General features: G+C 33.7%; 1 long non-coding RNA gene across 1 annotated transcript; it reads right to left on the bottom strand.

The window, feature by feature from the left end:
- Positions 1-150,994: 150,994 nt before the first annotated feature.
- LOC118195389 (uncharacterized) lies at positions 150,995-274,922 on the bottom strand. Its single transcript, XR_004759240.2, has 3 exons — positions 274,817-274,922; positions 195,895-196,007; positions 150,995-151,207 (listed from the first exon to the last, which is right to left on the bottom strand). It is a non-coding gene; the product is annotated as an uncharacterized LOC118195389 (long non-coding RNA).
- Between the last annotated feature and the right edge of the window lie 13,436 nt (positions 274,923-288,358).

The following is a 288,358-nucleotide window of genomic DNA, read 5'->3' as shown; positions in this document are numbered from 1 at the left end:
CCTTCTCCGTAATGGTGTAGTTACGAGGCATATCAAACGAGATAAACCCATCCGCTTCATAAACCGATCCACCCATCCACGGCTAGCCTTAAACTGTTTCGGTATTCCAAGAACTTCAGCCTCCTCTTTTGCTTTATTTCTTATGGTTTCACTAGTCACAGGTTGTCGATTCTTCCTCCTTTCACGTACAAATTCCAAAACTTTTTCTTCAATTTTAGGGTGTCTTCCTTTGCGAGGGCCAGTGAATTTCTTTCTACTAGCTTTAGTTGCAAACAGTGCCAATTTCTGTTGCCGCCACAAGCGAACATTGCTCTCAGCTACGTTGAACTCTCTCCCTGCCTTTCTATTGCCATTTTTTTTTCAGCATAAAGAATTACTTTACGTTTGAAAGTAGCGTCATATGACATACTTCTCTGTTTGCCCTCCATTTCGTGACTACGTACTCTGCAGTTTGTATCCTCTATGCAATAATATGTCAACGATAAATGTAACGGTAAATGTAGTCGAGAAATTTGGTTGACGTCATCGGCGAACTTTGCACTCGAATCTAATGCGCACCCCAATTTTGAATACTACATTTGGCCAAAAACGATGCTCATTAGATTCGCGTAAATACGGTATATTTACGACATTAATGTAGATGCTCATCGGACAATAAAAACTGTTCACATATAAATATATTTCCAAACAAAGCGATCATTCTTATCGCAAATATTCGTTACTGAGGGTATTTATCTTTCGATAAGTACGGAAAAAAATTAATCAAATCTGCTGTTTCAAATCTTTCAATAAGATTTATATTTCAGTGTTTACTCACTTTCGCTTTTAATGCTAATAAAAATAGTGTAAAATAGGAATAAAAAATAATTAAACTTTTGTACCTTTCTTCAAATGTCATAATAATGACAACTAATTTACAAGCCTTATATTCGCAGGGCTTATAAAATCGCTTCAGGGGTCGAATGCAGCCCGCGGGCTACCAGTTTGTGACCGCTCCTGTAAATTACCCCCGGAATTTAAATTGAGAGATATAGAAATAGCATACTGAGGAGTATCCTAGAAGTTATGTTATGGGATATTAGAAATTTTCCTGGCCTATTCTCATTGCGTTAGTTTATCATCATTATGCGCTACTTCAAATGGTTGTAGGAAAGAAAGTCACCCCCCCCACGCCAAAAAAAAAAAAAAAAAAAAAAAAAAAAAAAAAACGGAAAGAAGGGCACCGGAGGAAAAAACGGAAAATAGTTCATCATTTATTTTGCGATGGGAAAACTAAGTCGTATTTAGAAATGTCACCAAGCTGGGAGAGAAAGTTGTATTATGACAAAATTTCAGAATACCAGAAACATCTCACAATGACTGCAGTAAGATAAGTAAAAATACAGAGATGTCCAGCGAGTCATTGTCAGGACACTAGTAATTGCACCTTTCATAGTAGAGCCATAAGGTGCGATAAGTGACACATTGACGATAGCATAAGTGAATACGATTTCATCTGAGCGTTGGTATGAAAGCAGTTTTGTAACACGAGACGAAACAAATCTATTTAAAAACAAGTGGAGGAGAATATACGATTTTCCCAAAAGCATCTTGGGGAAAAAAAAAAAAAAAAAAAAAAAAAAAAAAGAGCTCCTTTCCAAATGATACTGGTATTCTGCAGCTAGCTCAACGTCGAGAATTTAACTGTTTTCCCTATTCCGTTTGGCGATAATATTTGGCGAGATCCTAGAGTTCCATTTTTCTGGTTCCTTATTTTGTGGTTCCCTCCTTTCTGTTTCCTTCTTTCCGGGTGACTTTTTTCCCTTCAAATAGTCATATTCTTTGGCGTTAGTGAAGGTGTTTCGCATTCCTGGCTTCCTACAAAAATTACTGCTTTACCTATCATTTAATCAGATCTTTATTCTATTATAACCAGTAAAGAATATGCTTTAATAGTTTAAAAAATATGTTAAAAACCTTCTTCTTTTCCAGGTCGCGGGTAATTAATGTTGTAAAAGACCTAATGTAACTCAAAGAAAGCAACACGTCGAGAATAATGGAAAGACCCAATTTTTACATTTTTGTCATTATGCAGACGTTTCATATAACGACGAAAAATTTTATGTTTTATCCATGTTATATAACATAAAGCTAATGAAACTTGAAAAATTTGAATGAAATGCAACACACCTTTGCAAAGAGAATCTTTGATGAACTGAAGTCTGAACGAGATTATTTAAATTGAAGTTGGTAGTCTTGCTAACAGAGTCTGAATATATTTTTATACAGAAATTTTTTAAGTCCTTTACAGTAAATTTTATGTCACCTACACGTTTAGCAAAGATATAACCAGATGACAATTAAATGGAACCTAAAATCAGATATGCTGTTTTAGATCTTCAACACTACAGCATCTCAAACGATCACAACAAGGATTGTTCCGTCAGCTCTGATTTATCCTCAGCTAACGCGGATGAAACAGTCCAACACAAAACCTTATACAGGCTTTCGTTAGTTTTTCAAAAATTTTTATACATATTCTTACACGTTCGGAATTGTAGCTACAATTTTCTGTTATGTATAGTAAATTATTTAGTAATATTTGTATGTGGATCCCCCTCACCAAAACGTTTACAAGGATCAGTATTTGAAATGTAATTATTGTGGAGTGATGTAATATTGTAATTATTATTACTGCATAAACTAATTAATTAATTATTATTACTGTATATAATAAATGCAATATTGTAATTATTATTACTTTATCTCCAGACTGTAGGCAGGTGGCATGGGCTATCTGACTACAGTCCTTTTTTGGGCCCCAGCAACAATTCTTTTAAAATACGAGGAAAGATTTAAAAAAAATGGGTTTTTTTTCAAACTTCAACACTTGAAAATATGACGGACAACATTTGAAGATACTACATTTCATAGTTCGCATTCTTACCTTCGATAAAAATTGGTATTGCAAAAAACCCACACCTTTTTGTGGTTTTAGTTTGCTGTTTTACGTCGAGCACAAGAGAGTACCGCAAAATTTTTTAAATATGTAGTGTGAGAACATAAAATCTTTGATATATATGAGAATTAAAATAATATTCGCTCATGCTAATAGTGAAAAAATAACTTGTAAGGAAATTCATTTGAGATCATATATGAGGAAACTTGTAGATAATCATTGACAATTATTTATTCATCAGACAACTGTGTTTTGTTTTAGTTTTTTGGTGTAAACAGTTATCTTGTATTCTAAAATGCCTAAATATTATATCTGTGATTGCTGTGAGGTTCGAAAAACTTCAGATGATTTGAAATGCTTATGAAATATGTAAATATTATAGCGTTTAAAACTTTAAAAAAATTCAGTTCGGTATTTAACAGCAGAGTTTGTGGTAAATATTATTTGGAAGGCTATAAACATCAAAAACGCAAAACTTTGAATTTTATCAAATCAAGAAATCATGAGAATGTTTTGGAAGAATCAAGATCAAGCTGCCATCTCAACAATACTCCCCGTGAAAGCGATGCTTCTGCAGAAATAAGAAAAGAACCTATTATATTTATCTCCTGCAGAAAATATTGTGGTTTCTGTTGGTCGCACTGTTGACACTCATAGGGAATGTATTGTTTGCAAAAGTCAAAACAGTCTTAAGCTTATACCACTGGAGGCTTTTTGTAAGTATTTTATAGACAACGGCTTTATTAATTCGCTGTTGTCACAAATCCTATAGGTGGACATTTTTTTAAATATATTGAAATCATATCAAAAGCATCAAAATAAAGCATTTTCAGTGATACTGAAATATGAGAACATTTGCAGGATCTGTGTACAGTTGGAGCCAGAAAATAATTAGACTTTGATATACCTAACATACTGACAAACAATCCTTAATGGTAACTTCCTGGAACTGAACATTTTAATAACCCGCTGAATATCATAAAATACCGGCTAATGATTCAAAGAACGGAAGCTCAGAATTATATTAGTAGTCATGGAACCAAATTACACTAGTCGCCTATTAAGTGCCTCCATAATAAAATGGCCACCAATTTTGGCCTTAGTAGGGGCGAAAGCCTAAAAATAGCTAGTGCCCGCCATTAAAAAAAAAAAAAAAAAAAAAAAAAAAAAAAAAAAAAAAAAAAAAAATTAGCAGTCATTTAATAAAGCTTCGAATTGATTCTGTGAAAGATGTGTTCATTCTGTTAGGAAAGCCTTAATGGGTGAGTTCGCACCTATTGGTTACCATTCATAATTAGGAGTGATTTTATTGGAAGCCATATATGATATTTTACTAAAATTTATGTTTGCTCAAGGAGAAGATAAAGCTATTTTGGTATAAGTTGGAACCTACATCTATACAGAGAAGGTGTAAAAACATTAGGTATTTTGGAAGCAGGGGAGACGAAAAATGAGCCACGGGAATCGAACTACGGACGTCTGGAATACGCACCCAGCGTGCAGACCACCACACTACGAAGGCATACTTAGAAGGTGGGAGAAATCGAAGCAGGTCGTTTCGACGCCGACGGTTCGACGCCAACGTTTCGACGCCGGGGCAGTTCGACGCCATATTTTTTTCGTATTTTTATTTATTTTTAGAATAAATATGAAGTAATATAAATAAGTAATATGAATGATTTTTATTTATTGAATTAGCGATTGTTTGCATGCATATTTGAAATAAATATATGTGTGCATATGTGTGAAAGTGTTCTAGATTTTTGTTTGTGTTCCAGATTTGTGAGAAGCCCCCTCGCCAACGTCAAGGCCCCAGGTCATGAGGGAGAGTTTTTTTTTAAATTTATTTATTTCACAAAATAGCATCAAAAAGGCAAAATACACAAATGGTAAATAAACATATGGTTACAAAGTAGTTGTGTTATATTGCAGACAAATATAATTACAGATAAATAAGATTACACATAAATAAGATTAGAGATAAATAAGATTACATCACAGAACTGTTATTATACTAATCCATCGCAAAATTATGCGCCACACCTTTCAGGTATTCTATTATTTATCGATTTTCAAAATCTTCAACTATTACTTTAATTCTCATATCAGCTCGCAGATAGCTATTCCGCTTGAGCGGCGGTTCATCTCCACGTACAAATTGTTTATAACATTGATCAATTGATTTTTGAACACGCCTGAGACCATCTATGAATTCCCATAATGTGGGGTGTGAAATACCAAATAGTGATGAACAAACAAAAGCAAAAAAAGTATGGTGTCGAACTGACTCCGCTTCGAAACGACCTCGTGTCGAATTGACCACGCGTCGAAACGCTGGCGTCGAACCGTTCGCGTCAAAACTTTGGCGTCGAACTGACCTGTACCGGGGAGAAATACCTTATATACTCCCCCTTTTAAAGGGCGACTGGGGTTTTTAGGGAACCCAATCGGCAAATCCTGGGTGTGGAGAATCATCATCCACCATCTTTTTAGTTCGCGCGCCACTGTAGAGACACTAGGTATTTTTTGGAAGCGGTAGTCATGAACAAAGGCATGCTAAGAAGCGGAAGAAATACCTTATAAAGGTCTAACAAATATTCTCGAAGAAATACCTGTTTACCACACAAGGACAGACCGCTTGTAAAGCCAATGTTAACTGCTTTTACAACAGGATTTATTTTAGCTGACAGGAAAAATGATGATGCCTCCGTAATAACAGATCACACGAGAAAAATGCAGAAGGATAAAGAATCTGGTTATATGAAGTTGATGATATAATAGTTGACAGGGGATTTAGAGACTGTATCGAACTAATGGAAGAACTTACCTTGATCATCAGAATGCCATATTTTTTGCAGAACCAAATCAAATATACTACTGAAGAAGTTAATAACTCTCGATTAGCGATATTCATAAGCTGGGTGGTCGAAGCTGCGAAAGTTAACAAAAAACATTTAAAACAATCATACGATGCTTAATTCCCAAGTGCCAGACCTTAGAAAAATACGTTAAAATAGTGTGTAGTATTTGCAATGTCTTTAGACATTCAAGAAATAAGATTAAGACGACGGAAGTAGTAGAATATTCCAAAAAGGATAATAGCATTGTCACTTCAATCGAACGATTTTCAAAAACGAGTAAATGATGAAAAGTGGCTAAAAAAACAAGGACAGATAAAAGTTTGACAGATTTTCGATGTTTAACAACAGAAAAACTGACAAGATTAACCATGGGTATTCATCAATTGAAATAAGCAAAGAGTTAGACCACTGGACATATTGAAGATCACGGTCTTTACAAGTACTTTATTCACAAAGAACGCTCTGATATAATAAGAGTTTTGATTCGAAGCAAACCTACATAAAAAAGTGTATACTTCATTAATTCGATGCAATCGAGCTGGCGTCCAGTGCTGGTATTGACAGTGGAGCTCGTGTCAAAGTCGGAGCTCGTGTGGTAGGTGTTGTGCTCATAGTATTGTATCGGTATTGTGGTTTATTATATTAGAGATACACTTAGTATCGCACATTAAAATCTTCAGCATATTATGCAGATTTCTTAAAAGATGCTGCTGGTGATTTGTCTGATAAAACAAATGGATGGCAAAGATGTGGTAATTATTAAATTTTTTTGCAATATTGAGTTTGTTTTTTATGTGCATTTTGTACAAATAAAAATGCTAACGATGTTCGATATTCGTACTTTTATTTCATACTCACTTGTAAGTATTTGTACCTTTGCACCGCTAGTATAGAATCTTTACGTGGTGAATATTGAAGTGAAATTATTTTTTCCCTTATTGATACATAAGCTGGTATTAATATACCACACCAAACATAGATAATCAGCTGGGCCAAATAAGTAGCTTATCGTACCAAATCTTTAATTTTTCAATTTGTTTAATGCATTGTGTAGTTCAAATAAATGTTCTAAACCGTAGTATAAATTATTGCTTCGGTATTTTATGAAACTAAAAGTGACAAACATGCATTAAAAGCCAAACGTGCTTAAAAATTAGACATTTAAATCAAAAGAAATAATGATGTAGGATTATTTTGGAAGCAGGAAAGATGAAAAATATGCAACGCCTTCGCCGCGAATCGAACCGCGGACCTCTCAATTACGCGCTGAGCGTGCAGACCACTACACCACGAAGGCTCGCTAAGAAGGCGGGAGAAATACCTTATAAAGTAATGATATAGTAATATAATGAGTAATATAGTAAGTAATGTCATATAGTAGTATAGTAATAGCAATATAATAAATAATGATATAGTAATATAGTAATACAATGCGTAATACAGTAAGTAATGTCATAGATATAGTAAATCATGCGATAGTGTATAGCAACTAATGATATGATAACTATGATCATAGGTATAGTAATGCAGTCAGAGATGGAGCATGTTAATCTCTTTAAGTATATATTTTTGATTCCATAAAAGATTTGAAGAATATGCCATGAAAATGGCAAGGTACTCTGATATGTGTTTAATCTGCAATTTATATTGCATTTGGGAATCATTATTTGAATTATTGTATATGAAATAGTGAAATGTGGGAGTTATATTTTAATTTTGATAGTTTCTTTCATATTGCTATTGTACCTCTTACTTTTAAAAAATTATTTTATTTTTTACGCTATGGAATAAAATGACTTAAAGTTTCCTTATTTAGTATTTATTAAATTATTAGTATCGTATATCTTTTCTATGTTTCAGCAGTTTTAACAATGTAACATGGAAATATGCCTTGATGAAAAGCAACCATCACTGATGCTCAGATTTGAAACAATAGTGTATATTCTGAATACAAAAATGACAATTATTGTATTTGCAATTGAGTTTTTGGCTTGCTGTTGACAACTTTTTGCTTGGAATCAGGTTTATTGCGCAATGCGCGATCTGTTATTATCACTGTATGTATGAATATGAATTAATCTTTTCTACATAAATATGGAAATGAGGGAGTAATGTCTACCTTCTTTAACAAAGTAAAGATTTATAATTCTCGAGCACTATTGTTTTGAAAACTAAAATGAATTAATGACAACTATTTCTTAAAACATGAGCTGTTAAATAATTTAAACGCAACGCTATCGTAAGAAACTTTTTAAGGTGGAAATCTTTTAAAGGTACCATAAAGCTCTTTTTTCTCTGAGACATCAGAGTTAAAATGTCTGATGAATTTTGAAATTAGGAAATAGACAAAAGCTTATAAGGTATTTCTCCCGCCTTCTTAGCATGCCTTCGTAGTGTAGTGGTCAGCACGTTGGACGCGTATTCCCGAGGTCCGTGGTTCGATTCCCAGCGAAGGCGTTGCTCATTTTTGATTTCTCCTGCTTCCCCACCAAAAAAATATCTTATGTTTCTACAATGGCTGATGTTGAATCTTTACCACCAGGATTTAGGAATTGTGTCCCCTTAAAGGAGGAGTATATAAGGTATTTCTCCCATGTTCATAGCATGGCTTCGTGGTGTAGTGGTTAGCACGCTCGACGCGAATTCGAGAGGTCCGAAGTTCGAGTCGCGGTGAGGGCACTGCTCAATTTTCTCGTCGACTGCTTCTCAAAAGATAACCTAATGTCTCCACAAGGTGCGGGTGGAGAGAGATCTGTTTCTGCTAAAAAGAAAACTTAAAATGCAACATCACAGCCATAATTGAAAGATTCTTTGAACTCTCCGGTTGCGCTACAACGTGAACTACGTTGTCTCAGGATGACATCACTTTATACATTTCTTCTGTAAGAGTGTGCTAATGAATGCTAACAACCTAATTCAAGTATTACAAGTTTTATACATGTTACATGTTCTTTGAATTTTTTAAAGAAGGGGTAATAGTAGTACTAAATAAAGTTATTAAATAAATTTCTTTTCAATGAAACAACGAGACACAGGTACACAGCATGAAATAAATTGAAATCATGAAAAGAAAACAGTGGTGAAAACTATGAAGCAAATTGGCCACACGAATTTTTCAAAAATTTTAAATGAAGAAACAGTAAATGTTTAGGTTATAACTGATAACAATGATATCTGCCGCTATGTTAAAAAAGAAGAGAATTAAAAGAGCCTTTATTACGAGCTCTTGCCTCGGGCCTCCAGTTTTGTAAATACGGTCCTAACACCGATAACTTCCATGAACATTTGCAGCAGTATTGTAATTAAAGAAAGTTGTTTCTGAAGGCAGATATTATATATCTCGGTGTAGACTAATCGTTTTAGTTTAACATTTTAATCGATTTTTCTGCACAATTTTAAACGGTTGGAACCACCCAGCAATTATACGAATACATCGTAAGGAAAGATACTAGATCTTGAAAAAAGTGCTAAATAAGCCTTTCCTGATTTTATAGTCTCACTCGCTTTAGGACACTTAAAGATTTTACTGTCTTATTATTATTGATGAATTCAGTATAAATGTGTAAGTTATAACTATGGAAAGAAAGGTCATTTTAGTAATCTAGGAAGCTTAATTTAATTATATATATCAATAATTTTTATTGATATATAAGAATTTTATTTATTTTGTGTTATTTTCAAGTAAATATCTTAATTATTAATATTTATAATATATGGGTTCCACTTTCTGTTATGATTTTTGTCTGTATTTTCTTCAATAACATTCAGAAAAATAACTTCATTTTAATGTTTGCATCACTTTAATGTTTCAGGAACAACGTTCTCATTTAAACTCATTCAGAAGGGCTTACACCTCGCACCTAGATGCACATTTTCCTTTGTCTGAAAACTGATCCCTTCAGTTAGTTTTATTTCTAAAATAATAAAATTTTATAAAATATTTCATAATTAGCACCAGAGGTTGTTATTAGTCTCAGACCTCTCTTTTAATATAAATCTTTCTTTTAATATCTCTTTGTTCATATCATTTTGCAAATGCTGTCATTAAATGCTATCGGTTGTGTATTCCTTTTAAAAAAATAATATAACGAATATAAAAAAAATATGGCAACACAAATAAAAGGATGTTGCCACCAACTGTTATCAACATACATTATTTTCAAAGAAATAATATAGCGAATATAAAAAGAATGTATAGCAATACAAATAAAAAGATGTTTTCCATCATATGTGATATTATTTTAATAATACATATATTTATAAATTTATAAAGTATGTATTTATAAAGAAATAATATAGCGAACAAAAAAAAGTATGCCAACATTTAACGCGGAAACTCTAAATGCATCCAATACAAAATAACCTCTTTTCTCTGGGTAATCCTCTCTAATAATCCTACACATACCCCACACATTAAATCTATTATTTAGGTCGAGGGCATAAAGCTAAGTAATTTCCCCTAATTACTGAAAGCCCTTTCCATAGACAACAAATTACCCATCTACAAAGTCATCTTGCGTCTCATGTTATGCCTGCCTTGGCTGGGCGTACTCAAGCTTCACTAATCAAAAGTAATTACAGATTGCACAAAACATTGTTCTTTGAGAAATATGCAATGTAGTACCTTGGTATACGCATAGCAATAAAATACACGGAGAATTAAATATTGTGCAGCTATAAATTACATACTAAACGACTGCTAAGAAATTTCTCGAAAAATCTTCTTTAATTAATAATGGACGTATTAGCAACTATCATTATGATATATATGATGCTCGTAATTTAAAACGCCCCAGGGCAATTCTTAATGTAAATATGATCTAAAGAAAGCAATTTATTAGTTGTCTTGCTTGCTCTTATTGTCTATGTCTACTCTTACATCGGAATCCCCTGAAACTTCTATGTTTTTTTGGATTTAATGATTCATTATGATGGATATTCTTTAAATTCACTTGATTCGTAAAAAATAACTTATTCAATAAAGATAGTGCTTTGTGTCCAGGTCTGCTGGTGACTGCACCATTCCAGTCCTAAGTCCATAAAAAATATTTTTAACTCGCACAAGCCAATTTGCCATTGGCGAAAGGGAAGATATTTAATTTTTCGTTTAAATTTAATCTGCCTGAAATGTAATGATAGCACAATTTTGGAAAGCGCAGATTTAAGAACATTGAGATGTAGACGCGCAGAAATACAGATGGCATAGACACTTGATGCTTAAAGAATGTGTAAGATAAAAAACATGAAAGCAAACTTCTAATTTTAATAGTCTATAAACCTCTTTTAGTTTTATTTAATTTGGGGACTTCCTCTGTCTATATTAAAAATAGCGCTATAATCTAAACTGGGTCATTCAAATTAATCATGGGATCTCAGGTAACGCTTAATGCAGATACTTCTTGCCCAATCAAAATAATTATAAACCAAAATTTTTGACACTCTTCACTTCTCGCTTACGCTTTCATCGTATTAAGACGCTACAGCAATGATCTATGTTCGCTTCTATCGCAATAATATCAAAATTGTTCTTGAAATAGGCACGATTTCAGTGCCAAGTGAATTGTGGTCACAAATACGAATTTAAATAAAAGAAAAAGGAATTTAATCCGGCTCGACTCGTTCCTCTTCAGTATGGGTCAACGCTTTAAGCATCAAATATCTACGTCATCAGTATTTCTGCGTATCTACATCTCAGTGTTCTTAAATCAGTACTTCTAAAATTCTGCTGTTATTACATATACATATTTTTTTACAATAAATATTTTTGGCGGCCAGCCGCTTCAGCGATAAGTTATTTGAGAATTGAAACGGATGAAAAAAATAATAATAGCCCTTTTGGGCTAAAAAATATACTGCAGCTCTTAACACTCCATCCGGAATTTAAAAGATTTGCTGCTTTTTTTTTAAATGTTATGATTTTGCTGTCAAATTTTATGTGGCATAAGTGCGAAGAAAGTGCTGTTTAATAATAAAGTTTAAAAAAATGGGGGTGGTCAGCGGAAGTGAGTCTGAAAGCAGATGGGTAAACTGCAAGCTCAACGAGAGCATAAAAAACCTTAACAAACCTTCACGAACGGCGTTAAAATATGAATTCTTTCAGACATATCTTTACTTTCGTTTTGCTTTTTCTTTTACTTCCTCCTGATGAAATTATAAGATGAATGCGATATTATTGCTAGCTAATTCAAATTTTTATTTTCTCTCTCTCTTTTGTTTTGATAGAATGAATATGAAAAAGGGAAAATATGCAAGTATGAATAGATATGCAAGTATGATAAAATAGGGAAAATATGCAAGTATGATAGAATGAATATGAAAAAGGGAAAATACCAAGTTTAAAGCTAAAACATTTTGCAAAATAGAGAAAATTTATTTTGCTTGCTGCGTGCCATCCTCTGTAATACTTATATTTAACTAGTAAGCTTCAGTTCTCTAACGAATGGAATAAGCGAACACTTGAAACTCGCTAGGGTATGATTTACATAGGAATGAGAAAGGGAGAATTAAAAAATAGAGAGGAAAACCAAGTTTAAAGTTATAGTATATACATTCTTGAGACTTGGCGATAACATTAAACGAAATTAAATCATAAGTAAATTATACTAAATAAAGATTAAAACACAGGTGTAACAACAATTTTATTATTTTATCTTACAACATAACTCAAACTTTGCGCAACAATGAGTAGTAAAGTCACTAAAATAAATCAACTCATGGAAATTAGTCAAAATTTCACTGTACACATTTTCCGAGTAAAAACATTGTTAAACGTTAATAAACATTGATCAGTCAAAATAAAAAAAAAAAAAAAAAAAGTGCGTCTATGCCACACACACTTATTTTTCTCTACGCCTTTACTATAAGATATCAGGTACAAAGATGTATGTCTAAATCTCTGTCTATTTTTACTATTATCGAAGGAATAATATACTACAATAATATAATATAAATGCTAAAGAAATAATATAAATACGATAATATAAGTTCTATAGCAATGATATAATTCAAAAATATAAATGCTAGAGCACTACAAATTCATAAACTTATTCGTAGATATAATACGAAATTCATAATTCATAGATCTAATATGAAAGTAATAGCAGTTGTCACTCTCTATGGAACCTGTGTGGTAGTATTACACCTTCATTTTTCCTGAGCTGTATTTTTATATAGCTATATATTTAATGAAGAATGTCTGTGTGTAAGTGTGTAAGTCTGTTTTGATTGTTTTAAATTAACACACTCACTACTACACCTATATCGTCATCAAACTTTCTACAATTCTTTTCTGGGTCCTGGAAAAGGTCGACGTCAAAAAAAAAAAAAAAAAAAAAAAAAAAAAAAAAAATTTGAAATGTTTCAGATTTTAAATTACGTCCAAAGGGGCGTTTTTTAACATTTTGTGTGTTACCTTTCTTTATTAAATATCATGTTCCTCGCACTTAAACCATAAGATCCAGTGCAACAGCAATATCGCAAAATAGTTTTAAAACGAGCATATCTTTAGAATTTCCGATACAGAGACTCACGCGCTGGAGATAAAAATGTTTTTTCTGCACAACGTTGCCATTGCTCGCTTTGAAATCCTTGAGTTTGTTAATCAAAAATTCGTCAAAGTTTTAAAAAATAGGAAATCGATCATAAAACAAATTTCAAATTTCAAATTTGGTCTTCCACAGGCTCATATTCGTTGGAGGATTACGTTATTCAAAATTCGATGACTCTATGTACCGTTGTTTTATCACAATACGAGAAATATACATACATTTATGCAGATTTTTCATTATTTAATTTCTTCAAATATAATGCAGGACTCTAACATTTTGTGGCAACAGTTTGAAAAGTGAACCGACATTTATGAGTCCGACGCAAAATGCCAAAACGAAACTAATAGTCCTTCGGGATTCAAATCCCTTTGGACTAAAAAATCAGACATATTAATTAAAAACTCTGAAAACGATAATTTGTGCCCTCATTTTTCAACAACAACAGTCTCGCACGCTGGAGATGAAAGTCTGCTTTATTTCGGGGAGCTTTGCCACTGCTTGCTTTCAAACCGCAGAGTTTGTTAATAGAAAATTTTCAAGTTCTACAATGAAATAAAAATACCCTTGCGAAACATTAAGAATTAGTTCTGTTTCTGCGATTCCTTTTTCCGCGTTTTTCAAAATTCTTCCTGTTCCCGCAAAATCGGAGAGTACAGTACTCCCTCCCCCCGCAGCTTCTCAGGAGATGTCATGATGAGTCATTAAGAAGAACCGGACAGATTGTTTGTGAATAAGTTCTTCGTCAGGACTTAGAAGAGATATTCTTTTTATCCCTGGTCTTCGTTAGATTGAAGACGTGTCTTAGTTAGGCTCCTCTTGAAATCTTAAGTTTCATCCCATTTGTAATTCTGCTACAATGTTAGTTATTATTTTGACATCTTATGTTAATCAATATGAATGTTTTAGAGATTATTGGAACTGAAAGGAAAAATCTCTAGCCCTTTATAAAGGTTATCAGTATCGAATTCAGAATAAAAATAAGGAAAATGTAGTTTATTGGATTTGCATATATGAAAGAATTAAAAGCTGCGAAAACGCAATTAAGACCAAAGAAGTCGTCGTTTTAGAAGAAAGAACGTCGTTTTAGAACGAATATTTATTCTGAGAGATTTTTATTATAACTCACCTTTATGCAGAATTTCTGAAGAATATTGTTTTTTACTTTAGGAAACAATCTTTCAGTTCACTGCCAAAATCATCGCAGAGTTTGAACATCTCTCTCACCTTTTAAATGCATTGTTATCTTCATTCATGCAAAGATCTGTGATCCGAGGGCTTTTAAAAATTCTTATTTTCAAATTAAAAAAATTTTCGTTTTACTACCTTTCGGGAGAGGCCAAGGTCCACTCGGCCCCCCACTATATAACTGCTTTGGGATGAAGGTAACGAAGATTGATAATTTCGCGGAAACAGGAATGATTCTGACAACCGCGGAAACAGGAATCACGGAAAAAGGAAGACACCAACGTTAAAGACATTATTCCTGATTCCAAAAATTCGTGGGAAGCCATATCGACTATTCTCATCTTCGTACGACTTTAATCAGCAGAGATATTAATTGAAAACTCTGAAGAGGCTAATTTTCGAACTCACTTTTCCGAGTGGCAAAAATCAAAGTTGGAGATAAAAATGCTTTATTTCGAAAAATATTCTAACAGCTCGCTTTCAAATCGAAGAGTTTTTTAATCAAACATTTGGAAGTTTTACAAAATCTATATATATGTAGAAGAACGATTGTTTGTGTGTTTGTTTGTTTGTTCGCGTTACTGATTTCTGATCCATTATGATCCATTTTTTTGCCACGTTTGATCGATTAAAATTGAATGCAGGTGAAATACTGGAAGGAACTTCAGCTTTTACGACCATTTAATTAGAAAGACGAAAATCATCAAAAACTGCGTGCCATTGTTGCCAAACTATATTAAAGCGATCATTCTTCAGAGGTATGAAAAAAAAAAATCCATTTGAAACGAGACCTGAAAGTAATGCTTACGCAGGTAGACCCCGCTCCCTGTCGGCGGAACGGAGAAGTTTTCAAAAGTACGCGGGTTACGCGATGAGTGACGGCTACTGGAATGGGTCGAAGTGCTATGTTATATAATGTACCCGTTCCTCCGTGAGATTTCGGCGGCAACGGGTGCATAATCCACAAAGCGGGTAGGTATTGGTAGTTCTCTGTTTTCTTTTGTTTACACGCTGGCTGCTGCGAAAGCGGAGAGTAATGATGGAAGTGTCAAGGGCTCAATGGATGTGCGCCCTGGCAAGAATTTTTGCTTTCTTTTTCCACCAACCTCCACCGCTTCTTTTCCTCGCGTTGTTGCCGCTCTTGATGAAGCGTTGTTGATGTTCGACGTCGTGAGTTTCATTCGAAGTTGATGGGTATTTAAAGAGGGGTTTGGCCGCTGTCGTTTGGAAGGCAACTCGAGTTGCATCGTAAAAGATAGCTGTTTTACACGGAGTGGCTGTGGTTGCTAAAAATGCAAACCTTCTCACTTCCTTTGCTTTATATGTTCAAATCTTAATATTCTTCTGCTGAAAAATTGCAAACATTTTGAAGGTTGAAAAAATTGAAAGGGTCAAAGAAATGTTTCTGCTTAAAAAATATTATATTCTAACGCATCAAACATTTTCATTTGCGTGCTAAGAAGAGAGATTTCATACTGGTATATTCCTGCAAAATTAATTTTACCAAACTACAATATTTTGGGAAGTTTAGCAAATAAAATCGTTTACTGAAGTTTCAAAGAAAAATAAAATTGAAGGCATTTGTATACATGCATTCAGATGTTCATAAGAAATAATTCTGAAAAATAAAAGAGCAAAATAGGTTGTTTCTAAGATCTCTTATGTTTCAGTTCTTGGCTTATTAACAGTATTCTAAAAATAATTCCTTTGTTAAAATTTTAAGATAGTTGCAAAATTTCAGTTAATTTTGATCATGTAATATTTGAATAGGAGATACTAGTATTATTTTTCAGTTTTGTAATGGCCTCCTTTGCTTTACCCTTTGAATTATTTACGGCATCATTTGTTGACTGATTTTTTTTACGTATTTAGTTACATAATACTTGCCATGATGCCAATTACTGTTTACAGTTATGTAGGCACAGAATCTAGAAAATAAATGTCTTATCAAATAACATTTCACGTTTCTAAGACTCAAAAATGAAAGTCTGTAATTGAAACTGTTGTTTATCCTCTAGATATCGGTTCATTCACCTTCTTCATCATGACCTTAAAAGCAAATAAATAAATAAAAAATTCGGAAAGCTTTCAGATTTTGCATTACGCCCAAAGGTGCGTTTTCTTAACATTTTGTGTGTAACCTCATTTATTAAATATCATGTTCTTTGCACTTAAACCATAACATTCAATTCAACAGCAATGTCGCAAAATAATTTTAAAATGAGCATATCTTCGGAATTTCCGATACACAGCTCCGCGGCGCTGGAGATAAAAATATTTTTTTTTTCGTGCAGTGTTGCCATTGCTCGCTTTGAAATCGTTGAGTTTGTTAATCAAAAATTCGTTAAAGTGTTACAAAATATGAAATCTATAGTAAAACAAATTTCAAATTCCAAACTAGGGCTTCCAGATACGCATATTCGGTGGGAGATTACGTTATACAGAATTTGATGTCTCTAGGTACCATTATTTTATCACATTTCGAGAAACATATATATATTTATGCAGATTCTTCATTATTTAATTTCGTTAAATATAACACTGGGCGATAATATTTGGTGGCAATAATTTGAAAAGCGAATCAACGTTTAGAGTGAATCGAAGCAAAATACCAAAACGAAATTAATAGTCCTTCTGGGCAAATTGCCCCTTTGGACTAATAAAAATTAAAAAAATAAAAAGTAAAATGAACCAATGAAAATTTTAGTCTTTTTTGCAGTCTCTTGGATGCTAGAAAATGGAGACCAGCATCTTAGGTCACAATTCTGCCTTAGGAAATGAATCATTGCTTTGTGACGTGCAATCGTTTCTGTGAGTTGCTCATGAGAACATAGCTATGCTGCAGTCAAAATGATTAAAACGGTTAGTTTGATTTATTTAACTATGGAAAAACACTTGAGGGAGACCTGCTTAAAGAAAGGGATGCCTTCGTGGAGGAATTTCTAAGGGAAACTGTCTCGTATACATGGATTAAAAGCGAGAGTAATTAGAAATATTTTCCCATTTATATTTCGATTTTTCAAGATTTTAATTTTGTAATAATATAATTTTATTTCATTTATCTGCATTAAAAGTAAAAAATCTGAAGAATAGTTTAAATTTTGTGCTATCGTTCTATATTTTCTGATGATGCTCGGTAAAACCATATTTTGGTTATGTGCCTGAATGTAATTAAGTGTTTAAAGTGCTATGATCAATACTGCCTTTACTATTTAAGTTTTCACGAAGTTGTTATTTAATTAAATTTCTCTTCATTTAAAATTTCTCATAGGAAAAGACCTCCGTTTGCTTCCAAAATATTGCAGCATTTATGAAAATTTTCTAAATGTATAGACTGTTGGTTTCACACTTTTTTCAACTTTTCTGCTAACTTTATAATGATATTAGAACTATTAATAACCTGCAATTTCCTCTAAGTATTCAAGTGAAAGCAAATTTTTTATTTAAATCAAAAACTAGTAAATTTGTTTTTATCTTAACGAGGAAGGTATATAAAGTATCATGAAGGCTAAAAACTAAAAGTCTTCCATCAAATAGTGAACTGATTTGTGAACACAGAGCAAAGAAAGGGTTCTTTTGTGGTACTGGAGTAAGTTAAAAGGTGCTACAGTGAACATAAGGTAATAACAATCAGAAAAAGCTTTACTGTATATAAAATACCGTATAGGAAATATATATATATAACTTTTTTGTACACGTGGAAAGAAAAATAATTCTAGTAGCTCATTTCATTGCGATGATGGAGGACTGAAGTCGACAACATTGCCAGGTATTCCCGTGTACAGTATAACGCCGGAAGAGCAAAACTTTTGTTAACTTTTTAATAACTTTCATGTTCATTGAAAAATGTTTTTTTAAATATTCAGCAGTACGCAGGCAATCAAACAGAGCACGTTAATAAATTTGAAAAGTAAAAATTACATATCGTGTTCGCAATATATTTTTTAAATCAGTAATATTTGAGGAATCTTCTAGAATCTTCAAGGTCCTCATGGAAAATAAAAGGAACATACAAGTAAGAAAACTGTGTTGCTTCCCATCCCACACGGAACCACAAGCTTAAATTTGTAGTCCTATCTCGTTATATATATATATATATATATATATATATATATATATATATATAATAAAATTCCATAGTCAAGAATACACTTAAAATTCTAACTGTATGTTCTTTTCATTTTTTAATAGCGACGGGCTCTTATTTGAAAGTATGTGGAATTAAATCCACAGCCCCGTAGTCAAGTTGTTTTTCCCGCCTTTCCTACACGTACAGTTTTAGAATGTTCTGGAGATATTTAAAGCGAACTGAAATGGCTGACGAGGCTGACGTCATTTCTTGGAAGCTCCGCCTTTCCAGAGCCTATAAAAGGCCTCGAATGTGAATATCGGGGGTCTTTTCTTTAATGTAACGATGCAGTAAACCTCATACAAAAAGTTATTAGTAATTCTTTTTTATTTACTCCGGAGATCAGATTTTTGTAATTGCTATTTCCCCTGAAATATAATAAATGGGTACTGTTTTTTTAAAATTATTGTCTGATAATTTAAGCTACGACTACATCTATGATTCTTCACCAATCTATTTATTCCGGACAAATATATATAATATATATATATATATATATATATTTTTTTTTCAGAATCGGTAAGATATTTGTCTCAATTGTTGCATATAATAGGTTTCTGAAAATTCAAATTCAAAATTCATGCATTAATATGTTGTTAAATGAAAAATTGTTGGTATAATATTTGTTTTATGCTTTTGATGCTAAAAGAATTGCCATCGTAACAAAATTGAGAAGGTTATTTCTATTTGGTTGCACACCAGGAAAACGGTGCTCTTTTATCGTTAATCGATCTTGTGGTGGATATATTGCTTTCATAAACAGAAATTCTTATCGAAAATCCCTCAGATACCCTTCATTGTTTCAAGAAGAAATCATTCGAAACTCGTTTCTGCTTTTAGCAGCTCTCTAAAGAAGATCAGAATGTCCACTCTTGGAAGATCTTGGTTGAAATCCCAACTAGAGCCTATGGCATATCAAGCGCTCGACTAAAGTTACCAATATTGCAATTATGAAGGGTTAAAGGCACAAGGAGTCAGATTATGTAAACAGAGTACCAATTTCAGTCAAGCTAGTTCATGTCATGGGGCTCGAATAATTTGAGTCTGGTATTTCAGCAGGAAATATTTGAGAGCGGTTGCGATTTTTGCGGCTAAATAGATAGAAACAAACTGACCGTACGGAGTAAAGCGCTTGTGAAATACATCGTATCCTAATTTTTAACCTGAAATTTCTAGTGTTTTCGCAACATCAAAGATGTTACTTACTATTTCATTTCTTTCTTCAGTATTAGATTTATCCCCACAAAAGAAGTAGGACAACTCAATAATTCAATGGGAATATGACTAAGCATTTAATGTTGTCAAACCTCCATGTCCTAATATTTACCTCCATACTTCTGGTACGAGTTCTTGGTCACTTCTCCTTCAGATTACAATACTCGGAAGAAAAAAGAAAAAAAAAAAAAAAAAAAAAGAGAAGATCGACTATAGCCGTGCATTATGTTCGGATATATGAATTTGGGCTTAACAGCGGCACACAATGCGTTTGCGCAAACATGCCTAGATCCAATTCTGCGATTGAAGGGCGGGCCTTTCAAACAGCATTTTCTCCAGAAAAGTACCGATTGCGTTCGGTGCATTCTGCCTTATTGTTCAACAACTTGAACCTCGAGGGACACGGGGAAAACAGGAGTGGAAAAAAAATCACAGAATGGTATAATATTATCAAATCTTTCCGGATCAGAGATTCGATTGCTATACTACCTTTCTTCTTTGACCTGTAAAATACAGCCACTGCACACATTTTTGGCCTATTATTCATGCTGCGATCTACTCTACCCCACTCTCTAGGGCGGAGGGTAAGAAGCCCCTCAAAGTAGATCAATAATAAAGGACAAAGAAGTGGGGGGAGGGGTTATAACCCAGGGGCAAGGGGATAAATATATACGGGATGAATGAATGAATGGATGAAAGAGGTTTGGAAGCCCCATCATAGGGTGGGCTAAAATCCAACCTTCCTCTCTACTCTTCTCCCATTTCGCCAACCTCAGACTCTAATTGGAAACGGTTATGGGTAAAAGTACTAACACCTTCCTTGTTATGAAATGAGAATCGCCCCCGGTTTTTGTTTTATTAAATTATTTATTAAAAAAATAGCTTACTCGCTTTCCTTCAGAAAAATGTTCAAAACAAAAAAATTCTTCAACTCAGAAGCTTGATTTTAAACAACGAAAATACTACTAGGTGTTGTTACGAGTTGTCTTAGAAATTTATAAAATATAAAAAATATGATCCTCTTTAAATGACAAACATTAACTCAGGCCTTTTGAATCTTCATTTATACGTTTGGAGCTTTAAAGCCTACTTGCCATTTTTACTTTGAATATCTGGAAATTCGTTTTTTGAAATAATTTTCCCTCAGTCAAAAAAAATTATTAGTGTCTGTATCGAAATTATGTTCCTCTTTTCACATGCTACTACTATTTTTGGCGCTCTTTTTGATTGATTTATTTTTGGTTAATATTCTAAAGGTCATTTAAATGGCATACTAAATTCTCTTGGTATGTTTCTTCTAGTGTGACTTATCGTTTTCCTCTCTTAACGTGAACCATCTCATCTATCCTTCATACTTACCAAATCTTTATGTATTTCTTGTTTATTATATTCATTTGGGGTTTATTTTCTGCTTGAATCAATTAAAGACAATGACAATATGTTAATTTATAATAGGAAAGATGAATCCAATTACCACCTTAACAGCCAAAAAGAAGTATAAGACATATCACGAACTAAAAGATAGAAAATTGCAATGCAGTGCAAAGAATGTAATAAACTCATTTCGGAAATCGGTAAAAAAAACCGTCAAATACAATATTTCTAAAAATTTCCGACATCTTTCGAGCATACTGAACCGAGAGGAAAATGGCTAAATATTTTAATAAAAATAATTAGCAGTAACGATATGAAGAAAGGAAAATTAATCTTTAACTTCAAAACCACCCTTAATACTTATATAAAAATAACTAATATATTTACATTAACAATATATTTCTTTAATCGAAAATGAGATTAGTATTAGTTGATTCAAATACTGTTTGAAAAATTGCCAAGTATTATATGGGTATTGACAATAATTCCAACTTTCAAAACGGAATTTTTTTTAAAAAAAAAGGTGGTTTTATTTATCATCGTTGCATTAATAGTTCATGTATTGTTTGTAAATTTTCCTTCCATAACTTAATGATTAAAATAATTGAATACTACAGTAATTTTGATCAAGTTTCCTTCCCAGCGATAATGAATGATTACATAGAAACCATTTACGGTTCGCTTCTTACGTTATATACATATAAATGAATCTATGGTAATGAAGTAGGTTTTCTATAAGATGACTTCTCAAAACTAGCTTTCGTATTTGCTTTTTCGCTTTCAAAAAAGATTTCCTTATCTTATTTTATTAATACAGAAAAGAAATATGAATTAAATATTCATTTTGTGCATCAGTCACCACAGAGGAAAATAATTAAAGGGAAAGAAGATTATTTTTATTGACCTTAAAGCAATTAAGTAACAAACATAGAAGTCGAAACTAGAATGATTGATTTAAAAATGATAGCCATAAAAGAACAATAATAATATTACATTGACTGTTTTCATTTTATTTATTACGCTGGAAGGATAAATTATCGAATAACTATCCATCCTTAATTTTATTATAGTAACAAGTTGGTAACGTGGAAGCTTTTTTTATTTATTTGTGATTTCATTCCCACATATCATAAATCCAAACCAGACTTCTGCAGTTTCATTTAATGAAAAAGATTTAGGCAATTAAATTGGTTTCCACGTTAGTTGCATTACTTCGAATTTCAGATATCAGGAATTATCCTTTTACGTTTCGTTCCTTTTTTATTTATTTATTTAATTGTTTACATAAATTATCTAGAAAGTTTTTTTAATATCTTTCTGGATACGTTCAGCAATAACAGAGCTTCAGATATACGAGAAACATGCCAATGGAAAATTTAAAAACAGGCAAAATCAGGTCTCTCTTCCTCAGGAGCAGTCTTTTTCTGACGTTCTTTTTGCTGAGATTGAAAACAAAGGCTGCTTTTTTTGTGTGTGCTTTTTTAATTTTAATTTGCTTTCTATCTTGATCAAAATGAAAGGAATTTTCATTATGGCGAAGCCTTTTAATTTATTTTTTTCTTCATAATCCATCACTGCCAGACACGCATTCTCATCAAATAAAACTACTATTAAAAAAAGAATAAAAAATAACTACAGCAGTTCTTAAATCAATGAAATTCTTGAAGACCCAAAGGCTTTATTTTTATGTTTTCCTTTGAATTTTAACTCACAAATAAAGTTAAGTATTTTAATGTTTTCTACTTTTTCCAAAAATAACATTAAATTTTAATAAATAATAAGCAGACAAAAAAAAAAAAAAAAAAAAAAAAAAAAAAAAAAAAAAAAAAATACTTACTTGCAGTTAAAGATGTAGATCGGATAATCTAGATCTTTAACTGCAAGTAAGTAAAATCGGATACGGGATACAAAATAGAATATATTCCGAAGATAAAATACTCAACTTTTGAGTAAGATAAAGGTGGTTCCAGATGGATTTTAGTATGGCAATTTTTCTGGTAAATAGTTTAATGAGATTTAGAATGTATCTAATGACCTAGTAGTACTACATCAAATGGCATGTTTTTGTCTGCTAACAACTTATACAGCGTTTCTCACAATGGTCTACCTTTGCTCATTTAGTACTTAAAAATTACTTCCAGATATTATTTTGCTGATGCATGCATCTTTAAATTTTTTGAGCATTTTATCTATGTTGCAAATCAAAAATACATACTGATATTCCTCTTGGGTTTAAAAATAAATTAAAAGAATTGAAATACTGGTTTGAAAATGCCATCCCATCAGGATTCAGCTCATTCTGGCATGGCAACTAAAGTAAGAAACAAATACATCAGAAAAAAATAGATTCAAATTCTTAGATATAAAAACTCTACATCTTTGAAATCTGAATATCTGAAATCTGTGGATCCATTTTGAATACCTAATTTTGGAGTTCTTTTACCAAGTCTGACCAAGCTCCATAGATGTGGGGTATGTTCGGGTATACCGAACGACCCGAGGGTGGCTTACCCAAGGGAAGCGGTGCACCATGCACTATCCATCTAGATATCAGCCACCCTTCTTTCCTACCCCCACCAGATGTGTTCATATTGCCTTCTCCTGATCCCCCTTGGAAGCTTATCATTGTTCGTTGTGTAGTCATTTATGCAATTCTCAATCCGATTTTCACCCAAGCTACGTGAAAAATTCAGAAGGGCAAGCTTTTGAGGGGTCGTGGCTTTCCCTCCTTTTTTTTTTTTTGCTCTGACTATCCCATATAGGTTCTATTTTTGACTTCATAAGTCTCAAGATTTAAGTGAGATATTCTGAGTTTTGATGTATATCAGAAATGTTTTGCTGACTTTTGCGGATGGTTTTTGTGCCTTTTAAGATTCTTAAAATACTACTGATTCTCTAAATACCTTCGTTAATTTCGTGTTATAGTAACGGAACGACGAGCAGAAAGTATGAAAAGGAGCAGCCGATTTCCTCATATTTTTAAGAAACTATTTTCGCAATTCTCTGCTTCCCAATTTGCAACAAAAATGATTTCAAACTGACTCGGATCAGATTCAGTCTCTATTGATCATTCACCCGTGTGCTGTTGCTGTTGACTCATCAAGACTGCACCATATAGCGAGGATTCCATTAGAGCTTGAAGTACAAAGTGTCCACAGCAGACGAGAGTATATTAAAACCATTTTCAATATAACGCCATTATCTGTAGGTTGTGAAGGGCGGTTATAACAGCATCAACTAGATATTAAATGATTTGTTTAAATTTGTATGTATCACTAGTCGCTATGCAGCCAACCTTCGTCTGGCTTTTAAATGCACCGTAAAAATGCCTAAAGGAAACACCAAACATTTAATTTAAAAACTGTACAAAATTTGACTCTGCAGAACAACTTTATATTTATATAAAAAAATTCAATAAAATTGTATTAGATATATAAAAAAATTACAATGAAATAAGCAATATTCCTTAATACAAATATTAAATATCCAATAAATATATTAACTAACGTCTCCCGTAGCGACAAACGTCCCATACCAAAAGAAACATTAAATTTAAAAACTGCCCAGAATTATCGCCCTCACTTTTCCGAGTGGCAACAGTGCTGATATCATCAACAATGATATATCAGCAATAATGGCTGCCCCTGCCATTGTTGCTGTTGAATTATCGATTTGATGCGATGTCATCAAAAAAGTTTAAATAAAAAAAATCTGTTTCGAATTATGAAAAAATCGCTTCTAGGTGTGCTGGCTCTTGTCTAGATGCATCTACGTACCAAATTATTAATTATTAGTTATTAATTTTCTCTATTATTTCGATTAAAAAAGTTAGAAATTGCACAAATATAAAACAGAAATAATTTTAATCCACGCATATTCTATTATAACCACAATAATCGGTATGTGCCGTAATAATATAGTTTTCATGGCCTTGGTTTGTGATTAAAAATTATTTGACAAAAATACAAAGGCTGTTAGAGGGAACTGAAATAAGCAGATTTTGCCGTGGAATGTTCATGCGGAAATAACGCGTAGAGACGGATAATGGCCTTTAGAGAATGTAGATAAAAGCATTTTACTGGTGTAAATCCTCATTTCCCGTGAGGATTTAGAGGAGTATGTATTGCTATACGAGTACATTTTATCTGTGGGTTATCAAAGAAGGTAGAGGAGCTTTATGTCAGCGAGTTTTGCTTTCGTATAGTGATGCACACGAATCGAATTCTGTATGAAAAAACGATGTATATCAAAAGACTACATTTACCCCACCCTCAGTAGCGCCCTATATCCCTTCGACATGGCATTTCCGCCCACGCACCATTATCAAATATGCTTATATCAGTCTCTATCTACATTTACTCGTATATTTCTGCAGATATTTTTCAATCACACTGTACATTATAACCATTTACCTGACGAATCAGATACAGTTAAAATTTACCTGACAAATTTAAGTACAATTGGAATTTTTAATGCATTTTTATTTATTTAATTTGCATTTAGTTACAGAATATTATAGCTGTTCTGAGAATGGACAGCTATAGAGTTTATTTTGGGATGATGTGATTGGAAATCCTATACTTGATTTCACAAACATTTTCGCTGTAAGTCATTGCACCACACTGCCACAAATCTAATTTCTAAAATGTCATTAAGTGACAAATTAATTAATTCTTTAAATTTTTAGTCTGACTGTATTTAATTTCTGCGGTTTCAACCTCAATTTAGAAGAAATTCAAATGGAAAAGAAACAAGCCAGTGTATAATAATATTTAAAATTAGCCAAAGATTTTAAATAAAACTCTCTCAATTTCGCGGGAATCAGGCATAGGTCTTTCTTCTTCAGAATCATCCATTGGATAGTCAGTGAAACATCATCTTCATCGCATACGTTAATGTTCTATGAACCGCAGCTCAAGACTGCGATTAGTTCTCAACTATCTGGGGTTTAAACCGATGGGTAATTTCTACCTTTAATTCAAAATGGCTGTTAGTACAAAGGTAGATAATAAAGACACCACAAAAGGAATAATCGACTTCATATTTAACAGAAAAACGCCATTAAATATTCACCTGTATTTTGAAACAGTTTAGTTTACAGAATAAGGTTATTTAATTAGTTAAATTAAATCAATATTCAAAATAAAGAACGAACTACAAACAGCGAAATAATAAACATCGTCAGCAATGGAGAAATGGTGCTATAAATTGCCTCAAAGAACAATTTTTTATAAAGAAAGTTTGAATAATGTTATTGAATTCACATTAAAGTAAAAAATGTCGATTAGAGACATGTAGATTTGACATTTCCTCATAATTTTAAACCTTTTTTTTTATATAATTAACGATGATAAAATAAAGTAATTTAAAAATCTGGACATGTTTAAAAAATTTAAAAATGTGAAAAAAAAAACATGTAAAGTTAAGTGAAATAATAAAATGACTAAAATCACACGCTTTATTTTGATCGAAAATTATATCTATAAAAAAAGAAGAGTTAAAAATTGTAAGGAACTGTAATATGGAAAAATTGCAGATATTAAGAATACAAAAGGAGTTAAAAATTACATCTTTTAAATAATGCGATAAATAAAGTACGATCGTAAAATATAATAAATAAGTCAAAATTCAGAATGTGTTTAAAATTACAAAGATTAAAATTTATGAAATAGGTTAAAAATTACATTTGAAATTAAATAATATATTAAATGGCATAACTGAATAATTACACTCGTAAAATATAACAAACAAGTTAAAATTCAGAGTGTGTTTAAAATTAGGTAGGTTAAAACGTATGAAAAAGTAAAACAAAAGTTACATTTATAAATAAATGATATAATAAATAAAAACTGGTATTTGAGTATCATGAGTAAAATATATCAAATATGTTAAAACTTAGAATATGATAATTAAAGAGTATGAACAAAATCTTTGTAAAATGAAATAACACAATGAAAATGAGTTACATTAAGTAAGATTATGGAAAATAAATATGTTGTTATGAACAGAAGATGTAAGAAATTAGTTAAGGGTACGTAGGAAAATATAATTGATTAAAATATACGGAAATTAAAACAATAGATAGAAAATTAAGTAAAGACGGTGCAAATAAACAATAAATATCGCGAATAAGATTAAAAAATTTGAAGGGTCTATATGAATTAACAGTTACGGAATAACACAGCTGGTATATTTAAAAACAATATAAGTTTCAACCTGCAAAAAATTAAGTTAAAAATAATGAAGGAAATTACAGTTGAAAAAAAAAATAATAACATCTTAGCAAATTGTGACGTCACGGCTAACTTATATATGTCCATTCCCTTATAGGTTAACTGATTCCATGTTGCATCGCTACCAGCTTTGAGTTCTGGCGTATTGTGCCTCCTTGCTCTGAACCGGCTGTTTCATTCTACTAACCATGGAATAGATTATGAAATACAGATCAGTTTAGTTCATTTCTTCAAACTTTCTCAAACATATTTACGTTATATTTGGCATGTTCTTTTATTTTTCAATATACAGAAGGATTAAAAAAACGGGACATTTTGAAAAATTGAATAATTTCATGGGAACAAATTGTTTAAAAAATTATTTATCTCATTTAATTGTAAAAATAATGCCACTTTAGAATACGTACAATGCAATTTATTTTGTTAAGATGAAATCTTGCTGGTGAGCTCCTTACATTGTCAATGGTTTGATGTAACATCTCAACTGGAGATTCGGCAATTACTTCTCGGAATTTGGCTTTCAATTATTCCATTGAAAGCAGATCGATTAAGGAATACTTTGCTTTTAACATGCCCCACAAAAAGAAATCACAAGCTGACAAGTCAGGGAATCTGGAAGGCCACTGAATGTCGCCATTTTTCGAAATTACACGTTCCCCAAACAGTTGGCATACAGCAGTCATCGATATTTATGCTGTTTTGTTAGGGCGCAGCCCGGTCCACCTTGGAAAACAAAGTTTGCCATATGACCCTATACGGGCTACGCCAGTAGATATTCATGCTGTGTGGTACATTGATCCGTCTTGTTGAAACCAGGCTGTGCCAAAAATGTGTAGAAATCTCTGTAATTGTTGCAGAACAAAGGTTTCAAGCATGCGACATAACGATTCTATGTGACTATAAGCACATGGCCATTCTCGTCCTAAAAAAATAATAAAATAAGGGTCCGTCACACCTTGCTGCCGTGCAGTGGACGCTGGCGTATCGCGAAAGCACGTTGCGCACCACTCCAAGCATTCATGATAAGTAAATGGCAGGGTGTCGTTGACAGGCTGGATATGTTTAGTGTTACCAAACGCCCACTGTTGCCAACACATCTTTCAAAATTTCTCTTTTCTTTGAATCACCTTGTAATTAGTGGTACTGATACCAGCTCAAATATCGATTATTTCATTTTATTTTGGTTTTGTTTTTATTAAAAAATGTGATGATAGGGAACTAAATAGTCGTTCTATAGCAATCGTTATGTATACTATTACTGTAAAAGAATTCATTTTTAATTTTTACCTATGCGACAAACCATGGAGTATCTTTCTCAAAGAACCATAAAAATCATTAAAGTGTTCTTATTTTATTATTAAAGTGTTGCACTAAATAAATTTTCATATTACATCAGTGGTGAATCAAGCACCAGCCCCAACCGCAGGGTACTATTGCTAGACAGTGATAATCAACGAATCCGTTGATAGAACTGAACTTGCATCTTCGAGTGCCTTCGATGCAATGAAAGCAGAGTCCCCAGAATCCGCTCCTAAAACCATGGCAGAGCGATTTTCACAAGGGCTTTAGTGTCCCGTTTCTCGCTGCATGCTCACTCATGAACTCATGTATCCACATGCACACGTGCGCACGTGCCGACCGGGAGAGTTTCCGATCCCTCCCCCGAAATAATGATTCGGCGGCCCCTCTGTACTGGAGAGAGAGAAAGAGAGAAAGAAGCTGTCATTACCTGGATCCATCATATCTCTCTCTCACCTGTAATAACATTTAAATTAGATTTTGGCGTTTCCTTTTTTTTTTTTTTTTTTTTTTTTGTCTATTTCACGTCGCCTTCACTCCCAACGTAATTCAATTGGTTTGCTATATACATAATTCTTCAATGTACACATATTTTTTTTTATTTTTTGGCAACTCGCATCTGTAGTAGGTGACTATATTTGTGCAGATCATCCCTAACTTTGTTATTATTCCTTCCGTTTATTGGTTGTGAATCCGAATTGGTTACGCAGAAAGAAGAGAAAGAAAAGGAGAGGAAATATCATTATCCTGTAACATCTGATTCAATTTCAGGAATTGTTTGGAAAGAACATTCTAGGTGGGAGACATTTCAATTTCAGAGAACGGGGGAGGAATGGGGAGTATTTCCTCCCTAATAGGCGACGAGAAAAATTTTCTAGGATCATACCTTGACATTTGGTAGAAATTTCTGATCCGCAGAGCATTTTAATATAAATTTTAAAAAAATCATAAATTTTGTAGCTTAGTATTATATTTAATATAAACTAACGGAAGTACTCAATGCCAGTTAAATTGAGAGTGATGCATCTAACAACAAAGAGAACAATACCGCTGTAATCCTTCTCTAATAACGATGCACAAAATACGATTCATACATTTTTCACTCTGATGCGATATGGAACTCACATAAAAAATTTCGATAGAAAAATAAGCTAATTCTCTCTCATTATATCAGCAACAATGACACACAGTTTTTTCATCTTTCTAATCAAATGGTCGTTAAAGCTCAAGCTCCATCCAATATTTCACCTATACTTAATTCTAGTCGATATTAAATGTGGCAAAAATTTGATCATAATTGATCAGAAATCAATAACGCGAACAAGCAAACAAACACACAAACAGGCAGTCTTCTTTACATGTATAGATTTTGTAAAACTTAGAAATTTTTTATTAACAAACTCTACGATTTGAAAGCGAGCAGTGGCAACACTTTTCGAAAAGCATTTTTATTCCCAACGTGCGAGACATTACAGTCGGAAAAATGAGTGCGAAAATTAGTCTTTTGAGAGTTTTCAATTAGTATTTCGGCTGATTAAAGTCGTAGGAAGATGGGAATAGTCGAAATAGCTTCCCACAAATTTTTGGAATCGGGAATAATCTATTTGGCAATGCTACTTTTATTTCATCATAAAACTTAGAAATTTTTCATTAACAAACTCTAGGATTTAAATACGGGCAGTGGCAACAACTTTCAAAATAAAGCAGATTGTCATCTCCAGCTTGCGAGACTGTTGCCACTCTGAAAAATGAGGACGATAATTATAATTTTTTCGAGTTTTTAGTAAGTTTGGTGACGATAGCTAAAGTAGAGACTGAGTTATTAGGGGACAAACAACACAAAGACTTTCTTCTTTATCTTATTTTTCTTCTTAGATTTTCTTCTTTTATAAAATCTGGGGTTAATAAAAGGGAATAATTTTTTTCTGCTCACATTATGAAGATTGATTCATCTTAAGTCTTCAATCTGAGTTTAAATACTTCCGTTTTAATTCAAAATGCTGGCTACTTTCAAGTTTTAGAATATAATTTTGACTGACGAAGAGTAAGTCCTCCCCCCCCCCGAAAAGAGCATTGTATCTCACATTCTGGTTAGCCTATCGACAGACTTTAAATTGCATTTTCCACGTCTCGAATACTATAGATTTTTTAAATGTATTTGCTGTAATACAAGAAATTTCGCTGCAAAATTTAAATTTTTCTGAAATGACATACCGTTATTTCTCATTACGTGAAATACGAAATTGCCATTTCGGCGACAGACTCATTTCATTCTTGGCTCTTATTTTCAGAATGAAGCCCAAAAGGTGTATGCTTGGTTGCTTTTTAATTTACCTTTACCGTGGTCTTACCCCCCTCTAGTATCTCCAATGAATGATCACGTGCTAAAATCTCTTGAAACTTTAAAACTCAAGTTATTAATTCCACATTTTCAAAAGTTCAAAAATTTTCACAGTTTTAAAAAAAGCTGAATACTTTTGTAAAAGTAAAAGATGTCGGAAAATGATTTACAGGATTTTCTAGACAAGAAATTATTTTCAAATTTCATTCATTTGCAAATAAAATTACGATTATCTTTCGTATCAAGGATTTAGAATTTTTATTCAATATGTGATTAAATAAATATAATTCACAACTTCGTGAATTAATATCTATCAATAGTCTTTATTTTATTTTATTTAAAATGGTCAAAAACTAATGGAAAACTGCTTATAATAAAGGCCGGCAGCGAATATCTATACATGTCTTAAAATGACCATATCCTAAAGACGACCATCTCTAAAAGAGACCAGTATTTCTTCGAAAACAACTAAAAAGAAATTAACTTGCAGTTTAAAATTTTCAGATTAACAACTAAAAAAACTATTCGTAATTAAAAATATTTTGAATTTAAAAAGTTAAATATATATTTTAATCATTCAAATACTTAGTAGTATCTAATGCTGTGAACTCACAAACTCAATTTTTTACTGTTGTTGAATAAAATTAAAAAATTGAATCAAAGAGAATTCCAGTTTTAAAAGTTCACGCATTCTTATCCGATCCATTTTCTCTGATATCATATACTGGACAAAAATTCTCCTTATTTAAGCATTTACACTGATGAAAAATTAATCACTGCAGTTTTCATTTTCAATCGGAAATAGATGGTCACTAAAAATATTGTGTAAGGTTTATTTTAATTACCGTTCTATCTTGTTGTGTTAAAAATCTGTCCTGTACACCTACTGTTTCATCATCACCATCAGATTATGAAACTGCGAAGAATTTAAAAATAGGAGTAAGAATCCAAGTTTGAGAAAAAGAAGATTAAGCTCTATCCGACAGGAGTGAAACTCTTATGTTTATATCTGGCATCAGTGTTATTTGTACCAGCTGATGAGTTTCCCTTTTGAATATTAAGTAGTGATTCGTGAAATTAGTCAGGTGCTAGGATAGAATTTAATGTGTAAATTGTAAATATTTCAATCCCATTAATTTATCTGTTGTTCCAGCGAGAATTGAAAGAAAATTTGTGCTTTTTTTTTTTTTTTTGTTTGTTTGTTTTTTTTTGTTGTTGTTTGTTTGTTTTGTTTAAAAAGTTTAGTTTTTAAACAAAAGTTTAGTTTAGTTTAACTAGTGTTTAGTTTTATTCTGTATTTCAAGTTGAAATCAACAATAAATTTTAGCTGGTTTTATTTCTCTTAAAACCATTTAATGTTCGGGTATTATTAGTTGAAGCAACGATTAAAATTCCTGTTGCAGGCTAAAATTTAAGACTATTACTTAGATGATTTAAGGTAAATTTAGTTAAATTTTAAGAAAAAAGGATCAATAAAATTAAAATCCTAAATAAAAACCTCATAATATTTTAATAGCATTATCTAATAGCAAATATATTACCGTACATATTTTTTAAAACCATATATATTTTTAGTCCAAAGGGGCTATGTCCCTGAAAGACTGTTGTCTTCGTTTTGGCACTTTGCATTGAAATCTTTAAAAGGCTGTATCACTTTTCAAACTGTTGCCACCAAATATTACCGTCCTGTATTATATTTGAAGAAATGAAATAATGAAGAATCTGCATAAAGGTATCTATGTTTCTCGCATTGTAATAAAACAACGGGACCTAGAGCCATCCAATTTTGAATGACGTAATATGGGCCTAAATTCAGATGAGCCAAAATTTGAAATTTGGAATTTGTTTTATTATCGATTTCATATTTTGTAAAACTTTAACGAATTTATGATTAACAAACTCAATTATTTCAAAGCGAGCAAGGGCAACATTGCTCGTGAGACTGTGTATCCGAAATTCTAAAGATATACTCAATTTAAAATTATTTTGCGATATTGCTCTTGAGCTTTATTTTATGGTTTAAGTGCGAAGGAATAAATGTGACACACAAAAGGTTAAAAAAACGCCCCTTCGGACGTAACTTAAAACCTGAAACCTTTCAGATTTTCCTTTTTTATTCATTTAATTTACTTAAATTATTTACAAATTTTCTGCCGTGGCAAATTAAGTACTTTTCTTGATAAGAAAGCGTGGATATTTTTTGCCTCGAAAATTTGCAGGCACTGAAAAATTTAAATAATTTGTTATACGAATTACCAGTATTTACTATGAGCAACGCCATCTGAATTTCTATATATCAACGGGAATTGTTTGGTAAGAATACGCTCCAAAGCATTAAAATTAACGAAAGCAAGATTTCTGATTTTCAACAGGGACTCTTACAGGATTCCACTTTGGCTTTGGGGTAGAAAATAGACACCGGTGCAATATACGTCGATAGCACCGGTGCAATTACTTCTATCTTGGTGCAACATTCGCTTAACCCCAGACTTTTTTTTTTCCAGCTCAGCAACGGCTGCCGTGAGGAATCTCGGAGAGGGGGGTTAGTGGTAATTTATCCCAGGGGTCTGACTCTCCTCTCAGTCGTGGCTGTAATCAAATTCCCAAAGACCATCCCTTAATGTAGGACTCAGTACTTTGGCATTTGCTCTTAGATAGGCACGAGACCCTCATCCCTCCGTGACAGGGGGACGACATTGTAAAATATCGTGCTTTGCTTCTAGTCTCTTGCTTTTAAGCGGGGGTTACGTGCCGACACCCGCATAAGAGTTGCGGTATATCAAACGATGGGTTGCTATGACAACATTCTTCCGCCGAGTGGTCCAAAGACCCCTTTTCTGATGATGCAGCTTCCGCCCCAAGTTTTCCCGAAAGATACCCCGAGGATCGACAGAGGATGAAATCATTGTTTATTACATTTATATACCCCTGTTACGTAAGGTATGTGACGTCACATTTACCCTCATATTGTGTAGGGTGAGGATAGTACTCATTATGTAACATGTGTATATTCCTCACCCATCGGCGAGATCACTTAAAACAACAGCGAGTACAGAAATATAAATATTTTGAAAGTGTTTATCTAATTTTGTGTAAAATTCAGTCAATAATTATGCATGTCGATCATTAACTAAGTACACATTATAATGCCTAAAACTTAATCTTAGTAACATGCTATCCGTTTACGTATTCTCTCTCACAAAATTCTGCGCGTTGTACAATTCGTAAGTTAAATAAACTAGAAAAATGTTAGATCGAAGTGGGCAATTTGAATATTAGAGAAATACGTGGTGAGTTCTATGAGGTGATCTGACTTCGCATTTGCAAAGTACTTTCTGTGACGTTATGCAAACGGAATGTACGTCTTATTTCAAAACGTCCGACAAGAGGAAGTTTTAATTAAAATGGCTTTAAATTTTCAAGACAATCGAATTGTTTTTCGGAATCGAATTGTGTTTCGAAAGGAAAAAAATCATTTCTAAAATAGTGTACCACGGTAAGAAATGGGGCTTTATTGCAATGAACAGCAATCATGCTAAACAAAACATTTACTCCTTACGCTAAACTTCGGCCGAGCGGTAAAGTTGTCGAACGCTGGTAGTTCGGTTCGAGGTTCAACTAGCTGGCTGCATGGGCGTTTTCCACATGTGAAGTGTGTATACGATCCGAAGCGTTTTGTCAAATTAAACTATAAAATAGAATAAAAAAAGTAGATCCGACTGCTTCCTCCTAGTTGCTATGGATATGGTGTGTAATGCTTGCTTTCAAATCTGCCAGATCTGGATTTGTGGCCATCAATAACGTTGTTCTGTAGGTGTTTCGAGTCACAAAGATTCATGTGCGGCCAGAAAATTGTCCACCCTGTATCAGAATGGAGACTATATATTCTTCCATTTCCAAACTAATTTTGAAACGTCTGCTTTACTGATGCTGTTATGGCTGAAAAACATTGGTCTGCATGAATACCAATGAATCCAAGTTGTGATGGCAAAGTTCTATATAGCGCAGAAAAAGGTATAGTAGTTGGTTTTGTTTATTTGATTATGGCAAAGCTCTCGAAGGGTATCTGACTAATGGGTGGAAGGCCTTCGTGGGGGACCTTCTAAGGGAGACTGGCTTGTATACATGACGAAAATCTCGAAAACGCGCATGAAGCCAGCCCGTTCACCAGGATTCGAACCCCAGACGGAACTACCACTGTTCAGCGAATTCACCGTTCGACTGCTGTTGGGCACAGCTGTAGTAGAAGATTCCGATTTCGATAGCTGCATCAACATAATCTCCTCTTTGAAAATTTATTTATATTATAATAGAACTTCGATTAACTAAGATAATTAGACTCGGATGATTGAGATCCTGGTTAACAGACACTGAATTTTAAATTGTGTCACTTTTTTGAACAAATCCTTTTCTAAAATTGTTTAAACCAAAATTTAAAAAATAGTGCTCAGGTAAAACTATTACATTTTACGAAATTGTTTTATTGTTAGATAAAATTTTTTTCCTTCGGTTAACAAATAATCTATACAATATTTTACTTAGTGACAAAAAATATTCATAACGAAATTTAGCTGCATCAAAATTGGCGAAATTCTGTCGAATTTCTCGCGTGCATTTTTGAATGAGGATTTGTTTTCCCTTAAAAAAGTAAGTTAACCTTTTTTTTATGTTATTCCATTAACTATGATCATAGTAGTTTTTGATCAACAAAAGTTACATTGGAGAAGCATCAGGACGTTTCTTTAAATATTGAATCATAAGCCTTCAGTGTAATGATAAAATTTCAGAGCCTATTAGTGAGCGAGCGGTAAAGCCACTGAATACGAGTAGTTTGACCTGGCTTCAAATCGTGGCAAAGAGTGGCTGCATGGAGGTTTCCCATAATTCCCCACCCACATATCTAGGGTAAAAATAAACACCATTTTCCTTTAAAAGACCTTTTATGAAGGCCTCCCTCCTTTTAAACAAACATCTATTGAGTGCTTTGCATCATCATAATAATAATATCAATAAATCAAGATTAATTTATTTCATCTTTCGTTTCTTTGGCATTTTTAGTATTACTGAAGTTTTTATTGTTGTCCGAGTCTGTCTTGCGAACGATTTATTCATAAATCAAAACATGAAAATTTGGTTTCTGTTTTCTGCATTTACCCCTCCCCGAAACGTTATCCTTTTATCCTTCGAAATATTTCTATTTTTTTCGAATGGCGGGCTCTTACCGTCTATAGGCGTTGGCTCGCTTATAGGAGCCTATAGATAGGCGTTGTCTCGCCTATAGGAGCCTATAGATAGGCGTTGGTCCGCCTATCTATAGGCTCCTAATTGCGGCACATCTCGGGCAGTACAACTTCTGGACAGGAAGTCATATTTGTAACTAAGGAAAATCAGTGCAAAACTAAAACAATAACTTTCAATGATTAACAAATCAAACACTAAGTCAATAAGTAAATGCATAACGGATTCAGAAAAGATAACCAAAAATTAGAGTAATGGTTAATTGAACTAAGGGAAACCCAACAACTTATCAACACAAAATTGATGCTATAGCTAAAGTCTGTAATTTTGCTTGCTAGCTTCTGGCAATAGCGAAAACACTTGACATTTATATATCCCCTTCTATTTCTGAGCAAGCAAAAGGACTCGATGTTTTCGGTAACTCTATAGTCAATCTTGGCATAATAAGGCAGCTCCATATTCAATCTTGGATGGATGCTCCCTGATCACCAACGGGCTCCATTTTTGCCTAAACAAAGCTCAAAAGTTAGACAAGGTCTGCATTCTTTAGTGGCTGCCAATGCATTGTCGACATCACAGATAACGAGAAACTGGCAAAAGAGGCACGAAATCCCAACAATAACACTAACGTAAATGTCATCCTGTATAAGACGCAAATGCCTGGCAAAATGCATATTGAAGGAGCATTCAATTCTAATAAAGCACCAGCTCCATAACATTATAGTGAAAACTATAATGTTATGACGCTATTATTATTATAGTGGAAATCGACTTATAACTAATACTATAGTCAGGCTTAGAATTGGACACCACAGATGAATGAAAACTGACAGAGAAGGTACAAAAAAGTCCAGGAACCGTGATAACTGCTCGGACAATGAACTGACAACTGCACACATTTTTGGCCTGTCATCCTTTCTGAATTGTTAAAAATTGGAATCGTGTTTGCTTCTATAATCTTCGAACTTCTATAAGATGATCACATTTTGCAGATTGCCAGGACTGTCATCTTCGCCCATGACACTATTTGAATAGGCTTCATCATAGACACAACAACAACAATAATACGAGTAGCGTATCTTCAAGAGACTGAGAACAAGATTGAACTTGTATAGTATTCGTAACCATTTTCCTAACATCTTCCTGTACTACTGACATCGTAATCTGAAACAGCAACTGGCAAGTTAACGTTACTTATTCCCAGGACAGTATTTTTTCCTTGCATAAAAAAGCGATATTTGTATGAAGGCTAGTTTAAGTAATGAAAATTCTCCAAATATTTACTGCCTGTTATTTATATTAGCATTTTCGTAATGTCGGATATATATCACATTTAGAACAAGGGGGATGCCTGTCAAAATCAAAACAGAAACACAAATAACTAGTACACGTAACTAAATAAATATTCAATTATGTATTCTTTAATTGAGATATCAATTTGAAAACCAATGAAATTCTATAAACATGTTCAACTTCCGAAATTTTAAATTAAGATTACTATTTAACACGACAGCGCTTTTATAGAATATATTGTATTGTAAATGCACAGCCTTTCTTCTACGTCCTTGTACGAAGTAAAGGAAATATTGTAATCTTGAAACATTTCAGGTATCATATTAAAAAGGATTTATCCATTCTGACCATTCTCTAATCCATTTGGGTGTTTTTTTTCTGTGATGTCTGTACGTATGAACAAAAAAATGGACTTTTACAATCCGGTTTTTTCCAAACCGGATTGTAAAAGGAATTTAAAATGGATTCAAAAGAGATTTTTTTTCCTGACATCTGTACGTACGTTATAAAACTTTAATAAGGGCTTTTGCCCTTTACGGAAGTGAATGTTGGATACTTAACAGAGAAGAGAAAGACCTGATATCAACTAGAAAATTCCCAAGAAAGATCTTTGAACCAGTGAAACAAAGTGGCAAATGGAGGATCCTCTATAATCATGAACTATATGGAAAATATTGGAAATATGTTGAAACTGATATTGTGAGAATCGTAAAGGCATCACATGGCTGGGCCATTAGCTTAGATATGATGATGCATTTCCAACCAAAAAAATAACCTTTTCGAGAATTGAGGGAGTAAGATGGAAAGGAAGACCACACACTAGATCGATAGATGATGTCAAGCAAGATTTAAGGATAATTGGAGTTAGCCGATGGAAGGCTATTGCGCCGAATGGGGTCAGGTGGAAGAAACTTGGAGACACAACCTTGGTCTGTAACAGGCTGAAGAAGGCGCCTGTTATAAGCGTATGAAGAAGTCTGTACGTACGTACTTTCACGTATGCAGGCATGCATGTATGTATCTCACATAACTAAAAAGAGATTAGCCATAGAACACTGCAATTTTGTATATGTTAAAACAAAAATGGGAATGCAATAACATCTAATTGAGCATTTCCCTTTTTTATTGCAATCGGCAGTAATAATCATGTATATGTATGCGTTTATATATGTATATAGATATATAAAGACATGAGCGAAATTAAATTCAGAGCCAGTAAAATTAAAAATTCAGTATAAATACATAAAAAAAATCAACCAATAGTCACCAAACCAGAAGAATTATATAAAAGAGAAATTAAAAAAAAACTATAGGGAGAGAAATACAATCAAAATCTGACTCAACTTTATCAAGAGGAGGTAGATCAGATTCAAATGAAGCCCTTTTTCTAAGAAAGCAACTGCGTTTCTGTTCATCCAAAATTAGCTGACCATTCTACATAGTAGTTCACCCGAAAATTCTGAACTCCTCCTCGACATAGAGGAAATCCAGTGTCAGGTAAAGAGATTAATTAGACACTTTTTACTTTATTTTAAAATTGAAACTAAAAATGTAGTAATACGAAAAATGCATAAAAATTAACAGAGGATGCTGAAATCAGAACTTACTTAGAGCGAAAAAAAAAAATTAAAAAAATAGACGCATAGGATTGCAGTTTGGCTTCGTTGACGAAACAAACTGGAGACGAGAAGTTAGAAATCTTCCAAACGATGAATTAAAAAATATTGTAAGTAATTTTTATAATATTAGGATAATTTTGTTTTAACATAAAAACAATTTTGATACTGTAATATATATATATATATATATACACCGCCTTACCCGGCATAAAATCCTTATTCTGCCTCTGGCCTTTATTTTCTTATTTTATTTTCTTATTTCTTATTTGGTCTTGGTCATATACTTTTAATCACATAAGTGTTTTAAATTTTGAAAGCTTTCATGTTTTGGCAAGGTAAAATCTAAAAAACATTAATTTTCGACAAACAACGAAATTTAACTTTTAATTTTGTCTCCCGGTTTCCGGACTAATAGTTGGGAAAGTTTTATACTCGTTATTAAAAAATAAAAATTTAAGAAGTGTGACTCTCGTACGACAAAATTTCACCGAAATATTTAATTTCAAATTTTGTAGTTGTTGCCGTCATTTTCAATTTCGGCATCGAAATTTTTTGTTGGCATTGAATGGCAATGAAAAAAAGGAAATTCTGAAAACGGCTTTTTCTCATATTCTTGATGCCCATCAAAACCTAGGATAATTTCGCGAATTAATTCAACATTCGTGGGGGAAATTTATACTTGCGAAATCGCTTAAAATTTGCAAACATAATCGTGGAATTTTGCGCCAAGGTAAACTTACTGCGTTATTTCTTAACAATACAGAATAATATTCAGTACAGCTAAATTGTCAAGTTATAGAAAGAAATTTATTTTACTACAAACGTTTGTATCCATAACAAGTAGAGGATATCGTATTTAATAAGCATAAACGCCTGTGTATACAGGTAAATATAATTCATGAACGCATGTGGATCAAATAAGCATGAGAATTTAAACTGAATCGAAATCTTCAGCTCAGTCATTAAAACATTACTGATAGTACAGAATTAAAAAGATTTTAGACCCTTCACAATCCCCTTTAAAAGCAGGTACTTAATGTTCTGCACTGCCTGATATAGCAATTGCAGCACCATGAAAGATTGGTTTGAATGTGATGTAGGCTAACAGACAAAAAGAGCACGCATATGTAAATAAGTGATGTTATTTACAGAAAGATGAATTTGTATAGTGCTGAAATATACAGGGAATCAATAAGATGTATGACCACCTCTCGTGGCGATGCAAGCTACGAAGTACAGATTCAGTTAGTACTCAACAGTGTCCTGAAAGATGGAAGCCCATATGCATTAAATTCTCCTCCAAAGTTCTTCCTTCAGTATTGTTCGTTTCTTCCTTCCGACATGAACAGAATAGACAAATAACGACTAGTCACTTTTCAGATATACTCTATCGGAGAAAATTCAGAGGACATCGCAGACAAAAGAAGCAATGGGACACGCAAGGCATGTCGGCTAACATTCGTTCTCCTGACAGAAAATACCATTTTACAATCGCATAATGTAAGCCAGCAAACTGGCTACAGCACCTGATCAACGTATCGTCGTGCCGTGCAGTCAATGGGCCTTTGATGCGTAACGGGCTACCTTAAGCCATTATACCACATTGGCAAGCGATGTGGCGTTCAGCAACATAATCGGGTTAGCTGTATCTCCCCGAAGCCTCCAGACTCTTAACCGGGGACTATCAACAGATAAACAAAACACATAGTCGTCGTTGAACACAACATTGTGCCATTCACATGCCCAAGTGGCTCATTGACGACATCATCGCAGTCTTTCGGATCGATTGTTTGGCGTTAATAGCAGTATTTTCAAAGGGCAGCTTGTGTTCAAGTCGCTTTCCGCCGAAAAGGATAATTTTGTTTAATTGTAGGTCGGGAAACTGTCCTCCCACATATTGGAGTATCCAAAGCTTACTGCACATTCCACAAAAGGGCCATAGTAGTCAACTGTGGTGCCCTTTCCTCTTTTTTTTTTCGTATTCATCGACTTGTGCATTCTGTAGTATGCCTAGATGGACCTGCTCTTTTGCGACTATTTACATTTCCTTTATTGATCCATCTAGACTAAAATCTACGCACAGTGGATATCTCTACATACACTTCAGCAGCGATAATCAACCAGCCGTACGTAAGCCTAAATTTGACTCAGCCTAAAATCGTTTGTTTGCCGAAACTGCCTACTTTGTTGTCGTCTAAGTATCTGTTCATTCACATGTGTCTTCTGGAACGTTGAACTTCTCAAAATTCTAGTTTTCCTAAACAACAAGAGCGTAGAGACTACTGATTTGTTCTTCGCTTCCTTCCCTTTCATTTTGTGCTATAATCACTTGACTAACTTGCCTCTCACATCATGTCCATGACTTGTTCCGCTATGTTTCCCCGAAATTTGCAAATTTACACGGCCGAATCTTCACAGTGTTTCATTTTATAACAGCCTGAAAAAAGATAACAAACTTTGTAATTTAAAAGCACGTACTTAAACATATAAATATCTTGCAATTCTAATTTTAATTGTAAATTTATTTTTATGTGTTTCATAACAAACTCTTATGTATAATATAAATCCCATTTATAAAGTAGATAAATAATAAAATTTAATCGTAAACTTGCAACGCTAAGTTTACTTCTTAGCAAATGTAGCTGCTTATACAATTTACCTATCTTCATATCATCTGGCTCCTTAGAATTAACAGCAAATAAATGTTACTTCAAAAGTGTAAAAAGCACTCTGGCCATAACAAGACAAATTTTGATATGTATTCAAAAACTTAAAAGTGTACATTAAATATTCTGACATGCATATTTACTTAACAATTGGTTTCCGGTAATAAGAGTCATACAAAATACAAAATAATATCCCGAATATAGTCTTAACGCAATATGCTGCCTAATTCAATAATAAAACACATTTAGCAGTCAAGTTTCATCGTTCGTTAGAAGCTGACAAAAAATGAAGTAGAATCTATCTGTGGACTTTTTGAATGCTACGTGCTATTTTTTAAATTCTTTTACTAGAAGTTTTATTTGAATTGCAATTATACGATCTATAAGCATAAAAAGGTTGAAGTCATAATAGTTAAATTCTTAATTACATTTATGGAATAATAAAAATCGAGAGATAGAAGCCTTTTATAGAAGATATTCTAAGAGTTATTTTCATTTTTAATCAGAGGGGATGCTTTCGTGCCTGAAGGAACTTCTTAAACAAAAGGGATGTATTCTAAGGAAGACCTGCTCATATTTATGCTACATATAAAACCGCAGCTTACATTCATATGATTATCACTACGTAGAATCGACGTTACGACTGGCATTAATTATATTATAATAATGTGATCATGAGTAAGCTGATTAATGCATATTTGCCACCTGCGCTGAGTCCTCTCAAGCGCATAATCAACATTTTCATAACGTAGACAAGTCTTGGAATCAGCAAAGGCGTATAATAAGGGGATAGGAATTTGCTTAAATTATTATTTTTTAGGGTGCTTGCATAGGGTCGACATCAGTACAGTATCGAACACGCCATAAGACCTAAACCAATTTTGGGACGACCGTGTCGAATCCTGTTCTACTCTAGAGACTGTTTATCATGTGCAATTCCGATGTTATACCCCATTCCCAAAAGCTTCATCCATCTAGCCTTTTCCTAGATGATACAATAGTACGGAAGTGAATTCAGAGCAAATGATCGCATTTCTGTACATTTCATGAATTTTCACATTCCAACCATTTGCTGGCTTGTCGAATTTGGCTGTGTTACTGCTTTAACCTCATTGATCATGATAACGATAAAAAAGCAACGGCAAGTTACCTAAATTAGCTATAGATAAACTTTTAAAAACATTTCTTTCGTTCTCGTAAGAAAACTTCGAATAATTTTGTCAACCACAGGAAAAATTACTCTAAGAGCAAAGTCAACTTGTGAAGAGGCCCACTTAAGTAATTTTTTTTGTTGTTGTTTAAGAATAATTTGTTATATAACAGTAAACCCGTGAAGTAAGCTGATATGTATTAATAAAACTTTCATCTAAACCAAGGAGGAACAAACCTTTCCTTTATTACTATCCCTAGCCTTCACTTTCACTGTCACATCGTCTTCGCTCTTAGTCTTCCCAAACTTCATCCGGGTGTCTTACAGATCACCCTCCCTCCCTCAACTTCGAGTTTTAAAGGTGGGAGGGAGTGGCGGCGTGATGTGGCGGGTGGGGATATAACTCTCTTCAGGGGTGTCAAGTTCGATCAGAGCGGATTCTTCGCCCGAGTAAATGGGAAACAACAGGGCGATGAATTATTTAAGGGGGGAAAAACGCTAGAGAGAGTCGATAGGGGTAAGGCTGGCAGGCTGTACAGAGCGTAGAGAAGCGCAGAATTGACGCGCTGGGAATTTAGATCACGACCGCAACGTAAGTAGATTTAAAACCTCGCACACGATCCTTACATCTGATCCGATGTAGATCCATGTATGACTAAAAAAATGCAAACTAGAGGAAATATTGCCTTATCTTGCAAGGCAGAAATTCTGAAAGTTTAACAATTTTTTTATGATACGGTTGTTTATTTTGTATAAACCCATACTCATACATGAAAAAATATACTTTTGGTCTGAGAAATAATGTATGCCTTTTGTCCAGTGTTTCAAAATTTTATAGTGTACTCTTATGATCTGTCTAAGACAAGAAATAGTTTTCTTTTCCCCTAAAGGTAAAACTTTCACTGAAAAAAGGTTTAGATTTCTTTCCATACTTCTCTGTCTTCCATACTTCCATACTTCTCTGTCTCCAAACGTTCATTGCTTATCTACTTAACAGAGCTTAAATACACTGTAATAAGACAGAAAGTAACTAAAAACCAAAATAACAAAACAGCATCGAATTTAGTATTCAATTCATAAAATTTAAGCAAAGACAACCATTTCTTCAGTGGGACTGGCTACACAAAATTATAGCACATTAGTGTAATGTGCAAAAATGGAAATCCATAAACCTCTTCTGTTATTTAAAATCTTCTTTGGAATTTGGCTTTGCCTATTCATTAAACAAATCCTCCGCTTTGGTATTTACAAGAAGATAATGTTTTTATCACATGATTAATGACCAAAGCTTAATTACCACTTAAATACTTAAGTCTGGTGCTAGTACCTAGATTTTACGTATCCAAAAACAATCTGTAATTCTTTATCACCCTATTTTTTCTTGTCAAATCAATGGAAATGCTCGATAGAGAACCCATGAAAGAACGCTATGATGTGGATTCCAAATTGTTTTAATTGGGCCCTCTTTGAGAGTGCTTAAAAGTATTGGATTCAAATAATTTAACATAATGTTACAGTTATCCGAACTAAGATTATTTTAAGACGTGTAGATGTTAACTGCGCCTAATGTGATTAAGTACTAGCTTTTCGAAGACCATGCAAGTAGTAATGCTGTAACTGAATGGTGGAAGTAATGTCCCAGGCAACAAAATGTGGCCTACGTTGTCGCACTACGGAATTAGATGACACCTGAAAATGATAGATATGTTCGATGCCGTAATACACAGTGTTCACTTGATAGGAGCAAACAATTCGCTTCTTAGAAATTTCTACCCGATTCAGACGATATTCAAGAATTAACGGGTTGAGATATCATACTAACAAGTTCTATCGATTATCGTTTGATAGTTTTGCTGGAATTGGTTAAAAAATATTAATCTTACGCTTTGTCGATGTTCCTTGTATCTTCTTGACCATGAGTGTTATTTAAGTGGCTATGCCTTCTAAAGAGATGCGCCGATACTGGTAGCATTTACAACAGAGCTTAGTATTCCAGGTGGGTCATATATTTATCAATGAACAATAGCGAGGGCCCGGCAAAGGAAACAACGTCATCTTTCTTGCTTACTAATGCATTTAAAAAGTGAGTAATTATAAGTTGTATCTAAAACTATAGATCTTTTAAGAAATAAAAATACATAAGGAAGTTTAGATATTAGATAGATATCTCTTATTTCCTTCTTGGTACCTTGCAACTAGCTTTCCAGTGTAAATTTTCCAAGCAGAGAGCAGATGAATGTTTGGCAGTTTGAATCTTGCTAGTGCCACGTTTCGTGTCGTAAGAGAAAGCAAGAAGAAACTCATTTGATTCATACTAACGAACATTTCATCCAGTATAAATTTACAGTTTTCTGGAAACCGAGCATTTGTAAAATTCATCCTTACCCTCTTATCTAGACATCTGCTTTAGAGTCGAATTGAATCTCCGTTAATTTCATCTATAAATTGGCTGGCGGTCTCTCCGGTTGAATTCGAACTCAGCCTCTAAACGATGAAACTTCTCTTCCCAAATTTTGTAAAAATTCCCCTTGAACCTTATCAACTAAACTTGATTGTACTTACCAAAACTTGTTTCTACTTAACAAATTTTACTTTTAATTGTTTCTCATAGTACAGCAGTTTTCCTTACAGTTTCAAATTCAAATCTGACAAATAATTCGTAATGCCAACCACGAATGAAAGATCTCAAAACCACGAATGATCCGCCAGATAGTTGATATCTTTTATTTGGTTACCAAAAAATGGCGAATATGTTTTCTCATTTTCCACAGCATTTTGAGATTTGGGAAAAAGGATAGCCAGCTCGTTTCTCTGTACAATTAGGAAGCCCAGATTATTTGAATTCTAAATCTTCCAAGAAAACAGAAAATTGTTATTGGTTTAAGAGCTTATGAAGTTGATTATTTTTTATCGGTAATATTTTCCATTATAGTTACGTTTAAACTTAACACCTCTTGGTGTATAATATAGTGTATGTGATGAAAATTAGGGCTTTCAAGAAATTTACTAAGTGCTATGAAGCTATTATTTTTTCCATTCATTGCAAGTGGTCTGTCCGTGGCTACACAAGTAAACCACAGTTTCCCATGAATTCTCAGGCGGTTCCGAGTATGTCCTTTCCAGTTGTAATATCATGTAACGATACAAGGTCCAGTAGTTTCTCAAAAACAACATGAAATTATGCATCGCAAGCTCGATGAAATACGACTCAGTGTAGCTACGTCACTGATCACGTGCAATGGGATATGGAAATAAAGAGCTTGACACTTTTGTACAATATTTTTGTACGCCTCGATATCCGGTGGAATTGCAGTTTTTATTAATACGTAATAATTACATATTTTTTGTTATTTGAACATTTCTGAAGGTGAACTGAAGTTGACATTTCTGACTTATAATATGGTGAAAACCAGTGAATAACTAAGTTTCCTCCCAAGAGGAAAATAATTAACCGATTATCGGATAACCTAAACATTCACGTAAATTATTTTGTTATATTCAGTGAGCTTTTAAATATCCCCATGTTATGAGCCACATGCTATGACTTCATATTAATAGTCGCATTTCCTTTTGTGAAAACAAATTGATTCCTATATTTCTTTACATACGCAGGAGTTTATTACTAAATAATATTATTCCACATAGAAATATGGAGTGTTTTGGCCAATTATGGTTAGAGGTATATGCTCATTTTTCTGTTTCGAGCTTAACTTTCAACAGTATTGCAACCTTTTTGATATTTCTGGTAACTTCTGCAAGCTCGGAATGCTTTTGGAAGCGAAAATTCTGAAGGATCTGAAGGAAGAATTATTTACGGAGATAAGCCGTAAGGATGAGCGGGCGGCGTCCTTTTCCTTATGATGTTTATATGTATGCCGGCATTCGTAATCCTGTAACGTTAAGGTACAGGATCAAGGAAAAAGAGGAGACGGAATGGGAGGTGGAATAGGGTGTGTGAGGGGAGCGAGAGAATTTCGTCTTTTCTTCCTTAAATTCCAACAATTTCTATTTAGAAAACTGCTTATCGGAAGTGGGGCTTCGAAAACGGTCGGGGTTTCGGTGTGGGAGTGAAGGCCGTGCCGAACAAGTGATCTAATCTGTTTGCAAACAACTCAACTCCAAATTTTATTTTTTAAGTGAGAGAGATTTTTGTTATTATTTTATCGTAAGCTCCACTTCTCGGAAAACGCTGTCGTGTCGCAGAATTCAACTCCTTACGCCGAAGATTTAAAAAATGTGCACATTCATTTCTTTGCATAAATATTTCACGTGCTTTATAATTTAAATATTCTAAGATGCATATGCATTCTGTCTACGAATTTGAAAGAAAATTTGAAATTGCACACAAATGTAACGTTTAGAATAAACTTGTTGATGATTTTTCAGGTTCCTGAATGGTAGTTTTAGAAAATTAATTAAATTTAATCTAATTGAAAATAAATGAACCTCATTAAATTGCAAATTTTTTTTGTTTTGTTTTGTATGTCTGCTTGCTTCAATTTAAAATCAGTTTACTTCAGTTGACACTAGAATTATATGCGAACAAATCAGTTAGGTTTCTGTTTCTGTTTTTGCTTTAAAATAATAACGTGTACATTTTTTCTTCATTAATATAATAGGAAAAAATCCAATTATATTAATGGAGTATTTTTCCCTACGTCTTTCAAATTTCTTTTCTACGTCTGCGTGTATCAATTTAAAATCAAGTTACTTCAGTTGATACTAGGATTATGTGGGAACAATCTAGTAAGGTTTCTGTTTTCTCTACAAAATAGTAACGTATATTTTTTTCTTTAACAGCGAGTTAAAATAATTAGTTATTATACTTCAAAAGTCCGCTAGCACGAATACGCTTGTGACGTAGTTGTAGCTACTTTTTTTTTTCCCACAGGCGTAAATTCCCATTACGTAGAGGACTTAAACCTGAGCTCGCTCGTGTTTCAGCTTTTTCGTCCACGACGTAAACGAACAACCAATAGCTGAGTGAGTTAGTATCACGTGTCGTAATCTGAAAGAGCTTATTTACACTTTTCATTATGGCGTCGGAACCACATAGGGTTAAGATTTTATTTAAGGAAATAGTAATTGCCCATATCAGCAGTAAAATTATCAGCACTGTTTACGGCTTTCTCAGTTCTCTGGAACAATATATTGGCAGAAATTTTAAATTCTTATTAAAGAAAAACAAATTGCATATTTATAAAACATTCATCCGACTTTTACTTATATGCTTCACGTGTATGGAACACCGTAAGCGATAGAAACCTTAATAAATTACGATTTTTATGAAATCAAATTCTCTTTAATTATTTATTACAAATGCTCGCTATTTCATGCGTAACAAGAAGTCTATTAGTATCTCGGTATCAAATATACCAAAAACTAAATTTTTCAGGAAATAACAAACTCACTGTGCGTCATGTAACGGTCATACTTTATTCTGTCTATTATTATTATTTTCAATTCAAATTTAAAGACGTTCATTGTACATAGAATTCGGTAGTATCAATAAACTTTGGTATCGATAAGAAACAATAAAAAATGGTTTGCTAAGACAAGTAATGAATTTAATTACTGAATGTTTGGAATAAAGAATATTGTTATTAGAATTTCCAGTGCTTTCTGTTATTAGAATAGTGCGTTACATGACGCACAATGATCAACTCACTTTGCGTCATGTAACGGTGTGGTGCGTGTTACGAAAATGTATACAATTCCGGCCATACACCTGTCAAATGGTGCCGTCATTGAAACCTTCCGACAAACCGTTGCGTAACGCTTTATACGAGAATTCGCAAGATAAGCTAGATGGTTTCGTGAAAAGACTTGTGTCTACGGATGAAGCCACTTTTCAAGTTTCTGACAAAGTTAATCGCCTTAATTTGGAGCACGGAAAGTCCACATCATGCAATAGAATATGACCGGGATTCTCCGAAGGTTAACGTTTTATGCGCCACTTCGAAAGTTATGTTTTCGGTCCTTTTTTTCTTCGTGGAAAAGTCGATTAACTTGTGCATTTAATAAGATATGCTATCAGAGTGGTTGTTGCATCAGTTGGAGGAAGTGGTTACCCACTTCATTTGGAGCATGCCGGTGCTCCATAACATTGGCTTAAAAACATATGCCAGTAATTTGACGATCGTCTACCCCATTGCTGGATTGGCAGTGCTGAGTCAAATGATTGCCACTGCTTTGTTGATCACCAAGATTACCACATCTAACTCCTTGTAAATTTTTATGGAGTTAAAGGCAAAGTTGTCGTGCCACCGCATAGATATTTGCCGTGTCACCGGAGGGGCACACATAGGACATCTACAGCAACTTGGATAACTACCATAGTTTCACTATAAATTTAATTTATAAAAATAAAATAATTACAGCATTTACATGTATGCTTTCTTTTAATCCCATTCACTATGAAACACCCTGTGTTTAGGGAATAATCGAATTATCAGACACTTGCCTTATTACACAGATTCCTTTACACATACTTCCACGTCATTCATAAACACCCAAGCCAACGAAAAACAAAAGCAATGTTAAAAAATTATGAAGTTAATTTTATTGTAGCGTGGATGGCGTTTCAAGTCATTCGATTCGCCCGTTTACTATACATTTGAAAATAGTTTTAGAAATCTTAATTTGCGTTTAAACTTATTTGAGCATATATCTGTTACCACTGTTCAATCTTATTATGCTGTCTCGTTTAATTGTAACAAAATTGCTTAATAAAAAGAACCGAGAGTAACTCTCTTCTGCGCAGACTGCGGAACAGCAGATGGAACGTTTTCCTTTTACAGCCTTTTTTCTTTCTTCAATAATACCTTTGGCTAAACGAAAACTTCTCCCGTGACTACATTTGGAGGACATTTCGCCGCCGATGTGCGCTTTGTTCTCCGATAATTTCCGCACGTAATCGTATGGTTTCACCTTAAGACATGAAACTATACATTAAAAAAATAATTTAATGTTTTAAACAAATCTATGTATTTATTTATATATCATTATACTCACACACAGAGAGAAAAATGCGAGAAAGACGAAGCGCTATCCAAATGAACTGTTGGTGATTGGGTAGAGGAATTCGAATTTCCCCTGAAAATTCGGGATCCTTCCGTAGAAACAGCAACGATTTTAATTGTTTAAATGTATTTTTTAACTGTTTAAATATACTTTTCTTTAAATTTTTAATTTTAGTTCTTTAAATGTACTTTTCTTTAAAATTTAAAATTTTTATTAATTCATCATTTAATAAATTACAAATTCAAACTTAATTAGCGTATTTGCCGACGTATAAGATGCACCTTTTTCCTTTGAAAACAGGTCTGAAAAACGGAGGCATCTTATACGTCGATACTCAGTTTTTGATTATATTCATTTCTGGAAATTTCCTGTATTCGAAGTTATGCGATTTTTTTCTTGTTTTCTTGCGTAGTGTGGGAATATTACAGCCACGTAGAGTTCAGTGAATGCGTATGCGCTATCATCGGCTATCCCAGCTGAGTTCGTTTAAACTTTCCAATTTTTGTGAACGACTCTTAATGTTTGAAATTTCTACTAATCAGTTTTTCTAAAATTGTCGGCAAGCTATGGCTCAAAAACAACATCGGCATTGCTATAACATAGCATGATCATGTCGTGTGATTGCGTATGCTAAATTACATAAAAGCAGGGCTGCAGAGAGGCATTTCGTGTCATCTTCAACTGAAAATATGAGATAAGAATTTTGTGGAATCAGGAAGAGGATCTAAAAAAAGCAACTCATGGATTGGGTATTTGCAGAAAATATTACTTTGTATTTGTATTACTTTATATGTATTTGTATTACTTTATATGTAAATTCATTATAATGTTCAGTATTAAAGTTTTATCCTTCAAAAATATTTATAAAAAGGGGTTGCGTCTTATACGCCAGAAAATACCGTAATTGCATATTTCAATTTTCATTTATACCATCTAAAGTTTCTTCGCATCTCCTAGGAGAAATTCTAATCATATATCTATAGTAAATAAATTATTATTATCTTACTTTGCAGCTATTGTGCAAGTATTATAAAAACTTGTTTTCCATTTCATTGAATTTTAGTTCATTCAATATATATATATATATATATATATATATTGAAAAACTATTGAAATGAGAGATTTTGAAAAGGGCAAATTTATTAAAGGCAGTGATTCAAAGATATATAATATGGTTCAAAGGAACGAAACATGTATTAGGAACTCACTAAACAACCTAGTTTAAGGCTTCAAAACACTTTTCAATTAACGAGTTCTGTTTCAAGCGTTAAACAATGGAGATTAATTTCTAGGGCAATTTCATTGCAATTTGTATTTTCGGTCTCGTATTCTGTTGTTAAGATTTTCTTTAAGCATTTCCGCTTTTATTTTGTACCCTTTTACTCGTAACCATTTTCCGGAGACAGAAATAAGTAAACCTTTATAATTTTTGGAACTAAATTTATATTTTATCCAAATTTATATTCAATTTACGTTCGAACCTTTAATTTCATTATCAGTTTATTATGATCTTGCATCTTCAGCACAGATTCGTCTTTTTGCCTTTTTATTTTGTTGCCGTTTCAATTATTATTATTATTTGGAGAGTGTATATATATATATATATATATATATTTTCTTTATTTACAATTTTAATTTCAATTGCAGGCGCGTCGGGAAAAGAAGCGAAGCCATTAAGACTTAACCTTATTAAGATAATTTAATTGATAAATTTATTAAGGAATTCTTCTTTCTGTCTCAATTGTTTTCGTTTCACGAAACGTACCAAAGAAATTGGCTCAATTGGAGTTTTCTTGCGTTTTTGAATTAAAATGCATAAATACAAGGGTGTCGGGGGACAGTTACTCGAGCAATATCAATTTTACTGCAGAAATTGCTTTTCACTCAAAATTGAATTAGCTAAAATGCTTAATTGGAATGAGTTCTTTGTTTCTCTGCATTGGTTCTTGATCCATTCTATTCACGAAACTATTTGACCTAGCTTAAATTGCCAGTTTGGCATCGAGTAAAGGACGAAAAACCTTCGTATTTATTTCTTAATTATTGTTCATTGAACGGAAGTTGGTTTGTTCTCCTTGAAAAGTCAACTAATTTCCGATCAATGGCAATGATTACTTGCTTTTAATTTATTTCTTTTTACAATTGAAATTTTGTTATTCATGATTTAATTCAATTCCCCGTTAAACATTTTTAACAATTTACATTCAAGTTTAAAACAATTTTAGAAATTGAACTTACTAACTATGGATTCCCTCTTTTAAGATAATTCTACTAAAATTAATCTTAGGAGATAATATAATCAATATTTCTTTAGTAAATAAATTATTATTAACTTACTTTGCAGCAATTGCGCAAGTAGTAGAATAACTCGATTTCGCACTAAGTGAATTAAAGATCATACAACATTTATATATATATATGTGATGTACCAGCTTTTGTCCGGAATAAATAGACTGGTGAAGAATCATAGATGTAGTCGTAGCTTAAATTATCAGACGATAAGTTTAAAAAACAGGATCCATTTATTATTGGTCAGGAGAAATAGCAGTTACAAAATCAGATATCCGGAGTAAATAAAAAAGAACTACTAATAACTTTTTGTATGAAGTTTACTGCATCGTTACATTAAAGAAAAAGACCCCGATATCCCTTTGCGAGTCCTTTTATAGCCTCTGGAAAGGCGGAGCTTCCAAGAAATGACGTCAGCCTCGTCAGACATTCCAGTTCGCTTTCAATATTTCCAGAACATTCTATAACTGTACGTGTAGAAAAGGCGGAGAAAACAACTTGACTACGGGGCTGTGGATTTAATTCCACGTACTTTCAAATAAGAGACCGTCGCCATTAAAAAGGAAAAGAACATACAGTTAGAATTTTCAGCGTATTTTTGACTATGGAATTTTATTATTACATATATATATATATATATATATATATATTATAAACAAAATTTTAAATGAATACTAATGTAATGTTTAGTAAATGTTACGCTTGTAATTCTTGAAGTTTCTATCAGATAGTTTTAAAAATTAGTCTAATTAAAATAAAATAAAATTTTTTATTTAATTAAGTAACTTTTAATTAAGTAAAGTCATTAAGATTTTTGATGCTGGAGTCATGAAAAATGTACAATGCCTGTACCTTATAAACTATTGTGAATTAGTTAATTGCGTATGCCTGTGCTTAATTCACTAAGTGGTAAGTAATATCATTGCTTAACAGTTTAATTATTAATTATGGTAGATAAGGAAGAACGCTACGGTAACAATATTTTAGGTAGACTCGTAGTGACCTGGTGTTGAGTCGCTTGCTATTTCAACATTAATTATTATTAATCGTTTTCTTCAGCTGCACTAAATATTGTCAGCCGGGAAAGAGGATGGAAACTGATGCAAAGATAATTGAATAAAACCCCACGATATGATTTACTAAGCATGAAAAGGAATTCATTGTGACACTTTATTGGCATTTAATCAGATTTCAGTGAATACCACTGAAAAACTGGAAAACGAAGAAGAGTACATGTACAGTAAGACCCCGCTTAACGCTGTTTCGTTTAGCGCTGTTTCGGTTTAGCGCTCTTTTATTTCAACCCGGGGATTCCTCGCAGCATACGGGGCTTCCCCGAAATATTATGCAGCGATAGGTTTCAAATACATATCCGAAAGTGTGTACTTGTATTTCTTGTTTGGTGCGGTATTATACAGACATATTTTGAAGGGGTAAATGTGGAAGATGTCGAAGAAATAATTCAAGAAGCAGCGGCTAATCTTTCTAATGATGAGCTCAAGGAATTAACTGAACAAGAAGAAAACAAAAATGTTGACAGCAGTGATTCAGAAAAAGAGCAAAAAGAACTTTCGATGGCGTTTGTAAAAAGGAGTTTGTCTACCATAGCTGAAATAATGGATCAATTCATTGAAAATGATCCGAATTTTGACAGGAGCTCAAAAGTAAGGCGTGGTGTTAGAGATGCTCTATCCGTTTATGAAGAACTTTTAAGAGAACAACGCAAAAGAAAAAGGCAAACAACATTAGATGCTTTTGTCACAAAAAGGCAGAACACTGAAAACGCGGAAGGCTAACTAAATATGACTGACTTGGAATTTTATTTGTTTTTTTAAGAGTATTCGTTTTGTTATTTATATTTTGTTTTTATTTTTGCAAGAAATAATAATGTGGTATTAATTTGGGCTTTAAGAAATAAATGTTTAGTTTTATTTTTATTAAAAAAACATACTTTTTAAATTTAATACCTAACCAATTTCCTAGCCATCTTCCCCTAACCCCAATATTTACATGTAAAGATAGCCTCGTTTAGCGCTGTTTCGCATTACGCTCTACTTTGATGGAACGTATCCCCCGCTTTAAGTGGGGTCTTACTGTACGTGGAAAACATTTCGAAGTAATTAAATAGCAGTTCCTGCTGCATGGCGTTTGAACGAATTCCTTTGTGATTAAAGCAAATGTAGCTTGTTTCCATTAAAATGTTCCGTTCCAAAAGAAGGTACTTTTTCCATTAGTTGGTCAGAGATATTTTGAGTGCTTTTCTTCATTAATTAATGAGATGGTGTAACTGCTTAGATTTCTGTTTCCTTTATTTCATGCTCGTCATCTATCTCTAAAATGAAATGAAGGTTAAGAAATGAAGGAAGGTATCTAAAATGAAGGTTAAATCCTGTCTTCATTAATTCTTATGACTTTGATATATTTAGTCAAAGGAACTTGCTTGTACTTTATAAGCTTGTAAGAATTATTTTTAAGTAGCGCGTGTTTGCCCCTTACGTTAAAACCTGTTCTATACTTCTACTGTTTCGTCTACTTCACCAGACTGTGTAAATTAAAGGAGTTTTAAATAGATTTTAAGTTTAACTGAAATGATTAACAACTTTAATCTGTTATGCTAAGGTCCATTTTTCATATTTGACAGAGAGTTATTATTTCTACGGGTTCGTGAATTTCCTGTTTATTTTAAATATTAAATGAAATTAATCGAGCCAAATGCTAGGATATAAACTGAAACCTTTGAACTGTATATAATTTGAATTCATTACTGTCTGTCATTCCCACAATAAATGAAAGTTAATTCGTGTTAATTTAATTCTGTACTATGAGGTGAAGTTAACCCTAAATTTTTATTTATTCATGCTTCTGTTATATTTGTTTAATGTTCTGGTACTATTAGCCAAAATCGATGTGAAACTTTGTCTGGCAAACTAGGTAGTTATGCTAGTATTCAAAATGCAACAAAAAGTATATTTAACCTTATAAGCTAGTTGTTTCTTTTCGCTGTAATTCGGTCTTGAAATCTAGGATTCGGAGATCGATACGCTTTTGCTACTGTGATTATTATAAACAAGTCACTGCTAGGCCTTTAGAAAACAGAATCATAAGAAGAACCAATCACTTCTCGCTTTCTAAAGCGAAAGCAAGATTTGCTCAACTTTTAGAGATTTCTTTTTGTTTCTCCGGAAAAACTCACTCGATAAAGGCAGGTTGACAAACGACCCCAACTGCAACCCGCTAATATGCCCTGATCGCCATCTCTTACCCCATTAGCCCAGGAAGCCCCACTCAAATTTGATTTCGTCGGTTGCTGATGGACCCGGCCTCTCTTCAAGCCAAAAACAACAAAAGAACAGCAGAATCCTGCAGTAGGGTCACCCAACCACGAGCAAAGAGTCGCTATCAGATCTGGGAATTTTTGTTGTTGCTGTCTTTCCGGTTGTGTTTCTGGTGTTGATGCTAGTGTCTTCTTTTTTCGTTATTTTCTGTAGTGTGCTTAGCTTTGGAGGGAATGAGGGTGCAAGGAGCATAATATCTATGTGAATGAGATGCCAGAGAGTAGACTTCACACCAGATCGAATTTTTTTATTCTTACAAATGCATAAAACTGCAAGGGAAAAAAGAAAAGTTTTCTAGGGTTTGTGTTTCTTTTAAAGATGGCTCAACGCGGTGCTGTTCTTAGTATTTTCAGCTTTCGATTCCTTTGTAATTGAGAGGTTTGGTAGCCTATTAAAATGGATGTGGATTTTGCGCAGATGGAATTTTCTTACCCCCTCCCCTTTTGTACCTCAGTAGAGAAGAGATAAGAAAGAAATGGTCTACTCTAGAAATCAGTGAGAACGAAGAATCGAATTCCCCCCCCCCTTTTCGTTCTCCTTTAAATTAAGAATTAAACTTCTCTCCTGTATGTTTGTTTTTTTGGATTTTATTCTAATTTGGTTGCAATAAATTATTAGGAAAACGATTTTCTTTCATGGAGTTTGCATTTCTTCGCTTTAGGAAAAAGTGTCATGTTTTTCGAAATAAATAAATTAACAGGCCCGATAGGCATACTTAGAAAGCATAAATTCATGAATATAAATAACTTACGGCAATTTTCTTAAATTCTAAATTACCAGAAGCTTTAATAATGTTGAACATTTTCTGCATTATTATATTCAGAATATAAAATAATGTAACATCAAACGAAATAAATAAATAACATGCACAATAGGCATATTTAGAAAGCTTAAATCTATGAATAAAAATAATTCAAGGCAATTTACTTAAATTCTAAATTATAAGAAGCTATGTTAATATTGAACATGTTTACCATTATTGTATTCAGAATGTAAAATAATGTAAAATAAATAAAAGTGTAAGATGTTATTGAAATAAGATTTTATTGGTGCTGGTGTAAACTAGAGAAGCAACTGACGGAGAAAAATTACGGAAACTCCCATGCAACCAGCCCATTTGGTAGCTTTGAACCGGAGTCGAACTTACAGTGTTTAGCGATTTTATATTTCGGCCGCTTGTGGCACTATGATAAATTTTGAAACGTCGCAATTCACAGAAAATTATTTATAAATATGTTTTTCAAAACAGAAAAGAAAATAAAACAGAAAAAAACTATTTTCAAAACAGAAAAGAAAATAACCAGGTTAAAAAGGAGGCTTTTAAAGAGATATTACAAATTAAAGTTCTACATGTTTATTATGCTGCATATATGTAAGAACTAGCTGGGTAATTCTTCATTCTTCATATGTTATTTATTATAGTTTACCTTCATGTTACGGTTTTATCGTTAAGCATATTCTTAGGAATATTTAACAGAAATAGTAAAAATAGAAAACTGTGATAAGCCATATTTCATATGATTTTTTAATTCTTCATATGAATTTACGTTTATGTTCTTTATGCAGTACAAAGTCCTTAATCCGGACTCGTCGGGACTTCGGCGATTCCGGATTATAGATCATCAATTTAAATCTGGTAAGATGGCATGCAGAAATTATACAATTAAAAATATTAAACCGTAATTTATGAAATAAAGAGTAATTATGATCTAAAGGGTATCGAAATTTACACACACACACAAAAAAAAGCATAATACTTATTTGTTTACTTTTTTAAACATTTCTTTCAACACAAGTTGTTTAAGTTGCTTCGTTTTTCGTGCTATACGCGCATGCGTAAACATTAAACGCGCATGCGTAACATTAAATGCGCATGCGTAAAGCATACCAAAAAAAGTTTGTGGCTTTGAAGTCTGGATTATAGATCATTCCGAATAATGGACGTCCGGATTACAGACTTTATACTGTATAAACCATTAAATAAAATTTCAGTTTCGTGGATTTCTCTGCACACAATATTGGCATTTTCATTATCATTAGATAACATTTCCTTAACTACTATTCAATATTTAACAGAAAAATATTTCACGATCTTTTTCAACCTTGATTATGTAATGTTCGTTTTGACGAAGTGAGAATAGCTATGATGTTCTGTTGCAAACGTTTTTAAATTTAGCATTTTACTGCAGTGTCATTTCATTTTACTGTAGCACATGTACTGTGTATCTTACGATCAATTTTTTAAATACGTAAAAACAGAATGTTACCCTACATTTATGCAGATTTTTCATTATTTAATTTCTTCAAATATGATACAGGACTGTAACATTTGGTGGCAACAGTTTAAAAAGTGAAACGGACATTTATTGTGATTCGACGAAAAATCGCAAAACGAAAACAATAGTCCTTCAGGGACAAAGCCCCTTTGGATTAATTATATTATATATTATTAATTGCTTAAAACAAAGTAAGTAGGTACATAATTAAACGCACATATTTTATGGTTAGTTTTTAAATTAATTTAATTTTATTGTTATAAAGTAACTATGTTTTAAAAATTATTTTAATATTTCTTTCTAAATAATAACGATACTAACTTGTATTTTTCCTCTGAATTTACCGTAACGTAAGTCGTAAGTGTCAGTTTCAAAGCCGGCGCTAGACTTTTTGCCGGAACTATAAAATATAAATATTACGAGTAATGTCTGCTAAATTCAAGAAAATATAAGTATTTATGAAATAAATTACTTACCTGAATTATCTGAATAACCCATTTCTTGGCATCACTTGTTTAACGAGCACTTATACGATGTGCATCTTCTGAGAGAAAGTTGCAAATGTTTTCGTCGTGGTCAATGTCAAAAAATGCCATTGTTCATTAAGTCCATACAATGGTGGTTGAATTCTAACAACTGATCAACAATGCGAACTTTGATGAGCAGTTCTCGACAATCCGTTCTCAACAATTATTTGTTATTATTAACGTCATAAAATTAACAAAAATAATATAAAACTCGTATCCTGGAGAAACTCATGGCCGCCGAAAACCGTACATTCCCTTCCCGTTCTCTCGCCGTTTCCTAGCTTGTCGTGCTTCCAAAACTCGGCACTTTTTTAAAGCGTCCCGAGACGTGGGACAAATTGTTAAAAAGCGGGACGTGTGGTCATCATAGCTTAAAGGTCCAACAAAATTTTATGTTTTAGTGTTAATCTGACTTACTGAAGCGAATTGTTGTGTGCATATCAGAATTTAAATGATATTGTAGATTAGTTCGCAACAACATTAATCATTTGTTTGCATTAAAATTCAATTTAAATTAACTTTTAATTTGCTTTTAACGAATAGAGAATGTTTGTTAAATTCAAATTTCATTTCTTGCAGCAATGGCCCAAGAGAATTATTTAAAATTAAATTTAACTTTAATATATACGGGACAATCCAAAAAAATTTTTTCAGGACAATTCATATTTATTTAAAAACTTTTTTCATCAAACAAGAGCTTCAAGGGTCTGTTTCGGCGAAACGCGTAATTGTATTTGGCCTAGTTCGACATTCAACCATTTTTCCCTTGAAAAGCCTGGTTGAGGGTCCGACTGGGCTAATTTACCATTTTCCGCTTTATAATTATTGTAATTTTTGTAATTTTGCAATTTATGTTTTAATTATAATTTTTGCAATTTATGTTTTAATTATTTTTTTAATTTTATTTTGTTTTAACTTGTTCCGTCGATCTATTTTTATATGAATTAACTTTTCACATGTCACAACGGTCAGATTAGTTTTTTCGTGCATTCACATGTTTTCCAACATTGTTTTTAAACAGTTTTATTTCGCGTGTAAGCAGTTTTTTCTTTTTTCCATGTTCATAATTTTTAAAAAAAATTTCTTCTATGTTAATATTTTAGTAATACTGCGTTGAACTATTTCGTGGAGCTACAGCTGCTGGTAACTTTTTAGCAAGCTCGCTGCATTTTTTCTACCAATTTTTTCATATTTTTGCAGCATTTTGCGCAAAAAATTTTTAAGACCAAAATAGGTCTTACGTCTCATTACTTGTTAGCTTTTCAATTTCTGTTTCGATTATATATATATATATACTTATTATACATAGGTATGTGTCTGTGTATATACTGCACTTCATTCCTCCGTTATATCTTAAGCTAACGTTAGCATTTCTTAGCACCAAAAAACTAGCTTTATTTAGAATTTTTAGTACCTGAATTACCAATGTTACAGTGTTATCACGATTCCTCTTCCTCATATATACTATATCACTGTATGCCAAGATTCATATTAAGGTACAATTATGTTTGACTTTTCTTTCTCAATACTATCCGAAATTTAGAGTGATTAACTTCAAGACAATGAAAAGATCTGAGTATTTTGATAAAGAATCAGGAACAACACTTGTCTTCGCACCAAGGAAGCAGATTTCAGTCGTCAGACTTGATGGAGCCATCAGCACGCAACGAGGGTGGCACGCGACACAACCATCCAGGAGTCTATTTGACCCCCTAAGGTTTATAGCCTCCTTTCCTGCCCATTTTCGTTTAGAGGTTGAAGCAATAAAATGAAATTTTATCTTCTTTTACAACTTAAAAGTTCTACAACAGGAAGGAGCCCTGAAGTAATTGGGGGGGGGGGGAAGCTGATACTTGGCATGCCACGTGTCTTTGACCAGAGGGGTTGTCAAATGGCAACCACTCGCATTGTTGTAAATTTACTGTGACCATTTGCGGTTTGCTTTGAAGGCAGCTAATTGCTCTTGGGCTTGATATGGACTATGGGCACCGTGCCAGACGTTTACGTCAACATTTTTGCAAGAGATTGAAAGGCACTTCTAAAAGCACTTAGATCATGAAATTGCTCCAATGCGTAAATTATGGTTTCATTTAATGGAGCATAGAATACAAGGAATATAACTGCTTGCTACCCAACTTATGTTCCCTTCAAATGGAAAAAGAAGTATGGTCATATAGCAGTTAAAGATGTACCTATAATCTAAAGAAGTTGATAGATAATTATGAAATTTTTAAGGGAAATTTCTTAGCACTTAATCATTCAAATCTGCCTCAGGTTAAAATTATAATGATCTGAGTCGTTGTCTACCATTCAACAACTATTCTTTTCGATTCGATGCAAAGCCACACCTTAAATAATCAACACGTAAACAAGAAGTACACATTTTGGAGGAAACATTTCCGTTGAAAATAAGACAATTACACAATACCATGGCGTTTTCGTAATAGGGGGAGTTACCGAGTAATGCGACTGGCCTCGAGAAACAAACGTTTTGTATCCTAAAATTATAGCTTTTGAGAGGTTCAGGTGTACTTTAGACCAATTCAAAAATGTATCGGTTCTTGTATAAGCGTATAGTAAAAGCTAAAAGCAAATCTAAGAAAACATTTTCAAAATTTTTCGCATTGTGGTTACATCGCTGTAATAGGCTTAATAGGTAGGTATGTTTTCTTGGAAATAATTCAATGTAACTCATACTGAAAACTGAAAAAAGGGAGAAGGAGAAATTGTATTAGAGATTGTATAATTATCTTTATAATTCTAATTTATTGTAAGTTCTCCAAAGCAAGTTGTTCTTACGGGCAATATTCATACATTTTAACTGTCAAAACATTTATAATTTTCAGTACATTGTGTTCATAAAAGCAACTTCAATCTGTAAATTTTTACATAAATTATGGATAAAATTAATCCATTTGCACTAAAATAAAATTACTTGATTTAAAGCGTTTACTAAAAGTTTTTTTTTTATTTTAAATAAATCATTATGGTTATTTACTTAAAATAATGAAAACATAAATAAACGGGAGAAAAAATTAGTGAATTGAAATTTTGACCTGTAAACCGAGGGAATGCATAAGGCTCCGCAAGGACCATTTTCATCCTCCACACTTAATTACATTCATTCGTAAATAGACTGCAAGTCTTTGTAAGTTTTGGATACCTTCGAGATGCTATACTGCATTATTTCATTTTATTACGTCCCACTGTTGCAGATTTTTAAGTAAGTCCAAACAGGCTATTAGTCTCGAACAGTGATTTTGCTTGGTTTACTGCAAATGCATTGTGTCCCTTTTCATTCGAGTCTGTTGTTATTCGGAAAAACGTAAGAAATTCTTTTATACTGTTTAATCTGTCGGCTAATGGTAAATAAACTAAACTCTTTATAAGCGATAAATGCATTTCTTAAAAAATATATTTTCAAAATAATAGTAATAATAATAATAATATGATTAATTTACATTAAAATACATTTAATTACACAGAATTTTCTATAGAGTTTATAATACATATTTTTCAGTTTTTAAATGTACAGAAGATGTATAACGTTTCTATGCTAATGTAAATGCATATATCATAAAATGTTTTGCTATTCCACTTGGGGCAAGTCTATTGATAGATTATTATGATGTACTATATTACACTCTGAAAGCTTTCAAAAGAGCTGTTTTCAGCGAACGTTAAAATCTGAACCCTTTCGGATTTTAATTTTGTTTTTTCCCTCGTTGTAGACCACGGATACTGAATCAGCAAATACGGTTCTATTATTCTATTTAATTTCGATCACGTCTTTGTTTTCATAGATTTATACCTTTAAAAGGTACATTTTAAAAATTCTGGTTAACAATCAAATCTATAGTATAAATAAAAAATTTAAAAATAATTTGAAAGCTTTTAGATTTTATATTACGACTAAAGGGGTGGATTTCAGCCCAAAAGAGCAATTAGTCTCAAAACGCGATTTCGCGAAAAGTCACTGTAAATACGTTGATTCACTTTTCATTCGACTCTATTGTTATTCGATAACAGAAATTTAATCTGTTTAGAGAACAACATTTAATCTGCCTGCCATTGATTAGAAAACTAAACCATTTAAATTCTTAAGAATATCATTCTTTTTACTTTTTAATCTGATTGATTTATATAAAAATATATTTATTGAAATTCATTATATACTAATTAAAAACATTAAATATTTTTATAGAATAAATATTATTTTTGTAGAATTTTTATAGCAACATTAAATATTTATGTATTTTCACTGTTCGAATACACGGAAGATACGTAACGTTCCTATGATAGTCTAAATATATATTCATCTAGAATTCTGTAAAATATTTCGCTATTCCACTTGGACCATTTCCATAGGTAATCTCTACTGATAAACTATATTAAACTTTAAAACAGCGCTTTTGATTGACCATTCAAATTTGAACCCTTTTGGATTTTTAAAAATTGTTTGATAATACACTTAATTAATACATATTTAAATATATTTTTAATAAAGTAATGTGGTAATTTTTAAGAATATTCGCAGCGTCATTAATTACGCATCTGCTACGATCGTTTGGGTTTCTTATTCTATTTATCATCCCTTGTGAAAGGAGAAACTTCCGCTGTTCGAAGTGTGCAATTATCTCGGGGTGTATATGGGATGGGCAATATATTTTTTTACTGTATTTTAATGGCCTGAAGGGGAGGACCTGCGTTTAAAAAAGGGTGGTTCCCTTTTAGGGGTGTCCTAATGGTGACAGGATGTCGAGCGAAAAAGCCAGAACGGACTATCAGGAGACACATTGTAAAAATCATGATGTCCCTCTTTTTCTTACATTTTGCGTAATACTTGAATTTGATAAAGTTCCATGTTATAGCATCTGAGATAATTCCATTAATTCTATCTAAGTCAACAAGATATGAGACACTAAATAACTCTGTTGTTATCTAAAATGAATGCGTTTTGTGAATAATAATAGTTATTTATATTATTCGAATGAAGCATGAATAAATGAATAAATAAATAAGATAAAAAAAATTTGAAATTTTCAGATTTTTATAATTACGCGTAATATAAAATTTACGCGTAATATAAAACGCGCTTTTTACGTGTAATATAAAATCTGAAAAATTTTCAGATTTTATATTACGCGTAAAAAGGGCGTTTATTTAACGTTGTGTGTGTTACCTTTATGTATTAAATATCATGTTCTTCGCACTTAAAGCATAAAATTCAATTTAACAGCAATATCAGAAAACAATTTAAAAAGAGCTCATTTTTAGAATTTCCGATACACACAGTCTCGCACGCTGGAGATAAAAGTTTTTTTTTTTCCTATACAGTTTTGCCATTGCTTGCTTTGAAATTGTCGAGTCAGTTAATCAAAAATTCGTTAAAGTTTTACAAAATATTAAATAGATAATAAAACATATTCCAAATTCCAAATTTGGGCTTCCAGATGCCCATATTTGGGTGGAGACGTATATTATTCAAAACTGGATGGTTCTAGGTACCGTTGTTTTATCACAATGCGAGAAACATACATACTTCATGCAGATTCTTCAGTATTTAATTTCTTTAAACTTAACACAGGGCGATAATCACAATGCGAGAAACATACATACTTCATGCAAATTCTTCAGTATTTAATTTCTTTAAACTCAATGATCTTTACCGGCAATGTATGAAACGCCGACATTACCATAGAATACTCAGGCATTTTAAGAGTGCTTGGCATTTTCAGGCAATTAAACCATGGAATATGTATATCAAGTATGAAATATGAAAATTATTACACACTTTCCCTAGTACTGGATATAATATCTACAGGATGACAAAAATATCTACAGGATTACTAGGTATTCTATAGAATGCCAAGTGCATTTTGTTTCAAAATATGAAAAGAAGGTTGCCGTAAGGCTTTTATTTAAAAGAAGTTTGTATTCTCCAAAGATACACATGTTTTGAAAAAATAACGCGATAGTACCATTTAAAAACCTTTATTTAAAATGCGTAAAGAAAAATGAAAGTTGTACAAAACAAAATTCATGCTTACTTATTAAAGAAAACAATGTAAGAAAATGTATGAAATGTATGGAATAAATGCATTAAACATATGGATTGTGTATAAAAGTACTGAATGTACGGATATTCGAAAAGAATCGGGGATGTATTTCATACGTTGGCAGTTTGTCATTTGATTTTCTGTAGAATGCTTTGGAAATGTATGGAATATTAATCTTTTCATACATTGCCGGCCAGGTTTCGGCATTCTGTAAAATGCCTAGGTATTTTATGGAATGCCGACATTCATACATTGCCGGTAAGATATTATGGTTAAAAGAAAAATGTCAGAAATATTGTTATTTACATTCAGGTATATTTTAGCGATGAATTAATTTTCTTTGTTAAAGAAAAAGCATGATTACATTTTCTTAAGTAAACAGAGAATGCCTTTAAGACAGAGCGTATTTAACAGACTTTAAGCATCCTACATCAATGATAGTCCGGAGTGTGATTAAGATCCAGATTTTAACACGGTTATGTATTGTAAAAGAACCTGTGAAGCAAAAACGATATATCAGAGCTTTAAAAACATGGCTTTTGCCTTATATCCACAATTGGTATTCTGATAATCATAGATTTCCATGCATAAGAATGCGCCATGATACAAAGGGAAAGATACTTCTATTTGTTGAACTAAAAATAATGCAAAAACACTCTGTTGCCCAGTAAATAGTCCCAAAATGAATCCGGTGAAAATTTATAGTAAAATGAAAACAAAAAGTAGAATATTCTTAGCAAAAGTAGAATAATCATCAACAGAATGGATCCTATCTGAAGCCTAACTATAATATGACATCATGACATGGTTATAAGAAAAATTATAACTTCTTAACTAAATAAATACTTAAAGGTATCAACATGTTCAGAAAAACAAAATCCCTTAATACCAAGAATTACTGTTAGTATATTGCTACTTTTATATTTAATAAGCTAAATCTAATAACTTTGTAAATATTCTTCTTATATGTAACAATTTATCCTATAAATCTCGTCCTTCTCTTTATGTTTTGCTTATTTATTCAAATAGTAGACTTTCGTATCCAAAGACATGCAGCTTAATAATCTATGAATTAGATTCTGAAGAGTTATTCGGAAATAACAGCTCTACTTCTTTCAGGAAAATAGCATTTCGGTCATTATTCAGTTCACAAGTTCAAAAACAAGTTCAGTGACAGCTGCCGGTATGCATTTGGATGTTGGATCATTCCAGATAAAACTGGATGTTTTCCTATCGCTTAGACACCAGTTATTGCGCATTGCACTGGTAGGTGAGATATGATCAATGACTTCCGCTCTCACTTTTGCAACCTCCAGCAATCAAGGGAAGGAAGATCATTAGGAGACTTTAGCTCATTGACTACAGAGAGGGAAGGAAGAAGTTCGAGGCCCACGCGCCTGGGGTCATCTCACCCCACCCTAAACTTTGTTTTTCATGGGTTGAAACAACAAAAGAATTGCGGCCCATCTAAGTATTACCTTCCCCAAAAAGGGGAGGAACCGAAATAAAGTAATAAAATGCTATTTTGGATGGGCGGTTGTAAAAGGTTTCTGGTCACCCTGCGGCTTCCTTTCTGCCCTGAATGGCCATTTTAAAGCTGAAATGACACCAAGAGCGATTGACTACAATAAAAACTACCCAATTCTCCTCTGCGGTCTGAATCCATTCTTGTGGAATTACTCGCTTTCGAAATGATAACCTCTTGTAGAAAATTATGGGGCATACCAAACGGTGCTGTTTTGGAATGGTTTGAGAGGCCTGTAAATTGGAACGGTTGAACCAATCAAAATAAAGCTGCCCGGTATTATTTTAAGTACTGAATGATTGTGACTTTCAGAAAGCGCTGTACTTTTTAAATTCCTACTATTAGCTCACACTCTCCCTATATCATGTTCAAATTTTCAATCGTTAATAAAATACTTTTTAATTCATCCACTCAAGTTCAAATACATTTTTTTAAACACTCATTTTATTCTTTTTTTTTTTTAACTTTTTTCTCATTTTATTTTATTTTTTTTAAACACTCATTTATTAAACACTTATTTTATTCATCCACTCAAGTTAAAATACATTTTTTTTAAACTTGTAATGGATGACACTTGATATTAATACTGTTTTTTTCACATATTAAAGTCAATTCCTACTTAATTATTCCTGTTTATCGGAATTAAATATATTATAATACTTACAAATAATCACCGTTTATTAGGAATTCTCACGTGCTGTAAAAATTAATGTTATAACAACTTATAAATAACAGTACACGACTGTGATAAATGGGATTGTAATACTATTTAACAAATATATGTGGCAACGGTAAGACAGAGTTCTAAAGATTTTAAAGTATGGAATTAAAGAATTGCAGTTTTATAGAGATGGATGAAGCAGATGTAATGTCCCATTATGTAGCGAAATTTCTCCCCATATTTCTATGTCAACGTGATAATAATGTACGTTCAAAATATAACCTTTTAAAATGTCCCTTGCTTCACAAACGGAGAATGCGAAAGAAACTACAACACAACGCAAGCGACGATTAGAGAAAGAATTACATTGGCAATGTAATTATTGACAATGAAACAAAAGTAGATTATGCAGTAATATATTTAGGATGAAATCTCTTCACAGAAGGTCAAGCTTATGTCGCCTTGAATTATTAGATGGAATAAAATTTAAGAACTGGAATGATCGAAACTCACAGGAAAGGTTCCTTGCAATAATGAAGCATTACGAGAGATGAACAGAATGAGAAATTATAGACCTTCATCAGCTTCATGAATTAGAAGAGAAAAAATTTGAATTATGTTAATAAAAAGTAAGTAAAGTAACATTTTTCTTCGTTGACCTAAGTAGAACTTTAATATTTTTTATATATATTACTTATTTTGTTTGAGTAATATACCCATAAAACTATTTTAAAAAATCAAGTTAAGATGCTTGAAATTCCAGAATTGTCTCATTGCAGAAAATGTTAATTTTTAACGCATCACATCAAATATTATTGTATTGTTACCAATATTCGAAAAGTGAAAATTCTGTCTCGTCGAATAGGAAACTGCTGCCAGTCAAATTGATGCAAGAAATTTTCTTTACCTTACTATAGGTGCTTACTGTCGTAACATAAAAATATGAATCTCTTAAAAAACATTCTGTTCTTAATAACATTTTTCAAAGGACATTATGGCATTTATGTCGCTTTGTAAAATTCATAAATATCATCTTGATGACATATGCTATCGTTGATCATTCTGAAGTATATAATGGGAGATGTGTTATTATATTCATGTACCCTAATGACGCTTTTACCAGTTTCAGGCTTAAGTTACATTGCAAGTCATTCTACTAAAACCACTGTAAATTTCAAAACTCGTTGAAAAAACAAGCACAAGTTCTTTCGTTTGACTTTTTTATTTGTGTGTGTGTGTTATTTCGATTAATCTCTGGTTCCTTTGGTTTCGATTAATTTCCGATTTTATTAGCTTGGAATATAATAATTACAGCGCATTTTGACAGTTTCAAGCAGTTTCCATCGTTTTAATACATCAAAGATACGCTAATCCTGAAAGGTTTAGTTCCAGTAGCATTTGAACATTTTGAACACTTTCATCATTTTTAAAATCGTGAATAGTTAAATTTCAAACAGAACTTGCCTGTGTTTGTTAATGTCTGGAAATTTTACTTCAGATATGGAATTGTTAATATATTTTGTTAAACAAATAATAACTTCCAACTACAAACGGCCCACCAGCGGCCGAGCGGTAAAGTCGCTGAACACTGGTAGTTCGGTCCGAGGTTCGAATCCCGCGAACGGGCTGGCTGCATGGGCGTTTTCGTGGTTTTCCCCATGTGTAACGTGTATACGAACTAGTTTCCCTTAGAAAGTCCTTCACGAAGGCATCCCTCCCCTTAGGCAGATAGCCCTCGTGTGCTTTGCCATAATTAAATACACACACACACCAACTACAAACGATAATTCTCATAATGCATTTTTATTTAAAATAAAAAAAAAAATAATAATTAAAAAAAAAATACGACGAGAAACATCGTCTTCCAAAATATCTCAACAAAATTTTCAAGTGTCTTAATTATTTATTATGTGAGTAAATGATTACTAATTTTGAGATAAATTATTTAATTGCCAAGAATATTTTGATGATTTTATTTTCTAATAAGAAAGTTTTAAAAGAGAGAAAAATAATATATTAGAAATAATCTGGCTAATATTTAGTAGAAGATCTATACCAGTAAATTAAAAAAACACAAGTGTCTGAAAACAAATGTGACCCACTGTAGGTTAATCAACCATCAGTGATTAACTGTCTTGAACTACCCAAGCTGTTGACTAATTACTTCTTATTGTGTCATGCACAATAAGAAGTAATACTTTATAAATTCCGTTGATTATCATAAAGAATAAACCAAACAGGTCAAGAAATTATTAATGATGTAAAGCATAAACGAAATGAGTTTTAATTCTTTTTACTTCTTTGTACGAAATAAAAAAAGTATTGTAATCGCGAAAAATTGCTAGTATCATATTTCAGAGAAAATATCCGTTTTGACCTCTCAATCCGTTTGAACAATGTTTTTGCTTGGCATCTGTATGTACCGAGAGAATAAAGAATTTTTTTTTTTTTTTTCCAAAACGGATTGTAAAATAAATTCAAAATGGATTCAAAAGAGAATTTTTTCTTTACGTCTGTGCTATATATCACGCATAACTCTGTATGTATATATCACGCATAACTCAAAAACGAGTAGTCGCAGAACTTTGAAATTTTGTATATGAACTGCTATGACTTGTAGTTGTGCACTTCCTTTTTTGGTTGCAATTGGGTGCACCAAACATAAATAAATATGTATTTAAAAAGTCGCGATTAAAAACCTAACGAAGCTGTAAGAATATCTGGACTCTACCTATTACTGTTTCCGAAATACATCGCAAAAGGAAATTTTTTAATAATAATAAACAAAATGTGAACACTAAATTTTCGAACTGAAGATGCTAAATATATAAAATGGCAACTTAGGAGTATTAAAAACATGGGTTAATCTCTTTTATTCAGAGTTTCAAACACAACTTGTCAAGGGAAAAGTGTTTCGAGGCTTCAAACTACTTGTTTTAGCTGGTCTAGTTAATTAATTAGAAAGTTGATTGTTGATTAACTAAACCGGCTGAAATAAGTTTATGTCTATACCCACTCTGTTACCCGGCTGGGTGAGCTCAGTTCTTTTATTCTTATATGTTGGTAAATTGTGCATTTTTTAAAACTGATTGAATTATGTTGTTCTTATGTTTCAGTTAAGGTTTTTATGCCTTTAGTTAATCTGCATGCAATAGTTATAGAATTATCAACAATTTAAAAGTTCATTTAGAAGTCAAAGAACAAAAATCAGTGTTATATTTGCGAATTTTCACAGGACTAGTTTCGATGGTTTTACCGAAACAACAGCCTCAGATGCCAAAGTGCAAACGAACGAGATAAGATATAGTGTACCTTATATATAGTTCTCTTATCTTATCACTATATCTTATCTCGTTCATTTGCACTTGACCTGAAGATGATGGTTCGGTAAAACCATCGAAACTAGTCCTGTGAAAAATTGCAAACATAACGCTGATTTTTGTTGTTTGATTTCTAAATTAATATTTCTTCAGCGTGTTATTTCACCTTAATTTAAAAGTTGTTTAAGTAGTTTTAAGCCTAGCGAAGCAGCCAATTGTTTATATTTGAAACTCTTAGCATAATAATGAATTAAGTCAGTTTGTGTACTCAGTGTTTTTTTTTTTTTTTTTTCCTAGTGCGACCAGAGTAAACTTTGAATTCGGTGCATCGAAAAACATGTCTTCCTGCCCGCTGGCCGAATCGCTTACTTTTTTCCAGCAACCCTAATTAAAACTGTTAATTTTTTTTAAACTGTTCTTAATTGTATTTAATGTTTTAAGCTTTTCTTTATTTTACAATTTTTAATGAAGACGTTTTGCGTTTTTATATTTTCGGTTTTTATTTTTGCTTTGCTGCGAACTGAGAGTTGAATTAATTAAATGAGAAATATATATCTGTAATGAAATTAGGAAAAACAAGTTTTAATAAAATGCAGCAAAAAAATGTGTATAATTTAGTAGGCCTTGCAAGAAAATTATGTGGTCTTCATGTTAGATTTCTTTAATAACTGTGAAAACTGGAACTTTTACACGTTACAAACAAAATAGTAACAACTGTCAACTTAACCGCGTAGAATTAGCAAACGCATAAATGCCTATTTACTCTTTAAGTCGTGGAAGATGGATGCAAACTGGTGTAAGATGCGTATTGAGAAAACGTGATATTGATGTCAGAAGTAAGTATATAAAGAAATTGATTTCACATTTTTTTTTTCCTTCCAAGTTCTTTATTTTTAGGTTATTTGTATTGTTCAACTATTTTTTTTTTCGTAGCTTCTCGCTTTCACGTATAAATGGAGAAAATATCTGCAGCTGAAAATTATGTTCTAAATATATACTGAAGTGCACATAGAAGAAATTCGTTTATTTTTTTTTAGAAACCTTTTGCACAGAAGTAAATAATAATCCGTGAAGACTTTTGAAAGGTGATATTTGCCATTTTAAACTCTTATTAACGGCAGAATAATATTTGAAGAACAAATGACAAGTGAAAAAAAAAATATATTTTCAGCTTTTCAATGAAAAACGAAAGTCTTTATGTGTGCATTACGTCTGATGAAGCTGCCGACAGTGATTTTTGCTCGGATTTCATTCATTTTTATTATCCCGTAAGAACTTTAAGAAAGCTGGAAGCGTAATATTTCAAAAACATAAAATATGAATGCAACTTCCATCCAGCCAAGATGCGGGAACAGGGGAACTGCTAGTGGAATACTTAGGTTTTCTTATTTAAATCTTCCAAAACCCGGCATTCGCCTAAACTCTTCGCTCTAAACCCTCCTTCCCAGATTGATGGTTTATAATTACACTCCGCGAAAATCGCTTTTCCCGCCGATAATTTTTCGCACATTTTTCTTTTAATACCTCGTCGAAGTTAAAGACGGCCGGGCAAAACGCCGAGACGAAATCTCACAACAATCAGCTTAGCGCTCCCGCGTCACGGAAGATTCATAAATTCAGGGATTGAACAGAAACTGTTCTGATTTTATGCTGTGTCTGGAAGCGCATTAAAAGCGCACCACCTTCATACCACGGGGGGGCAAGTTTTAATCCCGGATTAGAAGGCACAAACCACTGTGCCTACCTAAACCTTTAAACAACAAAGCATTAAAGGTAGAAAATATTCATCTAGGGGCTGCAAAAGAAGCGGGGAGTCGTGGCGTGGAAGGATTGGATACTTAAACACCCTCGCCGAAGGATGCCCAAGACGCCCTCTGGCGAGCACTCTGATTTGTTGAGTAATTAAATTTTGCCCTCTCCATGCGTATGAAAGATGGCACAAAGAACCTTAAAGATACTTGAAAAGAGTGCTCCGGTGGGGGTATGGTCTCTGCCAGGAAGGATTAAAGCTTCCTTTTCGAGTAGGTGAGAGTGAGTGTGTGGGTGAGCACACACATACTCCTTGGAGTCTTAAATCAGAAAACCTCGTAACGACGAGTTCGTCGTAACGCCATTAAGGGCTTGACCCGGCTGGGGCGACTCCAGATTGCTTCACCATGCCTAAGAAGGACCAGAAATAATTGAGCAAATGAGGTGACATAGTAAAAGACGGATGGGGGAAAATGAAGAAACGTCGCGAAGATGGGGAAAAAGCGCACGGGGTAGAGACGGAGAGGGGGATGCTGCAAATCTATTAAACGCCCTTCAGGACTTTTACTTCATCGTCTTTTGGAGGTCTAAGAAGAGATTTAAAAAGCCGAAGGAAGCGGGAAATATTAATTGAATCATCCCGACAAAGGGGAAAGGATGAGAGAGAGACACACGAGGCGCGGACTGGGCCCAAGGTAAACTTCATCAAGTTTCGGCGACAAAAATTATCAATTCTCTCCCTCCCTGGCGTCATTAGAAACACGCCGGAGCACTGGGCACGAGGGTTTCTCTGCGTAATCTAATTCATCCGGCACCTCGGGGCCTGATTACAGGCACCGGTCCCGAAGATGGAAATTTTCTTGGACGACATTAAAGAGCAGGAAATGAGGCTGTTGAGTAAAGGTGAAGAAACGCCTTCTTGATGGAGCAAAAACAATTTTTCACCTTCGCGATGGACTCGGAGGGAAAAAAATTACAAATGAATTATTTTGTTCCTCGCGAGTGGTAGTGATGGTAAATTTACAGGAAATTTCATTTCATTTGGGTTTTTGCGAATGTACCGAAGGCTGAAATGAAAGACAAAAATAAAATATATGTTCATACCGAGATAAAAAGGAGATAACTGTTGAGAAGTTATGTTTAAGAATAATTTATACACACAGCCATATATGTAATAACATATATATATATATATATATATATATTCATATATGATAGTTTGAAGAGGTTTATAGATAGAATGATGATACAGATGTAGCAATAGATTCAGCATAATTTTATTATTTGATAACAAAGTTCTTTAGACGCGTGATCTGATTCACTTCATCATGGGTGCAATATGTACCCCACATTTTTTGGAAGAAAACATATGATATTAAAACATATGATGTCGGTGATGGGCACATAAAAGCGGCGACGGGTTACTTTGATCCAGGCAAGCGGGAAAGTGTCGGACGCATTCAATAGAAGCGTGAGAGAGATTACAAAAGTTTTGGCTTTATTAGAAATATTATTCACTGGTTGGATGCGAGGTGCCTGCGTTGCGGCGCTACGTTAAGTTCTTATGATGAGAATTAATTTCGAAATGAAGCAGTTTGGATTGATATGTTATGAACATTTACTATTTTTAGAACAGAAAGGCGAAGTATCCAAATTAAAATGAAGAATAAAAGGGATGTTTCAAAATTGAAGTTAGCAGTTTAGTTTCATAATTTATATCTTACATATATGCAAACATATGCATATAGATATATGTGTATATTTTTTGCATATTTTGGATTACTTCTGTTTTTGTCCCTTTTTTGGACTCAGTCCACCAAAACTTAAAAAAAGAAATTAAAAAAAAAAAAAAAAAAAAAGAAATCAAGTTCGATTTTTAGGCTTTTTTGCTGGTTTGTAAATTATGCTTTTATTTTATTCTGACCTGTAAGTTTTCAAAACAAAAACTGAAAAACAAATAGTTTTTGTTTTTCCAATTTTGAATAAAAAAATTGTATATGGTTCTGTTTTTCAAGTGTTGGTTTAATATTATTTTTACAAGTTTTGTTCTTGGGCATCTACTCAGTTTTTTAAAATGTGTATATTATTTCGCAATCTATTTCAATTTGTGTCTATATTGTTACGAATTTGGTATTTAAAAAGCTAATATTAGTTCAATTATAAATGAAATGGTTTTATTTCTCGCGCAGTGCAGCGCGTGACGAATATTAAAAGAAAGCTAAGCCGGAAAATTGAAAATACAAGAGCGCGTGCTTTAAATAAATAAATATCTCTTTTTGATTTCGAGAAAGTACTGGAAAATTATAGCGCGTGATTTTTAAAATCTTATAAAAGGAGGAAAACATCTCAGTTCGTAGTTAGTTACTTAGTTTGTTGTTGTTTAGAAAACTGCTCTTGTTGACTGTAGCGAATTCGCGGATTAGCTTTCTTTAGCTGTTTTGAATTAAGTTCTCTTGAACGTTTGAGTAGTTAGAAGATAACTACTGTGATATATTGTGATACTGCACGATTATTTGAGGACATTTAATCATATTTGTTGTGATAATAATAAATTTTTGTTCATTTTTCATCGGACTTGTGCATTCATTTCGTAACGAACCCGTACGCACGCAACAATATTTTATGCTACAAATGCTGGTTACTTCGGCCTGTAGAGGTTGAATCGATAAAGATACAGATTACTTCTATTGTTTCTCTAAGATTATTTTTAAATTAAAAAAATTATTTTTATTTTGAGTTTTTGCCAGTTGGAAACATGCTATTTTATTTGTTTACTTCTTTCATTGTACAAACCCCCTGATGAGGATTCAGCGAAAGATGTAAGTATCATTTTTCATTTTTGATTTGTATATGTTTCATCCCCTTTTATTTATTTATTTATTTTTCCAAGTGGTTTATTCCGAATGGAATATGAGATGAATTTTAAACGTATTTATTTTTAATTTTGTTTTTCTTTTGTTTTTTCATTTTTTCTTTTTGCACGTGGTTTCTTTCAAATTGAATATATGATGAATTTTACTATTTTACTTTATTTTATTTTACATATATATATATATATATATATATGTGTGTGTGTGTGTGTGTGTGTATAGAGAGACAAAGATATGTTTATGATATTTTAGATGTGATAATGTAGATCATGATGACGGAGCTGTTACAGGTAGACGTAAACGAAGAAGCTGGACTACACTTGTGTAGCCGCACAGGAGATTGAGGTATTGCTGAACCTAGCAAACCCATGCTGGAGGAAAATACCATGAGGCGGTCCGAGTTTCTCCCCCCTCTTTCCCTGCCACAATCGCTGGAGAGGATTTTCGGCTCGCCTATATTTTGAGTGGCTCCTTGCCGCGCAGACACTATACGCTTGCAAATATCCCTTCCTTTACCGAGATTCAAACCTGAGTCTATCGATACGTCAGTCAGCTTCGCTAACCACTGTACCGGCTAAGCAGCGAGGAAAGTGCTACATCTAGATGTAACTGTAATCACGTCTGGTCGAGGTCGAATACTTTTTCATTCTTCGTCAGACATTCTCTAAAAATTAAAAGAAAAAAACTGCTCAAGTGGCTCAAAACGCGTATTTGTTCTTTCATAATTACATTCTTATTTTTCACATATTTATAATAACATGCTTCAAGTTGAAAGGCAGCGGGCGATCAGAAATGCGTATTATAAAACATGGATTCATGAGCTTTATATAAATATCATACAACAGTGATTAATTTTGAAATGATGCAGTTCCGACAGATTAATTGTAAAGATATTTACTCTTTCTAGCGCAGAAAAGAGAAATAACCAAATAAAACGAAACTTAAGAGGCAAAGAAATCTTAAGGTGAAGATACTGAAACTAATTAAAAAGGAGACTTAAGATTAAGAGGAAATTAGAGTTCGAATTTTATTTTTCATGTTTTTTATCTTAAATTCCCACATACATAGACACATATAAATCCAGGTCAGTTAGGTAAAAGGAATGTACTTTTTATTTGCTTGTTCGTGAAGCCTATATAAAACTTTAATATACGAAGCGTTATACAGAATTCGTCAAAAATGAAATTTGCTAAAATTATTTAAATAAATGTATTTTTCCTTTTGATAGTGGAATCGAAATTTTTTCTAAATTGATTTTTTAAAGAAGAAGTAACCTTTGTTAGGCATTCGAAAGTAATAATCAATCAGTCGACTAATGAATAGGGCTGCGTTATTTGTTTTAATGCAGCGATTAATTCTTTTCTCGAGTGCAAATTTAGAATATTTATTTTTATTTCTTCTGCCCAGAAGTTCCAGAAGCTCCTCTTTCTCTGAAAACTTACAAATTTTCATAATTAGCCCAAAAGGGCTATTAGTCTTGAAACATAATTTTGTGTTGTTTCACTTTTCATTCGAGAGTGTTGCCACTTGACAGAATGTAATATACTTACATACATTTAATTTGTCTATGATTGACTAACAAACTAAGTTATTTAAAAGTAACAGCTGCAACTTTTAAAAAACATTATTTTTTAAATTTTTAATCCGATTGATTTAAATAAAAATGCATTTAATTCATGATATATCTAACTATAAACATTAAATAATTTTATACAGTTACATTGCATATTTTTTTCACTTTTGGAAGGCAGAAGAAATATATAATGTTCCTATGTTAGTCTAATTGTATAGTCATGCAGTATCTTGTAAAGTGTTTCTGTATTGCACCTGGGCCATTTCTATTAGAAATCTCTGCTGATAAAATATACTAAAATTTAAAAGGGCCTTTTTTTGAGCGACAGCTAAAACCTGGAACACTTCAGAGTTTTTTTTAACCCAAAGGGGAGGTAGCCCAGAAGGGCTATTAGTCTCAAAACGACCTTTTGTTGCGTTTCACTATAAACTGCGAAACACTTTTTAAATTATTGCTTTGTATTGTATTTAAAGAAATTAAATAATGAAGAATCTGCATAAACATATATATGTTTCTCGGATTATGAAAAAATGCAACGGTGCCTAGAGTCATCAGATTTTTCATCACATAATCCTCCACCCGAATATGGGCAAATGGAAGCCCGAATTTTGAATTTCGAATTTGTTTTATTATCTTTTTCACATTTTGCAAAACTTTAACGACTTTTTTAATTAACAAACTCAACCATTTCAGAGCGAGCAGTAGCAACATTGTACAGGAAAAATATTTTATCTCCAGTGGCGCAAGACTTTCTATCGGAAATTCTAAAGATATGCTGCTTTTAAATATTTTGTGATATTGCTGTTGAATTGAATTTTATGTGGTTTAAGTGTGATGAACATGATACTTAATAAATAAAGTTAACCCACAAAACGTTATAAAAAACGCCCTTTTGAAAGTAATATAAAATCTGAAAGCTTTCAGATTTTTTATTGTCCAAAGGAGCTTTGTCCCTGAGGGACTATTGTTTCCGTTTTCCGATTTTGCGTCGAATAACTTTGAATGTCCGTTTCACTTTTCAAACTGTTGCCACAAAATATTATCGCCCTTATTATAATTGGAGAAATTAAATGAAGAATCTGTATAAATGTATGTATGTTTCTCACATAAATATATGTATAATGAAATTTCTGCATAAATGTATGTATGTTGTGATAAAACAACGGTACATATAGAGCCATCCAAGTTTGAATGACGTAATGTTTCTACCGAATATGGGCATCTGGAAGCCCAAATTTGAAATTTGTTTTATTATCGATTTCATATTTTCTAAAACTTTAACGAATTTTCCATGAACAAACTCAAGGATTTCAAAGCGAGCATTGATAAAGTTGTACAAAAAAAAAAAAAAAAAAAAAAAGAATTATCTTCAGCGCGTGAGACTGTGTATCAGAAGTTCTAAAGATATGCTCAATTTAAAATTATTTTGTGATATTGCTCTTGAAGTGAATTTTATGGTTTAAGTGCAAAGAACATGATATTTAATAAATAAAGGTAACACACAAAACGTTAAAAAACGCCCCTTTCAACGTAATTTAAAATCTGAAATATTTCAGATTTTTCCTTCACCCCCTTTTTTTCTTGTTGTTTATTTTTAGCTTGAAGTTATAGAATTGAATACTATATATTAAGGTAAAGTAAAAAGAACAAACTATAAAAGACCTATGTGGTCAAAAACTTTGCGCATTGTGCTGCAAAATTTAGAAAAAGGTTAAAAGAAAAATCTCTTCGTACGCTAAAAAGCTGCTTAAATACTGTGGTTCCGTGAAAACACTGTGGTTTCACGGATACTGTGGTTGCTTACTATTAGTATTGATTTTTACTTGTAAATATTCAAATGTTGTATTTTTTTCTCTTGTAACACATTACATTGCAACTTATTTTGCTTATGTTAATGTTTTCACGGAACCGCAGTATTTAAGCAGCTTTTTAGCGTACGAACTAGTTTTCTTTTAACCTTTATATACGTATATATATATATATTAAAGCAATATATATATATATTACTTATATACGGTACTTTAAATTTCAGATAGAAATTAAATATTGTTTGAATACATATTACATATTTGAATTTTTAACCTTTGCATTTTTACTTTTATTGGTTATGTATGTTTTGATAAATACTTAGTAAACCAAACTGAATTAAAATATTTCTTATGTTGTTAATAAAAAATGCTCATTCTGCAAAAGAAAAATTCTGACTCTTCAGCTGCTTTCAGATCGTGTTTCCAGCTCAAATATTCTTTAAGTTTGAGACCACTGCTTTGCAAGATAACATTTTGGGAATGAGTGTGATTTGTAAGAATTTTGGAAAGATACACAAAATCAGATTTTTGTAATAATTTAATTCATGCTTAATTTAACTTAATAATGAAAGCTTTAGCATTAGATAAAAATGATTATGGAAAAGATTAACGACCTTATTCTTCAAAAATTTAGACGAATTTTTATTGCTTCAAATATTTTATAGATCTTAAATATTATTTCATATTATTTGGAAATGGGAGATTCAAATAATTCTAAATAAAATAGTTTGAAAACTAAATGATGTAGTAATAAATTTTTCGATCTCTTATTGAAAATTCTGAGAATTTGAGTAATTTTAATGCAAAACGATGTGTTAGCGGAACCAATTTACCATGGATGGACCAAATTTAACATATACTTTATTTATTTTTTTTCTAATATTTCGTTTAACTTGAATGACTTATTCAAAAAAATTAATTATGATAAAATATCTTAAATGTATTCTTTGATTTTAGAGTAAAGAGATATATCGTAGATGACGCATCTAGACTAAATAATATTTTAAACGAAGAAAAAATTGAATGAATATTTCAAGTTGAAGTTTGAAACGTAATTAATAGCATTTAAAATATGGCTTTACAACATATTAATGTTGCTTGGGAAAGTGGTAGACTGTCTTGATGTATACAAAAGTTTCCCAACTATTTTCATGCAAAGTAAAATATACACTGATATCTAAAAAAAATATGTATCCTATTAAGCATCTAGAAGGATTTTGATATGTTTAGTATTGTTACGAAATATACAGGCGCGGTGAAATAGCTTCCCCGCAAAAAAGTTTTAGGGTTGCCATAAAATGACAAGTGAAGGCAGGGTTGCCACATTTCGCGAGAAATCGCCTATTTGGCGACGAAATTGGCGATATACCCTGGAGAACCTGGATGGAGAACCTTCTGGAACGAATTCTTACCTGTTTAGCCCAGAATGTTCTCGAACACAAGCCGAAAGCTATATAAACCCTGCTGGTCCGCAGTCAGTTAGTGTGTGTGCCTCGTCGAGAGGGCGAGTCAGAGTGTGCGCCTCGTCTGGCGAGCTGATAGTCAGTTAGTATTGAGTTGGTGTATCGTCTAGTGAGTCAATCCTTGCGGATTCGATCGAGTTGACAGCCGGGCAGCGAGTGCCGAGTGGGTCGTCGAGTTCATTCTCTCGACGATACACTAAGAAGGAGTCTCTTAGTGTATCGTCGAGAGAGCGTGTTGAGCGGGAACGACTGATCCGAAGAGTCGGAAGCCGTACTCTGTGTGTCGTCGAGTGCATCGCGAGTTGTAGCGTGGAGAGTCTCGAGAGTACGTGGAGTTCCGAGAACGACCGAGCAGAGTCGGGAGCTGTACTCTGATGCTTTGCAGTGAAGCTGTCTCCATCGTAATAGCCTATAACCTGAAGGCTGTGTCGCTGATCGTGTCAGCGTGTTTATAGTAGTTCATCATCGACGACTGTAAAAACGTGTTTTGGAGCTGTCCTGATAATACTGGAAAATAAGGTGTGTTTAGATACTTTATCAAGTGTCGTCGTTATTCACTCCAAATCCACACAAACGCCGTACGAACGTGAAAGAAGAAAATAACGCAACAACTGGTGTCAGAAAAAATAGAAAAAAAACGTAACAGTACTTTTAGCTAGATTTTTTACCCTTGCAAAAGAGGAACTTTAGGAGAACGTTTGCTGCAAACCTTGTGAGCAAGCGATTCATTGAAATAAATGTGCAGCTATCTATTGAATAATAATAAAAAATATTTTTTCGTAATTAAATAAGGCCCACCAGCGGCCGAGCGGTAAAATCGCTGAACAGTGGTAGTTCGGTCCGAGGTTCGAATCCCGCGAACGGGCTGGCTGCATGGGCGTTTTCGTGGTTTTCCTCATGTGTAACGTGTATACGAGCCAGTTTCCCTTAGAAAGTCCTCCACGAAGGCATCTCTCCCCTTAGGCAGATAGCCCTATTGTGCTTTGCCATAATCATACACACACGTAATTAAATAAGTGTACAAAAAATATATTTTCGTAATTAAATAAGTGTAGGTAGGTAGGTAGGTTACGGAGGACTGGAACGCCTGGTGTCTAACAGAGGTAAACAGGCATGTGTTCCAAACCCTCCTCTAACTACGGCAAAAGCTTCCTGGAACCACACGAGGCTGCTCCAGGAGATTATTGAGGTTGTCAAAGGGAAGTACATGGCCTTACAAGGGCATTAGTAGGATTGTATTACAGTTTGAAGAGGAAAGCTGTGGTGTTGCAGATAGTAGGTACTTAAACTGAAAATACTTGGATAATAAGACGCATTAAAAAAAAAAAAAAAAAAAAAAAAAAAAAAAAAAAAAAACATAAAAATGCATAGGCAACAATACACAAAGCACAATGCGTAAAATGCATAAACAGAGAGCACAAAAAACAGGTACATACACATAGTCACTTAAGGCACAAAAAGATAAATGGAGTACATGAAGTCACATGAAAGCTGGAGCACAATGTTAGTGTAAGGCAGTTCTGTTGGATATAAATACAAGTACATCTCGAATGATGAATGATGAGTTCATGAATACTCATGTGTGCAGAAGAAGAGTGCGGTTAGATTGCTAAGGCGTTGATTATTGTAGCATCGCTAAGAACATAGATAAAAACACTGATAAAAGGCACGAGGATGTTGTAGCACTAATTATTGGGCAGTGCCCAGCAATGTGTGCACCGTGAGGCACACAAGCGTTCACTAACACTGCGTAAGAAGATGTTGTTCACATGCTGTTGAAGGGATTACACACGTATCATTATGGAGGCATAACACATCTCTGTAAGGAGATGCCACATATTTGCGAATTGTTAGTATTGCCACTTTAGATTGTGGGCAGGGGAGCTTAAACACACAGTTGTGGTGAAGCCCAGATATTGTAAAATTCACTGAACTAGTCTTAGAGCTTATCGTCAGTACACCATAGCGTCATTTTAGCACGGTAGGCAAAGGTCTGTGCCCAATGCCGCGATGGTATTCATGATGCTGGAGATTGAATTAACCGCTCCTTTATGCGTTATAAGGAACCGGTGATAGGCGTTCCTATTATTTGTAGGTAGCGGAAGATGGTGTGCAGCCGTCAAGGGACATTCAAATACGTAATGGTCTGGTGACCCTTCTGTTCCACAGACACAGATATCTGTATTTGAGATGCCGTGGCGATTGTAATAGCTGGGAAACGGGCCGTGACCCGTGATGAAGTAGGTGAGAGGTGCTACGGCAAAGAGTCGATCGGCGGAAACTTTCGGGAGGTAGGTGAAAGTCCGTCTGCCTGTCTCGCATTCGGTCCACTCACGTTGCCATTGGTGCATTCCTTGCTCTCGTAGGAGGCCCTTTAGATAAGAGCAGGGCGCAGGTACGGTGATGGGTTGGGCTGTCGGGTTGGAAATTGCATCTTTGGCCAACGTGTCAGCAGCCTCGTTGCCCTCATTATTCGCATGGGCTTTAACCCAGACTAGATTGAAATGGTAATGAGGGTGTTGCATAAGGAGATGTTGGAGACTGAGTATGAGAGGTGAGACATGATGATGGTTCTCAAGTGCAAGTAAAGTTGAAAGGCTATCGGTATAGATATTTGCTCGTGGGATCTGGCAATCTATGAGATGTTGCACTGCTGCCGTAATTCCCAATACTTCCGCCTGGAAGATGCTATTGTGAGTGCGAAGTTGTCCTTGCCAGTCGTGTACAGTTTTGCCATTCTCATAGTGCACAAAAGCACTGCCTACACCATTCTCCTGCTTTGAACCGTCTGTGTAGATCTGGTTCCCATTCCGTGGTGCGCGTGTCGAGGTGTGAGTCTGTTGCTTGTCAATTTTGATGTGGGTTCCACTTCCTCTGAGAGCTGGATGAGTATGGGTAGAAGTGGAGGGACGTTCGAACTGGACTGGACTGTAGCTGGTATTTGCGAAAGTTGCATCTTTGCGTAGGTGGATCAATTTAGTAAAAGTTGCCTCCATCTCTGCTTTTATATGGAGTGGTAATATGCCAGCTAGAACTGTTGCTGCACTGGTGGCGGTTGTGCGGTAGGCTTTGCTTAATTGCAGGGCGAAGGGGCGTTGTAGCGTTGTAAGTTGCCTGATCTTGCGAGTACCCATTGGCTGCGCCCAGATCACTGCAGCGTATAAAGCTATTTTTTCTACAACTGTGAGGTATAGCACTTTTTGGATGTGGGGGTTTTGGCCCCAGTTGCGACCTTGAAATTGTCTTGCTATGCGGGCGATAATTGACGTCTTGTTTCTGGTTTCCATGATATGCGGAATCCAAGTGAGACCTTGGTCCCATACTACCCCTAAATACTTGAGATTCCGCGCAATTTTGATGTTTCGGCCTAGGAGTTTTATGCATGGACGACGAGTTGGATTGGTACCTCGTCTGGGAATTATTATTGCTGACGATTTTTCTATGGAGATAGTGAGCTTTAATTTGTTGCATGCGGTGGGAAATAAGGTGCAGGTCTCTGTGCTGTTGCGTTCCAGTTCTTTCCTGGTGCGTCCTCTTACGAGCAGGGCTACGTCGTCTGCATAAGCAGTGATGTTTGTATGCTGTGGCCAGTTGGTTTCAAGGACTGAATTGAAGGTGAGGTTCCAGAGTGTCGGTCCCGCACAGGACCCCTGCGGACAACCTTTTTCTTGTACCTTGGATGTCGTACCGTCGTTATTTACAAGCTGAATATGGCGGTCGTGGAGGTAGCTGTTGAAGATGTTGAATAGGTTGGAGGGGCAGTGTGCTCCTCTGAGGGCCTGCTTAATTGCTGGCCACCAGAGGGTGTCGAATGCACTCTTTAGGTCTATTAAAATGAAGGCTGTGTGCATGTCGCTGTTTTTATTGCGTAGTATTGTATCCTGAATATTGTAAAGGGCATGTGTCGTGGAAAATCCTGTGCGGAATCCATACTGCCGGGGGCTGAGATGGTTAATTCTGTGCAGGTGGTGCTTGAGCCTGTTAACGAGGAGTTTTTCATAAATCTTGCCTAAAGCAGAGAGGAGGCAGATGGGCCGGTAAGAACTTGGGTCTTGTGGGTTCTTATTCTTTTTAAGAAAGAGAACGACATGTCCTCTTTTTAAGGCTGCTGGAAAGATTTGTTGGTGAAGAAGTTGATTGAAGTAGGTCTTAAAGAAGGAGGGGCGTGCTTTATAAGCTGTATGGATGATTGAATAATCTAAGCCGTCAGGTCCTGGCGCTTTTTTCCGAGGAAGGTGACGGAACAGCTGTTTGATTTCTTTATCGCTAAAGGGTACATCGGGAGGTGTCGCAGGAATGGTGGTGTTATTGCGAACCTTTCGTTGTTCTATCGTGTCCTCTTCTGGGTCATCGTTTGAGAAGACGGTGTCCAGAATGGTGGAAGCTGTGCTCTGCACGATGTTGGTGGTAGAATCCATGGTGGGTTGTGCGTGGATCTGGGCCGGGTTAAAAATCTTATTCGACGAGATTTTGTGTAGGATCCCGTAAAGATTGTTGTTGTTGGTACAGAAGGTGCGCCAGCTGGTGACTTTAGCCGTGATGATGTTCTTTTTGTATGCTGCACGCTCTTTACGGTATGTCATGAGTAGGTGTGTCTTTTCTTCTTCGTTAATAGTGGCGCGGAGACGTCGTCGAAGGGCTCTGCATTTTTGCCTTTGCTGCCTCAGCTCTTTGGTCCACCAGCTGACACCCTGTATTTTCTTGGCCACACGGATAGGAAGGTGATTTTTGCATGCTTCGTGTAAGCTTTCTATCAGATGATTCGTGTAGTGCTCCATGCCGTCCGGGCTGGTGAAGTTGTAAATGTACTTTTCTTCTTCTCTGAGTAAGCGAGTGAAGGTGTGGGTAATGGGACGAATCTTATTACTTGGTAACTTAAAGCGTCGTAGGATAGTAATGGAGGTGTCGCAGTCTACTTGAAAATGGATGTACTTATGGTCTGAAGCACTTTCCTCGTCTAAGATGGTCCAGTTTTGGATGAAGGATGCTATGCTGCTTGTAGATATGGTGAGATCCGGCCAGCCCTTTCCGTAGGTACTATCGTAGGATGGTGGCGCATTTGGTGCGTTCAATAGCTGAAGGTCTTGGATTGCTAGGAAGTCTTCGAGATCTTTTCCTTTCATTGTGGTGTCTGCGTAACCCCATATCGAGTTATGCGCATTGAAATCACCACCTAGGAGGAGTGGTGTGGAAGGATACTTTTCCTTGGTTTCCTGTATGTTGACGATGGCGTTGCTGATGTCTTCCGTGGGGGAAGAGTAAACAGAGTGTAATTAATAACATTAAATAAGTGTACAAAATACATACAATAACATTAAATAAGTGTACAAAAACCATATTTTCGTAATTAAATAAGCGTACAGGTCTCCTTGCGAGCTCAATTATTGTGAAATTATATTATAGAATACATGTGGCCTTTGTCATGTTGAACAGCTAGTTTTAAAATAAGATTTTACGTTTTATACCTTTAATTTCTGAGATACTTTTTATTAAATTCATAAGTCTATTATAACAGCGCAGCTTAAAACCCTTTCAGATATGAGGTGCTTTCGCCTTCCTTTCCCCGTGCCTTCACGGTGTAACTGGACAGCACGTCCAGCTAGCAGTCGGGAGGTTCGGTGTTCGAATTCCGGCCAGAGAATTTCGGATTCCTGACATCTAACATTCTAAGAAATCTCCTAGTGGCGCTCGAACTTGGTAGACAGGCCAATGGGTTCTTTCATCCTCAGTCGCTTTTTAAAGGAGGTATAAGTTATTTTCTCCTTTCTTTTCGCAAGCGTTCGTGGTGTAACTCGATAGCACGTCAGGCTAGCAGTCGGGAGGTTTCGTATTCGAATCCCAGCGAGAGCACTGCAGATTTTTTGTGTCTTCTATTTCAAAAAATAAATAAATACAAATAATAAATAAATAAATAAGACTCAACAGAGGTAGTAAATGGAACTTACATACTAATATAGATTGCAATCTCTTTTTAAATAATACTTTTTAAAACTTTAATGAGAAGTGATTTTGATGGTATCAGAAATTTTTAAATTTAAATTGCTTTAATATTTTTATTCCGCTTTAATTAGATACCTCTCTTTTAAGCGAAATATGTCAATTAAAAGGTTCCTGCAAGAACAGTGAGTTTAATAACACAACCATTATCAGCTAAAAGAAACATTAACTGTCTAACTGGCAGTTAAAAACGCAGAAAATCAAAATTTTGCCTGAAATAGTCCTGTACTTTCACCTGCGGTGAAATAAATAGCAATTCTCTTGGTTTCCACATCCTATTAACCTCGGAAGAAACCGAAGAAAGAGTTTACCTCTTTTTTTTCTTTTGTTCCAGCAACCACCAAAAGTGAAAAGATCCTTTGTGGGGACAACCCTTTCACCAGGGTAGTAAATCAAAGACTTTCTATAGATGCGTGTGCTATTGTGCCTTTTGCAGATGCTGGAAACCTTACTTGAGGCACCGCAAGGACAAAAAGTCACATTTTATAAGCGTACGTCCTATACCATTTTATTGTTCCGAAAGCTGTTAAGGCAAATTAATATATGAGGTTAAAAGTAAGCAACAATTACAGGCTTTATTCTGGCTTTTGGAGAAGCAAAGCAGACGTATTTAGTCACTTAAGAGAAGAAAATACCTTTTAATGTTATCCCCATGTTATAATATTTTTTAATAGAATAAAATGAATATGTTTTCTACTTGACATGTGATTTAAAATTATCATAAGTATATTTTTTAAAAGAAAAATCCCCGGATTATATTAAAAATAATGCGAAAAAAATCATTATTTACCTTTTAATTCAATTTGGCAAAGTACTTAGTTGTGCAACAGGAACGGAAATTTATCAAGCAGAAGTATTTCAAATATATATAAGGTTAAAATGTTTGAGATTCAGAATTATCTTAAAAAAAAATTCAACGTTTGATTGATTCTAGGTTTTAAGCAAAACTATACGATTTAAGGTAAAATGGCTCCGGGTACTTCTTCCTCAAAGAGCAAAAATATCTTCTGCTTTAGACGAAAAATATTTTATTTGAACTGGTGAAATTATATAAAGAATAAAAATAAAGAAATAGCAAACTCAGCGCCATCTGTCGGATAGAACAGAAACCAGAGGTATCAATAACTATTCAAACCTTTGGGAAAACTGGATTCTCATTCAAATCAGCTTCCTTTGTTCACAGAAACGCCCTTAAGGAAGTAAATTTCCAAAATCGCGTATCATTATATTTCGTTATGCTACCGTGCCATTTATCATCTACATGACTTGATGAGGGCTGTAACTGAAAGAAACACAGTATTTTTAATGTTTCTTGCAACGTAGCCAGCCCTCGTGTAATAGTCAAAACCCGTTTTGAAGCAGAAAAAAAAGTGTCAAAAGTGTACAATATTGTGTAGTAGATTTCCCAGTATAATAGTCTCATCTACACTTTGGGGGGGGGGACTATTACGCGAGTTAACACGGTGGTTTTACAATGCTGCTATTCGGAAAAACATACGATATTTTATTTATCTTTCAAATTTAATTATTCTCTTAGTGTTCAACAAGCTGAGAATAATTTAAAAGAAATAAATGCACGTCTTAAAACGTAAACCTTTATTAAAAATTTTGATAGTATATCTTGTCGACGTAATTTAAATAAATTTAATTTTTAATATATTCATTTCATAGTTTTTGTGAACACTTACTTACTAGTGCAATAATTAAAGGTGATGCTATCAGGTTCAGTGTTTCTCCTTGTTTGCTTTGGGAACATGCAAAGACCTGACTCGGAACAGGGAGCTTACTAAAGCTATGTTCAATAAATGTGGGAAGTAGACAAGATACACAGGAAGGGTATACGAAACCCTTTATTTTTCACACTTTACAATAATTTCCGTACTTCGGAATACAGAGACCAACTACTTGTGGTCTGAACGTAAGAATATAAAAATATTAACTAAACTTTAACTTAACTTTGGAATAATAAACAAGGGCCTACGTGGAAGATTGGCCGTATTTTAACAGGAAGCCGTATGTAGTACAGAGAACTGTTAACACTACAATACGTTTAAAATTATCAAGAGGATTACACCTCTGGCCTGGAAGGCAACCAGCAACCGAGTAAAACTGCTAAGGCAAGCGGCCTGCTTCTACTAACTCCTTCCTCTGCTCGCTTGGCAAAAAGCCACAACTTAAGTACTTGGCGTTCGCCAGACAAATTTGCATAAATAAGTTAAAGCTTTTAATTCTGGCCGGAAGTAGAAATAAGAAGTGATAGTAAAGATTTAAAATAAAATAAACGTTGGTAAAACTTAAGATCCTTACAATGCTACTCGCTACATAAAGAACTTGTTTGTTTTTATTTTCTCTATTTAAAGGACATTTCCTTCTACTTGCATCTTAGACTATGTGTTTGCTTCCTGAAGAAGAGAAGCTTCGTGCTAACCTCTTTTAAAATGCAAGTAGGACTATTGTTAGACCTGAGTCTCATTTTACTCAGCTTTAAATTTCATAATGGAAAGCTTCTCTGCAATAATTAATTGTAATTATTAAAAAAATTCCTATAATAAAATTTTTGGCTGAATGTTTCACATTATGCGATAACAGGGTAGGGAAAATGCTTTCCTTCCTGTCAAATGAGTTCATAGAAATATGATATGTTTTTGATAACTGAAATAAAAGTGAGTTTACGAATATACATAATTATTCTTGACATTGAATCTTCAGTGGTTTCAGCATAATTACTCTTGTTGAATTCATCACTGGTTATCCCATTACACTTTTTATCTTTTTCTCTCTCTCAGTATACCTGCAACTGCACATACCTATCATAAAGTTCCTTATGACAAAAACCTATGAATTTGACCGGTTATTTCTTAGACAATATACAGGGTGCTCGAAAAATATCTTTCAAAAATATAAAGGCAAGTAAAAGAGGCCAAAATAAACATGTTTTTATAACGTAGAATGTGTGCCCAAATGGTTAGTTGATGTGATACAGGCTACTATTCAGTGGAAGGAAAATGTGTTCCGCAGACGTGAATTGTCATTCCCCGTGCGGATTTTTAGAGATATTGTTAACCGAAACCCAAGCTGAAGATATGCACTTTATTTGTAGAACCACAGGTGGAAACTGAGCAGCTGTTCAAAGGCGACAAATGGAAACGATGCATACCACCCCAGATCCTCAACCTCAGCGTGCCAGTTTGGCAAATAACTTCCATTACAAAATCTGTTTGTTTCAGTTCTCTATCTCCCTTTTCTCCTCTTCGTCTATCTCCCTTTAATTTTTACACAGATATTTTCAGCGCTCTGTATAAACACCAGTATTGAGCATCACTTCTCAAAGACGACCGCCTCCACAAATGCCCAAAGTCGTCTAAAATCGCAAAAAGCTGCCTTAAATTTTACTTAAATAAGTAGAGAGGTAGATAATCTGAACATTAACCCAAAATTTTGAATATAATTATTAATTCTCAATATTTGTTTCACACATATAAAAAGGCGTGCGGTATCGAAAATTCTAAAGCAAAATGCGAACCAAACACATTTTCCGCAGAAGACCAAAATTATCCACTGGCAATAAAAATTAAAATAAAAATTTTAAAAAAATCTGAAAGGTTTCAGTTTTTCAATTACGACCAAAGGGGCGTTTTTTTAACGTTCTGCGTGTTACCTTTCTTTATTAAATATCATATTCTTCGCACTTAAACTATAAATTTCAGTTCAACAGCAATATCGCAAAATAATTTTAAAATGAACCTATCTTTAGAATTTCCGATACACAGTTCCGCGTGCTGGAGATAAAAAGGTTTTTTTTTCCCCCGTAGATTGTTGCCATCGCTCGCTTTCAAATCGTTGAGTTTGTTACTCCAAAAATTCCTTAAAGTTTCACAAAATACGAAATCGATCATAAAACAAATTCCAAATTTTAAATTTGGTCTTCCACATGTCCATATTCATAGGAGGATCACGTCATTCAAAATTCGATGGCTCTACGTACCGTTGTTTTATCATAATGCGAGAAATAGACATACATTTATGCATATTTTTCATTATTTAATTTCTTTAAATATAATGCAGGACTTTAACATTTGGTGGCAACAGTTTGAAAAGTGAAACGGACATTTAGAGTGATTCGACGCAAAACGAAAATAATAGTCCTTCAGGGACAAAAACCCCTTTCGGCTAATAAGTTATAGAGATATTAGGTTATTTTTAATCACCAAATCCTGGTGGTGAAGAATCATCATGCACCATCTTTTTAATTCGGACGCCACTGTAGAGACGTTAGGATTTTTGAATGTCACGAATAGTGAAAAAGAAGCAATGAACTCTCTGGGACTCGAACCTGGAACTCTCGAATACGCACCGATTGTGCTACCGTTACACCACGAAGGCATGCAGAAAGAAGAGGGAAAATACTTTCTAAAGTAAATAAAATCATTATATGAGAGGAAAGAAGGAAACAGTAATAAATTCCTTCATAAGAGTGAGCAAATCCGGTAACTGAGAACATCCGTAGGATATCTTGCCATATATTTGATGCATATGATAGGTGTGTATATGAAAAGAACAATTTGCAATGTTCACATTGAAAATTCCATGTAACTAGTTCATTCACCGGATCTAAATCCGAGTGGAACTATTGCAATTCAGATTTCGCTGCTTTGCCGCTGCTAAATGCAACTTAAGAAGACAGACTGAAAACATATTCCAAAGGTTTCATAATTGAACATCCCGAGAATATCTTGTTTACGTGGCTATATCGCGAGATATGAGAAGCTCAGAAGCTGAGACTTCATCATTTGATATTCTAAGAGTGTTGGTTTTTCACTTTCCGGAGTCCAACATCAGATTTTGTAAGGACGGTTGTTCTTCTAGTGATTTAGGCTTCTGAATTTGCTCAAGGATATCCTGGAGATGTATTGGGATTTAGCATCAAGCATTCTGGAGGATGTGTTGGAAGAATATTCCGGTATGTCCTGAGGATGTATTAAGTAGGAGCTTAAATCCTTAACATTACAGCAACTTCTTAGGCTGCCAAGAAACTTAAAGATAATGTCCTGAAAATATGCTGGATTGTGGCATTAAGCACCCTGTAGGATGTGTTTGTGAAGTTAGGGGACATTTCGAGATACGTCAAATATGTTTATGGAGCCGTGGAGGACATATTCATTACATCTCGATCGAGAATCACTTTGCGCCATGTAGAAAATAATTTCAAAACTTAAAAATAAATAAATAAAATTTAAAAAAAAAAAAAATCTGAAAGGTTTCAGATTTTAAATTAGTCCAAAGGGCGTTTTTTTAACGTTTAGTGTGTTACCTTTATTTATTAAATATCATGTTCTTTGCACTTAAACCATAAAATTCAGTTCAATAGCAATGTCGCAAAATAATTTTAAAATGAGCTATCTTTAGAATATCCGCGCACTGGAGATAAAAAGGCTTTTTTATTTCCTGCAGAATGTTGCCATTGCTCGCTTTTAAATCGTTGAGTTTGTTAATTAAAAATTCGTTAAATTTTTACAAAATAGGAAATCGATAAAGCAAATTCCAAATTTCAAATTTGGGCTTTCAGATTATCATATTCGCAGTAGAATTACGTTATTCAATATATGGCTGTAGATACCGTTGTTTTATCACAATGCGAGAAACATACATACATTTATGCAGATTCTTCATTATTTAATTTCTTCAAATATAATACAGGGCGATAGAATTTGGTGGCAAAGATTTGAAAAGTGATACAGCATTTTAAAGTTTTCAACGCAAAATCACAAAACGAAAACAATAGTCCTTCAGGGGCAAAACAATAGTCCTCTGGACTAATAAATAAATAAAAATAAAAAAAAATAATAAAACAGATTAATTCAGATATTAACGATAATTTTTTACACTTCCGCAGTATACTAATCTGCTCTAGCATTCCTTCCAGGTAACCGCTCCCTTTTTTTTTGTCTTTTTAGCTTTATTATTAAGCATCATTTTCTTCGCATTTATGCCACATACATTTTAACAAGAACAACAAAATCAGAAAATGTTTAAGAGCTGCATAGCAAAATATGTTTAGAATTCCCGATATAGTGTTAAGTGTAGGCATACATTTTAATATTTTTTCAGTCTTTTCTTAGTTCATCATATCAATATTCAGTTTTCTTAGATAGTTAGCGCAATTTCTTTTTTTTTTTTTGTCTTTATAAGGTGTTTATAAGGTATTTCTCCCACCTTCCTAGCGTGCCTTCGTGGTGTAGTGGTTCTGCATTCTGGGCCGGTATTCCAGAGGTCCGTGGTTCGATTCCTGGCGAAGGCGGTTGCTATTTTTCATCTTTCCTGCTTCCAGAAATATACCTAATGTGTACCTAATGTTTCTGTTACCGTGATAGACCGAAATTGGAGAATGTCAACAACATTCACCAAATACGTCGGTGAGAGATCGAATATTGCATTACATTCTTGTACATTTGAATCCTCACCGGTGTATGTCGGCAATCACAGATATGCTCTCGTGTAGGTCGAAAAGAGAGGAGTATATGTACACGCTTGCCATTGCAAAAGAAAGTGTTCCACAAATAAATACAGTCGTAAAAGCAAGGGCCTCTTGTGCAATTCAAAGTGTTATAATAGTTTAAGTTGTTGCAATAAATAAGATTTGAATCACATAATTTAGTAAGTTTTTAACTTCTATTATTTTCTTTCCTTTCTCATTTTGAATGTACTGTGTGTTTTAACTTCTTAGGTTCTTAAGTTCTTATTTTAAGTCTCAAGCGCGTTTTTTTGCAACTGAACTACGGAGAAGAAAATATAATATGCTTATATATTCAACATTCACCACTAGTACATGGTGGGCCATCGGCGGCCGAACGGTAAAGACGCTGAACACTGGTAGTTCTGTCTGAGGTTCGATACCCGCGAACGGGCTGGCTGCATGGGTGTTTTCGTGGTTTTCCCCATGTGTAACGTATATACGAGCCAGTTTCCCTTAGAACGTCCTCCACGAAGGCATCCCTCCCTTTAGGCAGATAGCCCTCGTGTGCTTTGCCATAATTGAATAATCCAATCCAATCCAAGTACATGGTGAAATCCGACATTTACCGGTGTAAGTCAGAAATAAGAGTATTTGAAAAATATTTCGGACATACACCAAGCGACTATGTGAACGTTGACATTCACCGGTGAAAGTCAATATTCTCCAGATTTCGGTGTTTCACCGTAACATCTCTACATGTTATTTAATTTTATGTGTTAACTTCATTTATTAAATATCACGTTCTTCGTACTTTCGCTACATAAAATTTAAATCAACGGCCAAATCACAAAATATTTAAAAACAGCATATCTTCAGAATTCTGGATCGAATATTAAAAAATTATAAATATAACATTATATATTTGTTTGAGAGGAGAAGCTTTTTGTCCGAACTATATACATGTTACATGAAAAGATACATCCCTTTCTTCTTAATGGCTTAATCTTGAAGAAAAATAGCCTAGAAATGTGACTAACAGCGAGATAATGAAGGGTACTTTAGTTTGCTTTTCTTGCATTTATCTCGCGTAAGGTCCAGCCTAGATCCCTGTCAACTTTGCAATATTTCTTAGGCCCCCTCCTCTTTATGCGTGTGCTGTTCTAATGACGACCTTGCTCTCTAAGCCTCTTTAAGGGGAATAGCAAGAGGGAGCTATCTCAACCCCTCCAGGGAAGCTTGACAATCCCGACATTCCCAAAAGCAAGGCTGCCCCTATGCCACGAGGCACACAGACAGAACTACTAACTCGAATTATATTGTCCGAGAAAACTGGGGGCGATCCACCAATGAAACGTCAACGCCTAGCAGCGGCGATGATGGCACGCATTGCATTCTTAATACTGGGTTGGAAAAAAAAAAAAAAAAAATTGGTTTGTATAACTAGGCTTTATGCGCCTTTTGTGTATTTTTCTGTCAATCTTGTTTGTAATTTATTTTGCTATTGAGATTTGGCAGCTCACACTTTTAGGTTATTTGGCAGCTCACTTATTTTTCTTTCCTACTGTTAGTTTACAGTCAGTTTTTAACATCGGGTGCACAAATAAACATTTCCAACATATTTTACTTTTTTTATTTTAATAAAGGCAAGAAAGCCACTGAGGCTCACAAAGAACACTTTATGGTGACAAGTGCTTAACAGAACGCATGTATCAAAACTGCTTTAAAAAAAATTTCATTCTGGACATTTTTCACTTGAAGATGACCAACTTTCTAGCTGATCCTTTCAAGCTATGTCGATAAAATTAAAGCCATCATTGAATCAAATCGTCATATAACTTTGCAAGAGATTGCAAAAAGGTTAAATGCATCCCAAACAAAAATTGAAAATTAAATAAGATGTCTTCGACTCGTTGAGAAGCTCGATACTTGGGTTCCGTATAAATTGAAAAAAAATCACTTGATACAAAGAATGAATATTTCCGATGTACATTCCAAACATGATGTAGTCTACCCTTTTCTGAAGCGAATTATGATTGGTGATGAAAAATAGTCAGTCTACAGTAACATTAATTGCAAAAGATCATGGTCCAAGCTCGATGAATCAGCACAAGACATATCGAGAGCTAATTTGCATCAGAAAAAGATCATGCTGTTTAATTTGTTTAAATTACGAAAGTGTTGTATATTTTGAGCTGCTACCAAGCGGTCAAACTTTCGGCTCAGATGTTTACTGCCAACAACTTATAAAATTAGAGAAAACAATCGAAAAAGTCAAAAAGGCCTGAATTGGCAAATCGCAAAGGAATTACATTCCAATCACGACAATGCGAGTTCTCACACATCTTTAGCAGCACGTTCGAAATTATGGGAGCCTGGCAGGGAAGTGATGTCGCATCTCCCATATAGCCCTGTCTTTCATCATCGCATTATTATTTATTTCGAACTGGAAATTGCAATATATGAAAAATGTCTCTAGCGATATTCTTGCGTTTTATTCTACAAATTTGTAGATTCCAAAGTCAGCGGGGTATATTCTCAAGTTCTGGTTTACCTCCCACCTAAAAAGGTTTTATTTTATTCTGTCAAATACTTATATCTCCTACCAGGTTCTGTAGGGAATTATCATGTTCTTCCGTGCATGCTTTAGCTACCCAGTTAGCTAGCCTATCCAGATGGGAAGATCCGTAATTCGAGTTTCTGATTTCCATTATTTGAGCATAAACATCCTTGAATTCGATGTTGTCAAATTGCACGAAAAATGGCAGAAAACATGCCAAATCTATGAGAATTTAAATGAACCTGTAAAGTGAACTGCACGAAAAATGTTTTCTTTCTTTCACAGACAACACACGGAGTTCACATTTTCTGAAGAAGACATCTGACCAAGGTCCCCTTCCCTTTCAAAACGTTAAAGTGTTTTAATAAATTCTGCTTTTTGAAGCCAAATTGTAGTCAAAATGCATAACAGACTTTAATTCTCATATTTTGGCACATCAAGCTTTACTCACCAGAAATACCACCTTAAGATTTTATATGAGTAATGCGTACAAGTTATAAAACGAATTTTGAACTCGAAACATTTATTTTCAAGGCAACTGGATCACTTTATTGTTAGTTTTCAGCATATAAATAAGATTTATGCAAATTGAGAGAATGAATTGAAAAAAAAATCCCAGTCATATCTGAATAGTTTGTTTTTTAAAAAACTCATGAAATTTTTATTATACGTAGCCATTATTCAAATTTACTATTTTTTATTATTTCATTTCGACAAAATTATGCACTTTAATACGTCACTATTTTTTTCTGGTTGATAATATTATATCATATTTATGCCACCTTTATGTCTTTTAGCGTGTCTTTGATTAATATTATGCCATTAATTTTTTTAATTTTTTGAAATGTTCACTTAGTCTAAATGTCGTATAAGTTCTTCTTAAGAGATTTTAGTACAAAAAGTATTTAGTAGATAGCAATATAAATGAGTGGAAGTAATAATATTAATAAGTAGTTATGCATAACTAAATGAAGATCGGTAAAACTGTCAAAGAATGCATAATAATAATAATAATAATTAGATCACACAGTTCCTTAAATCCAAATGACAGAATTCTGTTTTTTCATTTACGATATGTTTTAGCAAAGCCAAAAATAAACCTTGTTAACAATCCTTTCCATTTCCGAAAATAAGATAAATAAATAAACAGTAAGTAAAAAAATCAAGAAAATCTGAATGTTTTCAGATTTTATATTACGCCTAAAGGAACAGTTGTTTTAGCGTTTTGTGTGTTACCTTTGTTTATTTATTAAATATCATGTTCTTCGCACTTAAACCAGATAAAATTCAATCCAAGAACAACAGCACAAAATATTTAAAAAGATATCTTTAGAATTTACGATACTCTCTCGCGCGCTGGAGATAAACATGTTTTCTTCCGTAGAGTGTTGCCATTGCTCGCTTTGGAATCATTGAGTTTGTTAATCAAAAATTCTGAAAAAATAATAAAGTCTTAAAAAATGTGAAACAAATAATAAAACATATTCGAAACTCAAAATTCATGCTTCCAAGTGGCCATGGTGGTGGATGATTACGTTATTCAAAATTTGATGGCTCTACGTACAGTCCTTTTTTTTTTTTTTTTTTTTTTTTTTTTACAATGCGAGGAACATGCATACATTCATGCAGATTCTCCCTTATTTAATTTCTTTAAAAATAATGCAAGGCGATGATATTTGGTGGCAACAATTTGAAAAGTGATTCAGCCTTTTAAGTGATTCAACGGAAAATCCTGCTTCGAGATTAACAGTCCTTCGGACTCATAAAGTGTACAAAATGATTTTTTAGATAAAACTGAATGAACGAAATTTATGTCTAAAGACACAACTCCTTTGTATTTCAGTCAAAATGAAGTATGGAAATTAAAATTAAAAACTAATGAGTAAACTAACAATAGGCTTAACTTTAAATGAATAAGCAATTCGAAAGGTAATTGGAGTTTCAGTATACCTCGAGTTCTGCTATTCTTTTACATAAATGGAATATAACGTACGTATTTACTACAGTGCTTTCAAATAGGATGCATGCGTATTTTGCAGTTAATGAAACTGGATGATTATGGAAAATAAAATTTCTTTAACTCTTCTCAACATCCCTTTTAAACCTTTAAAAATGTTTTTGCTATTTTTATAATACTTCTAACGATTTATTTAAAATAAATAACCAGTTATTTTGTTTCGAAATTTTACCCTCATTCTCCTTTTCCTGCCAGAATGCTAATTTTAGTTCACGCTATATGAATGAGGCAGAAAGAGATATGGTATTTAAAGGGAAGTTTTAGACTGCTTAATGAGAGCGTGTTCCCCCTGCTAAAAGCCACGTTAATAATTTAAGTTCTACGATAGCAATCTGTCTTCGGCGTTACTTTATTATTGCTAATAGTGATGGTCATGCCGGTGTAGATTTGAGCCACCTTGCGAGTTATTTATTTCTATATAGCCTTTGGATATCTTATGATTTAACTTAGTTTTAATTTGAATTCATTATTAAAGTTACGCCATAAATGCTGGCTAGTTTTGTGAGCACAAGAAGGACCTTCTGTTAAAGTGTTGAGTTCTTAATAAAAGGTTCTTTTACACCCTTCTTACCTTCTCTATTTTCTTATTTGACATAGCGATTACTCTCCCAGATGTATACAGAATCTCCACTTAGTGTATGCTTCCAGAGAAGGACAGACTCTACGCACTTAAGAAGTTCTTATGAAAATTTTATATGTGCTACTATACAATACGCCAATTTATTTTAAAGAGTATTAGAATGAGTTTAGGTAATTTTGTCATAAGAATTCAGTTTATTCCCTTGTTTTTCTTAGCACCATTAATAATGTTTTTCTTTTCCTTTTTCAATTTTATACCATTTAAATGGTTTACTTTAATTACTTTAAATTATCAATGAAAGAAGACACATACCCTATTTCTGGTAAAATCAAGTATTATTTAGTAAAAAAGGAGGTGTTTACGTTACAAAATTTTAATTTTCTAAAGCGTGTCTTCAGCTTTAAGTAAACGAAAAATCCTATGAGGTTCAAACTGCTATAACGCGCAAAGGAACTCATAAGGTTAAAAACAGACAATATGGAATGAAAATTCCTAAATTAATATGTTAAACAACTAGATGAAGTTAGTCCATATTTTTACGATATCAAACGTTATATCTTTGGAAGAACTTGCGGATAAATTGAGACCAGGCATCAATCATATAAGCTGAGTTAATTTACATACTTAATTATCTTGCTACCAGAGATTGTTTTTGCTATCTAGAAAAGAGGTAAAATAAGCTGAACAAGCTGCAGATTGCCAAAGAATAAAATTTTGCAACATTTTTAAAAGCTAAATTAAAAAAAAAAAATAATAAGTACTATGCCACATAAAATGAAATTTTTATTACCAATATTAGTATTGTATTGCAAAAGATTACTTCTGCGAAGGAGTCAAGCAGATGTATTAACTTGATAAGCGTAGTATAGACTTAACAATAATTGCATATAAACAGCTAAGAAGTAATAACATATAAACAGCTAAGAAGTAATAACATATAAACAGCTAAGAAGTAATAACATTTTTTAATAAGTCGCAAAACTTTGTAGATCCTTTGTAGAAAACTTCGTAGAAATACTACGAATTTCATTTAAAACAATGCATTAAGAAATGCACGAAACGGTATCCTTTTGATGCCAGAAATGTCAAGTTTTCCATTTTGTACATCATATTGCATATTGCATTATCGTCATTCGCTGTCTTTCTATTATTGCTCCGCACGGTTTGGCAGGCTACCAAATTTAGAGGCAGTTGTGAATTTATTCAGTACAAGATTTATTCCGTCCGTCGTAAGTATATTAATGTAAGTTTACCAACAATGTAGCAATGAACCTAACAATAAAGCAATTTGGCAATAATATATACATTTCGTCAAACACTGGTGTTCAAATCTGTCTTTATACACATCAGTAATGATATTTTATGGCATGACTCATTATTACGGTTTATTTTTCCATGGAATAGGCAAAAGGTAAACCTAATCATAATTTTCCAACCCAGTATCTGTTCCTGAAATGCAAATAATGACATGGCTTCACATAAAAGAGAAGCAAACGCTTTTCACAAACCATGTTTCTTCACAAACTTCTGAAATTTAACTTAAATTACGGCATCTATTGAGTCAGAATAGTTTTTTTATGGAACAGAAGTTTCATTTGGAAGAATCTTTGAAGTGGAAACTGGCAGTTGTTTAAAGGCAAGGAAGACAATCATAGAAATGGTAAAATGGTTAAATGTTGCAAGACAGGTTGTCTAAACCTTTTAGAAACAAGGTCGAAGAACTGGTGTTAAGAAACTTGAGCAAAGTAGTGCCCCCATCCTCTAAAGAAAAAAGACCTGCTTCTAAAGATCTTTCTGAAAGGCTTTTATTCCGGGAAATCTATGGTTTGAGTTTTACTAACCTCGCTGCAAAAGAAGATTTGCCAATCTAGCATCAGCTCTGATGCGTTTACAACAGTAAGCCTGTGTTATTTTCAATGAAGATAAGTACAGATTCAGTTTAAAATCAGATTCTGAAAATTTTTACATGCGTAGGGAACCAGTATGGAGCAGAATATTCCCGTCATTATTGCGAAATGGGATCATTACGGTACTGAGCATATACTGGTAAGCAGAGGTATGATAGTTAATGGACGTGCTTCATTGCACAGGTACAGTTTGCAATCCAATTAAATGGATATAAACCATTAAAATTCTACTCACGTTTTTTTATAAACGGTTTCTTCCACGAATGTATAACATTCGTTCCAAATCGAGAAAACCAGTTAATTAATATTTGGATAAATTAACCAAACAATTTTTTTAATTTAAATCCCGTGTATTAAGAATATACAGGATACCGATGAAGATCTGTTGCGCAACAAACTTCTCCTTTTGGAGATTTCAATGCCTCAAAGCCCATATTAATGCAGAAGTAGAAGCTACTTCCCTAAATTCTAATTAATCAATCACCTTATTGAAAGAATAAAATCGAGTTTAATATGCGTGTACTTGTCATGGAATTAATATTTATTCTCTATTGATACCAAAAGTCCTCATTTGTTTCCGAGGTAATTATATTTTTCTAAATACACATATTAATTCAGTTTTATTAATATCATAGCATAGCTTTGTCACATGCATTCGCATTCGATTATTCAGATTACGTTAGTGTATTGTGATACTGCGTACCATCCCAAATGAATTCAGAGTTCTTTTGTAAATTTTGAAAAATGAATGAAGTAGCTCTTTTGGGTTATTAGTCTCGAAACAGGATTTTGCATCGCTTCAGTTTAAATGTAAATGTGTTTTTTTCACTTTTCGAGTCTATTTCCATTCGGTAAAATATAATTTATCTTCCAGATTTAATCTGTATGTTATTGATCAACTAAACTGTAGAGATATTAGGTATTTTTTGAAAGCAGGAAAGATGAAAAATGAGCCATGTCTTCGCCGGAACTCGAATCACGGACCTCTCGAATACGCATCAAGCGTGCTGACCTCTACATCATGAAAGCATGCTAAAAAGGTGGAAGAAATACCTTATATACTCCCCCTTTTAAAGGGCGACTGGGGATTAGGGAACCGAATCGCCAAATCTTGGTGGTGGAGAATCATCATACACCACATCATACACCACGGGCGCCACTATAGAGACATTAGGTATTTTTTGAAACAGGAGAGATGAATAATGAGTAATGCCCTCACCGGGACTCGAACCACGGACCGCTCGAATACGCGTCGAGCGTGCTGACCACTAGACCACGAAGGCATGCTAAGAAAGCGGTAGAACTACCTTATAAAGTATTTAAAAACAATAGATACCGTTCTTAACATTGTCACATAACTTAATGACTAATTTAAAGAAATGCATTTAATTCATGACTTATTTATCTAAAAGCATCAAATATTTTATAGAATTACATTATATATATTTCATTTTTGAAATATACAGTAGATATATAACGTTTCATGTTAATATATATGTATATTTATCAAATATCCTATAAAATGTTTCGCGATTCTCTACCCATCTCTATTAATAATCTCTACTGATCATGAATATTAAACTTTAAAAGTGCCATTCGGTCAGCTCAAATTTAAACACTTCCAGGTTTTTATTTTTTAAATTTTATTTGTTTACTTTGCTTATAAATATAATTATGTTGTAAAAGTATACTAATTTTTTGCATTATATATTTCCATTACATAAGTTTTTGTAATATACTGCTTGCAAATGCCACGTTATTTTTAGAAAAGAATATGGGAAGAATGAGATGCCGAAAAATTCAAGCATCAACCTAAATTATCTTAAATTTCTGGGAAGGCTATGCAATTTATAAAATTCAGTCAGTTCTATATCTCTTGATATTTACGAAGACAACTGTCTTCGTAATTATTAATCTAGTAATCTGACGAAGACAGTTGAATTACAGATTGTAATTCAACTGTCTTAGTCAGATTACTAGATTGTCTTCTATACAATGTTTTTATTAATTTTACTCAATATATTTCTTTATAAAGTGTAGAAATGTAATGAACGAAGAAAAACTTAAGGAAAATAATAAAGCTGACTAACATTAAGATATTAATTTAAACATCCAGGTTTAGAAACGTAATAAATGCAATTTTTTGATACATTAATTATGATAAATTATATTTATTATTTTTTAAATATTCCCTTAGCTATGGTAATTTTTACACTGCAATAAAATTTCAACGCACGGTTCTTCTACAGAAATATTGTTGAAAGATTCAGCGTAACTTAACAATGAGACTCAAGTTTTAAAGACGTACAATCAAAGGTGATAAAACTATTATCAATAAATCGCTATTATATAGCCTGAGTATAAATCCGAACATTTTTATCTACTTGCTACTGTTTGTTCAACGTGCAGATTGGCTTCTCCTCAGAGACTCAGTCGATGCAGTGAAGCAGTAGAGGTTAAATGATCCCTACTCTGTCTAGTACGAGTAGAAACATTAGATTAGAAAAACTGATGGCTTTTTCAGAACCCACCAAAAGTTGAAAAACGAATTTTCACTGAAGGGCATCTGCACACTTGAGACAAATCAGAAGGCACGTTCAAACTCGCTGGTTAATCTTCTTGATATTTAGAAAAAAGATAAAATGCAGCATAATGAAATTTAGTGAACATGTGGAAAAGAGATAAATTATATCCAGGCGAAATGTAGTATTGTCTAACGTAGCTGAGTTTCGCAATAGAGGGTTTAATAATACATTAAACATATAAAATCAATCTTTTCTATTTATTGTGGTTTTTTAAAAGGCACTATAGCCAGCGCTAGTGGAGTTTGAGGTTCTTTAAGTAAATTTCAGGAAACCACATCAGCTTATCATCAAGAATATCTCAAGTTGCAAAAACAACATTGCTTTATTTAATGTTTACTTTATGACGCTCATCAAGGATCTAGAAAGATTAAATCTAAGGCATGAAGCCTTTATCTCCATATCATCAAGTAATAAAATTATCATCAAAAGAGGGGTTCATCTAATACGGTAAAATTTTGGAAAGCCAAGATATAAAAGATTTACAGAAAAATGCCTTCGCATCGAGAATAAAGTTAAAAACTGAGTTTGATTTTATGACTCTACAGTGGCCCCCGAACTAAAAGGTGGCGGAAAATAATTCTTCACCTCTAAGATTTGGCGACATAATCCCCTAATGCCCAGTCCCCCTGTAAAAGGGGAGTGTATAAGGTATTTTCTTCCTCCTTTCTGCATGCCTTCGTGATGTATTGGAAGCATTCTCTATGCGTATTTGGGAGGTTCAGGGTTCGAGTACCGGCGAGGACTTTGCACATTTTTCACGCTTCCTGCTTCAAAAGCCCTAATGACTATACAATATAAAGCAAACCTGGTAATCGTGAGCGTTAGTTAACGACAAAGTTAGTTAACACTGAAATTAAATCATAAAGCAAACATGGATAAATTCTGCTAAACAGACTAGGAAAGAAATATTTTAGGTCATCTTGCACACTATAACAGCAGCAGTCTTCGAATGGTAAGAATGCTCCAAATTCAGCAAAGATAGGGAGTTTTATATTTACTTAGACGATTATTACTTAGATTTTATTACAGGAAAACCGAATTTTTACAATGCAGTATTTCTATTTCATACGAGTGATAAATGCATGTTAGTGTAACGTTGTGCAAGGTCATCGAGTTCATTTTAATTAGTATGCTTTTATTTATGTTGAAATCTATCCTGATTTTCTACCATTTCGTCTACTCCATTAGATTATGTAAATGAGAAGAGTTTTAATTAGAAGTTAGAATCTTATTGTTTTTTTAAATGAGGAGCACAAATCATCTTTGACGTTGACCACTATTAAAGCCAAAAGCGGTGGTCACTTTGTTATGGAGCCACTCAATAGGTGGGCCATCTTTTCCTCTTATGAAGGAACGAACAGTTACAACCATGGTTAAAACCATGCCTTCTCCGATATTCGATATGGCATTGCAGTCGGCTCTCCTAACCACTATACCGTCTGGGCGGAGGAGTCAAAATCTAAGTTTTAGAGACTGAAGATCGGTAAGTGTAGCCGGCCTTAAAAGGACTCCTTTGTTTATCCCAACTTGAGCGATAATTCTACCAGCTGGTGAATTTTTCTTTTGCTTCAAAAAATAAGTAGCAGTTCATGAAATTAACCAAGAAAATTACTGAAAATAACTTAAAAGTATGAATTGCAAATAATTGAATTCTGAGGGAAAGAATGTTTCCTCCAAGTAAGACTAAATGTAAAAAAGTATATCGTTGATTGACGAAGATTTTAACAAAACCGCTTTCCGCGATTCAGAGACGATCGCCTTTTTTCAGCTGTAAATTCACAGAAAATAATAACGTCAATCGACGCTATGTTTTCTTGCAGTCATCTAAATTCCGTTCTGTCTATTATTCAATATTATAAGGCGAGAAACAGAAGTTAATTTATGCTCTTTAAATAGTTTAAGAGGACTCGTACACCTTAAAACCCATAAGATGTTCGAATAGGTGACTGTTGCAAGAATTAGGATAACTTATTTATTTTAAATAAGTTATCCTAATTCTTGCAACAGTCTACCAACTTTTTTACCGCGCTACCAACTTTTTACAGCTGACTACATAATATAGCTGCTTTCTGAAATAGTAATCAGACAGTTTGTGTTGCCACAAATATTTTTATAATTTAATCCGCTTTGTGACAACATTTTTCTTCATGTTTCCAACTTGCGCGCACAGTTTAAAACATTCTGTTTCATAATTTAATTCCATATTTAATATATAGCTTTTATAACATTTGGAAACTACTGTGAACCTAAAATTATAAAAATTTCATGTTAAATTTTTATTTTATTTTTAGTTAAGTTTATAAAGTGTATTTTATTAACAACATTTTTAATGTTTCCGTCCATAAAATTTTTCAATATTAAAATATTCATCAGATTGTTGGTTCAGTTAGAAAATAGTGCCCATATAAAGAATTCCAGCAAATTTCAAGTATGTACCATTAGCCATTTTTAAAATATCATGCGCGCAGGGCAGAAACATAGCGAAATATTTTGTCGCAAAGAGGATTAAATTACAAAAATATTTGTGGCAACACAAACTTTCTGGTTACTATTTTCCAAAGCAGCTATGTTATGTAGTCAGCTGTAAAAAGTTGGAAGTAATTGCTTTTAAAGTAAATAAAATACCCCAATTCTTGCAACAGTCACATATTCGAAGATAACGAGGGGTTTAAGGTGTATGAGTCCCCTTAACCTAAAATCAACAATAAATTTTTAGTTGATTTTACTGCTGTTGCATTCAGTTTGCGTTCTAATATTGTTAGACCAGCCGGAATAAAAGTGTATTTGCCAGGATAGAAGGTTGGAACAATTTTTAAAATTAAGTGAATTAAACCTGATAGCGTTACGATTCAAAAATTTTGGAAAGACGTTTCTAAGATGTTCTAAAGATATTTCCAACATTAATTTCTCAAGCATTCCGACAAGAGGAACAAATTCAAATTCAAGGATTTAAAATTCCTATTCAGAAACTGTGGATTTTACCGGAAATGGATGACATTTAAAATCAGTTCTCTCTTGAAACTAATCCCGACCTTAAAAAGTCACGCATGTGCTAAGGAGGACGACCCCCAAGGAAAACGGCCGCTCTCCTAAATAGAGTCGATCTTTCACGATACCGGTGAGGCCAGCAGGCTTGCTGGAACGACCGAGGGTCGGACCGGGGGAGAGGGGCGTGCGGATTACTGTGGATGCACTTTGCGGGTCGACCGGTTGTAAACCGTGCGGTTTGGTGTCGCGCTGCCCATAAAAGCGGGGCTGCTGTCCCTCCATCCCTCAACGGGCAGTAAATCTTCAGCCTGCCCGGCAGCTTTACTGCTTCGCCCGCGCACTCTCTTTAGCATAAGCATAAAGCTCTCCCCGCGCTAGGGTTTTATTGGCAGTGGCTTTGCCGGGGCACCCCCGTTATTTCTACGTATATATTTTTTATATCATTTCTTCTTTTTTATTATTTTCTTGGCTGCCGATGTTTTTGGGGGAAGGGAACAGGTTGGGGTAATGGCTGAGCTTGGGGGATTTCTTTATAGTATTTCTTCGATTTCTTTTTTTTTCCCCTCTTTCTTTCTCTGAGGGAGTTTAAGTCGGTTTTGCGTTTGGTTGGAAGTGGTAAAGGTTCGAGTCAGGGGTGTAAGGTGGTGGTGAAGAAAAAGTTTTTCCCCCCTGTCCCTTATTTTCTTATTCTGGGGTTTGTGTTTTCGCGAAGTTCTGTTCGTTTCACCCACCTCCCCTTGGAATTTCTCTTGAGAGATTTGATTTTATTCTCACACTGAGATCTGATCACAATCGAGAGTCAGTATCAGCAATTCGTCGGCAAGATTTGAAACAAAGATGAAAGTTTGTATCCTTTTTATCATTTATTTTTATTTTGTGTGTGTTCATGGAAATTACTTTTTTAAAAGTTGCTTATGATTGCATGGGAATACGTATTTTGAGTGAATAAATCGAAGCAAGATTTGTTTATTATTTACGATTTTTAAACTTCATATATTTATTAGAGTTTTAACAAAATGTTAATTGGTTACCTAACATCTTTGAAACAATCATAACTTGCTGTCGTAACTATATATATTTGAAATAATTGTTGAATTTATTTGTTACTGTTAACTGGCATTACATGACAGCTGCTTCAAAACTGATGCAAAACTCAATGCGCTGTGTTTGGAACAACTTTTAGTTGCATAATTTTTCAGTGTTCGAAAATTGTATGATTTAAACTTACAGTTGTAAGCTTTCCCTTAATTTAAATAACCAATTATTCTAATTTTTGTTATCTTTTCTGCTCTCCTCAACTTCCCCCTGCATTTCCTCGCCAGAATGCAAATTAAGTTAAATTGAAGTATTTAAATGGGCGAAAAGAGAAAGTTAGTCATAGCGTGATTTCGCTAGCCTAGCGTTTGTTGCTATTCTGCCTTTCCTGCTGTTACTCTGATACGCCCTCTGGCCGTTTAGTTAAAGTCTATTTTCAGTTATATTTTGCTGAGTCAGCCTGTGAGACGTAAGTAGTCTAGCACTACTCTTTGCTATTTAAATTTATTTTTTAACTATTCTGAAGTTCCCACCGCAAGTAGTTGGTGTTATTGTAAGCGCAAAGTAAGTGTATTTTTGTTAAGAATTTGACGGATAATAAAACGTTTGTTTTACCTTTCTTCTGTGCTGGTATTCACGCCTATGCGAGAAGTCGTCATTTTCCCTAGTAAGATCACACTAAGTGTGCAAGGTGTATTGTAATTTTAAAAAAGTTATTTTAATTTTGAAACCCTTTCCTTTTAATTCTTGTTTCCTTCTTACAACTCCCTACCAGAATACGTTTTTAGAATCGTATTGAATGCAAATGAGTTAATAGTAGTATTAAAAGGAAGTTCAACTTACTTCGAGATAGAGAGTGCTAGGAGTCCTTAGTCGCACGTGTTTACCATCTAGTTAATCCATTATTATAGCCGTTATTCATTATACGTGTCTATTGATATTCGCCGGCTAGTTTAATTTAACGGCCAACTACGTTAGATATTATGTTTAGATTCTGCTAAGTCTAGTTTAATTAATATTAGATTAGTTTCTTATTTTCTTATTTTGAGTTAAAGCCCTAGTAGAGGCTCTCCTGTTGTAAGGATCTTAAGTTTTACTAACGTTTATTTTATTTTAAATCTTTACTATCACTTCTTATTTTCTACTTCCGGCCAGAATTATAAGCGTGAAGGTATTTATGCAAAGTTTGTCTGGCGAACGCCAAGTATTTAAGTGTGGCCTTTTGCCAAGCGAGAGAGAGAGGAAGCAGTGAGTCAAAGCATGCCGCTTACCTCAGAAGTTACTTAGTTGCTGTTTGCCTTCCGGGCCAGAGGTTTTAATCCTCTTGATAAATTTAAACGTATTGTAGTGTTCACAGTCTCTGTACTACATACGCTTCCTGTTAATATAAGGCCAATCTTCCACGTTTATTATTCTAAAGTTAAATTAGAGTTTAGTTTTATTTTTATACTTTTACGTTAGACCCCAAGTGGCGGGTCAGTGTGTTCCGAAGTACGGAAGTTATTGTATATAGAGAAAAATAAAGGGTTTTGTATACCCTTCGTCTGTATCCTGTCTACTTACTACAATTAGTGAACATAGCTTTAGTAAGCTCTCTGTTCCTAGTCAGGTCCTTGTATGTTCCCGAAGAAGGTTAGAAGGAACATAGAACCTAATAGTGGCGCCCAACGAAGAAGAATAACCATTGCCGAGTTTCAAGAAGAACCTGTGCTGCCTGCAGAAACGGCTCAGAATCCAGAAATGCCAGCTGCCGCCCTGGAAGGATTCGGTTACATCGTCCAGACCATGCGCGCTTCGATGAAACCAGAAGCAACGTTTAATGGAAACTCACCGGTAACCAGTTTTTTGGAAAAATTGGATGACCACTTCATGCTCTACCCCGTGCACGAGTTTCAAAAAGTTACCTTAGCTACCAGCGCTTTGAGGGGCCAAGCGCTTAACTGGTTCAAATGTATAGGCAGAAGTCTCTTGGGTCAAGCAGGAAGTCCCACCTATACTTACGAAAATTTCAAGACTGCCCTACTAAAAGCCTTCCCTGTTGTAAGGGATCGTGCGAAATTAGAAACGGAACTTTTCAGTATATATCAACAAAGAATCGAAAACCTCTCGAGCTTTATTTTAAGAAAAATTCACGTTTTCAAGCTCTTGTATGGAAACCGTCCGGATCCTAAAATAATTCAAGTGATTTTGCCGAGGTTACTACCCCAAGTGCAAGACTTTATTGAATTAAGAAACCCGACTACACTGGAAAAGTTATTTGAGCTAGCAATCCAGTTTGAAAGTAGAAGAACGGCGGACGTCGAAAGAAGACGCCAGTATCAACAGCGAAACCAATTTGGCACAATTACAGCAAACTCAAGCACATGGCTACGGAGATAAAGCGAATTAGTGGGCAAGGAAACCCGAGCATTCAAAAACAGCCGGCGAACGTCGACAGTTCAATAGCAATCCAGGAAAAAAGTCTCAAGTCCAGTGGAAAAAGAAGGAAAGCACGGAAAGGAAAAATAATTTAAACTAAAACGGATTTCTGCTGACGAGAGGGTGCGGAAATCCGAAGGCCACGAAAACCCCTCTTCCTACAAGTTAAATACAGTAATGGTGAAAAATCTGACTCTTCCGAAGATTGAAGTCTTGGTGAATAATATCCCAGCCACCGCACTCCTGGATACCGGCGCGCAGTGTTCCTGTGTGGCAGAAGAGTTTTTTAGGAAGTATTTTCGCAAATACCGCATATATAATGCGGATAATACGACAGTGTTAGCGGCGCAAGGAGAAAAATGTAAGTGCGTAGGTAAAGTACCTTTGTATATCCGTATCAAGGACGAACAAATAAAGGTGATGTTTTTTATAGTAAAGAATCTGCAAGCACATTTAATTTTAGGAATAGATTTTCTTTCAGAAGCCCAAGCTACGCTGGATTTTAATGAAGCGTCCCTTAAGCTGACAATGAAACCAGTTCGTACTGAAAACGCTGAACCGCCGATGTTAAAACTTGACCACCTGCCTAATGACGAGCAAGATAGAATCCGACAAGTGGTAAGTGAATTTGCTTCGTTATTTAGTGATATTCCAGAATTTACTCAGGTTACTAACCATAGTATTGACACCGGAGATGCAATGCCAGTTCGCCAAAAACCATACCGGTATGATAAGAATAAGGAAAAAATTATAGAATGGCATATTACCGATATGCTACGTAAAAAGATCATAACGCCCATCTCAAGTAGTTATGCTAGCCCGGTGGTTTTATGTAAGAAAAATAATGACTATCCTTTGGAGCATCCAAAAAGGTGGAGATTCGCTATTGATTACCGTAAATTAAATTCCATAACGAAATATCCGGTATATCCGTTACCGATCATAGAAGAAATTCTAAGGAACATAAAATCAACCAAATTTATGACGACTTTAGACTTAACGACTGGTTATTTTCAAATAGGGGTGAGGCCTGAGGACGTGCCTAAGACTGCTTTTATAACCAAGTCTGGCACTTATGCATTTTTGCGTATGCCGTTTGGCCTTTCAGGGGCCCCGGCAACATTTCAGCGATGCATGGACATTGTGTTAAGACCTGTTCTTGGAAAGTCCACATTTATCTATTTAGACGATATCATTATTACTAGTGATAATCTCGACCAACATGTACAAGATTTAAGACAGGTGTTTTCTTTATTAAATGAGGCCGGTCTAAAAGTTAATGTCGAAAAGTGCAAATTTGCAGCCCCTGAATTAAAATATTTAGGTTACAAAATATCTCAAAAAGGGATCGAGACAGATGAATCAAAAATAATCGCTGTACAAAAGTATCCGACTCCAAACACGGCAAAGAAGCTCTCTTCTTTTCTAGGACTTTGTTCATATTATAGGTCCTTTATAAAAAATTTTGCAGCTATTGCTGAGCCATTGTTAAAATTAAAAAGGAAAAAGGCAAGATTCTCGTGGACGGCCGAAGCCAATAGTGCTTTCGAAAAATTAAAACAAGCATTAACGCAAGCCCCTGTGTTGAAATTTCCTGAAAAGGATGAGAATTTAGAAATTTCAGCGGATGCTTCGGATTATGCGGTAGGAGCGGTACTTTCGCAAAATCAGCAGCCCGTGGCATTTTTTAGCCGAACTTTAAATCAAACACAAAGAAACTATTCCGCGACCGAGAGAGAGGCACTTGCAGTTCTGTTAGCAGTGCAAAAGTTCCGAGTCTATTTTGGAAAGGCGCCAATAACAGTGTACTCTGATCATGCGGCGGTAACTAGATTGTACTCAGGAAAAGATTTATCCCCAAGGTTAATAAGATGGGCACTCAAGCTGCAAGAATATAATCTGGTAATCAAGCATACCCACGGAAAGGAAAATATCGTAGCAGATGCCCTATCAAGAATTAAAATAGATGAACAAGGGAATACCGTAAAGGTGGCAATGCTCACAGCATGTACAATAAATTCCCGAGAAACTGTAATAACTGAACTGCTGCTGAGTTATTTCTAGGCAGAAAGATTATAACACCGTTAGATAAATTATTTTATGTGCAACAAAGAGCCCCAGAATTTAAAATTGATATAGAAAAACTAATAAAAGAAGCAAAAAAGAATACGGAAGTAGCACAAAGAAAACAGAAGCTATATTATGATTTGAAACGACGGGGAGTAACTTATAAAGTAGGGGATGAAGTTTTAAAAATTAAGCATTCACTTTCTTCAGCACCAGAAGATAAAACTGCCAAACTTTTTCCACGATTTGAAGGACCATATGTTATAGAAAAAATAACTCACGCTGTTGTAGTGTTAAAAATAACTCACGCTGTTGTAGTGGTAAGGATCCTGAGTTTGGAAGCATTTATGAGTATTTGAAGGATCCTGAAAATTTTAGCCACCAAGATATTGTGGCGATAAGAAATAGGGCGGCCCATTACGAACTAATAGATGGTCTATTATTCTATACAAAAACTACGAATTCCAACAACGAATTTCGACCTGTTATCCCAGCTAGTCTTAGATTAAATATCCTGCAGGAGCTCCATGACAGCCCTTTAGCTTCTCATGCTGGTATTCGAAAAACTATCCAACGCGTACGCGAGGCAGTCTACTTTCCTGAACTGCAAAAGTTAACAAGGGCGTATGTCCAGTCCTGCCCAACATGTCAAGCAGTTAATTATATTAATTTGCCCGGCCGGGTTTCTAAATAGTATTAAATCCGAATTTCCAAATGAAATAATTGGCATCGATTTATTGGGCCCTTTCCCAAAAAGTCAGTTAAATAAAAGTCGCTATCTCCTTGTTATGGTTGATCATTTTAGTAAATGGACCGAAATTGTTCCCTTAAAACGAGCCTTCGCGAAATTAGTTACTGATTCTATTTTAAATAAATATATTTTAAAATACGGGGCGCCCCTAAAAGTTATATCGGATAATGGTCCTCAATTTGTAAGTAATATATTTGAAGACATGTGCCAAAAACTGGGCATACGTCATTTAAAATTGGTCCCGTATCGGCCGCAATCAAATATAGCGGAACGGGTCAATAGAAATATAGTGAAAATTATCCGTAGTTATGTTAAAAATTTTCATAAAAGCTGGGCTAACTATGTCAATGAATTTGCTTTCGCCCTTAGGACCGCAAAACATGATACAACGGGCAAAACTCCTGCTGAGTTATTTCTAGGCAGAAAGATTATAAAACCGTTAGATAAATTATTTTATGTGCAACAAAGAGCCCCAGAATTTAAAATGGGTGATATAGAAAAACTAATAAAAGAAGCAAAAAGAATACGGAAGTAGCACAAAGAAAACAGAAGCTATATTATGATTTGAAACGACGGGGAGTAACTTATAAGGGGATGAAGTTTTAAAAATTAAGCATTCACTTTCTTCAGCACCAGAAGATAAAACTGCCAAATTTTTTCCACGATTTGAAGGACCATATGTTATAGAAAAAATAACTCACGCTGTTGTAGTGTTAAAAAGCCAGAAATGGTGAAACCTGTTCCGCAAACATTGATCAAATCAAGCCCTACTTCGATCGTAATAAAATGCAAATCTTTTCAGATCTTTTGCAGGATCCGGCACGGCAGACACCGAAGGTACAAGCTCCAGAGGTGGAAAAACGACAAGTACAAGGGCAAGCCAATGAGAGACAGAAGCAAGTGAAAAGAAAATTGCCCCGCTGAAAAATTGAAGGTAGCAAGAAAAAGAAGCCGTTCCACCGTCCAGAAAAGAGAGTTCACGAACACCCCCAGAATGAAGAAGGGAGAAGGACGACGTATGTGAAGAGAACCAGGAGAAATGACGGCAACTATAACCCGGCTTTAAAACGGAAGATCTACTCATCCGACAGAACTCTCCGCAGCAAAAGTCGCCGAACTGCGGAAGGGCCATCAGCGGCGGAGGAAAAGTTACAAGGAAAATTTGAACGGCCAGCAACGAGGTCCAAGCAGGAACACGACAGAAGTTTCCCGGTTCCGCCAAGACCAGCTGCCATCAAACGGCCAAGACCACAAGCAGAGGAGAAAAAGAAGATATTCAAGGGTGGCCGAACTGGTGGAAAAAGGAAGCTTCTAGAGGAAAGCACTGAAGGGCGAGCCCGTACAAGAAGGAGGATAAATCAAACTACTATCTGCAGTACCTTTAAAGACTGGGCCCAGAAAAGGATGTCCGAATATTACAAAGATAAGTAAAATTTCATGTTACTTTGCAAACTTAAGTTAATCTTTCATTCTTACTGCAAGTGGCAGATTTCAAGAAGTTTTACCTCATGCGAGGTCTACCTTTATCGCCAAAAGGGCGAGAAATGAGTTGTGACCGATTTTCTTATTATGTTTTTCAATTACTCGCGCGTAAAACTAAAGTTGATGTATAATAGCGTTGTGTAAAGACTTAAATATTGTAAAAAGTTATTGTATAAATTTTATTTAAAACATTCTAGCAAGAGAGAAGTTTTAGTCTGAAAGACTTTTTGAAATGTATTATTTCAATGTAGAAAGAATTGGCACTTGCTTTGAAAAGAATAGAAGTTAACAAGGTACTACTAATGTATGTTTTCAAATGTGTAAAATTAACAGCCTGTTGATATGTTCTTATATACAATGTGAACTGTTATTTTAAATGTTAAGAAAGACCGTGATATGGTAAAAGTGAAAGTAATGCTAAAAATTTGTTATTCGTGTGACTGTAAAGACTAAATCATGGCGAATATGTGTTAAAGGTTGAATGATGTAGTTAGGCTCTCTGACGCTACACTTTAGAGTTAGCCACTTTTAGAATAGTACCTCAGGGTTTAGAGTTGAAATTAGGGTGTGTTAAGAGGTCTCGTTATGTTGAATTTTAACACGTTAGTGTTTTGATTGTAGGAGGAAGTGTGGCACACGTAGACAGAAACACATTCATGTTTGGTGTTCTTTTACAACACATGTCAGAGAGCACGGAGAGAGATAATTAAAATAGTCATGAATGAAATAAGAATGTTAAGAGAAGTATAATTGTATATGTTACTTGCCATTTCATTGTGTAACATTTCATTAAACTAGTTTTCCTTCCAGATCTCTGGAAGGAACCAGAATTGAATAAAAACTCCTGTTTAGATGCAGTACATATGAAAAAAGATTGTTGTATATCCTGGGAGCTGCTATTGTAACAAATTTCTTTCTTTTAAATTTCTAGTTTCTAGCGAAGTGTGTTTGTAAAAGATTGGCCTCGCGTTAGATTCTAGAGCTAAAAGTTTTCAACAAGGTCGTTTTAGAACTCAGTTTCAAACTAATTAACTCTGGCGGGAAGTATGTAAGGATCTTAAGTTTTACTAACGTTTATTTTATTTTAAATCTTTACTATCACTTCTTATTTTCTACTTCCGGCCAGAATTATAAGCGTGAAGGTATTTATGCAAAGTTTGTCTGGCGAACGCCAAGTATTTAAGTGTGGCCTTTTGCCAAGCGAGAGAGAGAGGAAGCAGTGAGTCAAAGCAGGCCGCTTACCTCAGAAGTTACTTAGTTGCTGTTTGCCTTCCGGGCCAGAGGTTTTAATCCTCTTGATAAATTTAAACGTATTGTAGTGTTCACAGTCTCTGTACTACATACGCTTCCTGTTAATATAAGGCCAATCTTCCACGTTTATTATTCTAAAGTTAAATTAGAGTTTAGTTTTATTTTTATACTTTTACGTTAGACCCCAAGTGGCGGGTCAGTGTATTCCGAAGTACGGAAGTTATTGTATATAGAGAAAAATAAAGGGTTTTGTATACCCTTCGTCTGTATCCTGTCTACTTACTACAATTAGTGAACATAGCTTTAGTAAGCTCTCTGTTCCTAGTCAGGTCCTTGTATGTTCCCGAAGAAGGTTAGAAGGAACATAGAACCTGATACTGTATGCCCGAGAAGGGGTCGATTGGTGTTATTTATTTGAGTGAATAAAAGACTAAGTTCTCGAATCTACGTCTTAGTTGTGTGAACTCAGCGATAAGTCTCTGCATAGTTCGCTAGGTTCCTCCACTTTTTATCATAGTCAAATGGCGAGGAATATCACAACTGCACGTCAACAAAGAAGGTTAGATCTCACCATGTATCTCACATAATGCTGACTGAAGATGTAAAAGCAAATGTTAAATTTACATGCTCAGTTCTAAACTATAACGAATTATTTCTTCTCATATTTTATGAGTTTCGTAACGAAAAGCTAAGCAATCAGTCAATAAGGACGTTAAACCTAACTAAACGCTGTACTTTTTCTCTTTTAGTTCTGCATCACATCACTCTTTTTACAGAAAGAAAAAAAAAAAAAAATCTGAAATGTTTCAGATTTTAAATTACGTCCAAAGGGGCGTTTTTTAACATTTTGTGTGTTACCTTTCTTTATTAAATATCATGTTCCTCGCACTTAAACCATAAGATCCAGTGCAACAGCAATATCGCAAAATAGTTTTAAAACGAGCATATCTTTAGAATTTCCGATACAGAGACTCACGCGCTGGAGATAAAAAAGTTTTTTCTGCACAACGTTGCCATTGCTCGCTTTGAAATCCTTGAGTTTGTTAATCAAAAATTCGTCAAAGTTTTAAAAAATAGGAAATCGATCATAAAACAAATTTCAAATTTGGTCTTCCACATGCTCATATTCGTTGGAGGATTACGTTATTCAAAATTCGATGACTCTATGTACCGTTATTTTATGACAATGTGAGAAATATACATACATTTACGCAGATTTTCATTATTTAATTTCTTCAAATATAATGCAGGACTCTAACATTTTATGGCAACAGTTTGAAAAGTGAACCGACATTTATCCGTCCGACGCAAAATGCCAAAACGAAACTAATAGTCCTTCGGGATTCAAATCCCTTTGGACTAAAAAGGCAAAATATATAAAAACATTATGTTAGTAACAGAAGGCCACTATTTTCTAAAACGTCCCGACAAAAGCTATGTTTGGCTGAAGACTCTCCTTTAAACTTGCTATCCTCTTTTCCGTAACTTTACCAGAATTTAATATTATAATTAGTTTTATAATAAAGTTTTAATTTATTTAATTTGCATTTCGACAGTTTCGTATCAACAACCATTAGGTTCTCCCCATTGTCTCATTATTTACGTTTTGGCAAACCTAAAGTTCGCTTTTTACTGTGTAGAGTCATTAGGCTATTTTTTTTAAAGCACGAGAGATGAAAAATGAGCAATTCCCTCGCCGGGACTCGAACCGCGGACATCTCGAATACTAGTTGAGCATGCTGACCACTATACCACTAAGGCATGCTAAGAAGGCGGGAGACCTTATATACTCCTCCTTTTAAAACGCGAGTGGAGTTGCCCAATCGCCAAGTCCTGGTGGTGAAGACTCATCATTCACCACCTTTTAGTTCGGGCGCCTCTGTAGAGACATTAGGTAATTTTTGAAAGCAGGAGAGATGAAAAATGAGCAATACCCTCCTTCGGGACTCAAACCACGGACCTCTCGAATACGCGTCGAGCGTACTGACCACTACACCACGAAGGCATGCTAAGAAGGCGTTAGAAATACCTTATAATTGCATAAAAACGATTCTTCCTCTTTCTAAAATCTTCCATAAACACGCCAGTTTTCCCCATTGTAATATCAAATTTCTAAGCCATGTCTTTTTATGTTACTTTAGCGGGTTTCTTAATGCAAAATGCTTTACGTTTGAATGAAATTCACAGAAAATGGTAAACTTGTTACTTAGTGTCCACGCGTTCTTAACAAGAAAAGAGGAATAGCGCCATTTTCATTTTTATACGTTGTTTGAAGGTTGATTACAAAATTTTTAAAGTTTTCCTAACTTCTTTTATTTTTCCTTCGTACAAGAGGGTGTTTTGCTTGAATTTTCACTATTAATAGTTTGAAATGAATTTAAAAGAGATTCATAATCTTCTACAATAATGCTTTTTACATTTTACTGGCAAATTTGTTACGGGTCAAATATTTAGTAAGTTTGAATTGACCGCTGCATTTTCAATGTAATTTTAGGTGTTTTTACTAGATTTTCTATTCAATTGATATACATATATATCAATTTTATCAAACACCAAAATAAAATTTTTCTACAAATTAACGGAGTTCCTATGGGAACCAATAATTCAGGTACCATGTGTTATTAGTTCCTCTTCGTTAAGGAATATTATTTTATTAACAATTACCATGAACCAGAACTTTTTAAAGTTACCTACAGATACATTGATGACATCATTGACATTAATAATTACGATGAAACTGAGAAACAAGATATGTATATGTTTTGAACTTAGTAAATCTAACAAAAATTATAACGAAGCAGATAGCTTTACCTACAGGTTTACAAACTCCACAGTATTACTTCACTTGATAAAAGAAGTTTTCTCGATTTCAATACAGTTAAAACTAAATCATTAGAATTCTAATATCTCCAGGAAAATTATTGTTAACACTAATATTAATCAAACAATAATAGTCAGAGTATTTGTAGATAATAACAGCAATGATTTTACAAAAGAAATTATTTTATTCACTGAAATACTAAAGTATAACAAATTTCCACATAATTTCATCAAAAAACAACTAGTTAAACTACAGTTGTCAAACTAAAAATTATTTTCATTGATTTTCAGAGATTACTTTTCTGAGATAATTTTAAGTTTTTAATTTTAATTTGTGTCTTTGCTTGTTCAGAAACAGACTGTTTTATTTACTTCTTTCATTGCACCAATCCCCTGATGATGTTGTAACCGAAAGATGCAAATTTTTTATTTCCTTTTTGGTTCTGGCATGGTTTGCCCCTTTTCTTTCAATCGCCAGTGTGCTCCTGTTTTTTTTTTGGGGGGGGGGGGAGGTTCTTTTGGATAGACTTATTCCGAATTGAATATGGGTTAAATTTTAAACTTATTAGTTAATTTATTTTGCATTATTACCACCTCTTGTTGCTGCGTTCAGCGCGTAGTTGGATTAGGTGTTGAACTGCTTTTTACTTACATATATAATATATATGTAATGCAGCAGCGCACTAGAAAAGTAGCAAAAGATACCAGATTGCCTGCTGTTTATACCATTTGCTCTATTATTTCATGAAAACTTTACGTACTCTGTCCATTTGCTCTAGAGTGTGAGGGTTTAAAATTCGACAAGAATATATCCATTTCTAAGAGTACCACAACTTCACATCCAATTCATATCAAATTTTAAGAGGTCAATTTGGATAACTTTTATGTTAATTAACTTGTTTCCTAGAGTTAAAATCGCAGGGAAATGTTGATTTATTAAAAATATGCTGGACTTTGACTGAATTTGTAAATATGTGCTTTTGTGACTACCTATGTGGAAGTTGCAATAGTTTGGTCTGTAATTTTTTTAAAGTTTACATAGATAACAGTATTTGGGTAAACTTTTTCTTAATTTTTTTTCTCAAGTAATTATTTAGTAAACTTCTACTGAAGCAAGAGCTGGATTTAGAATGGTGAAAGATTACCCAATCAAGCTGCACAGCAGAAATAAAATTAAAAGCTAGATCTTATACGGGTATAACGTTGCGCGCCTCCAACTTGCACGCAACCAAGAGGTGACTGTGAAAGCTGTATAAAACACAGAGTCTTGTAAAGGGTTTAAGTCCCTTTTTATTCAACGTAATAAATTACAATTGCGTCTTCTTGACGCTTACAGACGGTGCCAACTCGGCAGTCAAATAAAAATAATAACCTGAAAAGAAACTAAAGACAAGATTCTAACTACGAGGCTCTCTAAAATAATTAACTCACCGCGTTTTACAATACCGCTGCTAATTCAGCAGACTTGAAGCTCACTGGAACGATTACCACTACTTCCCGCCAAGCACATAGGCCGCAACGCGGGGTTCTTCAATTCTCGCTAACTACCTCCGCGCTCGTGCAGTAAGAATATCACACCGAACTCGTTTCCTTCTATTTAAATCAGAATACTTCCGCTGATAATTTGAATCCTTGCGCGTTCTACTAAAATTTACATATTCTGGCATTGGCAGTTCCAGGGAAAAGTAAGGCTTGACAGGAAAGATAGTTTAAACTTAAAATAAATGTTAGTTAAAATAAATGTAAACCCTACACGGGATTATGTTAGTTCCAATTGTGTATATTCGTGTGGTATAAAGTAAGTATATTTAAGAGATACAATTCGCAATCGCAAGTAAAATTAGACAGAAATTTGATTTTGGTATGTTGGTGGTAATAAATTAATTCCTACATAACATTACATTATTACCTAGTTACAAGTATATGGTCCTTTTATGCAAGGAAAACGGAGTTTACGAGTTTTCGTTTAAATATGTTATCTTACTTATATTTATGCGTGCAAGTACTATAAAGTTGTCCTAAAATTTCATTCCTTTTATACTAAACAAAAGTCACCGGGCATTCAAATTGGAAGTAAAATGTATCATTTATTGAACAATAATATTGCAGGGTGTTTTTTTTTAAACAGACATTACTCAGAGCCATTTATAGCTCGGAATACCTACCGGAATGCCACAAAATTTGGAAAAGGAACTAATTAAGATATTAGAAAAAATATTCCTTAAAAAATTAGTTCCGAAAATTGCCGATGGGGTAAAATGTGACTCTGTTGTCTCCACAACTGAAAATTTGCATGAAACGCAAGTAAAATTTGAAAATGTAAAAGCTCGGTTGTGTAAATGACGACAGCGTCAGTAATTCAGCCCATATATATCATTAGCCGCTCTTCGTGAATTTAGAAGTCCTTCTTTTAATTAACGCATCGTGAATTTAGAAGTTCTAAAACCTACGTAAAGGCCTTCTTTCTATTAAAGCATTGAAAAGAATGATTCAGAAGTCTAATTAAAGAAGATCCTTAGCAATTCGGTTTGGTAGAGGGTGGAAACCGGTGTCTAGACAGATAGTTACTGATGTCGCGAAAGCAGTCGTTGACGGCACTCATGGGATCATTGATGATAGAAGCAATGTTCGAGGAATAGCACAACAGTCAGGTATGAATTGGATATGACCAACGGGTCGCATTTGCTCTGACATTTCTTACCAGGATGGAGGTTGACGATGTTTGGCTGTGGAGAATATTGTGGGAGACCCATTTTCCTCTAAATGGAATTGTAAACTCATATTTCTAGAATTTGAGCCTCCGAACAATTCCATGGAGTTCAGGAAATTCTCTTGTATTTACCATTATAAGTCATCTGGTATCGATAAGTCATTGTTTGGTGTGGCTTCACAATAGATTTAATCAGAGGACCATTTTTAGAACATTATTCTAACAGGACCTTACGCGTGTACCTTTGTGGTGCAAAGGCATCATGATATGTTGACTAGTTTTGTCATTCCTCAACTTTAGCGCAGGTAGCAGACATAGAGTCATAAGTCGCTTTTTTCGACTTGCATGGCTGCCTCCTTTCGTGTGCTGAGCATTCCTGATAACATGCTACATTCTGCTGTCAATAATGTGTGATCTACGAGAAGGGTAGTCCTATTCTAGGAAGTCCTTGCTCAGAAAGCGCTTTTATTGAATAAAGTGCTCTGAAATATCATCTCTGTAACCCTTTTAAGCAGTTCATTCTAATGCGGTGTTGGACTGAAATATTTTCTTTGTCATTGAATTGTCTAGCTCTCGTCGCACTTCCTCCTAAGCACCTTTCAGGGCTATATTTTTTCTTCACCAAATACTTTTTTCCCATATCGTCATTAGGCCGCCTACAAAACTTGGTGGCATTTCAGCCGATAAATTGAGCTGCAAATGACCATGAGTAGATTCAGTTGAAAACCAAACACCCTATTAAAAGCTCACTTTTGACCTTAATACATGCACTGAGTTAGCCTTGCGCTAGGGTCCTAATACCTTGCCTAATACCAGTCTCTGGAGGGGATATTCGGCTTGACAGCATTTTAATTTGGTCATGCCCAAAGATGTTGTAGACTTAAAACAATCATGCCCTCTCCAGCATCTTCCTGCCATCGTGTCAACAAGACGTCATATGTAAAAGTGAAACAAATTTTTTTTATGCAATTGAATAAAATGTTCTTGTTGAGAGGTTGCATAAAATCCAGGTATATAGCTCCCCATCCCGCAAAACTACAATCCACGAACCTGTGCAATTCAAGTTTGCAGTAACTTAATATCTAAAATGCTGGAGAATATCAAACAAGAAGCCTTATTTTGTGTTTTTCTCTTTCATAATGTCCTATTGTATGAGTTCCTTACACTGTAATGAATTGTACCTTGGTGATACATGTTAGTTTTATTAGTAAATTTCCATTCGTCTTATGTCGCATACGTGATTAGTCATGTATTTATGCCAATGACCTAATATACGGGGATCTTTGCATTTCAAGGCCTCTACTCAAGTGATTCGTGCAGGCAGGAGATTCGTTTCAACTAAATTGAACCTTTACGCGTTTTCTATTGACTTTTTTCGCTATTTTGTATAGCTTCCAAAATTTTCCTCTAAGGACGCTGCAGGCGGCCTCATTTGATAGAACATAATCTCTTTACTGTAGACATACAACTTCCACAAATGTAACTTTATGTTAGTTAAAAAAAGTCATTTTTGTGTTTAAAGACTTTATTAGGCATTCTTAGATATCCTCCTCATTTCATGTTTTTTAAAGCAGATGAAATGAATGATTTGAAACTGATGATTTCGTGTGCTTATTAAAGAATTTTTGTGTGCATGGCACCTTAAATCTTTGCAAGTTTAAACGAAAATGTTTAGATAATTCCACTTCGTTTTTAGAATCTACTTAAGAAAATAATTTTTGGAAATAAGTTTCAGCTTTAAATAAACCTTAATTGCATATTAAAGTAGTGTGAAATTAAAAAAGTAATTAAATTAACATTTTTTAAATTAAAAATATTTATTATACTGAAGAATACTTTAAAATTAAGCAATGTATATCGGTTCTAATCTTACAGTATTTTCAAAACATAATAATTGAATTGTATGGTGTAACTTAAATCTCTCCCTTAAACCTTAAAGTGCACTCAAGTAACAGCAAATAACTAAAATTTGTTTGACAGTAATTTGGATCTGCTAGTTAAGGAAATACAAGTTCAGTCGCTGTTGACTGACACACAAGTAAACTAGTTTAACTTAACTGTATGCAATCAAATAACATTTAACTAAAAGTACAGTAAACATTTAATTATTTCGCTTTTTCGCTGGAAATTCTCTAATTAAAAGTAAATCACTACACTTCATTCTCAGTTACAGAAACTAATCCTAATTAAAAAAGCGTCGGTGGGACAAAGGACTATTAGGCTTTTGCAGAAATAATCACTAACTCAACAATATAATGAAACTCTTTTACTAAGCTCCTGATATAAGATTAGCCTAAAAGAAAAAAAGTAAATGATTTAAATCGAAAAGGATTTGTGCTTATGAAGAAGTCTTCAAGTTTAAGACTTCCCCTTCCATTTTGTTTTCATGACTTCATTGTCAAATGAGCGATCTTAACGCCATTCGAACAATTCCTAATTCGGTATGAAAACTTCCTTTTTGTGCTTGAATATGTAAGACAGAACAAAAAAAAAATCTAATATGAACATCGCATTACTTCCTCGTATACGATCTATTAAATTATACTTTTTTGTTGCACTTCATTTAAAATTATTTCCTCGATTTATTCTAATTTAATTCATCGATTCGACGAAGCAAGTTGAAGATGAAATTAAAAATTGGAAATTTTAAAATTAGATATTATATCATATTTTTAAAAAGAATATATATGTACTTTTTCGTATATACTATGCCTATGTACTTTTTCAACATATTTCCGAGAAGTCCCTTGGCATTTCACCTAAGTGCCTTTGGTCTCTTGAAAAGAACTCTTTCTAAGCACAGACCCACCACGATGAATGTATTCTGGAAAGTAGCGAAAGAGGAATGGAAATCAATAGCGCTGGAGATTTTACAAAAATGCCTTCTGACGATGCATACTTACACCCCCCCCCCAAAAAAAAAGGTTATCAAATCAAACCTTTAAAAAATAAATACATATTAAACATTAATTAGACGATTCCGAAATCATTCCAAAAGTATGTAAATTCTCTTTGCACATATTTGCTGAAACGCAGCAGACCTTTCCCAAAGTCATTAAATATTCATAAGAATATAATAATAGATTATTTCTGGATTGAAAGTAAAGAAAATTGAATATCAAGGTGTGGACATATAAAAGACTTGTTACGGAAAAAATGAAGGATGATACTTACGTACTTATTTAAATGCTTATGCGCAAATATTAATGTACAACAAAATAATAATAATCTAATTGAAGCAGCATATATAGCGGTGTCTAGTGCGTACATTATGATGTAACCGTATGGGGAGAATATATAAGTTTGCAACGCTGTGCGATTCAATAAACAGAAAAATACCATAAAAGAAAACAGAATAGCAAGGTGAGGGCATGTAAAAATGGCAATGCCGGTTAATACTAGCATTACATACTTAAACACAACGGACTTATAAATACTTAAATATTAACGTAAAGTAAAATTCTGAAACTTATTGTTAATGAATTTAGAGAAAAGTTACGAAAAAAAATCACCTATAGCACAGGTTATTAACTAAATACTAGCAACAGGGGTAAAGGTATTTTCCCCCGCCTTTCTACTCGCCTTCGTGGTGAAACGGTAGTACACTCGGCGCGTCTTCGAGACCTCCAGGTTCGGATCCTGGTTAGGGCATTGCACATTTTTCCCATCTCCAGCGTAAAATGCCTAATGAATCTATAGTGACGCTCGAATTAAAAGGTGGTGGGGGATGATTTTTCAATACCAGGATTTAGCAATTGGGTCCTCTAATTCTTAGTGGCCGTTTATAAGGGCAAGTATATAAGATATTTTCCCCTTCCTATCTGTGTACCTTGGTGGTGTAGCGGTAGGACACTCAGCGCGTATTCGAGAGATCCAGGTTCGAGTCCCGGCGACGGCATTGCTCCTTTTTCACGTCTCCAGTATAAAATACCTAATGGCTTTACAGGATTACTAAAGCAGTTGTAGCATTGTCTCGAAAGTGGCAAGCGAGTGTAATGCGCGCAGCCGCGCCTCATCGAACTCGAGCCTTATTCCAAATAAATATCGTATATCCTGCAAAACTTTTTCGCATCCAAACAGGAGTTATACAAAATCGGACGCTTTTCAAAGCGAGCATATACCGAACTACCACTCTACTTAAAAATTTAAAGATACCTACTATAGATCTACCTTATACTACTAAAGATAGATATCTACTATATTACTAAAGATAGGTATCTACAATAAATCTACTATATTATTTAAGATACCTACTATACTAATGTATAGATAAAGATATCATTAATGCATATACATTAGCAGTAATCGGCCCAATCGAGGTTTAAAAAGGCAACTGACATTTTGGATTTGGATGTATTCAAAATTTGCTTTCACTATTTTAACAAGATAATTATTAAAACTACCTAAATAGAACATCTTACAAATCTTACGCTCATTATTCTAATTATTTGTTATTGTTAATGCAGATTTAAAGAAAAGCACAAGTAATAGTGATATGTTCTTAACAAAGAATGTTTTTAAATTCTTATACTATTTAAACCAAAATTAGTTTAAATAAGCATTCTTTACGATTTAAAGCAATCTAGGAACGATAAGAATGTAAAATAGTAGAAATAATTTCGAAATGCTTTTTAATTACAGCTAAATTCATTTTTTAATAAAAAGTAATTAATTTTTTTTAACATATTTCTCTTAAAAAGTAATGCTGATAGAAATATAATTATTCATTTATTTATATTGCTTTTTACGATCTTGTCCTGATTAACCGGATAATAACCATTTCTGTGATTAGTTTAAGATCGCAGTTAATTCGAGGCTAGTTGAAAAGCACAGAAATAACACGTGTTATAATTAAGGTACTGTTAATAATTTACTTATAAAGCAGGATCATTTGATTATATAAATAAAGAACTGGAAGAATATTTTTTTTCTTCAATAATCAAATTTAATAACGCCTTTTTCAGACGATTAACAAGATTACTGCTAATCTGCAACCCTGTTGTTACGTCGCCGTTTAATCGACAGCTACTTTATCTTTTTCGTAAGGCTTAGTTAGTAAACTTACAGCAGAAAGGTATTTTGTATAAAAGTTCAAGTATTCGATTTGAAAAATGTTATTGCATTGTATAAGATGAAGATTAACATTTACAATAGTGTATTTATAAATATAAATGCTACATTTTCGAGTATTTAGAACATAAGGTAAAAAAGGGATTTAAAAAAAGTATATGAAGCAACATTTTTAACGTAAATTTCACACGAAAGTTACAATAAAATTTAATAGTTTAACGCTAGTTTTTATCCTGAAACCAACTATTTTTTTAGGAAAATGAGCTTTTGCTGTAACATCAGAGCACATTTAAAATAATGGAAAATATCCATACTACTCTGCGAGAATGAGATGTACGAAAAAAAGAACCTCGTCTTCAAAAGCAGAAAAAAACGTCGTGGAAATGTACAAGGCTTCATGTTATTAGGAGAGAGGAAAAAAGGTAAAGGCCAAGAAGACAGCTTGTCGTTCCGAAATAGCACTGTTTGTGGAGCCCCTACAGGCACCTTTACGTCTCCTTAATGGTCGGCGACAGGGATCCCGAAACCCGAGGCTCTGAATAATTGATGGCGCCCCGACGAGGACAGTAGCACTATATCGCATGTTTCATATTTAATGCAAGCATCGAAATGCCAGGCTTCCTTAATTGGGGGGAGAGGGCTGTGGATCGCTGACACACGGAGCGTAACCTCTTGCTTTGTGAATTATTGAGTAGCTTCAGTTTTAGGTCTCTGGACCACTTTGTGTCTTCAGAAGCGGCTGTTACGCCCCGAACATTAGGATCTATCCAATTTGGTATTAGATGTTGTTCTCTAGTGCACGCGCTTGCAATAAAAGAGACCGGGCTGCCGCCCGAGAGTGAACTCGAGGGCTGCGACCGACTTTAGCCCCCCATGGATTGCTGGGTAAACCGACTCCGTTATTCATGTGGGTCGCCCATACCGAAGGAGCGCCGTAAGCGGTTTAGAAGTATTGCGGACGTCACTTCGAGTTTGCTTCCTTTTCCTCGCCAACAAGAGATGCGGGAAAGAGATCCTAGGCTGGTCTTCATCCTTTCAGAAGCTTGTGCTGGGTATCTTTCAGTTGATGCTCTTTGACAGGTGCTTTTGTCAGATTATGTATCTTTCATATTCGAGAAAGGGTTTATTGATGCGTTCACTCCCTCTCCCACTATCCACTCTGAAAGAGGAAACTTTTATGGGAAGGATGTATTTAAAGATGATTTTCCAATTTTATGCACTTCAGTCATCAAGGAGCAAGCTGCTTGTGTCATGCTTCTGTACTGAGTTGGCCTTTTAAGATCTCCAATACTTCTTCCATTTATTATTATTAAAATTTCATTGTTATCCGCACTTTACGATGAAGAGCGTCCGGTAAGGGTTTATTTCAAGGAAAGTTTTCAAAAGATGGGAGTCTGAGTGGAAAGTAGTAATTTCGTTGGATGACATATTTACTTAAGGCAGTTTTCTCTTCGTAATTAAATCTCACGTCTACTTCTCTCTCTCTTTTTTTTTTCTGTTTTCACTATAATATTAGTAACTGGGAAATAATAGGATAGTAAATAAAAAAAAGGAAAAAAAATCAAATTGATGGAATGGAAAAACTCCTATGAAAAGTGCACATTTAGCCAAAACTAGGAATTTCATTTCAAGTTAACATCAATTCCAATCAACTAAGAAATTTAAGTACCAGTTCCAAAAACATATTCATTATTGTTTACATATTATTTTTATTCATTATTTTTACGGTAATTGTTAAATTACTATAATAACTGTCGTAAATTGTTAATTAATTATTGTTTACTGCCGTAAACAATAATGATTAAATGTTGGTTATGCGCCCAAAACAGTACTAACGAAACTAAGAGTTTGATGGTCGCCGAGTAGGTAATACATATTAGAAAGTCTTCCGTAAAAGAATGCCTTTTCCGTCAAATAGGCTTCACTTGTTTGTGTCATTTACCAATTTAAAATACAAATGAAGCCCAAAATACCAGATACACGTTTGATGGGAAATATAATAAGTAATCAAGTAATGATGGATGATTAAAATGCAGCAGTAATTTTATGATAAAGGATGAAATTTGCGTAATAGGTTCTTCTACACTAGTATCTTCTGCTCTCTAATTACACAGCGCACATTCGCAGATCTGATGCAAAATATGACGTCAGTAAATTGTAGCCAAATGTGCGTTCGCATTCTCGGTGAACTAAAGTCCAGTTGTTTTGGGCTCCTGGGCCAGGCGCTATCCCAGTGTAGCATAATAATCTTTTTTCGAATCTTGAAAAATAGCGTGGAAGTGATAGAAGTGGAAGGCATGAAATGATAGCAATTATTGAAATTCAGAAAAATGGCATAGTTCGTGTCAATTCTTGAAGTACGGTGTAGCAATTATAGTGTGGTGATAGCAAATATTATTACGTCCATAGCAGTTATTGATTGAGGAAAATGAAGGGCGAGGAGTCGTCGAAGTTCGTAGATACATTCAGAGAGTCAATTGGTACGTCCAATGTGCGCTCACCTGGAAGTCCGCATGAAGTAGAGTTTTAACATTTAACTTTGCTTTTTTTTTTCTTTGGCCTACGAAAAAATCGAGTGAGAAATCATCCAATTTTACTGTACTGTTTAAGAACTAGAAGGCATCCGTTTGAAGCTGAGACAGGGTTGAGGTTGCCTATGTTTCCCTTCAGGAGGTTTATAACTGGATTTTTGTAATTAGAACATTGACTGCAAAAAATCTACGAGTCCCGTTTTCAAGCGAAGTTAAAATCTTGCCACATCTGCTTTGAGCGCCATGGATACTATGCTATAAAATGGAGTATTTTAGTCGTATTTATAAAGGTATATTTCATTAAAAATTATTGAACAAATACAGTGTTTGAATGGTCACTTTCATTAAAATATATATATATATACCTTATTCACTGATACAAATGTACTGTATAAATTAATACTGTAAGAAAAGCTAACTTAAAAAATTACAGAAAGAAGGTTTTGTACCAAATTAACCTGAAAATTGAATAAAACTAACCAGAACATAGGTGTTTTCATATCAGGATACGTTTTGATACCTTCTTAACATTTGTTTGGCATAAATATCTTTACCTGTTACATCAGTTGGCAGAAATCTGCTTAATGATGACAGGAAATCTGGTAACGAACTTTACTGTAGTTACAGGAGGTTGTAGAGACATTACGTTATTTTTGAAACAGGAAGAAGTGAAATATATGCGACGCGCTCACCGAGAATTGAACCACGCACCTCTGGATACGCTCCCAGCATGCAGACCACTACACCACGAAGGCACGCTAAGAATGCGGGAAAAATACCTTATATACTCCCCTTTTAAAGGGCGACTGGAGTTTTTTAGGTTACCCAGTCGCCAAATCCTGGCCCAATCACCTAAATTTTTTTTTAAATTTTTATTATATTATTCTCAAAATTCAAATACTATATTGATTTCATATTATAGCAACATTATATTTAGGCATTTATCTAATTCTAAATTTTTAATCTTTATTTATTGTATCTATTTATGTAATGTATTTATATATTTATTTCTTGATATTCAATTTTTGCTATGTAATTATCAAAATTCTAAAACTTTACTGAATTTTACATATAAAAACACAGTTGGTAAATGATTCCATCAGTTGAGCACAAGAGCTGATGTCTTAAAGGCGGTGCAGCTGCTCATCTGATGGTAAATAAATAATCATCACCTACCACCTTTTTAGTTCGGGGGCCACTGTAGAGGTCATTAGGTATTTTTTTGCGAGCGAGAGAGATGAAAAATGAGCAACGCCTTCGCCGGAAATCGAACCACGGACCTCTGGATCCGCGCCCAGCATGCAGACCACTACATCACGAAGGCACCCTAAGAAGGCGGGAAAAATACCTTACATACTCCCCCTTTTAAAGGGCGACTGGCGTTCTAGGGGACCCAGTCGCCAAATCCTAGGTGTGGAGAATCATCATCTACCACCCTTTTAGCTTGGGCGCCACTGTAGAGACATTAGGTATTTTTTGGGAGCAGGAGGGACGAAAAATGCGCAACGCCTTCACCGGGAATCGAACCACGGACCTCTGGATACGCGCCCAGCATGCAGACCACTACACCACGAAGGCACCCTAAGAAGGCGGGAAAAATACCTTACATACTCCCCCTTTTAAAGGGCGACTGGCGTTCTAGGGGACCCAGTCGCCAAATCCTAGGTGTGGAGAATCATCATCTACCACCCTTTTAGCTTGGGCGCCACTGTAGAGACATTAGGTATTTTTTGGGAGCAGGAGGGACGAAAAATGCGCAACGCCTTCACCGGGAATCGAACCACGGACCTCTGGAATACGCGCCGAGCGTGCTGACCACTACACCGCGAAGGCATGCTAAGAAGGCGGGAGAAATACTACCTTATAAGGTTGCATTTAAAATTTATAATTTTAAATGAACACAGTCTGCTGGAGCTACCTAATTATAAATTAATTATTTTTATAATTGCATTAATAGCTTGTCAATATTTCATATTGTAGACGTAGACATAACTTTTAGGGCATAGTCTAGCAATATGATAATCAACACAAAAATGCAAAATTTCATCCAAAATATTTTTAGCTATAATATTTTATTGTCCAAGAAAATTTTTGAAGCTGATTACTTAAATCTCTTATCGCTAATTTCTGTAAACATACAACGAAAGGCAAAAGATCTCTTTCTATGTATCAGGTTATGATGAGCTTACATCGAATTTTGGTTAGAAGTCTTTTCAGGTGTTTGAAATTATTATTATGAGGAGAAGCCTTGTGGAATATAACTTAATGGGGAAGCAAAAGTTCTTCATTATATATAATGTTTATAAATATTTGAATTTGCTGTTTCAACTTATCATAAACAATGCAACTCTGCAAAAGTAGAAATATAATAATATTTGTCACAGGCAAACAATGCAAATTTGTACAAAAGTAGAAAAATAATATTTCGATTATCTCAATTTAGGATTTCGATGGCTTTTATTCATAGAATAACAGTGAAACTACAAAAACCATTTGGAATTCAAGGTAATTATAAAAATAAATAGAAGACCAAGCAATTTTAAGGAGTAAATTTGGTTGGTCCTCATTTAGCTCGTATTATAAATATAAATAAAATACCAAAGGATGTCTTCCTGTTCGACTATGTTTTTAAATCTTTCAGTAAAGTTACAAAGCTACATTTATTCAGCTACTGCAAGGTATTTTTCTTTGCCTCATAACAACTATTTTCACAAATTCTCATTTGTAAATTGTAATATTGCGAATAATAAATTAAGATTCAGTTGCTTATTACATTGACGTGCTTATTTAATGCTCCAAGTCTTCGCCAGAATTTTAGAACTATATTTAAAATATTTTGTTAACGTCTTCTAAGCTTCTATCTTCTTTTGTTTCCTTATTTGCGGTTACCGAGAAAAAACTGAAATGTAGGAGATTAATTGTGTGTTAAAATATGCAAGAATCTGAAGCTAAATAGAAGCAAACCAATTTCGTTGAGTTTACATTGTTTATATTTCGTCGAATTTCCAAAAGGCTTTCAGTTTGATATATTCTGAAGAACTTAAAATTTATCTCTTTTTCACAAATCATTTCTCTTTCCTCAGACGCATTTAGGGAAGAGGGTGGTGCCGAATCCGAGAGATAATTATCCGGTTGAAAATGTTGCACCCTGAACCCAGCAAGGGATAGACAGAGGGGAAGACGCAGATGAAAGTAGGCGAATATGAGCCGAGGGCAGTGGCAGACCCCAGATATATTTATATCTTTTTTCCACAGCCGCTGGTCCACCCCTCTTGGGGATGCGTGGACCATTAGCCTGTCAAAAACAATCAGGGGCGCGCGCTCAGCCGTGGCCTGGGGCTCTCGGATGCAGCGGAGAAAGGGATTTACCTGGCCAGCTCGAAAAAATCCCCCATGGTCAAGCAGGCAGGATCGGTGGCCCAGATTTGGCGAAATCTCTTCTTCTTTGGCGAAACTTATTCATGCAATTAGAAACTGAAGGAACTTCCTGAACTGCTCGCAAAAGTAGTTATAAATCACTGTTTGATTGCAATTATGGTTTTTATATGTGAAATAGAGAAACAAATCAGAAATAATAATTAAATATTATTGATATCGTAAAACAACCAACAACAGGCTATATATAAAATTCCCATTTTATTTTATTTACTATTTGCAACTCAATACGCTGCAAAGACTTTATTATTTAAATGGCTGTTTTGTGATTAATTTCCTTCGTAGACTACATGTGTATTTATATAGCTGTGATAGTGATATAAGAAGTACTGGACGGATGCAGATCATTTCAATTCGGTTGAATTGTATCAAACCTTCATCCTGGTCATTACGGTTTTCGATACATACATGCATCCATTGGATCAAACTCTCCATGGCATGACGACACAAATGAACCGGCACTCACTGAATTTCACTGCTAGTTTCTTGACGAAGGTCATAGGTATCTCTCGGTTTAACTGCATAAACATTGAGCTTCACCATCGCTTATAGCAGAAAGTCTTTATGACCGAAGATCATAAATTTAAAAAAATTGCAGCAAAAAGCATATAAAACATATTTACTCAACCTTTCTTTAAATTTCCGTTTAAGTTGTGAGATTACTGTAGCCCATCGTGTGTAACTGAACAAACACAACGGGTAAAAATATACTGAAATATTGCAAATGAAACAGCTATTGAAAGACAGAGTTTTCTACTGCCTGCGCTGATGTTTATGCATTGTTTATGCAGATTTATGCAGATGTTATGCAGATTTTTATGTCATGTGACAATATCACTAGTGGTTGATGCAAGTATAGAGCTTGTTTCGTCAAGAATCTATATGTATGTTTGCATATATTTACGCATGTGTGCTCCTAGCATTGTGGGAAACAGCGACAACTACATCCACCAAACTGAATACATATAGCCCTTCATACGAAAAAATACACCTGGAATATAAACCGAATTTTTAATTGCAATTTTTTTTCTATTCTATGTTTTGTGTGAATTTAATGAAATTTTAATAAACAAATAAAACGATTAAAAAGTAATATGTTGTCACTCAGAAAAGATTAAGATATTTATGTTTCAAATATAATCAGGAAAACTCGGCGAATTAAAGAAATATGTTACCACTTGGCAAACGTAAAAACTTGTCTTTAAAATTTAGTCAACAAACTGTTGATTTAAAAGAAATGTGTTGCCACTGCCCAAAATAAAATATTTTTATCTTTTATACGCCAATGTGTAGCCATTCGGCAAAGCATGAAATATTAAATTTTTCTTTCATATTTAAGTCTGTTGTTGATTAAACAAACTAATCGATTTAAAAGCAATAAACGAAGGCCTTTGTCTCTACTATTAAATATTAATTGAACTTCTTAAATTACACTATCTGAATTAATTAAAATTGCTATATATATATTTCTTCTTTTTTGTTAATTTTACTATTTTAGGTGGCTCTCCGTGCAAGCTGCTGGAGTTAAAATTTATTACCTAGTAGTCTCTGAAGTAACATCCATATACCCAGACTTTGCATAGCCCCCTATCACTCTTAAAAGCATTGTAAAAACACTTGTAAAACCATCTTTTTACAACTGTTTTTACAAGTGTTTTACATTTTTAATCCAAAAATACTTGTAAACTTTTGACATCTTTTCTTTGAGTACATCTATCCAAGCATTCGTTTAGGGTTGCTTGAAAATAATCTGAAGCAGATGGCAGCTGATGATCGTTCTCTAATAATCAAATTCAAATATTTCAAGTATGGCGTTACTTGACATAACTTTATGAAGAACTTTTGGAACACAGGGGTATTATTAAAAATGGTTCGTTTTGTTTAGCTTGAACTCTAGGTATAAACAGTAAATTAAATTAATCAGCCATTTGTTTCCTTTTAAAGTAAATTTTCGTTTTCATATTATTCGCAGAGCTCAAAATAACGTCGTAAAATTTAGATTTAAAATCAGACACAAGCAGAAAGCATTGTACTCGTAGAAGCGGCTCGAGTTCGGGATATATCAAGGCAGCGTACTATTCCACACACCTTCAATGTGTCTGTTATTTTGAACCTAAGGTAAGTCAATGTCTTCTGTTCCTGTGGTAACATCTGTGGTATCTGTACTTGGCGACCAGGATCTAAGGACTGTGTAATAGTTATCCGGATCATTTGACGACACGCAGTGGAGTCAGTAAAATCATTGTTGTTACCAAGTGCAAGAAGAGGAGTTTCTGATAAAGTTCAGGAATCGACGCATATTTAAGTTAAATACCAAGAAGCTAAGGATGTCCTGTGCCAAGTTTCTGTTCTAAAAAGCTAAATACTCTTTTTGTTGTTTTATAAACTGTATCAAATCGAAAACAAGCTAGTTTTATTTTTCAGTTATACTAAAGGATGAACTACGCTTTGTTACACAAATGCGAGTAACGTATAGTAAGAACTCATCAAAACATTCCGAGTTAAGATTCGTTCATTCAGTCATTTACCGAGTCCAATTATTAGTAAGCTGTACGTTAACAATGCACCAAAGGAAGTCGGTAAAAAACTGCGGTTGAGATTGAATAAGCCAAGACATGTGAATGCTGGAGGATCATCCTCAATAAAAGATTTCAAGACAGCAGCGGTTTGAGATGCTTGAGAGAAGATTATTTCTTCCTCATACGCTAATTTCAGTGTCTCTTTCAACTCCAGCCTCTTTTCATAAACAGAAGAAGCACTCAAAATTGTGTATAAAATGGCAATGAAACAATTTGGTAAAATAACTAAAATGCGCATTAGGAAAATATTAGAATCGTTTGAAAAGTTATTGCCTGCGATGAAACTAAATATAGCTATGTAGTAATAAGTAAGTGATAGAAAAAGAATGATTGAAAAGCACTGGCGTATGAAGTCGTGACATTTTCGAATACGCCTGTATAGTAATAATTTCGTAAGTTCATTGTTTGTACGCTTCCTTTTCAGTGTTGCATTGTAAAATGAGATTACATCTCGAAAGCACATACAAAATGTACCAAAGATCAAAGTCTTCATGTTAGATAAGGAAAACGAAGCAAAATAAAAGTAAGTATTCACAAAAAATGCAATGCGATTGCGTTAATTTCGAAACCTAAGCGCTCTTTTATAAACGAAAGTTCTTCCTGTATTACGCTGTGATTGTGAGCAATATGTAAACCGTGTACAAATGCTAGCAAAATTATAATAATGCAACAGCACACACGCCAATACGGATATTTAGATCCATTGCAATTCAAACTACTCATAAGTTCTTGAATGTCCTTTATTAAAACCTTCATGTCTTTGATTTTGGATCTCAACGCGTGTAAGCTAATTAATGCAAATATCATTGCAGAAACCGTAGATGCTCCAAGCCGAATATCGAAAATTTCAGTGTAAGTAGCCGTGATTAGAATTAAAAATAAAACAGATATGTGGTGAAAAATGCCAAAAAATATTTTATATATATTTTTCTTCTTGCAAAGTTTTTGATTTGGCACAATATATATGCAGTTAAGAATGTCACTAATAAAGCGTAGATTCGCATTGTGTATATAAATGTCTGTTGCTACTTCTAGATTTTCTGGAGACACAACTGTTGCATACATTATTTCCCTATTTAAAATTTTCAGAATCTTACTTTTCTTATATAACTCAAGCACGTAAGAAGAATTTAATCCTAAATATTTATGTAGATCTTAAGTTCGATGTGCTCCAACACGTCTCTTTTTTAAGTTTTCAGAATTCCTCTTTGATGATATTACTGAAATATCATTTTCTGTGCAAGATTGTAAACTCTTTTTTTTATACTTTTTTAAGATCTAAGATTAAATAATTTAACACTTTTATTGATGTCATTTAAATTTTTCAGACACTTTACCGAAGTTTCAGTTGAAATCTTGATCAAATTTTCAACAGTTGCACAGTTTTCTTTCTATTTGCCACAAACCTGTATGATGGTATACTTTCTTGACCCCACTGAAGTATGCTATTTATTTTAGATTAGTAGGTTAAAGGGAAAAATCCAATATTTTACTTTTTGCAGTATGCTAATTCAAAATATTTTTGCGTAGTAACATTTAGTTGAATTCCTTTGCAAACTTTAGCTTCAAAGTTTCTAGACACAGTTACGGAACGAATGGTTGCTTCTATATTCTGAAATTTCGCTTTCTTTTGCTACGAACCGTTGTTATAGAAACTACAGAATAAACAAAGAGGGAAAACTTCCCTTTCAGTGTGACGTTAGAAAGGTAAACAAATTATAATAATAAGCTGTCATTTTTATTATAAAATGTTTACTTTTCATCTAATGTTTCTTCAAAACGTTGCTCATTATCCCCAAACATTACGAAATGAAAGACAACCGAAGCTTTCCTGCTAAAAGGTAAAAATAATTGCCAATTTATCAGCAACAAAAGCTAACTTAGACAAAAAGAAAGAAAAAACTAAAAGGTTTTCAGATTTTAAATTACGTCCAAAGGGGCGTTTTTTTAACGTTTTGTGTGTTACCTTTATTGAATATCATGTTCTTTGCACTTAAACCAGCTGAAGAGGAATGTCGCAAAATAATTTTAAAATTAGCATAACTTTATAATTTCCGATACACAGTTCCGCGCGCTGGAGATAAAAAGGTCTTTTTATCCCCCTCGTAGAGTGTTGTCATTGCTGCTCGCTTTTAAATCGTTGAGTTTGTTACTCAAAAATTCGTTCTAGGTACCGTTGTTTTTATCACAATGCGAGAAACATACATACATTTATACAGATTTTTCATTATTTTATTTCTTCAAACATATAATGCAGAACTCTTTATAACTTAAAAAAAAAAAAAAAAAAAAAAAACTTACGGCTTTTTTTAAAAACGATTTTGTAAAATCTTGTGATAGCTATGAACTGCTTAATTTGTTTTTCAGCTTAGAAACAATAGCGTAAAAATAGTGTGAAAAACCAAGAATTAAAAAGTTCCTTTACTTTTAATTTAAACATAAAACTGCAGAGTAGGGCATCTAGAATTAAGAATACTTACTCTAGCAATTTTTAATTAAGTATAGCCGAAGAATACTTTCTATCACTTATAACAATCTTCAAAGTGCCTCACAGTCAAGAGTCTTCAAAGTGGTAGACACAGGCACCCAGGGTCAAAATGACGTTGACAGAGATGAGTTCGGACTCTGTGGGGGGGGGGGATTGAGAATAGATGGAAAGGTACGGAAATAAAATAGAGGCTCTTCAAGTTCTGAGCAACGCTTTACAACAATTTATGCACATCCCATATTGAGTTATAATACTATCTTGTACAGAAATTGTAAACGTAGACTGTAACTTTGTAGAGACATTACGATTTTGTAGCAGGAGATGTGAAAAATGAGCAATGCCCTCGCCGTGACTCGAACCACGGACTTCTCGAATACGCGTCGAGCATGCTGACCACTACACCACGAAGGCATGCTAAGAACACGTGAGAAATACCTTATAAAATGAATTCATCGAATTACTATTTGATATTGAATGTAGGATGCTCTTTGAAAAGTATGACTAAGTTACTATTGAAAAAATTAAATGCTATACAAAAATATCCCATACTTTAGGATAGTGGTACTTTTGCTGTACTCGTGTTAAGATTGAAGCTGCTTTTACCATGAAAATTCCCATTTAACAGTTTGACTGCCGTGTCACTATTATTCGAGTGACGACAAAAATTCTGATCAGGCCTCGTCACCGGTATTCAGGTGACAGCAAAAATTTTGATCATGAATATTCGGGTGGCAGTTCTTTGAGTACTTACGAGGTAAAGTAGGTATTTTAAAAAATGGTTGTTGATTGTTGCAAGAAAGAAACGAAAATAATTGTTGCCGACAGCTAAATTCGTTCCTTTCATTAAACTGAATTGTGCTTCCTTCGGTATCAAATTTTCTTTCTTCCTAAACAACCAATTCTTGTAAAATATGATCAGTAGTACCTACACCACATTTATTATCACTGCATTTATCAATATGCGAATCAGAATCTGGTGGTGTAATTTTGTTTATAATGATCTTTCTAAAAATTCTTTTCTGCTCCTCATCGCTGCGATTTGAATTATTGACTGCTATGATTCATTAAAAATTTCTCTTTCATTTCTCTTTTAAACATTTTAAAAATTTGGGGCAACAATTTTAAACACAAAAGATTTAAACCATTGTGTAACTAAAGAAAAATATTTTGAAAAGAAGAAATAATATTCGAATCTCCTATCCTTTCTTAGTTAGATACTTCGTTCTTGAAGAAAGATTGTAAACTGATTGCACGTCCCAAAATGTTTCACTCTAGATGTTCTAAACTCCAACGTTCGGAAACAATTCATACATGGGATATCTGTATTCGTGGCTTAAAGAAGATTTCCTTGCAAACTCGAATGGCAGTCAATGTATTAATAAAAGAAGGAAATAAGTTATACATAGAACCCCATGAATACCAGGGCTAAAACTTCCGTTTCACGAAATTAATTCTTAAATTTCCGTTTCACGAAACAATGAAATAAGTTAAACATAGAGTTCTTGGAGATCAAGGGCTTTAAAATTCACTAATTTTGAATCAAATCTTGTTAATCTTTCCAGGAGTACCGCCACATTAAAAGTGACCATCAATTCTACTGACTTAATAAAGGCTTTGTTATAATGCAGTTCATTAAAAATAAATGTATTAAATATATGCAGTTTAAAAATTAATAACCACTGCAAAATCATTCAAAAATTATATTAGCGATCTTTTTTTACGTTATATAATAATTATGTAACTGTAAAGCAGAAGGGGTCTATAAAAAGTTGAGAAATTTATGAAGGCGTCCACTGTGAATAAAATTTGGCGACAAACGAATTATAATCATATGGAAAAGGATTGCAAAACAACTAATTCTTACAAAATATTTCGCTTATAAGCCAATGGGTTTCATCGCAAGACTTCTCGAAAATCTATTAACAGAGTTTTCAATCTACTCAATAATCAACTATAAACCCTCCTTCAATAATGCATCGTCTGCTACGGAATACCATTACTGTGGCTAACAAAAGAATAAAATTAAACATATTTCTTAAAAAATTTTCCCGCATATTAATTACTAAATACAGAAATATTGATTAATAATAAATTTATTATCCAAGTTACTAATTTCAGATTTATTGCTAAAGAAAGAAGGAAAAAAATTAAATCAAGTTCTCTATAGTAATTCTGGAAATTTTCGTGGCTTTTTGATGGGTCTATGCGAAATATTCAGGGAGATTCTGGTGTAAATTTAGTACATTACGTCATTTATGTTAAATATGTTTATAAAGTATTATTATTGAAAAAATTTAAAAAAAAATGTGATTATGGTGTACAGAATACATAAAGGATTAAAGTCTTGGTCAATTAACGATAGCGATGATAATTAAGGATTTGTTCAACCTTTTCAATGAAAAGCCCGTAAAAGACGTTTGTTCGGAATTGTATGTTTTGAGAGTTTTAATAATTCCTCACCATACGTCAACTGAAGAGAACACTTATACTTCGCTGTAGAAAAATGGCCGCGCATTCAGAATACATAGAAATTATTAAAGAGTGAACGGCAGTGCTTTTACAACTGCTTTTATTACCAATTAATGTCCTTTATTTTAATGTCTTTATTGTGAATTGTGAAGTTAAAAGGGAAATAAGGCAAATGGGAATTATTTGAGGCTATTACTTAAAAAATATGCAAAAAACCTTTATCTTTTTTATTTCCACTGATTTATATTATAGTGTTCAGGACAATCAGATTAAATAGGGAATATGAAATATATTTAAATGCAGTAACTTTTCAGACGAAATTGGTGATATTAGCTACTAAAAGAAACCTGATGAACGAGTTTTTAAATAAAATATTTTAAAAACTCGTTCATCAGGTTTCTCTTGTTGTTGTCTTGTCCATATTACATGGAACAATGGTTGCCACAGCCTACTCCAAAGAGAGGTTAGACTTCTATTTTCCACTTCGGGGTCTCCCATCCCTCTCCCCTTCCACCAATTCACACGAGAGAACTTTCGGCTCGCCGCATATTTGGAGTGCCGGCATGCCACACCGGTTTCTCTTGTTGTTGTCTTGTCCATATTACATGGAACAATGGTTGCCACAGCCTACTCCAAAGAGAGGTTGGACTTCTATTTTCCACTTCGGGGTCTCCCATCCCTCTCCCCTTCCACCAATTCACACGAGAGAACTTTCGGCTCGCCGCATATTTGGAGTGCCGGCATGCCACACCGACACTATACATTTACGAACACCACTGTTTTCTCCGGGATTTGAACCCAGGCCTTTGGCTTTTTTGATTGAGTGCGGTGCTAAAGCGATTTAATTTTACTTGGAATATTTGCTTAATCTTTTCAGGCCATGGCAAATTTTACGAAGAAATTTTCATGTTTTATATTGGAAATAATCGCATATTACTATTCAAAATTGGACTTGGAGTTTAATCATTACCGAGTAAATCATTTTCATAGTAAGTATTCAAATTCAAATATTACATTTTAATGGATCTCTAAAATATATATGTCAAAAAATAAAATTTAACATGCTTCAGCATAAAATTAAAATTACAAAAATGAAACTCGACTGATGAAAAATTTTGAATTTATGAACACTAAAAATCTGTTACTTTCTGCCCAGCTAGTTAATCTTTCTAATAAAGATATTATAAGGAAATGCGAAGGACAGTTTATGTGTTGTAATCTTGCAAAATGAAATCCTTGTATCCCTTAATTAAATATTAAATTAAAGAAAAGCAACAATAAACGAATCAATAAAAACTTTAAAAAATTGTTAGTCTGTGTATTTTCAAAAATTTTTACATCCAATCAATTGAATAGTGTTTGATAAAATCTAATATATTTCATTATCACTTTTTAAATCGTTATTTATGCTAATTAATAATTAATTAATTAAAGCATAAATGAGATGGAAATTTTTATTCTTTTGATTTTTTTAACTGATAAGCAATTTTTCATTATTAAGTACATTATTTTTCATTTTTTCATTATTATTATTTTTTTATATGCATTCTAGAGAAAGAAAGAAAGCTAAAGATTAAATCTGATAATGGAATATACATTACAAGGCATATTTCTGTTTATTATTGTTAGTTTTTAATTTCATCATAATGTTAAAAAAATTAAATTTTAAAATTATGTTAGCTGATAATATAAAAAATATTTGCTCTTAGGTAAACTAAATCTATAATTTTGAAATTCTGTAAAATTAGAAGCATATGTAAATGTTTGCTAAAAATCCTGTGTTTAGCAAAAAATTTTATTGATAAAAATCACATCGATCAGTTTGAAAAGTCATACTGTTAACCAATTTTGCTCTATAAAAAAAGTTTATTTCGTATGGCATAATCTTTGTTTGGCCATTGCTTTCAATTTCAATCAGGAAATTAAGTAAAATATAAATAAAAAATGCATTTTTGCCTTTTAAATATTGTAATACTTTTTTTCTACCTATACGGAAATGCAGAATTTCATTTGTAGAAATTTTATAATATTTCTTTTCATTAAAAAATGTATTTGCCTACTCATGTTTTGTGATGCAATAGTAAACCACAAATTAAAGCCTGTTAAAAATGTTGAAGATAGTATTGTTCACAAATTATTTTATGTAAGAATATATGCATATAGTAAATTAATTGTTTAGTTATGAGAACTAAATGCTTTACACATTTAGTTTGCAATTTACTTCAAACTGTGTGAGTAATCTTTCAGAACCTTTTTTCATTTCTCCAGTAGAATTGATATCTGGCACTTCATTTCTTTTCTGGGACTGTCAGTTGACAGCCGACGCGTCTGCGGATTCAATCGAAGACAATCTCCATCAACATTTCTCTCTGAGCGTTGGCAACAGCGAGGACCGGCATTTCAAAGCGCCACGCCAGTGATTGGTATTATACCAAGCAGGAATCCCTTGAAAAGTCTTAGGAGATAGAGGGGGAAGAGGAAGAAATCTCCTTGACGCCTGGAGTCCTCTTGGCGTGAAATTTCACTTTCCCTTACTGAAGTTAAACTTTCAATCCAACCCTTGACTGGATATCTTATTTTTTTTCCATCCGAACATATTTTATATATACCTATTTTCCTTTAAGTCTTCCTACAGGGGCTCAGTGAGGTCCTTTTTGCCGTTAAGTCCATTGTCCGTTTTCCCAATAAAGAGACCGAAGAAAGAAATGAGACTAAAGCCTATTTTTTGTCCATCTGGAAGATATATAAAATAAAACTGCCCACGGTGTGTGAATAGGAACTGCTAGTTTTTTAAAAAAAGTATCTTTTAAAGGGAAAGAAAGAAAAAAAGTTACAAATATTGGTTTAAATACTGAGGTGATTTTTAGGTTTGGTCCGCAGGGTTTATTTGAGACTTTTTTCTACCTCCCACATGCTTTCCGGAGTGAGTTTCCTCGGGTGGCTAAAGCCTACCAAAGGATAAAATGGTGTGGGAATAAATAGAAGATGGCACACACATAAAAAAATGAGGATCTGTATGATGGACGGAGAATCAGTGACTTTTCTCTGCGTTTGATGGGCTTAGTGAGGAAATTTTATAAACTTTATATCAACTGTCAATTTTATTTCTCTTTCGCTTTTTTTTTTATTATCTTCCTTGCTCGTTCTTCTTGCTTATGAACAATCGAAGAATGATTTATATTTTTTATGTATTCCATAGTAAGAAAATAAATTAAGGGAATGATACCAACCGAAACTGAGCTTCAGAAAACTCCGAAAAGACAAACTGGAAGACTTCTGTAGATGTAAATATCAATACTTCTCAAATGTATCTTTGAAAAATATTTTATAAACTTTATATAAATGCATTATGTCTAATTTTGAGATCGTCTTAATACTTCATACCAGAGCTAATGCAGGGCAATATGAAATTAATTTCAGCCTGATCAGTGAATATTCGTTACATACCTATGAAGAATAATTGACATTTTATTGTTGTGTCACTGTCAGTGATGGTACAGAATTATTGGATGTACCATTTTGTAAAGAATATTTTTAAATTTAAAATATTCTTTACAAAATGTTTGTAAAGAATATTTTTTTGTAAATATTTTTTTGTTTTTGTAAAGAATATTTTTAAATTTTTAAATCTAAATTTTGGCTTATAAGAACATTTTGGTTAACATGCATAGATAACGGATTGTTCCATTTGTTGTCTTTCATTCACTAGGATTAATTCTAAATTTTGGTGTATGAGAAAGTTTTGGATAAACTACATGAAATGTTCAATTAAATTCAATTAACTTTATTTCATGTTATCATTCATTCATTCATTTATCGAAGTCCTTGTTTGCATGACATGCTGCTTAGCAGTTGGTAATTACCTTTTACTTAGAACTCCTAATATGTAATCTTTACATAAAAAATACACTTCTTTCTTTTCTTGACATTCATTTAAAAATTATGTTCTATCAATACTTTTGATCGTTTAACGTAAAAGAATGGCTTTTAGGACTGCTAATAATCTCGAACAATTCTTGACTGCATAATTTTTTCTTAAGGGGGCTCATACACCTTAAACCCCTTATGATCTTCGAATATGTGACTGTTGCAAGAATTGGGATATTTTATTTATTTTAAAAGTAATTACTTCCACATTTTAAAGCTGACTACATAATATAGCTGCTTTAGAAACTAGTAACTAGATAGTTTGTGTTGCCACAAATACTTTTGTAATTTAATCCGCTTTGTGACAAAATATTTCGTCATGTTTCCACCTTGCGCGCATATTTTAAAAATGGCTAATGGTACGTACTTGAAATTTCATGGAATTCTTTAGATAGGCACTATTTTCTAAGTGAGACAAAAATTTGATGAATATTTTAGTATTAAAAAAATTTATGCACGAAAACATTACAGATTTTTTCAATAAAATACATTTTATAAACTCAACTCCGAATAAAATAAAAATTTAACACGACATTCTTAGAATTTTAGGTTCACAGTATTTTCCAACTGTTATAAAAGCTATATATTAAACATGGAATTAATTTATGCAACAGAATGTTTTAAATTGTGCGCGCAATGTGGAAACTTGACGAAAAATGTTGTCACAAAGCGGATTAAATTATAAAAATATTTGTGGCGACACAAACTTTCTGATGACTATTTCAGAAAGCAGCTATATTATGTAGTCAGCTGTAAAAAGTTGGAAGTAATATCTTTTAAAATAAATAAGTTATCCCGATTCTTGCAACAGTCACATATTCAAAGAACTTATGAATTTTAAGGTGTATGGGTCCCCTTAAGAAATTTTCTTCTGCCGAATGAATTTTGCTTTATTAACAGCAGTTGATAGCACACAAAGAAAAACTAAATAGGCATACCACAAAAGTTTGATGTAAGTTTTATGATGAAGTCTTCGAAAGCAAATTTTTTATTCAACGAAATGAATTACTAGAATAGTTTCAAAGACGTTTTCAGTTAATTTTAATATTTACAGCAATTTAACGTTTCGTCGTTTACTGTGGGTCTTTTAAATTTAACTTTCTAAACTAGCGCCTCTCAAAAGCTATTTAGTTTCCAGATCGAAACTAGCCGAATAAAATAACACTGTTCATTGTTCAGGCATTTTTATTGCATTATAGTTTGATTTTATTGTTGCTTTGTTAGTTTAATTATAAAATTGTTTTGATAGTGTAGGGTAAAATAAAAATTGAATAAAATTATAAGGTATTTTCTCTCTCCTTCCATAGCATGCCTTTGTGGCGTAACAGTAACACACTCGGCGCGTATTCGAGAGGTCCCAGCGAGGGCATTGCACATTTTTCACATCTCCTGGTTCAATAACCTATTGACTCTACAAAATAATTATATATTTATTCGATTTCATTACGGGTTACATTAATATTATACATATTTATTCAAATCAAATATTCAAATAAAAGCAAATTGCTGCAATTAGAAGAATTTGTCCTGCTGAAGAAGAAAAACATCTATACTATTGCATAACAAAATAAACTGATATATTAAAATTTAAATTAATATAAAATTAAAGTCTAATGTTACCAAATTTGTTTATAATTATATTACTGATGCAATTCTACTCATGGCAACGATCCATGTGTGTTCTGACAACGCAGAATTCCATTGAAATTTTGATAAAATGGTCTTAATTTCGGATGTTTATAATAACTTGATCCTTGATTAGGACTCAAATTCAGAGTCCCCTTTACTCAGGCATTGCATTACATCCCCAGTGATGTTGTGTTTCTGCCTAAAAATCTATCTTTACTCATCCAACAAATTTACTGGTCAAAGGAGTCACCCGGAATGAGAAATTGTCCTCTATAATATTGATTTAATCATGAAAATCACATGATTTGACCCTGCTCGATTAATCTGACCACAGTCGGACTAAATATTCACTTCAAGTTCTAGAATGTATTTTATTCGACTTGGCGATCAATGTGTCTGCATATATTCATTCGCTTTTCTTACTGTTATCGTCAGCATAAAAAGTTAAAATTATAATATATTTATTCACCGCTACTAATCTAATATTGAGAGCCAGACATATGATAAAGATGCTGGCTAAATAATAAGTAAATAATCATGGACAGAAAAGGATGGGCTCAAAACGAACTGTTGAACAAAAATAGCCATATATTACTCTAAATTCGAATTCTGAATGTTCGAAGCCTTAATTCATTGCTTGTTTTCAAAATAAAAATTACTGGGTAAAGATAAAAAGACATATAATTGACCAAACATATTTTTCAATGACAATTTATTTTCCATCACTTTAGTTCGGACTAGTTACTGAGAACGAGGAAATTTTGGAACGTGGCGTCTTAGAGAACAGACAGTGCATTTGCCTAAATCAAACTTCAAACTAAGAAACTAGTATTACCGGACCGATGTGTTATCCAGTGTATGACAATACCACATAGGTGGAATGCTTTAAGCTTTTGTACTCCTAAATACATTTATTCAAAATTAAGGCGAAAATTTTAGATTGGCTCTACTTGCTAAATCATGGTACCCCTGCTTAAAAAATGACATCGTTTTGCTTTTATACATATTGTAACTCTCCTGATCCTTCAGAATCTTTTCGTTCTCAAATCTCAGTTATTTAAAATTATTTGCGATTGCCAAAGAATATTCTATAAAAAAAACTTATAAAGTCTTTCAAAAGTATTCTTTTGCATCGTACTATACATTTCGCTAATATAAATAATCCTAACAACCTAGCGGTCACTCCATTACATCCTCATATCAGCTACAAAATTTCTCGGATTCTCCATAAATTCAACTTTCAGGTCTATTTTCTCAGCTATCACTAAAATTCGTCTGTCGGTTCTTAGAGAATCTATCTCTGATTTTATTTATTGGGCAATTGGTAGCATATATCCCCTGCGTGTGGCATTTATTGGTCAAACTAAAAGAGCGTTAAAATTTCGCATCAATTAAAACAATTCCTGTGTTTGCTAAAGGTCATTTTACCCCATTTTAAATTTGCGATGTTTTTTCATTCAATTAGGCAATTTTTCTTTAATTATAAAAAAAATAATTGCGTCTATTCGGAAATATCATGCTAGTTTTCTGCATCAAAGAAACAAGTTCAAATGCTTGCTTTCCTCCAGTGAACATCTGCTGTCTTGGCTTCGAAAACTGAATAAACCTGTGCAAACGATTTGGTCCAAATGGCAGACATCAACTCAGGTTTTCATTGGAACGAATTGTGATTGGCTATGAAACTTATGATTTGAAACAAAACGGCATGCTTGGGGTAGGAGAAGGTAGGCTATACCTCAATATAATTTTCTATATAATTTCTGCCAATTATTAAGGCACTTATATTATTTTACAAACAGTTTTTGAATCCTTTCTTCACAGACGTCTGCCACCTGATTTGATAGTCATTGCAACATGTCTTTTTAACCTGACCATCAAAATTTGTGACGAAGACCGCCCCCTTCTTCCATATGCAGGAACTGGGTTCTGGATCGGCACTGTGCGGACGGTGGTCATTAGCGATTCTGCTTCATTAGTCCGTCAGCTACCTGCACCAAATCCTCCGTAACAGAAGGTTGCCCATTTTGTTTACCATCAATGACATTCTTGTGACCATCTTTAGAAACTCATTGTCGTAACATTGCTCATAATGTTTTCTCTCTGGCTTGCCAACAGATGTAGGTAGCCATCTCCGGAATCGCCGGAATTTCAAAATGGCACTTATTTAAAAACACGCCTCGTAATAGCATCTAAAATATTCAGAAAGCTGTAATTGGAGTTTTAAAGAGTATTCGAAAATTTGAGTTCTCCAGAGGAATTAAGTGGCAATATGAAAGCGTCAAGCGCTATATAGGCTTACAAGGACTGTATATGAGAAGCTTAAAAGCAAGATTGATGTTTTTTAATGCAGGATTTTATATATTCTTAGTTCTAAGACAATGCAGACGCTCTGCGTTTATTATATAAACATTTAATTCATATATAAATTACCATTGTGCCTTTTCTTTTTATGTGCGTGTGTGTAGCTAATTGAACATAATGGCGTAGAAAATCTAATAAAGCGAAACTTATTATGTGTTATAACAAATGCGAATGATATGAGATTTTTTAAAGTTGTTATAGGAAATTCCACGTCGCATGATCAGATCCCTTCGCAATGAAGTCTTGGCTGAAAAAAAGAGGAAAGAATAAAAGGAGTTACTTTAAACCCCTTATTTTCTATAACTTGCTTGAATTTCAGTTCAAAAGACGCGCTTCAAGAATGGGGGAGAGGTGGAAAACAATTTTTTTAAAAACTTTTTTAAACGTTAATTCGTATCTTAAAGAATAAATTCAAAAACTGCCCAAGAGGAAAAGCTTTTTTAAGCTAGCCTCTTTAAAGAATTTGTTTCTATAACAAACAATTCATTGCCCTATTATTTTCTTCCTAAAACTAAAACTTTGATCTCGTGCGTTAAAACGGAATAAAACTCTTCAAAAAGAGCAATGGTAATAAAAAAAGAGCAAAAACCTTTTCCATTGCTCCGATTTTTACCTCTGTATATGTCTTCCGTAACTAGCTTTGTTTCTGTTTCCATCTTCGGGAATAAAAAAAGGTAAAAATATATACTAAGGGAAACGTTAAGTAACAATTACACTTCGTACAAAAATTGTTAAAGAAGTCAGAAGCAACGACAGCAAAAGAACGAAAGAAACAGCAGATGTCAAAATAAATGAGACTTAAGGGGGGGGAAGGAAATGAAAGTGCTCTATACTTCTAATTTTCGACCCACGTCACAGCTTTATCCCCCCACCCCACCTTTTCTCCTTCCCATTAAAAAAAGGACCCCAAAACTTGCAGACGATGAACAACAAAGCTAATCTTCTATAACTCGAAACCGTGTTATGTATCGCCGAATTAGAGAAACAATGGCGTAAGTGCAAATTTTGATGTTCGTCATTGATTTTATGGGCGTACAGTATCATTTAGAATATGCATGTTGCAAACGCTAATAAAATATAAATTGGATATTCAAAAATGGTTTTACTAGTCTTAAAAGCCTAATATAAGAATTTCGAACATTTAATAAATGTCAGCAAATTAACAACTTTTGGAGAGTTAGGTTCAAGAAAAGAACTACTTAATTTAATTATGTCAAATTAACGACAGTTTAAAGAGTTATGTTCGACGGTTTTGTAATCCAGGAATATTTGAAGCTTGTTCTGACGTTTCACTTATTTCCGCTTAGTGTTTAAACCTATTTTTATCAGGTTCAATGTTCCGTCTTACTTTCTTCGGGAACATGCAAGGACCTGACTCGGAACAGAGAGCTTACTAAAGCTATGTTCAATAACTGTGGGAAATAGACAGGATACACAAGAAGGGTATACAAAACCCTTTATTTTTCTCTATTTACAATAACTTCCGTACTTCGGAATACAAAGACCCAATACTTGTGGTCTAAACGTAAAAATATAAAAATAAAACTAAACTCTTAACTTTGAAATAATAAACGTGGAAGATTGGCCTTATATTAACAGGAAGCCGTATGTAGTACAGAGAACTGTTAACACTACAATACGTTTAAAATTATCAAGAGGATTAAACCTCTGGCCTGGAAGGCAACCAGCAACCGAGTAAAACTTCTAAGGTAAGCGGCCTGCTTCGACTAACTGCTTCCTCTCTCTCTCTCTTGGCAAAAAGCCACAACTTAAGTACTTGGCGTTCGCCAGACAAACTTTGCATAAATACGTTAACGCTTATAATTCTGGGCGGAAGTAGGAAATAAGAAGTGATAGTAAAGATTTAAAATAAAATAAACGTTAGTAAAACTTAAGATCCTTACATCTTTACAAAGAGTTGCCGAAACTGTTACCAGTACCTAAAGGTCTTGACATTTCGCAAAGGTTTCTAATCCAAGGGTTGCTGGTTGTTGAGACGAGAGGTACATTGCCGGAGAGAATACACAGCGATGAATCAAAAGTACAGTGATACATCCACAAGCAAATACATGGAAGGAAATAAGTGAAAATGTTCCTTATTTTTAAAGGATACTAATATCCATCAGTAGAATACTTTTCAATAGGTGTATCAGAAACCTTTTCTTCCATGAGACGAGCCTCTGAAGAACTTGTATTTGTGTTTAAGCGGCGCTTTTATAACGACCATTCTGAGTTTCTTCAAAATGAGAATTTCTATAATCCTTTTAATGTCGAGAAGACAGACATTCGCAAGTACATATTATCTTTTATTTATATAATTAACGCATCATTTAACAAAAGCATATGCCTTCAGAATTAATAGGATTTACACCTTCATTGCTTTCATTCTATGGAAAAATCAAAATGTATTCCAGAGAAGTCAGATGCTAGAAACAACAACTAACGGTTTATTCAAAACAGGCTCCAAGCTAAAGGGAATGAAATTCCCAATAAATTATTTTCCGAACTCAGAATTTAAAGATACTGATTTTTTATTAATAACTATGTAGAGTAGCTTAGGTTAATTAACCAGCAATTATGATTTTGATGTATGATATAACTTCACCTTTTCCATATTCCTCATCACAATGTTAATTAGTTGTGTGAGATGATGATCTTGAGGGAGAGTGTGTTTCCGATATTATTGCAAGATTAGGTTTTGACAGCTTTGGGTTAAATGCAATTATTCGGCTTTCGTTTCTCTCAGTGCCCATACTTTAAATCTGATGCACCGGTAAATTTATTTATATCGTTATAACTTAATATTCAACTACTGACTATTGACCAACGTTTAATTTAAACTGACTGTTCTTATTTTAATTTGCATTTCCACGCTGTTGCTACTGTACCACAGACTCGAGCTTTTATGTTCAAAGTTCTATTTAAATATAAAGGCTATTTTTATAACCTTCTTAAGAATTTTCCGTGCTGTCTCAGACATAGCGATAACTCGTTTCAGGTTTGTTAGGGTTATAGGATTAAAATAGCATTACCAGATTAAGTGTAACCTTATAACTATAGACGATGATAAATCGAATCAGTGTTTGAATTTTTCATTTCCCCTTGACATTGTGCAGTGAGACTTTATTCTTAAAGTAGACACTTTAAGACACATTATAAAGAGCCTTGAGCACCATACAGGTGATAGTACTCCTTTGCTCAGTTACGCCCCCAATTTTGATGGAGAGCACCCCAGGAAAAGGAGAGCTCCAAGGGCCTCTCAGCCCTCTTTTCTTAACATCAACCTCTCTAGAGGATTTTCAGCTCGCCACATATTTAATGTGTCCCCATGCCGTACAGACATTATACAAACATCCACACCTTATACGAGATTCGAACCCGGGTCGTTCGGTACCGAAGTAAACTCAGCTGACCAATATACCGTCTGGGCGGCTCCCAATGAAGTACACCCTGCGAAAGTAAATGCTTTCGAAATTAGAAAACACGAAAAGTTATTAATAAATTTTTTATGTATGATATAACTTCACCTTTATACGAAAGCCGAATAATTGCATTTAACTCAGTCATACAAAACGTGTAGAAAATTTCAAAGCGGTTACTTGGAAAAATATTATGTTTCTTGAAAAGACAAAAATAGTAAATGTAACTGATTTCTATATAAGTATTTAGATGTAAATTTCGAAATTTCCCTAGTTTTTCCTAAGAAATATGTTAGGCAAATCCTTATAAAATGAAGGATTTTTTCCCATCAAATCCATGAGAACTGTCTTTTTGGTAAAAAGTAACGGTAAGGTAATGTCTTTTCTTCTATGGCATGTATGTATGTAACCCCTTTCGACTTTAATTAGCTTCATTTATAAATTATTTGTGCTCATGAGGATCATATGAAATAATTTTTTATACAATTTCATATCTGTCGTATTTATTGGATCGTACCATTATATGCTCAGTAGTTTTCCCATTCAAACAATTTTCAGAGAATTTATTTCTTAAGTCTCGATAATGTAATCTGTCTACCGTTATGATGCTATCGTCAAACTTCTTTCAGAACGAAATAATTTCGAAGGGAATAATTCTAAAGTCATTTAATGTAAAGTGTATAGTTATTTACTGTGTCATTTAATTCAACAAAAAGAAAATGAAAATATTGAATATTCGAGCAAAAGAAATCAATTAAAAAAATAAGAAGATTTCGTTGAAAAAATAATAACTTTGTACATATTTAATTTTCTATCCTTAATTATAAAAGGTGGACTATTATGGACTAAAAAAATAATATAATGCAAATAAATGGTGAAATAAAGGAAATAATTTGGCACAAGGGTTGATTTTCGATACTGTTTCCCTATTTAAGTGCAGTTTACTCATTGGCTGACTAAATCAAGCCTCAGTACTTTTTTCTTCTTTTTTGTCTCTTCCTAAAATAAGATTTTCAATTATACGGATTTTGCTCTACTTTTCTCATTAAAATTCAGCATATAAGACATTCAAACTCTAAAAATCGGAAAACAGCTGCTTCGTCATTCTTAAAATTAAGTATTTCCTATGGTTTTCAAATTCAAATAGTTTCTGCCAAAAAAGATTATTGAAACTGAGTAACATTGATGGACTTGGTAAGTGTTAGAAATTATTGACGTTATGTATAGGCCAATATACCAATACATTTTTTGTGTTTCTACAATAGTTTGGCCCATTTTTTGAGTTTAAGACTATATTTATTTGAATTGTCAAATTGGCAGAAAATGTCTGATTCATTTATACGATAAAGAAAATTGTTCTTGCCATTCTTTCTCAAATAACACGTGCATGGTAAAATAATAATAAAAATAAAAGCCAATTTTCAGATTTTGCTATTTATTTCCTTCTTTAATCTAAAGTCTCTATTTTAGGAGTAAAGTTAATAGGGAGTATGTTTCGTATTGTAAATACGAGGAAAGTTAAAAAAAGTATTCTTAGGAAATTATAAATAAAAATCTAAATTAAAATCTAAACATGTAGATGTATCTAGACCCATTCAATGCTTAATATATTGCCTCTAGTTTCTTTTATAGCTCAGCACTACAAACATATAATTGAGTGGTGCAAAAATGCAGTTTCGCAACACTTTTTCTGAATCATCGTGAATGCTTTGTATGTTGATGACCTACCTTAAAGTGATCTAGTTACAACTTCATAGTGGCAATTTACTCGTGAAATTCAAGAAAAATATTTCTAGTGAAAAGGTAAAATTAAACTTTTTTAAAAAATAGAAACCTTCTTCAAATTTAAGTCCATACTACAAACAAACCATGATAAATGACTATTTTTGTGCGAAAAAATGTACTTTTATGCATTTTTATTTGATTTTCAAAAAACAATGGCATTAAGTCCGATGATAAATAATAACATCATCCAAACAATGATATTTTTAGACACACTCGATGAATTCAAATACTGGCAGAGGTCCTTATAATGGATAGCATTAGCATTTTTTATGGTGCTCTGTCTCTCTGCTTGTGTGTCTAACACAGTCAGCTAAAGTCTGTGTTGCCACCTGAAAATAAATAAATAAACAATTAGTAAAAAAATTATGCGTTATATTTGTCTTAAGGTAGTATATAAATATTATCTATTTATATAATAATGTATATATGATAAGAAAACTTAATTAGAATATTATATCGCAGCAATATATATGCTTTTAAAGAACATGATATTTAATAAATAAAGGTTAAAGAACGTTAAAGAAACGGCCATTTGGGCGTAATGTAAAATCTGAAAGCTTTCAGATTTTTTTTAAATTATATTGTCGCGTGCTTACGGTTTTCATAATAGATTGAATGCACACAGGTTCGATGATAGATTCATAAAATTTATTTTTATCAAAAGAAACACTTCAAAGTTCTGGAATTTTCTACAAAAATTCTCGTACAGGTGTTCACAGTATCACAGATGACAATCACTACTTAACTCTTTGAACTAGTCAGAATGTTAAACACAAAGCAATGCAAAGCGCACCTAAAGAGAAAGCTAACCTGAAAATATCTCCCATCTCACGCTGAACTAACAGCTCGCAACAATAACAACAATTGAAAGCAAATCCTCTCTCCGGTCTTATCTAGTTTTTAACCGGCCTGCTTCTCGAAATTACTGGAAAGCAATGTGAGGGTCAAATTACAGCTGCAGCTAATAGTGATCAATTGCATTTATTCAGTTACAATACTTATCACGGTAATGCAGGGACCGGACCAAATATGTCGCCACATGGTAGACAAACGCTTTGTCAATTAGCTTTTCAGTCAAGGAAATTTTTCTTGTCGGCGTAAATACAATTAATGTTATCACGCTAAAATATCAGCCAATAATTTTGTCAGAAAAGTAATTTGTGTTTTTTTTTTACAAAAATAAAAATATGTACATATTTTAATAAAATGATCTTTGTAGATATAAAATATTATCAACAGGCCCAAAAAATAATTCTCAGCTCCATTATAATTAATGCGTATTTGTCCCGTAGAGAGAAAAATGCAACTTAAGTGCCTGAATTATTTCAACATCCGGATGGAATGCTTTTTCAGTCAGGCCGCAAATTTAGAGCTTTAATTTTATAAGTGAATTTTTTGACAGTATGCCTATCAAAAGAAACGGAGATAAAGTAATTTAAAAGCAAAATACACCATCGAAATAAGTTTCAAAATAACACTGTGAAAAAGATACAAAGTTATCGGTTTACGGTTAAAATGATAGTTACGGAAATGAAAAATGTTAAATAAAACAAAAATAGCGGTTATCTGGTTGCGCGCGATTTTTTGTATTTGTTTATAGAGTATTCTTTTCGTAACGTATTTTCTCGCGCGTGAATTTGGCTATGTAATTAACTACATAAGAAATCGGAAAGGGGAAGATGTATTTTTCTAAATTCTTATTTGATGAAAAATACAAGCAACATTGTTGGTTCGAAAATCACACTTTCAATTTTTTTCTGCTGCCAAAATTATTCAAAAAACATCTTCCATTGGAGAACTGGATTTTCTAGAGGCATTTCACATTCATAAAAATCTTTTTGTTCTAGTTAACGATCCTAATTCCAATCCAAATTTGCCTTCGGCCTTTAAAGAAATTATGTTTTAGTTCTGGTTTCACGAACAGATGGCGCCACTTGCTTATTCTTGTCCAGGCTTTCTTATCTTATCTAATCATTATTTTCTATCTTGTTCATTTGCGGTTTTGCAGCTGAGGATGGTGGTTCGGTAAAAACCATCGAAACTAGTCCTGTGAAAATTTTGTAAATATAACGCTGATTTTTGTTGTTTGACTTTGAATGTTTGTAGTAGATAAATTTATATTTTTTTGGTAATAAATAATGAAATTCCCTGGTACCTATACACAAGTTACGCATCTGGTATGCTTTTCTTTAATGTTTAATTACAATCAGCACCCATTTGATTGATCTAATACCGGGGATATCGTTCACGGTTACTCAAAATTATGGCTGATCCAATGGCAGTTTAAAAAACACATGGAAAAGACACACACACACACACACAAAAAAAAAAAAAAAAAAAAAAATATTCAACAATTTACCTGTGTTTTCATACATTTGAAGGTGGAGAATGAGTTCATTTATTTTAAATCAAATCGGTATTCAAGGTTCTTTTCCGAGCGCGGGTGTTGTGTGCACCTTTTTTCACTCTGTATTTTCTTCTGTGTTTATTTATTTATATCTATATTTCTTCTGCTCTTAAGGCGCATATTCTATATTACATTTTGTTTACAATATCTCTTGCATATTGCAGTTAATGCGAAACTGAAGAACACTGGCTGTATACTTGATTCATTTTTAAGATTGAGCACGTTACTTTAAACTGATTATCAAGCAATGTTTATATGTTCTGAATTAGACAAAATTAAACTACATACTATGGTGGATAAAAAAATAAACGCCCAAGTATTGCGATATAGTTTGTTATTAGTGCTATTATCCTCCGCAATTTTCTTTACCTCTTTGCATTTTCCGTAGACAGTTTTTTTTTTTAAACTGAACTGTTCATAGCTCCGCAATAAGCAAAATGATTTCAAAATTGATTGAGGTTAAACGAGCTTCTATCACTACATCAGCTATACTTCATCATTATTCACTGATAACAGTATTATGTTATAAGACTGTGACGAGATACCCGAATGTCTCTCCATAGTCATTTATATTTCATATCCAGAAGATAATATTGCATAATGAACATTAATGTTTCAAATTCAGGACTTAATGCTTATGCAGTGTACTACCTGCTTATAAGGTAATAGCACGATCCTCTGGTATAGTTTCTCCCTTGAGCTCGATATAAGGTGATCCAAAATATCTCGCACAACAAACTTTAAAAAATTGCGGAAACTGAAGAATGGATATTAATGACAAATGTTTCGATGAATAACATCTCTTTTTAACTATTGTAAACACATAACGTGTTATTTGAAATTTCAGTTGCAGTGTATGCTGTTAACATTAAAAATCATTTGTTTGGTGAAAGATGTAGGCCGTGAAAAAAACCTCCCTGTTATATATGAACTTCTAGCAGCTTATCCGTTCAACCAATCGGAATGAAATTTCAACATTAATCTGAAGGTATGCGCTCGAGATTGTGATTATTTAAAAAAGCAGCCCTTTCGTAATTACCGCCACAATGAACAAATTTCGAAATTTTCGAATGGCGACGACCACTTTTCTTCTTGCTCAAGCTGATCAGCGCATTGAAAAATCATAAATGGAGTTCGAACGATATAGAGATGAAAATGGCGGCACTTGCAAAGGAGAACATTTTAAAAGTCCATTGGCAACACAGAGAGGAGGATGCATTTTGGAGAATTCCCATGGATAGATAGAAGCATCAGCCACAGAATACAATGTGCAAAGCATTGCTTATGGAAGACTTTCAATAAGCTGTGTGGAAAGATTGTGTCTTCCATCAGGTGTTCGAAGGTGCTAACAAGATGATACTTACAGGGAAACAGATTTGTCAGAATGCCACAAAACGTGAAGTTATACAGACTCGTCCTGCGATGCTACGTTCGTCATTGTTGTCAACAATATCCAGTATGCGATGGTTATACGAGCATTATCGTCTGCGTAGGTAGGGACGGTGAAATCTGTAATTCCAATAAAAGTTATTTTCCCTCTGTGTTGTTCTTGTCCTTTACAATGCTATTCTTTGCAAATGTTTTACGCAGGTAATTTTCGTCCCACGTTTATCATTCCATCTCCACTTATGGTTTTTATGGTTTTTCAATGATCAATTTATTCAGAAAAAAAAGTGAGTGCCGAAATTTGAAAATTTCGCAATGTTTTTATACTAAGCGTAAGTAAGCTATTGTTTTAAATCATCAGAATCTGGAGCGCATAATTTTCAATAACAATACCTGGAATCTCATTTTGATTGGTTGAGTGGACAGGTTCGCTAGGTTTTCATATATGGCACTTGAGTATTGAATGAAAAATTTTTTATGACGTTATATATGTGTGTTATTCATTATAACAACTTACCATTAATATCCATTTAGCAAAGTTTACAATTTTTGAAAATTTTACGTGTGCACTTTTGGGTTATCGTATATAAAGCTTGTTATAAACCCTTTGTTCGTCGATTTATTTAAGTGTGGCTCGCCAGGACTATCTCCTTGAATGGAGGAATATTTTCGAGGAGAAAATCCTAACGAAAATTTACTTGCGCCTACAATTATTACATGAGTGAAATCACGAAAACACCCACGTGAGGATGAAACAGCAGATAGCTCAATGACACTCTAAGCAATTATGTGTGTGTGTGATTATGGCAAAGCCTCGAGGGCTATCTGCCTAAGATGAGGGATGCCTTCGTGGAGGACTTTCTAAGGGAAACTGGCTCGTATACACGTTACACATGGGGAAAACCACGAAAACGCCCAAGCAACCAGCCCGTTCGCGGGATTCGAACCTCGGACCGAACTACCAGTGTTCAGCGATTTTACCGCTCGGCCGCTGGTGGGCCCTGTAAGCAATTATTACAGTTGTATAGACATTAGGATTTATTTGGAAGCAGGAAAAATGAAAAATTAGCCATCGCCTTCGCCGGGAATCGAACCACGGACCTCTGGAATACCGGCTCAGCGTGCAGAACCACTACACCACGAAGGTACGCTAGGAAGGCGGAAGAAATACCTTACAAAGTAACCGTGCGTGCTCTCGCGGAGTAAGTAGTTTTTATTTAAAGCTGGCCACTGATGCTAGAATCTTGGTGAAGGTACAGAGGAATTTACACTTACATGTTTCTCACTCTCAAAAGCCTAATTTTCTCCAAAAGATATCCAAACTAAAAATGTGGTGGCGGATAATTAATTATTCCCACCTGGTCTCGTACTTCTTGTCAGTACCAAAGGGTAGAATATAAGGCGTTATCACACGTGCACTAAGTTGTTAACTTTAAACAGCGATCGCTTGCTTCAAGGTAGAGATAACTATTTCCCAAGCAGAACGAACTTTTACGATTGAGTTTTACACCGCAACGTATTAGTTTGACTGCAATGCTGTCTTTCTTTTACTCTTTGTAGGTAATCGCAACATTTTATTCCTGACTTTAATTTTGTCAGAAATCAAAAAGGATAGCAGGCCAGTTCGTGTCTCACGGTGGAAGCTTCCAAGTTCTGGAGCCCACCAATGGCCGAGCGGTAAAGTCGTTGAACACTGGCAGTTCAATCTTAGGTTCTAATCCCACCAACGGGTTGGCTGTATGGGTGTTTTCGTAGTTATTTCGATGTGTAACGTGTATACGAGCCAGTTTTCCTTAGAAAGCCCTCCACGAAGACAACCCTCAGGCAGATAGCCCTCGACGTTTTGCCGTAATCACTTAAATAAAATCAAAACAGGTTCTGGAAATCAGACTACTAAGCAGAAAATCATTGTTTTGTTACGTTCACGAGTATTTGGGAAGGTCTGTTTAAGTGCTTCACAGTTTTCCCGTAAAAACCGTTTCAAAGTAATGCTTAATCATACAAATTCGTTTTGTTTAGGAAAAATTTCAGCATTTGTTGAAATTTGAAAAAATTGATCTCTCAGTATGCTGTACTCACTGGACAAGTATACTATACTGAAGTATTAATCTTTATAATTGTTACAATAGTAATTTTACGTTTATTTCAATAAATTAATTTATCACAAAAATAAATGAAAATATCTAACTGCAGTTTAGCAGAAATAGTCTTCTGGAATACAATAACTTTAAATATATGCACACATAACAACGAAATAAAGCGCCTGACGTTAGTTGATTATCTGAAAATAGTTCTTGAAACACTACAAGCATAAAATAGCATAAAAAACAGCATTTTTCTCCCCCTAAAATAAAAGAAACAGTAGCTGCGCAATACTTATCCCACTAGGCCTGAAAGATTTAAAACAAACCAAAATAAAATAAAAAGAAACATTCTAGCACTCCAGAACCGAAGACGAAATTGCATGATTTCGGAACTATAATAGTTATATAAAATGCGGTCTTAAAGTTCAAATTTCGGAATTGTTATAATTTTCATTATAGACATATATCACACTGAATTTTAACAGAATCGATCATACTTCACTGTCCCTCGTAGCATAGATTTCTATCCTTCGGGCTAAAACAGGAGATCGTGGCGGTAGGAGGTTTGGGAGGCGGAAAAGTTGAGAGATAACTTTGAAAGTTTATCCCCAAACACGAACATGGCTTTCCGGTTATTAGCTATATTAGAGAGAAATGTAGAGACAGATGGAGCCCTGGCTGAAACTCTTCTTAATTGCGTTCATCAAACGTTGGCGATCACGAAACTCAGTTGGAGAGCGTTGGTTTTTTATTAGCCGGAATCTTGGCGAAGCACGAATGCAATTTGGCGCTCCATCTTGGCGACGGAAATAGATAATGGTGCAGGGTATCATTAAACCGCACTCCCGCGTCAATTAACTTCTGACTACAATTAATAAACGGAGTAAGTTTATCTTGGAGAGCTATCATGAGAATGAGGCCAGGCGATGAGATTCGAAGAACCACGTGATAAGATTAGAATCAATTCCGCTTCCTACCTGTAAAATAATACGCTGTATAATATATTTCTAAATACTGATATAAAAAGTATGCGAAGGCGCTTTTCATTTAACCCGGTCACTCTTGTTATTTGCTAAAGCACAAAATTAGAGAATGAATGTTACGTATCATGAATTCTATTTTCTCGGATTTTCGTAGTTCAACTTCTAGCGAATTTTACTTAAAAATTTAATATTTTTTTGTAGAGACTATAAGGTATTTCTCAAGCCTTCTTAGCGTGCCTTCGTGGTGTAAGGGCCAGCAAACTCGGCGCGTATTCGAGAGGTCCGCGGTTCGAGTTCCGGCGAGAGCACAGCTCATTTTTCATCTCTCCTGCTGCGAAATAAGTCTAATGTCTCTACAATGCGCCCGAACTAAACAAGGTGGTGGATGATGATTCTCCACCACCAGGAATTGGCAGTTAGGTACCCTAATCCCCAGTTGCCCTTTGAAAGGGGAAGTATATAAGGTACTTCTCCCGCCTTCTTAGCATGCCTTCGTGGTGTAATGGCCAGTACACTCTTCGAGTATTCGAGAGGTCCGTGGTTCGAATCCCGGCTAGGTCACTGCTCATTTTTTATCTCGCCTGCTTCGAAATAAGTCGAATGTCTCTACAAGACTAATTAAGTTTTTTTGCAGGAAATATGAAAATCTACTGTATTATTGTCAGAATTCGAACCACGGATCGTCCGGTTACCCACCTGGATGTGCAAGCCACTTAAACCGCAAAAGCATACACAAGAAATGGGATAATTCTTTACATTCTTCCCAATTCAAAGAGCGAATGAGGAAAGGCGCAATATATAGTCAAAGAAATCCATGTGACGAAGTGCACTTTGATGTTTGGGTGCCACCGAAGAGACTCATTAGGCATTTCGGAGAAGGAAAAATGAAAATTCAAATATGCCCTCTCAGAGATTTAAAGCACGGATTTTGCATATGCCAAATGGATTTGCTTATTTACATTACAAGCGTACGCACGGGGCATCACAAGGACCTTGGAATATATAAATTTTATTCTGAATTATATTTAAGTATTAAAACTGTTACGTTACTCTGCTCTTTCCATTCTCCTTCTCTTAACGGCATCCTCTCTTCAGAGCTATAAAATGTAACTTGATCAGTGGTGGAGCAAGAGGGGACATTTGTCCTCTAACGCACTATCCAGAACGCGCCAAAATGATGTTACGAAATTTTAGAATGAAATGTTTTCCATTCTTGGCAAACAGGAGGGGCCGCGAAATCATCAGTTGCCCCCGGGCGATGAAAACACTCGGCTCTGAATTTGATATAATAAATAATAAAACGCATGCGATTAATATTTAGCAGCTTCGAAGTTCCCATCTAATTTACTTGGTACTTAATTAAGTTAATACCTCTCTACTCAGTTTAGATAATCTGTTAAGTTACTATTTTGCTGCTATGCCGTGTAGAGAAAAATTAAGGTGTCAATAGGTTTGGGAAAATCAATTGCCAAACGTATCTATGTATCACAGTGAATTAAACATCTTGAGGTAAGTCAGAACTGGTTTAAAAATGTTAGACAGCAGTTATTTATCCTTTTAAATTAAGGAGCTGAAATAACTGTGAATGCAGTTTATACGTAAGTTTTGCATCACGAGTTTAAGTGTTTTTCGTGAACATATTCAGGTTGCAGGATGAGATAGCACTGCGCTTAGGGTTCAAACGACTGAAATATTAGGGAAAAAAATTGGGAGAGGTGTCAAAACATCAAGACTTGGACCACTAGCAGGTATTAATTTCAGGTAGCTCAGCAATAGTAAAACCTCCGTAGGTAATCTTGAGAAGCTTCAGAAACAGGAACATAATCTAGTACAGAGTATAACATCAACATGGAATCTCGAGTTATGAAGTCATGATTGAAGAATTATAGGGCACAGAAAATTATGCGTACATAAGGGCACCAAAAATGTAAACCAAAAGGCATGAAACGATAATAGGTGGATTATGGTTTCAGCTCTCTCATACACTCTGCAGAAAAAGGCAGTTGAATTTCAGGAGTTAATTCTTAGAATTTCGACAGTCCATTCGACAAGGAAAGGCTGGAACGTGGGCATATGACATCTGGCTGCTCCACGACCCCATAACTCGAAAAATCTCAGATCAGTCATGATCATCTTGGATCAGCCTTGAAAACTGTATTATTGTGATGATAACTACCGGCATTAAAAAGAAGCCATTATCTTGTCCTTTTTTAATGTTAAAAATTTTTGGCCAATTCTCAGTTTTAGAGAAAAACATTTTGAAGAACATTTTAAAGAATGTTTACATTTTAGGTTTATGCTTTGGTCGAAATTTTGGTTATTTTCAAATTCAGCGCGATGAAATTTCAGACTTCCCTTTCTTTCATTGTGTTTCCTGATGCCAATTTGCATAATGAAATCTTTATTATTATTATTTTTTTATTATTTCGGAGAATGATAATAAAATTTGCAGTAAAATTTACAACGTTCTAAATTAAGTGTAAAGTATCATCTTCACCATTTTTGCTGTTTATTTCTTTCTGAAAATCTCTGAGCTAAAGTCCATTTAAAGAAATATTATGATATTTGAAACCCTTTATTGCCTATATTTATAATAAAATATATTTTAAATAGTTTAACAGTAAATAATAGTCATTTTAAATAATTTTTAGTATGTTATTCTTTATTTTAGGCTACAACATCTACTGATATATTTTGATGCCAAAATCATGCTTTAAAAATGTAATACTATGCGAGTTTGCGTCAAATTTCGAAAACTTTTGTAAAAAAAAAAATCAGTATTATAAGAGGAGGCTGATTTAACAACAACAGTTTCTTATCGTATGTAACGCTTATCAGGCGTATTTTGAGTATTTAAATCTCAAACATATTGTAGTTTCAGTTAGCTTCAAACAGTTTTTAAGTTATGCCTTATTCTTAGACAGTTTACTACATGTATAGTATATCATATTTTTTTTATGGGAGCAAGGAACATGAAAGAATGAACAGTGCTCGTGCCGGGATTCGAACTCAATCTTCGCATAGCTAGCCGAGTGGGCTTTCAATTACACCACGACGGAGGAAGAAAATACCTCACATTCTTCCCCACTTAGAAGACGACAGGAGAGCAGGAAATCCTTATAATCCTGATATACAAGTGACTAAATTAACTAGGCGAATATTTTTTTAATACTAGAAACACAAGTAGGGAAAAGTATGATTTATTTGCAGAGTTCTGATTTCTAATTAGCAAGATTCAGTTTAAATGTTACAGCTTCTGCGCGCTTACGTAACTGCGAATTTACATAAGTCGCGCACTACGTAAGTCGAGGGATCACTGTATATATATATATATGTATATATATATATATATGATTATTATTATTCAAATTTCTCCAAAATGTTAATATTCTACGTGAAATGGATAATTACTAGCCTTCTATTCTCGAAATAAATAAAACTTCCGATTTTTGACATTAATATTAAAAGCCTTCGCAAAATAATATCATCTAACCGTTCCAGTATATACCATCTGTATTAATTATCCTAAAATCAATATTCCTAGGCTGCCCTGTTATATATGCTTGAATTCCGGGAGGGGATTTATTCGCTGCACAGAAAACTGATCCCCGCATCTGTGCAATGCGGGGTAGCATACAACGAACCGGTGTGAGGTTACCCTGGATCTGTTGCGGCTCCCCCTTCTATTGTCTTCCATGAGTCAGAGGTGCCACCTTCTGTGGCACCCCCATCTTCCACGGGACAGGATGGCTATCTATTGTGCTAGGGGAAAGCGACACGTGGTGTGGCATTGAAAGAATGTTCAATTGTGTCTATACACACCGATGTTGAGAGGGAGGCGTCGGCGGTGGCCAGGGGTGCTGCACTTGAGTGAGGACGTGACTGATAATTATAATAATAATATTCTGGATGATAAGCGTCAGCCAGTAGTGACAGCAAGGATGACTGCATGGCTTAGAGAGAGATTTGCGAAGTTAAGAGAACTCTCGAGCTTTTAATCGACAATTCAGAATTGAAAATATTCGCTGAAAAAGCAAACGGATTGTATAGTCAATCATAACTTTTTATCTCATTCTCCATTTCTTATAATTCAATTATTAATTGACAGAAAAGGAATTTATAAGCTATAAGCATTCTTTAGATTCGTACAGTTTTTAAATTAACACACATGTGATAACAACATAAAATTTCATGATATCTGCAACCCCCCCTAATTCGTTAGCATTATAGGTCTGCTTTAAAAGTTTGAACATGCTTAATTATTGATTATTTTGACCTACAAAGAAAAGTAAATAAATAAATAAAAAAAAGGAAAGAGGGGGGAATAAAAAAATCTGAAGATTTTTCAGATTATATATTACCCACAAAGGGGCGTTTTTTAACGTTTTGCGTGTTACCTTTTATCAAATATCATGTTCTTCGCTCTAAACCATAAAATTCAGTTCAACAGCAATATCACAAAATAATTTAAAAACAGCATATCCTTAGAATTTCCGAAACACAGTCTCGCGCGCTGCAGATAAACATATTTTTTTTTTCCCTACGGTGTTGCCACTGATCGCTTTGAACTCGTTGTGTTTGTTAATCAAAAATGTTTTACAAAATATGAAATACGAGTAGATAATAAAACAAGTTTCATATTCCAAATGTGGGCTTCCAGGTGCCCATATTCGTGTGGAGGACTACGTTATTCAAAATTTGATGTCTCTAGGTATCCTTGTTTTTTTCACAGTGCGAAAAACATACATACATACATACATTCAGATTCTTTATTATTTAATTTCTTTAAATATAATACAGGGCTCTAATATTTGGTTGCAAAAATGTGAAAAGTGAAACGTCGTTTATAGTGAACCAACATAGACCTCCAAAACAAAATTAATATCTTATTTGAGTAAATTGCCCATTTGGGCTTTTAAGAAAAATTAAAGCATTAAAGCCCGAATAGGCTTTTAATTTTTTTTTTTTTTTTTTTTGACGCACAGAGGCTCGTTTTATTAGCGTTTTGTGTGTTATCTTTACTTACTAAATATCATGTTCTTCGCACTTAAACCATAAAATTCAATTCAACAGCGATATCTCAAAATATTTAAAAAAAGCATACCTTTAGAATTGGCGATACACATTCTCGTGCGCTGGAGATAAAATGTTCCCCCCCCCCGTGTACAATGCTGCCATTGCTCTCCATGAAATCGTCGAGTTTGTTAATTAAATGCTTTAATGCTTTACAAAATATGAAATAGATAATAAAACAAATTCCAAATTCGGGCTTTCAGATGTCAATATTCGGGTGGAGACGTACGTTATACAAAACTCGATGTCTCTAGGTACCGTTGTTTTTTCACAGTGCGAGATATATATACAGTCACGCAGATTCTCCATTATTTAATTTCTTTAAATATAATGCAAGCCGATAATACTTGGTGGCAACAGTTTGAAAATTGATTCGCCGTTTATAGTGAACTGACGCAAAATGCCAAAACGAAATTAACAGTCCTTCTGTGCAAAATGCCCCTTTGGGATAAAAAAAGCAAATCAGTGCTACTCAAGAAATAAACTCAAAGTTTGAAGAGCAGCATTAAAGTTCTGTTTTTCCAATAGCCAATAATTTTTTGAAGCAAATTTTTACCTGATTTAATGAAAAATGTTAAAAGATAATGATGGTAATATACATTTTATAGAAGGGGAGCTTTATGTAGGGAAAACTTGAAGATGTACTAACCATTTGGTAGAATAGATCTTTAGTAAATTTTTGGCTTAACCTTTGCTAGATGATAATAATCTTTTATGCAAGCCGTATAATACCAGAAAATCTTTGAAACTGGAAAAAGAAGTGGAATATATACATATTTTCAAAAAATGTATTTCTAGAAGAAATTGTTTAATAAGTTTTAATGAAAATTTAGGCAGAAAAGTTTACAAATCAAGGAAAAACGAAAAACATACAAAAAATGGAAGGCTTATAGCCTAAAATAGAAAAATTAAAAAGTTAGATTTAAAAAAAAGCGTAGCTTGCTTAAAACTGGGAAAATTAAAATTAAACTGCATTAATAAATTCAGTTAATGAATGGAATATGAAAAATAAAGCTAAAACTTAGATGAAGTTCACCTCCTTTTTACTTCCTTGTTCGAAGTAAAAAGGAAGTATTGCAATCGCGAAAAGTTTCAGGCAGCATATTTTAAGGAAAATATCCATTGTGTTCGCTATTGATGCAATTTAACGATGTTTTTGCGTGACATCTGTACGTAAGGACAGAATGAAAGACTCTTTTTCCTTCAAAAAAATTATAAAACTGCTTTAAAATGAATTCTGAAGGGAATGTTTCGTGCTGTCTGTACGTAGGTATGTATATACTATGTATCTCACATAACTCAAAAACGAGTAGCCTCAGAACGTTGAAATTTTGTATATAGAACTGCTATAACACGTAGATGTGCACCTCGTATTTTGGTTGCCCTCACCCGCAGCAAACGTATATAAATATATTTATATATATATCCACTCTGTTACTCGGCACAGTGATCTCAGTTTCTTTACTCTTACATGTTTGTAAATTGTATATTTTTTGCTTTAAAAATGCTTGAATTATGTTGTTCTTATCTTCCGGTTCAGGTTTTTATGCCTTTCGTAAATCTGGAAGCAATATTTGTACAATTATCGACAATTTAAAAGCTGTTTAAGTGCGGTTAAGTTTTAAATAACATGGCGGACATGTTTGTTTACATTACAGCAGAATATTAGATTTGTCGCCAGTCAAGTGAGACTAAGCTTCGCAACAACAAAGGACACAAATCAAAGTTTAAAACTTAAAGATAATCTTAGAAAAGCAATCAAAGTAATCTGTGGCTTTATCAGTCAACCCCTAGAGGCTGAAGTAAACACTGCAAGCAGTTGCAAAATTATAATATCAAGAACGTGAATAAATTTTTAAAAAGTTTAAAATTATAATTTTCAGCGGTCGGAACTAAAAAAAATGCGGTAAAGACGCTGAACACTGGCAGCTTGGTCCGAGATTCGAATCCGCGAATGGGCTGGTTGCATGGGCGTTTTCGTGGTTTTGCGCATGTGTAATGTGTATACGAGCCAGTTTCGCTTAGAAGTCCTCCACGAAGGCATCCCTCCCCTTAGGTAGATAGCCCTCGTGTGCTTTGCCGTAATTGAATAATCCAATCCAATCCAATCCGAGCTAAAAAAAAAAAAAAAAGCAAAACCTGCAGATACGTAAATCTAGCAAATTCAAAAACGAAAACATGTAAATTTTGAATCCCCGCAAGCCGAAATAAACACATTTAAAAAATGATAGCACCAAAATCATAAGCAAGCAAAACATCTTAAAAATCTAATAATAATAATTAAGTGGACCGAGTGGCAAAAAACAATCCAACCATATGAAAAAAAAAATTAAATTAAAATACAAAAAAAGAGTTAGTTCTTAAAATCGTAACATTAGAACAATAATAGTTTTGAATTGAAGCGAAAAAAAAAATGGTTAGAGCAACAAAAGTTTAGAAAAAAAATATCCGACCTAAGCTAAGCCTAAAATGTACTAAGTGATGAATTTAGATAAACTTTGAATTTAAAACTACGAATTTAACGGATTTATATTATTGAAAATAATTAGCAAAATCTCCATTGTAACATTAAATATAGCGCAGCAAAACGAATAGGCTGTAGTAGGAAAACACACAAAATTACCTGAATTATAAAACCAATAGCGGTTACCCATTTTAGGTTTAATTATTTTTATTATCTGTTGTTTATACATATAATGAGTAAATACAAAGTAAAAAGCAGTTCAAAATCTAATACAATTGCGCGTTGATTGCAGCAAGTGGTGGGAATAATGCAAAATAAATTAAAATAAGTAATACGTTTAAAATCCATCCCATATTCGATTCGGAATAAGCAATATGCAAAAACCAAAAAAACCAGAAGCACAGTGACAAACTGCATGTAATGGGGCAAAACCAAAAAAGAAGGAAAAAATAAATTTTCACCTTTCACTGCATCATCATCATGCGCACAAATGCCTGGCTTTTGGCAGTTAAGCCATTTAACCGTAATCTATAGATTAAAAAATCAAAAATTTAATTACTATTAGACCAGATAATACGAAAATATTCCAGTTCTCTTTAAAATGTATTATCACTTATAACGTCAACGCCACCCAACCCTATAGTGGAGAGTGACACTAACTGCTGTACCGATGGACCTGGTTTCGAATCCCGGAAACGGCAGGATGTTTGTACGTGTATAGTGCCCATGTGGCATGGGGCATTCAACGCGAGCCGAAAGTCCTCTCGAGAGGTTGGTGGTAGGGAAAGAAGGGTGGGAAATCTTCGCACCGCCTCCTACCCCGGGGTGTTCTCCTCAAAATTGGGGCGAACTAAGTTCAGCAATATATTAATTACCTGTGGTATTACAGAGGTGCTGGCATAACTTCTACCTGTACCTGTTACTTATGATGATAACAAAGATTTGTGATTTTAAAAATGATAGCATTCGATTTGTAGCTAATGTTTACTCATTATCAAGTCATTATCAGCAGAATCCCCCCTATGAAACGCATTTATGTATAATGCGATTTATGTATAATGTGGAAAAATATCTAAAAGCCAAAAACATTTACACATATAAAAAAGTAACCACTTCTATTATTCTTACATTGTTGTACACCAAGAGTCCTATTTTTATGATCAAAAGCACATAAAGAAATTGTGTTCTTAATTCCTTCTATCTGTGTAGACCATGATATGCTTCCTAAAACCTTGCGGGAACGAAAATAAAATAAAATAAATAGAGGGAGATAGTGGTGCAAAAAAACAACAAGTCTAGCAAACAAAAGCCATCCGAAGAGTCGGTCAAGAAAGAAAGAAAAGTAAAGAGCAAGAGACCAAACCAATAGGGGCTAAAGGATCACAAGAAAAATGGGCCCTGTCGTCACATCGGACAGCGAAGGGTATCCCATGGGGGCCCGAAGGCCATCAGGCCGCCTTGGGCCCTTGGGAAAGCAGCCAGCTGAACCGCAAGTGAATTGTCTTTTGTTCTTCTTAGACCTGGACCCTTCCTTTAATTAGTGAAACCTCTAATGGCTGCTGATGGTCGATCGAAGATTTCCATGTAATTGCGGCTTTTATCTTCTGGATCTGAGATATGGGAGAAGATAGAAGGTAACAACTTTCTTCTTTTTCTAAATCGGGCCTGCTGGGATTTACTGGGATTAATGTTGGCTACCATTATTTGGAGGTTTACCTACATAGGCCAGAGTAAATACTCGTTTACGTATTAACAGAAAGCAGTTAGCCCTTTGGTTGCTTGAGGAGATTAAATCTTGGTATACGGCATGTGTTTTATTTTAATGGAGAAGATTACATGTTGACAGTCGCAGAGATTTACGTCTCTGTGATCATTGATGACGGGGATTTATTTTAACAGGAAGAACATAAATGTTATTTTTTATTTTCTGATATTAAATGTTTTTTTACGAATATCAAATGAAGTTTTACTGTATTTGCAATTCGTTAACAAAAAATCATCCGTCAAAAGATAAAATTCGCTAACAAAAGATATAGTTGATATTGCCACTAACGTAAGACCAAAAACAGATATAAATATTTGATATAAAATGATATAAAAAATGTTTTAAAATTTCTGCTTTTTATATGTAGGACAATTTTTATTGGATCTCCACTTTTATAAAGAAAGAATGCCAACAACTTTACGATTCTTACATTATACAAGAGAAAAGTAATTTTTGAAGCCACGCATGGTAAAATCAGACTGCTGCCTATGGCCCAGATTTAGATTCGGCCTTCCCATCGTTCGTTAAACTGGAAAGAATGCACATGATCAATGCATTCCTCCCCTTTGCTGTTGTCGAATATTAAATAGCACTTCAGTTCGACAAGCTAAAGGTCCAACAAAGTTTGAGTGCACGCCGTAGGGTACACTCTAGTTTTTACAATATTTAGCTTGATAAACTATTTTTCTTTATTTTAGCGTTTATATTGTAAGGGATTAATCCATTACTCTCACTTGCTCTTGAAACTTGTAATGTAATACAAAGAAATTGGCATGTTGACTGTAAAACTCGATTTTCGTAACAGTATGGTCTATTTTCTTATGATGCCGCTCAATCGGGATGGTGGTTAGTGACTCTGAGTATCGTAGCGAAGGGCCTGGGTTCTAATCCCGGAGAAGGCATGAATGTTTGTATATGTATAGTGTCTGTGCGGCATGGCGGCACTCAAAACACGCAGCGAGCCGCAAGTCCTCTCCAGAGGTTAGTGGCAAGAGAAGAGCGGTGGGAAACCCTTGGACCCGTCTTCCCCCAGGCTGCTCTCATTCAAAATTGGTGCCGGAACTGAGCAAAGTTGAACTGTCACCTGGTATGGTGCCCAAGGCTTTTGCCAACAACAGGCAGAAACTTGATTCCTTGCCACGGTAAATTTCGCGAGTTTGCTGTGATTTCAAACAAGCGAGATTAGTCACAACAAAAATTATCCTACGATACTTCATTTCGAACCTAAATTTCTCTACAAATGATAGTGATAGAAAATAATTGGTAGCCCTAATGAAATAATCCCTAATTGTTTTATTACATCCTTAACAGTCGACAGAAGTTTTCTTGGCCTTCTCTCCGTCTTTCATTGGGTAAGAGAGCAAGCAAAGAATAAATGCATTCCTATCGTGTGCTCTTGTTTTACACTAAGCAAAACTTCGGTTCATCAAAGTCCTAAAAGTTAAGAGTCCGTAAAATATAACCTTTTGTTTATGATATTCCAAATTACTTTTCTTCTTTACAGTTTAAGAATATTATTAATTTATTCCGCGTTTTAAATGCACTTTCCTTTTTCAATTTCTGTTAGGAAGATCACAGGGGAATAAGATTACCTTACATAGAATATGTCAATATAAATTTACTGTTAAATCTCAGCACAAAGTGACAAGGAAAGCAAAAATGCTAGCTAGGGGTCAAAACTGTTAGTTTTATGCCTACTGTCAACTTATATCGGATTACATTTATATTCTGAAACTTTGAATAGCTCTGTGATATTTTCAATACTTCGAATATAAATTTATTTCGAGTAACAGGAAAAGATTTATAGTCTATAGCAGTTAGATATAATCCTAGTTAATTTCTCCTCAATAAATAGATTTTACTGAATATTAAGTATTCCTTACTGTTTAAAAATATTCTTATTGTACTAGAGACTATTATAATTTTCGAAACCAGGAAAGATGAAAAATCAGTTATGCTCTCACCGATATTCGAGTCTCGAATCTTTCAATTTGCTACCATTTACAGTATGGGCGCACGCGAGGGGGAATGCTATTGTTAGCACTATTCAAAATCAGAATCAGCGTGAGCGGCACTTAGGATCCGAATAAAGGAAGCATATAGCAACCGAAAAAAAGTAAGGGTAAAATAAACATTTAAAAAAGTAAGGGTAAAATAAACATTTAAAAAAAGTAAGGATAAAATAATCATTTAAAAAAAGTAAGGGTAAAATAAACATTAAAAAAAGTAAGGGTAAAATAACATTAAAAAAGTAAGGGTAAAATAAACATTTAAAAAAAGTAAGGGTAAAATAAACATTTATTTAAAAAAGTAAGGATAAAATAAACATTAAAAAAGTAAGGGTAAAATAAACATTTATTTAAAAAAGTAAGGGTAAAATAAACATTAAAAAAGTAAGGGTAAAATAATCATTTAAAAAAGTAAGGGTAAAATAAACATTAAAAAAGTAAGGGTAAAATAAACATTTATTTAAAAAAGTAAGGGTAAAATAAACATTTAAAAAAAGTAAGGATAAAATAATCATTTAAAAAAAGTAAGGGTAAAATAAACATTAAAAAAGTAAGGGTAAAATAACATTAAAAAAAGTAAGGGTAAAATAAACATTAAAAAAAAGTAAGGGTAAAATAAACATTTATTTAAAAAAGTAAGGGTAAAATAAACATTAAAAAAAAGTAACGGTAAAATAAACATTTATTTAAAAAAGTAAGGGTAAAATAAACAATTAAAAAAGTAAGGGTAAAATAAACATTTAAAAACAAACTGCATGGTGCGATATTTAAATTACAATTACATAAAAAAAAAGAATAATGCAATTTGAAATAATTTAATATGAAACATTTACAAATTCACTACGGCATAAAAATGTCTTACGACGGATACGTTTGTGCATTTTGCAAACTATTTTGCAATATATTTTGAATATGCAAGTGAGGAATTTGAGCGCTTTTTGAATAATAATTAAAAAAAAGCTTGAAATTTGGCTACAGTATTAATATAAAAAATAAGGCACAGCTTTTGCCAATCGGTATATTACAAGACTGAAATTTTCTGCAAATAATATTAATTTCCAGTCATGAAAATTATGAAATGCTGAAAATTAAATTTAAAAATATAGAAAATTTCAAGTGTACTGACAAAAGAAATACTACTGCTATCATTAAACGCTTAATATATTCAGCAAATAAATTTGATATGATATATCATCGTAGAATATTTCTGAAGCTATCCAAAAAGCGTAGCTTTAAGAAAAATGGAACAGTCTTTTCAAAACTAAAGTAATTACTTTCTCCAAATCTTTGTGACAATTTCAGAACTTGAGAGAACTCTTAATTAAAAGATCACACTTGAACTGATTTTGAAAAAATATCACAGACTTGTTCAGCTTGGATGAAAGTCATATTAGAATAATATGTAAATATTATTAAGCAATAAGTTGTAGAGACATTAGCTATTTTTTTGGAAGCAGGAGAAGTCAAAAATGAGCAACGCCTTCGCCGGGAATCTAACCACGGACCTCTGATATACGCGCCCAGCGTGCAGACCACCATACCACGAAGGAATGCTAAGAAGGCAGGAGAAATACCTTATAAAGTAACTAAATTTCACTTTGTCAGCCCTTAGTAGTCATTCTCTTAACTAGTAAGTTTACATTCAATAAAATTTCATGTATTTTATCCCCAAATGATTGGACATCTTAAGCATTTTTGGAGGAAACGGCCGAACTTGTCGATCATTTAACCGTCTCGTCACCGATAGCGCTTCAGGAATTCATTATGGAGGTTAAATCGATATTACAATCTCAGGAATGGGAAAGACAACCAAAAATTCCAGTTAGCACCCAGGTACACAGACTGGAAATCAGCCTTTATGGAGAACAGATTCCTACATTGTGTCGAACGATTTTTTTTCCTTATTTGTTAAAGGGGTTGATGGTCACTTGACCCTCTTTAAACTAGCCCTGCAAAGAAAATTTTTATGTTAATATTTGACAGTATGATAAATAATAATAAACTTAAATCCTCCCTAAGACGACCGTTCATGTGGAGACATGAACGGTCGTCTTAGGGAGGATCTCTGTGACGGTGATTGCTTTTGAGGAATGATAATCAATACCAATAGTTATTCGTTTTCATATATATTGGTCATGCAGGGGTGTTAGTCAGCGACATAGATTCACAAAATGAATGCTAAGGGGATTAAGGACAACTTTATCGGTCCGGTGGTTAGTAAAAAGGCATTGAGAAGCAAGCGGCCGATAAGATCATTCTTGGAAAACTGGTTTGCTTAAACATTTTTGAACCAAACACTGATTTCATTATATAAATGTTATAATCACGCCGCCTTTGCAGGAATCATTCCAAATCATGTCAGTCGACCCTTCATGCAAGTTTGGCCAAGCTGCATGTGGTTTCGTTCTTCTATTTCAAGAGATTGGAACCTATAACCCAACGGATGAATATTCTAAAAGCAGGATCACAAATGCTTTTTTGTTGTGATCAACCAATATGCAACTAGCAAATTCTTTCAATATATACCATTGCCTGTGCGATAGAATGAATCTGTGCTATTTTGCAGATTCTTTACTATAAATGCTTGGAGAAATCATAACTATTCTTGTTTCTCTACATTGCGTGGCGAGTTAGTTTAGATTGATAGTTCGATGCAATGCAACTGTAAAATGTACGTACAATGTGTTTTTACGCGTTTCCAGTGCGTACAGCGACTACAGATTATATTCAGACACGTCTCTTATATAATTCTTGCTAGGACAGGAAGAGGCTATATTAATCGGAAGAGGGCATTGAGCCAAAACAAAAAACCGAAAAGAGCGCATCGATCCCTCCCCCCCCCAAAGAAGAAGAAGTTGGGAAACTATGCTGTATAAAAAGTTTCAGTATATTTATATTTGTTCAACTACAGCATAAAACAAAAGCAATTTCAGCTCTTAAAAAAACAGGAAATTTCTGATAAATTGAAATTATATAAGGAATTTCCATTACATATATGTCTGACCAAGTGATCATACAAGCTATACAATATATAAAAACATTTCTCAGTAGCGCAGGTAATGATTTTAAGATACAAGGAAAGTTGTCTGAATATGAAGTAAATTCGCATTTCCAAGCAGGTAATAAAAATGCATAATGATGTTTTTCCTTGTGTGTTTAGCCAGACAATTTAAAATAAATAAGAAGTAAAAATCAATACTCGATTCGTTTTTTTTTTATTCTATGATGAATCAAAAAATTGAATTTATACATGATTTCGCAAACTTCCTTGGAAAGATTCATCAAAAATTCAACCAGCTGTAACAAAAAAAGAGCTGGAAAAGATGTCCTGAAAATTAAAAACAAACAAACTAATAAAAGAAATCTCCCCTTCAACCGAGCCTCGAAGGAAAATTGACCAAAAGTGGCACACCAGGGTATGTCCTCGCTCTTCTCCCTTCTATGTATATATAACTCTGCAGAGTTGTTTTAATACTTCTTTTCATGGCTGAGGCCACCAGCTGGTGCGCGCGCTGGAATTATTAAAATTTTTACAGCAGGATAAGCCCCGCCGAGGCCCTCTTAACGCCCCAAGTGGTGCCGAGGCTTCGACAGCAGGCTTAACGCTTTGGTGAACACGGCAGCAGGCTCGCCTCAGCCAACTTCCTTCTGTGCGAAATTATCTGTTCACTGTTGGATGGACAAAGGAGTTATACACGCCGGATGACTTCCGACAGAGAGTTTTGAGACGGGGGTTTCTCTTGTTGTAAAATATCTTCGCGCCCGGTTTTATGCTTTACTTTCTCTATGGACTTCGTTCTGAAGAATAAATAAAGAAGAAATAAGAGTGAAAGAAAGGAGAAGTGAATGTGAGATGGCATTCGTTTCTTTCTTTCCTTTTTTTTTCCCCCTTTCTGGTTTTTGCGAAAGGACGTGTGTAGGTTGGAGGAAAAGTTTTGAGGACACTTTTCGTTTTATATATGTGGGTGAAGGGATGTTTAAGAGTAGGGTTTTCTTTCTAGGTACAACTCGGTGAAAGCTTAGATTGTGGTTCAGTGGATCGAGAAGTTGAGTTCCGGTGCAAAAGTTTCTTGATATTTGTCGTAGCTAACTACGGTTTGCTTAATTTTAAAACTGTTTAATGGGCCGTGAAGAATAGAAACTTTGAACCGTGGTAGGTGAGGTAAAATACGTTATTTCTTTCATTGGTGAGAAATGCAACTTTAGTGCCCCATTTCACGATAACTATCCTTCAGATGACTTAATCTATACTTCCCAGATCATACAGGAATGACAAAAAACGAAGAGATGAAACGAAATATAATAATAAATTAAAATCTAAATCTTTCGAAAGCGTTCGTTAAATATACACAAGTATATTGATATTTGATGAGTTCCGATTCTGTATTTTTCCCCTGTAGCAATTTCTTGCGTTTTGATAGCATTTTAAAATACTGAAAACATTAAAAAAGTATTGGCGCTCCTATAATTAAGACACAATAACACGCCGAACCTATACTAATTCAGAAGTCAAACAACAAAAATTGCGTGAAAATGAACCTTGGTTCATTTGTGCTTTTGCAGCTGAGGATGGTGGTTCGGTAAAATCGTCGGAACTAGTCCTGTGAGAATTTGAAAATATAACGCTGATTTTAGTTGTTTGACTTCTGAATTAAGTATTGTCATTTTAAAGAAAATTTTATGTAGTTTTAAAGAAACATTCCAGTAATTAACCTATTAAAATAGTACTAAAAGAAGAAAACATCTATTCTTTTCCAGGCAATCGTTCAGTGTTCACTAGTAAAAGTGAGTGTTTAGTATATGTATAGAGGGTGAATCTGAACAAGTAGACAAAACTTTAGCGGGTGACTGAAGGTAGCTATACGAGCAATATTCGTCATAAAAATGTTGATCGGAACGTAAACGGCTAGCCGCTAGATCGCATTGTAAATAGATAAAAACGGTCGATACTCGCACCCAACGGCATTTTCTAACGTGGATTGCCGAGAGGCTTGCTAGTTAAACCAACCACGAGATTTCCAGGTATATAAGCTTTAATTTAGTTCCTCGTATTATAAGCTTTAATTTAGTTCACTCACAGCGTTTCACTGTGAGTGGAATTTTATCATCGATTCTTAACTTACTTCCCACTAAGCGATCGAGTTCAGATTTTATACACACAATGTTCGCCGATGACGATGCAAGTGGTGAAGCGACGTTTTCAAAATTCGCTGTAATTTTTTTTAATTTAATAATTAAACGAATTTTTATACATATCTTTATTTAACAAACAAACTAAGCATACTAGAATTTCACTGTTTGCACCACCGAATAGAGAGAAAAAAAAGTATTTTCAATTGAACTTGCATGAAAATTTTTACTCCCATATTTTTGAAAATCGCTCAATTTTTTACACTATTTGACGTTTATGATTTTAAAATTTCAATATCTAAAATTGTATCGAATATAAATTTTGAAGTTTTCATAGATTATAAAACAAACTTTTCGCCCTCTTTTAAAATAAAAATGAAAAAAAAAAAAAAAAAAAAATATTGATTTAGCAATTTTCTACACTTGGAAAAAAAAAAAATATGTGCAGGAGAAACTCACGAAAAAATGCTTTTAAGTTTGCCTTCTTGGCGTACGTAATGAAGATGTGGCGATATTCGTTTTTTTCATTTTAGCTTCAAGTAAAACGGTTGTTGTAACAACTTTATTACTTCCAATTTCTCAAATTTAATATTTAAAGCGATTTCTTCATTCTCTTCGATTTCTCCATGGAATGACGTTCAATAATTTTTTTTCACTTCATAATTTTACTACAATTTATTACTTGTGTTTTAATAATGACTAAAATTTTCATAATTTATAACGTGTAATAGAGACTAGAAACAGGAAATAAAATATAATTTAAAGAAAGGCTTTTCCGCAAAGCTTTTATTTAAAATTGAAATGATAATTAATGCACTAAAAGAAGAACATTATTTACCATATAAATTAATAGGAAGAATAGATTGAATAATCCTATTTAAAGAATTCATCTGCAATTTTATATCACGAATAAAAAAGCATGGATTGTCAAAATAAAGAAATCGATTAATTTAATTGCATATCAAATGTATAAGCTATTATCTTTTTTACTTTATCATAGCAGTCCCACGCTTTTATTATTCACGAAAAAAAATTGCAGATGAATTCTTTAAGTAGAATTATTCAATTGAGTCTCCCTATTAAACTATTCTACTGCGTGCGTATGTTTTCCTAATGGATTGAATGCACACAGAAACGACGATAGCTGTATAAAATTTATTTTCACCAAGAGAAACATTTTACGATTCCGGAACTTTCTTTAAAAATATTCGTTTAGCTCTTCTCTATATCACAGAGTACAATGAGTACAGCATTTCAAACTACTAAGAACGTTAAACATAGGGCAATGCAAAGCGCATCTAAAAAGGCGAAGCTCCGACAGAGATCTCTCAGTATTCCGAACTTACGCTAAACTAAACAGTTGAGAAAAACTGAAGTTCTCTCCGGTCTTCTATACCCCCCAGCCGCCGAGAAATATGTAGTACCTTCTACTTCTCGAAATTACTGGAAGGCATATAAGGGCCTGACACGGTTACAGTTACATATAGGGAGCAATTACAGTCCTTCATTTTTATAATGCCAATTATATTATACAAGGAACGAACCAAAATGTCGCCAAATAATAGTCAAGTCTGGCGACTTTCGGCGATTTCACACCAAATTTGGCGGAAAAAATAAGTCGCCCAAACCCTCGCCAGCTTTATATTATACAAGGACTGAACCAAATGTCGCCAAATAATAGTAAAGTCTGGCGACTTTCGGCGATTTCATGCCAAATTTGGCGGAAAAAATAAGTCGTCCAAACCATCACTAGCTTGGCGATATCTCGCCAGTTTAGCGAGATAGCTATTCCCATTAATATTAAATACGCTTGCACGTGTAATTTTACTTTTCTGAGGGAGCTTCCTCTCTTTTAATCATTTCCTGTAACGTTATACAGAAAAGAGGAGAGTTTCACATATAATTTCATTAAAGTTATTTAAATATATACAAAATCCGTCATAATACGATAAATGATTTTTCACCTTTTAGTTTGTTAATTATCATATAAATTTTAAATGAAAGCTCGTTGTATAAAAACCTTTTTTAACTGTATTTTATTTTAGTGAATAATTCAATTGATTTCTGATTGCTATCATAAAACTCGCTCATTTAATTCTTTTAATTTACTGTTCTAGTCCTTTAAAAGGAAAAGGGAGGAGACAGAGTTCTCTTAATGGCAGGATTTTTTTTAATATTTCATTTTAAAAGTTCATTCGAATAAGCTCATTTTGTAGTGATATTATCGTGTACTGGCATCGTGTACCATAGGTGCAGCTATTTAAAACGTTATTACTTGAATTATAAATGTATGACAAGTTGTAAAATTGGAAATTCAAATCATACAAAGCGGTGTGGGCATTGGAATATAAGTTTAGGTTCATCATACCCAAAGAGATTTCCATCCTGCCTGTACCATCAAATCATGACGCAGTCACGTACTGACACTTCCTCAACTTCTTCTATTCCTACATTATTGAACGTTAATCATGGGACTAAAGGGAAAGATGGTTGTCCCGTCTTTAAGTATCCGGGAAACAAGATCCTTTCCCATTCCCGGTTAATTGCGTATCCTGGACGACGACACTAAATAATGCAACCGCTTCCGTCAGGTGTCGACTCAGAAGATGAATGCCGGAATCCGGCAAAGTGATTGTCCGATGGCAGTGTACCAGACCAAAAACCAAACGGATAAATTACTTTCGCGGCCACTCGCTTAAAGGGCTCTTGTTGTTTTGTTGCATTTGCCTCTTTTGTTTTGCTCTGCTTCATTGCCTAGTAGAAGTCACTGGACGTGTTTAACGATGACCGAATAGAAATTGGATTCTTTCATTTCATTGGAGCATGCTATGTACATTACCGTATGGCTTCTACACTAATGCATTAAGTTTCAATTCCAGAAGTACATGTATAAAGTTTCAAGAAGGAAATTTTTCTTTAATCGCTTTCAGAAATTAGGAATTTAAATAAATAGCCTCTGATTTCACAGGAAAAAGTGATCGAAGTATAATAGGGGGTGAAGATTGACTACACTTGCGAACTGACAATTTGCTCTTTTTCAAACTCGCAGATTTGTAATGTTAAAATCAAATTAACTGAATTTACTTCTTAGGTCAAAAGTAAGAGAGAAAAGGAATTAAGCAGGTATAGGATATAATGAATCTTAAGCAGATCCAAGTGTTATTACGAAAATGATATTCAAATTTGATTTCGCTTCTGACTCCATGCCACTGATTTAGTGAGCAATAGTTAATGTAAACCAGTTAAAAACAAAATAAAACCGTTAAACACGGATTTTTTAAAACTCTAGATAAGGGATTTTTAACCAGTAGTACGCGAAGAAGCAAAGTATTTTTAACTATTAAATTCAAAATTTAAAATCCCAACATCCTGATTGAGTTTGTTCCAAGTTCCTCTTTTGCCGTGATTATCAAGCAAAATGCATGATTTGTTCCGGCTGTCATCAAGTGATTGTACAAAGGACGCAGAAGGTAGACTGGGCTCGAACAGTAGGTCCAATGGGGCAGAAACTGATGGTGAAAGGGGCGTGACAGCTTGTCACATGAGCTGTAAGCAGACATGGTATTGGTGAGTTTTTTCTCTAACTCTCGTAAATTTTTGCTATCTGAGTTTTGTTCAAGAGTGGTGGTGGTAGTAGTACTTTGTAGTGGTGGTACTAAAGGTTTTCAGTTTTTGTTTAGATGGTACGCGTTAGTCAATAGGTTGAGAACCGCTGCTCCAGATGCAACATTTCGCATGATACGGATTTCATTGTTCGGCAATCATCATCAGCTTGCGTTGCTGTTGTTACTAATCCTTCTGATCTTAGCCATATTAGATCCACGAATTTTACCCACAAGATACAGGAGGTAGCGCTTGACATTGGCATAGACCTGGGGAACTTTACAGGTGACAGCATTTCTCCTATCCCTTTCAATGGAAAACCCTCTACAGATGGATCCGAGGATCTTCTGCCCTTCTCTTCTCTTACCAACAACGTGTTGATGAAACTTTCAGCTCGACAGTACATTAAGTGTCCTCGTGACGATAAGACACCATACATCCATACTTTCTACAGGATGCGAACCTGGACACAAGACTGTGGCAATAGGTTCCTCTACCATAATGCTAACAGCGCAGTTCAACAACATCTGCTCTTCTTTGCCCCATCTTTCATTACAGTAAAGTTTAAATCAGGTTTTTTTTTTAGGGGGGGGGTTTATTTTATTATGGCAGAGCACTGGAGGGCGATCTACCTAAGCGGAGGTATGACCTTCATGAAAGACTTCCTAAGGAAAACTGGTTCGTTATACATGGGAAAAACCACGAAAACGTCCAAGCAACCAGCCCGTTGTGGGGTTCGCACCTCGGACCGAACTAATAGTTTTCAGCAACTTTACCGCTCGGCCGCTAGTGGGCAGTTAAAATCAGGATACATTACACCATTTCCAAATTTTGATGGCGCACTTTTGATATCTATTTAGCTCAGGCAAGATATTAGCCTGTTGTTATGGCATTCACTGAGATTATTTTATTTTAGGGACTTTCAAAACTAAAGCGATGAACTGAAAGCGTGTTTTTAATTTTTATCAATAAATGCTCTTACTGAATTTAAATAGTTTTGGCTGAAAATCAAACAATATTTAGAAATATCTAAAAAAACACATTATTTTGAATTTTGAGATTTTTCCACAGCACTATTTATATGTTATTACATACAAAAATACAGCTCCATACAGTTAGAGGCAGCAGCTATGCTATAGCAGAAGATTCATCTCAGACGCTTGTACAATTGCCTGAAGCACTAAATGTGGCTGCATCAATCATTAACAAGCGTTTAGAAGAAGCAATGAGGAATGTTTCAGAAATTAGGAAACTGGGTACAACATGAATCGACAGAAAGAGACGTTGCGAAACGATTAACCATTTATGAAGTATTGCTTCAAAGACAAAAACCGAAGTCATTTTTGAATGAAATCATGGGCACATCTCAAAGATCCATCATCAACGCCGAAATCAGCTATTCATGACAAAAATTATGCTGTACATTTAGCGGGACCAAGTCGGTGTGGTGTACCATGAGCTACTACTGGATCGAACGGTGAATGCTGAACGCTTCGAAGAATAATTACACTATCTGAATCGCGCACTTGACGACAAATGCCCAAGACAAACATCAGCAGTGTGCTCAAACATAAGACAAAGTAATTCTGTTTCACGACAGTGTCAAGCCACATGTTGCAAACCGAATAAAGAAAATCTTGAGGGAACTTCGAAGAGACGTCTTACACCACCCGCCATGGTGATCAGACTTCGGCCCTATTAAGTACCACTTGTTTCGATCCATGCAGCATGGCCTTTCAGAATAACATTTCACAACTTTTAACGATCTCGAAAACTAGCTCCATGAGTGGATCACCTCAAAAGAACCTGATTTTTTTTCGCGGAATCCGTTTGTGACCGGAAAGTGAGAAAAGGTTGTAGCTGACGAAGAGCACTGCTTTCAGTAAATTATTTTATACCATTCTATTAAAATAAACATGTGTTTCCTGTCAAACAAACAGCAAGAATAGTTTCAAGTATCCAATAAGTTTGTAGGACAAATTCGCCCCTCCGGAAAGAAAAGTATCAAAATTGGTGGGAAGAAGTTGTAAGGACTTTTTTGAACATATACAATGTACTACATAATTACATACGTACTCACAAGGCATTACACAAATACTCTTCGTAATATACGATTGCTAACGTTTCATTAACAATAAGACTGTTCTGAAAGTTAAAAGGACTTTTTTGAATAATTCATATTGTTTTACGAATATGCTGTATTCTGTTACTAATTTTTAACGGTGCATTAACGATTATATTTCGAACACTGAAGAGTGAAATCATTTCAAAGAGAAAAAACATGAGCAGTCTAAATGAGAAAAGATTTATATGATGCTAATGTAAATAACTCAGTTTTTATATTTTCTATGACACAAATTAAAGCTAATATAAATGAATATAAAAACTATTAAAAATTCTGGTGAGCTAAATATTAACGATACTATTATAAGCTGGTTTCTAGTAATGAATATTACGTATGCTACGGCTATATTGACGATTTTGTAGTTATTCCTTATGGAATTTTGCAGATGTATACTTCTTTTCACCACAGATAGAATAATCTTTCGTAAATTGCGTAAGTAATATGTACTAGTATGTGGCAACATGATAAACGACTTCAGCGCAGTTCCATAATCAACTTCAGTCTACTGCCTTTCACTAAGGGATAAACTGATATTCATGGCGAGAGTTTCCCCATTCTTTTAAAATTTATTTATTTATTTCTCATCCGTCTAGATATCACAGCGAAGAATGGGTATGAATAGCGATACCAAATCTGTCCTCCTGAGCGCTCAACGAGGATATAATAGCTCCGATCGCAAAAACGACTCCGATTATTACTGCTTCATTACGCCGACAGGGGGCGCTAGCTCCGTTGAACAAAGCTGCTTGGAAAGCGGAAACAAATACGCATTTTATCCACCCCTTTTATTTCCAAGAATACGTTTACGATTCAAGCTTTGATGTCGAATATCTACCTTATAGACACCTCCTTCTTTTATATGTTGTAACTAATGTTCCTCCGCCATTGTTTTTTTTATCTGCCCAGAAATTCGCAAATGCGGAAAAAATAAAAGTCACTCAGCAATTGGTTTGACGCGAAATCGTCTGCTTTGGAAAATGGTAGTAAAAGAATAATTTGTACATTCTTTCCAGCATTTCATATTTCCTTTCAGCATGAGCAATGTTAGATACCAGAAATGATATCATATATACGATTGCTATAAGGCAAAGACCTGTACGGAACTCAGACGTGAAATATGAAGTCGGAAATGAATACTTGATTTCTTTTTAATGTCTTTTGCATGAGATTTTTTGAAAACTAATGTTCCGCAATATAATTTTGTTTGGAATATATGTGTTCTTCTAATGTTCTCTTTTGTAACATCCTGCAATTTAAGACGAAACTGTGTTGTAATTTAAAATCAAACAATGAAATATGCAAATTCTAACCATACATTATTTAATCGCTGCTTTGTAAGGGATATACTAGAAGTAAAAAATGAAATTTAACTCATTGGCTGTTGAGTCTTTAAGAGATAAATTCCAGCAGAATTAAGTTATAAAAATGCATATAAAAATGTAAATGCTAAAATGTAAAATGTATGAGAAAAATTATAAAACAATGCCCAGAAAATTAAAATGAAATCTAAGCGCTGCTTTTGCTAGTACTTAAGCTATTATTTTACATTTTTTAATAAATTCTCATTAAAACATAATTTTGATAGGCTTCGCAATTTTTGTTTGTTTGCAATTTTAGATGAGTATTAGCTATTTTTGTCGAAACGGAAAGCTCAAGTGGTTTTTTTTTTTTTTAATCCCAATTAGTCTCGAAATAGAATTTTGCCTGTGTTCACTGTAACGACGAATTACTTTTCAAATAGTTCACACTAAATATTATCGATAGTGAAGAATCTGCATGTACGTAGATATGTTTCTCGCACTGAAAAAAAACCAATGGTAATTAGGGCCATCAGATTTTGAATAACATAGTCCTCCACTCGAACATGTGCACTTGAAAGTCCGAATTTTATATTTCATATTTTTTAAAACTATTGTATTTGAAGATTTTGCGTTCTTTGAAGAACCTTAAGAGTTATGCGTAGTGGTGTGTGTATAACCGATGTTCTTTGTTACAGAAGTATAAATTGCTCTAAGTTGAAAACTAACATAAGATTTAATCTACCCTTAAGATTTAACGACACAGATACCGTATCGTGTCAGACTATGACACATTAATGAACTTATATGATGGATAATGCATGAATATTCTACATTGGTACATTATGATTTGATTCTGCTTAACAGTCCTTTTCATATAGGCAGGTATTTGGCGATGTAGAACGATAATCCAGAATGCTTGAGTAGATTCTTATATCCACTGCGCTGTTCCTTATTAGAACTCCATACGTCACGTTTCTGCACCATGCTTGAGAGAATCACATCTGCTGGCCACATCGGCAACATCCGATAGGCATAGCACGGAGGTCAGATTTCAGCACTATCAGAATAGCGAAGACGCACTATCCTTTCTCTCTTGGTCTCTCTCCGTCAGGAGGAACCTTTCGCACAGTTATATAGCTCGCCTTTTCTGCTCAGCGCAATCGCGAACAGGAAGAAATGCAAAATTCTATTTTCAACAGAAACTTAACAGAATTTTTGGTTAACAAACTCTACGATTTGAAAGCGAGCAGTGGCAACACTGTACAGATTTTTTTCCTCCAGCGCACGAGAGTATCTATCGGAAATTCTAAAGATATGCTGTTTTTAAATATTTTTGGTTTTGCAGTTGAATGGAATTTTATGTGACGTAAATGCAAAGAACGTCAGATTTAATGAATAAAGTTAACACACCAAACAATAATAATAATTTAAAAAAAAACTAAAAAAAATTTTTTCAAGCCATCTTACTAAGAAAACTGAACATTCATATGCTGAACTGGGAAAAGACTGAACAAACAGAAATTTCCTTATGGTAACACTTAACATTATCTCAGGAATTCTAATTTATAATTTTATTGATTTAGAGGTTTCTAAAGTATAATAATTTGATAGCGCTAAATCAGAAGAATATGGTGAATAAATAATAATTTTCAATGCCTTAACATATGTCTATTTGTTATTAAATGTAATTTGTATTTGTTTTTGTCATTTTCAGATTGTTCTCATCCCGAGTTTCAGTTCTCTGGGCTTTTGTGTTTTAGTTCAGAAAAGAATAAACTTTTCGTATATCATATTCCGAATTTATAATTTTATTGACGTACAGGTTTCTAAAAATATGATAATTGAATAATGCTAAATCAGAAGAATACGGTGAATGAATTATAATTTTACAACGCCTTATCATCTGTAGCTTAGCGTCGAAAGAATTCTTAGCTTAATCATAAGGAAAAACAGGCCTTTTTGTTATTTAGTGGAATATTTTTTTTTCCCATCAGTAGTTTAGTTTATCTGTATGCTATATTCACTATAAATTATATATTCTTCAGAAGGCAACTTCGATAACTCCTTCCATATTCCACCAAACGCACACATCATTATCTTCTTTGGATAAAGTCCTCTTAACAGCGTAGTAAATAATATCTTGTGTTCATCGACCCACTGTTTTACAAATGTTTTACAATCTTGTAAAGAATACAAGTTTTGTCGCTCATAAATATTCGCTTAAGACGTAGTTCCTTTTGTAAACTACCAAGATCTGTAGAACTATTAGGTTAATTGGAAGCAGGAGAGATGAAAAATGAGCATTGCCTTCGCCGGGACTCGAACCACGGACCTCTCGAAAACGCGCCGAACGTGCTGACCGCTGCACTATGAAGGCATGCAACAAGGTGGGAGAAATACCCTATATACTGCCCCTTTTAAAGGGCGACTGAGTTTTTTAGAGGACCCAATCGCCAAATTCTGGTGGTGAAGAATCATCATTCACCACCATTTAGTTCGCCGCCGCTTTAGAGATATTAGGTTTTTTCCGAACCAGGAGAAATGAAATATAAGCAACGCCTTCGCTGGAACTCGAACCACGGGCCTCTCGAATACGAGTCGAGAGTGCTGACCACTACACTACGAAGGCATGTTAAGAAGGCGGGAGAAATACCTTATAGGCTGAGAAGTGAAAATTTTCATTCATTGTTTCAAATTCATATCCAAACATTTGAACGAAATGCATGGATCCAGTACAGAAATTTCTTCTATGGCTTTCAAATAACAATATACCATTAAATGAGTCGCTTGGAATAGCTCAACTAGCTCTCCTATCATTAATCTGAGATTTTGCATGATTAATACATGTATTTCTTATGGAATGGCTTCATATCGTCTTATAAATATTTAATGTGTTTCAAAAATAATTTATTAAAAGCCATTAGTTATGGATTCAAAGATATTCTGTTCCAAAATAGCACTTCCATTTTCCATTTCGCCAGCTTTGTGGTTTCTAGAAGATATGCTTATCTGCAATCTTTTCCAAAAAGTAATACAGCTTCGAAATACGTGAATAAACGTCTAAATCTTTAGCAGAATGGACTAAAAAGGGGTGGGGGTGACCGAGAAGGGGAAGACAAACAAGGAGAGAAAGAACGACTGATGGATGAGACGATTCCCTCGTGTTTGTCCAGTGTCCCGTTGTCGGGTGAATAATGCATGGGACACTCACACGCACAAATGACAGTGCTCCTCACTCAGCAACTCCCTGTCAACATGTCCCTGCTACCAGCCCATCCCTCTCCCGTCTCTACGCAGGTCAATTTCTACTTTTACTCTTTCATTAAAATGTGACCCTTTGATGAAAAGGATGAGGGAAAGAACTTTTTAACCAGCCTACCATTTAGACAAAATGCTACATAAGTTCTCTCTAGTATGTTTTCTTTATGGAAGATGAAAGAAAAAGGGCCATAGTCGAAATAAATACACACAGTTGCAAATCTGAATATAGCATTACTATTTTTAAACTTTTTAAATAAATATTAATGCGCAGTTTAGAAAAGAAGACTTCCAAAACAATCTAAAAGCACAAGTGATGTTTAAATATAAACAGAAAATGTATAAACTAAAGCTAATCTATGGAATGCAGAGAAGCAACTTGCACATTACCTTTATATATAGTCACTTGTCGTTACAACGCATGTGTTCCAGCGGCAAAGAAATTTCTTGATTCTTGAAAGAATAAAAGCATTTTGAAAACATGTAGAAGTTTCTAACGGTTATATCTATTCTCGTTTCCCATTTGCAATTCCCTACCAGAATGAGTTTTTAGTATCGCGTTTTATGGAAATGAGTTCAAAGGAGTATTTAACGGAAGTTCAGTTTACTTCGCGAGAGAGTTCTTAGGAGTCCTTAGCGGCGCCTGTTTCCCTTCTGGCTATTTCATTCTTGAATATACTACGCTCTACCGTATTGTACGTGCCTCTTGATAAGTCATTAGTCAAAACGCTAATCGCCGGCTAGGTTAAATTAAGGTCAAACTAGTCTGACTTGTGTCTAGCTTCGGATAAGTCCATTTAGTTTAGTATTAGATTAATTTCTTATTCTTATTTAAAAGCTCGAGTGGAGGCTTTCCTGTAAGCCCGAAAAGGGTCCACCTGTTAGTATTTCTTTGAGTAAATAAATGATATTTTAACCCTTCTCGAGACTTGAACTCAGCGATAAATCGCTACTTAGTTTGTAGAACCATTAGGTTAATTGGAAGCAGGAAAGATGAAAAATATGCAACCGCCTTCGCCGGGAATCGAACCACGGATCTCTGAAACACCGGCTCAGTGTGCTGACCACTAACCACGAAGGCACGCTAGGGAAGAGGGAGAAATACCTTATATACTCCCCTTTTTAAAGAGCGATTAGGGTTTTAGGGGACCTAGTCGCCAAATCTGGGTGCGGAGAATCATCATCCACAACCCTTTTAGTTCAGGCGCCACTTGTAGAGTCATTAGGTTAATTGGAAGCAGGAAAGATGAAAAATATGCAACCGCCTTCGCCGGTAATCGAACCACAGGCCTCTGAAATACCGGCTCAGTGTGCTGACCACTACACCACGAAGGCACGCTGGGGTAGTGGGAGAAATATCTTATAAGTTCACTAGATTCCTCGACATTTTAACACAGACAAAGTACTGAGGAACATTACAAAGATATTGTCCATTCTTAAGCAGCATTCATAACCTGCTCATTAGACTTGTGGTTCATTGTGAATCCTCATCAAGCCTTCTCTAAAAATGTTGAATCAATCATAGATTTTTGGAAGAAGGGAGACATTCACTCCCGACCACTGATTTTTAAGTCTGTAATAAGACTGAAACGGAATGACGCATTCATTAGTCAAAACACTAATGACAACGTTACATTATTGTGAAGCTCCTACTTGAACATGTTGATTACAGATAACAGTAGTGATGGGAAGAGCAATTAGCACTACTATTGATAAATCCAAATACGTATATGCTTGCCCAATGAGTCATGATTACATTGATTCATGATTCACCATACAACTTTACAACAGAGAAGCATGGCATTTCTTATTTATATCTGAACGACCCTGGTAATGTAAATTATTAATACCCAAAATTTAAAGTATCTCGGTCTTAATGTGACATGATTTGCATAAAGAAGTTTTAAAACTGTCCTGGGACAGAATGCAGTTTTAGTGTTCGATGACATTTTACTACGGCGCAGAAAGAAATAAAAAGTAATAATCATAGTTAGCTGTTTGGCTATTAGGAGTATGATTTCTTCTAGCTTCCTCTAATGCAAATACACTGGTCACTGCCACTATTTTGCAAAGTTTCAGCAGTGGTAAGCATATTTTTAGCGAGCTTCAGCAGCTGCTAAAAGTGTAAAATTGTGACGGAGCCGTTTAAGATTTAGCTTAGCTCTAGATAAAGCTGGAATAAGACTCTATAAATACGAACTAAAAATCAGACAGCTATTTTTCCCGATAATGTAAGAAATTACCTATCTTTCCATATAAATAATACAAAAGCGGATGAGCAGATTGCACGTTAAGACTTTAGATTGTATAAACTAATAGGTTTTTTGAAACAGCAAAAATGAAGAATTAGCTGTGTCATCACCACTACTATAATTAAAGACCTATAGCCTGTTACTTTAAAACATGAACTTCAGATTTATTTTTCGTGGCACGATTAGAATCGTAATCAGGAGAACAACAGCTGCGGGAAAAAAATCGAGATCCTTAATTTTTTTCTTCTACTTCAGTTCCGGTTAACTGCACGCGAAACAATCTGACAAAGCGCGCGAATGAAGATTGACTTGAACTATAACCTCAGATGACAAGCAGAAAATAAATGCTGTGCGGTAATGACGACGCGAGTTATGACCAATGGGGATAGCGCTGGCAACGGCCTTGAAGTGCCTATTATAAAGTAATAGGGTATTAATGAAATTATATCGCAAGAATGTATACGAGTAAATGCAATAATTCTTTGAATTATTTTCCACTTAAAAGGGAGTCTGAGAAGAGATACGACAATCAGCTTGTAGAGGTTAATTGGAAGGAAGAGTCATGAAAAATTAGCAATGCCTTCACCAAGAATAGCACCGCGGACCTCTGGAATATGCGCCCAGTGTGCAGACCACCACACCACAAAAGCATGCCAAGAAGGCGGAAGAAATGCCTTAAAAGCTTGCCAAATCTAAGTAGTGCAGAATTCGTCCAGGACATCGCTATTGAAGTATATGAATTTTTAAAGAGCAGCATACATCAATGAATAAATTAAAAATTCTGAAAGGTTTCAGATTTTAAATTACGTCCAAAGGGGCGTTTTTTTAACGTTTTATGTGTTACCTTTATTTATCAAATGTCATGTTCTACGTACTCAAACCATAAAATTCAGTTCAACAGCAATATCGCAAAATAATTTTTAAATGAGCCTATTTTTAGAATTTCCGATACAGAGTCTCGCGCGCTGGAGATAAAATGCGTTTTTGTTTTACGTACAGTGTTGCCATTGCTCGCTTTGAAATTGTCGAGTTAGTTAATCAGAAATTTCTTTAAGTGTTACAAAATATGAAACAGATAATAAAGCAAATTTCAAATTCCAAATTAGGGCTTCCACATGCCCATATTCTATGGAAGATTACGTTATTCAAATTTTGATGGCCCTAGGAACCGTTGTTTTTTCACAGTGCGAGAAACATACACTCAATCATGCAGATTCTTCATTATTTAATGTCATTATCTATAATACAGGGCTCTAATAGTTGGTGGCCACAATTTGAAAAGTGATTCGCCGTTTATGGTTTTCAACGCAAAATGCCAAAATGAAATTAATAGTCCTTCAAGGCAAATTGGCTCTTTGGACTAAAAATAAACTCTGCTTTCGCTGGAATTCGAGCTACGGATCTTCTACTGATAATCGAATGTGCTAACCATTTACACTACATGAGCATGCAGAAGAAAATGCAATGAGTCCTTCCAAACTAATAAAATAGTTAGCTATCCAATCCGACAAAATGTTATAGAATAGTCTTTTATGACCAACCGTAGGAGCCTTTTCTTTGCTGTTATAGCCTTATATCCTGTAGAGAGCGTTAAAATGAAAGTTAATACGAAATATCATAAGCTTAAATGCAAGAATCTGAAAACAAGTACTAAACTGCAACGCAATCATAAAACATAAGTAGACCACACTGTCGAAAAGAAGCTGCATAGCTGTAGCCCCATTCACTTAATTTTCGCTGAATTCAGAAAGGAATGCCTTGAAGACGAGGCAACTTCAGTAATTCTTTGAGAGATCCAAACTAGGATCCTCTGGAACAATTTACTCACAATGGTATTTTTGATCCATTGGACACAGTTCTTGCTTTCATCAATACTCTCTGGTCTACCAGCGGCCGAGATGTTAAAGCAGCTAAACGCTCACAGTTTGGTTCGAGGTTCGAGTCCCGGCGAATGGGATCTCTGCACGGACGTTTTCGTGCCTTTCAGCACGTATAACGTGGATACGAGCAAGTTTCTCTAAGAAAGTCCTGGTGCTACTTTGGTAGACGATTGCACGGATTTTTGGCGATTTACGTTGGCGCAATTGTTGGCGCGGTTTTTACAATCGTCAGCTATCTTGAAAAACGCTGTTTTTAATTATTTTACGCATAGTAAAGTATTAGGAAACTTTAAAAAATAAATACCGTTAAAAATAATGGATTAATTATTTATTGTAAAGGTCGTTTTTTAAGATGGCAGGCAAATGTAAATAAATACATTTACTAAGAGTATAAAATACTAAAGTAAGGTTAAATTATTACTTTCATATAGCAAAGAAATTGAATATAAACACCGCTATAAAAACACTGCGCCAACAATTAATTGGATTTAAATATTACTTAAATTGAATATTGAATTAAAAACATCATACCAACTTTTAAAAGAATTAAAATATTACTTAAATTCAAATACTTTAAAATAAGTTTAACCCTCCCCACACACACAAAGACCTGTTGGAAAGATCATTATTTGCTTACGCATGATCACAACAAATTTTTGGCTTTTTTATAATTATCTATTTCCAAAAGCTTGTGATGTTAGATATAGTAATATAATTATTTTTAACGCTAATCAGCTGACATTGCTGATCACCGAGGTTTTCTCCAAAAATTTAAAATAAATTTCCTCTGACCCTTGTAACAATTTATAAATAAATCTTTGATTAGGAAAGCCAGGTTGGCCAAAATAAGGTCCTCAAAAGACAATTTTCTTATTCCGATACGAATAGTCCTTGGTACTTACCAGTAACAACATTCATCTTTGAAAGGGACATATCCGTTCTCTATGAAAGCTAAAGAATTCGAAGAGATGAATAACAAAATTTTAAAATGGCGCGGTAATGCGCAAATATTCAGTAACCAATCAGGCAGCTGATTACAGCTCGTTAATGCACAAGTATTCTATAACCAATCAAGGAGCTGATTATATCACGCACAGAATTAAAATTATTTAAATACTCATACATAATAAAATCATTTAAAAAAAATGCAAAATTAAATTGTATTTTAATATTTAACAGACATAAATAATGTTCAAAACATTAGATTAAACTTATAAATATTAAAACAAATTACATTTAAAGTAAGGTGACGACATTCCTTACATCAATCACAACATAAAATTACATAAAATATCGTAAACAATAAAATTTTTATTTCAAATAAAAATGCAAAATTAAAGTGATTTTTAATATTTAGAAGCCATAAATAATATTTAAAACACGTAATTTATGCATAATAAAACACATTATTTTTAAAATAAAATGACAACAAAGTATCGGTTACCATAAATAACTTATCCAACAATGGGTTTACCATAAGTTGTATTACTCGCCAAAAGAAAAGTCGCCAAAAATCTGTGCAACCGGTCTACCAAAGTAGCACCAAAGTCCTCCATAGGTCACGCCACCTTTTCCGTATAGTGCCTAATGAGCACGTAATGGAATTTAAAACAAAGATCATTATTTGCTTACGCATGATCACAACAAATTTTTGGCTTTCTTTTATAATACTTTATTTCCATAAGTGAACAACTAAATTTACCGTTTGATAATTTTATACCATTAAAACTCTTAGAAAAAAGAAAGAAAAATTAAAAATAAATTATTAATTATATATTATAATAATTATTAGAAAGTGAGCGAAGCCCAGTCTACCGAACGGTTCGGTGGATTGGGCTTCGATCACTTTCTAATACCATTCAGACTCTAAGGTTTGTAGAAGATATTGAACAAATTCTTGCTGATACAGAAGTAATTTCCTCATACACTTCACCTCTTCAATAACTTTTTAAAATCTAAAATGTCAAGAGCACTAATCATTTACATATTTAATATATCTGGAGTCTCTATATATGTGTGAAACAGATTCACTTGAAATCAATGACGCCTAGCCTGGCTTGGCATCAAAAAACAGCTGTTGAAATCCCACCCCCCACAAAGAGTTGTTGGAATCCTGTGAACTCTTGTGATGCTAAACATAGTGAAATAAGAATCCTTGTGATGTTAGACATAGTAACACATGTATACTTGTGATGTTACTACTTGTGGTATTATTTCTTGTGATGTTAGGCATAGTATCACATGTGATTTACATCTTAAAACAGTTTAAACTGCAGAAATTCATCAAACTAAAAATGGTACTATTTAAACAAAACTTTTATCGAAATAAAACGCATAATTAACTCAATTTTTCAGTATGAATAGATTTTAATCAATTGAATTTCTTTTAATTTACAAAACATTTTTAATTCCTTGTCAAAAATTAAAATTTACACTAGCTCTTTAACGGTTCTTCAACTTGGAAAAACATATTTCTGGGAAATTCATCCACTTCGAATCCCTTTTACGTCTTAATCTACATCTAAAGGTTTCTTTTCGAAGCACACAAAAAATGAGCTTCGAATATTCCACCCCAGGCTGTCTCAGAGCCTTCAAATAACTTATTGCTAAAGCGAGAGAACTTAACTTAAAAGGATAAAAAAAAGTAGAGTCGGCAAAAATGAAAACTTTGGGTATATAAAATATATAAACTCCTCTAGTCCATGATCGTCTTGCGAATGCTCTCGACAATTCAAAGCCACGAGAATAGGAGAAAAGTAGAAAATAGAACTGATAGGAAGTGAAGACGTTAGGGGATTGGCGGAGACGGTAGGGTTAGGGAAACCTGACGAGATGAGGTGGTGAGGTGGGAAGAAATAGGCCGGATCTAGAAAAAAAAAAAAAAATGTGGAAGTAAAGAGTAAGGAAGAAAAACCCAGTGTGGACGGACAACCTGTATTCGCATTTTGACTTCTTGCTGTATCGGCCTGACAAAAGATTTAGAAAAAATAAGAAAAGGAAAGAAATATCCCTAGATGGGAGGGAAGAATGAGCGCAGAAGACTGAATTTGGGTTGGGTCAGAGGCTTTAAGGTAAGCACAAAAGAACCAGAGAAAAATTCAATACCAAAGTTTTAAGACTTAGTTTTAAATTCTCTCTGACTACTCTGGCCAGCCTTGCAACTTTTATCTTCCGAAATTAGACCTGAAATTCTTCTTCCTAACAGTACCAGTGTCCACAGCCTAGAAAACTTACTTGGAAGCTTAAATCCATGTGTAGTCCTTATGCAATTAATTAGGAACCCAAGCGCAGAAAAATATAGTTTAACCGCGCTGGCCGCGACTATGAGCACAAACACGCATGCGCCATTCAGATAAATTTATACACGAAATAGAGCTGATGAACATGAATCATGTAGTAGGGATTTTTTTCACTCTTATTTTTTCCCTATTTATTTTCAGAGCGTTCAAGGAGCACAGATTTAAGGAAGCAGAAAATTACTTTAAGTAGATAATATCATCACTTTAAATTAACTATTTGATTACATTGTGTTTAATTTCGTACATCTATGTATTTATTTACATATTGTTAAAACTAGAAATGTTTTCAAAGCTTTTTTTTCCCAATGGCAGATTGTGAAGAGTTACAGTGTAACACAGTCCATTATCCTATACAAAGCCACATGTGGCCAGCTCTTAATTATGAAGGCACCGAATAGGTGGGCCCCCATCGCCTCCTGTGAACGGACGGACAGTTACAACCATGCCTTCTCCGGGATTCGAACCCAGGCCTTTCGGTATCGCAGTCAGACTTCCCTAACCACTATACCGTCTAGGCGGCATGTGTTAAAGCTTAATTTTGCTATATATATATATATACATAATTTTAAAGTGTAGTAAGTAATTATTATTGTATAATAACTGCTATTATAGTAATTTGATTAATACATTTTATCGTATAATTTTCATTACAATGAATTCTAATATAATAATTAATATATTGATTATTAGTACACCTAATAAATTATAATTAATATTATAATTGATTAGGAGCGTTAGTACAGAAGGGCTATTAGTCTCGAAAGGCATTTTGCGTCGGTTCACTATAAACGGCGTATCCCTTTTAAATTGTTACCACCAAATATTATCACCCTGTTTATATTTAAAGAAATTAAATAATGAAGAATCTGCATGAAGGTATGAATGTTTCTCTCATTGCAAAAAAACAACTGTACTTAGAGCGATCAAAATTTGAATACGTTCTGCACCCGAACATGGAAAACTGGAAGACCGAATCTCGAATTTCTAATTTGTTTTATTATCTATTTCATATTTTCTAAAGTTTTAACGAATTTTATGTTAACAAATTCAACGATTCCAAAGCAATCAAAGGCAACACTGTACGGAATAAAACATTTTTACCTCCAACACGCAAGACTGTCTCTCGTAAATTCTAAACCTATGCTGTTTTTAAATATTTTGTGATTTTGCAGTTGAATCGAATTTTGTGTGGCGTAAACACGTTTCTTTGTGCGTAATATAAAATATGAAAGCTTTCAGATTTTTTTAAACTTTTTAAAAATAATTTTACAATAATAAATGCTTATAATAATGCTACAATTAATAATTATTATGTATCTATTTTATCTTTGAACTATAATATATGTGTATTAATAATACAGTGAAAAAAGAAACTAATGATTAGTTATAAGAATTATACGTTAGTAAATTATTACAATAATTATTTAATTAATTATAATAATTATGTTATAATAAATTACTGTTATATTTCTTTTTGATTTTGGGGCTAAAATCTTTAAACATTATTGTACACTGGTGAAATAAATTAAGAGAATTTTCATAGTTGATCTACGATCTTCAGAACTACTGGACAGATATTAATAAAATTCGGTGTGAACATAGGTTGATATAATACAAAAAAAAAAAAAAAAAAAAACATTCAGCAGTTATAATAGACACACATGTTCATGTGTAACACTCATGGGAGTCTGAAGGTCTGAAGCAGCGGTTGAAGAAGACACAAAAGAAATGGGTTAATAGAGGATATGTCATACTGGAAATGAAGCAGTTTATCAGTGCCTGTGGCAATTGCTCCTCCTCATTCAGCAACGCAGTTTTCAGTTCCTAAATGGTTCTCGGAGGGGGGTTGCGAGTTGCAATTGTTTTCCTCAGAGCGTCCTAGACATGCTCTATAGGGTTGAGGTCTGGAGACCTGGCTGGACAATTCATCCGGCGAATATCCTCACTCTCGAGAAATTCGTTGACCAGATTTGTCTATGTGGCTTCGCGTTATCATCCTGTAAGATGAACTCGGGGCCCACTGCACCCCGGAAAAGGCGAACATAGGGCTCCACGACCTAATCCCTATATCTGACACCAGTCACAAAGCCTTTGTCAAAGACATGGAGATGTGTGCGGCTATCCAATATGATGCCTTCCCTGACCATTAAACCGCCACCGCCATAATTGTTGATTTCGCGGGTATTTGAGGGTAGGTAGCGGGTCCCTGGCTCTCTTCATATGAAAGAAGGGCGAGAATAAGTGTTTAGGCTAAAACGTGACTCGTCGGTGAACAGAACGGTCGCCCATTGCTTCGTACTCCAACCACTAGGCTGCCTGCACCATGCTAATCGAGCTCTCCTGTCCGTAGACGTGAGCCGGACGCTAACAGCCACTCTTCTGACAAACAACCCTCTCTCATTCAGTGTTTTGGAAACAGTCACCCTTGTTACACGGGTTCCTGTGGCTGCATACAGGTCCCAAGAGAGCTGGGAAGCTGTAGCCCATCTGTAACGCGTCGCTAAAATGGAAAAATAGTGATCTTCTCTGGCCGTCGTGGTTCTTGGATGACCTTGCCCGGGCTTTCTCTCGATGGATCCAGTATCCTGGAACTCTTTCCATAGATTACACACGACGCTGGGCGTTAAATTAAACTCTCTGCATATCTGGACTTGCGATTGGCCTGTCTCTAGCCATACCACTATTAGCCACCTCTTTCCATCATCTAAACTTTGGTGATTACTCATTTTTACTGTTACACCAAGAAATTCGTCGAGATGTGCTAGCAAACGCAGTTCGTCTTACCCTTCACACGCTTAGCCTGTTTTTCTCCTGGATCCGCCTACACACACGTGTACGCTTATGTTTTTGCAGTACAATATTTGCATTTTTATCTAAAAGCAGTGGTTTTTCCTTTAGTTCAGTTCTTTTCATGTAGTTCGATAAAATATGCAAATTCTCTTAATTTATTTCACCAGTGTACATAGTTGAATTGCGGAGGAAAAACCAAATTTATTTTAGAAAAAAAGGACGAAGATAATCCTGGAGTAAATGTTCAGAATATTGACAAATATCACGTTAAATCAACTATCAGGGAAGATCCCGCTGAAATGGGGTGGAAATCTGTTTACCTTTCATTCTTTTTTAAACTACAAAACTCATGCTTCCGCCAAAAATATAGCTTCACTATCTTTAGGGATCTTGTTTTTAAAACCTAAGCAATGAAGAATCATTTTTCATGTAAAATTCATACAGTTTGAAAATAAATTGCAACATTTTTGGTTTCCAGTGTTGCACATCAATGCGAATCTTCACGTTTACTTCTGCGAATATGAAATAAAGGCGCGAAAGACTACTGACAACAAAATCACCCATTGACACGGAAACTTGCTCGTTCTTCGGTAGTAAATTCCCTTTTTCCAGACAAGCGAACTCTCATGTGATCTCATCTTTCTGCGGTACGTATTTAACACCCTTTCTGGACGATCCTAAATGTTTTGGCAGAATGCCACCCAGGTTGCATTTGACATAGTCGAATTATAACAGTCAAAGCCAGACAATATTTATTAGAAACTCTGAATCATATTCACAAACCGAAGCAATACAGTTTTAGCCAAGGGTTCCCAATTGGGTCGGTATTGACCCCTGTAGGTTGACGAATAGGGGGTCAGTGATGATCAAGATTTCGACAGGAGTCGATAGTCGAACATGCGTTGACAGTTTATCGGCCTAATCAAGATCCGATTGATGAAGAAAACTATCAATAAAATTAATAATTATTTTTATTGAGATAAAGCTATATCATATACTGAGGAAGAAATCATACGAAATAAATGTAAAGGAAATATATACTAAAATTATGAAGCAAGAAGAGTTGATTGTGTTGAAGAAAGATGTATAAGTTTATGTCTGATTCAAAACAAACTAACGTTTTCAGTATAGAAGTTGCAAGCTTAAAAGCTTAACATTACGTTAAAATCTTATAAATTTTATAATTGAATCAATATTTATAGCTTACCTTCCATATATTCTCTGCATTCCTCTTTTTTATTATTTCTAACACATTTTCTTCTTTATGCCTGTTCTCCTGGTCGTCAATCAGAATACGGCTAATTTTTCTTATCGTAACTGCTATAAAAATGAAAGCATGTGAGTCTTACAACATAAAAAGTAAAAGACTTACAATATAAAAAGTTTTACAATAAGTCTTTACATTAAAATTTATAAGCAGTGAATGTTTAAACAAAACTGAGATATAAAAGTATTGCAACACTAATGATAATAGAGCTCGCATTATGATTTATTTTGTTTTGCATTTTGTTGCTAATATATTTAATTAGAATTCGGACTAACCATTTCTTACTAAAGAGCCAAGTAACCCTCTTGATATATCTATATAACCACACATTAAGCTATTGCTTCAATAAATAGTTATATTTTAAATTATTTGAATAAATCCAAAAAAATTATATGATATATCGATATATCCCATCTGTGCCTATATCGATGAGACATATATTCACTTTATTTGGCAAAGCCCCCAAAGAGGCACACAACACTTGACTTTTACGAGATAATACGGATATTAAAAAGATATCTGTACTGAAAATGGCATTTTTAAACTAACAAAATACTTATTTGACTCGTACAAGATGTACGGTACAGAAATGTTGACTATAAGTATTTTAATCTAGGTAACAAAATTGTTTGTAATTAAGTACCATACGGTCACAAAACATCTGATTCTTAGTACTGTTATGTTTAGTTAAGTACACGCTTATTATGAACGAAGTAGTGCAGTTGACAAAAGATGGGTTAAGTAATTGACAAACCGTTTGAAATAAAGTTCATTGAACATTTAGAAACATACTATCAGCGTAATGCATTGAACTGCTATCCAAAAAGTATAAAAGTACCCAGGTACTTAGTAAGATATTTTTATACTCTTCAGATAAAAAAAAACTAACCAAGATAAAATAATTCGAAGATAAAAACCAAGATAAAAATCGGGTATACTTTTTAAATTTCTGGGATAAAAACAAACAAACAAAAAAAAACCCCCACCTCATTCTAAAACTAATTGACGAAGACAAAAAAAGTCGAAACATGATTTTTTTAAAAACATCCTTCTTAATAATGCTGCCTAATACCTTCAGGATATTTTATACGAAACTGGTTTATATTTATTTTATACATATGTTAAATTGCTGGGCTACTATTCTAGCTAATCAAAAATTAGATGCTAAGCTAGAATAAATTAAAAACATTTCCAATTATTTAAAATCAGAAACAAGTAAATAGTTAAAAGCAATAAAACTGAAAACAAAACATTTATTTAAATTCCTACATAAAAACCTGAAAACAAAACCCTAACTAACCATCGAAAATTAGATATAAGCACAGTTAATTTATTTTAGCATTTAAAAAGTAAAAAAATCCTTTCATAATATTTCGATTCTAAGAAACTGATGAAAAATTCTGAATTTTGGGTTGAAACTTCAATCTTTTCAACTGAAAATCGATGCTCTCAAGTACGGGATAAGCGAAGATTCTCTGTCGGCGTCTGAGCTGAGAATCTTCGGCAGCAGGTTGCGAAGACTTCTCGTCCTACGCCGTCATCGCAGTAGTGAGTGGGAGAGGGTGCGCGGGAAAACAGCAAGAGCAAAAGATTCGAAGTCAAAGAGGGTGTTGGAGAGGTGTCCGTTTGCTGGACTCGACCAGATGGTGATGTCAGCTTCAATACCCTTGCCAATCAAAATTGAGTGACGGTTCCCGGAAAAAATAATCCTCAACGAATCGTATACGTTGACCTTCCAACCGGACAGTGGTCATATTACAGTGTTCGATGAGAAGTCCCGTTCTTAGAAGGGTAAAAGAAGGAGGAGGTTTCTTTTTTTTTTTTTTTTTTTTTTTTTTGTTATTTCAGTTTATCGGTTTATGGAATTCTCGTTTGGAACGTCAGTTTTCACAGTGGCTATGAAAGTGAGTGCGAAGAAATGAGATCTCGAAGACAAAATATTTGGAAATGTTAGTCTATTATGAAACATGCTTCTTGCTTTAGAGTTTAATGCATGGACACAATGTTTTGCAATTTCATATTAGTAAGATTCAGTTTTATGGTTTTATTTATTCTTTAAATATTTAGTTTGCTTCAGTGGCTACTTAATCTGAACAGCAGTGCTAATTTTAGCTCTCGAAAGGTATTGTGGTAAACAAGATTAAAAGTGGCGTCTTTTATTTGATCAGAACATGTCCATCAGAAAAAAGAAATTAACCATTGACTAGAAACTTAAAACAGATTCCCTTTATTATTAGTCCAAAAGGGCTTTGTCCCTGAAGGACTATTGTTTTCATTTGCCATTTTGCGTCGAATCACTACAAACGGCGAATCACTTTTCAAACTGTTGCCACAAAGTATTATCGCCCTGTGTTATATTTAAAGAAACTAAATAATGAAAAATCTGCATAAATATTTCTCGTTGCTAAATGTATGTATATTGCGTTGTGATAAAACAACGATGCATAGAGTCATCGAATTCTGAATGACGTAATCCTCCTACGAATATGGGCATGTGGAAGACCAAATTTGAAATTTGGAATTTGTTTTATTATCGATTTCCTATTTTGTAAAACTTTAACGAATTTTTGATTAACAAACTCAAGGATTTCGAAGCGAGCAATGGCAACGTTGTACAGAAAAAGTATTTTTGTCTCCAACGCGTGAGTCTCTGTATGGGAAATTCTAAATATATGCTCATTTTAAAACTATTTTGTGATATTGATGTTGAACTGAATTTTATGGTTTAAGTGCGAAGAACATGATATTTAAAAAATAAATGTAACTCACAAAACGTAAAAAAAACGCCCCTTTGGACATAATTTAAAATCTGAAACATTTCAGATTTCCATTTTGAGAATGTTTATTATTTTTTTTTACCTTTAAAATAACTGTAACTAAAAGTTATTTCTATGCTTTTTCTTAGTAGTATTACAATTCACCAATTAAGAATGACAAACAGCAAGAAATATAAAAATTTTATGTAACTACTACAAAATCTTCGTTTTGGTCAATTAGCTAACAGTCATTTTTGTCAAGAGCAACTTTTAACAGTCATTTTTGCAGAAATATGTTTAGAGCAATGGTTCTCAAAGCTCGGATCAATGGTTAAAACGTGGATCGACATCGCGACCCATTTACGGATGGATCGCTAGAAAATTTTTAATAGGTCATAGAATGTTCTGAAATATTTTCCCTTATTTTCTAATTATGTATATTTACCTATAATGCAAATTTACTTTAGTATTATCAAGTAATTTATAATATTTACACATGCTTAATTATTATTACTTCATTACTACATAGCTTTTCCAGGGAATCGTTTGACTAACTAAATAATTATATGCATGTGGGTTCTGATAATGCTTAACTACATGTAGATGGTATAGCCAGATGCACATGATTACACGGCTGAAACAATTGGGAGTGCTTTCTGATAATCTCTAACTTCAGAATCAATATTCAGTAAATTTGCCACGTTTTTGGCATATTTTCTACGAGGACTGTGTTATTATGCATATGTTATGCAGGTGTCGAGTACGTGTGGATTCACACATTTCGTATTTAACAGTCATTACGTAGATGACCCTTTCACATGCAAATTCTGTTATTATTTTGTCGCAATGAATCGTAGTGGTACTAGAGTTTGTAGAGACATTAGGTTATTTCGATGCTAAGAGACGTGAAAAATGAGCAATGTCCTCGCCGAGACTCGAACCACGGACCTCTCGAATAAGCGCCGAGTGTGCTGACCACTACACCACGGAGGCATGCTAAGAAGGCGGAAGAAATAGCTTATATGTTCTCCCTTTTAAATGGCGACTGGGATTATTGAACCCAATCGCCAGATCTTGGTGATGGAGAATCATCATCCACCACCTTTTTTTAGTTCGGTCACCACTGTAGAGATATTAGGTTATTTCGAAGCATGAGAGTTGAAAAATGAGTAATGCTCTCTCCGGGACTTGAACCACGGACCTCTCGAATACGCGGAGAGTGTGCTGACCACTACAACACAAAGGCATGCTAAGTTAGTGGGAGAAATACCTTATAAGTTTACGATTTGATGAAACGAAAGCATTTATTTTTGGAAGAAATGCGGTAGTGTCATATACTAGAGAATACAGTTATAGAGTTGTTCATAAATAAAAGAATTTGTGAAAATCTAGTGTCAAGTACTGAAAGCGAAGTACCGAAATGCAAGTGAAATTGGTTCGAAATTTTTCACTTCTTATTAAATGCTTCTTTTTATTATTATTTATAAACATAACAGTAATTTTGAGCAGTAAAGATAATAAAACAAATATTTTCTTCCAATTCACGAAGTCGCGAATGAATTAGCGATTTTTCTTGGTGCGGATAGTCAGAAAATACATATTTTGGAAGCATTGTTTCAAAGTATACCAGAACACACTGCACCATACATTTCTGCTGCTGAAATTTATTAAGTGGCAGCAATGGATAAAATATATGGTGAGGCATGAAGTTCTTTATTACGGAAAGAAAGGCATAAGAGGATCTGAAAGCTTGTAAAATTAAGTTTCTTTATTTTTTTTCGCTTTATGCCCTGAAAGATAGCCCGGTAGGTTTATGTAACTAATTTCAAGGAAAGGAAAGAATGCAACAAGTGCCATTCAAGTGTTCTTAAAATAGCATTAAATATTTAAATGTTGATATCACATCGCTAAATGATTTTATAATCACATATTACAAGAATATTCATTTTGCCTTTCAATGTGGTTTCACTGCATACTAATCGTAAGTGCTGAAAAAGCAACATATATGAATTCCCCAAATTGCAGGATTAAGCCGAGAAATGCTGAAGAACTAAAATAAATCTGGGTTTATGTTCACTCAGCGATTGTTCTCTCACATGTATCGTTGGCCATTTTTTCCTGAATGAAGTTCTTATCTCATCTATCGTTGCCACATTATTCGCTTGCAAACATGTTTCCGCTGCAACATTTATCTCAAGGATTACTTGGGGGTATGCATAATTTTATTTTACTTTATTTATTTTTAGCCCAAAGGGCTATTATTTTCGTTTGGCATTTTCGTCGAAAACATTAAATGTCTGTTTTACTTTTCAGATTGTTGCCACCAAGTATTATCGCCCTGCGCTATATTTAAAAAAATTAGGTAATGAAGAATCTGCATAAATGTACGTATGTTTCTCTCACTGTGATAAAACAACGATACCTAGAGACATCAAATTTTGAATAATGCAGTTCTCCACTCGAATATGGGCATATGGAAGCTTTAATTTGGAACTAGGAATTTGTTTTATTATCGATTTCATATTTTGTAACACTTTAACGAATTTTTGATTAAAAACTCGTCTATTTCAAGCGAGCAATGGCAAAACTGTACGGGAAAAAAATATCTACAGCGCGCGAGACTATGTATCGGAAATTCTAAAGATATGTCCATTTTAAAATTGTTTTGCGATATTGCTGTTGAATTGAATTTTATGGTTTAAATGCGAAGAACATGATATTTAATAAATAAAGGTAACTCACAAAACGTTAAAAAAAAAACGCCCCTTTGGGCGTAATGTAAAATCTAAAAGCTTTCAGACCTTTTTTTATTTTTTAATTTTTGTACGCTGTATTATTATTTTATGAACTATGAATCTGGCAGTAGAGTAATATCAAAACGCTTCTCCTGCAGCCTCACGATTTACTTTCGCATATTAGCGTCATTTAGGTATATTATACCACTGCAATTTGCAATACGTTTATTTAATTTTCATGTTTTTCAGAGTGGAGAAAGATGATGAAAAGATAAAAAAATGGTACAGAGAGGATTCACCGAGACTTACAAAGCTTTACAAGAATAAAAGCGTTATTCTATGAACAAAGCCATGGAGCTGGTGAAAATATTTTAAATCTCGAAAATTCGATGTAAAATTCAGAAAACGTAAAGGATAATGTACGATATTTCGTTAAAACAGCTTTGTAGGGTATCGCAAAAAGTGTATCATAGTGCTAAGTTCTGACATATTACCTTTATATAGAGAAGACAACTAAAGTTACACAGCGGATGAAAACAGGTGACAATGCTAAAAATATCTTATAAAGCTTCACTGGACTGCTTTCTTCGATAATGAAAAATAACTACCTCATAAATTAATTAATGACTAGGATGAGCTGGCTGCGACCAAAACAATATTTATAAGTTTTTATTTGCTGAAAAACTGAAAATAAAGTGAAATATTAATTTAATGTACTGTATACAAAGTTGCTAGCCGTGAGCAAAGCAAAATTTATGAGTTTTATGTACACCTGAAAAGAAAGCGCATAAAAACATTTCAATATAAATGAAGTCAGTTCATTCTTTCCAAACACCAACCAATTCGTAAATAATCTTTTTGTTGTTGCCAAACCGGGAACAAAATTCTTTGGATATTTAAGGTTAATATGTATACGTATGACGTCATGATTTAAATTTAATGTAATATGAAAGCCTTTTTCTCAATATCAATAAAATAATTAACGTAGCAATAACATACCGTGTCAATTATCTTAATCCGAAACAAAAAATTTGTCCATAGCAGCTGTTTATTTTAAATGCACACATTAACGAAACATTTTCGGCATTCAATGACGTCACAGGAAATCGCGTATTTTCTTCAACGTCAGAACATGACATTATATAATAATAATACATTTAATGTTTGGCAATATTATGTTTATTTCATATTTTGTAAAACTTACAATTTTTTTATTAACAAACTCTACGATTTGAAAGCGAGTAGTGGCAACACTTTTCGAAATAAAGCAGATTTTTGTATCCAGCGTGCGAGACTGATGCCACTCAGAAAAATGAGGACGAAAAATAGAGTTTTCAGAATTTTTATTTAATATCTCGTCTAGTTGAAGTCGTACGAAGATGAGAATTCTCGAAATGGCTTCCTACAAATTTTTGGAATCCGGTGGTTACCTCTCTCGAAACTCAACTTCCCGCCGTTCCGGAGGAGATGATGCCACAAACAAACAAACAGAAGCGAACCGATTTTAAAAGTATAGGTATTTGTCACTGAACATTTTAGTTTCTCAATGAATGAAAAATTTACATACAGCGCCTTTGAATGCATTTTCATTGCAGAGTGCTCTTTATTGCAGAGAAACAAACTTCTTTGCATTTTTCACAGAGAACTTCAGAGAATTCATTTAGCAGTGTTATTAAAAAAAAACTATCCTCATAATCTTTCACCTGGATGTATGGACTTTCACCTATTTTCTTTACTGAATTAAAAACTACGAATGTTAAAGATTCCCCGAATTTATAAAAATTATTATGTACGTGAATGATACAATTGTAATATTGAATCGCAATTTGAAGCCGTAATCATTTTAATCCGCATTAGGCTGTTCAAATATAACACCTGAACATACAAAAAAGAAAAGGTAAAATTGTGGTAAAAGATAATCTTGTGTTATTTTTAATTAGCATTAACGATTTAAATTTGGTTCTGAATTTTAGGGATTTCAATTAAAAACTTTCAAAATTCGAGTTAAATTTAAAATAAAAACCTGCGAAATTATATTTTATGCTTAAAATTTTTATTGAAATTTAAAGAAACAAAGAACAATAAAAAAGTTTAAAACAATCACAAAACATCAAATTAGCATCAAAAATAAAATAAATGTGCACGAAATTTTCTAACAAACATATCACATTTTTAAGAAATTTTTCAAAGTTTATCTGAATAATTGAAAACTTTCCAATATCAGAATACATTTAGTCAAATTCCGTAATATATTTACCATTTATATTTATTTGTTTATTCATTTATTATTAAAAACCTGAAACACCAGTAAGTCACCACTAACCCACCGAAAGCTCCAACAATCAAATGAATTAAAATTATGTATAAATTTCTTCGAGTTTTAGATATAATATTCTTATTTAATTCTAAGAAATGTAAGGTACGCTCGTAAAAGAGGTATAATTTTTTAATTCTAAGGTTCAGTATAATAAAGCGAAATTCGTACAGAATGCATGTTTCCCTCATCAAAAAACTGCAGTAACTTTTTGTAAAGTTAATTATTGCCATCGCAACTTTGTTGTTAAAAATTCAAGACTTGATGGCATGGAAAAAAAAACATTTTTATCGCTAGCGCGCGAGACTGTTTATCGAAAATTCTAAAGATATGCTCTTTTAGATTATTTTGTGATATTGCTGTTGAATCAAATTTTATAGTTTAAGTGCGAAGAACATGATATTTAATAAATAAATGTAACCCACAAAACATTAAAAAAACGCCCCTTTGGGAGTAATATAAAATCTGAAGATTTTCAGACTTTTTTCCTTTATTTTTGATTCCCTGTGATCTTGTATTTTTGCAGCAGCAACTAGTTCTGTATTATGATCTTGAGTTGTAATACATAAAAAATAGAAATAAATAATTTCAACTGTTTTCCTTCACCTAATACTAAACCTTATAGCTGCCCTTCCGTAAATATGTGATGCCAAAAGGATAGCAAACCTCACTTACATACTCCAAACAACATGCACTATTATTTAGTAATTGTTTTTAAAATTTAAATCTCTTTCGAGGGATTAAATATTTTATATAAAATAAAAGAAAAGACTCTGTCGTTTAATTACGTAAAACTTCTTTTAAGAGCCTAAAAATGAAGTCGCTAAATCTTTTCACTGATGCACATAAAAGAACAAAAAGCTGGTGTATCGTCTAGCAGCAGCACGAAAACTCCCAAACCTAACTCCAACCTTCGGGGAAAATATGGATTTGGGTGGGGAGGATGGAAGCTGCCGTTTTAGTTTTACGTGTCGTTCAGTGATTGGGCCAATTTTGGTCGTCAGTGCTAATAGGCTTCTGGAAGAGGGACCCCAAGTTTCGTCAACTACAAACACTTTGTCTGCGGTATTGAGTCGTTTTTAGCTGTTTGGGATTGAAAGGAGTTTTTCCCCCTTGAGTTTTTACTTGTGTTGTTTTTAGTGCGTTAAATTTACATTCTGACTATTCTCATGAACAAAATTCTGTTATTTGAATCAGAAAAACAATGAGAATAATATTTTTCGTTGAGAGCTTTCTAAATAACTTAGTATTTAGACAGTTTGTGGAGAAATATTGCGTAAACTCTTTGAAATCAAAAGAAAGATTAAAACTTGAAACATCTTGTCGAATTTCTGGACTTCGTTGAAAGTTGATCGCTTTAATTTAATCAGAATATTCCAAACATTTGGAATATTAAATTCTGAAATGTTTTATTGCTTTATAAAATTAACTTATGCTTTTATAGCATTTTTCCTCAATGTTTCCGTCTAAGTCCCTAATTTTTATTCTGAATGTTTTATTTTAATAAATTCGTACTTAAAAAATGCTGCAATATACTGACTGAATATACAGACTAGCTGCGAAAGATTAGTGTTTTAATGATGATTCAAAGTATGTTGTTCTTTTATAAATTGACTAATGTCTAATTATATGTGCGTGTAATTTTTAAAATGTTAGATTTTTCTTTTATTGTATTCATCAGTTTTCAGTTATGAAACCAATATCCTACAGATGAAGTTGGGAAAACGTAAGATGAGAAATCATAGTGATACATTTTATATACTTGAAAAAAAATAGTAGTTAATAAATACACGAAATTAAAAATGTTATAATATTGCTTAAATAACCCTAAGTTTTAAGTTTCAGAATATTGACAAATTTCTTCATAAAAGTTCAAATCTTAACTTATAATCTATTCAATTTTACATAAAATTTCCTAAAATCTTTGACGCATCCCATTTTCCTTTCTTTCTACTTTTTATGACTGATATTTTAGGAATTCTTTTAGCATAAAAAGTCTTAAGTGACATAATTTATTAATGAACATAGATGTTTTAATGTCACTTCTTGGAGGAATATCTCATACCTGCACTATTTTCACCTGCTATCTATAGTTTGTTAACTTGTATAGCTGATCACAGAAGTGTAATATATAAAAGTTACCTAGCCCAAGCGGACAGATGTCTTCGTAGAGAATTTTCTAAGATAAAAAATTGGATCTACTTAACGTTATACACGAAAAAATATCTATGCATCGCCATATTTCCAACCCAGCGGCAGTCTATACCGTCTTAGCCCCTACGCTACTGATGGAAATTCAATCTAGAGATTCTATTTGTTTGCTTCATAAAATAGATATTTACTTATTAAGAATGAAAAAGTGGAAATTAGACTTGAAGAAACTACAAACAACTGTTCCCAAATTCATTCCTTCAGTGAATCTTTTCTTTCTGTTTACCGAAATTCAGGCAAATGGGACTTAAGTTCGATAAGATTAGGTTCTACAGTCATTAAGTTATTTAAGCGGGAGATGTGAAAAATGAGCAGTGTTCTCGCTGGGACTCGAACCACGGACTTCTCGATACGCGCCGAGTGTGCTGACCATTACACTACGAAGGCATGCTAAGAAGGTGGGAGAAATCCCGTATATACTCCCCGCTTTAAAGGGCGACTGGGATTAGGGAATCCAATCGCCAGTTCTTGGTGATGGAGAATCATCATCCACCACCTTTTTTAGTTCGAGTGTGCTGAGCACTACACCACGAAGGCATGCTAAGGCGGGAGAAACACCTTATAAGGTAATGTTTTCAAATGATTAATTAATTACGGCAAAACACGAGAAGTGCATCTGTTTAAAATAAGCGAAGATTTAGTGGAGGACTTTCGAAGGAGATTGGTCTGTATTTAAATTACGCTAAGATAAAATCCCTCAGCCAGCATTTTTCACCGTCAAGCATTCAATCCGGAACGATTTGCCAGCATTTCGCAGTTTTGGCTAGTCGGCAAAGTTTAATCATTTATTTTTCCACAGTATTCGAGCATTTTTTCAGATGAAATGAATATTTCTGTTTTAAATTCTCGTATAATTTAACATGATTTATCAAATGACCCCAGGTTAAATTTGGCACTATGTGATGTTTAAATTATACAGTCTGCTGTAAAAAATTCCTATTTTAAACTGAAAGAATTTTAGAGTTATCGTTATGATTGATATGAAATATATTTTTACCACAGACGTACAAATATAAAAAGGAATTATTTGCAAGTTACATTTTATTTATTGAATGCATGGAATGTCTACACTGTTTTCCCCATGTAGTCACCTGCGACTGCATGTACTTGTTTTAGCACCCAGGAAATTTCTTAATTTCAGAAAATTAAACGTCTTTTGGTGTTGTATGCTGACCTGTTCTTGCATTCAATAAATTACTCATTAAACTTGGTGACTCCTTCGTCACTAAATTCTTTAAATGGATATAGAAGGAAAACATTCCAATGCTGGTAAGTCTGGGCTATATGCAGGATGGAGTAGGACATGCCATTTGATTCTTCTTAGCACTTTTGTCATCAAAGCAGCTGTGTGAGGGCTACCATTTTTTTGATGGAAGCAAATCAAATTCTAGGCATGGGGTTCATTTCTAACTCTCACTCGTACTTATTTAAACGATTTTCACCTTTCATACCATACCCTGTATTTACAGACGCTCATCAAATCTCGAATAAACATAAGACAGAATAACATTTCTGTTAGCCAAAAATATAATGACGATTCGCGGCGCAACACTGTTGTGAACATCCTGTTTTGGCACGCTGATTACAAGTAACAGGAACGAAATTATGACTACTATTAGCAACTTCAAACATGTATGTTTTGGCTTAATGAGTAATGATTATGTTAAATTCTTTATAAAAAAGCAACATGAAAATTTCAGTTTATATTTGAATGTGTCTATTCATAATTTGAACATGTATTCTTTATTTTGTACAATACTTAAAAGACAAATACTTATTTTTATTACCTTTTAAATTTTTTAGCATTCGCCTAAATTAAAATACATAAGCAAACTGAAAACAAGCGAAGCCAAATGTTTTTCGGCATAGTTTCATTATTTTTCTAAAAAGAAAGAAAGCTTCTCACTCAGCTGAAACATCTTAGATTTCGTATATATAAAGAGAATTTATTCATATAAAAATTTTTGGAAATGGATGTGATGGTTTGTTATAATGAACACGTCAAGTCCAATGGCATCCTCGCTTGAAAGCCTAAAGACTTCAAGATCCTACCTGAATTTGAGAAAACGATGCTTCGGAAACAAAATTACAAAAATTCCACTTACGAGGTGCCTAAAAACGAACTTTAAAAATCATCCCCGCTTTGACAGCGCCATGACTCCTCGCGCGCCGTCTCCGCTAACATGATTAACACGACGTCGGACAGAGGGCAGGGCAGAACATGTTGCCACTTTAAAGGAGATGTGGGGGAATAAAAAGAGCAAAACATTAAAGAAACAGGACGGAAAGCAACGCCTTAAAAAGCGCTAGCGGCGGTAACTTAAATTAATTTCAATCCCTGGGAGCTGCAGAGGTCCATCCGGTGTCTTCGAGAGCCATTAACCATCAGTTAAATTCGGTAAAAAGGGAGTTTTAGGTGGCGCTTAAAGTCAATTTTGCTCCTTCCTTATCGGATTAGGGACAGGAAGTTCCGGAGGGCACTCTAAAGTTTCTTGGAGAGTTTTGGACACGAAAACAGGGGTCATTTATCTCTATGATGTCTCCCGTCCTCGTCGTCCAATGGGGGACGCGACAGTAATTGGGGCGTTATAAAAGAGTCGCAGTCCAAAGGATATGATGTAAGAGATTCTAAGAGGAAGGTAGCATTCATCATTTAAGAAGAGTACCATTTTCTAAGCTTCCCAAGGCTGAATTGCTGTTAATGAATCAAACTGAAAACAAAGTGAACGATTGTTAAACTATATACGTAATGCTAATGAGTCCAAAAATTACGTTTGAAGTCCAAAAGTTAACTTTTGAAAAGTGATTTCAGAGATTGAAAAATGGTTCAAAATGCATGCCATAGCTTAATTAGAGCCTAAACGTTTTTAGTTATGATTTAAAAATCTCATAAATAATATTACAAACTTTATTATTTATAAATTATTAATAATCAACTTCCCTGTTGAATTCCTATCGTTGTGGATATTTTAGTAAACGTACATCATAATCCAACTGCAATGTTCTAGTAAGTGAATATTTGTTAAAATATCTCCTCAGGGTCACTAATGTTTGAGCTTGCTGGGCAAAAATTGATTCGACAACGTGTTCAGCTGTTCTGGTAAGTCTTATGTTCCAAATGATAAGAATGATGATTTTTTTGCCCTTTACAGGCATGAATAGGATAACGGAACACAAAATTAAAGCCAGGTCATCCTGGGTTTCATTCCTATTAGACAGTTACATGCAGTTTCCAAGTAATCTTATGTGTAAGGTGACTTACATGTCATTATTAGAAAGACCTGCATGATGGTATCCCTTCTAAGCATGATAGCTTTATACTTAAAGAGATTTAATCCAAACATAAAAAGAAGAGAGTTTAAAATTAAATAAAATAGGAGCTATAGCTTCTCAATTTAAAATAGAAAAGAAATATATTTTGTTATATTTCAATAACCAAAGTGACAATTTTTACCCCAAAGGAGCGGTGACTCTGAAGAACTATTAGCCTTCAAACGACATTCTTTAACGTTTCACTATAAACGGCGAATCACTTTTTAAATTGTTGCCACCAAATATTATCACCCTGTATTATATTTAAAGAAATTAAATAATGAAGAATCTGCAAGAATGTATGCATGTTTTTCGCACTGTGAAAAAAACGACGTTACCTATAGACATCAAATTTTGAATAACGTAATCCTCCACCCGACGCCTAGACACCGAATTTTGAATTTCGAAATTTTTATTATCTGTTTCATATTTTGTAAAGCTTTAACGAATTTTTTATTAACGCGTAGAGTCATTAGGTTATTTAGAAGCAAGAGACATGAAAAATGGGCAACGGCATCGCCGGTGCTCAAACCTCAGACCTCTCCATACGTGCCGAGTGTGCTGGCCATTACACCACGAAGGCACGCTGAGAAGTCGGGAGAAATACCTAATATACTCCCGCTTATAAAGGGCGACTAGGGATTAGGGGACCCAGTCATCAAGTCCTGGTGGTAGAGAATCATCATCCACCAAATTTTCTAGTTTGGGTGCAACTGTAGAGACATTAAGTTATTTCGAAGCAGGAGAGATGAAAAATGAGCATTGCCCTCGCCGGGACTCGAGCCTCGAATACGCGCCGAGTTTGCTGACTATTACACCATGAAAGCATGATAAATAGGCCAGAGAAATACCTTATAAAAAACTCAACGATTTCAAAGAGAGCAGTGGCAACACTATACGAAAAAAAATATTCTTATCTCTAGCACGCGAGACTGTCTATCAGAAATTCTAAAGATATGCTGTTTTTAAATATTTTATTTTGTATTTCAAATTTTATAAAACTTTGGTGAAGTTTTTATTTACAAACTGAACGATTTCAAAGCGGCAACACTGTACGGGAAAAAGCATTTTTATTTCCAACGCGCGAGGTCCATCGAAAATTCTAAAGATAGGTTGTTTTTAAGTAATTTTAGCCCAAAGAAGCATTAGCCCAAATGCTCTGGAAACGTGTACGTGCATGTATATGGAAAACAAATGCCCCTTTTGGCGTAATATAAAATCCGAAAGATTTCAGCCTTTTTTATTATTACTATTATTATTATTTCTCTACACTAAACAGACGAAACAATTAAAAACAACTGTAAGAGTAAAATGAAACTGAAGCAACAGAACAATTAAATATTAGCGAGAGTTTGAAACTTTATCCTCCATCTATTCATGTACAAGAAAGTTACAGCTGAGTTACCACGTATGTTAAGAAGCTGAAAATTATATTATTATTTTTATTTCTTTTGAAGACATTAGCAATAATCTCGAAAATTTTTACTTTAAGCATTTGTAAGCGCATAATTAGGGACGGAATATTCCGATAGTATCAATTAAGGCGCAACTAAATTCACGCGGACTTAGAATCGATCTTCTTCCAACTCAATATCTCTTCCATTTCCTTTTCAAATAAAGATGTTGGCACTGTGATTAAAGTATTTACATCTAGAATCCCAGGTAATCAATTCAGATTTGGGTGCTGGTTGTCCGCTTAGCATTGTAAATGAATTCCATTGAATCAGTGAGAATAATACCGATCTTAAAATTTCACAACTTAAGAAATAATAAAGCTTGAAAAGACATCTGTTAGATTTTTCTGCCAACAGAAAACTAAATATATTTATGGCAGATTATTACTCAAAACAACAGCATAACCTTAAACATTAGATTCATATTGTGAACATTTCTTATAATCAATTCAAGTTAATTCCTGAAAATCGAAACTTAGTCGAAATTTTTAACTTTCAAGGAAGCGTAAGGGCATTTCCAGTTCGTTGATGCTTCCTTTGTAGAGTCATTAAGTTATTTTGAAGCAGTAAACATAATATGTGAGCAATGTTCTCACCGGGACTCGAACCTGGACCTCTCGAATACACGCCGAATTTGTAAAAAGGAAGGAAGAAAGTAAGGAGAAAAATACCTTATATATTAAACAATTATGAATAATAATTTGCTTAGTATAATGTTTGATCTAATTCGTCGAAATGTATCATTCGAAGGCAAGGTGGAGCTAGATAAATGCAATTGTTCCGTATTTCGTGAAATATTTACAAAATTTCACGTTTCACGTCAATTTTACACAACAGAAACTGACCTTTTTAGACTGAAACAGAGGTACAGATTCTTTGACATACTAAGCTATAAATTTGGTAGACTTTCGTTGTAAATGCTTACATATATCACTTATTGTGTCAGCTTATGCTGATATGATGGACAACTATGCAATAAACACTTTTATCTACAAGCAAGTTAGTATTAGGTCATCCCATGAATAATGCGGTTTTCAGCCCGAATATACCGTTAGTTCATTCGGGCTAAAGCAATGCCGAATTTAGAAATGAACAAATCAGATTGTTTCCACACTATAATACTACTTGCTATGAATTTACTCGGTCAACCAGCGGCCAGCGGCCGAGCGGTAAAGTCGCTGAACACTGGTAGTTCGGTCCGAGGTTCGAATCCCGCGAAAGGGCTGGCTGCATGGGCGTTTTCGTGGTTTTCCCCATGTATAACGTGTATACGAGCCAGTCTCCCTTGGAAAGTCCTCCACGAAGGCATCCCTCCCCTTAGGTAGATAGCCTCGAGGCTTTGCCATAATCACACACACGCGCGAATTTACTCAAGAAAGTAGTTACGAAGATCCTGACAGAGAGTGGCATTCACTGAAACTGCGGAAGCAATGGAAAAAGAAAAACTGGGATGAAGCAGATTCATTCAACCAAATCCAGGGGGTAGTAAATCAGCGTCTCTCACATTTTAATTGGAACACCACTGTGCAGACCATTTTTTATATTTTTACGGAGACAAATAACGTGTGAAAGCATTTGTGTTCTCCCCCCGTATTCGAATCACGAATCTCCTAACGCTATCTGGACGTAAAAAGTACTTACACTACAAGCACGCACCGTTACAAACTCATTCTAGATAATAAAGAACCTATATGAAACAGGATATTCGTCTAGTGAAATAAATACGGTCAAGTTTAATTGACAAATTTTGCTTTGTAAGACATCGCCTACGTTAAATAAAGTAATAATAAAATATAGTGTAATATAGCCCATAACATGACTAACTTAAAGCAATGAAAAAGTAACTATACATTACAATGTACTCCTTTAACTCGTGTGTATGACAACAACCCCCCTCCCCCCCAAAAAAAAAAGAGAGAGAGAGAGAGATTTTTCACAACTTTCGGTGCTCTGACACTTTCTTCCTAATTCTTTTGAGTGGATATTATTTCTTAATTTTCTCAGACAATTACTTCCATTATTTCTCCTAAACTCGTACTTAGCTAACGCATTGTTTGTTACTTTGTATAAATTAAAACCATAATATTTAAACTGCCGATGTTTTAATAACCTGATTTTTTTTATTATTATTATTAGTTCAAAGGAGCGTTAGTTCAGAAGAGCTATTAAATTCTTTTTTAGTCCAAAGGGATTTCAGTCCCGAAGGACTATTGCTTTCGTTTTGGCATTTTGCGTCGGACTCATAAACGTCGGTTCACTTTTCAAACTGTTGCCACAAAATGTTAGAGTCCTGCATTATATTTGAAGAAATTAAATAATGAAATATCTGCATAAATGATTGTCTATTTCTCGCATTGTGATAAAACAATGGTACATAGAACCATCGAATTTTGAATGACGAAATCCTACTGCGAATATGGGCATCTGAAATCCCAAATTCCCTGAATTTGTTTTATTATAGATTTTATATTTTGTAAAACTTTAACGAATTTTTGATTTACAAACTCAATGCTTTAAAAGCGAGAAATGGCAACGTTATATAGAAAAAAAATACTTTTATCTCCAGCTCGCGAGACTGTGTATATCGGAAATTCTAAAGATATGCTTAATTTAACATTATTTTGTGATATTGCTCTTGAACTGAATTTTATGGTTTAAGTGCAAAGAACATGATATTTAATAAATAAAGGTAAAACTCAAAACGTTAAAAAAACGCCCCTTTGGACGTAATTTAAAATCTGAAAAATTTCAGATTTTTTTTTTTTTTTTTTCATTTTGCGTGGTTGTGTGAAACGGCGTTTCAATTTTTGTCGCCAACTATTAGAGCCTTGCATTATATTTAAAGAAATTAAATAATGAAGCATCTTTGTGAATGTATGTACGTTTCTCGCATTATGAAAAAGCCACGGTACCTAGAGCCATCAAATTTTGAATAACGTAAGTGCTCCACCCGATCATGGTCATCTGGAAAAACTGAATTTTGAATTTGTAGTATCATCTATTTTATATTTTGTAAAGCTTTAACGAATTTTTGATTAATAAATTCAACGATTTCAAACCGAACGATTGCAACACTGTACGGGAGAGGACACTTTTATCTCCAGCCCGCGAGACTGTATATAAGAAATTCTAAAGATATGCCCTTTTCAAATTTTTTGTGATATTGTTGTTAAATTAAATTTTATGGTTTAAGTGCAAAGAACGTGATATTTAATAAGTAAAGGTAACATACAAAACATTAAAAAAATGTCCCTTTGTGCGTAATTTAAAATCTGGAAGCTTTCGGATTTTTTTCCCATTTTTATTATTATTTTATCTTGATTTCTTTATTATTTTACTATTTTTAAGATTCATTATATTTTAAGCAGCATTTAAAAATTTTATCATTTATAAACGTATAACTATTTTTTCATTTTGTTCTAGATTTTTAAGTTTATTTATAATTATCATGATAATAATAAAAGCAGTTAAGGTAAACTCTCTGTCCCTCCTTCCCCCGCTACAAAACTGTCATCATTTTCCGTAAATTCAACTTCCGCATAGTCTTTTTCTTAATAATAAATTTCTTTATTTAGCTCTTTACGACCGTGTTTCAGATTTCATATTTTCGAGAATTTATACAATTCCTTGTTTGTGTGCTTTCACATACATTGGTTAGATCAAAGACAAGATAAAATTTCAAATTTTACGTCATAAGATACAGAGTTAGTATGTTCTACATCGCAAAATATTACTCAACCGTTCATCATTTTCTTTTCAACTTCAGTTACAATAAAACTATCAGAAAAGAGCTTCTTCATTTGTCCCTTAAAGCCGTTCCAAATTCATCAAAATTTATTAATTTTAATTAGTCCAAAGGGGATTTGTCCCTGAAAGACTATATTGTTTTCGTTTTGCGATTTTGCGTCGAATCATAAACGGCGTATCACTTTACAAGTTGTTGCCACAAAAGTTGTTAATGTTGTTAATGTTAGAGTCCTGCATTATATTTAAATAAATTAAATAATGAAAAATTTGCATAAATGTGTGTATGTTTCTCGCATTGTGATAAAACAACGGTACCTAGAGCCACCCAATTTTGAATGACATAATCCTACTGCGAATATGGGCATCTGAAAGTCCAAATTTGAAGCTTGAATTTTGTTTTATTATCGATTTCATATTTTGTAAAACTTTAACGAATTTTTGATTAACAAACTTAACGATATAAAAGCGAGCAATAGCAACACTTTACGGGGGGGGGGACACTTTTCATCTCCACTAACGCGCGGAACTGTGTATCGGAAATTCTAAAGATAGGCTCATTTTAAAATTATTATGCGACATTGCTGTTGAACTGACTTTTATGTTTTAAGTGCAAATAATACGATATTTAAAAAATAAAGGTAACACACAAAACTTTAAAAAAGCGCACCTTTGGACGTTATTTAAAATCTGAAACCTTTCAGATTTTTTTTATTATCTTTCTTTTTAATAATTTTATTTTTATGCAGACCATTACACATTTTGGACTAAGGAAATGCAAAAAATCAATTGTACCCCGACCGAAAGAAAACTACAGATTTTCCAGCCGGCTAGATAAACGTGTATCAATTATATCACGAGACCGGCAAGAAGAAAGGCGGTGATTCCTTAAATTTTATTTTTGTAAAAGTCTTTAAAAGCCATTTTTAAGGTTCTTAATTCTTCATTTTTTTCTCCCAATACATGAATACCTTTTTTCTATTTAAGTAACATGCAATGGGAAAAAGGGTGCAGAACGGTGACCATACTGGTGATTGAAGAAGCAGGATCCAATAATATTCTTTCGAAATGCAAAGAGATTTTCTTTGAAACGATCTTCCATGTAAAATTAATTTTATTTATCATAATAATCAAATTATACCAACTTAACCTGAAACAGCAATCGGCTAGCTGCTCGTTGATCACCTTCCAGAGAAAACTTTACCGGCTTCGCAGCATTTTATATAGATCCGCCACAACAGCGAAAATATCGTGTTACTTTCACGATTCTCCCGAAGATTTTCACCCACAGGCCAACTTTACGAGCTAGCCTTCTAGAGGAATCTCGTGGAAGTAAAAGTGAAAACACGACGTAAGTTTCCCATTAATTATTCCGCAAGTTTCCTCCCTCTCCTCTGAAGTCTTTCCCCCCTTCTGTCTCCCAACAATTCCCGGTCTCTGGGGCAACGGGCATTAATCTCCTGGGGGTGGCTCGGCAAATTTAGAGTAGGGTCGACGCAATAATGGCAGCCCCCAAATCGTCATGCGAGCAAGGGAAAGAAAAATGCGAATCCTGGCCCCAATTTGGATGCTAATTACAAGAGCTGATGGATGGGGGAATACAAAGAGCGGGATTCTTCCCTTGGTCTGTCGCTCTGTAATTTTTTTTTTTTTTTTATTTTTGTTATTATTTTTCCACAGGGGTTGGAAAGAGAGGAGGAGCATCCTTTCGTTCTCTCCGGAGTCACGTGCTCTTCCCGAGAAAGCGCGAGGATAAGCCGCAAAATTAAAATTGGTTTGGGTTCTGGAATGGCAAAAGAGCTAGAGTACGTTAACACTTTATGGATGAGACAGCTGTTTGTTTTCGATTTAATTTCCTTACTCTTTAGGGGGTTTTAGGTCTTTTTTTATTCCCTTTGCTTCATACAGACACTAAATAAGTTTATTCAATTGTCGATTAATGCTTATTATAAACTTTATCTTTCAATCTAATGCAACGAAGCTATTATATTCTTACTTTCTTTTTCGTTAGATGAAGCAGCAGAAACACTAAGTTTCTTTCGGAGCAGGAAGCATGAAAAACCAGCTGTGTCTTTGCCGATATTCGAACCATGAACCTTCTGTTTACTGAGTGGGTGTTCTGTAGCTTACACCACGAAAGCACGCGTGAGGAAATGCGATAATTACTTAAATTATTCACCACTTAAAATGAGAATGAGGGCACGAGACCCAATCCATCAAACTGTAGTTCGGGCGCCATTATACAGACGTTAACCCTCTCCGGAGTAGGAAACACGAGAAATGAGCTATGCCCTCGCCGGGAATCGAATCACGAATTTTCCGACTGCTACCTGGATGTGCTACCAGTTAATCCAAGAACATACGCATGGGGGAATACGATAATTAAAGTAACCGAAGCAATCAAAACATGAATAAGATATAAAAGAATTCGTTTCTATTTATTTTAAATTAATATGCCTTTAATTATTTCCCTAATATCATTCCACGATTCTTAGCGCATTATGCACACGGTTAAACACACGATATTAACAGCAAAGACTAGCATGAAGATCTTTGTAAGTCGGAGCTTTAAGAGTGAGAATTAACGAATAAGCTTTACGAGAAATTAGTTTTGAGAGTACTTATTATATAAACACGTTATCGTCATTGTTTTGTGAAAGCAATGCCGTTTTTTGTAAAGCTCTATTCACTGGATAAATATGAAGCTTCTAAAATTCTTGCTTTTGTTGCAAGCTTTTCGAGGGAGGAAAAAGTATACTCTCTTTTCTCTTTCATCCGGGTCTTCCTTCGGTGGTTTCTGCGGTCTTTAATTCTTGGTAATATATGATGTCTTTACAAAGCATTAGAACTTAAAAGTATTTGTGTAATTCTTAAGAAATTCGAAATTTTGGTGTACTACGTTCATCTGCTATCAGTTTCTATAGATCTTCAAGTTCTGTAAAATGAAGAATGGCTAACATATAATCTTTATTTCATGTATTTGCTTTATTTGCATGGGAAATAATATTTTGTGAAGACAACTCCCACAATTTTGTCCCTGGTTATATACTTATTATCTCAAAGTTGGTTACTTTGTAGGGTTTATATTTATTTTAACTAACATTTATTTTAAGTTTAAGCTATCTATCCTGTCAAGCCTTTACTTTCCCCTGGAATTGCCAATGCCAGAGTATGTAAATTTTAGTAGAACGTGCAGAGTATTCAAATTTCTAGCAGAAGTAATTTGAGTTAAATAGAAGGGAAACGAGATTAAAAGGGTGTGCTTCTTGATTCACGAGTGTGAAGGTTGCTTGGTAGAAGTTTAAGAACCGCTCGTTTCGGCCTGTGTGCCTACTTCAGCAGTTAGTAGAATTCTATCAACGTCTTAATCAGAATGTTTGCTGAATCTCAGCTGTATCTTAGAACGCGGTTAAGATAGTTACAATTATAGAGCCTCGTAGATAGTGACTTAGTTAGTTATGCATCCTGTTATTTATTTTTAGTTGTACTTTTCTATTTTTGGTTACACCGCCGGGTCGGCGTAGTTGTGAGCGTCAAGTGAACGCAACTGTAAGTTCTAAAGTGAAATAAAAAGGGATTAAACCCTTCCTACGAGTTTGTGTAACTTCCAGTTCATAGCAGTCACTACTACTGTTGCGGACAAGTTGGGGCCACGCAACATCACAACTTTTAGAAAGTAATTGTCGATTACACTTTGAAGTGCTTTGATTTGTTTGACACTTATGTATAATGTAGAAGTCTTTCTGTAAATAATTGTCGTGAGATTATGGAAGTACTATATACCTGCTGAACCAATAAGAAGCTTAATAGAAGTGTTTTGGTATTATAATGTCTTCAAATTTTCTTTCGTCTACTATAATGAATGGAATAACTCATTGCCTTTTATTCCAAAATTAGCATTTCACGATCTTTTCCCTCTTTCTAATTTTGGATAGTAATACGTGCCGTCATCACCACACAGCTCCTATTTTCTCCGCATAATTTGAGACTAGTCTGTTTGTACGTCAGCCTTCATTCGTGAGCTTCGTACACTAAACGGAATTAAAGTGGTAAAGAAACTGTTAGGCAGCGGTTCTCAATCTTTTGACTAACGCGTGCCATCTAAACAGAAATTGAAAACCTTTAGTACCACCACTACAAAGTACTACTACCACCACCACCACTCTTGAACAAAGCTCAGATCACATACATTTACGAGTGTAAGAGAAAAAACTCAATCAGGATGTTGGGGGTTTTAATTTTTGAATTTAATAGTTAAAAATGCTTTGCTTCTTTGTGTACCACCTATTCTTCTCTTGCGTACCACCGGTTGAGAACCTCTGTGTAAGAGGGTCCGTCTACCTAACCATGGTTACGAAGCAAATCGGGGAGAGGAAAATGACCTTGAAGTAATAGACTGTGTATGAGAATTTGAAGTAATAGTCTCTAGTGTATGAGTATTTTGTTCAAGACTACTTTTTCAATAACTCTAGTATTTATTCTCGTCATTCTCTTTCTGATTAGATTATAATGTCTCACTTTCTTTGGTAACATAAACTGTGAAGACTTCAGCGACATCTCGCTATGGCTTGAAAGTTACAAAAAAGACTTGGAAGTGATGTAAAAAACTCTTTTATTAATTCATAATTTAACATAAGGCACAGTTGGTGCTTACAGAACCAGCCAGCTGTTTTGATGTAAATCAAAAGTAAGAGAACTTAACTAAGTAAACTAAGTTAGCCCAAAGACCACGCTGACAATAAATTATTTTCAAGTTTTGCTAATGAAAGTCAGATTTAGAGTTAAGTCCGGTTACAGCCAAAAACTTCGCGGAGAAAACAACGCAAGGCGAAAACGTCGCGATACAAAACATTGTGGGAGAAAATAAAGCAAAGGGAAAACATCGTAGTTCTAAAACATCGTGGTATAAAATATTGTCGCCGAAAATAAAACGGTTCAAAAACTTCGCAAATTAAAAACATCGTCGTCGAAAACATCGTGGTAAAAAAATAAAGTACCTACAAATTATCGCATAACGATAACATCGCAGACATGATTTTTAAGGCTTTAATAATTGCAAATGGATATGCGTATTATGATTTGTGTGCGCAAGATGGAAAGAAGGATAATTTTCACATTCATATTTTTTATTAATTAATACACTTTTAAAAAACCAAAACAATTTCATTATAAGAGTATCAGATTAACAAAAGTGAAGAAAATTATCTCATAATTAGCAATTTTTTACTTATCTTTCTTTTTCTATTCTTTTTTGACAATACTTTTCATGAAAAATTACCAGTAAAACTTTTAAAAAAATATTTTATTAATGACCTTGTTAGCTAGATATGTCAGTTTCAAATTCTATTAAGTGCTATAGATTGCATTAATTTTCTACACTTAAGTTACCATTTTACATTTTCAGCAAATATTTATTAGTTAATGAAAAAATATGAAAGTAAAAATTATCCTTCTTTTCATTTTGAGCTCACAAACCATTATGCGAGTTTTTACAATTAAACAATTATTAAATTTTACAGTTATTTTAAAGCCTGGAAAACGCGTGTCTGCGATGTTATTGTCCTGCGATGATTTGTAGGTACTTTATTTTTTACCACGATATTTTCGTCGACGATGTTTTTAAATTACGAAGTTTTTGAACCTCTTTATTTTCGACGACGATGTTTTGTGCCACGATGTTTTAGAACTGCGACATTTTCTCTTTGCTTTATTTTCTCCCACGATGTTTTGTACCAGGACGTTTTCGCCTTGCGTTGTTTTCTCTGCGACGTTTTCGTCCGCGATGTTTTCGCCGCGATGTTTATGGCGGACACCGTTAAACCCTATTTTAGTTCATGTCACATTTTTTTCGCTCAGACCAGAAAGCTATGGAAATTTGAAAGGCATGCGGTATAGTTTAAAAATAAGACTTTAATCTCAAGTGTGACCAGTTGGAACGTTCGTCACATCCCTGCTATTTTTCTGAGAACTAGCTCCTACCGAATCGACTGAGTCTAAAACTAGATGGTAGTTGTGCTATTGGTAAATGATTTAAGAATTCAGCTACCATGTAGACTAACCTTGTGTTTACACTTGAATTATCATTTTATTTTATTTGTAAATGATTGAAATTTAACTATAATGAGAACATTCCTATAATATTTTAATATGACAAGCCATAACTATAGTCTGTGTCATAATTTTAAATTTAAACCGCTAGGACTGGCTTCATAAATTTTGATTTGGATTTTATTTTGACTTATTTTTGTATTTTTGTAATTTTATTCCTTAAACAATCTGATGTGTACACCACATGACTTCCTTGTACGGAATATTAAATTATATGCATTTTTCTCACATTTCATTTAAACTTATTGGATTGAATAAAGCTACATCGTCGATAGCGCATAAACCACAATAGAGTAAAAACACTCTTTAAAATTCACTATATGTGTTTACCATAGTGACACTCTGGCGCTAAGTCTCCTTAACAGCGTTACATTTAATTCATTTTCTAACTTCAACTTGTAAACATATCGTCGGAACTATTACACAAAAGTGTAATTTTGCCGGCTCTGTGAGAATGAAGCCTAAAAGGCGCATGACGAAAAGATTTCCTGGCATGGTAAACTCTCTAAGGAGAAACGGATGCAACGAGAAGAAAGAAGGGAGGCCTTGAAGCCTGAAATCGAAGCGGCCTAACTGATGAGTATTTTATAAATCACAATGCATAAAATTTATATCATCTGAAGAATTATCTAATCGTTGCCACATGTTCTATTCAAATATTATAATAAATCTAAAACGATGTATAAAAGATATTTAACAAACAACAACAAAAAAGAGACAGTTTTTCACAGACAATTTAGTATTTCTCAGGCAATTAATTCAGTTCTCACTTTGCTACAAGGCTAAAATACATAAAAACTCAAAACATCTGTATTAAAAATTACGAAGTAAATCTTAAACAATTATTTCCTCAAATAAATTCCAGAATGGATTAAGCATGGTTTAATTGGCAATAATAAAAAAGGCGCTATCTTTGTTGTTGCGAAGCTTAGTCTCTCTAGATTGGCAACAAATCTACTATTCTGCTGTTTCAAATGTAAACAAATATATCCGCCATGTTATTTAAATATTAGGCTTAACCGCACTCAAACAGCTTTTAAATTTTTGATAATTCTAAACATATTGCATAGAGATTTACTAAAGGCATAAAAACCTTAACCGGAAGATAAGAACAACATAATTCAATCATTTTTAAAGCAAAAAATGCACAACTTACAAACATATAACAATAAAGAAACTGAGCTGAGTAACAGAGTGGATATATATATATATTTATATACTTTTGGTGCTGCTGACTGCAACCAAAATACGAGGTGCTCATCTACATTTTGCAGCAGTCCTATAAACAAAATTTCAACATTCTGAGGCTATTCGTTTTTGAGTTATGCGAGATACGTACGTACGTACGCATAGACGCCACGAAAAACTCTCTTCATAATTCATTTTAAATCATTTTTATAATTTTTTTGGGGGGAACGAGTCCTTTATTCTGTCCTTACGTACAGATGTCACGCTAAAACATCCTTAAATTGCATTCGATAGCGGTGAAAATGGATATTTTCGTTGAAATATGATGCCTGAAACTTTTCGCGATTACAATACTTCCTTTTTACAAGGAAGTAAAAAGTATTATTATAAGATACTTTCATTTTGATACATAATTTTGGTTTGCATGTCTAAAACCATTCCGCTACTCCAAATATATATGAGTCTAATGGCAGGAGTAACTGCAAACTTAATATTTATTGCACTTCTCTCTGCTGTTTTGCCGACTTTGTGATGCTTTAAAATAACTTTAAACTCGGTTTGGGTGATACTTATGTCACGGTTTTTAAAAAACAGAATAGTAGCGTATGTTTAGAATTACACGGATACAGTGTTAAGTTTTGGCATACATTTTTCAAATTTTTAGTCTATTCTCAGGTCATCCTATCAATGTTCAGTTTTCTGACAAAACTTATTTTTGTCTTTTTAAGTTTTGACGTTTTGTACGTTTGAATTATTAAATACCACGTTCTATTCACCAGCAAAATCACAAAATATATAAAAACAGCATATCTTTAGAATTTCCGATATTAGGAATTGCCATGCATTTTTACATGCATTTTGAAGCCGCCTAAAGTAGTTATAAAAAAAGAAAAATATATATTTATTACGTAATGATTTCAATGAATCCAAATAGTATGAGTTTATAAAAATATTTAGTATTAGCTCATGATTTTAATGTATTTTTATTTAATTTTTTTTAATTTACTACATGAAAAAGTAGTTAAAATATTCTCAGTAGTTCATAAAAAGATTTAGTATGTCTGATTAGAAAGCTCATGATTTTAACGTATTTTTATTTAAATTTCTTATACAAAAAAGTACTTAAAATATTCTTAAAAACTACGTTTATTGTTTTTAAATCGCCTAATTCGCTAAGCAGTAACCTTCCAGATTAAATCTGAAAGTTAAATGTGTTAAGCTTTACTGTAGTGTGTGGAATATAAAAGTATTATACCACCGGAAATGGACACACACTGCTTTCAAATACCGATTTTGTTGATTAAAACTCTGAAAGAAAAATATGTTATATTTATCAGATGCCAACAATCTGATACGTTTGAGATAAAAATGTTTTATTTCGAACAATGTTGCCACTTATCGCTTTCAGATCGTTGAGTTTGTTAATCAAAAATTCATTAAATTTGTACAAAATATAAAATAAAAAGCTAATAATGGCTACAGTTTAATTACTCATGCTAATATATAAATAAATAGATTCATTCATCTGCAGGAAAAAAATTAATGACAGTTAATAAATATATTTATTTATCGAAGGTAAAATTTATAATTAAACAGAGTGAATGAGATTATGCCATATAGAAATAATGCAGAGAAACTGAACGATATTTTTTACAATTATCAATAAATATTTATTAACGAATAAGAACAATTAACAATAATACAAATACACCTCATTCATTTAATAATATATACCTATTTTTTTCGCTTGTTCCTCCAGTTTTACTGAGTTGCGGAAATACATCTTTTCAAAGTAGCACTTTCTAGAGAAATATTTATCTGCTATAAACATTTATTAAGTAATATAACCTGTTGGTAACAAATGAGAAACAAATATCTAGAAAAATTCTAAAGGAAAGTTTTGTTTTTTAAAATTTCGTAAACTGAGTTAACACCAGACGTTTAATATATAATGATTAATTTTTTTTTCATTTGTCTTCGCTAAAAAGTTTCAAACTATTTATATATTCCATTTTTTGCACTTAATTAATCCTTGCCATTTACGACTTATTACAAAATGAGAAAATTATTTTTAAAGCATTTTATTTAAGCTGTCAGTTTTTATATATGTGAAGCGTTTGGTCCACGACCAATGTTTGCGTTTTGACGGCCAAACACTGTTGACATCTTCTCTGCAAAAGAAAATACCACTCGGAAGTAAATATTCAAGTTCTTTCCAATATTCTTCAAGCCTCTTCCATCATTTTTCCCATCGCAATTACTCACCTGAAGAGTGGCAATACCCCCTGATTAGTCCTCCTTGAATAAAGAGTGGAGACACAAGTGTTGAACCAAAAAAATAAATCGTACCAATGAGAGCAAAAAAAGTCACCACCAAATGAGGAATCTCAACATCCGATAAATTTCATTTATTTTATAATTCCTAAGGATTCAGAAAGTTGTCCTGCGTCATTTTATTCCCCCTACACCCTCCTTCCAAACACCACCCGTCTTCCACCAGGGCAAACCGCACTTATCACTTGTTCAATGATTCTCCGCACCACCCTCCACACGAGATGCAAAACCCCCTCTTCAGTGTGGTAATTAAAATTTCTTCATTAGGCAATCGTCAGCCGGGTAGAGATTAACACTGTCTGCATCTCTAGAAGCGCTCTCGTAATTATAAAGTCCTTTGCAAAGATACTTCCCTCCTACAACACTCCCACACCACTGCCTTCCAACACGGCATTTACTATTCTCCCCTCCCGAATTCCCAAGACTTTTTTTATCCCGTGATGCATTTCGAGTGAGTCTTATCCTCCCCTTATCTTTTCTTTGCTTCCCCTTTCGTACTTTTTTACTTACCCTCCCCCTTCTTTCTTGATACTTTCTCTCACTCTCTTTAATTTCCAACTTCTGACTTCTGAATTGTCAACATCAGTCACATTTTCGCGTGGCGATAGAAAAATGAGCGTCGCTCTGACGAGTTAGCAGCAAATGAAAGAGGAATGGATTTGTTGCTTTGACTGAAATTCTGCGAATGAAATGTATCATGTTGCTGTTAATATTTGGACACGTGACTTAGTAATGGATGGAAACTTTACAATAAAATAGGCACATTAAGTGACAATAAATGAAGGTAACCAGTCTCTCCACTTACACAAGACGTCTTTAAAAATAACGCCTTAAAAATAATAATTTCGCATTAATGAGGAATTCCAGAACAGGGATATTAATTCTGCGGTTGATTAAAAAAAATATTTAAACCTCATCTTTGACAATCAAAGTAAGCAGTTTTAGAAACTTACGTAAGGTTCCAGCACAAGATCTTCTGTTATAAGTAGATCTTTGAAAACAGTAGCAATTTATCCCAATACCATGTTTGGTATTCGCCGTCGAGAATATAATTGTTTTAATTTGACTTAATAAAAATAAATTTATCCTTAAAAAAACTTTTAAATAAAAACTATAATTTTCTTATAATCCAAATAATTAGTGAATACTACCATGTTCAGTAATTAAAATATTTCAGATACAAAATTTTGTATTTTGCATTTCACTTAAAGGCTTTCTGCTCGTATGCAAACTTAATATTATTCTCTTATGGAGAGATACTCTGGATATAACTTTATTCCTTTGCACCTCGTTCGTCGAGCAAAGCACGATCCCATACAGATCTAGCATCTAAGTTATTACAATTAAGCTGCTACCAATTAATAAGTTGCTATCATTTCAGCTAGCCCACAGATCTGCAATACAAGTATATTAATTGCGTATCTCACGTATTTTGGTATTTGATGTATCTCAAATCTCACTTATTTTGCTAAAAATAATTTTAAACACATCTCAGTTTTTTCAAATTTTGTGAACACAGTCTATTTGAATGAAAATTCAAGCAAATATGCATGGGCGTATTATTTCCAGAAGCACTAATGTCATTAACGTTAGGCCCACTAACGGTCGAGAGGTAAAGTCGCTGAACACTGGTAGTTCAGTTCGGGGTTCGAATTCCGGAAAACTGGCTGACTGCGGGGTCGTTTTCGTGGCTTTCTCCATGCATAACTTGCATACGAGCCAAATCCTCTCATAAAGTCCTCCACGAAGACATCCCTCCTCTTTAGAAGACAGTCTTCGAAGGATTTGTCTTAATTAAGTAAACCCAAACAACCCTCTTTCACGTTATCCCTTGAGTATCGCCTTTAAACAGAAAGTATCTTAAATAGTTACCATCTTAGGCAGCTGAATATGCATATGGTACCACGCGGAATCAAAATTCAGGTCATTGAAGATTGAAGATATTTAAAACTACACTCCTCAGTTATGCATAAAACTTAGCAATAACATTCTCCAAAGCCTAAAATTATGTGATGCATAACACTAAGTACCGGTCACTTATTCTCCCCTTAACTAAATGTCTTTTGTAAACGAAAAAATTGTGGGAAAAAGTTTTGCTAACGGTCAAAATTAATTTGAACGCTATCCTGTCTTCCCTTCGATTCACGTCCCATATATTCGCTCACATCAGAAGGTTATATAAAGCATATACGAGATAATTTAAAAGCTAGCAAAGGTTAGCTTCATTTCATGCCTTGTGTATCGAAGACCGCCTTGTTGTTCTGAATTCCTAACGCCATCCCGTTATTGAACGGAGGCTGCGCCGATTTCTGTTGCCATCCGAGGTTTATATAAGTGTCTTCAGTAATTACCTGAGAATAAAATCTCCTTGTTTCATAAGATTTGATTTCGATATTTGTACATTGAAAGCAGGTAGTCTGATTGTTACCAGTCACTATCAATAACTAAATCAGCCTTTAGTCCATAAATTCTGGCTTTAATTCTAATCCGCTCAGTGTGGACAAAGTTCTTATTTTAATTTGAGCATGGTTAAGTTGATTGAAGTTTAGAGAAATTATTCACCAGCATTTAGGAAATAAATCTTGAAGAAAGGATCGGTAGCATAACATACTTTTAAAAGTAGTTTAAGTAACAGAGTTATGAGATATCTTTAATAACTTTATGTTACTCTTTTAAACAAAGAGGAACAATAGCTTTTACAGACTTCATTTAATATGGTTTCTTTGTTTAATTGGGTTCAAATCTTGAAATTAAAACTAGATTCCTTCTTATAGATGGTCTTGAACGTTTTCGCACATATATATTTGAAAATACAACGCAATAATCCGTAGAAATATTTTTCAAAATTCTATATAGAACTATTTATATTTAACGTTCATTTTTCTAACAATCTTTATTTAAGGGGAAATTAATTATCGCAGAGTTTCTATTTTTAAGACATCATACAAATCTTGCAAATACAAAGTTTCTTGGCTTTTTCTTGAGGAATTTTGGCAGATTTTCAAAACTTCTTCGGTATTATTTTAATAAATATATCGCATCAAAGATAAAAAATGATGAATTTTTAAATCAAAGGATCTAATTCTTCGGGTTAGAAGGTCACAGGGTTTAAACTGATGATAAGATAGGATTTTTAAATCAAACAGACATTTTAATGAAATGAATGCAATCTAAACGCCATTGGAAAGCTCAAAAGACTTAGGGAAAATATGATAGCATTTCACTTACTTGGCCCGCCAGCGGAGGAGCGGTTAAGTCCCCAAATACTGGTAGTTCGGTCCGAGGTTCGAATTCCGCGAACGGGCTGCTACATGGACGTTTTTGTGTTTTTCTACATGTGTAACACGTTAATACGAGCCAGTTTCCCATGGATAATCCTCCAAGAAGGCATCTCTCACTTCTGTGGAGTGCTCTAAGTGGAACACATAAATAATAATAATAATCGCGCGTACTTCATTACCACGCAAATGGGAAGGAATAATTTTCCTACGCTCAAGAATCAGTTGTTTTCTTTATTAATAACTTCGTTACATTCAACAATCTAAAATGCATAGCATTAAATATATAAAAAGAATTTTAATTACACAGTTCTAGTTAAATGCATTCACAAATAATCTTTAGGAATACAACACTATTCTTACGCATAAACGACTGAAAATAAAATCGTACGAGCCCATATAAGAATTGTATTTAGACATTACAGAACTTCAAGAAATGATAGAAGTGATAGTATTGACTAAAAGCGGATTTATTGCTAAATATTTCGAGTATTCTTCCGAATGATAAAAGATGTTGAAGATATTACATCAATACCAAAGAATTTTACAAAACTATCATACCTGTACAATAAAAATACGAGTGTAACATTAAACACAAAAATGTTGTAAAAATGTGCAAAGGCTGACCTATTCATCATTATTTCTTTTGAAAATTTTAGAGTTTAGTGAAATTTTGGAAGAATTGTTGAACTGCGGTCTGAATACTAGCTTCGGAACAAAAATTAGTCTTACTTGTTTCTACTGAACAGCTAGCAGGGGTGCCAAACGCTGAATATGAAATGAAAAAATTAATTAAAATAGAAATAAGGCAGAATAAAAAAAGCTTTAAACATAGATTTTTTGCAGGTACTATTAGATTTTCGAGAGCAATAAAACGTAAAAAAACAGTTGCGTCCTCACCAGAAATCGAATCCCTAATCTTCCAGCTGTCAGCTAGATGTAAACTGCGGGGGGGGGGAAGGGGTGACAGTTCTATATCTTCCGTTGTACTGGGCCGACTGACGAAATTCAAATTACGTTTTTCATGTCTCGAAGGCGCGAAGGTATATATATTACATTTATATATAGCATTGTTTTAATATAGGTATTTTGACACAAAATTGGACTGGTGCATTTTTTTCAGTTTGCGTCAAGAAGAATTCACTTGGCGAACTTCTTAATATATGGCAAACTATTTTCCTTTCCCTTTTTACATTGTGCATGAGCGGAAAAAAAGCTACATCGTTCCTACTTTCAAATAATTTTAACAAAGTGCTTAAATCACATTTGATATTATTATCGCTTTCAACAAATAGGCCGAATTTCAAAACGCGCCAATATATGTGTGTGTGATTATGGCAAAGCCTTGCAAAGCCCTTAGGCTATTTGCCTAAGGGCAAGGACGCCTTCGTGGAGGACTTTCTAAGAGAAATTGGCTCGTATACACTTTATACATGGGGAAAACCACGAAAGCCCGTTCGCAGCCAGCCCGTTCGCGGGAAACGAACCTCGAACTACCAGTGTTCAGCAACATTACCGGCTCGGCCACTGGTGGGCGCGCCAATGTATGAATTAACGTATATCTTCGGAAATAAAAAAACTCAATTTTTTGTAGATCTGCTTAGAAATACATCTGCTTTAAGATGATGGTACAAATTTTATAGATTATAATTTAAAATATTTTTCGAAAAGTTTTAAAAAATTATTTAAAAATACAAATTTTAAAAATAAATCGTAAAAAATGGGCGAATTTTATTTGGAATGAACCTAAACTTGAAAATGTGAAAGGAAGAATGAAATAAGTTTAAAAAAAATCGAGAGATTAATAAATATACACGAAATTCAATTAACATAGAGGAGCTTAACTTTTGAGAGCTAATTTTTTAAAAACTACTCGTGCATTTTTACAAAATTTGGCAGTTTGGCATAATTTCAGTCGTAGAATCGAAATAGGGAAAAAAATGACATGTCATTTCAGAAAAAGTCCAATTTTGTCTCAAAATACCTATATTAGAACAAAATCTAACACATATACTAAGTCGCAGGAAAACGATACAGGAGACCTGCGTTTTCTATGAACTTGCGTTTTTCCTGCATTTCGTCAATCGGCCCATTAGAACGGAAGACATAGAACTGTCCCATTTTTTTCCCTTGCAGTTTACATACTTAGCATGTACACGCTTTGAAGGAGAAGAATGTGATAATTTCTTAAATTCTGTCCTACTTAAAGACCAGCTGGGAAAACTAGATGTGCCCAAATAACCGATTCTAAGAGATGATGAGGTTACCGTAGAGTTACCGGTCACCACATTTTTAGCTCATGTTGCACATCGAAAAGAATGTCATGCGACATTCTTCTAGACATAGAAAGGCATAGGCATAGTTTTCAAGACATAGAAACCTGTACAAAGAAAATTCTCATTTGATTATTTAGAATCCGTATGCCAAACTATCAGTTCTCTGGTTGTTAAAAATGTTCTGTAGTTTATGATGGTCAGTTGCTTACATCTTTTGTGACTGACTATAGACATATCTGAATTTTAAAGGACTAGGGACTGGCCTTAAGTGCACAGCTTTCCGCATGTACGGAAAAGAAAATATGAAAATAAGTGCATGATTATATTTAAGTTTATTAATAATTTTTATTTGAAAATATTACAGCACATTAATCTGACAGTCACAGCTATGCTTCTTCAATTATGTTGCAGCTTTCTATGTTGGGTCAGGCTTAATTGGTAAATAAAAAATTATTTGCAGAAAATTAACTTTCCACGACTTTTGCTATTCTGCCTCTATTCCTATTCTGCTTGGCTATTTCTTTCCGTTTTTTTAATTATACATTCTTCATTTTTTATGAAGAAAATGATTTCAAAAACAACTTAAAACCCAGCAGGAGTTAAAATAAAAATTTTAATCAATACGAAAATAAGTGGTGGCTAAAAAGCACAAGTATTCAGTATGTTCTAAAGATTTGATTTTCTCTAGATTTCTTTCTTTGGAGTTTTCTAAGGTAACAGTTTATGTATAAGCATACAGTATAAATAAGTACACAGCCAACAAGCACTATGATTCTACAAGCTTCAGAGACGTTCCTTAAAACGTAATACCACCTTAGCTTTCAGAGTCGTGAAACTTAGAATGCTACAACATGCCATTAATGTTTCAAAATGCATAACAAATTGTGGTGAATATTCGAATTTCTTACATATATTGAATACTTTGATTCTTCTCTTTCAAAAGAACATAATTTTAGACTTCCATTTGCCTACGTTTTACCGCTGTATACATGTTAAATCCAAAGCCTACATATTGCCCTGCGAAAATGAGAACATTCTGAACCTTTTAAATGAAAACGATCACTTGCCTCGTTTCTAAGACAGAAATTCTACCTTGTACCGATTTGCGGTTCGATAGAACTAAATATACTACTAAAATTAATGCTTTCATACTCATGAAATATATCATCAAACATAAAAATTGGAGCTAATGTTTCCTTCGTGGTTCTCTTTATTCTGACAAAAGCCGATATTTCACGGGTATAATAGATCTCAATATTACATAAAATTAAAAGAGAAAAAAAAAGAAGAATATAGAGGCTGTTCACACATTTTTTAGACGATGTACATTGTATTCACAAAACTAAATTACATAAAATTCTTGTATTTTCAACGTTCTATTTGACAACCCTTATTCTGAACTATCTTTCGACACCGTAATTTCCAGGATAATAATGCCTTTTGAAGTGGCAGAAGAGATATTCTATCCCATTCCTCCCGAACAGCTTTCCAGAGTCCTGTTAGGGTTTTGGGACAACGTTTGGATAATGCAGTTTTTAAAAGTCCGAAAGCACAAAAATCCATAGGTGACACATCGGGAGATTTAGTAGGGATATCAGTGAAGGGTATGGCCTTGATACCAGTATTTTTGTTTCATTTCTTTTAGGAAATTTACAGTGGATTTTGATGTGTGACTGCTAGCTTTGGCCTGATGGAGTCTCACAGATGGATGGATGGCACTGTGGGTAAAGCGATGGAGAAAAATTCGCGATAAAATATGTTCCTGATAGTATTTGGAGTTAATCTTGAAATTTGTTTGCACTCTCTTTATTTTTAACTTGTCATTATAAGAAAAACCAGCAACAATCATGAATCCCTTAGAAAAACTTTCGATTCTTTAAACCATGTACTTAAATTTTTTTCTCCCCTTTTATGATAATAAATGGCTCTTTTTTTTTTTTTTTTTTTTTTTTGTTACAATCATTTAAATACACCCATGCTTCATCTATTGTGACAATTGTTTTCAATTTTTCTTTGGATAAGTGTTTCTCATATAGAATTCTGCAGCGTGTCCTGCGTTGAGCGATATGCTTTGGAAGAAGACGATACACATTGCGTTTTTTCGCTTTTTTAAGATTTAAATCAACGTTTATCATTTTTTTACAGTGGTCACCGAGCATTTTAATGATTTTGCAACTGTCCTTTAACTAGGGGGATTTTCTTTTAACATTAAACAATAATAGTCGAAGATGTCCGTTTTTTCCTTGGATACTTCTTTGGAATTTTTTTCCCACTTGAGGCTCCAATTTGACATTTTTTTTTTCTTGTTGATGATATTACCTATCGACACTTTAGATATCACAAAACCATGACTCTCACATCGTTTTTGGATAACGGAGTATGCATATTTCTCTTCGGAAAGAGCGTAAATGTAGCCTTCGAACCACTGCTTTGTTAAATTCGCCATTTTGAATAAAAACAAAACTGTCAAGCCACAGACGATAATTTTGACTTTTAAAAACACAGCACAATTGCAATTACTTCTTTTGCAGCAAACGATTTTTTATTAGCGCTTACCAAAATCGTCTAAAAATTGTGCGAACAGCCTCTGTAAACTCAAAAAGCAACAAGATTACTACGTGGCACAAATTCAAGAAACAATAAGAAAATAAAAGCTATTTAAGTCTGAAGAAACGGGAAGCAAATTGATAAATTATCAAGTAGTGATTAACAAGCCAGAAGAGTCAACAGCAACAACAACAAAAAGGCATTAGAATGGCTATTAATTTTTCCGAGCATTTTCTCTGTAGAATATACAGACGAAATTTATCAAATTTCAAATAATAAAATTTAGTTACAGCTACAATGAAATACGCTTTGTCTGAAGCGAATTTGTTTCATGTTAATCATGATCGGATAACATTTCCTAACGCCACTTTTATCTACTATGAACATATAACCATATTTCAAAATTAGAATTCCCATATTTAAGAAACGTTTTCCTAAAAATGAGGCACCTTTTTTTAATCAAACTGTGAGATTAAACTGTTGAATTATTTAGTTTATACTAATTGATGTATTTTCCCACAAACTATCGCATGTCACATGTTACACTGAAATAGCCCATCCTGTAAGCAAAATGTAACAAAATATTTGAAAATTGTCTCATTCTTAGACTGATCGATTCCATACACATCTATAACTCTATGTTATGTATGAAGACACACATTAATCCTTCTGCCTAAGTTGAATAAATACATTGGCAGCTCTCTATTAAACGCCAGTAAAGGTTATAAGGTATTTTTCCCGCTTTCCTAGCGTGCCTTCGTGCTGTAGTGGTCTGTATGCTGGGCCGATATTCTAGAGGTCTGTGGTTCGATTCCCGGCGAAGGCGTTTGCTCATTTTTCATCTCGCCTGCTTCCAAAAATACTTAATGTCTCTACAAGGTTAATCGAAAGTTTTCACTTTGCGTTTCTCTATTTAAAATTCTTTGAACACTTTTATTGTAATTACTGAAATTTTAAATATTTATTGCATAGAAATCAATATGAATTAAATAGTTCTCATTTCTTCTATTGATCAAAATGAAAAAAATCTTATTAATATACCTAATGATACTGTATTACTGAGTAGTTTGACGAAAATGGCTATTTTGACTATTTTAATTTTCATTTCAATATGATTTTTAGGCTTTTTGGCATGCTTTCTGACTTCCCGTTTGGCCACCCGGGTTGGACGGCTTTAGCGCCAGATCATATTACAATAACACAATACCAGATAAAGAACTACCCCCCCCAAAAAAAAAGAAATTTCAACAATATAATTACAACCAATTACTAAAAGTTGATGAAACCTTTCCTTTCTGTGTGATATCGTTCTAATGCAAAACTGAGATTCAAATTTTATTTTCGTGTTTAATATAATTACCATCTCGTAGTGGCCTAAGGGAAAAATGAAGGCAGAAAAATTTAAACCTCAAGGAAAACCATTGTCAATAATTTAATTCCTGAAGAATTTTCCAGGTATAAAAGAAACGGTACTTAGTTTATACGAGACACATAATAGCACATTTTTAGAATTAAAACACTTCACTCGAAACGTAATTACTTCAAGTTCTTCGATATAAAGTTCCACTTCTCCTTCTGCCCTAGAATTTGCCAGAAGACATTAATAAGCGTGCCAACCTATTTGGAGTTCACCGGCAGGCATTTTTGTGCACGCAGAAACCTAAAATGAGACTCTGGAAGTAGTCACAAAATTGTTAAACAGTAATCATCCACTGGTTGGAACCTTACCCCTTCCTTTTCCGCCACCTTCCCTTCCCCGTTCCTCCGAAGCCCCCCGGTCTTGGTACGTACGCCTCAGAACTGTCGACTTAAAACTTTTAACCGTTCCTCTTTTCGAGAAGAAACGGGCGCTATTAGCGAATCTGATCTTTCGAACAACTTCTACACCCGTGTTTCCTTTTCGTCGCCACCCGGGACACGTTATTAGAAAATATCGGAATCTGGGGGGGTCGCAGATCGGAAAGGGGGCCACAGACACCGAGATTGAGAGAGAGAGAAGCTTGAATGCACAAGCAGCCTTTACCCCCCGTAACTCGACACACACTTGCGCTCTCTAGTCTGCCATGATTAACAACTAGGCGTCAATAAGAAGCAGCTCAAATTGTCGTCTGCACGACTTTCTTCGTGTTCTTCTTCTCTGCCGCTCTTTATTGGCTCGCGAGTAGCAAACTTTTAAAGCTTCAACCCCCGTGGGGCATCTTAGCCGGATTCGACGCTTTATTTTTATTTATTTTTTTCATTTTCATTTTATTTTTTTTTTAATCTTTCATCGCTCTTATTTCATTGGACTGGTGCTTGTGTGTGAAAAGACGTGTGAGAGTTAATTTCTTTCTGCAGTATGTATGCATGCATATAAATATTACTTTCTCCTTCACCTGTCAAGATGGCGGTCGTAATAAGTCGTTTCGGTGATTGGCTCGGACAGATATACACGCAAGAAGCCATGTGAATGCTTTATTGTGATTGCCAAACTTTGAACATTTTAAATAGTGCTGAAGAAATATAATCTCAATTTTTTAAGGGGTATTTTTTCCGTCTATCATCTACATTCTAATAACAGACGCAACAGTTTTATAAAGGCAATTGATTATCATTATTACATTTTCTGGATTTTACTTATCGACTATGAACAGGTGCAAACTTATTAGAGAAAATGACAGAATTTCTAATATATCAGCTGCAATTTAGAGATTATGAGAACTTGAAATATTTTCACCAAAAATTTCGATGGCGTCATTCAAATAACAGCTTATATATGTGTGATGACTCATGACATTATAAAAGTGAAAAATTGTATCGTAATAAAAAATTCGACATATTAGTTTTAAAAACATTGGAACAAATGACAGATATTAAGATTTTATTTCATCAGGATACACGATTTTGCTTTTTAGTCTATTTCATTAATATGACATCCACTCATAAAGAACATTAAATTGTTTTTCAGTATCATAGAGATATTAATATGACATGGAAAGTTTCTTAGTTTAACTAACCAAGTAGTTTAAGTTTTTTCGAGTCGTCTCAAGAAATATACATTTACGAATATAAATTTAAGAAGATAATCTAAGAATAGAAAGACACAGAGTGAAGCAGTTAGTAACAAGGTTCGTCAAGTGATTAGCGTTTCTACGAAATATCCTGGTCTTTTGTCTGTCAGCCAATGCATTTAGGATATTGTTAACAGTAGAACAGACCTCTCATCCATACAGATAAATGATTTTTAAATTCATTAGAACCGGTTTTAGAATTTCGTTGGAGAGAGAGCAACACATCTGCCATTGATATCTCTTCCAAAGCTCTGAAGCTATATGATATTTGATTATGACAAAACATTATTAAGTTATTAACTAACCTAAGGGATGAATACCTCATAGCTTGAGAATAGACCATATTTACATCACACATGAGTAAAACTACGAAATCCTTATGTCGCCAAATCCCTTAGCCCTGGAATTTGGAAACCAGAGCGAACTAAAACGGTTTTACAGTTTTGATCACTCGACCACTTGGCTGACAAAGTTCCGAAAGCACCAAATGTATTGAACTTCTGTAACTGATACTGAATTAGTATTTAACTCCGGGGAATTCTATAGGAACCTCTAACGTAAACCTTTAATTCTATATATTTTGTTGTAACGAATGTTTCCCGCCAAAAAACGTTCTTAATAAACATAGAACAAAAACACGGAAGCAATACCTTTAGTGCGGATAGTAATCACCACCAAAATCTATGATTTTCAGCCGACGTTTTAGCAGATTTTCAAAGCCTTCGGCCTAGAAACTTGGTGGCCGCTAGTTGAAAAACAGATCCACCTCATTTCGAACGTCCTCTGCAGAATGGACGATAGCACCAGCCAGATGTAGCTGCAGGTAAGTCCGAAGGAGCGATGTCGGGTTTATAGGATGGGTGTGGTAAAAGTTCCCATTCGAGTCCGTACAGAGTCCAGTCGGTGAATGCAGACACATGTAGTCTTGCATGATCTTGATGGAACATTACCTTCTTGCGCTGGAACTCAATTCGAAGTTTTCCCTTGATAGCAGCGCCAGCACGGACTAGTATCTCGCTGTATACTTTACTGTCTAGGGTTTTACCTTTTCCCAGATACATTTTGTGGATGATACTACGGCAATCCCATCAGATACAAAACATGATGTTTTTGTTAGTCAAATTGCGCTTTGCGACGCTGCCGACGGGCTCGCTGAATGAAGGCAGAATGCTCATCGAGCGCAGACCATCTCCCATTTCTGCCTGTGTTGCTGAAGAAAATCCACCTTTCTTCACAAGTGACGATCCGGTCCAGAATTTTGTTCTTGCGTTGATATTCCAGCAAATTAGTGCAGGCTCGAACACGTCTGTCCTTACCTGCTTGAGTCAGCTCATGTGGCACCCAACGATTGAACTTGTACGTCCAGTTTATGCAATGTATAGCAAGACTAATGGGCATAGCACTAACGTCTAACTCCTTAGCAAGCTTTCGAGTGCTTGCATACTGATCTTCTTCCACTAATTCTTGCAGGTGGGCTTCATCAATATCAGTAGAATGCCATAGACCTTGTTTTTCGGTACCAAACCTTCACATTGTCACATGGTACAATATTAGTACCTAAAGTTGAGCACATGATTTGGCGTCATTGTGCAGCTGACTTTTTGCAACAGAGCTGGAAGTAAATGATGGTTATAATTTGGTAGCGTGATAGTTCTATTTCAGACACGTAGTAATTAATGATAACGATATTTGTTTACAAATTTCACTACATAGTGTCTCAAGCAAGTTCCACGCAATGAAATGACACAGTGTCTAAAGCCAGTCTCTTTCTTTCAAATGCCAAACATCATTTGACAAAACATTATTAAACACGCCTACGCGACTGTTTGTGCTAACGATATTTGCGGTGGCGGGGAAACTTTCTTAAAAATCCGATAGATCTATAAGTCTTAATAAATATTACAACGGAACTTTAAGAGGAAAGTTGTGTATACATTCATAAGCAAGAACGAATAAAATATCCAAACAGAGAAAGAAGAGGAAATATTTAATTTTTCAATTGTATCTGCCTTGATCTTGTTTACATCTGTTTATATCTACTTGGATGATATATCACTAACAGCATTGCATTCCTTGGAGTTTGTCAGTTAGTTTATAGAACTCGTGAGTAGTGGACGTTTTTATAAGATTATTTAATCCCATGTACACTCACCACAACGTAATATACTGATGAACATCATTTAATGTAGACCAACGGAATTCATTTTTGGGAAAAGGTTAGTAAGAAAAGTCGTTTTTAAGTATTTTCTGCGTTTCCGTACACTTCCTCTTTATGCATAAACATACCACGGAGAAGGCATACGATGTATGTAGATATACCAATAGAAGAGATGTGCGCCATGCATAACTTGTAAAGTTACTGAGTTTATTGATGCAAGAGGCATGAAAAGCGTCTAATGCCCTCGCTGGCATTTAAACTCCGAACCCTCCGATTGCTAACCGGACGTGCTATACAGTTACACCACGAAGGCACGCGGAAAGGAGGGTGAAAATACCTTATAGGTGATTTATTGATTCGCTATAATAGATTTCGACTGAGTGTATCTGAATGCAGATATACGCACGGAGGCTTCGCCAGCAAATAGTGCGTTAACAATGAATACAATTCATAGGCCCATATTTCATTTTTTTCTGTATTCTATGCATTGACTAATGATTTCATATGCCCCTAGTGTTTTAGTTTACTGTTATCTATATATAAAAAGAAGAAAGTATGTTTGTTCTGTAATAACTCAGTCACTACTCTAGCTATCGTTATCAAACTTTCTACGATTTTTTTCTGGGTTTCGACGCCTACTTTTTTCCAAAAAAAAGTAGCTACAATCAATGATATTAATTAAAAATTCGGAAAAACGATAATTTTGGGCCTCATTTTTGTGAGTGGCAACAGTCTCGCAAAGTGGAAATGAAAATTTGATTTATTTCTAAAGTTGTTGCCACTGCACGCTTTCAAATCGTAGAGTTTGTTAATTAAAAAATTTCTAAGTTTTACAATGAAATAAAAATAGCATTGCCAAAAATTAAATACATTATTCCCGATACCAAAAATTCGTGGGAAGCCATTTCGATTGCGTACGACTTTAATCAGCAGAAATATTAATTAAAAACTCCGAAAACATTAGTTTTCGCCGTCATTTGTCCGAGTGGCAACAGCCTCGCGCGTTGCAGATAAAAACGCTTTATTTCGAAAAGTATTGCTACAGCTCGCTTTCAAATCGCAGAGTTTGTTAATAAAAAATTTGAAGTTTTACGAAATCTGTATATATAAAGAAGAATATGTGATTGTTTGTTTGTTCGCGTTATTGATTTCTGATCAATTATGATCAATTGTTTGCCACATTGAATCGACTAAAATTGAATATATGTGAAATATTGGAAGGAACTTAAGCTTTTACAACCATTTGATTAGAAAGACGAAAATCATTAAAAACTGAGTGCCATTGTTGCGGATATAATGAGAGAGGATTAGTTTATTTTCTATGGAAATTTTTATGTTGGTTCCATATCGCATTAGACTGAATAATGTATGACTATGAATCGCATTTTTTGCATCGTTATTAGAGAAGGATTACAGCGGTATCGTTCTCTCTGCTGTTAGATGCATTACTTTCAATCTAACTTATCTGGCATCGGGTACTTTCGCTAGTATAATATACTATACAAATTATAAGTCATTAGTTACGTTCACATATGTTTAAAAACATCAACCTGAAACCAAATAAAATATAATCCTGTGCGAAATTCAATGAAACTTTTGACATAATGAAAGCATATCATTAAATGTTAGGATGCAATCTTTAAGCTGAAAACAGAAGGAATGTTAGAACATGTTAGGAAAGATGTATATATGGACGAAAGTTACACATACGAAAGTTACACATAAAAAGAATGAAACAGATTCAAACAGAGAAACTTCGGGAAATATTTTGATTTAAAATAATATTAAGATATGAGTTTTAAACAGAAATTAGAAGCAGAAATTGTTTAACAGGAAATTAAAAACGAGTTTACAATTATCTCTTTGAAAGTTAATTCTCTGCAACGCGATTTTTTTCGAAACTCTAAAGGACTCTAAATGTGCAACGATTCCTTATCCTCATACCATAGGCGAAAGCTAAATTTAGGCTTACCCACTGCAATTGAAATGATTAATAATAATTGATACTTTCTAGAGTTTTATTTATTTATTTATTTTTTGCTTTGTTTATCAAATTGTGGCAATATACTCAATATTTGCTCAAGAAGAAAGATTTTCTCATTGAGGATGAAAAACTGGTTCACATGCAAGAATTTTTGTTCTACCCGTGAATAACATTTGTAGCGGAATTTAAATTTCTCGAAAATGAGAAAGCCAAAAACTGGATCAAATAAGCAAGGCAGAAAATATTGTTGGAAATATATAAAAGAGGTTTGAGTAAAAGCAGCCTATTGTATCAAACCGTCAGTTTAATGAACGCAGTATGAAAACTTAAACGCGCAAGGTACTGAGGAGTTATTGTAAATTTCTGACGAAAGACCCTATTCAAGATCTCTTCCTCAACTCTTCTTGTGTAAGACTCTTGTTAAGATCTGGCAAATCAACAAATAGATGTAGGGTAATGAAGATAATAATTATGAAACCGAAACCCTGAGCAAAGACCATAGAATTTTTCAACTTTTCTTCTCTAAGGAACTACAGAATTCTTACTTTACATATTCAAAACAACGAGGCTTGCAAAACGCTTGATTCTTAAACAAAATTTAAGCATTGTATTTATATTAAGAAATTAACTACCTCGTTTTCTCCCTCCTTTCCACAGGCCTTCGTAGTGTAACGGGAGGCACACTGGCCGCGTATTCGAGAGGTCCAGATTCGAGTCCCGGCAAGGGCATTGCTCATTTTTTACGTGTTCTGCTTCAAAATAACCTAATGACTCTATATACTTTAGCATTGGTATCAAACATGAAAATTTTCCAAATGAAATTTTACGCTACTAAAACCAAGATACTTCATTTTTTGCTGTAAAGAAACATATTTTTTAAAAGAAGCATTAGAAAAATACATAAAAAGTAAAAAACATTTAGATTTTATATTACATCCTTTCACGGGGCATTCTTTTGACGTTTTGTATGTTACCTTTGTTTATTAAATATCAAATTCTTCGCACTTAAACCATAAAATTCATCCAACAGCGATACCACAAAATACTTAAAAAGAGCACATCTTTAGAATGAATTTCCGATACACAGTCTCGCGCGCTGGAGATAAATCGTTTTTTCCCGTACAGTGTTGCCATTTCTCACTATGAAATCGTTGAGTTTGTTAATCAAAAATTCGTTAATGTTTTACAAAATATGAAATAGATAATAAAAAAAATTCCAAGTTCTCAATTTGGGGTCCCAGATGTCCACATTCGGGTGGAAGACTACGTTATTTAAAATTTAATGTCTCTAGGTACGGTTCTGCATGATGTACGCATGTTTCTTGCATTGTTTTTCACAGTGCAAGAAACATAGGTACATTCTTCATTATTTAATTTCTTTAAATATAATGCAGGGCTCTAATATATATAAGTTCTAGGCAAACTGGCCCTTTGTGCTAAAAAAAACTGTGAAAAAAATTCCAAGCGAAATTAACTTATTGTGGAACCGGATAGAATACACGAAAATGGCGTGTTCATTTCCAAAAAACTTAAGCAAATCATTAGAAGAATTTTTCGTCTTTTACAAGAATTAAAAGAATTTTTCCGATTTTCGTAATTTTATATAACAAATATCACGTACCACTTAAAAAAGATTTGAAATAAAGAAAGCTTATAATTCCAACCAGTTTCAATGAAACTGCGTGTTTCTCAAAAATGATTTTAACTTTATGTATGACAAATACAAATCTCCTCTTGCCCTTATCCCAGTTTAACTATTGTGTGTAAAATTATAATATTAATATACAGATAAGTGATTCTGTGTTTCTAAACCATTTGCCTTGTGGAAATGGACACGGATAAAATTTAAAAACATTTCCATATTCCATAACCCGAACTAAAGGAAGGAAAATGTTCTGAGAATACAGCAGAATGGCTACTGATTCAGAAAGAATGAAACAGCAATCTTGTTCATTGGCCCAAGATCGAGAATTCGGGCTTCAGCAAAGATTACCTCACGCTCTACTGACCAGAATCGAATAATTTTTCTTCCTTTACTGTGCTTAGCAAGTTCGGGTATCTAAATTCTTACAAGTATTGATATATCAATACCATTAAACAGAGTTTCTAAGCAGCTTCTCTAACTACTAAAACGCAAGAATTTCACAACATAATGGTGATATTTTTCAAAATATATTTTATCGTTCCGAGGGAAAAAGAAAAAGATAAAATGCAATCCTAGTCATCCGAGGTAATATGGGCGATACCGCCTCGAATAATGCAGGAACTTGTATAAAATGGAAACTCTGCAATCATTTCGAAGGAGAAAGAAAAATCTTCTTAAATTTTGAATCTTCTTTACATTTTAAGTTCCTGATTAAATGTTCAGTTCGAATTTTTGTGGAACAATATCTTTTTTAGTCTTCTTTCATACTTCATCGAATTTAATATTTTACAAAATAAAACGTTGCTGTTTATTTTTTTGATGCTGGAAACATGAAAAATGTGCAATGCCTCGTCGAGACTTGAACATGGACCTCTCGAATACGCGCCGAATGTGCTACCGAGACACATTCGGGAATAAGGAATAGACCCATTCGGAAGAAGGAGAGAGAAAATATTTTATATACTCTCCATTTTAAAGAGCAACTGGGGATTAGGAGACCCAATCGCCAAATCCTAGTGGTTGAGAATCATCGTCACTACCTTTTTATTTTTAGTTCGGGCGCCACTGCTCATTATTAGGTAGGAGTTTTTTTTTTTTTTTTTTTAGTCCAAAGGGATTTGAATTCCGAAGGACTATTAGTTTCGTTTTGGCATTTTGCGTCGGACTCATAAATGTCGGTTCACTTTTCAAACTGTTGCCATAAAATGTTAGAGTCCTGCATTATATTTGAAGAAATTAAATAATGAAAAATCTGCATAAATGTATGTATATTTCTCGTATTGTGATAAAACAACGGTACATAGAGTCATCGAATTTTGAATAACGTAATCCTCCAACGAATATGAGCCTGTGGAAGACCAAATTTGAAATTTGAAATTTGTTTTATGATCGATTTCCTATTTTTTAAAACTTTGACGAATTTTTGATTAACAAACTCAAGGATTTCAAAGCGAGCAATGGCAACGTTGTGCCGAAAAAACATTTTTATCTCCAGCGCGTGAGTCTCTGTATCGGAAATTCTAAAGATATGCTCGTTTTAAAACTATTTTGCGATATTGCTGTTGCACTGGATCTTATGGTTTAAGTGCGAGGAACATGATATTTAATAAAGAAAGGTAACACACAAAATGTTAAAAAACGCCCCTTTGGACGTAATTTAAAATCTGGAACATTTCAGATTTTTTTTTTTTTTTTTTTTTTTAAAGCAGGGAAGTAAAGAATGTGCTGCGTCCTCGCCGGGACTCAAACCTGGATCTCTCTCGAATAAGCACCGAATACCACCATTATATTTTTATTATTAGAAATCATTTTTTTTCCTTATAAAAAAACTTCTTTCCTTTGAAAATTAATACAAAGAATTCATGAACGAAAGCAGAGTGTTTATTACGTTTTGCAAATCTCTATAATCAGCGGGAAAATACAGCGCTCCTGAAAAGGCATTACTTGAATCTTTACTTAGAATCAATTTAAAATTGCCTAGATTATGCAAATGTTGTATAGTCCGCTGATGGTTAACATGTATGCATTCGTAGTACGAAAAATATGCAATACTCGAATCTTTAATAGAGTCAATTTAAATTTGCTTAGATTATTTAAATGTTGGATAATCCGCTGATGGTTAAAATGAACGCATTCATAGTACAAAAAGAATACATTGCTTGAATTTTTAATTATACTATATTATGTAAATGCTGGATAATCCGCTGATGATTAACATGCATGCATTTTGTAGTACGAAAAGAATGCTTACTGTTCTTTTTAACACAGATAGTTTAATTTTTTCTTAACTAAGATTTATATATGTATTCACGCATGTGTCTTTAATTCACTGCAAGGGAATAGCGTAGTATTCGGAGTATAGTACGACTAAATTCCACTTATAAATTCGGAAGATATACAAGTATCTGGACTTATAGAAGACGTATTTATTGGCCATTCTCTAGTCGTGTGCTTGAACTACGTATTTATATCATAGATACACTATTCGGATGTACTTCGACTATTTATTACATCTTGTCACAAAGCACCTTACTTTGTTGCTACTAACAAGCAAACGAAGCATTGCACAGAACTTACTGTATAATTTGAGTTAACGTGAAAATATCTCCCCAACATTGCCTGCGACTTCGACCAGAATTAATGCCCATAACTCATCTTTCGAAATATGATTTCTACCACATTCGACTACACCAAGTGACATTTGCAGAATTCGCCTGATTCCAGGGGTGTTGTTGAGCGAGGGGGAGAAAGAGGAAGGTGTGGATGCTGAGGAGATTTTGAGGTGGCGGTGACGACGTCGGATTAAGCACAGAGAGGGAGCTTACGGAAGCCTATCTCCCACGACCAGAGGTCGGCAGTCTTGTTGACCTTTCGGCTTGCAGTCTGTTCCCGCAAATGCCCTTCGTGTCATCCCAGCAAATGGTCGAGTTTGATTTAGGTCAGCGACAACTAACTGCCAGCCCGTGTTGTCTCTGGGCGGTTAAGGACTCTCGCTTCGGGCAAGTTTGTTTTTCGATAGACACATTTTTGTAGGTTTTTAAGCCGATTATTTGGAGCCCCTAGAATAAATCGTGGTGTTTGAGAAGACTGAAGGGAGCATGGTCGTACATTTAAAAAGAAAGGAACTTCGAATAAAATCATGCTAGAGTCTGCACCACTTCTTGCAAATACTTAGGATTCATTTCATGACAATCCGATAGAAACTTTGCAGTTTAAAATAAAACCAATTGGTGATTAATGGTGGAATGTTAATAAAAGTTAGATATCACACATGAAATTCTTTATATAAGGTTCATTTTTCATAACATTCAAAATCTCTATGAAAAAAAATATATATATAATGAATTTTATCTACGAGTCCCCTTTCCTCAGTTAAGACTATTAATTATTATTATCTGTTCTGTAATTATGATGCTAATCACGTAAAAATTCTGAAGGATTAAATTAGTTTTTAAAAATATTTTGTGTTGAGAGACACGATTACTGGTTTTTGATTAGAAGAATGAACAGGATGATATGACACACGAATATGACAATTTAATGTATTAAACTTACAGTTATTAATGCAGTGCATTGCATTAATTATTATGTTAATAATAACGAGCATCATTAACTATTAGCTTAATTACACTGTTTAATTAGATTTTTCAATTAAAATTAGATTTTTCAAAATTAACATAATTCCAAAAATTAAAATAGTTTAAATTATTCCGTGCATATTTAAATATCGTTCCAAGGCAAATATTGATTAAAATTCTAGCATACAAATACTGTTATTAAAACTCTATATAATTATTTTTCACTGCACAAAACACAGAATAGAATTTTAAATAACTGTCTATAGTATTTATATATAAACAGGTTTTGCGAATTGTTCAAACATTTTTTTATTATTTTATTAATTTTGTAGTATTATTAAAAATGCATCAGTCATACAAGCATACCTTATCTTTTACACTTTAGCTAAGAAAAATGGTATCCAGTTGTTAATATTATCATCGGTAATATGTTCCGGGTATGAAAAGCTTCGATATAATTTGTATTATACAAGTATCTTAGTATTTTTTATAATTAAAGAAAAGAGAACAAACTAAAAAAGACCTTTGTGGTCAAGAACTTTGCGCATTGAGCTGCAAAATTTAGAAAACAAGTTAAAAGAAAATTCTTAGTGCTTACGCTGAAAAGTAGCTTAGATACTGTGGTTTCACGTTTTGTTCCGGTGACAAATTTTAACATAAGTAAAATAAATTGCAATGAAAAGTGTAAACATTAAATAAACAATATTATCACTAGAATATTTACAAATAAAATTCAAAAATAATTGCAAGTAATATGTTGATCAAGGTAAGGTAAACTTTAAACAATAGAATAAAAGTGTGGCATAAGACTTAAGCAAACTTTAAACAATAGAATAAAATTGCGACATAAAATTTAAGCAAAAATACAAAAACAAAAAAAGCGGTAAATGGTAGATTAGCCCAATTCGAATCTCATTACTGACTCTTCAGGGAAAATTTATAACGATTTTTGAATCCAGCTTATTCCATATCGTGTTTCGTCGAACAGACAATTGAAACTTTATACGAAACTCTTTTTGAATATTAACTGAAAAAAACTTATTCATAAACTTTAGTTTCAGTTATACTTTTCTCCTTTTAAGCAAATCTGTTTTGCCAGCTCTGTTTGAGCCAGCTCTGTTTTCGCGCTCTAAGATTTTACAGAGCAGCTTCTTTTAGAAGTTTCTTACGCCGCCATTTTGGGTTGATCACCTCGTTGGTGAACCCTCCTCGTTGGTAATACTTTACAGACCGCACCCAACTATTGACACCCAAAGTATAATCACGGCCAACTGGAAGAACATTCTAATTCTATATTCTCGAAGGTCACAGTATAATATGGTAGGACATTTTGAACAAATGTTAAAATAATTAGTTCTGCTATTGGACACTTTGAACTAACAAAAATTCTTAAACAAAAAAATATGCAGTTGACGCAAAACGAGCACTTATTCTTCAAACATTACATTTGTACTATTCATATATTCATAACAATATAGGGCTTACCAGTGGCAGAGCGGTAAAGTCGCTGAACACTTAGTTCGTTCTGGGTTCGATTCCAGGCATATCGGCTAGCAGGATGGGCGTTTTTGTGTTTTTTCTCATGTGACAATTGACTGTTCTTATTTATTTGCATTGAAACGAGCTGTGATTACTTGTAGCACAAGTGCCTTTTTGTTCAAAATTCTATTTAAATCAAAAGTTTGTTTTATAACCTTCCTAAGACTTTGTCATTCTATCTCAGACTTAGTGATAATTCGCCATATGTCTGTTAGGACTATAGGACTAATGTAGCAGCTCAAGCAAGTAAACCAAGCAGTACCAACCTCACATACTTTAACATTTTTCTGTTATTTTAAAACGGAAACATTACCTTATGTTTAAAAACGAAATGAAAAACCAAACGCGAGAAGTTTGAAAATTTAAATTCTTTTCGAGTTAGTTGGAAGTTTATTTAATACTAAAGATTTGGTTTCATAATTTGGCAACATTATATATTATTTTTAACTTTTAAAGTGTTAAATTTTTTAAACTTTTAATGATAAAGCTTTTTTTGATGTGTTAAACCGTTATTTAACGTTTACGTTTTCGTAAACTAGAGTTTCCTTTCGTGCTCTACAACCAAGAAGCAATTTTTTAAAACGCGCTGGGAGAGAAAGCCGTAGTACACAGTCTTATACAGACTCTTACAAGCTTAATGACATAATTCCAACTGAAATCAGTCAATCAAAAATAAGTGCCTTATTTGATCTTAAGTGGGGAATATATCCAATTTTCGGTGAATTTATAGGATTTATAAAGTTGGAAATTTAATAGTCTTTTTCCTCTAACATTAAAGAGTTGATAGTTATACATTTCGAAAGCAGATTTTTTGATTTGGGAATTAAGTGCAGCTAAATATTCAAGGGATTTCTCTTGAGGAGAGGGATGCCCCTGTGGAGAACTTTTAGGGAATAATGTTCATGGGAAACCCAGGGATCTCCGATTTAGCACTGAGAACAACACTATTCAACCACTGAGAACTTAAATGGAGCTGTAATCAGTTTTTCGTATTTTTAAGGAATTCAGTCACCGATTGATTAGTCTGTGAAAGATGGTCTTTAATATCAGTAAAATTATTGAATAAATAATTAAAAATTTCTTAACGTTTGACCTTTCTTTTCATTTCTGCATCACACCTTTCATTTATATTTATATTTATGATCATCCTGATCAGTGTACAAAGTTAGCGGAGGCCAACTAGCAATCTGAAATGAAAAATGTGACGTCAAGTCCTGCATAAAGCTTGGCAATGTCTCTTTCTTCTCCCTTTCTTGTTGCGCAGTTCTATCTTTTGCGGTATACCTCAGAAAATATTCTCGAATGAAATGACTAATTAATCGTCAATTAGTTTGGTCATTCTCTACGAATGCTTGAAGTGATATCTGGTAGTTGGGGGGGGGCGAGAGTTCGTTTGCTTGTTTCGAAAAAAATCATTTCTTTCTAAGCATTCTTAAAATCACTTCTTAAAATATTTATTTATTACTCTTTCTTTCTCATAATAATAGCAGCAAGTGAATATTTAAACGGGAATTATTGGAGAATGAAGCTATAAGTTCTATTGTAGCGCAATATTGCGAAGCCTTCAATCAAAATCAATATTTTGTGATATTAGTCATTTGTTTTGACACATCTTTCAAATCTTAGGTTAACCTAATTATTACGAATTATAACTACTTTTCTAATTTCAACCGCTTATCAAAATAAATTGTTTTATATCAGTTGAATATCAACCCACTGTTATAAGATGCTAGTTTCAGAGCAAAGATCGATTTGCGATTGTTCAGTTCTTGATGCATTAAAAAAAACATTAAGTGGCCATATCAAGAATACGGGAACGTGCTTTATGGAACGCTGATTCTTTTGAAAAAAACTAAACTGTGGACGTAAATGCAGAGATTATGGAGAAAATCTTAGACGTATTCCTCATAGCAGAAGAGACATTAAAGAAGCAGTTATAAGCTATTTCTCCCACTTTCCTAACGTGCCTTCATGGTGTAGTGGTTCTGCACGCTGGGTCGGTATTCCAGAGGTCCGTGGTTCAATTCCCGGCGAAGGCGGTTGCTAATTTTTCATCTCTCCGGAGTCCAAAAAAATACCTAATCTCTCTACAGAGTTAGCGTAGCCTTTGATAATATTTCTCCCGAGCTACTGGATAATATGTTTCTGTCACTTCAACAAATTATGCTGGAAGAGATGAAGAACGATGGCTCCAATAATTTTAAGCTCACGCGCAAAAAAAAAAAAAAAAAAAAAAAAAGAAAAAAAAAAAAAAAAACAAAGCTTCGTAACCAAGGGATCCTACCTACAAATTAACACAGCAACAAAATAACTGAAAAATCTAGAACCTATCTGAGAACTCAAAATAAAAATTAGGATTAATATTTTTAATTTAATCTAGCTTTTTGATAATAAATGTTGTGTTCTATATTTATCTTTTGTTACTATTATTATAATAGAAATTAAATTCATAAATTGCTACTATTATTACGGGACAGAGGGAGTACATCTTTTCAAATGACAAACAATTCAGTATTTTACTCAAAAAAACTATTTGTAATTAACTATGAGAATGCAGACTCATAGAAAATCGTTAAAGGAATTCATTTACAAAGTGCCAGCCATTTTTCTTCTCCCAGCAACAAAACGCATAGCAATACCTAATCGAGTTTACCAATCGGCTAATAAGGATGACCTATGCATGCTACCGTCGGAAACAACTTTATATGGAATGAGACAATAGGAGTTAAATAAGTAAAGGAAAAAAACATTTTTTCTGTGTGGCAGAAGATCACGTAGAAGCCCCAGAATCCCTACAACTCGGCAACTGTCACGGTTTTGGGACCTTGGGAGGGATTGGATTTCCATTTGCGGATTACCGCACGCCTGTTGACACTACTAGACTCCCTGTCCCTCCACTATCTCTCCATGGAAGTCAATCTTAAGAAAAGATTTTGCTTTTGGAGACGGAAAGGACACGCTTATTTACAAAAAAAAAGTAGCAAGTTTTTGAGGTAGAAAGTATGGAGTTAGGTGAAACCCCTGGGATTTTATTGTTGGAGGTATTCGTGTCTTGTGAGAGAGATTTTTGTCTTGTGTTTGGTGAAATCCTTGGAGAACAGCTGCTGTCACGCCCTCTACGTTGCAGTATAATGTGCGTAAAGTAGGCTGCTTAGTGCCATACCATATAAAGAAAAATTTTAAGTTAAATATTTCATTTAATTCTTCTTATGCACGTATATAGTAACTGCTTAAGATATTGATCAATAAAATCTAATCTTTTTCAGAAGCTTTATGGTTAATAATATTAGATGCTTTCCGAAAAGAATTTTTGCATTTAATTCTGCGCAGCACAATAATTAAGCAGTTGAATTGAACAGTTTATTAAAATTTCAGTATCAAACTGTCTTGTTATAAAATATTTAATTACATTAATTACACAGCATTAAATAGGGAATAAAAATAAAAGATGTAAAAATCTCATTGCTGGGCAAAGCAAACTACTATTCTGCTACATACGAGACTTTATTATTAAATAATGAAGAATTTCCATATATGTATATATGTATTTATGCATGTATGTGTAAACCTTTGCCTTCTGTAACTCATCTGTATGCAAATATGAATCTGAAGAACCTTGGGAACATTTAGCTTGGCGAGGTCCATTCAAGCGTCTAAGACATCTTATGATAAGATGGAAACTGCTTTAATAATCACTCTATCTTGTATTTTGCTGCAAGTATTGCGTGCCAAATAACGACAGGCTGTTGTATACAATATCAACATGTTATTTCAGGAACATACTGGTTAGGGTTTTTGTCTTTTAGACAAAAATGCAGTTGGTCATAAAGCAATCAAAGGTATCAGGAACGTGATATTAAATATTTGCATCTCCTGGTGAGGTCTGTGTTCATCTGTGGATGAATAGATCAGAAACAACTGAATGGTAAAACAGAGGTACAATGCAGAATTCTAGAATGGTAGAATACAGAAAAGCATAGTAAAAACTACTGTAGTTTGTTCCGAGTCAACATGCGTGAATGGGCTGGTTGCGTGGGGTTTTCGCGAATTTTATCACATGCGAGAAATAATAAATACAGAAATTAAAATTCCTAAAACTGGATGCGGAAACACACAGATATAATAGGGAATGAAGATGCTGATGTAACAGATAAAGAAGCCACATTAAAATATGTGATTGATATCCATCTTCATCCATCTTCCTTTTCAAGTCTTACAATCAAGAATAATATTTCTAAGCAAGTTTAAATAAAATGGCACAGAAGATGGGACGAAGCAGATACAACAAGAAGAGTATACTCCTGAATACTTCCTACAAGTATCAATAAAAGAAACAAAAATAAAATTTTATGTTAGCAAAATTAGCAAAAAGTCATGCAAAGTCTCCATCTTCCTTCTTTCTAGCCGTAGTTAAGAAGAAATGTAAGATGCGAAACAGCGGCACATTTAGCAGATGCCAAAAATTATAATGTCCATTACTTTCAACTATATAAGAGAAAAGCATCTATTAAGATTTGCAACAAAAATTCTAACCAAGAATTTATTCTACAATACAAAAGGTGTATTTGCACTTCAAGAAATTTTGAAACATATTATTGAATACGAAGGCACGGTGATTATAAATAATTAATCATATTATGTGAGTGAATTAGCAAGTATTTAAGAGCAACTGAAAATTATGGTATATCCTGTCTGTATTTGAAGAGACTAAGAGAAAATTATATCAAGTCTTCTTTTCATCTGCATATCTTGTATGCTATTTTCCCTCCTTATTCTTTTATTGTATTACTTTACATGTTTAACAGAAGACGAATGGGTCCCGTTGAGAGGTTAACCAAATTTCCAGTCGAGCATGGTTAGTCTGTATGCCCTCAGTTTTATGGAGACATATATGAATGGATGGCCGACCAAATGTTTCGGTAATTTCAGCACGGGGTCCAAAATTGTCTTCGCGCAGTAATGAAGGGGGTAATTCAAAATGATATAAATCATATGAAACGTGAATACCAGCCAGTGCACCATTAAGGTGTTCTACCTAAAACCGAGAAAGTTTTGTCATAATCAATTATCTGAATTATACAAATTCTATTGAGATTGAATTGAAGGAATTTCTTTATCTTCATCATCATTCATTTATAAGGTATTTCTCCTGATTTCCTGGTGTGACTTCGTGGTGTAGTGGTTCCGCACGATGGTCTGGTATTCCAGGGATCCGTGGTTCGATTCCCGGCGACAGCGTTTGCTAATTTTTCATCTCTCCGTCTTTTCCAATTAATCCTAATGTCTCTACACATTGATTGAAGAGTCATCTGTTTCCATTTTGGTATAATGTCCCCCCACTGAACAATGCAATCAGACACTGTTATAAGGTATTTCTCCCGCCTTCTTAGCATGACTTTGTATTGTAGTGGTCAGTACGCTTGGCGCGTATTCGAGAGGCCCGTGGATTCAATCTCGGAGAAGGCGTTCCTCATTTTTCACCTCTCTTGCTTACAAAAAATACCTAATGTATCTACAGTGCGCCCGAACTAAAAATGGTGGTAGATGATGATTCTCTACCATCTGGATTTGGCGACTGAGTACCCTAATCCCCAGTCACCCTTTTAAAGAGGGAGTATATAATGTATTTCTCCCGCCTTCGTAGTGTAATGGTCAGCACGCTCGGCGCGTATTCGAGAGACCCGTGGTTCGAGTCCCGGCGAAGGCTTTGCTCATTTTTCATCTCTCTTGCTTACAAAAAATACCTAGTTTCTCTACACTGTTAATGTCTAGAAATGATTTTTCATGTGATGAATTCATTTCACCTGCTCTTCGTGCAATTCCCCAAAATGGAAGCTATCATCACGTCACATTGGACCATCGTACCCCACACCATCATACTGTCATACCATTATACTATCAAACCGCACATCATCATACTATCATACCACACACCATCAGAAAAGGAAATCGCTAATTAGCTTAGGCTCACCAGCGGCCGAGTGGTACAGTCACGGAACACCAGCAGTTCGAATTCCGGTGAACGGGCGGGCTGCATGGGCGTTTTCGTGGTTTTCCCCATGCGTAATGTGTAATACGAGCCAGTTTTCCTTAGAAAGTCTTACACGAAATCATTCCTCCCCTTAGCCAGTTAGCCCTCCAGTGCTTTGCCCTAATTAAATGAACAAAACCACTAGTTAGCTCTTTCACACTATCTCCTACTTATCTACATCAGTGCACTATAGCAAGTTGGACTAAAGTTGGGACTCGAACCCATTTTCTTCTTCCGCGACGGAACTGATTGGTGTTTCTGGAATGGGTGGCTAGCTATGCAAAATTTAGAAAAACTAGCTTTTTCAAAAACATTTTATCTGGAAACACTTAAGGTGAGAAATGGATCAAGAAAAGTGAAAAAAAAAAAAAGCGATAATTTTAAAAGCCAACGAATAAATTCAAAATTTATGTTGCATGCGTATATTCGTTTTTTCCCAAAATGAAGGAGATAATCCCATCCCCCAAAATACTTTCCTTTGTGATTTTTCTTTAGGATTCAAGCAAAAATATAACGTGTTTCAAAAATGAGAATAGGAATCATTCATCAGTTTTATAATACATGCCAGAGTTGCAAAACTTCGGTTTACCGATTATCACTAGACTGGTTTATCGATATTCGAAAGTATCGATTTATGCCAGTTTTTATTCGTAAAACGGTAGCGACGGTAGAATTCGCCGAAAAACAAGCCGAACTCGATATCTTAAAACTCTGCTTCATATTTCAAAGCTTATCATGCAAGAAATTACGATGCGCAAGAATTTTGTTTTCAAAGCGATTAAAAACTATCTCCAAAGTTAAAAAAAAAAAATAAGTCGGCGTTGGAAAAAGAAACAAGAACCTTTATAACGTTTACTTACATCCATTCTAATTCTCCAAAATCCCTCGAAAGTAGAACAGGAGGAGAGAAAAAATGTATCTTTCAAAATTAACAGCCGAGGTAAAAGCAGAGAAAAAATGAGATGTTTAAGAGAAATCAAGCTTTTCATTTTTCATCCCCCATCATTCCAAAGCATCACAAACACTTTTTCAAACATAAATATGGTGTACACATATTTATATATTTAAAAAAATCTTTATTTTTCTAGCCTCGGAGGTATAAGTGTGCTTTTTCCCGATATGCACTAACGTCAATTAATTACTGTGCTCCTCCTCCCTCCCCCCCCCCCCATTTGAACTTTTTCCCAGCTCAGCTTTTTTTCCTCTTTAAAGAATTTCTCCTCTTTTCGTTAAGCTGGCAATTACGCCGATAAAAAAAAAGCGAGCTTTACATATTTTAAACGCAGCGTTTAGAAAAGAATTCTGCGTTAAGTGGCTAGCGATTACAACTCATTATGTTTGTACCTTCAACCCAACCGTCTTATCATTTACTTTGTTAGCTGAGATAACACCTTATGTGAGCCTTATGGCGCCCAAGTAATTAATTACTACTTTGATTTTTTTGTTCTTTTTTCTCTCGCTAGGTAGCGCCACTGTCACGCGAAAAAGCAAATTTTTTTTTTCTTCTTCGATCAGGTTTTGTAGTTTTTAATGCGACGAAAATCTGGCGCTTTTTGTGCCATTTTTTTTTTTTTTTTTTTTTTTTTTTTTTTTAAGCGTTCTTTGATTTTTTTTTTCTTTTTTTAATATTTTTTGGGACGATTAACGGTTAACTACAGTATCCACTAGCTTATTTTCAAAGATTTTTTTTCTTTTTGTTTTGCGTTTGAGTTAATGAGTGTTGGTTTTAGTATTATTTCCATTAAGTTCGATTCATATAAGAGCTTCATACCTCATTTTTAATGAAGTACGTTAAAACCTCTCATTAAAGAACTTTTTTATCGCTTTCGTCGGAAAGACCTTTAAGCGGGTGAAGAATTTTTTTGTGTACTTTAGAACTCCAACTTCTCTTTTTTTTATTATTATTATTAAATGGAGCTTTAATACCTTGATAGCCAAACACTGAAATATGAGCTTACCAGCAATGCTTCTACTTTAACTAGATTATTCCAGAAGGGCTATACATCTCAGAACGGATTTTGTGGACTAGCACTATTCAAATGATATGTCTTTGATTTTATCTTTTGCCCTTTTACTTACTAATACTTCTTTTTAAGCAAAAGAATTTTACTAACTTTTTCTACAAGTAGAGAAGTAAAATTGTTTTAAAAAAATGTCCTGTTATATTTCATGTATTATCGATATTAAATTTAAATTTCAGCTAAAACAATCAGCTTCGTACTGAATTATAATTAATATGCATAAAAAAGACAATCAAAAGATCCAAGTTTAAAAGAAGAAGCTTAAATTTTGTATTAAAGGATCTAGAAAGTTTAACTCTGTTGTTTTTCTTCTTCTGAAGAAAGATAAAGCGTCTTTCAATGTAAAATTCGTAATAAATTTCATTGCAAAATGATTTTTGAAGTAAAATAATTCACCTTTTGTTGCTCTTTCCTTTAATATCGGAGGATTTCTATTTTAGAAATATGTTATTGATGTAAAGATTTACAATTTGTGACAATAGAGTTTTTTTTTTCGGGGGGGGGGGGGGATTTTGCAATATTTAAGAAAGTAGTGCTAAATGTTGCTACAAGATTTAAATAATAATCTCTTTAAGAGAACCCCTCCCAAATTAAATCATTTTATGAATTATAATAAATTGTTTCCTGTGTTTTATTAAGGGGTGTTGGAACTACAAAATCTTCAAAAAATTGTGATTTCGGATTTTTGCATTTTCAAATTCTCTACACTTTTATCTTTCTAAAAATACCATTCTTTAATCTCTATGAAAATTGGAACTGTAAAAAATCTAGTTTTAATTTGTCATCGACTGCTTTGATCAATGAGGATTTTTAAATAAAAACGCGTTTTTCTGCAAACGTGGATTTTTATACTCGATGTACCTTTTCTTAAGAACTACTCCTCGCAGGTATCTAAAATTTTTATGGCTTTTTTATTAGGTTTCCTAATATTTATTAAAATGAGTTTTTTGTGATAAACTTAGAAAAAAAAATTTTTTTAATTTTTTGTGTGAGAAAAGTGCTGAATTTTACTATGCCTAACAAAATATTCTGTAAATTACTTTAAAATTCAAAATGTTTCAAAAGCTCATTTCAGTGTAATCAGATAGGTATACTTTAATTACACAAAAAATTTCAAGCGTGTATCTAAAGCAGATTTTGAGAAAAGGTACATCGAAAATGGCCAATTTAACATTGTCGGTATAGGGGTAGCTGATACCCCTTAAACTCTTACATACATTGTTTATTTATGCTGATATTTTTTTTCGCTCAGAAGATTATAAGTGTACTTAGTATTCTTAAACATACGTATGTTCAGAATTTCACGATAATTTGTACGGTTTTAATACGAGGGTTGGAAGGAAGCGTTATCCGAATCGTTGCCGAAAACGAAATAAATAAGTTTTCAGATTACATTAAAATAAATAATTTCATTTGTGTTACTAATATAGCTTATTTCTTTCCTTCAACTGTTTGTGTTTTTCGCTTTATTTCAGTTTTCTATTGAATTGCTGGAGCTCTACTGTAACCAAATTTTTACGAGAAGATTTTCCGTTATTAAATATTTTCTATTATTTTTGGACGTTTCCTATTTTGAAGCTCCTAATTTTACACTTTCGAAGCTATAGAGTCTCATTCTCTTTGGTCACATAAACTACAAGAACTCTACCTAAGACTTAAGTGACTTATCGCTATTTCTTGGAAATTACCACAGAGACTGTGAAGGGTATAAAGGACCTTTTTTAACTCAGATAAGGTTTAACAGAAGGTATGTCTTGTGCTTGAAAGTTAATCATAAGCAAGGCTACACAGAAAAAATACGCGCAAGTTGGCGTAAAAGCTTAATGCCGGCGTGGCAAACCTAATGATGACAATAAGGCAACAACACAGGTAAGCTGGTTTCAAGAGAATCAAGCAGCAAATGTGGCTTTCAGCAGGAGGAACACGCTCTGTTTCTACCATCTAAAAACCTTCCTTTAAATACTATCTCTTTCAACCTCGTATGAATACGCGCGAGCTAGAAATTAGCATTCTGACAGGAAAACATGACGCAAGATAGACAGTAAAAGTAATGAACATAAAATAACTAGTTAGTAAAATTAAATAAATCCTTACAAAGTATAAAATAGATTTTAAAAATTATAGTAAGCTGAACAACTCATCAAACCAATTTTGCAAAATTAATACGAATCTTAACTTTCTTATCATGCTTATAAAAGAATTTGGAATGGAAAATATTGTAAAGCATTAAATACAATAAAGTTACATAACTAGAGACTAAGGTAAGTAATTTGTAATATAAAGAATATACATTAAACAACACAAAATAATTTCCCACTCCCAATTCTTTATTTCAGTATATGATAGAAAATTTAAAAATAGACATTTTCAGAACTATGTAAAATAAAAAGGCATACAGAATTAAAGCTATTTGCGTATAGCACTTGATTATAATAAGGAGTAATTCTAAATGTAGAATACACATTAAATTTCTGAATATATCACAAAATGAGAAAGCAAACTCGATTTCAAGAATGAAACAATTCAGCTGCAGGACAGAAAAACAGATATAATACGGCACAGAATTTAAAATTAGCCAAAAATAGCAATTTTATTTTGGCATAAATATTTGAATAAAACTCTATTAATTTTGACGGCGATTCGACACAGGCACTTCTTTTTCGGAAGTAAAGCAAATTCTGCAGGATGAGAGGAGCGAGAGGACTGTAATTAATCAAAGCAATGGGCGGAGCAAAATGAACACAAATACAGCGCCATCTATTGAAGAAAATTGTAATGAAATGTGTGAAGCGTGAAAAATATTAGAATTCTAAAAACGTTAGGTTTTCTTCCAGTTCGATTGCAGTTTGTAGCAGAGTGCACATAATTGCATAGCAGTTAAGTCACAGAATGAGAGTAAGGTTAATATTACAGAAAGCCTTAAAAATCAAAAGACATTAATAGCGAATACTTTAGTAGAATCTTTATATTCAAGAAAATTTAAAGTTACGGGATAAAAAAAGACACGATGACTTAATATTCTCTTAGAATTATGAACTCCGTAATTCATCACACAAATATAACTGAACTATTTATTGATAAATGGGTTTTAATGTAGCATTGTCATATCTAACATTATCGCAATATATATTTACCGCTCTATATACAATGCGTTACGGAATTTGTATCAATACGGCATACATCAAAGAAATTCAATTTTCCTACATTGGTCAATTTTGAAGTGTGAACAAAGCGGAAAATAAGATAGAAAGGTAAATAAAAAAAATAAATAAAAGATGAAATAACGTATGGAGAATAAAAACAGATATGCCGCCAGGCACATAGAAAGAACCCGCCTTCGAACACGCGCCGCAGTGCCCTCTGGCGGCAAGAGTTGGAAAGCAATGAAGCATAGTCTACTTCTTCACGTTTCCTGCCTCCCCACGCCGTGCATTTTTGTGGAGTTCCTTTCTTTATCCACTTCACCACAAAATTTGGAGAGCAGCAAGCGTGCAACTGCACACCTATGCTCCAGTAACCGATTCCTGCTTGGAGAGAAGTTGGCGGGGACTTCTTGGGTTTTTATTCGGTACGGGGTGGAAGGAAAAAAAAAAAAAATATTTTTAAAAATTAAGCAATTAGCAGCGTTAAATATCCCGCTCTGTTGATTTTAGAACTGATGATGAGTGCGTGAAATCGTTTCATTTTTTTAAACTGAACCTCGTAAATCTGAAATTTTGGCACTTGCTCATCTTAAAAATACGGGTCAGTCCATAAGTTCGTGCGCATTAAGAGTATGCGTGGAATTCACTATGACGCATTTACTAAAACAATACAATTTTAAACCTGTTGCAACTTGTCATCGTTTGACTAACATATTATTCAGTTCATCACCAACTTACGTAAATATCGAGCGCATTTTAGTACTCATAAAAGATGAATATAGATGATCAGTACAAACGTGCTGTGCTATATTTTTTATTTTCGTGTGGTGAGTCTGCCAGGTTTGCAGCGATAAAAATTAATAGTGTACATGATGAACACACTATTAGTGTAAGGACTGCCCAGAAATGGTTTAAAAAATTTAAAGTTGGAAAAAGCAGCATTGATGATGAACCCCGATCAGGACGCTTCGAACTGTTAGAAACAAATCAAACAGTTAATTCAGAATTTTATGATGAACAATTTTGCCGTCTAAACTCAGAATTGATTGAAAAACGCCCACGATTGGTGAATATATCATCAATCACGATAACGCTAGACCGCATACGGCTCGAACAACACTGCAAAAATTAGTGAATTTTAATTGGGAGCTTTTGCCACATCCTGCTTACTCCCCAGATATTGCCTCAAGTGATTTTCACTTATTTCGTGCTTTACAAAATTTTTACTGCGTAAAAAATTAAATTCCAAACAGGATGTACACAATGAACTTTCGAGTGTTTTTGTGTCAAAACCAGAGTCTTTCTACAGCAATGGCATAAAAAGCTGCCCGTAAGATGGCGAGACATTGTAGATAATGGAGGAAAATATAATTGATTAAAATGCTAAATTGTGCTTTTTTATATTATTTAAAAATTTACCAAAAAATGCACACTAATATGCGCTTTTTTTGGGGGGGGGGGTAAATTTCCGTGCCCAATATTTCTTGGTTTGCTTTAGGAAAAAACATATGAAGAATCGTGAATTATAAATGAAATCGTGAATTTATTATTTTTAAAGACGTACACAATTATGACAGTAGTGTACGCGTATATTGCAAACGATAAAGTATAAACATGTAACTAAAAATAAGATGAAATAAGGCCGCATTCCTTTCGTTAACTATTGAATGATAAGAGAAGAGAACCTTTTACTGGTTATGGTTACTGTATCAGATCAAATGTTGTCTTTCTAATAATTACTTATAAAGTTTAGTCTTCTTTCCTAGCATTGGTCTATGGTTACTGTATCAGATCAAATGTTGTCTTCCTATTTATCACTTATAAAGTTAAGTCTTCTTTGCTAGCATTGGTCTATGGTTATCTATTGGTCTATGGTTACTGTATCAGATCAAATGTTGTCTTCCTATTAATCACTTATAAAGTTTAGTCTTCTTTGCTAGTATAAACTAAGTCCAAACTCCTAACAGACTTGCAGCGAATTATCGCTTCGTCTGAAGAACTACTATGCCTTAAGGTATTAAAACAAATCATTTTATTAAATCATACTAGAATATAAATGCACGGTATAGTGGTTAGAGAAGCCGAAGGGCCTAGGTTCGAATCCCGGAGAAGGCATGGTTGTAACTGTCCGTCCCCTTCATAGGAAGAGATTGTGACCCACCTATTAGGTGTCTCCATCTAAAGAAACCACCACATCTGGTCTTGTATAGATTAATGGATTGTGTTACACTGTAACTGTTAACAATCTGCCATTGGAGGGGGGAGAAAACACATAAGTGCACGGCTGGTGCTTACAAGTCAGCCTACCACTTGTGTCTACGTAACTTAAAGTAAGAGTAATATAAAACTAGTAGCCAAGGGCTGCACAAATCACTTAACGTGAAGTTGGCTGAAATATATCACAGGCGTAAAAGGTTAAATATCAGAAACTATAAAACAAAGCCGAAAGATACAATCTTACTTGAGGCAGCTGTTCTAGTAACGTGGCCTTCAGAGGCAAAAACACATTCTGTCTTGCAATCTAACAACCTCGGCATAAATACTCAATCTAATTTGTATTCTGGTAGGAAAACGGAAAGAAAAGTGACAGTAAAGATCTAAATCATAAAATAACCGGTTAGATTAACATAATGAAGCGTTATATTGCACGCTGCTGATCGAATTGCTTGTTTTGCAAAGAAACTATAATTTTAATTGTAAAAATTACTTTTTAAACTGTTTTTAACTGCATTTGATGCTTTAGATTTTAGTGTACTTTACAATTTTTAATGAAATTTGAATTTTTACGTATTTTTGCCTCGCCGCGATATGACAACTGAATTGATTGAATTAGAAATATATCTCTAATGAAATTCAAAGGAATAAATTTAACTGAAGGGAAGTACAAAATGTGCATAATTTAATAGGCCGTACAAGGAAGTCGTGTTGCATCCACATCAGGTACTTTTCTTTGTATGAAAGATTCCAAAGACTTGAAATTCCAGAACATTTTCCGATTCGGGTTTGTACATGAGAAAATTTAGGATTCGTCCTACTTCTAAAAAGCAAACATTACATGTCCATTTTTATACCATACAGAATTTTATACAATCATACTTTACAAAAGGAGAGATATTTAGAAAAATAATATCGGTTATAACTAGTATGCGAAAATCATTTTTCGCTGTTTTCGGGAAGACTTAGTGCAGTCAAATGACGCTGTAAATTTGTTTGTTTTGCCTTAGCACAGATCATACGGAAACGAAAACTTTACAACTAACTTCTATTCCTAGTTCATCACCGAAATGTCGTTATGGCAACCTTTTGTTGTATAAATATTTCTGTGCCGTTCAAAGTAAAATTTTTGATGAAATTACCTTATGACGATTCCAAAAAAGAATTAATTTAATAAAAAATTGCATCAAATAAAAATTTTCAATAGCGCCCACTTTTCATTGCGTGAAAATCAAATTAAATCGTTTTAATAATTTTTATTACATATGATGAATATATTTTAATAACATTATTATAGATGGTGCTTTTTTATTATTTAATTACCTTGTTTTGCATATTGTTCGCTTATCTATTTTTTTTTATAAATCAAGCAATTTCAGAAATATAATCTAGCTGAATAATAATATTTTACACTAAGCAAGCAAATTTTACCACAATAATAGCTTCTTATAGTTCATATTTGCTTGTCTTAGTTTTATGCTTGCAAACATGTTAAGCTAGATTTTGTTTTATTATTTAGATGGCTTCATTTTGTGCTCATTTATATTCATCATACTCTGCATCTTCGTTTCTAAACAAACATACACACACACATAAAAAAATGTCGATCATTGACTAAGTGTAATGTTTAATCTGAAGTTTTCAATACCTATGATGTCAAGTAACTTTAAAATATCAAAATATACTATAATTTTAACGCACTTTTAATCTTAATGCCGTAATAACTAACTGGTTTAAGACAGCGGAACTTTGTATACTTGTTATGATATTCTACTTAGTATTTTGCTCTTTTACTTATATTCTAGATATTAAAATAGTTTAAATAAAATAGAAACAATGTAACTTCTTTGTCATCGACGTAAAACTGCAATATCTACTGACCGCAGCTTCACAGAGAAACAAATAATTATTTTTAGCTGATTAATATTTTTAGCTGATAATTATTTTTAGCTGGCTTGATCATTAAAACATTATTTTTATCTTGCACACGAACAAATTCTTCAGAAATACATTTTTGCTTAAATTGCACAACACTAGCGATTCTAAATGCTTCCCACAATTTGCATATACGCAGTTAACATTTAAAATAATAAGGAAAGAAGGCGAAGTGAGAGATGGGGTTTACTTTCAAGCAGCACCAGGCGAAAAAAAGGTAATGCCTACTGTCTTTGGTCGTATTTGTAGCCGGAAATTCTTTATGTTAAACCTGAGCAGAGATTGGGCAAAAGATGTCGCACTGTAAATAAATTTTCTATCATGCATAACTGTGTATTATGTTTATATAAAATTGTAAAAAGAAGCATACTGTGTACAATTCAGGGAATTTAATACGAAGAATTAGCTGAAATGCAAATGTAAGCAAATTATATGCTTCATTAAATAGCAAAAACTTAAAATTAACTTTTACCATTGTCTTTACCAGAAGTTTTATATGGGATTTATTTTAAAATGCGGTCGGTTTATTATTAAGTAGACGTCGCTTAATGTGACCCGTTCGCCCGTGATTATTTTAATAACATTAACTGAACGAAAACATTAAATGATGAGAAAAATAATTCCCTTCAATATAGCATATGGAATTTAACTAATTTAATATAAATATAATTAAAAACATATAAATATGCATTTTCACAGCGTTTTAATTAATAAAACGCAAAAGCGTTATGAGCTGTTCGTAATGTCTTTAATGCAAAAGTTAATTTATGGAGTGTTCATAACGTTTCTGGGAATCATTTGACTGACGCTGCACGTCTAATCTTAATACTCGGAAGGTATCCCTAATCGGAAAAGAGCATGCTGATGTAAAATTGTACTCATTCCCTTTCCTACTTGGATATCTTAAAATGTTTTTCTTCTAATAATAATATCATTATCGAGATTCAAAAAGAACTGAAAAATCTAAAGGATAAAAATATTTCGGTTACATTTTCATTTGTTGTTGGGAACGAACGGGTTACAGCCGAAAACATCGCTGTCGACAACGTCGCGGAGAAAACAACGCAAGGCGAAAACATTGTGCTACAAAACATCGTGGGAGAAAACATCGCAAAGGGAAAACATCGCAGTTCTAAAACATCGTGGTACAAAACATCGTCGTCGAAAATAAAGCGGTTCAAAAACTTCGCAGTTTAAAAACATCGTCGTCGAAAATATCGTGGTAAAAAATAAAATAACTACAAATTATCGCATGACGATAACATCGCAGACATGCTTTTTTCAGGCTTTAATAACTGTAAATGGATATTCCCATAATGATTTGTGAGCGCAAGATGGAAAGAAGGATAATTTTTACTTTCATATTTTTATTAACTAATAAATTTTTGCCGAAAAAATAAGAAGGAAATTTAAGCATAGAAAGTTAATGCAACTTATAGCACTTAATAGAATTTTAAACCGACATAGTTACCTAACAAAGGCCATTAATAAATCAATTTTTATAAATTTTTTACTGGTAGTTTTTTATGAAAAGTATAATCTATAAGTTGCATTTAATTTTCTCTGCTTAGGTTTCCTTCTTACATTTCGAGCAAAAATTTATTAGTTAATAAAAAATGTGAAAATAAAATTTATCCTTCTTTACATCTTGGGCTCACAAATAATTATGGGAATATCCATTTACAATTATTAAAACCTGAAAAAAGCATGTCTGCGATGTTACTGTCATGCGATGATTTGTAGATACATTATTTTTTACCACGATATTTTCGACGACGATGTTTTTAAACTGCGAAGTTTTTCAACCGCTTTATTTTCGATGACGATGTTTTGTAACACGATGTTTTAGAACTGCGATGTTTTCTCTTTGCGATGTTTTCTCCCAGGATGTTTTGTAGCACGACGTTTTCCCCTTGCGTTGTTTTCTCCGCGACGTTTTCGCCCGCGATGTTTTTGCCGCGATGTTATCGACGAACACCAACGAACAAGCCGATTTCCTAAGACTGCGACTAAGCGGAAAATTGACACTTTTGTCAATATCCCTAATTCCTTTTCTAAGAAGGTCATGTATGAAAGCATTCTGGAGTCGTGGAATCACGAATTCATTAATTCAAATAAAGGGAGTTTAACTAAGAGATTTTTCCCTTCTATTAAAATGAGATTGTCGTGTCATCATTTCTTCACAAGTTACAAATTAACCCAGTTTCTTACTAGACATGGGAATTTTAAAAGTTATTTTAACAGATTTAAGTTGAGTCCCGAGTCTGTCTGTGACTGTGGCCTCGGCGGCGAGGAGAATGTTGAACATGTGCTTCTTCTATGTCCTAAATATGAGAGCGAAAGAAAAGTCTTGAAACTGGGACTGAAAAAAATTAATATAAACTAGCCTCCAGAGTTTTACCAATTTATTTCCGAGAGAAGTGCTTTTAACATTTTTTTGTCAATTCATTGTAAAACTTTGTAATCGTCCTTGATTTTATTTCAGTTTTCTCTTCTGTTTATTTTGTATTGTGTTTCATACTTACTTCTGTAAGCCCCATGTGATACTATGTGGTACATGGGGAATTTGTTGTGTTTCTTTTAATAAAAAAAAATGTAAAATTTAAAATTATACAAAAAGAAGCAACCTTAATTTGGGCTACATATTTTTAGGGAATTTTGTTTTCAAGAAAAAGAAAATTCTTTCTCTTGAAAAAGAGAGATATGCGTGTGATAACTCTCAAAATCGGTATATTTATTCAAAATTTACATTAAACTAAGGTTGCATTTTTGCCTAATTTTAAATACCATATTTTCCGGTGTATAAGACGCTTCCCCTTTTCTATACACAATTTTGAAAGATAAAATTTTATTTTACAGTATTTTAAATATAAAGTAATACAAATACGAAGCAATATTTTCTGCAAATACCCATTCTATCTGGTAAAGAACACCTTTCAATCTTCTTCGTCAAAACCCAGACACTCATCTCCAGAGCTAAATGACGAGTCACTTGAAACCTCTTCTAAATCAGCATCTGAGTCCTCATACAACAAATTGCCCTCTGTACCATCCAGTGCATTACTAAAGTCACACTTCTTAAATGATTTAACTACTGTCTCTGTTTTCACGGCATCCCATGAAACTTTGACCCATTGACAAGAAAAAAATCGCATAACTCCGAATAAATCGACGTATAAGACGCAGTATCGACGTATAAGACGCACTGCTTTTCAGACCTATTTTCCAAGGGAAAAAAGTGCGTCTTATACGCCGATAAATACGGAAATCGAAATTCCCGCGATGCTGTTTAAAAAGTTTGTCCTTTATTTGACATCATTCCTTTGTCACTTTTAAATTTTCATAATCTACTTTTTAATTATTATTCCTATTATTCCATGACTTTAATTTACGACTTTACATCAATTTAAAAACTCTATTCTGTAGTAGTCTGATCATACTAACCGATCACAATAAACGATGTATTTTCCATGTCTTTGTGTACAAACCGTCGGAACTTGGGCAATTCGATATCAAATCCGAATGATAACAGTAACCGAGATTACAGTAAACACAGTCTACTGTAAAAACTTTAAAAAGTCCATGTTTCGGTCTTCTTAAAGGTGCACTGCGCAAAAAAAAGGGGGGACAGTTCTATATCTCCCGTTTTACGGAGTCGATTGACAAAATTCAAATTGCGTTTTTCATGTCTCGAAAGCTCGACTTACGATATATATTATATATATATATACATATAACACTGTTCTAACATAGGTATTTTGACAAAAATCTGAAATAACATACCAATGTTTTTCCATATTTTAATTCTACGACTCAAATTATGCACAAATATTAAATTTTGTAAAATTTGGCGCGAAATTTACGGAGAAATTCCAAAACTTATCTTGGCGAATTTTTTTCACTTTGGCCAAAAATAATTCCCTTGGCGAACTTCTTAATATACAGCAATCCATTTTCCTTTCCCTTCCATTATGCTGGAGCGGAAAAAAAGTCACCTCGTTCCTACCTTTTTACATGGTGTACGAGGCGGGAAAAAAGTCACGTCGTTTCTACTTCCAAATAACTTTAGCAAAGTGTATAAACCACATTTGATGTTATATGGATTTCAACAAATATGCCAAATTTTAAAACGCGCCAATATATAAATTCACGTTGTGGGATTTCTCATAGTGTGATTCTAAGTTACTGTAGAAAGTGAATAATCTTAAGAATTAGTAAGCGAATAATCGCTTGATTTCGTGTAGATGAAACAACAAGCAAAAAGGGTAAAATAACCCTTTATTGTTCAGATAAGAGTTAACAGAGTCCTTGGAGTTTTACAATAAAACCAAACACTCAGGCTTTGAACTTAAGATATTAAGAACTAAACTAAACTAAGCTTAACTAAAGAGATATAGCCAAAGCTATCAAAGTTTTAACGTAGCTGGCTCCTTAAACACGACATGATCAGAGAAGCTATCAAGGGCCTGAGTAGGCCGAGCGTAATAACAGCTTTGAGAGAGAGTAGCCAAAAAGGCGGACGCGCGCTAATCAGAATCTCTGATTCTCTCTAACTCAGCTAGTAGAACTACGCGGTTAAATACCGCTCCTCCTCATTATGTATTCAGACGTGATTCTAAAACAACGTTCTGGCCGGAAGTAGTAAGTTGAAGTTAAGAATCAACAGGAAAGGAACTTAAAATTTAACTGTTAATAAAATTAACATAATCCTTACAACGTATATCTTCGGAAATTTTGGATAAAAAAATTGTAATATTTTGCATGCATGCTTAGAAATACGTTTACTTTAAAATGATGATAAAACTTTTATAGCTCATAATTCAAATTTTTTTTTGAAAAATTTATAAAAATTATTTAAAAATAAATCAGAAAAAATGGGTGAATTTTATTCGGAATGAAACTGAATTTCGATATGTGAAATGAAGAATCAAATAAGCTTAATAAAAAAAGAGAGCTTAATCAATATATATCAAATTCAATTAACATTGAGGAGCTAAAATTTTAAGAGCTAATATTTTAAAAACTACTCGCGCGATCTTTACAAAACTTGGTAGTTTGGCGTAAATTGAGTCGTAAAGTGGAAATATGGAAAAAAATTGGTATGTTATTTCAGAAAAAGTGCGATTTTGCGTCAAAATACCGATATTACAACAATGCTGTATATAAATCTAATACATATCCTAAGTCGCACTTTCGTGACATGAAAAACGCAAGTTGAATTTCGTTAATCGGCCCAGTAGAACCGGATATATAGAACTGTCCCATTTTTTTCGCAGTGTACCTGACCCCTCAATATGATAGTTGTTTGAAAATCGTTCAGACCAGAAATTTCACTACAACGCAATTAGTAGACAAGTTTAAAGGAAACATATTTCTTTAGAACTAAAATTATAAGAATTCTTTTTATTTTCAGTTCTTAACCTGAATACTGCCTCTTAGTACCCACCTTTATCGCATATTTCTTTTTATTGTAATATTGCTTATAAATTTTAGAAGCACAAATACATATATATATATATATATATATATATATGTTAAATGTATTTGAAATTCTCTGATATATATATATATATATATATATATATATATATATATCAGAGAATTTCAAATACATTTAACACAGGCGCAAATTATGAAAGTTCTCGAAAATAAAGATCTACGTATGCACAAATGTGCTATCGTTTCTATAATTGTAATTACCAGAATAATTCCTAATTTTTCACAACCTATAACAGAAGTCCAGATTTTACATAAAAATCATAGTTTTTATAGGCGGATTTCCTTGTTTCGAAATTACATAATCTTCGAAAATTTAATAATTGATGTACTCTAATTTCCTTCACGTTCTAGAAAATTTCCCAAATCTAGTAGAGTATAGGGTAAAATCATTGTCTAACAGTTGCTATAACTACTTAAAAGGTTGTATATCCACAACCAATGAAAATTTTCAGAAATTGTCTTTATTTCGAATACAGTTATAAAACAACTTAAATTTATGTAAATGATTTAATTTTTATTCCATTCTATGTAAATATGAAACTAATAAATCCAAAGAATTTTAGAAATCCAAATTTTGACAATTTTATTTTTCAATTTATATCATCACTCCTACAATAATACCTCACTATCCAAAAATTTCATAAAAATATGAAAATTTATAAGCCTTATTTCACATCTAATTATACTTATTCAGAAGATTTTGGTTTATATGGAAAAAAATAAAACGTTTTTCTATCTTTCGCTTAAAAAGAAAATGCTTAAATTTAATACACCGATTTAAATGGCTAAACAGCTTGTTACCACTGATGCTATATATGGAAACATTGGATTCAAAAACCACAAACATTTTCTTTCGTTAGTTAAAAAAATCTGATGTGTACACCACATGACTTCCTTGTACAGAATATTAAATTAGACGTATTTTTTCCTGCATTTCACTTAAACTTATTGAATTGAATTAAATCTACTTCGTCGAAAGCGCATAAACCACAATAGAATAAATGCGCTTTTTAGAATTCATTATATTTATTTACCATAGCGATATTCTGGCGTTAGGTTCACTTAACAGGGTTACATCTCAATCATTTTGTAACTCAGAATGAAAACAAAAAAATTTTCATCATCTGAAGAATTATCTAATCGTTGCCATATGTTCTAATCAAATACTATAATAAATCTGAAACGATGTATAAAAGAAAATAAACAGTTTTTCACAGACGATTGAGCGCTGCTTGCCTAATGCGCATGCGCTTATCGTAAGCATTCTGCTCTACCCGAAACAAGCTGGCGACATTATTGTCTGCTAATATGAAAGACTTATTTCCTCGAATTTCATTAGAGATGTATTTCTCATTCAAATAATTCAGTTCTCACTTCGCGGCATGGGAAAAATAATAAAAACACAAAATATCTTCATTAAAAATTTAAAGATACAGAAAAACATAAAACACAAAATACAGTTAAAAAATTATTTAAAAAAATTACGATTAAAATTAGTTTCAATTTTTACAATAAAAATTAGAGTTTTTTCAAAAACAAGCCATTGGGCCAGAGGACAAGAAAACAGATTTTTGGTGCACAAAACTGAAAGTTTACTTTTGGTCTCACTCGGTAAAAGGACACTTAAGGCGTAGAAACTGATTTAATTTGTAGTGGACGCTATGCTGAATCAATATATGGAATAATTTCATTACTTAAATGATAATTCCAGAATAGATTAATTTACAATAATAAAAGAAGACGTTACTTTGTTGTTGCGAAGCTTATTTTCTCTAGATTGGTAACCAATCCACTATTCTGCTATGTTTCAAATGTAAACAAACATTGCTGCTATGGTAAAATAAATTAGGCTTAGCCACACTTAAACAACTTTTAAATTGTTTATAATTATACAGCTATATAACATGCAGGTTAACTAAAAGCATAAAAACCTTAACCGGAAGATAAGAACAACGTAATTCAATCATTTTTATAAATGCACAATTTACAAACATCTAAGAATAAAGTAACTGACCTCACTAAGCCGCGTAACAGAGTGGATATATATAACATATATTTATATACTCTTGGTGCGGCCGATTGCAACCATAAAAGGAGATGCACATCTACATGTTATAGCAGTTCCACATACAAAATTTCCAAAGTTCTGAGACTATTCGTTTTGAATTATGCGAGATACGTACGTACGTACATACGTTCGTACAGACGCCACGAAAAATTCTCTTCAGAATTAATTCAGAATTTTAAAGCAGTTTTATAATTTTAATTAATACGTACGGTTTAACCTATTCCAGTTTACTGATTTTACTTTTTTTGTTGTTTCAAATTTTTGAATTAAGCTGTATTCCATACCTGCAGAACACTAGAAGTCGTCAAAAGACTCTATATAAGTAATAAAAATTTGACAAAGTAGCTTTTGTAATGTTACATTTCCTGTAGAACTGTTTTTTCTGCGTTCTCTTAAGCAAGGAGAAAAAGCTTTCATTACAGGTAAATTCATATCATAAACTACGAGTATTTAAAAAATGAAACTGAACTTACTCTCTGAGTTAAAATAACACATAAATAAGCGATCTAAGCATAATAAAACTAATTCTTTCGTTTAATTAGAACTTACAATAAATCTCTCTCTCTAAATACTGTTCTCAGTCTTATTTGTCTTTTTCGATTCACCTGAAATTTTTGAACGTATTTTTCTTCTGACCGTAAATGGAATTTATTTTAAATATTTTAATTGAATGTACTTAGTTACTACCTATTTAGTTCAATGAAAAATGTAAGAACAGAATCAAAAATATAAGGAACAAGCTCTTCATAGAATGTGACAACGAAAAAACTGCATGTAAAATTGAAATTTCGGTAACAAAGTACAGATATTTCGATAACAAACGTAGATATGCGTTTTGTGAGCATATATATTTCGTATATAGACGCACAGGAAACACGTTAATTTCAAAAGAGAAGAGAATCAGACCAAAGTAAACATAAAATTAGCAAAGCAACAGCCTTGTGTTTGGCGTAGATTTTAGTGTATCGATTTCGAGAGCAAACAGGTATAGGTACTTCATTAGGCGAAAAGAAACCTAGTTTTTTTGCTCCTGATAAAGGAGACCTGAACCTTCTTGCCCTCGAAATCTATACAGTCGACACCAAACAGAAGGTTGATGCTTTGCTATATTTTCGTTAACATTTCGTATATTTATTCATTTATTTACTGTCGCTGCTCGCTGAAACGATCATTTCTTATAGTGACTATTCAGTTACGATGATCGATGCAAGAAGTTCCCTACTAATGAGAATATTGTTACGAAATGTACAGGCGCGGTGAGATAGCTTCCCCGCAAAGTAGTTTTAGGGTTGCCATAGAATAACGAGGAACGCAGATTTGGCGAGAAATCGCCCATTTGGCGACATACCATGGACGGATGGAGAATTTTCTGGAACGAGTTCTTACCTGTTTAGCCCAGAATGTTCTCGAACACAAGCCGAAAGCTATATAAACCCTGCTGGTCCGCAGTATGTTAGTATCGAGAGGGCAAGTTACGAGTGTGTGCCTCATCTAGAGTGCGAGTTAGTTAGTATCGAGTTAATGTCTCGTCTAGCGAGTCAATCCTTGCGGAATCGATCGAGTTGACAGCCGAGCAGCGAGTACCGAGTGGGTCGTCGAGTACACCGAAGGAGTCTGTTAGTGTATCGCGGTTAGTGCATCGTCGAGAGAGCGTGTTGAGCTCCGGGAACGACTGAACCGAAGAGTCGGGAGCTGTACTCATGTGTCGTCGAGTGCATCTCGAGTTGTAGCGTGGAGAGTCTCGACAGTCCGAGAACGACCGAGCAGAGTCGGGAGCTGTGCTCTGGTACATTGCAGTGAAGCTGTCTCCAGCGTGATAGCCTGACAGTGTGAAGGCTGTGCCGCTGATCGTGTCAGCGTGTTTATAGTAGTTCATCGACGACTGTAAAACGTATTTTGGAGCTGTCCTGACAATACTGGCAAATAAAGTGCGTTTCGATACTTCATCAAGTGTCGTCGTTATTCACTCCAAATCCACACAAACCCCGTACGAACGTGAAGGAAGAAAATAACGTAACAACTGGTGTCAGAAGAATTAGAAAAAAACGCAACAATATATTAATAATGAAATACAATATAATCAAATGCAAATCTAAACATTCTCGCCTTAGCAGCAAAATATCATATTCCTGCAAAAATTTCACAGAACTTTCTTCGTTTGCAGACAGATCCCACAGACACATATTTAAAAATTCAGCTGAAGACTAAAAATCTGCCTTTAGAGCTTCTAACACAACCAAAACAGCATGTACCAAAATGGCGACATTGCTTATTCAAACTTACAGTTATCTGTATGGTTACCTGAAGAATTGTTATGCGCATGGCTGCCACAGTTTGGCGACTTATGAAATTTGTCGATTTCTATTAAGATAGTTGCGATAATACAAAAGTACCCCATACTATTTATTAGAACTTTTCTATTCAATTAAATTAAAACATTTTTACTAACTGCAAAAGGAGTTATTTATGATCGGGACTGTTTAACAAATTCTCCATATTTCAGGGTAAAAAAATTCTAACTTTTTTCATTTATGTCAGTTGTAGTTCGATTTCTTGAAGCGTTCACAATGTATTTAGAATTATTCGCCGCAGTACAAGTATTTCAGATTAATAACCGAGAGGAAATGGATTAGTTTAGTTTCCCCTCGAACTAGTTTTTTCCAATGATGAGTTGTAGATTTGCTAAATTTATCTCTAATTTGAGATATTCTTGTTCTTTTTGTTTGCTTGTTAATTTATCCTGACAAAAACACATACATATTATGCATGTCATTTTCGTACTTTGGCTTACATTGACCCTACCTCTGAATGTTACTCACTGAACTTCTTTCACGTTACTCTGAATAAGCTTTCAACTCGATGAACCAATATTCCCACAAGAAGATATTTTATGACTGCAGAATATATTTCAGGTTTAATGACAATATCTTTAACTAGAAATATTTAAAATAGTTTAATTTTAAGCCTCATTAAAAATCTTTCTGAAGAACACCCAGTTTACCCAGTACACACCTCGGCTTACCACAAGATTAACTGACGTAAAAGAATAAAACAATAAGGTGCGACAACTTCTGTCATAAATTCGGTCATAAAAATAAATTTATTCCTTATTTTGAGCAATTTTTTGATATACAGAGGCTGTTCGCACATTTCTTAGACGATTTTGGTAAGCGGTAGTAAAAATTCGTTTGCTGGAAAAGAAGTAATTGCAATTGTACTATGTTTTTAAAAGTCAAAATTATCGTCTGCGGCTTGAAAGTTTTGTTTTTATTCAAAATGGCGAATTTAACAAAGCAGTTGTTCGAAGGCTACATTTACACTCTTTCCGAAGAGAAATATGCATACTCCGTTCTCCAAAACCGATGTGAGAGTCATGGTTTTGTGATATCTAAAGCGTCGATAGGTAATATCATCAACAAGAAAGGAAAAAAAACGTCAAATTGGAGCCTCAAGTGGAACAAAAATTCCAAACAAGTATCCAAGGAAAAAACGGACATCTTCGACTATTGCAAAGGTACGTTGTTTAATGTTAAAAGAAAATCCCCCTAGTCAAAGGACAGTTGTAAAATCATTAAAATGCTCGGTGTCCACTGTAAACAAAATGATAAACGTTGATTTAAATCTTAAGAAAGCGAAAAAACGCAATGTGCATCGTCTTCTTCCAAAGCATATCGCTCAAAGCAGGACACGCTGCAGAATTTATATGAGAAACACTTATCCAAAGAAAATTGGAAATCAATTGTCACAATAGATGAAGCATGTGGGTGTATTTAAATGATTGTAACAAAAAAAAAAAAAAAAAAAAAAAAAAAAAAAAAAAGAGCCATTTATTATCATAAAAGAGGAGGAAAAAATTTAAGTACATGGTTCAAAGAATCGAAAGAAATTTTTTCTAAGGGATTCATGATCGTTGCTGATTTTTCTTATAATAGGAAGTTAAAAATAAAGAGATTGCAAAGAAATGTCACGATTAACTCCAAATACTATCAGGAACATATTTTATTGCCAATTTTTCTGAATGAAATACCATCGCTTTACCCACAGTGACATCAATCTGTGAGACTCTATCAGGACAAAGCTAGCAGTCACACATCAAAATCCGCTGTAAATTTCCTAAAAGAAATGGAACAAAAAACTGGTATCGAGGTCATACCCTTCACTGATATCCCTACTAAATCTACCGATGTGTCACCTATGGATTTTTGTGCTTTCGGACTTTTAAAAACTGCATTATCCAAACGTTGTCCCAAAACCCTAACAGGACTCTGGAAAGCTGTTCGGGAGGAACGGGATAGAATATCTCTTCTGCCACTTCAAAAGGCATTATTATCCTGGAAATTGCGGTGTCAAAAGATAGTTCAGAATAAGGGATGTCAAATAGAACATTTAAAACACAAGATTTTATGTAATTTAGTTTTGTGAATACAATATACATCGTCTAAAAAATGTGTGAACAGCCTCTTTATTATGTTTGTTTTATCTTTAAATTTTTTATTTCTTTCTTAAATATCCTTATGTTTATGCCCAATTACTTGTATTTCCTATTTTTGTAAAAGTTAAAGCATTTAAGTAGATTCTTACACTTTGTTTTTATAAAATAAAAATAGAAGCCCTACGTTAAAATTTCGAAAACTCACTACAAGTATTTTTCTTCTTAACAATAATTTTTTACATTAAAGTTTTCCCCTTACTCTTACATATATATCTCTTCAAATAATTTTCGGCTTTGTGTAGGGCTACAGAAAGGAGTTCTCAAGATGCAATTATCAAAGACATGAATGACTATTGAAATTATTGAATCATTTCTAATACTCGTATAAGCATCAGAGGAAACTTTATGCAAAAAATCATTGTTGAGGAGGAAAACAACCAGAGGTGAGTTTACAGAAAGCAGCTAACTGATGTTTACATTATGCTGTTATTAAAGCAGCACATATTTAAATTATTCTCAACATAAATAACTACTGTATTCTCTTGCAGCTATACTTTCTATATATCCATAGATGTTTAGCATGTCAAGTAGCAGCTTGTGTAAAGTATTTCTGCTCAACTGACTACTTTAAAACAATTAAAATTTAGATTCATGCTAATACCATTGCCAGCATATGATGACAAATATCAAAAACATGCTCATGAATATACACTTAACTTATAATACAAATATTATACACTATGCATGCTATACTCATGAAACATTAAGGTAAATAAATTCGTAAAGTAGATTTATAGTGGACAGCCTGGACTTGGAAATATCTAAATATAGAGGTAAATGCTAATTATCGCCACTAATTAGCCACCTTAGTTTTAAAAAGCTTTCTGTTTTTACTTTTAACTAAAAGTCTCCTAACGCACGAATATCCACAGAAAGACATTTATTCATACTGTAAATAACGCAAATTTAAACACTGGTTGCTAATAAATTATGCTGTTAACATTCTTCTTTTATTTCTAAATTTCCTTATTCTTTAAATCAGTAATCTATGAATGTTAATTTGCTGAACATCTTAAGCGATATACGAGCTCGATATAGAAACGAAATATAGTTTGCTTAAAAGAAAGAAAATGTTCATTTTTTATAGACATGAGATCTTAAATATCATTTAAGTAAGATTAATTCTGAAGTGGGTACCATCAGCTGTAGTTTATCCTTGTTATCTTCTCAATAAATACGAATAACTCAACATTTTATGACTTTGAGCATCAAAAAAACGTTTTCATGCATTAATTTATTATAACTTACCTTCACGGTTCCTTCCCAAAATGCTTTAAATCAAAGTCCTTTAACGACATGCTGTTGTTCATGTCGCATAGTCGTAAGACAAAAATATGGCATTCGTGTAAACAAGGAATCATTTAGCCTTGTGGGATATGTAGCGCCCTCTGTCGGCGTTTTAAAGAACAAAATTCAGTACATAATATTCGTTGAGTTTGTATTTTGAGAAATAAACTTATACAAGATTTTATATTAATAAAATATCAAAGTGATAATTGGGAAGTGAAAAAAAAAGTGAAATTTTTTAAAAGCTATAAACTAGGCGGAAATTTGAGATCATTTGTATTATTAAATATATAAATGTCAAGAAAATTAAAATTATTTTTGTTTCTCTCGCAATAATTGTGAAAAATAATGAGTCACAACAAATAAATTTTTATACTTAATCATTTTCACGCTTAGTTAAATGCAACTTTTGCATTTTTTGCGCTTCAAGAGGTCTTCAAGCTGTTTAGGAAAAGCATTATTTGAATGAGAAATTAGTAACTATTTTCGAATCGCTGTTTTATTTCTCTAAAAGTAATTTTTTTAAACTGTAGTTTCGCTCGTACGTCTCTTCATTGTTGTGCTTCAAACTGTAGTAAATATTTTTAGTATTCGTAAATTGAAATGTTTAATTAAAACATGAAATAAAGATAATAGCGTTAAGGCAGCTAATTACAGCTAAAAACTTGTTGAAAGTTAGACAACGAAATAATAATTAATATATTGCACAAAAACCTTTTTCTATGGAGAAGAAAGTATAATTACAAATTAAATTATGGGTGATTAAATGCAAAATTAGAGTTAAATACAAACAGTAATTTATCAAATTATAATAATAAACCTTAGAAGAGGTATAATGAGCTATACAGTTTAAAGCGAAATTTGCAATATTTTATAATCATGACAAGAGAGTATCAGAACTGCTAGCCTTATCAAATACTAATCATAGCACATCCTCAAAGTCAGGTTTCCTAAGCCACCTTACTTAGATAATAAATAAATAAGCAAATAAAAATGAAGACTGATAAAAACACTCAGAATTAAGTAGAATGACAAGTTATGAAAAGAAGTCACAATCTGAGTTATAGGCCGGCTTGGGAAAGCGTGAAATGAAAGAAATCCGAAAAGCACAAAATAAATAAAATACTAGTTAATTAAATAGAAATAACTGCCTAGGAAAATTAATTGTTCATTGAAAAATGATACTGAAAAGTCCCTAAATAAAAATTATGCTGAATTATGCCAAATCTCATCAACACCGTAAAACAACTAACAAACTTCAATTCGACGCCATGCGCTAGTCAGTAAAATATGCATAATCATAAAATGCAACAATCAGGATTAGTTGACTGTAATAAAACATACTAAAATTATTTGCTTGAGAATGAGGTTTCCTTACGGGAGGACTTTCTAAGGATAAGTGGCTTGTATTCGTTTTACACATGAGAAAATCACAAAAACTAAATACAATATCTAAAGCTTTAATGGCTGGAAAAATTCTTATCTGATTAATGGTACTTTCTCATACTGATATACAGACAAATAAAACCCCAGGAAACATTTGAAAGCAAACCCTAAAAAGTACTTGAAAATGACACAGTGAGAAAAAAGCAGATTAAACTTCCAGTAGAAGCAAGAGAATAATAAAAGAATAACTCTGACTTGTAATTTCCAGATGAATAATCAAAATATTAAGGTTTCGTAAAGGCAGCTGTAGGTTTTTCTGACACACAATGGAAATACTTAAGATAATTTTTTAAGTGTACATCTGATTCAAATTAAGTTTGGTAACTGAATATTCATCGATATTTACAATTAAATCAATCACTTTAAACTCCAATCTTTAATTTTCCTGTTATACTAATCTTATTGCACAGTTGTAAAAACAAATTCTCGTAGAAATTTCCCCAAGTGGGAATCATCTAGCATAGAAAGAACTTCTCGTTTAGAAGGAGCTATTTCAATTAATTTCAGCCTCTCTTGGAGGAATTTTTCTCTTTTGGAGGAATTTTTCTTTTGTGTGAAGATTTGCACAAGAAATTTAGTTGTGTCTTAAATAAATGTGCTAAACAGTTCAGTTGTTGTCGGAGTACTGTTATGTGAGGTTGTCATTGCATTATGTCAGAGTTAACAGACTTCGAACGTGGGCAAATTGTTGGAGCACGTATGGTAGGTGCTTCCGTAAGCAAGGTAGCCGAGGTGTTTAGTGTTTCAAGAGGTACTGTATCAAAGATTTATTCCGCATATTTGAAAAGCGGAAAAACATCATCTGCTAAATCACAGCGCGGACGAAAGTGTGTCCTGAGTGATCGTGACAGACGATTATAAGGGCAATTGTGACGAAAAATAAGACCACAGCTGCAAAAGTTACTGCTGAAATGAATGTTGTGTTACCGAACCCTGTGAGTACCTAAACAATTAGAAGGGAGCTTCATAAACAGGGAATTGCTGTCCGTGCTGCAATTAAGAAGCCACTCATCAGTGATGCTAATGCCCGTAACAGGAAAAGGTGGTGTTTAAGTCATAAAGCCTGGACTATAGAGCAGTGGAAGCAAGTAATATGGTCTGACGAGTCTTCTTTCACATTGTTTCCCACTTCTGGCCGAGTTTACGTCTGGAAAACGCCATCTCGAGCCTATAATACAGACTGCTTGTTGCCAAGAGTGAAACATGGCGGGGGTTCCGTTATGGTTTGGGCAGACATTATCGTGGTTCTCTGCTAGCCCCATGATAACTGTGAAAGGGAACATGACTGCCAAGACTTATGTGAACATTTTGGCCGACCAAGTTCATCTCATGGTACAAACTTTGTTCCCCGATGGTGATGGTGTCTTCCAAGACGACAAAGCCCCTGTTCACACAGCTCACATTGTCCAGGACTGGTTTTCTGAGCACGAGGATGAGTTGTCCCATCTCCCCTGGCCACCACAGTCACCAGACCTGAATATTATCGAACCTTTGTGGTCTACATTGGAACGGAAAGTGCGTTCTCGTTATCCGCCGCCAACATCGTTATCTGAACTTGCCACCGTTTTGCAGGAAGAATGGTATAATATTCCCTTGGCAAACATACAGGAACTGTATTTTTCCATTCCGAGAAGACTGCAAGCTGTTTTGGATGCCAACGGGTTTCCTACACCATATTAAGCAAGGAAACATATTTTTTGAAAGGTGTTTCCATATTTTTGTCCAACTCCTGTAATATTCAATCGTAAATGTTCGTTCTGAAAACTCGTCTCTATCTTGAAGCAAACAAACAATTTTAGAGCTAGACTACAAATGCAAATTCAAATGAAGCTGTACTTGTAGCAATGTTGGGGCGACATCCACCAAACCATTTGCCATTAGTTTCCATTCTGGAATTTTAACAATTTTTGAAAGTTTGATGTGCGTAACTTTTGAATCACTCTATGTATCAGTCTATGTAAACTGTGTATGTATTTTGAATCTTAATATCTTACGTAAAATTTGGTTTCCTCTCTTCATAAATTATTTAGATTGTGATAAAACTGGTATTTTAAAAGTATTTTACGAACTGGATCTTAAAAAAAGATGAGAACCATTTGAATATTAAAAACTTCCAAAGGGTTAAAAAATCTTATATGAGCAGGTAATACTACTATGTATACTAAAATAAGTATACTAAAATTACTATTAGTTAATTCTATTAAAATTATTATTAGTTAACTGTGCTAAAATTATTATTAGTTAATTATACTAAAGTTAATTGGTTAATTATACTAAAATTACTATTAGTTAATTATACTAAAATTATTATTAGTTATACTAAAATTATTACAATTATGCATGCTAAAATTATCAATTCAAACAAAGCTCCTTTTTTGGAGATACTCTTTTCTTCATTACATAACTATGCAACCTAGAAATTAGGTTTCAAATTATTGGATTCAAAAGGGGTAAAGTCAAGTTTAACTATGTATTTCACCACACTGATTAGGACAATATACCTTCTGATTCCTAGCCTCCATATTATTAGCTATTTGATGAACCATAGCTATTTGATGAACCACAGGCGGCCATTTGATGAACCATAGTCATCGTGCTTTCCACTCGGGTGGCTTGCGCCACTACCCACCGGGACAGCATAGGCTGCTCTTTTGAGCAGAAGGAACCGGGTCCATGTATTTTATGTCTACAGAGCCGCGACTGTCACTGTAGAATATTAAGTCAGTATTTGCAAACCTAAGAGGGCGAGAGGGGGTAAAGAACATTTATTGCTTTTCAATGCACGTGATTTCTTTCGATTAAAGGATTTTTTTTGGGGGGGAAAGAATTAAGTATGCAGTACATCATTCTGTTAAGGCTCGGTGGCGCAGTGGCTAGCTCATCGCGCAACAGCACCGCAGGTCCGGGGTTCGATCCCCGGATTGGGCAAGGTCGACTCAGCCTATCATCCCTTGATTTCCATCATTTGGGTCGATGAAAATGAGTACCAAGTTCGCTTAGGGACTAAACGCTTGGGGTCCTGCGACAAGCTGACTACTTGTTCAGGCATATGCTTACGCACCTCGGGGCGCACGGTCAAGGAAGCAGATTTCGAGGCACTGCAGGCATTGGCCCGTTAGGTCTGTTACGCCACTGAGTTTTTTTTTTTTTTTTTTTAGTCCAAAGGGATTTGAATCCCGAAAGACTATTAGTTTCGTTTTGGCATTTTGCGTCGGACTCATAAATGTCGGTTCACTTTTCAAACTGTTGCCACAAAATGTTAGAGTCCTGCATTATATTTGAAGAAATTAAACAATGAAAAATCTGCATAAATGTATGTATATTTCTCGTATTGTGATAAAACAACGGTACATAGAGTCATCGAATTTTGAATAACGTAATCCTCCAACGAATATGAGCATGTGGAAGACCAAATTTGAAATTTGAAATTTGTTTTATGATCGATTTCCTATTTTTTAAAACTTTGACGAATTTTTGATTAACAAACTCAAGGATTTCAAAGCGAGCAATGGCAACGTTGTGCAGAAAAAACATTTTTATCTCCAGCGCGTGAGTCTCTGTATCGGAAATTCTAAAGATATGCTCGTTTTAAAACTATTTTGCATTATTGCTGTTGCACTGGATCTTATGGTTTAAGTGCGAGGAACATGATATTTAATAAAGAAAGGTAACACACAAAATGTTAAAAAACGCCCCTTTGGACGTAATTTAAAATCTGAAACATTTCAGATTTTGTTTTTTAAATTTTTATTTATTTTTTTTTTTTAAGCTTAGTACATTAGTACACCATTCTGGTAAACTTCCTCTTCATTTCCAAAATTGGTTTAAGTTTTCAGAAAGTCCATGTGAAACATTGAATAATGGGTTAGGTTAGTTGATTAAAGAAAGCAACACAAGGGCTCTGTCTATGGAAACAGGTACTTTCGTGGAGGATATTGGAAGGGAAACTGGCTCGTATAACGTGTTACATAAAGAAAACCACTGAAACTTCCATCCAGCCAGCCCGTTCACCGGGACTTGGACACAGGTCGAACTAACAGGAATCAGAAGCTTTGCTTTTCAGCTGAGTGTGGACAAATTTTAAATAATAAGTTTTATTCACTAAAATTTGCAAAATTCCGTAGGTGGTACTTTCATTTCTCAGTGTATTAAATAAGGAAAAAGAATCGTTTGGCAGCAGTATACAATTTTAATCCGACATGTTTAAAAACATTGCATCAATATAGTCGGAACTTGCCGAATTTCCGAACTTCTGATGTATAATTTATTAACTTAAAAAAAATGCGCTTAGTGAAATAAATTTTAAATTTTGTTTTTGAATAAAATAATTTTATCCACCAAAAAAAAAAGGATTTTATCAAATTTTATTCATTTTATAGGAATATAATAACATAACGGAAAATAAATGTCTTTGTTTATATAAAAATATTAGAAACAAAATCTACATTGATAACGTAACATAAAATTTCTGAGACAATGTTCAGTAAACAAACTTTATAAATTCGAAAACTGTAGAAACAGAAACTATGATTCTCGAGTTATAGGCATTTATAACGTTAAAAGAGTATAGCGCTTCTAAAATTTTCCTTTATAAGTTATTTAATTCATCAATTTCTGCCTTTTAAACTACGACGATACGCTGTTTGTTTCGCGCTAGCGTGCCGCAGCACGTCGGTTTAAAAACCGCTGCTGCAGATACAGAGAAGTTTACGTTCTATCAGTTTACAAAGAACTCATCAAGTTTCTCACCTCTTTGCATTATTAATGCTTCCTCTGCATTACGCGATCAACAGATAGTCCGCAAAGTCAAAGGAAATAAAGGATTTATTTTCCAGCTTATCTGTGACTGCTGCTCTCATCATTCAGAGGTCTTATCATCTCCGGTCTTATCCCCGACTTGGAGCCGTTTAAATAATTGCATGCGCTCGCTTCGCCTAATCTGGCAACAGTGGAGTGTTAAATGCTTTAATTAAACTTTCGGACCCAGAGAGTTGGAATTTGATTTTATTTTTATTTCTCTCGCTTCAATTTTTTTTTTCGCCTTCTCAACCATTACAACTTGCCAGGGCTCGTAGGCGGGTCGAAAAATAAATTGCTGTCAAGGAGTTGAGTTAATTTGGCTTCTGCATGTTTTGAACTCCTCTTAAAGCGTTTTATTTTTAGGGATAAAGTTCGAAAACCGGGTGGTTACGGTTGTGGGTGGCGGGAAGAATTAATTAAAATTAAACGGAAGACGACGGCAGGAAAAGAAGAATTTGGGGAAAATAAAAATAAAGTAGTTAATATGTGGCAGAGATATTGCTAAAGTTCTAGCACAGTCATTCGAGTGGTTTCTTCTTAAATAATATAGAAGGGATAAAAAAAAAGAATACAAGTAGTATTTCCTGTTAAAAGTACCCAGTGATCAACAACTTTGTGCTTAATCTGAAACACATAATGGAAGGTTTTTCACATCCTTTTAATTTATTACAGAAATTAATCGAAGTCGTTTGTTATTTGTTTACATTTTGAAGAACACATCGTAGATTATTATGTAACTAGTTTCTATCTATATAAAGTAAACTACTGCAAATAACATGGTAGCTTACTAGTGAAGATAGTATGTTGTAAACTATAACAATCGAATTATTTTCTGTGATAATAATTTAAGATATTCCTTTTCATTAAAGAATATTATGATGAGAATATTTATCTTACTATAACTATAAAAAATAAATTATCAGAAAAATATTTTCTGTAACAGATTATCCAAGAACATTTTTTTCAGATTGAGAAATTGTAGTGAGGATTCTATTAGAAGCAAAGCTGTGTATAATTTTAAATGCAACAGCATTATTTTGTTTTGAACAGCAGAAGAAAAGTCTTTGTGGAAAAATTTCGTTTTCAAATATATATTTAAAAAAATCTAATGAGTACACCACATGACTTCCTTGTACGGAATATTAAATTATACGTACTTTTCTGGCATATCATTTAAACTTATTGGATTGAATTAAATCTATTTCGCCGACAGCGCATAAACCACAATAGAATAAATGCATTCTTTAGAATCCACTTTAGTATTTGTTTACCATAGCGTCACTCTGGCGCTAGATTCACTTAACAGTATTATATTTCGTTCATATTATAACTCATAATGCACAAAGTTTATATCATTTAAAGAACAGAATTATCTAATCGTTGCCACTTGTTCTATTCAAATACTATAATAAAGCTAGAAGGATGTATAAAAGAAATTAAGCAAACAAAACAAAAAAGAAACAGTTTTTCACAGACGATTGAGTATTTCTCATTCAATTAATTCAGTTCTCATTTCGCGAGAAAGCAAAAATACGTAAAAACTCAAAATATCTATATTAAAAATTACGAAGTAAATCTTAAACACTTATTTCCTCGAAAAAATTCCAGAAAGAATTAAGCATGATTTAATTGGCAATAATAAATGAATTCGTTATCCTTGTTGTTGCGAGGCTAAGTTTCTCTAGATTGGCAACAAATCCACTAGTCTCCTGTTTCAAATGTAAACATCAATGGCCGCCATAAAAAAAGGCTTAGCGGCACTTAGACAACTTTAAAATTGTTGATAATTCTAAAAATATTGCATACAGATTTACTAAAGGCATAAAAACCTTAACCGGAATATAAGAACAACATAATTCAATCATTTTTGAAGCAAAAAATGTACAATTTACAAACATATAAGAGTAAAGAAACTGAGATCACTGAGCCGGGTAACAGAGTCGATATATATATAAATATATTTATATACGTTTGGTGTTGCCGATTGCAACCAAAATACGAGGTGCACATCTACATGTTATAGCAGTCCTATATACAAAATTTCAACGTTCTGAGGCTGCTCGTTTTTGAGTTATTCGAGATACGTACGTACGTACGTACGTATCACGTCAACGTATGTACGTACGAACATACGTACATACGTTCGTACGGACGCCACGAAAAATTCTCTTCAGAATTCATTTTAAAGCAGTTTTATAATTTTTTTGGAGGAAGCGAGTCTTTTATTCTGTCCTTCCGTACAGATGTCACCCAAAAACATCGTTAAATTGCATTCGATAGCGGTCAAAATGGATATTTTCGTTGAAATATGCTGCCTGAAACTTTTCGCGATTACAATACTTCCTTTTTACTTCGTACGAGGAAACAAAAATAAAGGAAAGGAAGAAAAAAATGAAAGGGCAATGAAACAATTGCCGTATATTCTGACCTATAACGCGCACCTCTATAATTTCAAGCTACATTTTTTTTAATTTATAGATATATTCGCCGCATATCGCGCACCTTTTCCTTTACGAAGAAACATGAAAGATACATGCGTGATGTTCTTGTAAGGTTTATCTTAAGATTTTAACAGTTATCTTTAGTTAAAACTACTTTTCTATCTTTCCTAATTTCAGCTTACAATTTCCAACCAGAATGTGTTTTTAGAATGATGGAAGGATGAAAGCGATGTGAAATTATACATGAGAAATAATTACCAAAAGTGTCCTGTTTCCTTAAAGAATCCAGAAAGTCTTTCAGTCTGAAACGTGTTCAATTCCCATCTAACGGATAATATGAAGAAATTGTTGAAAGAGTTTATTACAGACATGGCAGTTATTCCAGGCACATTAACTCCATTAGTTCGGCCTTTAGATGTACGTACCAATAAAACACTCAAAGAAAATTTAAAACTATAGCGAAATATATATGTTAGAAGGTGAAAATCTATTTACAAGAACAGGCAAATACGTGATGTCAGTTTGTGAGCGGATAATAAAAGCATAGAATTAAATTAAACCCAACGTAATTCAAAAGTCATTTAAAAAACGTAGTACTGTAGAGCGATTACGTTATTTTAGCAGAAGAAATGAAAAATGCTCTAGCCCTCGCCTATAGAACCTTGAACCTTTTGAATACGCGTCAAGTGTGCTTCCACTTTTACCACGAAGGCATGCGGAAAACAGGGAGAAAATACCTTACATCATTTCTAATAATCTAGATCAGGGGTTCTCAACCAGTGGTACGCGTACCACTGGTGGTATGCAAGAGAAAAATAGGTGGTATACAAAGAAGCAAAATAATTTTAACAATTAAATTCAAAAATTAAAACCTCAACATTCTGCTTGAGTTTTTTTCTTTAACAATTGTAAATTTAAGCGATCTGACCTTTGTTCAAAGTCAATAGCCGCTTATAGGCTTTGACAAGAGGCGAACGTTCTGTCTGCATCGCAGTTTTCGTGGTTCTTCCATGTCGTACGCCTCACAAATATCCTTTTAGCCGTAGATATGACAAAATTTGCCATAAATGATGTTTTTAAAAGGCGTGATAGAAATGGATGCTGTATTTAATAGAAAATAAAAGTAAGTTCCTATAAAAAAGATAAAAGTATCTCATTAATCTCTCGTGAAGAAAAAGAACAATTCAAAGAAATTTTCTGTGATCGGACTCTAACTGAAGACTTCAAAAATAGCACACTCGTTACCTTTTGCATTAACCGAAAAAAAAAGAACTTAGAAGCATTTCAAATAAAGCTATTAAATTTTTATTGCATTTTTTCACCACCTACATGTGTGTAAAAGGATGTGTGAGGAAGAATTTCTCCATTTTATGTTTAAAAAATAAGTACAGAACGAAATTAAATGTGGATTTCATTTACGCTTAAAAGTGAGTGACATAAGACCACACATAAAGAAATTTATTTCTCTCAAACAGGCCCAAATTTCGCACTTAATTTTACAATTAAAGTATTAAAACTTAAATTCTGATAATTAAAATGGTATCCAATTTCTAATCTAATATTTTGATGTGTGCATATTTAATTCAAATAGCGAATAGGTTGTGCAAATGGCAAAATAATTTTTAGCCCAAAGGGCGTTAACGCAGATGGTATATTAATTTCAAAACAGCATTTTGCGTCGATTCACTTTTCAAACTGCTGCCAACAAATATTATCGCCATGCATTATATTTAAAGAAACTAAAGTATAAGGTATTTCTTCCGCTTTCCTAGCGTGCCTTCGTGGTGTAGTGGTTCTGCACGCTGGGCCGGTATCCAGAGGTCCGTGGTTCGATTACCGGCGAAGGTGTTGCTCTTTTTTTCAATTCTCCTGCTTCCAAAATACCTAATGTCTGTACAAAACAATGAAGAATCTGCATGAATGCATGAATGTTTCTCGCACAGTGAAAAAATAACGGTGCCTAGAACCATCAATTTTGAATAACGTAGTCTTCCAACCGACCATGACCACTTGAAAGCCCGAACTCTGAATTTCGAATTCGTTTTATAATCTATTTTAGATTTTGCAAAACTTTAACAAATTTTTGATTAACAAACTCAACAATTTCAAAGCGAGCAAAGGCAAAACTGTACGGGGGAATTTACTGCTCAGAGCTAAAATGAAGCAGAATTTGATGTTCCTGAAGATACTCTAAAGGAAGACGATTATGATGTACTTTTCACGTTAGCCTACAGTGAATAATTTTAATTTATGCCATTTCTTTTAAATAAACAGCATTTAGGTACATGTAGAAATCTAATTTTTGTATACTCGTCTCTTTCTAATGTTTAAATCTATCATTTTTACATCCGGCATATGACGCGTGGCGTAAATTTCAGTTTTATTTGTGTTAAAAGTGCGTTTCATAAACCGAAATATACGGCAAATACGTACTTTAATATAATTTAAATATATAATAATAATACAATACATAATAATTTAATCAGTTTAATGTAAAAAAACTCTAATGACAACATCTATGTGTTTATTCCAATATTATCTGTCACAAGATGTCCCAATTACTTTATTTAAACTTTCGATGAAATGTTTTTAATCAACCATTATTTTCTCCAGAATACCCTCTACTGAATTCAGGTAGTCTTCATGCTTTTTCTTCACATATTATAAGCAATAGAAATGAAAACTGGGAATAAGCATTTATTAGTATTTCCTGACCCATAAGTTTAACAGACATTGGGAAGTTTTCACACACTTTACTTTATTTCTGTACTTTATTATTTTCCATTAAGTTGCTTCACTGTCTAAAAATATTCTAAGAATCGCCATCTGAAGCTACTTGACCAATATTTTGTTATTTCTATAATCATAAGAAATAGCATTAGGTCGCCAAGGTTAATAAAGCTATCATCGGGGCTGATTTTCTAAATCATTTCGAAATACTTGTTGATATTCATAACAGAAAAATTGTTCGATGGTGTTACTCAGTTATCCTTTGTAAAGGCTGCAGTTAAGTCTATCTCAGATGAACACATCATCAGCTCACTGAATAATACCATAAGTCAAAGTTTTATGAATTATTTAAATCTTACCCAGACTTAACTAAGTATATCTTTTCAGTACCTCAAGTAAACATGATGTGAACCATCACATAACAACCAAAGGGGTGCCTGTGCATTCACGGGTCCGTCCACTCGATCCTGAAAAACTTGGCAAGAATTTCAGTTCATGTTGGAGAAGGTAATCATTCGATCATCAAAGTCTCAGTGGGCTAGTCTCCTACAGTTAGTCAGGATAATAAAAAGGATGGAGCAGTTAGAGCTTGCGGGGATAATAGACGATTAAATGACCAAACAATACCTCACCGTTACCCGATTCCCAGAATCGAAGACTTTCTCTTATCTTGCAGGATAAAATATATTTTTAAAGACTGATCTAGTACTATCAGATACCAATCGTTGAAGAAGACAAACTGACCACCATAATTACCTCTTTCGAGTTATTTGAATTCAATGTTATGAATTTCAAACTCAGAAATGCACCGGTTACCTTTCAGCATTTCATTAACGAAGTTTTCATCGGTTTGGATTATCTATTTCCCATATTTAGACTATGTGCTAATAGCATCATCATCTGATGATGAACACAAACAGCATCAGCAGATAGTGTTGGAGAGACTGAGCTAATTGGCCTTCGCATTAATGTATCGAAGTCCATTCTGAGAGTAGACCAAATTAAGTTTCTGGGTTTTCTGATCACTGCTAAAAGATCATGTCCCCTGCTTAACAAGGTAAATGTCATAGAATACCCACTGCCTGTGACCCTACAAGACTTGCGTACTACCTTCTTGGGTATGATAAATTTTTATCGCAGGTATTTGAGAAATGCTTAGACACAGACACCACTGCATGAGTTTTTAAAGGAGGCAAAAAAGAAGGATAAACGAAAAGTTCCATGGGCTGAGAATTCCAACAATTTGAAAAATGCAAGCATGATTTAGCTAATGCTGCCTGTTTGGATATATATTTAATATTTGTATTCATGTTTTCTTTTGCCTTATTTATTTTCTCACTGTTTATTTTTATGTTATATTTTTACAATAATCCTGTTACTGGCAATATGCTTTATTTTACTATTGAGTTTCTGTGAATGGCAACAGTTGTTCATGTTTATGTTTCAATAGAATAGCGTTCTTAGCCGCACTGTGCTGCATGCAATTTTTCTTAAAAAATATTTCATGTTTTGTAATATCAATAAAGTTTTTATACAAAGCTAATGCTTTTTAGTTCAAGACAACGACTGCATGCTTCCCCTTACCTGGATTTCCGTTATGATTGTGCACTGATGCATCAGACTGGGCTATTGGCTCGGTACTACAACAATTTCAAGCAGGAAACTGGAGGCCAATTGCTTTCTATTCAAACAAATTGAATGACGCTCAGAAATCTTACAGCACCTACGATTGTGAACTCTTGGGTATATACCTTTCAGTGAAATGCCAGAAGGTAGAAAATTTGTAAGTATAACGGATCACAAGCCATTTATCTTCACCTTTAAGAAAAAAAAAAAAAAAAAAATGAGAAAACATCCCCCAGACAACTGAGTCAACTACAATACATTTCGCAGTTCATCACAGATATTCTGCATATTAGTGAATAAGAAAACGTGGTTGAGGACACTTTATCACGGATCTCTGTTATTGATTATGAACAAATTGGCATAGAACAAAGTACATATCCAGAACTGAAAGGTCTAATGGAAAGTGATACGACAGTTAAATATAATCAGTCCGTACTTCCATCTTCAAAAGTTTTATGGT

This window comes from Stegodyphus dumicola, chromosome 9 (assembly GCF_044657685.1).
Source record: "Stegodyphus dumicola isolate Sdum_Otavi_A_Nest chromosome 9, ASM4465768v1".
NCBI lineage: Eukaryota > Metazoa > Arthropoda > Arachnida > Araneae > Eresidae > Stegodyphus > Stegodyphus dumicola.
This window is presented reverse-complemented; position numbering and strand designations above follow the sequence as displayed.